General features: G+C 40.5%; 7 protein-coding genes across 11 annotated transcripts; 2 read left to right on the forward strand and 5 right to left on the reverse strand.

Moving 5' to 3' along the window:
• Window positions 1-558: 558 nt before the first annotated feature.
• On the reverse strand, window positions 559-31857 carry ep400 (E1A binding protein p400). 4 transcript variants are annotated; one of them, XM_042488842.1, is made up of 53 exons: window positions 31692-31857; window positions 28398-29752; window positions 28173-28280; window positions 27964-28048; window positions 25507-25901; window positions 25103-25402; window positions 24487-24672; window positions 24226-24366; window positions 24030-24108; window positions 23814-23851; window positions 23658-23715; window positions 23433-23516; window positions 22774-22887; window positions 22472-22662; window positions 22212-22389; window positions 21971-22107; window positions 21696-21865; window positions 21185-21359; window positions 20924-21060; window positions 20468-20654; window positions 19750-19919; window positions 19418-19605; window positions 17535-17834; window positions 15944-16108; window positions 15485-15637; window positions 15187-15257; window positions 14745-15034; window positions 14250-14452; window positions 13539-13708; window positions 12639-12835; window positions 12366-12477; window positions 11860-12156; window positions 11639-11713; window positions 10462-10596; window positions 10321-10365; window positions 9914-10067; window positions 9353-9588; window positions 9028-9201; window positions 8897-8944; window positions 8664-8800; window positions 8428-8484; window positions 8260-8338; window positions 7690-7866; window positions 7536-7581; window positions 7349-7455; window positions 6961-7162; window positions 6725-6876; window positions 5208-5453; window positions 4738-4912; window positions 4236-4390; window positions 3887-4051; window positions 3708-3785; window positions 559-1623 (listed from the first exon to the last, which is right to left on the reverse strand). In XM_042488842.1, exons 2-53 carry the CDS (start codon window positions 29715-29717, stop codon window positions 1309-1311), a joined length of 9357 nt encoding a protein of 3118 aa, XP_042344776.1. In that variant the 5' UTR covers window positions 29718-29752; window positions 31692-31857; the 3' UTR covers window positions 559-1308. The 4 variants fall into 4 exon arrangements, with proteins under 4 accessions (XP_042344776.1, XP_042344775.1, XP_042344774.1 ...); XM_042488841.1 differs by having other exon boundaries at window positions 9353-9585; window positions 15935-16108; XM_042488840.1 differs by having other exon boundaries at window positions 15935-16108.
• Window positions 31858-32164: 307 nt separating this feature from the next.
• On the reverse strand, window positions 32165-48705 carry ulk1a (unc-51 like autophagy activating kinase 1a). Of its 2 annotated transcripts, none has more exons than XM_042488721.1 (27): window positions 48269-48705; window positions 48084-48176; window positions 47952-47993; window positions 45704-45736; window positions 45548-45584; window positions 43475-43648; window positions 42726-42799; window positions 42530-42631; window positions 41385-41443; window positions 39985-40067; window positions 39846-39896; window positions 39660-39748; window positions 39333-39489; window positions 39162-39222; window positions 38849-38938; window positions 37717-37842; window positions 37480-37610; window positions 37077-37177; window positions 36855-36979; window positions 36481-36596; window positions 36050-36175; window positions 35112-35266; window positions 34796-34968; window positions 34583-34701; window positions 33599-33756; window positions 33360-33495; window positions 32165-33227 (listed from the first exon to the last, which is right to left on the reverse strand). In XM_042488721.1, the coding sequence occupies exons 1-27, from the start codon at window positions 48356-48358 to the stop codon at window positions 33184-33186; spliced, it is 2745 nt and encodes a 914-aa protein (XP_042344655.1). In that variant the 5' UTR covers window positions 48359-48705; the 3' UTR covers window positions 32165-33183. The 2 variants fall into 2 exon arrangements, with proteins under 2 accessions (XP_042344655.1, XP_042344654.1); XM_042488720.1 differs by having other exon boundaries at window positions 34796-34971.
• Window positions 48706-51483: 2778 nt separating this feature from the next.
• adgrd1 (adhesion G protein-coupled receptor D1) lies at window positions 51484-89442 on the reverse strand. Its single transcript, XM_042487804.1, has 25 exons — window positions 89043-89442; window positions 88913-88949; window positions 88426-88542; window positions 86656-86778; window positions 86395-86571; window positions 83011-83268; window positions 81163-81230; window positions 80501-80650; window positions 80323-80373; window positions 78394-78517; window positions 77934-78041; window positions 76598-76673; window positions 74855-74996; window positions 62917-62990; window positions 62194-62317; window positions 59140-59243; window positions 58887-58998; window positions 57759-57912; window positions 54324-54390; window positions 53998-54064; window positions 53721-53812; window positions 53492-53618; window positions 53365-53406; window positions 52531-52623; window positions 51484-52450 (listed from the first exon to the last, which is right to left on the reverse strand). Exons 1-25 carry the CDS (start codon window positions 89115-89117, stop codon window positions 52355-52357), a joined length of 2658 nt encoding a protein of 885 aa, XP_042343738.1. The 5' UTR covers window positions 89118-89442; the 3' UTR covers window positions 51484-52354.
• A 1058-nt stretch (window positions 89443-90500) lies between these two features.
• On the forward strand, window positions 90501-101599 carry stx2b (syntaxin 2b). The gene is given in 13 exon segments (XM_042487783.1): window positions 90501-90853; window positions 90928-91002; window positions 91078-91177; window positions 92507-92581; window positions 92692-92765; window positions 93736-93844; window positions 95830-95947; window positions 99354-99432; window positions 99666-99761; window positions 99763-99821; window positions 100003-100120; window positions 100285-100389; window positions 101480-101599. Coding segments are annotated over 13 exon segments (1158 nt in total). The 5' UTR covers window positions 90501-90823.
• A 6241-nt stretch (window positions 101600-107840) lies between these two features.
• On the forward strand, window positions 107841-214947 carry rimbp2b (RIMS binding protein 2b). Its single transcript, XM_042488465.1, has 29 exons — window positions 107841-107906; window positions 108003-108134; window positions 124773-124910; window positions 161888-161971; window positions 169381-169470; window positions 175564-175686; window positions 177127-177231; window positions 182051-182101; window positions 182459-182479; window positions 185442-185646; window positions 187169-187317; window positions 188065-188144; window positions 188907-189016; window positions 189096-189968; window positions 195719-195870; window positions 197314-197979; window positions 198293-198442; window positions 199961-200122; window positions 201768-202544; window positions 203689-203797; window positions 204299-204424; window positions 205766-205947; window positions 206962-207130; window positions 207287-207349; window positions 207628-207731; window positions 210189-210260; window positions 211339-211473; window positions 212330-212374; window positions 214890-214947. The coding sequence occupies exons 1-28, from the start codon at window positions 107841-107843 to the stop codon at window positions 212354-212356; spliced, it is 5121 nt and encodes a 1706-aa protein (XP_042344399.1). The 3' UTR covers window positions 212357-212374; window positions 214890-214947.
• A 2715-nt stretch (window positions 214948-217662) lies between these two features.
• On the reverse strand, window positions 217663-230424 carry piwil1 (piwi-like RNA-mediated gene silencing 1). The gene is given in 21 exon segments (XM_042487785.1): window positions 217663-217758; window positions 217761-217820; window positions 220400-220547; window positions 220633-220758; window positions 221644-221797; window positions 221904-221974; window positions 222056-222159; window positions 223277-223477; window positions 223656-223728; window positions 224591-224778; window positions 224889-225003; window positions 226321-226438; window positions 226741-226867; window positions 227145-227253; window positions 227378-227575; window positions 227901-227981; window positions 228896-229017; window positions 229408-229622; window positions 229734-229851; window positions 230105-230201; window positions 230417-230424. Coding segments are annotated over 21 exon segments (2529 nt in total).
• A 29292-nt stretch (window positions 230425-259716) lies between these two features.
• On the reverse strand, window positions 259717-263935 carry fzd10 (frizzled class receptor 10). Its single transcript, XM_042488823.1, has one exon. It carries the CDS (start codon window positions 263331-263333, stop codon window positions 261582-261584), a length of 1752 nt encoding a protein of 583 aa, XP_042344757.1. The 5' UTR covers window positions 263334-263935; the 3' UTR covers window positions 259717-261581.
• Window positions 263936-288358: the final 24423 nt, after the last annotated feature.

Raw genomic sequence — 288358 nt, forward strand, 5'->3', positions numbered from 1 at the left:
CCCCAGGATGTTTTTTAATTAATGTCTGATGAAAAAAGGAATAGCTATGAATCCAGCACAGCTCATCAAAACACTACAGCCTTCAGATTTTGTTGGAACAACCAAAATGTCCCGGCTCACTATTGAGGCTACAAAAACTATGCTGCAAAATAAATAAATTAGGATTGCAGGTGCTTAAACAAACCAGGGACTGCATTATAATGGGTCCAATTAAATAGAAATTCATTTATTTATACATCATGGATTCATCTGACAAGTATTCACGGATAGCAGTTGGCCTATGATTTTTTTTAAATTTCTTTTTTTAAATTGGCCAATTTATATTTGCTAAAATGTTGCATTCATATAAATGTGTATTTTCAGACTTTTTTTCTTTCAAAAAAATAAAAAACTTTAAAAGAACTCTAACTATATAAGAACTTAAGCTGTCCCCCTGCACTAACTCTGAGGATGCCCTGTGTCCTGGCCCCCTGTTGAAGACCCATGCATTTTTAAGAATTCACCAGATTCCCAAGTACTTACAACAGATTTAATGACAAAAAAAGAAAGGAAAAAAGATGAATTTGTGTATAAAAACAAAACACTTTATTACAATTAGGCTGAAAAAACCCAATGAAAACACGACTACTTTACAAGTACAAATGTTTTTCATTGATATTTACAGTTTGTTTTTTTTTTTCCTTGACATCAATAAAAAAAGACAATTTATGAGAAAACACAAAATACTAAAGTACATGTTTACAGTGTATTTGCTGCAATAAAAAACAAATGACTAAAGGAACGTGCATTATTCTCCATTCAGTATCTATAGACAACAAGGGAATTAGACATAAAAGGGACTATTTATGAATACACTTATTCTAATGGACAGCTCATTTCTCGATGCAGAATTACCCATAAGCCTCATATATCTCACGAGTAATGTCATAATCATTATTTGAAGGCATGACTGTTGTGTGTGTCGTCCGATGCACTGGGCAGTAGTTGTGGGGAAATTTTGAAGTTGTGGAGACATTCCACATTTCATGACACAAATAAAGAATTGAAGTAACAAATGATGACTCAGTACAGCAAAATTATGGATCCCACCAGAATTCTGGGCAGCCGTGCTGTGGTTCATCTGATTATTTTGAACAGAATTATCAGTTCAGTGTTGGAGACGGTTGGTGATGAGGTAAAGGTTTGATTAATAATGTGATGAGAAGTCTGTGTCTGGCATTAGCTGCTGTGGGATCCATAAGAACGCTTGAGTACTGTCACGTCTGTGCTGCAGGAAAACACTTGGTAACTTCAGTCATATCAGTCTCACTAGCTGCTTCCTCCGCTGGGCTTGGCAGGAGTCTTGGCCCGGACGCCACCCTGGCGAGCTTGTCCCTTGGTGGGCTGTTGAGGCTGAGCGGGCTGCTGCACAGGAGACTCGGCAGCGGAGGGTGCAGCGGGCTGCTGGGCGGGGCTGTGTGGAGGAGGTGTCTGGATCTGGGGGGAGGTGGCTGCAGTCACCACCTGCTGCTGGATGATCTTCTGCTGGACCACCTGGGCCGTCGCCGTCCCGGCAGGAATCATCTGCACCTGAGCGGGTGCAGACGTGGCTGCCTGGGTCAGAGTCACAGTCTGGGCCTGGATCTGAGGAGAAACAACTGGAGCTTAGATCGAGCCCAAAAAAATCGAAAGCTAAGGGCTTGCGTGTTTCCTGGCACCACTTCTCCTCCTTCTCTGTCTGTCATCTTGTGCATGAAGGATCTGGCAAAGCAAGCTGCGTCCCTCGGTGTGTCTAGCACACACGGCCATGGCGATGCAGCGCTTAGATGTTGATCACCACTCACCATCTCCTCCACCGCTGGGGAGGGAGAAGCAGAAACTGCCAACCAATTCGCCTTGCAGCCGCCCTTACTCTTCCTCTTGTTTTCCGTCCCCCCCCTTCTCCAAAACGTTCCATCGCTTTCCCTCTCTCTTTCTCTCTCGATTCAGTCCATTAAAACTCCTGCTCAATTGCCATTCAAGCATGAGACAGTTTACAGCAGTTTCATATTATAAATAAATAAATACATGTTAATTTGGCAAGAACCTGACCAGAAATTACAGCCTTGCACTGGCCGAACTAGGCGGGTCGCGCCGGGCCCAATTGGGTTGGAGCAAAAAGAAAAAAAGAAAAAAAGAAAAAAAAAAATCAAAGCTCTTGAAACAACGTATCTGATCATTTATTTATCGGTCCTGGTTCAGAGGTTTGATGTGATCCGTTCCACTGCATTCAAAGGCTTTACGGTGCGGTCACAAAGAGCTGACAAAGCTCTTGTTGAATCATAAAACACTGTCATACGCCTCATTTCCACAACATGGCAGGAGGAGGCACAGCTCCACTCCGCTCAAGTCATTTGGAATTGTTCTTTTCTTATTTTGCACAGTGGATAGTATAATTTTAGTATAATTTTTTGGTACCACCTCAATAGGGGTTGAGCTGATACCCCTCATCCCCCGTCTAATGTATGCATTATGATTCAGTGCAATTTCAAATATTTGACTTGATGTCAGTTCAGATTTGAGAGGCTATGTTTGCTCAGTAGATGCTCTGTGTTTTGTCTCATAGCGGTGCTTCGCATTGCTGCTTTTGATAATCGCCACGAGACTGTGAACGTATGATGAGACGCGCTGCTTTTGAGCTGCCTGTGGAAAGAATGAATATGTAAGAGCCTGTCCATTAAAAGCTGTTTTCACTGTGCTGTTCTCCTTCTAGAACACGTCATATGAAATGACTTTCCTCTGACTCACTTATTTCTCTTGAGTGTTTTCTCATCTCTCCTGTGTGTGTGTATCTCACACACACCAGTCCCGATTCTTATCAGAATGTACGGATTCGATTAGCTGAGGATAGCCGTGACCTTTTTTAACGCAGGCAACTGGTCTGTGAGTTTCCTGCTAAACCAGTTATACAAATGCTGGGCCAGTGTTTGGAAAGAAAGGGTTGAATTAAATTCAAGGACTGTAAAGTATTTTTTCGAACACTCAGTTTTTTTGTTTTTGTTTTTTTTCTCCATAACCATCTGTTGCTATAGAGTTGTGCAAATATGTAAATAGAGTAAACATGCTCTCAGGGCCTACAATAAACTTCTATAACTGGTTAAATTTTTAGGGCATGTGACTGGCAAAGGACTAAAAAGTTTAAAACATTTATCCAAAATGTTTCATAAAATAATTTATCATTCCGTTCTTCTCTCAGTTATATTCAAATACTTTTTCAAGGACTAAGTTGAATTTCTGAAAGTCACCCTGTGAGAACTCGGGGAGACATTTTTCTGTTTGGATGGCAATGAAAGGATTCAGTGAGAGCTGGATGGAGCAATGCACAATGAGCACTTTAAAGTAATGAGTTACTTTAAATATGTCTACATTGTAATATCTGCAGTGGAACTGAAAAAAAAAGTACAACAAGTTTAGCCAAACCATGCAGTGGAAATGAGGCTTTAGTTTGGGCCTTTAAAATTAATAATAAAAACATAAAATCGAGTGACATAAAGGCAGATGAGCTTCAAATGAATAATTACAATTACAACGATAATTCTTAGCCCCGTTTCCTCAGGCAGGTATGCTTGCGGTTGTGAGGCACTGGAGGAGGTAAAAAGCCTGTGATACGGTTTAGGGACAGACTGAAGCACGTAATCAAGTGACCAGGCAATACAGAGGTCACCTTCAGGAGCCATGCTCAGCCTTACCTGCTGAGGAGAAGACACGATTTGTTGAATATTGGCCACGGTGGATTGCTGCTGCACTATTTGTGGAAGCTTAGCCACCTGATAGGAGAAGCAAACAAGAAAATCTCATATCTGCACACCAACCCCCAGATTATCTGCAAATATTTATTTTGCCGTAGCTACTGCCACTGATGATGTACCTGGATTTGTTGGGCTCCAGTGGGTTTCTGAGCCTGAGCGATGGATGTAGTGAAGAACTGGGTCTTGATTCCTGGTTGGAGTTGGGTGGTGGTCGCATAGGTCACCTTCTGCTGCTGCTGCTGGGCGGCCTGAGCTGCCTGTACTGTCACCTGCTGGGTGCCGATCTGAGAACAAAACATCACTTTATCTTGGTGGTAGGCACACCCAGCTGAACAATACTGAACGCGCAAGTCTGAAACATCTGCTCATATGCTGTATTTGTTGCTTCTCTTGTGAACAGAGACTCCAGACTCCTAACAAATGATCGCTTGTCAACATGTGAAGGTCGAGTGTCTGCGGTTCATTTACCTTCTGCTGCACGGTGGCCTGTCCTTGCTGCGGCTGCCCGGCCTTCTGTTGGGCTGCGGCTGCTGCCTGAACTGCTGCCGCCTGCTGCTGCTTTTTCATCTGAAGCAGCTGCTGGACCTGCATCTGGGGGAAGGACTGCGTCAGCACAGGTCCACCTGACAGAGAGGAAAAGGAATAACTTATTGGAACTGTGGTACATATCAAATTTTGGTAATGATAACAACAGCACAACAGGATGTCAAAGAAGAGGATGTCCAACACAAATAATGCAGATCAAATCGATTACAAATACTGTTGCCTGTTTTGATTTGGATTCTAATCAGTGGTGCATCATAGTGAGAACAAGCATATGATTAAAGTAACAGCAAAATGTAAATAAAAAATTAGCTTATAATTTTGAAGTATTAATTGGCTCGTAAAGCCCCACGGACACGAGGAGAAACAGTCAAGTCGAAAGTCATAGAAAAACTGTGCCAGAGATCCAATACAACTTTACACACACCTGTTTTCTGGGCCTGACCGATAGCCACACTGATGCCTGCTACAGTGACTGGCAGCGTAGTGACACCAGCTGATGACACCACAGCTGGCACAGAGACCACAGGAGGCTTGGTGAGGGTCACCTGGGCCGTCTGTCCCGCCTGCGCCTGGATCTGGCCCTGTGTGGGCACTCGAGTCTGTGAAAGGAAACGTAACAGCTATTAATGGTGACACAAAGAATGACAGGAAACAACAGTTTTGCTGGACAAAATTCCACGTCTGTCGTTAACACACCACTTTTTAATTTCCTCTGATGCGCACACATCAACAAACAACTCAAGATTTTCATAGTTGAGACAGTGAATAATACAGTCTATCTTGACTTTTGATTCATAACCTTTAGCAGTATTCATCAGTTACTTCGGCGACATCTTCTGCTTGTTGCAAATTCTTCATGAATGTCAAATCAACTGATCCTTTTCACAATCTTACCAGTCTGGCCATCTGCAGGCTGGCGACGGTGGTGCCGGTCAGCACGGCTCCAGGTCTGGGTGCTGCCACAGCTGCTAGTTGGGGATTGGCTTGTGCAGCCTGTGCAGGCTGGACCTGAGCGGCCTGCTGGGCCCCTGCAGCCTGTTGGCCCTGAGCTGCTGCAGCTGCCACTGCTGCCGCAACCTGCTGCTGCTGCTGTTGTTGCTGCTGCAGCTGCAACTTATGCTTGTGCATCTTTAACAACTCCTGTAAACACAGATTAGCAGTTAAAGGTAAGGTAACTATCAGGGATGTAATGACCCATCAGTCATCAACGATCCAGTATCATCACTGTGAAGTAAAAACACTGATCCATTTCACACACCCATTTATCTTTAAGATACACCTTTATTTTGAAAGTCCCATGGCACGTGTGCAGGGTTGGAAATAACTTTTTTGTTAACATGCCACTGTGGCTCTTGGACTCAAAAAAATTTACCAGCCACTCCATAGATTACCATTGTCTTTTTGGCAGGCAAGTGAAAAAAAATCCAGCAGCCACTTGCATATTTTACCAGCATTTGGTTGGTTGGTGGTGAAAATTTCCAACCGTGCACATGTCTCACGGTCATACAGCAGTGGGCGGATAATGGCAAGCAGCCAAGTAAAAGAAGATGAGGATATTTACTTTCCTCTCAGGAAAAAAAATCAACAGAGTGGAAATACTTTGGATTTCTCAGAAGAGATGGGGTCAACAGACAAAGCACATGCCATGTGCAAACAGTTCCGTTACGAGATAAAATACTCAGCAGAGTCAGACGCCTGGCTGAGTTTTCGGACTTGTTGCTCTTGCTATGGCAATATTAGCTGCTTTGTTTAAACAAAGTTAGGCTGAAAAAAACATGCTGAAGGCTGAAATTTAACCATTCTGTTCTGTCGGGACATGCAGGTAACATAAAGTATAAATAATACTTCCCAAAGTAGTGCTAAAGTGCTTAACCTAATATTGATGACTAGAAAAAAAAGCAAATGTTTTGTTAATGAACTTTGAGAGTTGTTATAGTTAGTTTTGATAGTTATATCATTTTTTTTATAAATGTTGTTGTAGTGAAGACATGCTTTATTTGCGTTAATTGAGCCAATTAAAAGTAAAACCAGTAACAATTACTTTTGTGGTTTTTTTTCTATTATGGCCAAAAGCAAATAAAACAGAGACTTGGCAGCATCTTCTATAACTGATTAAGTTCAATGGGAATATAACTCATACATCACATATCCATCGCAGGCCCCTGAATTGAATTGAATTCAAAGAAATTAGTGATATACATCCCTATTTAGTATACACATTTTGTTATTATAACCCTGACACTGTTAATTCTATTGTTATTGGGAAAATCTTAAGTATCATGATCACGGTGATCATACTAATACACAACATCTCATGTTCAGCTGCAAATGTGTCTTGACAAATATGTCATGAATCTATCCAACACTGACAAACAGTGATGCCCGTTTCTCAGAGTGAGTCAGTTGCGTACCTGGGGTTTGCCTACAGCTTTGATCTGTGGTGAAGCAGCCTGCTGTTGCTGTTGTTGCTGCTGCTGTTGGTGCTGCTGCAGCTGTTGCTGTCGGAGAATCTGCAGGTGGGCTGGGTTGACGTGCTTTCCCTGTGGCAGCTGCATACCTGCGGCTGGATGGAGGACAGCTGATAAGTCAGATCTGTCAAACGGTGACAGAGGGATGTCTGGTCACAGAAAAGTGTTCAGTGAAGTACCTGGTGTGACCTGAGTGACCAGCGGGCGAGTCTGCGACTGCACTGGGCTCAGAGTGGTGGAAACTACTGCAGATGCTGTAACTGGGGTAACAGCTCGTACACCTTGTCCTGTAGCTATGGCGACCACCTCAGCAGGGGCAGCAGCAGCTGTGACAGCTCTCTGTTGTGCGTGGACCACCTGGGCTCCAGCTGCATTAGCAGGCTGGACCAACAACAACAAAAACAAACAAAAAACACAATGAGCAAAGACTCCAACTCCTGTGATGGTCATTCTGCCTGCAGAGCGTAGCGGGTGTGCAATCCAAAGGCTATTTGCGTCATGAATTCCTGTAAGTCAGTAGGTGGCTGCATTAAGCCAGAGCAGCAGTGATAAATGAACATGACTCACAGACAGGGTGCCTGGTATGACTGGAGATGCCAGGCGTTTGTTGGCCTGGAAGGGACTTGGAGGAACTCCAGCTACTGTGTTCACAATCACATTCCCCCCTACAGTGGCTGGAACAAACAAAGAAAAATGAATGAAGTATCAGAACACCAACAGCTCTGTAATGTGAACCTTATGTGTGTCAGCGTACCAGCCTGGATGGTGGTGCCCACAGTGGCATTTTTTATGGCTCCAGCCTGAAAAACATGAAACGTATTTGTAAGAGCCTTCACTGGGTAAAGTGGCTTGTTTTGGATCTCGCTGTGCGTAGAAGAATCAATGTTGGAGGATGTTGTGATTCTCACCAGAACAGCTGCATTAGGCACAGCAGCAGCCCCGGCCACGGTGGCAGCCTGTGGGACCTGAGCCTGAGCCTGTCCAGCAGCAGGAGTCTGCGCCTGGCCCGGTGCTGCCTGGGCCTGGGGAGCTCCAGCCTGCTGCTGCTGGGCCAACTGCTGAGCTTTCTGCTGCTCTGCAAGGGCCTACAAACACACACAATGCACAGAAAGCAAACACAAATGAAAACCAGTTTTGTCAAAAATATAATCTTATCCATATATATCAATTTTGAATATCTGAAAGCATTTTAATAGTCTTTTCTGTAGTAACAATACACTGGTGCAAGCTGCACTTTCTCGCTCTCTCTTACTGTTAATGCTAACTACAGTCGTGCTGCTGATTTCTGCTACTAACCAAGAACAGAAAATGTGTGTGGTTGAGTTACAGCCTGGTTCTGTTTATCCTCCAATAAAAATCTTAATTTGTACGCCCTCAATGTCAATTTTTCCCAGTGATATTGAAAATAGTTTTCAATATCAGTATTTTTTACGGTAGTGTATCAAAGCTGAAAATTTCAGAACAGTGACAGTAATCACCTTTTTCTCCTTGGCAATCCTTTCAGCACGTTGAGATGCCACCTGAATGGGAGGTAGGGGCTTGTCATAGCTGATCCCACTGAAGAAAAGAAAAACAACGTTACACTTTTTCCTTTTATTCATAGCTTTAAGGTTTAGACGTCAATAGTATGAAAACAGTCTACAAACCTTTCTGCCAAAACCGAGGCATGTTTGGGATTCTTCTGGAACGGATTCATGCCAAGCCTGTAAGTAGTATAAATAAAATTAATACAATTATAAAGGATTATTAAGGAAATATCTCATCTGAACCTGATTCCCCTATTTTCTTAAGATAAAATTAACTGCTTGAAATTCCTGAAATGCATGATATGTCAATTTCCTGTGTTGGTGTTAACTCCTAGATGAGACTCATCAGCACTCACAATGGTTTGATTGGTGGGCTCCTCTTGCTGGCAATGATCTTCATGAGTTCAAAGCGGCTGTTGTAGAGCTGAATGTGAGTGGCATTGTCATCCTGTGTGTAGATCTGACAGGTCCTTAGAGGGCGGCTGTTCTTAGACTGAGATAGTACACAGACAAAGAAATACAACAAAAGTTAGGTTGGAAATTCAAGAGCAAAGAAACCTTCACCAAATACAAAGGCCAAAAAAGGTACCTTGTATATGCTCTTTGTTTTCTTCTTCGGGTTGGCCTCATACACCAACTGAAAAAAAGTGAGAGACATGGTTAAGACAAGTACGCGGTAAGCCAAGCAGGGTGACTAATCTCTCTCTTAGTCTCCACTACCTTGCCCTCTTCTCTGGGAATGATGACATTCTCGTAGCGGTTGCGACACTGTTTTGGCGAGCGGTAGATGCGGCTGCAAGAGTTCACCACATCGCTCACCAGATCCCAATTCGGAGTGTGTGCAGGAGACACGATTGTCAGGTTCAGAGGCAACTCGAGCAACTGCTTTACAGCCTGTCAGGCACACAGCAATGATAATAGGACATTAAACGTACATATAATATAACTTACATTATTAAGTGAAATGCAGTTCACTTGTTATTCTTTAACATCAACACAGCGTGGAGAGAAAGATGGTGATAGAAGCAGTTAGTGGAGCCGGTACCTGAAGCAGAGCCCAGTCCTCGCTGATGAGCCACTCGGGGTTGTCCTGGCCGGCCTCCATGGCAGGTTTAACCAGCGAGGGCAGGGGCTTGGCAAAGGGCGCCTGCTGCTTGAGGGAGAAGTTCTTTTTCTGGTCCTTGCCCTCGCGGCGAACTTTCAGCATGCTGGCCTTTTCGAAAAGGGAGCGTGGAGGAATGACCGTCTCCCCGTGACCCTTCTTCTTCTTTCTGGCTGCTGCTGGACAATAAAGTCGAGTAAGGACAGAGAAACCAAACAAACCTGCGATGACACTTCAGCACAAAACTCTTTCCCTTAAAATGCACATTTACCCATGGGTTTACAACATTTCCTTGTCTGAAGCAGAAGAAACTACGGTTTAGGGCGAAAATAAAAATTCTCAGTACGTCATCCAAAATAGCATAAAAAAGTTAGTGTAGTATGTCTCTCAAAATGGGATGAAAAGTCATAGTGTATACGTATGTGTTTACAGACACACACAAACACACAGATGTATAAAAACTACATAGACGAAATGAAGTTCTGATGACTAATCTCGTGTTACCTGAGGGGTCCATCTTGAGTCTCTTGTGCTCCTTGCGGATGTAGATAGGAGGCAGCTTGGACTCTGGCATGGGTGTGGTGTCATACATCAGCATCATCACAGAGTCAATGTAAATGTCATTGTCATCCTGCGGTGGTGTGGGTGGAGTCCAAAGCTGTGTTGGAAAATCACAAGTCAGAATATAGACAGAGATCAGAGCGGGACTTTAAGATGTGCCTCAATACAAATAAAAGAAATTGGAAAGAGAATAGAAAAGATAGTTCAGATAATACAGGGATTTGTGTAAAAGTGTACACATGGATGAAACTAATACTTCCTAATGCTCTTGTACACCATAATATATGAAACCACTAAAAATACCGCGCATGATTAATCTTTTTCCAATTACATCACATTTGGTGTCTTACCGGCATGATTTCGGTGTGGCCGTCCTCAGCATCAAATACGTACTCCTGTTGAATCGCAGACAAAAGGTTGTTGTCAACAAGTGCAGCACAATCTACACACCACTTCTAGTTTGATTAGCAGAGATCACACTGGCCACCTACCATGTTGTAGGCATCCTCTCTAGTGTAGGTGAAGAGATCTTCATCTCCCTCCATCATCTGCCGCTCCTCCTCCTCCTCCTTCAGCTTCTGCAGCTGCTGCAGCTCCCAGCCTCTCTTAGAGCACTCTAACCGCTCCTGAGGAACATAAACATTTGTCATTCAGTCACATTTATCAAAGGACACACAGTACACTGACACCAACATAGTATTGAGAAATTCTGAGATGATTAATGGACTTATTTCCACATCTATACTAGGGTTGGGGATCATGAATTTTTATTTATATTGATACCATTATCAAGACGATCCGAGCTTTAATCAGTTCCATTACTGATACTTTTCTGTTATTTTGTGGAAAGACGAGACAAATTCTTTTTTAATTTTTAAATATTCCGATTAATCCACTATCCATTTTGAATTGCTGGTAAAACAAATTTCTCACCCAAACAACTGTACTGTTCTTGCAAAAACGACATTTTCTTTTTCTCGATGTTACATTATGATGATATTTTATTTACCTTTGCCTTATAGTCATTTTACTGAGCAGACCTTGAACACATCACAATGACACCTTATGCAACCTAATCTATTTAGCTAACTGGCTCTTATCCAGCCGATTTCAACACAGATTTCAACACTGATGACTATTTTTAACTGATGAGACTTGCTACATAGTTTGGGTGTGCTTACCACTGCTGCTTTGAGTGCATGATGATGAAGACTGAGCCAGCTGTGCTGCAGCAGCTGAATTCAAAGAGTTTTTTTTTTCAACCCAAAGACAGTCAAAGTTACTGCATTTAGGTTTAATTTGATGCATAATGTTGATGTGTTTGGCCATGGAGGTTGTGTTCCCCCCTTGACCACCAGATTTCTTCTTCACTTGGTTTAATTCCTTTTGGCTGGCAATTCAATTGTATTAAAAACTTTATTGGACAATCAATGCATGTGGACCAGTGATTGGATTTAAATGACGTGACTTGACTCGAGATGTAATGCTGCATTGCAGGACCCACGGGACTCAATAGCAGTATCGATAAACTCAAATGTTATCAACTTTTGGGTTTTGAAAAAAGCGGAGCCGAGTCCTCAGTATAACCAGGTTCCTATCCCCATCCCTAATCTATACTACTGTAAATCTGTAAATATATACCTCACATTACATAACAGTTGAAGTTACCTTGAGAGCAGTTTCATCGTCACTGACGTAGAGGTACTCCAGGTAATGCAGGGCATACCTTTCAATTGGTGTGAGCTGTTTAAGGGAAGAAAAGCAAATACAAATACAAACTCAGTGAGACAAAGACCGACATTTTATTTATTACAGCTTATTTCTCGTATTCATACTTTATAACTTCCACTGCTTTCCAAATGATATATATATAAAAAAAGTATAGCTACCTGTTCCATGACTGCGTTCAGCTCCTCTTTCTGATCAGGTTCTTCTTTAGCTTGGCTCTCTGACTCCAGGTTGTCCTCTGATGACTCCTTGCCTGCTAACTCCTCTTCATCCTCCCGTTGCTGCTCTTCCCCCTCTGTCAGGGCATCCAGATTTATGCTGTGGAGAGCCTGGATGTATGGTCTGGCAGCTCTCGGAGAGATGGCCTCAGAGGCTGATGGCTCCTGGTGAAGAACCACAAACTCCTCCACCTTCTCGCCTGAGCCTGCCTCCACCTCAAACAGATCCTGGATTGTCCGCTGAAAACACACAGTTTGGGGTCAGTCACTCTATGTCCCTGACTGACATCAAGTACTGTAATGGATTTTTGTGTAAAAAGAATGTAACTTTACTGACTGATGCACGGAGGGCTTTGATAGTTTAATTAAACTGAACTTCAAGCAATTAGAGGGATAGAGATGTGCAGACATTTTTATAACAATACAAGACCACATGGAGTTCTTCATACTTGTGTGAGGAAAGCCAAGGTATAGTCAGTGCCCTGGGCTGCAACCTCTCTGATCAGGTCCTTAGTGCCGTTTTTCAACAGCTTCTCTTCAATGGAGTTCCCACTCTCCAACCTGGTGAACACACAAGAAGTGTCAAGGAGTGGCACCAATGTCCGTAAATATCAATGTTTAGAGGGCAGAGGTTACATCTACAGCGTTGCCATTGTCATGTTCAGGAATGTGACTTTAAAAAAGAGAAAAAGCAGATATTCACGTGTGTGGGTTAATATTACCTGTATATGTGTATATCCTTGGAGCGTCCTATTTTGTCACACCACTCCTGTGTGCGAGCATCCATGCTGGGATTGAGGTCTGTGTCATAAAAGATGATGGTGTCTGCATCAAACAAAGTCCCGACTGCAGAGCAGCAGCGGTTGGTCAAGATGCTGCAGAACACCTTCCTGTTCCTGTTAAACTTCTTCATATTCTCCTGCAGGGACACAACATCAAGCATATGATCAGACATGGACAAAGCCAGAGAAAGAAGTTGTTGATGTTTCATTTCCAGACTTCTATTTATTTCATGCACTGTTTTTGCTTACCTCAGTAATTAGTAGCAAACTACACACCCCGAAAACTTTACAATGAAATCCAAACCTTTTCCCCTGTGCATTAACAGCACATTGTTCCAATCCTTATTTTTATGGAACAATTAAAATCACCCACAGCCATTTCATCTTATCTTAATTATTCAATTTAAAGTGACACCGGTTGCCAATTAGTAGTCTGCATCTTTATTATATTACGGCAACACCAGGTCTAATTAACTGACCCAGATACAAAAGGGATTACACAACAGAAAATAGATTCAGCACAACTGAGGACAGGATCATTTAACGTTTTAATTTGACAGCTCGGGCCGTAAAACCATTTAACACTTGGAAAAATATGCAGCAGCAAAAAGAAAAGATGAATACGCATGAGCCCAAACTATGATCTCAACTAATGTCTGAATCTCTTGTAACTGTTATACCTGGCCCCATCATTCTTCATGACAATAGTTATTGCTATAATTATATGCATCATTTCCAGTGACACTGTGGCACATTTTTGGTGACGGTAACGCTGACTTGATTTTTAGCTAAGAGGCCTGCTTGGCTCGTCAGAAACAATGTAGGTGGTGATGATTTTACCTCTCGTTCATCAGGAGTGTAGCTCTCATCGACCCGCACATAAGTGAGCTGTCTGTAATCTAGGAAGGCCTCCAGGATGTCGAGCATCTTCACCATCTGAGTAAAGATGAGGACACGGCGGCTGTCTGACCGAAGCTTCTGTAGCAGTATGGCAAGAGCTTCCAGTTTACCTTTGGAAAAGAAAATATCAGAAACGATTATTCTTGGCATGGTCGGATATTTCAGTTTGCAGCTGAGGTAAACCTTGGTAAATCACCAGAGAAAGGTTCATTTTAGGAGTATAGTACCAGTTACTATATAAAATATAATTGTGTGCATTTTTCTCTGTAGTCTCTGCACTTTTTACAATATTTACATTGGTTGAGGACACTGGATCTGAGCATGGAAAAAAGCCTACTTACCCCAATTTTTCATTTGAACTGTTAAGACGAACAGATGATTTAAGCACTGTGTCTGATTAATAAAATTAGAATATTGTGTTCACAGGCCAATGCATTTCCTGTCTAAAAGAGATAGAGTGCTTGGAGAGCTTTATTAAGCCAAATATGGGGAGACATTTACTCTGTGTAGGCAGTAGGATTACAGTGATGTTTGTACATAAATATTAATTGAGTTAGTTTAATTTCACACATTCAATAATGAAGTCCGTAATGTTGCAGTCCAAGCATGCAGCATTAAAAAATGTGCAAAAAAAATATAGGTTGGTCTAACCTGAGTCCATCTGCATGAGCTGTAGGTCAGAATAACCGAGGAGAGGCCTGGACGCCATGTGGTGGATGTCGGCACTGTGGGGGGCAGAGACCTCCTGCAGCCCACGATGAAGCGACTTCTGCTCAAGGCTGTAGGGAACCGGGGGATTGGCTGCATACAGGTGAGGAGGTGGGGCTACAGTTGGAGGCACCACACATACCAGCCTAAAAACAAGACAAAAATCAATCATTATTTGGATTAAGAAATAAAACGTGATAAAAAGCATTGTGATAAAAAAAACTGTCTAAGGTGAGTTGTTTATTTCTTTTACAAAATGGTCAAAGAGATCATGCTAATTTTTAATACTACAAAAAAGTGTTTGTTTTACTAAACCAAAGCAGTTCTAGTAAGCCACAAATAACCAACATGCATGGCTTTATAAGATATTTTATGATGACTTCAAACACACATTGTGCAACATAGACTTCAGGAGGCTTCAATACTGAGCTGAAGTACCTCTTGATAAGGCTGTTGGCAGCCTTCAGGCGGTCCTCCACAGAGAGCAGAGTGGACTGCAGTGTAGAAGTGGTAGCCACGCAGGTTCTCTGGGCCCTGAGGCAGCTCTCTCTGCCCACCCACCTCCAGCCTCCAGCAGTCAGGGCAGTGTGACCAGGCTCTGTGCTCAAAGTGCACGCCTGCAGCAGGTCTGAACCATACAGCACTCTGCGGCTACAGCGTCGCTCATTTGCTTCAAACAGGCGGCTCAAACGCTCCTTCACCTGCTGAGTCTTTTCTTCCGAAGACTCCTGAAGATTATAGTGAGAGATGGTGCACACAACCACGATTATTCATTTCCATTCAAAAATTTAGTCTGCATGGTGTAAAATGCTTTTGACTTCAGATTACTAAAAAGTGAAACATGGCATCAAAAACATTTTCTTTGAAGTTATGTACTGACCTGAGGACCAGCGTTGGCTGCAGTATTGAGCTTGGTGGGAGCTGATGTGGCATTTGTTGTTACACCCAATGCTTAAAAACAAATAAAGCATGTCAATAGAAGGATAAAACTGCATCAGTTCATTAAAGCAGTGCTATTGCAAATTGCCAGAGTTAAACTTTTTGGGGGCAGGGGAGCCCCTCAAAAACTTATTCACTTTCACAGTTCTAACAATATACGGGTACTAGGTGATGTTACTAAATAGTGGATTGAGGGACAGTAAATTAGAGATAATAATGCAATATTTTCACTGTGTCACCTTGTTGGGCTGTTGACAGGGCAGGATGAGGTGTGCCAGGTGTAGCTGAGGCGTTGGAGGCGGAGACAGCTTGTGGCATTGTTTGCATCACCATGGATCCTTGGGGCCTGATGATCTGCTGCCCAGGAGCTGACACAATCTGCAGGATGTTGCCTAAAGCCATGACACATATTGAGAAACAAATATAACAGGTGTGTTCCCAAAACCTTATACTGACCAGAGTGGCAGTTAAGACCCACTTGACCATTATGTGAGAAACAATTTTCATTGATTTACATCCAGTTGGAATTACATGGCATGCATCTTAAGCTTTAGGGCACCAGGATGCGTTAAACGCCTTGAGGACTTATAAATAAGCCTCCATAATTTGAGATGAAGGTCTCCGTGATAAAAGGAATGACAGGAGGGAATTATGTTGAGATAAAAGTGTGACAATGGGCTGTACTTTACCGAGTGTACCTTGGAGCTGCAAGGGCTGTCCAGTGGTGAGCTGACGGAGCTGGCTGGGTGACAAAGTGAATTTGTTACCCTGAAACTGCAGAGTAACAGGAGTCTCCGGCTGGGAGATACGATTCTGACTGCCTGCTATGTTGGCCAGCTGGGCAATCTTTACCACGTCTCCACCTTCAATGGACAGAAAGAAGAGAGACATCATCAAAGACAGCGTTAAAAAGTCAGGTGAAATGTCAGTCAGTTGAACAGGTACAACAATATGCTCTGGATCAGTTAGTTAAAGGGTGAAAAAGAGACAAGACATGCAGAACCAGGGTGGATTAATCAGAGGAACGAGCACAGCCGCCCTCCACAACAAAACCATAGCAGCTCCTATTTTTACAAACCCTGAAGGGGAAAGAAAATGGCTGTAAGGGCAGTCCTCAGGTGAGACAGAGAGCCTGAAACAGACACATACATACAGCAGTGTACTTGATCCTTCTTCGAGGAACTTTACTTGAGGATTAGTGACATCCTGTCAATAAAAGTCTTTGAACACCACTATTAGTCAATTATTATTTTTGTATTGTTTTCATTTGTCATTCATATGAATTTTGAACACCGGTTTCACCCTTTTAAATCATTTCTGCCCAAGTAATGCACTTGGTCTGATTGGCCCTTAAGTTAGAAAATATACATGACAAAAAGAGGTATAAATGAGAAATTCAAAAGTCATAAACATTGTCACTTTTTCAAAATTAACCACAAATAGTTTGGAAATGGCATGACTTCTTCGGCCACAATAAAAATTTCCTTTCAGCTTTTATGTGTCTTAACCTAAGCGAGATGCAAGACACAATTATGTCATCTTATACCAGTGCCAACTGTGTTCAAAAACCTCTGAACTGAAGTGTACTTCTCAGTTCCAATTTTAAGTGACACAAAGTTGGAAATGTTTTCCCTTTATCTATATTCTGATTTCTGATACTATGTGTTGTTACTGCAAAGGTTTCTCTGTTCACATTTGAGGCGGAAAGGGTTGGCTATCTGTGGGACCATTTCCACATGCTTTACAGTGACGCTCAACATCAGAGTGAAATCATAACATCAGCAAAGAAAAAAAAAACAAAAAACAACCAAAGCTTTGGGCTTCCTGCAGCTGGGCTGATGCAAGAGACAAAAGAATATTAGTAAACTGGGAGGAAAAAAATATTAAAAAGAAGGGGGAACACAATAATTAAGTTAAATAGTGTGATGTGTGATATAATATAGGTGGGTCATTCATAGTGTACATGCAGGTTTTGAGAAAGAAACTGGAGAATGCTGAGGCTGTGGAGATGCTGCTGATATGGCTACAGATCTAATATTATAGGGACCTTTTATTAATCATGATCCATATAACTAATAATACATGGCATCTCTGCCATGAGCAACATTGCTGCACCACCAGTGCTGCTGCCATTGTAAGTTTAAGTCTATACACAAAGCTGTATCTCTGGAGGAGTGAAGACTGAACACATATCAGCAGTGCCTCAAGTAAAGGCCTCAGTGTAGAGCAGCCCATACTGTTGTGCCAGAGGTGGAGGGGAAACGCTGAGAGGGAGGGGAGGCCACTTACTAGGCAACCGTGCCTGGGCCTGAGATGTAAGAACCAGCCTCTGGGACAGTAAGCTGGGCTGGATGGCATGGCTGGGGGCTAGAGCTGGTCTGGGGACCTGTGCTAATGCAGGCTGGCCGACGGGAGCTATAGATCCCACAACTGTGCCAGCTAGGGTCTGGCCCAAGGCCACAGAGGCAGCCCCCAACACATGCTGCCCAACACCACTGTTCCCAGAGGAGGCTACAGTGGAGGTGGCACTGTTGCTGCTGCTGCTGACAGGAGGGGTAGTCTGGGCTCTCTGAGTAGCTGTTCCAACCACTGTGAAGTACAAGGCAATGGGGTATGGGACTGCATGTTAGGGGTAACCCAATATTTAGTCAAATTATCAGTATGATCACACAATTTCCTCCATATAAATCACTCAGCAGTAGTGGGCCAACACAGCAAGCTAAATTACACGTTATTGATTATTAACAGACAGACTGATCACTGCTAGGGATGCACTGATTTATTAACCAAACATCACTATTAGCAGATATTCACCTTGTTGACTGCCAATGGCCAATAAATTAAAATAAAATGACATTCATGGATGACAGTGACCAATGTTTGTTTTTTTGTGTCAGATTCACTTTGTGCAGGCTAAAAAGCAGGGCTCAAGACTAATGACATCCTGCCATCCCAGGGACACCTGATAAGGTATTAGGGATGAACACACATCTTTCCTGGGATACTTTTGGGACAAAAAGACAAAGTAAACTCACTATCGTCGCGGAAGGGTCCAGACCCTTTTCTCTCACTGATAACACTTCATTGTAAAACACAAATCCAGGTTGAAAGGAGGAGAGCTAGATATCGTTAGCTCTTAACAGCCAGTGTCAGGATCTAACAGCTCAGGGAGGTGGCATCTAGTTCCATTATGATGCGTTCAAGCTCTATTCAGTAAAAACTGAAGTGAAGATCAATTTTTACAGTATCATGTTGTGTGCAAATGTATCTTGTAAAATTTAGCTCTTTGCTGAGAAGCTTGAATGATTACAGCTGTTTGAAGAAGAAATTTTTAAAACTTTAAAGAAAAAACAACAACGCTATTTTCATGTCAAATAAGGTTGCATTAAAGGTTGTTTCATAAATTTGTATGATTTAATTTGTGCTGAATAGCTTTAAAATAGTTTTTTTTGTCTCCCTGGTACATAAGGGGAATAAATAACAACAAAAACAAAATATACAACAACAAAAAACATTGCTGTCGGCTATTGGCAATGGGCCAAATTGTTATTTTAAACATCAGCATCACACAGAACTCGAAAATCAGTGCACCCTATCACTGCTAACAGTCTGATTGATGAAAAATGTTTTACCTGACATGAACAAAGTTGCCGCAACAGTAGTTGTGTACCCCAAGAGCATCAGTCTTATCTGTGTGGGTGTATTCAGTCGCCTTAACGGCAGAAAGTACCCAATGAGGCCAGCCCACCACTGCTGCATGAAAGAAGAAATCTAAACACATTAAGCCTCTGTGACCACTGAAACTTGCCAGTGACAGTGTCCCAAGCCTCTAAATTGTAGGAGAGGGAATTAACTTTTTTTAATGTGCTGCACTGTGCATAAATATGAACACATGTTTTACAGTCTATGATAGAATGGGCAAGCTTGAATGTTTTTTTAAGCACGACAAAGTAAATTAGGTTCTTAAAATCCAAAACAGCGTCAAAATCATGCAGCATTAACAGTATGTAACACAAGGTTAAAACCATTATAAGCAAATTAGGTAAAGGTGCCACCAAAACAACTATGGGTGGTTAAGTTTTGATGTTAGATGACACCATCTAAATTCTTTATACACTATTAAAACAAAACTTCCTGTCCTTTACTGAGCACTACTCTTTAAATGATCTTACCATGAGAGGTGGTTGTCGTAGTTGCAGTGGTGACAGGGGACTTGCCCCTGGTCGGCGCTGACTGGTTGGTGGTGGAAGCAGAGGTGCTAGTAGTGGGAGAGCTCGTTGGAGGACGCTGGCCTGCTGTACTTGTGATGGCAGCCAGGCGACCTTCTGGCTTTGTCCCGTACTGCACTGGCTGGAACAATCTAATCAGGAAATAAAATGATTATGTTGTTTTGATGCCAGAATATCAATATTACAATATTAGTTTTACATTTCAGAGCATTTTGAAAAAGTCCATGAATCTCCACATAAACCATGTCAAGTTACTTTGTGATTTTATTGCTAACCTCATGGGTTTTATCGGACACGGCTTGGGTCGTGGCGGTGGATCTGGACCAGAGTGGATCTCCTCAATGAGCTGCTGAGTGATCTTTAGTTTGGGGATCGTCTCTTCGGTCTGATATCGTGTCAGTCTGTTCTCGTTATTGATCAGATCAAATATAGACATGTTTGCAATCTAGAAGAAAAATGAGACAAAAGACACCGGAGGCCGCTCAATGCAGACTGAAAAATAATGTTGTTTTTCTTTTAAACCAATAATCACATTTAGTCTTTTAATCACATTCAATATATGCTCATTGTGTAAAATCAAGATGAATTATGTAACATTAAAAGAATGCTAGACAAGCAGGAGCTGAAACAAGAAACAGACATGTAATTCTTTTAATTCAATTAACCATCTAAAGTTTAAAAAGTCAAACAATAATGTCAAATGCCAACCACAAGTTGCCAGAGCCCACAGTAATGTCATAAATACAGCTTGTTTTGTCTGTTCAATGACGCTAATAATCCAAGATATCTATTATAAATGTGATAAATCAAAGAAAGGCAAGAAAATCTTTACATTTCAAAAACCACCAAATACTTTATATTTTGTATATTGACAAATTACTTAAACACACTCGCCAAATAGGTTGTAAACACATAATTATTAAGTGACAGTAAAACAAGGCTAGCAAACATGCAGGCTGATGCACATCAGTAGTGCAAAGTATACAAGTTTACCTTGCGTGAGTCATTCTGAAGAGCTTCCAGCACCAGTGATGGGACATTGTACTGCAGAGAAGAGCAGTAGTAGGAGCTGCTGGTCTCCCTGGGCGCCACCAGCTCAGGGTGGTTACACACCCTCTGTAACTGCATCAAGACTTGAAGCACGCTGACAAAATGACCTGTCTTCAGCGCCTCCTGAGCCCTACAGGAGCACATTCAGATGAAAGACATGATCGTAAATCATTTTTTTTGGTACTAGTGTTGAAAAACAGTGATTCATTTGTAAACAATAAGATATGCCCTGATTTACTGTACAGAGTGTGAATTCTAGTTCTAGCATGTCATAAAACTCCAGTACCTGTGTAAAGCCCAATGCATCCATAGTGAGATGATCAAATATCCCACTCTGTGCCAGTGAAAACCTTACTTTGATATCACAATATAACTATCCATGTGGAGCAAATATCTCACCCTGGCTGAGTGAGGATATCCTCGTAAAGGCTCTTCTGTCTGGTGGAGAGACGGCACTTGAGGATATGCTCGTACTTCTTGGGCAGCTGTTTCTCCACATCCCTTTTAGAGCGCTTCAGGATGAAAGGCTGGATCATCTAAAGTTAGGAGTAAGATTATAATATGTGCAAAAATCGCAAGTGAGGCAATAATCAATCATGTTTCTGAATTTTAATGTGGCGCAGTTTAAGAGTCAGAGGAATTTGCAGGCGCTATACCCACCCTGTGCAGGCGGATGACCAGTTTGTGGCAGTAGTCCTGGTTCTGGTCGGTGCCTGCCTTAACAGGGAAGTCAGAGTAGGACCTGGTGATTCCTGGCAAGAGGAAGTGGATCAGGGTCCACAACTCCTTTAGAGTATTCTGAAGAGGAGTGTTGATGAGGAGAATCCTCTGCTCACTGTAAGATGCACAGAAATGCACCAGTTTGTCATCAGAGCCTTGTCAGAAGCATCTGGCACAATATTATTATATATTATATATAATATATAATATTGATTTAACAAGAAAAACAAAAATCCTTGGAATGAAAATAGTCTCATGAGTTAAACTGTTTGCCCAAAACTAGTCGCAAATAGATATCCATCACTCCCTGACAGCTCTTAATGCTGTGATCAACAGAAAAAAAAAAAAAAGCTTATGTGATCCACATGTGAGAGCACAGATTAAAAAAAAGTAAAAAAAATCTAATCCTGATTCTTGAGAGACTGGAATTAATGTTTATCACCCTGCTCACCTTCTTAGAGCGAAGATTGTTTCCCAGTGTTTCTCAGTCATGTTTTTGATGAGCTGCACCTCGTCCAGGACCAGGTGCCTCCACCTTCTCCTCAGAAAATGGCTCTGGTCTTTCATCAGCAGCTTGTAGGATGTTATGCAAACATGGAAGCTGTTGGCTTCCCCCCACCACTGTCAATATTAATATTAAGATGATCAGAGAATATGCTATTACATTTATCACTTCTATATTGAGTGATGTTGCCAAAATGCATTGTTTGAATACAGCAAAGCTACCGTTCTCTTAGATCTGCGCTCCCTTCTGTTTCCGAGGTACAGGAGGATCTTAAGGCCAGGACACCAGCGTTTGAACTCCACCTCCCAATTTAGCAACTTGCACGTCCTTACGACAATAAGGTGGGGTCCCCAAATCCCTGTGGAAAAAAACAGACTATGTCTTTATGACACTCACTTTTACACAGTAAGAACAATAAAAATATTCACAATCAATAAATCATTTCTTTGAACAGAGGCATACCCTCTTGGCCGGCTAACTGGGCCATGTAAGCCACTGTCTGTACAGTCTTGCCGAGGCCTGTCTCATCTGCAAGGATGCCATTGAGGTGCTTCTTGTGAAGGTTTACCAGCCAGTCCACACCAATTTGCTGATACTCTCGCAGTGATCCATGCAGTAGAAAAGGAGCTGGGCTGCGCGTCTGTTAAAAGAGCAGTTGAAAAATGATGACAGACATCTTTTTATTTTGCGTATATGTGTGCGTATCTGTGTGTGTGTCTTACTGAGGAAGTGGTCCTGAAGCTGCCCTTGGGTAGGATGAGCTCTGTGGCAGCAGCCACTTCAGCTATGTCTCTAGCAGGCTTCCCATCAGAGTCAGAGGAAGTGGCTTTATCAGCACCTTGATATTGGTCCATACTAAGCAGGGAATCAATCAACACCGCCTCAGGTGGACTGCCTGCAGGACACTCCATTTCTGGAAAAAATAAAGAATATCAACTATTTTCATCACGCAGTTCACAAGAGTTGGTTAAAATGGGAGGATGAGGACAAACATGACAGTTTCATTTTTTAAATACAAAGGTACCTCCAGTCTCTTCCATGTCCTCGTCATCACTATGAGGACTCGGCTGAGGCCACTCAAAGCCGTCAGCGTAGGCGCCAGCATACTGCTTCTTCAAAGCATCAAGAGGCATCTCAGCTAAAAGCAAAATATAACGCATTAGAGCAAGCAATGCAGAAACAAAGACAAGCAATCCAGGTGCGTGTATGGTATATTTAACTTAGCAGCAAAAATAAAAAAAGTGTAATATTTTGTATTAATTTGTAATTTGTTAATAAAAGAGAATGCTATACTGCCTGGGAATATTGTCACAGTGTGAATACCAAATGTTACCACAAAACTCAGCATTATGGGCAACAGTAGCATAAAACAGGTTTACTAACAATAATAAGTAACATGATGTGTTCACATAATTTATGTGACATCTGTCTATAATCAGCAATTTTCAGTTTAGATTAGGTTACTCTTAGCAAATCTAATGTTTAGGTAACATAACTGCCAACCATATCGAGTGCCAGTACTTACTGTGTACCCTAGTGGGAAAGTTTACTGATTATCTGAATATACTGTATGTTATGTACAAGACAATATCACAAAAATGGGGTTTCAAAATAAATTCATTTCTCCTGTTTAATTCTGCTTCTCCACATACGCATAGATATGAAAGTTAAATAAATGCGTACCATCTTTGGCCAGGTCAACCAGCTCTGCTTTGTGGTCTGCTTCCCCCTCCATGGCCTCCTGTTCCTCTATGGTGCTCTCTTCATCTGGGACCAAAAGAAAAAGACAAATAATGAGCAGTTGCAAATAATTTTGCAGTGTATAGTACTAACTGTACAGGACCTTAAAATATCAATGTTATTATTAGCTTTTTTTAACATTTGAACTTTGACAGTTTTGAGACATACCGTGTTCATCAACCAAAGACAAACTTAATTTCCTTTTTCTAGATGAAGTTGCCACCTCCTATAAAAGGAAAAATATATATTGATTAAAAATATATAAATAAGATATAACTTTTGCATTTTTGAAGTCAATTATTGAAGTGTTAACGCATCACACACCTCTTTATCAGCTTTCCCTCCTGTTAACTGTCCAGGTACTGTAACACAAGTTATTTATGTTTAATACAAAATCTAGTTATTAAAAAAGGAGTTACAGGTGAGGTAGATCAGCATGATTTAGCTTTGAACTGCGGCCAGTGGATGAGAAAGTAAGAATTCGTGATACAGAGCAAATGTATAGTGTTTTATTTTTGGCATGTGCTCAGTGAGACGTACCTTTGGCTGAGGCCTTTTGTAAGCTGAGCGCTTTCAGCCTCTTCTCATAAATTTCAAACTGGAGTTTAATTTCCACAACCTGGCAGAAAAAAATACCTTATTAAATCTGGTAAAAAAAAAAAACACACTTAATAATTATATTTCATGACAGTGTTTCATAGTAAAGATAAATATAAAAATAAATAAATAAACACACCTGCTCAATGTTTGCCCAGAAGAATTCCACCTCTCGGGCAATTGTGCTGGCAATATGACGAAGATGAACTTCTCTCTCTTTCTTTGACCTCTCTTCACTTTTCTTCTGCTCTTGATGGTAACGAGCACATGTGCGAACAAGCTGTAGGATAGACATGAGACAGTTTCAACAGGACATCACTTTTGTCAGCAACTCCTCTTTCTGTTGTGTTGATGCGTAATTTTACATTTCTCTATGTAAATTATTCTGTCTCGGTCATACCTTCTTAGCAGCAGCCTCTTTCCATCTCCTCTCCTGGGCAAAGTCAGCTGCCATCCACTGCATCTCTTCCAGGAGGTAATCCCAGTGGGACTTTGGACGTGAGGCTTCCACAAGCTTGGGGAGTCTACTGGCTGACCACTGGCCCTCCTTCCTTAGCTCTGAGATGCGCTGATGCACTTGACTCTCCTGGGAAAAAGGAACACAATGTATCATGAGCATAGAAATCAAGAATTTTCATCTCTGTTTCAGTTGCCTCCAATAAGAGATAGGGTGTGGAACCCACTAATTAAAACCTCAAAAAACAAACCCCAATACATCACAATGCACAAAACAAAACAGAATTCAAACATTGACAATTCTTTTTTTTTCAATTAAATTATACACCTTTCCTCAATTGAGAAAAAGTTTGAAAAATACAGTACTGAAGATCCTAAAGCTCCATTTCCAGTGCATGGTATATGGCACATCTCAACTCAACAAACTTGGAAGGGTTCTTCATGCTTTTCGATTGTCAAAAAGGTTCCAAGTGAGCTGAGCTGATACTAGAAGGTGGAGATAAGACACTGACTGGTCAGAGAGAATCAAAAGTGAAAACTGAGCGCTCTTGGGAACTCACCAGTTTGGCCTGCTCCACTTGCTTATCTTGAGAACCCTCCTGTGAGGACTGCATGGTTGCACTTTGACCAAAGCCACCAACTTTGACTGGAGATATGCCATTGGTTCCAGTCAGTTTGGACTGGGTGCTTGGGTTAATGTTGGAGCTGAGGGGGCGGAGCGGACTTGCAGTATGGGGTGTTGGAACAGAATTGGGGGCAGGAAGGGGTGCAGGAGACATGGATGTCATGGGTATTGAGTTGGTCATAATCCTCTGAACTGTCTGGTTTGATTCTGTACCAGGGCGAGCAAGTGCCACCGTCTATAATGGAAGGAGAAAAAATATTAATGGGGCAACCTGCAGTATCATCATTTAGTCACAGACATGAATGAAAACTTTATTTGTATGGTTTTAAGTAAACTCACAGCTTGTCCAGGCTGTAGTACTGCCTGAGATTGTTGCTGCTGGGGCTGCAACTGGAGATGAAGACCCGGCTGCATTTGCTGCTGAAGTTGGGCCTGGAGCTGTGTGTGGGGGTTTACTGTGGCCAGGACCGGCCCACCTGCCTGCACCTTCACCTGTGCCTGGAGCTGACCACCAGGCTGAGCTGTGTTCTCCACTAACTGAGCCTGCTGAGTGAGTGTCATGGACAGGCCTGCCATAGGGAGAGCACCTTGGGCCAATCTGCCCGGCAGCTGGGGAGGAGGGGTGTGCAGGCTGGCCGCATTCTGCACTGGAGGTCCTTTGGATGGGTCGTATTGTTGTTGGTTCTGCTTCTGTCCTGCAATCTGGACTGCTTGAGGAGTAGGCGGCATCCCGCCTGTACACATAGTGATCAAATTATAGGACAAACAAAGGGGTGGTATAGAGAGCAACACAAAGAAAGACGGTAAAAATCAAGCAGTAAATCTTTTCATCTTAAGTGAAGTGTTTTGTGAATGTTTTTTGTGCTCTTCCATGAATAGGAAGGTTTTAATTACCATTAAGTGGTAGCTTCTCCTTAATATATATGTGAGAGACCCCTTTAAACTAGTTACTTATTTCTGAAGCTAGTAAGTAGATAATGAAATAGTAATTTCAAATTTTAAAGGACAGTTTGAGCTTCAGCTATTAGAGCTCCTCAAAGCCTTGAACTAGATGTACTTTATGAATCAACAGTATTTTACTACTTCTTGATGATCAGAGTGGAAACTAATGAAAGTCATACAGCAAAATGATTACAGAAGAAATGAAATCAATGTGAGAATCTACATGTCTCTCAAATAAAATACTACTTTGATTAATGCAAAACCAAAATATTGCATTTCAAATGTTGAGAGAATATGGTTAAAAACATCAGAAATTATACATGCAATAAGAGAGGTTTTTAGAGAGGAAAAATAGAAATGTTATAAAGGAAAATGAAAAAAAAAACAACTTCTGATTAAAAAATACAGGGAGAAGAAAGGGGAAATAAAGACAACGAGCAGACACTCACAAAAACACCATATGTTGGCATGCATGAAGCGATGTCATTCTAGCGGTAACCAAGGCATCTGGATGCCGCACAAAGCGACAAAGCACAGAGGTGAGCAAAAGGACACACATGGGGTCTTGCAGACAGCAGGCCTGAGCGGAGCTGTGCACACTAAAGCAGCACCTGCCTTACCTCCCTGCACGCCACACCACCTTGCCTAGACGCCATCAACACCTGGCCCTGACACACCCACACCACCACAATCGCAAAAACCTGCGCCGTGAACGCAACTCCTCCACATGATTCCCCTCCTACTTAGACTGAGGGAAAGAAGCCAAGTCAGAACAAAATGCCATGAAATAACATGGAAGGAAATCAACGAAATGTGAACATGAAGTAAAAAAAGACACTCTTGAGGACGCAACATATGAATTTTAAGATCGATGATTTTGAATTCCCGTTGATGATGCAAGGATGAACAATCGGAGTGGGAAAGACTTGTGAAAGAATGAGAATGGGAAACCAAAAGGACGTATGACACGTGGATTCATAAAATGGGAAAACAAGCAAAACCCATTGGAAAGTGAATTTATTCCCACAGGGTTCCCACTTTCTGTGATCCACTTCCAAATAAGATGAAACTCCATCAGCACGGGAAGGTCTGTCCAAATAAAGATGACGAACAGGAACAAACTTCAGAAAAGAAGAGATGGATAACGACGGGTGATCAACAGTCAAAACAAAAAAGGAAAATCAAATAAGACATGGCATCTTCCCATCGAGTGGCTACTCTTCTTCAGACTTGGATTGTCTTCTTCCCCATTTATCCTGACAGAGAGAGCTGGTGTTGGTACAGCTAAGCCTGAACTTCCTGTGGACTGCTGAGAAATCCAGCACATGGATGAAGATCTGTTTGTTGATGCTGCTTGAAGTTTGTTTGTAGAAGATGAATGTTGTGATTCAGTTTTTTTTAAATCTCCTTAGTTTGAGGAAGGGGCTACGTCCAGCAGCATCGAACAGTACAAAGAACGGCCTGGTAGTAGCACTCCTACCTTGCGCAGTTGGCATAAGCTGCTGGAGTGGAACGCCAGGTGATCCTAAAGGAGGTACACCAGGATGCTGGAAAATTAGCCCATGGCGACCAACTTCAATCCGGGACCTCTTAGCCTGATCTGGGATTTAAAACACACAATACCCTCATAACGCAAAACAAAGCACTCGGCACAGAGCAATGACCTTCGTAAGACCTTACAGGTCACCTCTCCTTCCTCGGGTTAAGACTTCAACACAGAGCGCTAGTAGAGGATGCCAAATATCTAAAAGCAGAAGCAATTAGAGGGAGAAAAGAAAAGAAACAGAAAACAAAGCAAACGGGGAGGAAACAAAGCAACATAAGAGAGACTGAAGTCTACGATCCTTGCCCTACCTGCTTGCACCATGGCCTGTTGCCTCTTAAAGGCATCCATGTCTCCAGGGTTTGTAATGCTGCCAGCAGAAGTCCCTTGGTGTCCCTGCAAAAAAACCCTCAAGGAATTAGTAAAGGATTAGCTATAAAAAACTCTCAGTAGCATTGAAAAGAGAAATAATAGATCATTTCATTGTAATAAGTGCTTAATCAAGTGTTGCCTCTATCACCTGAAACTGCTGCTGAACAGAAAACGCTGCAGAAACATTAGGTGGAAGCTGTGTTGCTATGGCAACTGGTGTCACTGCTTGGCCATCCTTTCCAGTAACAACCTTTACCTGAAAAAGACAACAGTTTTGAAACACAAACGATGTTCATTGGACGAAATGAACGGATAGTTATCTGATGTTAAAATTCATACTTGATCTCATGCTAAGAACAAGTCAATGTGATACCTCATCATTAATGACCTCGGACTGTTCCTCCTCTTCCTCCTCATCTTCAAGGTCCAAGTCGTTCTGTCTCAAGTAAGTATACAAGGGAACACAGGGCTTCTTCTTAAAAGCCACATAGTCCATCATGTTCCCTTGTAGGTGCTGCAGAAAGAAAAGCTCAATCAGGTATTCTTTGAACACTTCTTTCAGGCTCTCCATCTTCTTGGTGTGGTGCTCCAAGCACTGTTTTCTCAGCTGAGCAATTTCTGGTGTAGAAGGAGCAATTTCCTCTAACTTCTTGGGGACCTGCTTCTTCACTGTGGCCACGGCCATGCTGGTGGGTGCAAGGGGGTTGTTGGGGATCCCTTGGGGTGGACTGGTGAGGGATGGGCTCGAGGGTGGAATGGAGGAGGGTATACTGAATGAAGGTGTGGCTGTGGTTCCTACTCCTGCAACCACACCCTGCGATGTCTTCTCAAATATCATAGGGCGTGCCAGCTGTCCTTGAATGATACTGCTGATCTGTGGAGGTAGGTTGGAGGTGGTGATGTGACCAGGACTGCCCAGAGTTGGGAGAGCAGTACCAGTGGCCACAGGACTTTGAGGTCCGAGGTGGTGGATGGTGCCTCCAGTCTGTGAGTGAGGCTGAGAGAGCCGACGTTCCCTCACAGAGCCTGGTGCTCCTGGAGAGGCCAGCTGTACCTGGCCGGGTGTGGCTGGGGCAATCTGGGCCAGTCCTGTTCCCTCCTGGTAAACAAAGTGGCCACTGCCGGATGGACTGCCTAAACTGATTTGCCGCACTAACATACCAGCTTCAACAAATCGCGTTGGACTCTGTCCACACACACTCAATGCTGCTGCAGGCGCTCCAGGCCTTGTCACGCCTTGCAGAGGGACTGGGCTGTGCTGGGTGGGACTTTGGGGTTGCATGGGCTGTGGCACAGGCGAGGTGACCTGGATATAGGAGGATGGAGTATGGTCGAACCTCCACTGAGATGTAGTATGCTGGAAGCCAGGGGATGCTGGGTTCTGGATGGGAAGTGGGGTTAGGGTGATCTGCTGGTTACCAGTCACCATCTGTCCCACATTTTGTAATGTGATGTTCATGTTCTGGCCGGTGACTGGACTACGACTCATGATTATCTGATAATTGGGAGACTGGGGGGCTGAAGGGCTAGCAGCAGAGGAAAATGTGGTCACAGGAGATTGAGGGTGGTTAACTGTAGCTTGTTGCTGTGTGACTGCCATGGTGGGCTGCTGCTCCTCTGCTTCAGCCCCACTGACAGACTTGGATCTCTGAAGCTGTCGTTGCATATTCTGTGATCCACTTCCATGGTGCATTGCGTGAAACTGTTACTATGTCTAAACACAATAATCTGTGGAAAAGCACAACAATAAGTAATTTTTAACTATTGTAATGTGACCTAAAGAGATGACAGTCACAAGGCTGTGTCTGGTATGTCACTCAACTATAGCATACAATAGTAACATATGGTTACATAACAAAAATACACTCAGTCTGCTCCCAGATTTTAATAATCTAAATTATTGCAATTTAAACATGATTCTCTTTAAAACAGCATATAAAGACTATATGTTTTTGTTATCTGTCAGAGTTCATGCCTAACCATTTGTACCAAAGCATTTATCCTTTTAATATCTCTGTGTGTATTAGGTCATTGTCAACAGTGTTGCAACTTATGAACCATTGGCAACATCGTATAATTTTCCATGGTTGTGAAGATGTTACTGATTATTATGTTATTCCTTAATTTGACAAGTAGGTTCTGCAATTTAAGAAAATAATCTAAAACTATTTTTTTGGTTAAAAGAAAATTACAAACATTGTGACAGAGGAATTTCTCAATACATCACCTATTTCTTGTATTACACGTGAATACATCCCCCTATCTTAAAAACATACATACATTGAGATCCAAAGGCTTTTATACTAGGTATTGTGACGTTACATACAGAAGGCAGATTGCAGCTTAACAGCATCTTCATACATATTCAAATGCAATAATTGTGTAGAGCGATGATGTGTTAGTAGCAATGTAGGAAAGGGCTGTTACCATTCAGACCAGAACATACACCTTACAAGCAGTTAATGTTATGTATAAAAAGGTAGGGCTGGGCGATACGGACTTAAAATTATTAGATTGTGATATTTTTAGGCTATCTCTTTATACAAGGTATACATCTCAATATTTTTAAATCTCCTCAAAGGCACTTTATTAACGCTAGCACTGGGAAACAGAACATTAGTTCTTTCTTCTTCTTCTTTTTTTTAAACCAAATTCTCTCTTTTATTTGTCAATTATAGAAATGGCTACTGGTAATATTAACACAATTCCATTTTGATCAATAATCATTCGTAACGTAGTTATAATTACAAAGTGGGTAAATGCTTGTATTAAAACAAGTAGAACTGTCTGATAGGTTAAGAAAATTACATAATTTTACCGTAACCTTTAAAATCAGGGGGGGAAACACAATTTAATCCATATCACAATATAGTAGTATCAAACATCTAAGACGAGATAGGCTCATATCTTGATACGAAATAATGTCTTTATATTGCCCAGCCCTATCAATAGGTTTTAACATTAAACCTTTACGGTAAAAAACTGCAAACCGTCTTTGCACCTGTGCACACTTTTAGGCAAGTACCAGAAAAAAATATCCAACTGAAGGTTAACTCTCCAGATAAAACGTCAGATTGTCCTGTAATGCAAATGGTGGGGTTGGTCTTGTTTACCGCTGGGAATCTGTAAAAAACATTTCAAACCTACGAGATACAACGTTACTGATACCGGTGATCTGTACCGTTACTGTCGACATATTACAGTCAACGGATATTCGAAGTTTATTGTACACTACTCGTTTCTAAACCACAATAACGTCACTATATTAACAATCAAAATTACCCACATACAACATTATTTCTTAGATACTAGCTTGAATGGTCATTGTTTGTTTCAGCGTTAACGTTAGCTACCACTTCCAGTTTCGCTCCGGGGCGTAACGTTAGCTTACGCTAGCTAGTTAGCAGCATTAAAACGAGACACAAATACCTGCGGTTATCAACTTATTTGGGTATGGACTGAGGATTGGGCGATAAATACATTAAAAATAGATTACAAATATTACATTTTAGCATCTACAATAATGCTGTCTATACCATTTTAGCAATTACAATGACCCTTGCTACTGGACGCGTGCTAGCCAATGCTAACGATGTTAGCTTGTTATTGCTAGCAGGCCAGCTTTCAATGAATAAATACATTTTATCACCTCTGCGGTATTACTTACAGGGAATGGGGCTTCTGTGGTAGTTTCATAAATCCTAAGTCATATTTACAATAAGTCACATGCTGTAACAAAGGTTATTCCGCGAAAGAATAAAATATCGATATTGCTAGCGGATGTTCAATGTTTTGAAGCTAATTTCATTCAGCAACATGGCGACCGCGGCAACCTTTTGAGTGACCCGGATGTCGTTCTGTCTCCAGGAAGTGGTAAAACCGAAAAAATAAAATAAAATCTTTTTTTTTTTCGTGTTATCTAAACATAATGATTTTCTGTCATAAGACATTTTTTTGTAATTACCCATAAAAAATAATTAATGCAACCAATAAACAAAAAACACTGAGCTTGGTATTCAGGAGAAGGTGTAACTGGAATAACAATTGTCAACACTGTAAATTAAGTCAGACATTGTGACAAACTAAAAACACAGGCGATTGGTTCAGTATGTAGGTAAAAACAGACTTCAAGTGAATCCATTGTTTTACCAATAAACATTATTTATTTTCATCACACAGTTTGTAACAATTCATTTTGGCAAATCTGAGTTGCAGTCATACAGTACAAGTAGAAAAGGCAATTTCATACATTCTAAATTTCATTTTAACACTAACATTTTCCCCAAATATTTAAAACATAAACTAATGTACTATCAGGCAAAAACCATGTAAAAATTCATTCACAAACTGCAATAACGATTTAACATTAACGCAAACAGCTAGGGGAAAAAAACAAATGTGCACACATACACACAAACAGCAGATAAACATAAACAATGTGGCATGCAGTCATTGTCACTAAAAGTACCTCGTAACTGAATACATCACCACCTAAGAAAGGGCAGTGTTGAATCAGACATTGTAAAACTAAAATTTCACTCAAATGTCAAAGTATACTTATTGCAGTCTATGGTGTAAGTCTAGATGCCTGTAAGACAATTATGCTGTTTGAGGTCAAAACACTTCCATAACACCCACGACTCAACTGTGATGAAAAATGTACAAAAAACGCAGTCACAGTTATACTGTCACTGCTACATATTTGGTCATCTCATCCAAAATATTCTCACTCCTGTTGGCTGGTGAACCTTTACTGTACACATAACACCAACACTTCTAATATAGAAAACAACTAAACGTTTGTTTCAAGTACAACACATTAAAAATCAGACATCAGATCATACAATGTGCAAAACAACACACAGTCTGTAACAAAAAAAAACAAAACACTGAGAACAATTTACCTGATCAAAGTACAATCATAACACAATCTGTCTTCAAGAACCCATCCAAAACAGGACTTCCAGTCTTTTCTGTGCATTTATGAAAAAATTACAGACTGGCTGGTGGGATAAGAGCAGATGCTCCACTGGTCATTTCCCTTAAGACAGATCAAAGTGCTTGTGTGTGTCATGGAGGATCCATCTATACTGACTGCAGATGGATGAAGCAAGATAATGCAGTTGCTGTGGATGTAGTTGTAGAGCTCACGGCCACTGTTAAGTCTGCAGGGCGGACAGGCGTCTCTCGATACACTGCTTACCTGGGAACAGAGAGAGTGTAAAAAACTAATGAGAATCTGGCCAAGACTCGGGCAAGACCACATGAAAAATCCAGTCTTACATAGTCTGATTCTAGTATCTTGTGGTTTTTGTGTCACAGTGTTGCCACATACATTTATCAATGCTGTCAATGTCCTTTTGCTCGGTGATGATTCGGGACAGACCCTCCATTAGCAACACGGCTTTGTGGTAGCGCTGGATCGACGCTGTGCCATTGTGGAACATCTCATCTAGAGCAGCACTCTGTACCTGAATGCAGTGATAACACAGATATTAAGGCTAAGAAAAAGATGCGTACTGAATGTCTGGTTTGAAGTAAGTGTCAACATCGTCTGCTGTGAGGTGAGCTCACCATGTGCACAGTGTGGCTGTAGATGAGCTTCTCCGCTGTGAGTCCGTTGAAGCGGTCTATCAGCTTCTGTTTGTCAAGTAAGAAGGTCTGCAGGCGATGGTTGAGAGTGCGACAGTACGTCACACAGCTCTTGTACAGTTCATTCAGCTTCCTGATCACTGTACAAAATAAGCACAGTATGCACAGACATCTCGTTATTACACCACATGATTCCTACAGCTTAAGGTAAATACAATTTGATACTTTTTAAGACTTTTTTAATGCCACTTTGGATGAAATTTAACACTGATTTTACAATAACCTAAACTGAATTGAAAAAAAAACAACAAAAAAAAAACATGTACCAAGCTTTTTTACAGAGTTAAGAAAAATTTTGCACAAACACTTATTGTAACATAAAGCATTACATTTTTGGTCAAGTGAAAAAATCTGATTTGGTTAGAATTGGGAAATACCGAGCATTGATTTGTGTTTTTTTTTTTTTTTACTGATTTCCTGTGACTCGCTCACGCTATAAATGGGATTATTCCACTGCTTTAATTCCCATCATTATGATTCTTAGAAGAGGAATTCAGCAAATTATTCCCCAAAAAATGTTAACAATTATTTTGCGATTTTACTATGCAGCGTCAGAATAAAACAATTCAGAACATCCTACTCCCAATGTCTTTGCATTTTTTAGACTTTTGAAACACTGATTTAAGACATTTTAACACCAATTAAGGCCTTGTGTCTAGATTAAGGAATTTAATGCCATATAAACTCATTAAGAATCTGAGGGGACCCTGTAACAAATAGAAAGTAACCCCTGTCTTGACACTACAACATGACCACCTGGATGGATCCATCTGCTGTTTTTTGCATTTTTAATGGATTAAATCTTATAGACTATAACACCCAAAAGCTCCATCTTTCAGAACAGCCATGTTTCATTTCGACAAAAGGAGAGTACTTAATACTCAATCCAGATGTCCCTGCTCTCACCTTGTTTGACTGTAGCAGAGGGAAGGAGGCGGCCTTGTTTGATTGTTTCTTTGGCAGTGTGAAGTGCCGATGACAGGAACTCTTCAGCCTTCATGTACAACACTAACTGCTCTGCATAGCTGGAATATGCACATAAGAAACGGAAGTCATTTCCATAATATTTGTGTTGAAACGTGTTAAGATGTGAATGTTAAAAGGCTTCCCGCCTCTCACCTCCATTCTCTACTCAGAAGGCTGATCTGATCTGTTACCAGGCTCTGCTCTAGAAAGGAAACATCCGGACTGCTGATGGCATCCAGCCCAGAGTCCTTAGAAGAAGCCAATTCCATAACACAGTGGACGAAAGCCAAAGTGAAACGCAGTTCGCTCAGAGCATCTGTGTGAGCCTGCTGTGAAAGAACAAACACTGTGAATACTGAAACTGTTCATGTGGAATCTGAATTTTTCTATTTTATGTTCATCTGCAAATGTACATTATATAGTATGTTTGCACCTTTTCATCATATCATATATTAGTATTCGTCTGTACCTCCATCAGTGTATCTTCAGGGAGCTCTGGAGGGTGAAAGACGAGACTGCTGTGTGGTGTAGCATCCATGGCTTCTGTCTCACTGTTTCTTCGGCTTCCTCCGTGGACAAGGCGACTGTTCAGTAGCCAGGCTGAGTTCATGTAGTTGGGGGAGCCTGCATTCAAGACAAATACAGCTCAACCTTAAGCAACTGAAATACAGTTAGTGAAGAGAGCATGGAGGTAACTTATGACACGTTTTATGTTTACATAACCAGGTGGCTCTTATTATGTGTTGTTTATTACCAGCCACAGTGGGGGGCTAGTATTGTTGTTTACTTTGTGAGTGTGTGTGTGTGGCATCACAGCAAACGTGGCCACAGAGAGCTTTTGTAGCAGGAACTACCACAGAAGCAGTTTAGAGTCCTTGTCTGTGTGTAGACAGATTTTGTCGATGTATTAGCGTCAGAACCGTGCAAAGATACAGTCACCAAACTTTACATCTGTGTAGTCCAGATCACAATGATGGCCGAATTTGAAGATGGTAGCGTGCTCACTTTTGTGCCCATCACAGAACAGTCTCTAGTTATAATTTTGATTTTTTCTTTAAACTTCAAAGTGAAAAATCATGATTTGTTCTTTAGCCTGCCCAATTTTCAAACCGTTTATGTCAAATGTTACCTGATTAACAAGAGCTGTCACTGCTTGAATTTTGTATAGATTACTTTAAGTGGGAGAATTGCACCCTACTGAGCACAAGTCAGCCAAAAATGATCCAATAATCTGGAGAAAGCAGGATGCAATAAAAATACAGCCCTACTAAATCACTCATAAATGTACTTTATTAAAGGACTTCTCCAAACCTCCTCCAACACAAGCTAAAATAACAGTTAAAACAAATGCCCTACACAGTGAAAATTAGTATAATGACATAATATTTGGGGTAGTTTAACACCTACCTGAGAGCATCCTTGATATTGTGTAATCAGGAGGAGTGTTTCCTTTGCCTGGAGAACCCATAATGAAGACCGCAGGAGGTGGACTGTCTGAGAACTGAAAGCCTCTATAGTAACCAGTAGGAGGAGCTGTAGGAGCAAGTAAGAAGAGTTTAAGTCAAACTGCAAATATGTTATTGGGACAGTGTAGTCCAGCTGAATTGCAGCCCAGTAAATGACACGGCCATGGCTGTAGATACCTCCAAATATGTGCTTTGTAACTTCTGCATGTTGCAAACACAGCGTTTAAATGCTCATTAACTGTATTAAGTTATGCAATATGTACCAATCTTTGTTAATCTACAACAACAGCTACACAGTCTTAGATACTAACAGACAATAATAAACAGGGTAATTACAAATCATTTGACTGGTCTTATTTGTTTCAATAGTACCTGTTATATCCATGCTTTTGTCACAGTTGAGGCTCTCATCGCTTCCCTCTTCAAAAAGGTGAGCTCCAAAGGCCGCCTTCAGCAGCATGTCAGACAGCCTGCCTGTGCTCAGTGATCTGGACATTTAATACAGCCACAGACACCAGAGAGAGCTTTTAATGTTTCATCAGATGGCGTATCTTTCATACTGTGTGACATCTCTGAGGGTCATATGGGAGGTTTGCATATGAATGTCTCAATTGGATGTGAATTAGTGACATAAACATACAAATTAACATTTCATTCCACCGTCATGTGATTTGCAGGATGTTAAATGATCATATAATGGTAATTGTTATATACATAATAATATATCAATATTATACTATCCTGACCTTTTAAAAGGGCCATTTTTATTGGCTGATTTCACACTGAGGTTGGTCTGGGAAGCAGGAGATGGGTCAAGAGACTGCAGGTCTTGGACTGTCCTGATTCGATTTAGCATTCTTGATTGAACCCGCTGTTAAACAGAACAATGAATGTTTTAAAATATTGCGAGAATTGTGGGACAGACGTACACAATGTTGTGTGGTAATATAGATGTTTTAGTAACTCACCTTGGGACTGGAGTTGTCCTGAATGTCAGGAGAGCCGGCTAGCAGTCCAGTTCTTGTGCTGAGCGGGAGAGTCTGCTCTGAGGACTTTGGGGTCATTCCAACTAGAATACACAGTGTTATAAAGAAGACATCATTAAACCAGGAGACGGGCAGAAGGAAAGTACAGAGAAAATCAAATAGCAACACGTCACCTCAGAACAAGTCCGGGAATGTAATGAACATGACATATTTTAGATGGTGGAATTTTTGTAAACACCCAGTTGACTCTTGTGGCCAACAAGAAGTGACATTGCACAGACAAATTCCCATGTAGCGTGTTAAGCTGTAGGAGTGTGACCTAGAGAGCTGCTGTAAAGAACGCTGCTCAACAAACACTACCTAGATAGGTGAAATAAAAGCCTACCTCGCGGGGAGGACTGCTGTGGTCGGGCCCCTCCAGTTGCCAGTTGTGGGGAGTTGTGGACAAATCCTGGACTTGGAGCTCTACCGCCTCCACATTGTGGGGAGCTGCTGCCAGCACAGCAGAGCGTAGCCCTGATTAACATGAGACATAGTTAGACAAAGGCAAAAAAGAATGGGTGATAACAAACACAGAGCTGGGGTGGGTGCAGAGATGAGGCAGCTGAGCGGCTGTACGTGCCTGGTGGAGCCGTGCAGGCCGACAGATTGCAGGTTCTGTTCCATACGCTGGTAGTTATGGATCTGAGTTGGGACAGGAATGGGCACCGAGGGGCTGCACTTATGGCTGAGGAATTCAACTGGCTTGCTGCATGGATGAAAGAGGAGGCAAAGGAATTAGACACACAGGAACGCACATCAGGGGGTGGTTTTATAAACGTGGAATTTACAAAAAGTAAATGCACATGTTCTAAAACTCTATTTTCTCATATTGGACATGAAATGAATATAAATACTTTTGTGATTTAAGCTCACTCTCAAATTACTCATCTATCTCAGGACACTTTCATCTCTAAAGGGTAAGTTTGATATTTTTTAACCTGAACCCTTCTCCCATGTTTTTGTGTCTAAGTGACTAATGGGAACAAACATTTTTGGCAGTGGTCCACTGCCAACAAACCACTCGGGGCATGTTCACATCATCAATTTACATCCACTTAAAGGTCTTGTTTGTTCTGATACTGACAGGGACAGACTTTTTAAAAAATAAAAAGTACACACTTTTTTTATTTCACCAGAAACAGCCCTGAAATCACCAAACACAATAATTTCAGCGTGTATAACCGCCAACATATGTTCACATCCAACTGGGTGAAATAAGGGTTTAATTAAGATCAAACCAGACTTGGTGATTGTTGGAACAATGGAAAGACCAACCATTATGTTGTTCTTTTCAGAGTTATATTTTGTTTCTGTCAGCTTTGTATGAAGTGTGTTTTATTATGATTAAATTTCTGGTGAGTTTGGTGATGGTGTTTTCGCGGCTGTTTCTAGTTGAACAAAAATGATCTTACTCTTGAAAAAAAAAATCTTTCTCTGTAGGAATTCTTTCCATAATGTTGTCAGACACTTGCAATGGTAATTTGAGTCTGTCAGTGGAAAAACAAGCACTTCAGTGGATGTAAATTGATGGTGTCATATGCCTTAAGTGGTTTAATTGCAGCCTGTTTCACCTTTCGCTCAATACAGGACCCATGTCAAAAATGTTTTTTGTCACTTAGACACACACACACAGGAAAATAGGGACAAGGTTCAAAAATATCAAACTCACCCTTTTACCCATCAAAATCTGAGTCTGCATGGCTTTCTCTTACCCAACAGACTTGGAGGGAGAGTGCAGCAGGGGAGACGGTGGAGGTGTCTTCCCAGCATTTCTAGGACTTCTCTCAATCAGTAATGAGCTCCTAAAAAACGATATTTGATTTGAATACTTCAATTTTCCACAACATGTTTACAAAAATATGTTCTGAATTTTTTCCACAGTCGACCAAAGTTAGAAGCAGAAGCCTCCCTGAACATTAATGTCTGTCACTGAGTCTTTGTATGTATCAAAAAGCATCGTATTCATATTCAGGTAAATTCTTTGCAATTATTATATATTGTGCATGACTCGGGGTGAATACTCACCCGCTGTATATCAGGCAACTCTCAATAGGTGAGTCAACTTCCACTTCACATGTGCACTCGCCTACAAGGCAGAAAAATTGAAATAGTCAGACTCCGTTTGCTGATGTGAAGAGAAACCTGCACATTAAAGAAAAATTCAGATATCTACAGAGTGAGGTTTAGATGTCTTACTGGGAAACTGGGCAGGCACCATGACATAGTCCTCTGAGTAAGATGACATGTTTCTGCTGTCTTGATTGGCTATTTCTTTCAGCAGGAATCCCGGGGTGTCCTGTGTAGGGGAATACAACGCTTTGGGCTGAAGTCGGTGTATTTCTCCATCGGAATGCTACAAGGGTGTAACATAAAGAACAGCTTAATCATACATATATAACTATGAGAAAATGAAAGGAAAGAAACACACCATGAGCTGATAATATTGCTTTAAATGACATTTACATTTTAGTCTTTGACCAAGAGATTTTGTTTCATAAATCTACTACAGAGAGGTGTACACACTTGAGGGGAGGCCAGATGGGATGTGGAGGAGCCGCTGGAAGAACTGCCCGAGCCTGAACTTGGGTAGGAGAGCATGGGAGCTGGAGAGCCTGTCAGAAAAACATAAATTTGCTTGTGTTATGACCCTGGCTATATCACCTTTATTGATTCTAAGCTGTACAGGGACAAATAAGATATAGTCCTTACATTTCTTAGTGGATGAACTCGTCTCCAGGAAAGGATGGTGGAAAAATTCATCTGTGAATATAAATATTTGTGTGTAAGAGAGGCTTTTTAAAATGTTATTATGAATGAAGGTTCTGAATGTTAAAAGACAAAGACTTACCAAAGCCAATGCGGTCTTTGTGGTTTCTCTTCAGCAGCCCCAACAGCAGGTGTCTTAAGTTACTGGAGGTCTCCTTTGGGATGCTGAGAAAATACAAAGGTTTCCCGTTTAGATTAATTTAATAGTCATTAGGATGTCAAAAGTATCAATACTCAACACTTTTTTTGATACCATGTCTTTAAAACTTTACAGTCAGCCCAGGACTTTCGTTTCTTTTTGCCGTGAAACTAAAAGAGGTAGCAAATATCTTTGAAATTCTGGTGTGGTGATTCCCAACAACCCTGTTAGTTGGAACAGTGCTAACATAAATCACGGAAAAAACAAAACACTAATAAACAAAAGCATGATAGAGGGCATGAATTCAGATTATTGGATCATCCAAAGATTTTTTAATATATTGAGTGGGTTCATTTCTATATGCAGCTTTACACAGTGTGATACAGTATGTGTCACCTTCATATAGGGAGAACATGCTCATATTTTGAACTGTGTTTCACTGTCTTTGCATGATGTATCAAAAGAAATAATATTTAGGTCACTTGTGTTTAACAAGCTCAGAGCGACCTGTAAAATGTGTGAATATTTATATAATCTTCAGAGCAGGCATCATGACACTCAGTGTCAGAGCAGACTATGTGTGTGTGTGTGTTTGTTTACGTCCGTGTGGAGCTATGTGGGTCATGTGGAAAACGATAGCCGTGCAGGTCACTAGCTGGCAGCTCGGAGCAGGTTATATATAGAATGACAAGAAAACAACAAACCATGCCTCGTCTTATCACGCGGCTTTATCGCTGCGAAAGATAAGCATGACCACAAGCCATACACAGGCTGGCAAAGAACAGCATAAAAACAGTGGAAAAACAATCCATAAATCCCTCTGAATGCTTTCCAGGTCCAAGTTCTGAGCATGAGGGATTCAGTGCCCGAATTGAATTTAAAAATAGCCAAGAGAACTGATTGTAAAGGCATTTGTTAACTGATATCAAGGCAGAGATATTGTTTCACATGACATGTGCTCATACGGAGAAATATAGTATAGGCACAACACTAGATTTAGCATCATACTAAATTAGATATTCAAATATCAGCTGTGTGAGAGTGGCTGATTGAGAAAGTTCGAGATGATCTGCCCCGTCAGGTGTCTGTATCTGTTTCTTCCACAGTAAGGCTATTTTTAGAGGTGGTGTGGGATTTATTGAGCGATGCATACCCATGTGGTGTGCATGTGCTCATGTTTGCGCTTACATAGGATTCATAAACTGTCCACGTGCACGTCACATACACACAGTCATTCATTAGCAAACTGAGAGCAGAGAGTACAGATCTCCGTGCAATGCCTGTTTACTCTCCTCCCGTGTGTGCGTGCGTGTAGGCGTGGGGTTGTCCTGGGGTGTGCTAACCTGGGTAAGAGGGTCCTGTTGCTTTCATAGAACAGACGGAGCTCCTGCGGTGTACTGGCCTGTAAACACACACATAACAAACATGAGTTACACGTGTAAATGACCATGTGAACACATAGACACATTAACATATGGAAATGAATGCACCTGCATCCTTGAAAAACAAGTATTTAAATAGATGAAAGTGGAAAGTTTGACTATTCATCTGCCTACATCATTACAAATACAAAAAAAAAAAAAAACCATCTAGTTATGCCACAGTGCATATAATCCAAACATAATAATATGTGAGTGTTTGATGATCCCATCAGGGGCAAAGTGGAATGCTCGGAGATGCCAGCAAAACCAGCTAAGTAAACATCATCAGCAGCAGCAGCCGCTAACCTCCAACTGACCCTTGGACTTATCTGAACTCACGGACCTGCCCTGCAAAAATAGAAGCCAATCTTCCCTCTCTTTCTCAGGAAAAATGCATTCAAGGAAATGGCAACGTACTGTAAATAATGTTAAAGGTGCAAGAGTTGAAAACAACAGGAGGTGTCTTCGTCTTTAATGGTTCATATATGGTAATAAAAATGGACTTCAGACAAAGAAGGGGGCCAAAGAAGAGACAAAACATTAGCGTGAGTCTTTACATGAATCATAACTAAGGCAATCTGCGAATAGCAGTTCAACGGTGTCAACTGAGCTGCCACGTGAACATTAGAAAGTAATAGCCAGGGTTGTGAAACAATATTTGCTTTGGGTTGGGAGAAGTGGCTCGCAGCCATTTCCGCATGCCCCCCACTTGTAAACAGGGTGCTTTCATAACAAGTAGTCAAGCTGTTCCAGCATTTTCCAACTAATAACACCGGAGATCAGGGAGAGCGTCACCAAGCAGGCAGGTGCTTTTTACTGGTGGCTTTGAGGATCCTGTTTCTGTGTGTTGTGAAAGGGATGCATCATGTTCAGATGTGTGTTGACAATAACGACTCTGCCCTTTCTAGGAACTAACGCAGAACAATTTCAAGACTATTTGTGATTATGTAAGAGAACCTTACTGAGCTTTTTTTTTGGAAAATTTGCTAAATCCAACCACCTAAACACCTAAATAGAGTGATGTTACTGTTGTGTGTGGGTGTTTTTTTTTTTTTAGTGCCACTCACATGAAATGGTGCCTTCCCAGTCAGACACTGGTACACAATAGTACCTATGCTCCACAGGTCGGCCTTGGCATCATAGTTCTGGGACATGATGACCTCAGGAGCCTGTGGCCAGACAAACACAGCTTACAGCTTAAAGACACGCTGACATTACACCCTGCTGCCGGATGAAACCAGAGTAAGAGATCTTAATACTCACCATGTACATGGGAGAGCCACACAGCGTGGCTGCCATGGTGTTTGTCTGGAGATGACGTGCAAACCCAAAGTCAGCTGGAAGAGAGAGAGGAATAAGGTGAAGGACATACAGTAGTGTATAAGGCCTGTCACATTAATTATCCACTTATCTGGGTCACCAAAACGATCAAGCTTGTTTTCACGTATCTGATTTTATTGCTCAACATAGCCAACATGATGCCAGAGTTAATAGCAGGGTTTTATCTATCATAATGAAGAGAGAGGCGTCTCAGCGTTCTTTCACAGCGTCTAAACCGAATGAACAGAAAGAAATGATGCTGAAACACGTTTTGCTGACATGTCTAGTCTCGCTGCTTCTTTTCTTTCATCCGCTCTCTATGTCAGACTTACACTGTGACTGGGGCTCTGGCAAAACCACAGTTATGTTTTATTTATTCAGGATATTTTAATATTTGTAATATTTTTTTAACATTCCCATTCCAGTGTATGAAAATTCTTAAGAATCTTAAGTTCATTGCTCTTATAAACAGTGCACTTTCATCATTATGCTAATATATTATCATTATATCAGTAGCATGAAAAGGTCTTAAATTGATAATATAATTGCTTAGTGCAGTTATTCCTGGGACAATGTCCAACAAAAGAAGTTAATGCAACAGGCCTACACAGTGTGTGTGTTAGAAACTCCACCATCAACGCATCTTCACAGACATTCAGCTTTTCTAACACTCAGCTGAGTGAGGTCATTACCTATCTTAATGCATGTGTTGATGGGGCTGGACCTGCGCCCCTCTGGGTGGCAGAGCAAGATGTTCTGAGGTTTGAGGTCTCGGTGGAGGATGCCTTTGCTCTGCAGGACCCTCATGGCCTGACCGATCTGCTGCAGGAATACTCGGATAGTATCCTCACTAAGCGTGCCTTTAGCTGCAGGTCAGAGGGATGAAATACATGAGATGATATAGGAGAATGTTAGCAAGACGGTAAATAGAAGGTTCATCATAGTGAATGGTATGTAGATACATGTGAAGAGGTGAAGAAAGCACAGCATTATTCCCACCATGCTGGCCCCAGTTTACACTTTACAGTATTAGACTGATGAATCATATATATATATATATATATATATATATATATATATATATATATATATATATATATATATATATATATATATAGCTATTTTACATTTTATTTCCTGCGTTTAAGTGACTGCTCAAAGACCTTTCGTTGAACAGGAAGAATTACTAATTGTCCGACTAGCATTTTAGTGTCCAGATCTTATTAGAGGTTTAAAAGATTAGTCAATTAATCGGTTTGTAAACAAACAGAACAATAACTAGTTCTATTGTGACTTTTAATTAATTGTTTGAGCTTTTTTTTTTAAGATTTGAGGGTTTTTTGCCTTTCTTAGATAGGAAAGATAGAGTTGAAAGAGGGAGAGCGAGAGAGGAAACGACATGCAGGACCAAACCTTCAGACTTAAACCCAGGACACTGCTAAAGTCTCAGGTTGCCCCTAAAGTGACCTTTCAAGCACAAATGCCAAATATTCATTTGCTTCGGCTTCTCAAATGTGAATATTTTCAGCTTTTTCTAATTTTCTATAATGTTAAAATTCATAATTTGGATTTTGGACCAAAAAAATAATAATAAACTGAGTTTGTCAGCTTGGGCCTTGGGAAATTGCATGATTAACTTGGAAAACAATGAACAGATTGTTAATGATGGAAGTATCTGTTAGTTGCTGCACTTTAGCTTACTTAAAAATTTGATTAACTTTGTTCCTCCACTCTCACCAGAAACTACAAATGTGATGCAAGATGAAGATGCATGACTCTAATCACATCAGTGACACTGTGGTCATAGTTCGTGGAAAAGGAATTTGTTTACAAGGGTCTTCATTTGGATATTAAAGTCGCGACCATCTGACATACTAGCACCCCCCCCTCCTTCCCACTACATTAAGTATTTCTAGCTGCTGTGTTTTTCCACCGGAGCACAGGGGATAAGTGGGTGGCAGATGGGTGAGGTCATGTGGGTGCTCCATGAACCTTGCCAAGTATGACTGAGTGTTGTGCTGCAAATAGCTGGATGTTCCTCCTTGGCAGGGACGAAGAATGGGCAAGTCTACAAAATAAGAGACGCTGGCAAGATGGCAGAATTAGACCGACGATCTACATCAGCATTTAAATAAACACCAATGAGGTCAAATCAGCCTGAGAAAAAATCAGCCGCCAGCTGCATCATCCTATTATGGGCACGGTTTGATACTTGAGGCGGGGGACATTTTCAGCGCGATGGTCTGATGAGAGGTTTTTTATACAGAGAAGTGAAATCACAAGGTGCTCAGAGAGCCAACAAAAAATAAAAGCTGGGAGTTATTTTGCCTGCACATTTTGTACTGCTCTTTACATCATTTGAAGGAAAAATGTGGGAACAAAAAACAAAACCTCATCAAAAGCCAGTTCTAGGGGTTTAATTTTATCTGGGCTAAGCACTTGGCAGTATTAGTGATAATTTACCCACTGACCTGTTGAAACCTTAAACCTGAATTCTGTGGTTGTTCTGCTCTGCCCCCTCAAAATCCTATTATTCCCTCAAAACACTGGAAAAGCTTAGCCAAGCCTCTTACAATCCACACTGACCCGCCAGTAAGCTGCTCCAAACATGTTTACACGTAACAAACTGGACGCTTGATCATATAATGCAACACGAGGAGTGGTGTGAAATGCCCCCTTTTTGGCTTTGACCGCAGGTGAGACAGTAAGCTTCACTGCAGTGAGATGTGAGCTGTATTTGGTCCTGCACGATGCAGCAAACTTACAGTGCAGATACTCCGCCAGGTCGCCTCCATTGCAGTACTGAAAAGATGAGACGGACAGGTCTTAAAAGAAGCTTTGACAACGCTGCTGTGTTAGTGAAATGTGATTTAAATTTTCATTTGCATAGATCAGGCATCATCATTTGTGACACAACTCACCTCCATGACGAGATACACACATCCTCCCATTTCCTGTTGATGAAACCGGATAAAATACGAATTACATCATTTTCACAAGGTATGGGAGGAGGATTAAGACTTTTGCCAGCAATCTATAAGTGTCTAAGCAGCTGTGCCCCTGGTTATACAACAAGTGACACCATTTCTTGGACTGAGTTGACTCTTTTTTTGGCCCATCACCAGCTGCACCTCTAGAAATTCAGAGAACTGCTAACTGAAGGGCCTGAAACTGTACCCCATCATGGCCCCTGCCCAGCTCTGGGCCCCCTGAGTAATCTATAGGAGCCCTCTTAAATTCAGCAACCCGTGTCATTACCACTGAAAAAGTGACATTTCCATTTCCTGTGGAGGAAACCACAAAAAATTCAAATTTTCATTAAGGACTGTACCGATTAGTTCAATCTTCAATCCCAATGTTGATATTTGGATTTTAAATCAACAATTAAATTCGAACATTTTGTTTTTTCTCTATTCATTCTGTTTAAACCCCATATTTCAGCTACACTAATATTAAAAGTATATTACTATTTGTAGAATTAGATGCCATCGTTGGTGTTTTAGGATTGTTTCTGACTTGTATAATCCAAACATTTCCAATAATTCAAGAGCAATGTAAAATCTGAAATTTTAAATTTACTGAAAAGAAAAAAATGTAACAACAAAACATTCTGCTTCAATCCATATTTGGTTGGACTTTCAAAAACAGCATTTTTAAAACACTTTGCTCTCCCACTTGCCACACTAAAAGGGAGCTATGCACCCGTAATAACGGGGCATTCTAGAAACACCATAAATTGCACTTGATTTGATTTTTTTAAAAAAAAGACAAATTAATCTAATCTGATGAATCACTTCATTCAAATCAAGGTTTAATTTTTTTTGGACGTTGGGTGATGACATAAAATGTAAAGACACACATACGAAGCTTCTTTCAAAAACCTCGACGGAACCTTTAAATAAAAAAAAGACATTTGATACAGCCCTATTATAATTTTCAAAGGTTATAGTGTTATACAGTCATGCTTAGAATCTGATTAAAAGCGTATAAAATGACAAAAAAATAAGTCACATTTATTTCATGTAGCGAGATGGAGAATTAGGACGCACACCAAGAATCCATCAGTGTCGTAGCAGCTGTGCCCAAGTGTTACACAACAAGGGACACCGGCTCATTTCTTGGACGTGGTTTGGTCTTTTTTGGCTTGTCACCGCTTGTAGAAATTCTGGGCCACCTGACAACAGCTAACTGAGGGGCCTGAAACTGGCCCCTGTCCAGCTCTGGGCCTCCTGAATCAGCCAGGACCCCCTCCCTAATTCAGCACCCTGCTTCATTACCATTGAAAAAGTCACAGAGTGGTGAGGTGACATGAGGTGAGAATTAAGGGTGAGAAGTTTAGAGTGTCAGTCAGTCCCACCTGATTGAAGTATGAGTGCGGGAACAAGTTGTATCTTTTTATCTTTAGTTACATCATAAAGTTAAACTCAGTAGAGTGTGTTTACCCCTTTTACTATGGTAAAAAATAAACCTTATGGCTAGGACAATATAGTAAGCATCACTATGAAAAAATTTTAAAAAAGCAGAGACAGGAGGCTGTACTTATGCCAGGTAAATAAACAAAGTGCTGTCTACACAGGTCACCTGCAGCCTGACCTCAAATGCATCATCTTAAGTCATTAGCTTTGCATGTTGGTGTGTCTGCAGTAAGACGCCACTCACTCTGCGTTTAATAAGCCATTGTTTAACCGGCTGCGTCCTGCCATCTGTCAGGAAAGATCAGCACGCTCCTGTCTGGCAGGTGTCAGTAAGGTGAGAAGAGGAAAGCACACACGCTCACGCAAACTCACATCAAGGCAAATGTTTTTTTGCCTGTGCTGCGTGTGACTTCTCTAAAAGGATATTCATTCAGTCCATCGCACACAAGTGAGAAATCAATACCATGCTCAGAAATCTGCCATACACCCACTCTTTTAGAATAATTTCTTTGAAGAAAGAAAACTTCCATTTAATATAAACTACAGATGCGGTTCAGGTCATTGAGGTCGCCCTGCCTCACGAAAAACTACAACATCCGCACAGCCAAATATGTATCACGTGAGCAGGTGACGTTCAATGTTGCGGCAACATGTCATCATTTGCAACATGTGGCAGCAAGTCATCAGTATTGCACGTGTGTGGTTATTGAGAATAGATCTGTGATGATGTGTGTGTGTGAGGAGAGATGTTTACCTGATAGTCAAGTAGTCTGACAATATTTTCATGTTTGAGTTCCTAGAAGAGATGGTTAAAAAACATTTTGGTTAAAAAGTACACAGAATGATTTGCGTAACTTGTGGCTACAATAGAAAGTCAACTTATTACCTTCAATATTTTGATTTCTTTACCAAGCAGAGACTGGGATTTGGCCAAGTTTTTCTTGTTGATACATTTCACAGCAACTATCCAGTCACGTTTCTTGAAAAATGAGGACAAAAGCAAGATATAAAAACACCACTTTTACATTTATCAACAGTGACAAGACACATTTACCTCAGATATAAAGTTACCTCTTTATGTCTGCCCTTGAACACAACTGCAAAGGCACCGTGACCAATCAGGTCTTTCCTGTTGAACTCAAACTTCCCAACAGACTCCATGGATGATGAAAATAAAGGCGCTCAAATATCCGAGCAGGTTCAGGAGGTTGATTTTCCTACTGAAACAGACGTACAGTCCCACGACACGTCCCTGGTGCCGGTAAATCCCATTTCATTGATGGAAAATACTGTCTTCGCACGTGACAAGCTTCATACACGTAGAAAGTAGAGATGATAGCATGACGAAGTTTCTGTCAACAAAAAAAAGTTGAAAACAACATGCGTAGGATAATAAAAACTGTATTTAAATACGATATTAACGACCCGCAGTGCTTATTTAACGAGTCAAATGAATCTCTGTTACTTGTCTAAAGCCGGTATAAGTTAAAGCGCAAGTTAGTGTTGTCAAACGCTGTTTGTTTTCAGACACTGAGCTCAGTTATTATTGTCTTACTCACCTTTCTACCCATACGCCGGAGTTATTCATATCTCATGACGCGCATGCGCAAACAGACAGACAGTGGTTTGGGTATGGCGCCTTCAGGGACCCCTCGTAAATTCTAAAATCGATGTCTTAATTTGGCTGAGACTTATTTTTAAACGCTACATCAAGAAGACAGCATTTTCCAAAAGAAGTGTGATGGTGGCTGGTGTTTTTATTTTAGGTTGTCTAACAGCTCAGTGTATTTTTGCTCTTGTGTGCACGATTCCTATTGTACTTTTATCGTTTAAAAGCTGTTTACAAAATGCACAAATCAAACAAAGATCACAGAGATATTCCAAAATCAATCATAAACAGTATTACACATAGATGTGAATCCATCACGCCTGCCTTCTCTCCACCACCACCTTAACATAAGGCCCAGGGGATCAGTGATGGTTCCCATAACAGAGTGAAAAGACTCAATTAAAGTTCCTTTTGAAAGATCAGAATAAATCAAGAAATGCCCCCCCCTTTTTTCTTTTTTTTTTAAAATAATCTGTTTAGGCCTAGTGCACTGGAAAAATGCATTTTAGGGTCCACTGTCTGATGGGATTGTCATTTCTTTTGTCTGTTTTGACAACTGTCATGTACCCACATTGAAACAGGTTTTATTCACTGGTATCGTTCCTTCTACTTATGAACTACAGTCTTATCTCTTAATGTGCCTCCAGTGTAAGTGAGCTTGGGTTGCGCATATGGACACCTGACTACTGTTTTAGTACAGAGATAAAAAATGAGAACCTGTCCTTTAACACTTTGAAGAATTAATTGTCGATGACGTCTTTCTGCATTTAGTTGTTTGCAGGATGTCTCTGTATCAGTCAGACTGACAATAACTTTCATTTTGGTCGGCAACTCTTTAAAGTCATCCTTACCATGGATTCATATGTGCGTGCATACACACACACACACACACACACACACACACACACACACACACACACACACACACACACATGCACACACACAAAATCCAATTCAGTACTGGCCTCCAACCAACACCAATGTGAACATGATGGTAAAAATAATGTACTAAAGATGACACTGATTTCTGATTTCTTGTCATAAACATTTTATAATAAAGATAATTGGAAGCACAAACCATAGTACCATAAGACAACAATCACTCAGGGCAATACAAGCATAGAAATACTGAATTTTTTTAACTTTAAATCTGACATTAATAGTGAGCGCAGAGTGACTTACAGTAAATCCTGTTTTAGGAAAACTTAATGTTGGTACAGTGTAAGATCAATGACATTTTGAATACTGTCATCTCCTTCCATTCTCACAGTATGATAAGAAAAAAAAGCAACAACCTTATCAAGTCCCTCTGCTGTAGAACACGTTTCACTGTATTGTAGAAAAAAAAAGTATGAAAATGTAAAAAGGAATTGGTGACAGAAATAGCTAAAGACACCGTAAAACTTCACAGAATTGTGTCCAAAGCAAACAGTATCCACTCTTTCTCAAAAAGGGTTTCTGCAGACATACCAGTCCATTTCAAGAGAGGAACACACACAAATAGACACAGAATTTAAACACAAGAACATACTGATTGTTGAGCTGTGACACTTTGCAGAAAATATGATAAAAGAACTCAATAAATAAATACATAGTATCAGAATTACATAGGGTCTAAATCACTGTGACTTCTTCCATTGTTATGCAGTCGTGTTGTCCTGTCCCCAACATTGGATTAAAGCTGTTTACATCGGGTGAATCTCGGCAAAGTTCATCCATGTAAAATGAGCAATTTGTCCACTGTGATGTTGAATACTGAACAGCTGGTGAAAACATTATGTTGTTTCTACAAGGCATGAGGCTAATACTACACTGAAGAAAAAAACATACAGCTTTCCTCGGTCTCAAATCAAATGCTGAAAACACTCATCGTCTCAGATGCTACATTTTCTGCAAGTAGATAAAAGCTGATGTAATTGCTGTATTTTATTGTGTGACACAAGTTACATGTCAAAATATATCACTGTGTTTTAAAAGAGCAGTGTGTAGGATTTAGTGGCATCTAGTGGCGAGGATTGCAGATCGCAACCAGTTGATGTTTCTCCCATGTGCCAAGCTTGAATTCCCACTCCCTTAAGTAGCTATGATTGGGGAGGTTTTTACTGGGAAGAAAATTATCCACAAAGGTTTCTTCCTTTAATAAAACCACCAGAGCTGGTGATTTAAACTGATAAAAACACTGAATAAAGAAGTTTCTTTGGTAAAAATCAGTGTTTCTCAGAAGCTGCTTGGAATATTGCACACAGGAATCTAACCCAGCGCTTGCTTAACGCTCATTTTTTTTCTCTGGCAACTTCTCTGAGGTTTTTATCAGGCGAATTATCCTGGTTTGTTCCTCTCCAAAAAAAAAAACAAAAAAAAAAAAAAAAAACAGACGGAATGATTTAAACGGGTGAAAACACCAAATCAAATCAAAAATTTTGTTTGGCTTGTCTCTGAGAGGCTTCTAACTACAGTAGCCAATTTGGCAACACAAAACGTAAATGGCTCTATCTGGAGCCAGTGTTTGGTTTGTCGTTCTGGGCTACTTTGGAAACACGGCAGAGCAACATGGTGGACCCTCTGGATGAGGATCGCTCCGTATTTAGATATAAACAGCTCATTTTAAGGTTTTAAAAAAACATGATTCTTGTTTTCAGGTGATTATACACTCAAAAATATGCTTATTGAATTATATTCCATTTCTGCTAATATATCCCCTAAAATCCTACACTCTGGACCTTTAAAGGAATATTTCAACATTTTGGGAAATAAGGTCATTTGAGATTGATGAAAAGATAGCACTCTCATATCTGTATGCTAAACATGCCGCCAGCAGCAATTTACTTTAGCTAAGCACAAATTTTGGAAATATGGAAACACCTACCTTGGTGACCTAGTCCGGCATATTACTATAAAATCATACCGTGTCGTTTTCACACTTCTGTTGTGGTACAGATTTCAGAAATGAGATATAGCATGTTAGTGAGCTTGAGTGGTGCTGGCAGGTGGATTCACGTTTGGTCAGAGGCAGGCTACCTGTTCTCCTGTTTCCAGTCTGCTATGCTAAGCTAACCGGCTGCTGGCGGTAGCTTAATATTCCCTGAACAGACATGAAAGTGGTATCAATCTTTTAATGAAACTCTCAGCGAGAAACCAAGCGTACTTCCCAAAATGCCAAACTATTCCGTTGCCAAATACAAAATCAACTGCAATACATGGATTATGCAACGGACAAATCTAGAAGCTCGTCTACACAGAGCGTTGTTGCCAGACCCTGAACTGCACTCCTGGGTGTTAAGACTCTCACTGGCCTCCTCTGCTATCCCTGTTCTTGTTTTTTGGGAACACAATATGTTTCTATGAGACATAATAAGGCACAGTCCTAAGAGTCTGTTTGTCTTTAAAGGTGAAGCCAATATTCAGCTGTACAACACCTCCTTTGGTATCACTTTCACATGAGCAAATGAGTGTCCAATTTATTACATAACGTGGCGGGCAGTGGCCAGTGTTTGTCATTCTACACTAGTGAACTTCAGATTGCTCTCTGGCCACAGACAGAAATGCTTTTACACGGCAGAGAGGTCGATACGATTGGCTGAGTTGGTGCTTTTGTCCCATGTGTTCATCTTGGTGGGAGTCACGCCCTCCTTGTTTCCATTCATCTGGAGGATGGGAAGGAGAATGTTAAACGCAGGCAGTCAAGGTTTATTTGTTTGAGCTAATCTTTAACACTGGCACTCACAATGTCAGAGTTGAATGGCTTCACATTGATGTTTCGGATGGAGCTGCTGGTAAGAGACCACACCTTGGTTTTGTGTTTGAAAGCAGCTCTGACCTACAGAAAGGAGCAAAGCCATGAGAACGGTGACAAATATCAGACAAAATACATCTTATGAGGCTGCAAAAGAGAACATCATCCGTTTCCTGCTAATTAGCATAAACATCTGCACTAACTGAGACCACAGGAATTTCTGGTTGTTTAGTCATCCCACAAGACAAATCATAACACATACTGAAAGGTGCTGTATGTGACATTCAGAGCATATCAGTGATTCAGGATCTAAGGTGGGATTGTCTGCACACGGCTTTCAACATGGAGGTGGCTAAATCGGTGGTTGGCTGTTAACTGTGCTAACTGTGCTGTTAGGGATACGCTTCTGTGATGACGATGTTATCAGTGGTACCCAGCATTAGTCGTGGTGTTTTGCTAGGCAGTGGGATTCACACACCGAACATATCAAGTCTTGATGGTGAATTGTGTCATTTTGCAAGGTTGTGACACTCAAAAACATGTATCCACTGATATACAGAAATTCGTTTTTCAGTCTTTGGGACAAAATGGAATCACATGACGAACTCCGAGGTTGTAGTTACAGGGTGTGGCCACTTTGTCAAATTAGCTTTAAAGTCAGGCACCCTTTCCGGGGGCCTGATACTAACACACAAAGAGGCAGCATTCATTCTCTGTTAAGGATGCCATTACTCCACTATATCTTTACATGACATAAGGTTATTGGCTGCTATATTATTGCTCTGAAGGTTGCACACAGTTCCTTTAATATATTTAGCATCTTACCTCAGAGTTGAGAAGACAATGAAACAAGAAGACAAAGAACCCCTAAAGAAAAGAAAAAAAGAAGTTATTTTTCACAAATAGCAGCATACATTTTGGTAAATAAAAGTTCACGCAGTGAAGAACTTACTTGTAATGAGTTGAATACAGCAAAAATATACAGGAATGGCAAAGAGTGCATGTTGACAGCGAGAACGCCAAAGATCCAGGAAATGCCAAGGATAGGCAGGAGCACAGCCACGGCCTTTGCAGTCAGCCTTAAAGGAAAGCAAGAAAAAAACATGTTTGTATTATTAGCTGTTAATAAGAAAATAATATTTAAAAAGCACTGATCTTATCATGGAAAAAAATGAACTCACTTGACTGCATTGGCATCTCCATGAATCTTGTAACTCTCTCCGCTGATTCGAGATATGATTCTGGTCACAGATATCAGAATGCCGATGTTCACCTGGAAATCAGAAAGGAGGCTTAACATACAGTTCACCACAGTGAGAGAGGAGGAAGGACGTTCTTGTGTTTCTCCTCAAATAGACTTCAAGTTTACCGTGCTTACATTTTAGATTGTAAATCAAATTATGCAACAAATTGAGCATTGTAAAAAACCACATATGCTAATTGTTGCAAATTCCTCACCACAATGACAAAAAGGGCCGGTGCCACAAATGCCCAGATGGCTCCGTTCGTCAGTGACAGCCAACAGCTGAGAAAGCAAGGACAGAGGCAAGGGTGAGACAGGAAAAAAAAGAAATAAAAAAATAAAAAATATATATATATAATGCTGTAATGTAAATATGGAATGACGTGTATAGTAACAGTTAACCTAAAAGCTTTATAATAACATTGAGCAAAGTTGATGGTTCCAATTTCTTCAACAGGTGATGTCAGTCTTATGCAATGCCACTAAGCTTTGATGGAATAAAATGAATTCCATATTTTTAAGTGCAGGTGGTCATACTTACTTGTCAACCTCGCCATAACTGCCCAGAGCTGATGTCATAGACACCACACATATGACCAATGGAGAGCCTGATAATAAACAAAGAAATGAGAACACATGTTACACATTCACTAAAGATGTCACACAGTACCAGTGTGGGGCCTTGGGTCAAATATGTGATCTGGGACCCTGTTAACACCCTATTTTCTCCAACTCTCTTGTGGGATGAGTGTGCATGTACTCTGTTGTGTACCATTTAAGTACAGTGCAAAACATATGTGGGCTTCCTTATATCTGCTGTATCAATTCATTTATGGGAAATGCAGTATACCAAACACAACTTTATTCATGCATGTGCAAAAAAAACCCAACATTTTTTTTAAAACTAAATCCTGCATCAATGTTTCCATCAATGCGTGCTTGTTTTGCTTGCTAGAAGTCTTCCACCTTCTTGCCTTTGTTTGCACCATGCTACGTTTTTAGTGCAGTACCGCCACCAACTGTCGATTAGCAGAATAGTGTAAAACCTGTGGCAGGAATGTGTATTGCGTAACCCGTATGCTTTTTTTAAAAAATATTTGTGCCATCATGTGCATGCACACTGCAAACTATTTCGGGACCAACACTTAAATCCATTAAAGTCTGAGCAAGGGTTGGGTTGATTTCTGTCAAAAACTGCAGGAGAGGGCCGATCAACTTAACAACAAGTTATTGCAAATAAGCAAGAAATTAGTTACAAAAACAGTTACAAAAAATGACCTGAAAATGAGGGGAAAAAAGATAAGAAATTACTTGTGTGTTTACATTGTAAAAACATACAGATATATATAGTTTTCTGGACATTTTCCCTATTTACGTATTTTTTACAAATACTTTTCTAATATTTTTTCTGGGTTTTTTGTTTTGGTGTGTCTGACATTACAAATGCACTTGAAAACGGGGCTTTTAAAGAGTAGAAAGCAGCATGAAGGCCACTGAAAATTGTGCGGTGGTTACTTCTTTTTTATATCAGCTACGTATTCAGTCTCTCTCTTAAACTCTGACAACTAATTTGGCAAAATGTTGGCGCTGTTTAAAAGGAGACAGAATGTGTGGTGGTGCGTCATCGCATCGTGACAGAAAAGGGGCAAGAATGAGCGCTTTCACTAAGGGTCATGTTCCTGTCACTGCTGATTGGAAACCATCGGAGCGAGAGACCATAAATACCCACGACTACTGCAGAATCATTTGTCCCGAGACTGAATGCCGATTGTAACCTTCCCACTTAAGACAAAAGCCAGATGTTAGCGGGTGTTCAAAAACATGGGAAGAAGGCAATGAGCAACCTTAAAAGATATGCCCCAAAAATGAGCAAGAACGTTTTCTTTAAAATGTTATGGGAAAATTACCTGAAATAAGCCAAAAACAAAAGGAGTCAAGAAAATGACCTTTAGAAATAGAGAACATTTTTTTCCTGTAACATAATTTTAAAAATTGAATTATTAAAATTATAGGCAAAAGTCATTTTCTTGTCACTTTTTTTGTCAGGATATTTCTTGCCAAGTTGGTCAGTGTCTTTTTTCCCCAATCTTTTCAAAAGAATTTGAACCAAATTTCTCAGATTTAAATGCTTGTGAAAGGCATCTGAACGCAGGACAACAAAACCGATGTCAATCCAGGTGCTCAAGGGTTTAAGTACCACAGACAAAAATTGACATGCACTGAGGCTAAACTAAACCTAAGGATTTCAGGCTCCGGGGGACATGGGGCCAAGACAATTGTCCCGATCAAAGGTCTAGTAATTCAGCTTGGTTACTCAGAGCATCAACACAAGTTACCAGCAACATGACTGGGATCAACACAAACATTCAGGAGCCATCTCAAAGCAACCCGCTAACCCCATATCTGGGCCAAAAAAAATTCAGGCTGTATTTCAACCTTTCACAGAGTCATCCAAAAGTATGCCTCAGTTAATTTTAGCAAACAGCCTTGTGGCCCCGTTAAACATTATAACATTTGTTATATAGTCCAACATGGAAAACTCCACCCACTGTAGCACCTGTCTTTGCAAACACTTTTACACCCAGTGGTGGCTATATTCATCTGCTGTGCTACTTATTACTAACTCCCCCTAAAATTACTTATTTTATTTATGTATGTATATATGTATGTAATTATCTTTTTTGCTTACTTAGCCCAAAGGTTTCCAGCATGCTAAACTGCAAGGAAACTTTAACAGAGGAAATGAAAGATAAAGTCGTAAACAGCCTTTATCACAGCTAATAGCAGCAGCAATTCATTATAAAATGAGTATTTACTTTTTATGTATAACAGCTATACTTCTGACTGTCAGACAAGTCTCCTGCACGTAATTTCCAGTTGGCCACACAAAATGAAAAAAATCACTCTGGCCTGAAGAAAGGAAGTAATAAAAAAGAGATCGTTTTTCCACTAATGGGTTCAGCATGTGAAGGAGAGACTATGCATTCCCCAGCAGCCAAAGACAGTATATACGTATGTCCCAGATTCTTTTTATCTGTCCATCAAACTCCAGTTCACTCAGATCAGGAGAGGCAATTGTTATGCTGGAATGTAACTCAAAGCAGATTTATTCAACGGGGTCACAGTTACTTGCTTTTCACAAACAATATTTGACCAGTAAGGTCATAAAAATGGTCAAATCACATTACAGTAATGGCCTGGTATGAGGTAAAGGTAGGACAAGTGGTGAAATTAGGGACAATAAAATAAGACAGTGTATTCCTGAACAGACAAACAAGAAAATGATACACAAGGAATGAGACAGGTGTCTTTGTTATATTCTTAGGCAAATATAGTAGATATATTACCCAAGTTTTCCATTTAAGTGTAGTTATTAAAGGTTACATCAGCACTAAATATTTATTTGTTTTAAAATGCAGAACTATTGCTATGTTTACACCCAGTGTCCACAGCGCTCTGTTTTCGACCCCTGTAGCTTGAATAGGCAGAAATTGAGACTTATGATGCAAACACTGTAAGTTATCTTCCTGACTGGGTCATGTTACTTGCGACGTATCAAGCTAAAACATTAGAGTTAGGCATATGTAAATTTTGTGATTTTATCCTTCTTGTGTGGGTTAACTTTACTACTTTCCAATTGTCATGGCTTCCTCCAGCGATGGATAATGCTCCCTTAATGCTGTTGTATTTGCTTTGCAACGACTCCCAATCTATGGTTTCCATAGCCCTGACTGCCTTATACCCGTGTGTTACTTTAAGGAACAGTTCCGCCTCGTCGTCAGTACAAGCAAAGAAATCTCTGGTCTTACTTTTTGCCATCTATATAGTATTTTTGTGACCAACGAAATCATCCGCAGAGCAGACAGTCTGCTTCCTGTTTACCCATCCAATCATATGCATTTTCAGGTGTGTTAGTATAAGATTATTTCTTTTAGAATTAGTGTGACTTTGGCCAAAGATTGCTTAGCAGACCTACCCCAGCCGATGCCATAGTAGTAGAAGTGTTTGCTGCCCTCAGAGCCGAACACCTTGACCACCATACTGTACAGGTGGAGGCCCTCCACCAGCATCCAGGCAAAGGCGCTCAGAAAGAAGAAGTGAAGCAGGACAGCCATGATTTTACAAGGCAGCTGGGACAGGGGACAAAGACAGGATTTTTTTGTCAAAGCAGTCTCTTTATTAGTACTATTTATCCATGCATTATTATTAAATTGAATTTTTTTAACTTTCCATTCTGTCTTGCTCCAGTGGTTTGTATTTGGTTCTTTTAGATTTATCATCTTTAATCCTTGACTTTAATCATTTAATAGTAGTTTCATTTGACCACATTTTACATTTTTGCACTGTTGTTCACTTCATACCAGAGGTGGGACAAAGATATTGTTTTGCAAGTCACAAGTCAGCACAGGCAAGTCCTTAATGTTGAGTATCGAGTCTTAAAGAAGTCAGAGCAACAGAGTTACAATGTTTTACATTTACAAAAGTCGCTAAGGCTTTTTAAAAACATTCTTGTAAAACAAACAAGTTTGCTGGAAGTTATAGGGTCTACGTCTTTTTTGACTCGCACCTTTTCTGTACTGCAATTAGTTTTTTCCAAATGGCGCTCAGTAACGTAACAATAGCTCGTTACTCATGTTTCTCTCCTGACACTTGATTGGATGCTATTTGATTGATTCAAACAGAGTGGATCATCTGGGGAATTAAGTGTAAACTTTTTTGGGCTCGGGGGAACATATTAAGTATTTTCAAGTCAAAGACCTCAAGCCTAAGTGAAGTCACGAGTCACTGGTGTTAAAGTTCAGGTCTAGTTACAAGCCTTTTTTGATTTTGTCATGTCCAGTCTAGAGTCATCAAAATTGTGACTCGAATCTGACTCAAGTGCGTGTCATGTGACAAAAAGTCCACTCCTCTGATTCTGAATTCATGTGTTAAAGAACAACAGTAACAACAATATTAGAATATTTAACACTAATCTCCTCCTCATAACCATCATTTTGATAGTCATCATTAATTTGATCGCACTTATCATCATCACAACATGTCTTTATTGTCTTCATCATCATCATCACATTCATCAACCACATAATCTGTGCTGTGTACTCACTGTGCCCGGGTCAAAGCGAGAGCTGATGAGCAGCAAGATCTCAGCCACCAGGATGGCGAAGGACAGGTTGGCGTGGATGTGGTAGCGTTGGTTACGGATGGTACTCACTGACCTGCAGAGCAGCAAGAGGACATCACGTTTACTTGATAATGTATAGTACTTTAATAATGAGAAAACTGAGTATAAAAAACATGAAAGGTGAATGTTGTAAATACAGATGGACAGCACGGGCTGTCAAACTGATGATACTCACGACAGAACTGCAAAAGTCACCAGAGTGATGGCAAGACAGAAGATGGAAATTGAGCAGCCAACATAACCAATAGTTGACAGTGCCACCCTGTGGCCGGTAGTGAGCTGTGAACAGAAACACATCACCATCAACAATGGACAAGACAACATGAAAAAACATTAATATTTTAACTTAAACCATGAGTTGTGACATTGTGCCACAAATACACAGGCTAAGCTAGTTTAGCCTGTTTCATTAGCCGGGAAATAATTCAAAGGGGCCCCATGGAGTTTATGATAATGAAAACAACACTGACTCTCATTAGTGTTAATCAGGCACGCTACGCTCCAACACTGAGCATATTGTCATAAAGCTTCAGCAAAATGGTTTAAACCTTCCTTTGTAAAGGATAAAACACAGACGCTGGAATCAAAATGTTTCTATATGAAAAGTAGTCACACTTTTTTTTTTAACATTATTTTCAGGTAAAGTTTGTCTCTGGTATGGAATCAATGTGAAAGTCAAATGCATATTCATTCTTATTTTAGGATAAGCAAACTGTACATTGTCCATGCAGCTAAACAGTAACAGAGGTGATTGTGTTTCTCCTCCTGCATCTATAGCGTATGGTGCATCGATGTTGTTTTGGAGTTCAGGCTATTTTGAGGGTTCGGGTTTGATTCTCCATTAACTGTCTTCACATGTGCCTTGTCATTACGAGGGCAGAGGAGTCGCAGCCTTCCAGAAAAGGGATATGTGGGATGTTCCCTTGCAGCTGAGGGATGAGGCAGCCCACTAATTAGAGACTAGCTGGGGGAAAGTATAGCATCAAATAGACTTCTGCTCCTTAAATACAGCGCTGGCCCACTTAGCTGCAGCAAGTCCTCTTTTCTATTTAAAGAAGCCATCGTGGATGCTGACCATACTCCCATGGCGCATATTCTTGGATAACAAAGAGACTGTGGTGACAATGTACACACACAGGTTTGGCATTCCAAATAGCTCAAAATTCACATGATGTAAATGTAAAATACTGTGCAGCACAGTGTTCAGAGGAGAGGAGAGACTTATTCCAGATGTTTTAAAGGGACTGTTTTTGGAGGACAGTTCAAAGGGACAGTGGTCCTTGAGGAAAGGACCACTGACCTGTGCAGCGACCCCAAAATACCACACTTAATCATGGTTGTCCAAAGCACTTCTGTGAAACCACCAGTGAAACCGACATTGTGACTGTGTGGGTCTGCTTACAGTTGACTTACAGGGAGCAACGACAAAATGTCCAAAGGCTGAAGTGGGGGCTTCTGGTCGGTGGTTTACTGTGTGGTAAACCACTGTTTCCTGTCCAATTATGCTCCTACAAATGTACTTATTTGTGACAAAGACACAGAGGGACGCACACACTTTTTGAATCTGGCTGGGCAATACTTACTCCTTACTCTAAATCCAGCATGTCCAAAGTCCAATCCAGGGGCCAACTGTGCCCCTTGAACCAATGTCAAATGGCCCCGGGATTGACTTTCAAAGCATGCTGAATGTATCCCACCACACAATATTGGTTAAACAAGCATGAAGATCCCTGCATTTTTCTCAATTCATCTCACAGCGGCAGGACTATCATACAGTTTGTGGCAATGCATCAAGTAGGAACTATACAGGCAAAACTGATGTCTTTCATAAACAAGCAAATGGAACGGTTACCTAACAGCAGACGTTTCCTGCTAGGCAGAGGACATAGCCACAGTACAGAGGCGTACTGAATGATGAAACAGTTGCGTTTATCTAATTTGTATGTTTTCTTTTTCAAATAGCCCATTTGATGCAAGAAGCAGCTGGCCCCCAGGTATTTTTCACATTATCTAATCTGGTCCCCATTCAAAAAGGTTTGGACAACCCTTCTCTAAATAGTAGTGAGAGATTCACTGTTTCCCTGTAACAGATTGAATGAAAAGCACTGTGATGAAAATCAGAATTATCTCTTTCTCGTGTTGCTGATAACATTAAAAATGACAGTTTGACAATGAGCTAGCATGCAAAATATGTGGTTCATTGGTATATTGTAAGAGCTGGATGACGAATTTAGAGATGGCGGCAATTTGCTTCAATGAAAATTGCTTGCCACGCACATTAGACAAAAAAGTGTTCTGGCTTTTAGGTTTCCCTGCACATTGAGTGGCCCAATGCAAATGCCCATGAGTACTTCTCCCACTGGCCCCACCTGCATGTTCCTTCTTGGCCCATAGATTTTATACTGGGATGACATCATGCATGTAAATCAATTTTTCAAGGGTGTGGAAAAGTTTTACGAATATAAAAAAATAATTATAAACAGAGCAATAATTGGCAAAGTTTGCAGTTAGAAGTGTCCTGCCAACAGCTTTTACAGACATCTCTTTTGAAATGGTGGCCACTGCATTTACACTTCAATTATACAAATTGTGTTCATTTGTAAAGATTATATTGCTGAAAAACGTGAAATTATAATAAACTTTAGTTTTCCAAAGAACATATGATCTATAGTAATCTAAAATCCAGTGGAAGAATCCAGTAGGGCTTTTGTCGAGGGAACAAGGCAAATGTTAAGACTACATATTACAGTCATCTATGCACCACTCTATGGAATTGAGCTGTCACACATTTTTTAATTCGCAGATGTATTGTTCCTAACGTGACAGGTCAAAAAAGGTCAATGCTCGACCTACAGTAATTTATTTTTCACCACTTAGAGGCAGTATGATGAGCTTTAAACGTAATGTTAACATGCTGTATTGTCACTTCATGAATGTGACATGACTAACATCATTACAGATTTGGGAAAAAAATAAGCAGCACTCAGAGGAGTATTTCTGTGGAGTCCAAAGTGCAGCTCCCTTTTAGTCTCCACCTACTCTTGAGGAAATATGTTTCTCTCTACCTGCTTCATCTCCACTATGTTCTCCAACATGTTGCTCACTTTGTCTGCCCTTTGGCGCTGGGCAGGTGGTATACAGTTGGCTTATCAGAGCTTTTTCACTGAAAACTCCTGCCTGCCATTGTTAACATGAAAATCAAGCTTTAAAGATTAGAAAAATGTCATACCTTTAAGGGCACCACTTGCATAAGTATGGCAAAGTTGGTAAGATGGTTGCACAAACACACAGAGTATGTCATGTTCCCATCTGAGCGTACACAACCTTCGTTGGACCATACTCCCTCCTTTGAACTGAAAAAGGATGACAATTTACATACAGAAACAAAATACCCAGAAACATATATCAGCATACAGACGCTACATGAAGAACAAACATACAGGAGGAAAAAACAGACCAGGTTTTCACAGAAACACTGCTGGCAAAGATCACTCAACATGATCCATTGTGGGAGGCACGCAGAAATTGCTGCATTTACCAGGGCAATCTGACAGGGCAATCTAATGATTCACATTTTTTCCTGAGCTTAAGGGCAAAGGGGAGTAAGGAGAGGAAGCCTTCATTCAACTAAAACAGACTCCCTTTTAAAATGATTTATGTTGTCTAAAAAGTGTTTTGGCTCCATTTATCAGATCAGATCACCATATTTTTTTTCACTGTTGCTTAAGACACGCCAAACTGAAACAGCAACACATGTAGCACTGGCTGTTTTTGATTTGAATGGGAAAAGAGAGATACACCTTTTCCAAAACATTGGTCATGTCTTATGTTTTAAAGCCTTTAAGACTTGAGTAAGGAATATGAATAGCGTCGACAATCAACGTTAAAATCGCTTTGGCTCGACATCTGAATGAATAATTGAGACATGCTGCATCTTTAATCACAGACCCACCTGTAGTCCAAGAAGGCACAGTAGAGGAAGACTTTATTGCTCTGATTTAGGACTTGCTCTTGCTGTTCTTTAGTCTGAAAGAGGAAAGTGAAATAAAATTGAGATCTCTAATTGCAAGAGAACATTATTTGTTATAGGAAAACATTTTCTTTTGGATTTTGCTAGCTCATTAAATTACAGAGCAACCTGACTGGAAAATGTGCTTTGATCAAGAAGGTGATTGTGGAATAATTTAGACTCAAATCAGCCGCATTCTTTCCTTCATGCTCTTTGGCTTTCTTTCCATCCATATGGTCAACAGAAGCACCAGAGCTTGAGATGCATTAAAGGGACAGTACCACCCAAAATCAAAAATATTTTTTTCCCTCTTAGCTATAGTGCTATTCATCAGTCTAGATTGTTTTGTGTGAGTTGTTGAGTGTTGGAGATAACAGCCGTAGAGATGTCTGCCTACTCTGCAGTATAATGGAACTAAATGGCACTTGACTTGTGGTGCTCAAAGCGCCAAAAAATACATTTGAAAAACTCAATAGCAATGTCTCTTTCCAGAGATCATGGCCCGGTTACTCAAGATAATCCACAGACCCTGGTGTGAGCGGTTTCAAGGAGGGACTACTTTCTGTCTACCACCCGCCAACCATACCGTTGCACAGATGAAAGCGTGCATCTACTGCTAGCTAACCAAGTGCCACTGAGCAAGCTAATGTTACAGCTTAGCCCAGGAGGATGTATTTAATGTTTACAGAGGGCAGACATCTTTATAGCTGATATCTCCAACATTCGGCAACTTGTACCCGAAACAACGTAGATTGATAAATAGCACCACAGGTGAGACAAAAAATATGTATTTTTTGACTTTGGGATGAACTCTCTCTCTTTAAAGCTAAAAATACAGTATGTTTTCCTTTTGTATCTGAAGAGAAGCAACCCATTTTTTCATTTCTGCTTCTGATAGAAAATAAAAATGCTTTGTAGTTGCTTAATGCCAAAAGAAGAAGGCTTCAGCTAAATCAGTCTGAGATCACACTGAAGGACAGACGAGACGCAGATCGACACTCAGCAAAGGTGATTATTACACTGAGCTAAAATCCCTACTGTCTTCGACAATCTTATTTGATTATAACTCACTTTTTCCGTGTCATTCCTTAATATGAGATTTGGAGTCCCCGGAGACAGTGAGCTAATGGCTACAGTGCAAGAATGCTGTAATTGGGGCTTGGCCCTGGTTTCAGGTCAAACCACTACCCTCCTCAATCTGTCATCTGAAGAAAACAACACTTTCATTGGCGGGTTGGGTGTATACGGAGAGCCTGCACACCTCTCCTCGCTCCCCAAGCTTTGACTCTCAGACTGAATAAGTGTATGATTAGATGGACTGTGTCTGCACTATTTCCTTCTGGAAAAACTGAGAGAGAGAGAGTGAAACTGACACTCAGGCTGTCTGTTTCCTGGCCCATAGGCTCAGTGATTCATATTACAAAGCATAGCACAATACGTTCAATTCACTGTGTAACCACATCGCTGCTCTCATTCTGTCCGTTTCACGCATGCAGCTCTTTATTCATCATGTATTGTGACCCTTGAGTTGAATGCGATGGATGTTATATTTATGTGGCCCATTAGAGCAGACAGCGCGATGGGTCCAAGAACCATGAGAGCACCGTAAATGCATCCTGTCACCACAAGCCGGCGGCCAGCTCTGAGGAGCTGCAAGCAACCCCGTGGGTGAATTTACTGCTCCCCTGTGGGCTTTAATAACTCACATTGCTTGTTGGGTGTAAATGAAAGCAGATGGAAGAAAGACAAACTGTAATTGGCACACTGTAAGCCTTGCTTTACATGTTCTCTACCATCGCTGAACCTTTAATGTTCCTGTGCGACAAGGAAAGACTAATTATCTACATTAAGCACAAAATGTAAACCCTAGCTCATGGGAAACAATCTGTCATTATCCAACCATGATATGTACCAGACACAAGTTAAAACATACATTGACTAACAGACCATCAAACATGTATAGGGTGCTGTATGGTCTTGCTTCTTCTCTGTTTGTGCATCCAGTGTGTGTTTTGCAGCCGATATCTGAGGAGAAGTACAGGAACCTTAAAGTCGCTGGTGTGTGTTTAAATGCACTTGGGGATCTGGCGGAGCTTTATGCACACACCGTCGTTCCCTCATTGCCCTGAGGCCTCAGCCACCAGCCAACATTAGAGCTGGAGCTCCAAGTCTTTATTAACAACAGAAGGCCAGCAAACACCGCCTTGGAAATCACTTTGAGCCTCGTAAGGAGAACAGACGTAGAGAGGAAGAGAGGAGGAATAAGGTGAAAGCTATAGTGACAGTAGAGTGATACAGAGTGACAGGTTGACAGAAGAGAAAGAGGAGAAGGGTCAGAGAGAGAGATGCTGATAAATAAAATATAGTCAAGGTGTTTCTGGTGCTTCTATGTTACTAAGTCAGTCTTGACGCATTAGTCAGCTCCATCTTCCGTGCTTTCTGTAACCACAACTCGCCTTCCACAGCAGTGAAATATAAAATATGTCATATTTAGATTCAACAGCAAAAATCAGTGGTGGAAAAGTACTTTTTTTTACTTTACCTATTTTAAAGTACAAGTACAAACATGTCAAAAATACTCAGAAACACACAAGTAAGGTCCAGCATTCAAAATCCTTCTTCCAGGACCTGCATGTGATGCTTGGAGCATATTTATGATTCAGAGTCTCAGCAGGAATTGCATGCACACAGCTCTGAATATGGAGATGGCTGAGCCGGTGGCTAGCCGCTGCTGAGCGCAGTGCAGAGCAGCAGTGGACAGCTTGCCAGTGGGGTACATACACAGAGACTCGCTTAGTCATGTATAGATGATAACCTAGATTTGTAAATACTCCCACGTGATTTCATGTTCCATTTGTCAAGTGATCACTTTAACCCAAATGATTATCTTTCCCTAACCAAGTGCTTTTTGTGTCTAAACCTAACCAGACCTTAACCGCAACACTGTAATCCCATAAAACAGCGAGACAAGAATATTTTGAAGCGGATCACAAGAGTTTTGCAAATCTAGGATTACCCCTTAGCTACAACTGACTCATGCACGGCCTGACCGTCTACCACATTAATAAACAGAGAAGCTTGAATAACAACACGCGCAGAGGGAGTGTGACTTCATTCTGTGCTCAGGATACCATTAGTACACTTTATCTCTACACTGCAAATAATAATAAAACTGCTATATTAAGGCACCCTGCATACGGCTCCTTTAAGTAAAATTATTATCATAAAATTGTACTTAAAGTATCAAAGTAAGTTATCACTTATTCTGCAGAGAAATGGCTCCTGTGACTAACAGATCTCCCAGTGTTTATTGTAGTTTGGTTGTATATGTGAGTGGACGTGTTGCCTGTGTTCTCTCAAATGTCTTGTAGTGAGACAATAAAGGCTTATCTCATCTCATCTCATCTTTTTTTTTTTTTTTACTTTTTTTCTAGTCTTTGTTTTTGGTTAAATATTCAAACTTTTTTAATGTAATAATAAGTTAAGAGGGTAGAATTCCCTCTTAGGTAGAACTACTAACAACTCACTGACATCTGAAACGTGATAAGAGCCATCAGCTCGACACCAATTAGTCACAAGCCAAAAAACTCCGGAAATACATGTTTAAACATGTATTAGAGAGTAAAAAATACAACTTTTCATATTCTATGTAGTGGGTTAGAAATACACTAGCATAAAATGGACACTTAAATAAGGAACAAGCATTTCCAAATTGTACTTAAGAATGACACAAGAGTACGTACTATAGACTGTATATAAAGATATATGCAGTGTATGGAACATGCACTTGAAAACGTTTTGCATCAGACAGCAATCATACACTGAGTGACATTTGGGTGTTATTAACTGGGACTTCAGATAAAACATCTGCAGGGGAGTATAAGAACTGTAAGTCATGATGCAACTCTTTTGGAGGGAAGAAGCATGTCTTAGCTGCCACGTGATCATCATGACATACATGTAATATGATAGTGTTTTACATAATGAATATTTAATGGTGCATTGCTAAAGGCAACGTACCCCTTCCAGCCTTTTACACCACCACACCAATCAGTTGTCATTGGGATCAAAAGGCCTTCAACATCAGCATGAGAGTGATGTGTATATCCCTATAATCCAAAGCACACTGTTTTATGGCTGCGTTGAGCTTGCTGGATAAAATGAACAAGGATGAAAAAAAACACCCTCATGCATCACCAAAGCATATAAGTCGCAGATGACACGCAGAACACAGCAATTTGTATAAATGCAAGCTTCTCTGTCCTCTGTGGTGTCTGTCAGACCTCCATGACTGGCAGAGCTGGAAGCTGGAGCCTCGCTGTGGTTGAGCTAGCTTCAGCAAATGGCGACAGCATATGTCTCTGCAAATCCCGAGACATCGCGCAACTCCGAGATAATTTAAATCTTAGTTTTTGACAGCTGGGTCTCGTGCAAGGCGCAAATAAAGAAAAGATGGAGAGAACTGCAAAGTGCCCGTCATCGTTGTTTCAACTGACAGTTACAAACAGACAGGCTGGTGCTGGCAGAAATACATTACAATAGCTTTATCTAGATTGCGAGATGCTTTTATCATAATGACTGACAATAAGTAAAATCAGCCACCATCGTACAAGCCCAAAATCAGTCAAGCAGATCAGCTCAAATACAAATACAAATACAGATCAAATACGCTGATCTACTTCAAGTGCCACATTTACAGACAATAGGACATGGAGTTTTTTAAATTGTATTTTTTGTACGCATGTATGTATGCATGTATGTATGTGTGTGTATTTATTTATTATTTATTTATCTTTTTTTTCTATTATTCTTATTTTTTTATTTTGTAACTGTTTTAAAATTTTTTTATAGTCAGTATTATAAAAAGGAAACCAAAGAGTATATACATGCATACACGTGTGTGCTCGCACACATACACACGCACACACACGCACACACACGCACGCACACGCACGCACGCACGCACGCACGCACGCACGCACGCACGCACGCACACACACACACACACACACACACACACACTATATTGTATTGTTTACTGAAGTACAACAGATTAAGAGCAGCTTTGTTTTCACAAGATTTTAACATGCATTACTTCTTATTTGGAGCATAATATATACAGTGTAAAGAATCCTTTTTAAGTTATAATGGACAGTAAATAGAATCAGACCTAATCCACATTTTATTTGAAAGAATTTGAAAAATTAACCATAAAAGTTCATTTATGATCTTAGTAAGGAAAGTAGTTTGACCCAAAAAAAAAAGTCTTTTGTTTGTGGTCCATTCACTCGCTTTTTTCCAGAGCTCAATATTCGCTGAAAAACATGAGATATTGTTGAACGCCCCCGAAAAGGCTTGTGAGTGGACCTTGAATAAATATGAAGTATCACTTGTAAAAAAGTCCTGCACACCCACTCATTCCATCCAGCACTGGTACAAAAATATGCAGCCACGAGAGCAAAGGAGCAAAGAAGTCTAAATACAGGCTTTGGCTGCGCTAAATTTAAAAAAGCCATATGACACAACAGTGTGAGGGAATAAGTAAGAGATCTTCTCCTTTTCCCTCAAACGTTCCAAATATTTGAGAGTGGAGAGCCGGGGTGTAATTTGGACTCCACTTTCTGCATTTGGTATCAATATGAATTTTTAACAGTGCAGCTGTCTACAGTGCCCAGAACAGCATTAAAACTCATCACCAATATTTTTCACAATGACAAAGGAATATTGAAAGCTACAATTGGTGAAAAAGGTGAAAGTTAAGATATAAGTTAACAGAACGGCTGACTAAATTGTCTTGCATAACAATAAAGAGGCCATCCACACATACCCTAAAGGTTGCACTGACTGCTCTTAAATTTAGTAAGGGAAGGAAACACTTTATTGCAGTATGTCTGGGAAAGGCACACCAAGGTATGGTGTAACATGACTCAATCCAGCCGGCTCAGAAAGACCAACCACAGCTCACAGCTTGACCGGGAGTTTGAGAAAACCTGCCCAGTGAACCACCTGAAGGTCAATAAATGAAAGCATCAGACTGACACAGAGTGCAGCTCTGATGGAGCACAGATCAGAGCGCTGTTATCACAGGGCTTTTCAATCAGAGGCCAGACTGAAGCTGATCCACACACAGCATTTGGAGCAACAATTTGAGGCCATGCAGCAAAACACAACTGGCCTTGAGTGAGATCATGCCGTCAGGGGAAATGTAATAAGACATGCAGCTGTGGTCTCAGCTCAGTCTCTGAGGTAGACACAGAAAACAACGAGACGTGTTGAGAGGTATGCAGGGTGTGAGGAAAACCGGGTACAATTAAAAAAAACAATAGACAGAGATGTTTTTTATAAAGTGAGCTGTGGACCTTCATAGAAATACTGTACTTTGTTAATTAATGGTTCAAAACAGCAAAAATGCCGATTTTTTTTTCTTTCCTTTGAGACATAAACTCGCATGACGACAGGAGATGTTGTCCATGCATGAATTCATGTGTTCAGTTCCCACAAACTCTCACATGTGGCCCCTGTAATATTTCTCTGGTGTCCGGCCTCTTTTTTTAGTAACATGTTTGCAAGCATTAGTTGCGTTTTGAGCCTTTACAGAAGAGTTTGAACATGGGATATATAAAAGATCAAATAAGGGTAATTATATATTTAGCTGATATTGCATTTGCATAATTGAGGTTAACACAAAGGGGGGGGAAAGCTTTCATGACATCTGCATGCAGACTCGAAGCAGACAAACTGTAAAACTCAAAGTTCCCACACTGTGTGTGACCCTGAGGTTACACATTAAGGTGCTTTAAGGTTACAAATATGAATTTTTGTTACTGCTTTTACAGTCAAAAACAGGGCCAAAATTTATACTTCACATTTTCTTTTTGAGAAAGATATGCATGTCATTTCTGTTTTAAATCTTTATTCAGTCTCTCAAGGTTCACAAAGTTACATTATTTAAATACTAATGTCAAAATTTAATTTTGAAATCAATATAAGAGAACATGAAGAAAAGCGAATTTTCATATTTGAAAGGAGGAACCAGTGAATACATTTCTGCTTGAAAAATGACAAAAAATTGATTATCAGAAATATGGCAGAGTATTTTTTTCTGTTGATCAACAAATCATTGACTTAATGTTTCAGCCCTAATGATCTTATCATGTTTTTTTTAGTATTTCAAAGCAGTAAAACAATAATCCCTAATGATATAATTGATCAAATGAATGCAATCTGAACTGAAGAAGCAGCAAAAAATTGATGGATGGATTAACCAAATCAATAATCATTCATTCATTCATTTACATTTTTGCTAAAAATTATAACTTGTCATTATGTTACAAGACAATGAGCTTCCTAGCAACTGCAGCTAGCAGTACTCTTTACGGCTAACGGTGCTGACTAAATCTTCACAAACAAAGACGAAACAGCCTCCTGCATGCACAATCCATTGCACAATTCAGCAACCCAAATTTTAGTTTATAAGGGCGGAACATCTCCCGATAGACCTCTGACGGGTATAAAAGCATTTAATAACTAACATGGCTGCTTATGAGACTTTTTAATACCTTCTGCAACCTTTTTTTTTGTAAAGGAACTAAATTCTTAGCTTTTTACAACTTTTCAAAAGTCATACACCGTGTGAAAGCAGGTCTTTTCTTTGTATAATCCTGCTGTTGATTTAGTTTTCACACATTTCTTGAGACATTCTGAAATATTTTCTACAAATGCAAGCCTGACGTGTTTACAAACTGGAATTTCTCAAGTTTGGTCTCGTTTAAAAAGGGCGACATACGTCTATCGCTTTTGAAATTATGTCTGAGGACACAGAAAGAATCATATAGACAGAATCAGGACTTTTTCTTCTTTCCTCTGGGCTCAAGCTGTGCTCTGTGCGGCGCGGAGCGAGAGGTGGTGGTCGCGATGTTTGAGTGGTGACAGAAGGGGGGGTGCTGAGTGGGAGGGGCTGTAAAGAAAGACTCTAAATCTTCTGGCGAAGGAGAAATAGCAATAGCCAGACCTCCATCTGTGATTGATCAGCGTGTTGGCTCACACAGCTTGTGTTTGTGTGTGTCGGTGTACGGATGGGTGTGGGAGGCTGGGAGAGAGACGGAGGAGAGATTTTGCCCACAAGGTTTAAGCTGGGCGTGTGCTGGGAGTTATAAAAAGACTGGCAATAAAGAGCAGTTATTATTGTGGCAGAAATGACTGATACCAGCGCTGGCGTTCACGATTAACAGGACGGCTATCAGAAAGTGTTAAATAACCTTCGCGTGTTTATTTTCAAAGGTGCTGAACAATTGATCGACTAGCTCCAACAAGTCTAGACGTAATTGTAAACAAAAGCCACCCAGTTTCCCCTTCTGCCCCTGACCTCTTTACTCACTTCCCACCAAATTCTCTTTCATGTTCTTTAAATTATGGGAGGAAGCCCGATGAATACAACCTAATGGATGAAATAGTCGCTGACTGTTTCTTGTCCAGTCACTAGGTCAATATTTGAACTGACAGAGTAATGGTGAAGTCACACGAGTCAGTTCAATAAGTTCAGAAATCACATTTTCTAAAACTTTGTGTGTGTAGAAAAGAAGATGTTGGCATTTTGCAAAACAGCCTTATTCACTTTCTGGCAGAGATGAAAAGATTGATGTCTGCCTGTTAAATAAAAGGATACGGCTAGCAGCCAGTTAGCTTAGCTTAGCTTAGCACAAAAGACTGGGAACAGGGGAAAACTGTTAGCCAAGAAATTGTGCAGCACATGGTGAATTGATAAAAAGGTGTTAATTCGTGAGCTTTAGAGGTGCTGGTGGGTGGATTTGTTTTTGTATGCAATGGACAGAGCCATGCTAGCTGTTTCCAGTCTTTCAGTGAACTAAAGTTAACCCGCTGCTATTTGTTGCCTCATATTTAACATACTGATTTAAACAAACAATGAAAAAAAATAATAAAAATACTACTACTACTACTACTACCACTAATAATAATACTAATATATCTTATTGTCTTTAAAATAATTGTAAATAAATACATTTTAAATTTTTTGTGTTCGTGTCCGTTATTTGGGTTGTGTTAGCAATAACAATATAACCAACAACAACAATAGTCATAATAATAAAAAATCTATAAATGAATAAATAAAATGATATTTTTGTTTCTACCTCTTATTGTCTCTAAATGAGGTATTCAAAGTAGATCAGCATATTTGATGATGCTGCCGTACTTAAATATGCAAATATTTCACGTTATGTGAAGATACTATAGTGTTGTTGATCCTCTCATCTAACTCTCCACCAGAAAGCTAACTTAATGACAAGTTAATGATTTTTAAGTCTACATGATGCCTCAAATTAAATTAAAAAAAAAAATTAATTAAGGGACAGACAGAGGCCACCAATGCTCTTCCAGCGGTGCCACCCAGATTCACCCTTTCGCCTCGGCCCTTCTTACGGAGCCGCCAACCTAACACGCTACTTTATAAGCCTGTAAAGTCAGGCCAGCTTGTCAAAATCTGTTTTCTAAATCCTCTCAGTTTTGACCCTATAAATCCACTTTGCTCATGAAATCAGTCTTTCCATTCATTCACTTCATACCATCAGCATGATGCTTCGACAGAAGAAGAGTACAGCGAGGAGGTGTCTGCCTTTTTATGTATGTACTAATGTTTAACTACGGACCCCGATGCCTCCCACCCTCTCTCTTCTCCCCTTCTTCACTCCTTAGGTACTCTGAAACTGAACCTGAGGCAGACAGCAGTGTTAAATCACTGATGGAGCCAGGGTCCAATCAACACTGCCGCCAAATGGCGTGAGAAAGCATGCGGGCCTCCAGCTGCCTTGATAACGCCTTGTCTGGGTATCAAACCCGCTCCGTGCCACATAACGTAGGATGGCGGCACCTCGGCTCTGACTGACTCAGCTGGGAATGGCATGACGTCACCAGGCTGTTTCAGTGTACTCAGTCAAGACTGCAAGGTCACTCTGACACCGACCACATGGCTTTGACCTTCAGTGAGCGGTACCTGCCATGACACAAGGTTCTTTACAAGCTGGTGACTCCATCAATCCACGCCACAATACGTTTTATCATGGCAGGTGTCAGATAGAGAAAATGGATGACATTTGGATCTGAGCCACGACAGTAGGCGACTGTTCGCACAGAACAAGAGATGGCAGACAGGACTTGTTGTTACCATGACAGCATGAGAAGACAGATGAGGACGCTGACATATTTCTGCTTCAGACACACTCAGTCCCCCTGCTAGCTTTTAATGAAGTCACTGGGTGTTTGTCTACTTTCTGGGGATAAACAGAGAGGTCAACCACAAATCACTTACTCTCCGCCACTGAACCGCTGCCATGAGAGGAGATCTTTGAGGTTTAACTTGTGCACACAGTAAAGAGCGACATAAACAATGACGGGAAAGGTCGGCCTCATACTGTGCGAGCCACCCTCCCTGCCTCCAAGCTAGGGAGGTGATAAGTATCCACCAGCTGCCAAAGACATTAAAACTCCAAAAATAGTTGGTTTTCGACTAAATCCAACAAAAGGTCTGTGCAGCAAAGCAGTTACAGCAAAACAACCCTTTTTCTGGACGCGTTCACAGCCAAAACAGCTCTGAGCCAAATTACAATGCAGCTCCTAAATAAAAATCGTCGTCCGAGCTATGCGGCCTAAATTAAGTTGAAATATGCTGGCATGATGTGTTCCAATCACTACGCGTTAGTAATAAGTATAACAGGTCATTTGTAATGGGGTAGAGAGGAAAGAATGCAAGAAACCTGATTTATCCTTACATCAGAGGTAAAAGGCAGTCCAACTAAAATAGAAACACCTTGACTCATCAGCGAGCAGAGCTGGTGAGCATCTCCAGCACTCCCATAACAAAGCGGATTATAAGCCCTCTCCCATGGTGTCTGCTAAAACAAACACAGTAATCACAGTCACAGGAACCAAGCCAGATGATTGCAGCATAAACATTTATTTCACCAGGGAAAATGAAGGCAAACAAAGCAATATTACCATGGTTTCATGAAGCTGCATGGCTTTCATTTGTACTCTTATGAGTGAAGAGAGAAAAAAAATGTATTCCCTTCAATAGAAAGTGAATAATTCTTGTAGGACTTGGAAATTTAACAGAGCCACATTGTTGCGGGGGTTAGTCAACTGCCTCATTAATACTATTGTATGATAGTCTAATGGGCTATTAACACAATTCATTTAGATGAAAAGAACGGGCTTCGAAATCCTGTTAATGTGCAACAAATTAAAAAAATACACATGGCTGTGAAGAACCACGTTTCTGACTTTACAGGGAAGCGAGCTAATGCGATACACATTTTTAAGTTCATTTGCATGATGAGTTTCGACTGCATTTCCCATGGAAAACTGGCAAGGCTCCTGCCATAAAGAGGCAAAGAAAAAATATGTTGTTCATAAAAGAAAGTTATTGTTCTTTTCAAAGTGCCCTAAGCCTGCAGTTCAAATGTCCATAATCAGTTTGCTTTCTGGAAGCCACATGCTCCGAGAGGGAAAGTTGGGCAGGCTAATGAAAACCAAAATAGGCTTCATTCTTTGTGCCGGTGAGTGCCCAGCTGCACAAGCCTCGGCCAGTGATCGACACCCATCTTCTTACATAAGAGAACGCCAAAAATAGAGCTGATAGATTTGGGGGGGGGGGGGGGTCCGGCTACTGTAGCAACAGGCAAACCATAGCCCTCTTTCCCCTCTGATAAGGTGGGTCCCACACCCAACAACTGGAAAAGCACTCAACTTCCCCAGTGTGACTGACTCACATAGAAAGCAAACGGCTGATAAATACTATGAGTCAAATAAGAGGGAAAAAAAGAATAAAAAAAACACCAAACAGGACAGTGTTCTGGTTGATTCTTACCAGCATGTGTGTGAGGACAATCTTGATGAGTGGAGCTCCAGAGAGGTTGACTGACAGGGCCGGTGAAGGCTCCACTTTTAGAGAGATCAGACAGCTTGCTACCTGGATCTTATGATCCATGAAATCAGCTGCTTCATTAATCCTAAGAGACAAAAAAGACAGAGGGGAATGTGAGAGGAGAAAGGCAGCTTGACAGGAAGAAATAGAGGCAGAAACAAGAGTCACAGACAAAAGCAAGACTCATAACAAGACAAGGTCAAAACCTGGTATGTGTATGAAATGATACACGGCTTTCAATTTGAAACGAGGCCTTTTCATCTTAATTTAGTCACAGACTTGTTGAGTTGTTATGGTTCAGGCCAAAAAATCATGGAAATACATATTAAAATGAAGAACAACCCACTTAGACTCTGTCACACAGCAGAAGGAACCTGCTTTCTGTGGAGCTGTACCCACAGTTCATTTACACAACCCCAACTCAGAGAGATAAACGTCCATGTGTAACTAGTGGGCTGCACAACCATCGGCAACTATCAGAGCCAAGTTCCATAAATAACAATAGATTTTAAAACGTTCTATAAGTGCCAGTTACTATAAGGAGAAGTTTTTTTTAATGTGGGGGCACTCATTCCTTTATTGGAACAGCACATATCCTTTTCAATTTCAATCACTGTCCTTTTTCCACTTTCTTTGCATAATGGTGGCAACAACACAGGCTCTTTTCTCATCAATATGTGTTTCCAAAACCTGACCTGAACCCTAACCACTGAAGGGGATGCTCTACATTATTCGAGGGGGGTATACATTACGGAAAACCAGCACCTTTATTGACACTGTAACACATTATAGTCAATAGCATTTAGGTACACATGCAACACAAGGCTTGTGGTGGACTGACAGTTGTTTCTCAAACAAAGTGACTAGTCTCACATGCTGCCGTCCAGCCAAAAAAACCGAAGTCAAGAGAGACATGGTCGGATATATCAGAAAAAAATTCACGGTAATCTGTTTATTACAGCGACACATACGTTTTACACACGGGCCAAGTGCAGCAGCATTTAAGTGGAACTTTGATTATCTTATATTATCTATATCATTAATCTCATTGACAAGCAGCAGCACGGCATCAATAGTTTTTCAAGGCAATCTGGTATGTGACATTAGGATCATACAAGCATCACCTCTCTATCTAGAGGGGACATTCTCACCCACAGAGAAGCCAGGAAGTGGGAGAGACGTATTAAAAACTAAGTCGCAAACATCTCAAAATGTACTGTCACATATTTCACATTTTGTACTTTATAAAGTTGGAAAAACAGGTTGCTTAACCGCTGTTATGTCTGGTTTGGTCAAAAATAAACACTGCAACACGAGCGGAACAAGCTGGTCCACTGATGAGACAATAACTGGAGGGGGGTTAGATATGTAGAGCTAATAGCAGGGTGTATCAGTCAGTGGAGGTTGAGTGGTGAGATGAGAGATAGGCGAGAGGACAGATAAGGCACTGGCCCCAGGCATCAGCCGTTCTGTGGTTCAGGAAGCAGGGGCGCCTTAGTGCCACTGGACCTGATTCCCCCACACAGGAAGTACAAAGAGAGGAGGCTGACATTTTTTTTTTTGAACAGCTTGAACCATTTTGTTTAGAACATATTTCCCTTGATAAGACCTTGGCCAAAACCAAAGTGGCGAGCGCAAGGTCAGTGCATCTGACTTTTCACATCGGGTGTTGTCCCGTCCTCTTACCTGGTCTTGACGGGGCTGATCTCTTTGTAGTAGCTGTGCATGTTGTGGTAGAAGAGGCCAACAATGGTGGTTTGAGCTGAGGCAAAGAAGACAACATTCGGTGGTTAAACGACCTGGGCAACGGGCTGGGAATGTAATGCAGTGCTGCTAAAATGCTCACAAAGAAGGGAAATTAATTAACGCTGCCTTGTCGCCGCACTCTGGCACCGGCAGGCTAATAGGACGACCGTACAGTCGCACAAGTGTGAAAGGGAGAGGGCCGCAAACCACGTGGATGTCGGGAAATCTTATGAAACCTCGACATGACTTCACTGGGAGAGCGGGAGGTCTGGTCCCCCTCCCCTAATTTGACCTATCATCCAGCTCGGTCCCACCTCAATACTGCAAGATAAACAATGAAATCGGAGGAAATCCTTAATGGTCCTGTTCCTCCTTTCAAAGGCCCTTTACCCGAGGCCCCGCTGACTGTGACAACAAAAAGCTTGCTGATGTCAAACAAATGTGCGGCGTATATGCTGCGGGAGAGTTTTTGAACCTTCCAAAAACTGATTTCGACAGAAAGCCTCCCAGCAAGAGCCTCAAGAGACCTCAAGGTTTGCTCGCGCAACTCTCCAAAGAAAGAAAGAGAATAAGGAAAACTACAATAAAGTATCCCAACACACCAATGTGTAGCATGCTCTCTACTTAATTAGGATATAAAACCTCCCCTTGGAGTATTTCACCCAGCCAGGTATTCAGAGCTATGTGTTAATCTGGTCTTGGCTCTAACGTGTCAAGCAATAACATATATTCCATTTGTGATAACAGTCCATTAATGAATTATAAAACTGTTTATTCCAGTCATTGTATGGCAACGCGGTGCATGTAGCAGCCAGGTGGAGCCAAGGGAATCTGACCTGAACACAAAGTCAAACAAACAGAGTTTTAATGCCGACCGTAATTACTGCTCTCCCTCACTCCGAGTCCATTCTTTTTAATGACAGAGGAAAGTGGAGAAAAAGTGCTCGCTCTCTCATTCTTTCTGTTTTGAATAAAAGGGTAACTGCCAACATTAAAGTCATAGCTGGATTTCTACGGTGCACCATAAAGCCACACAAAAGCTCTCATCCTGTCCTACACTGTATGCTATGTTAGCAGTCTTAAATCTTAGCATTGTAAATTACTGGCAAATAACAAGAGCCTCCCAGCTGGACAATTTTCTCCTGGCAGAATTAGACCAAGATTAATGTGCAGTATTCACACTTAACCTAGAGAAGCTACTCGTTTAAAAGCTAGGACGGGTCTGCTTTGTGTATCACTCACAACACGTCACTGAACGTCTGTACTTTGCACTTACACTGCATGGTGAAAGCCTCTCCAGGCACGGAGATGTAATTCTTGCCTTGCTCGGGGAAGCGGTAATGTGGCAGGTTGTAGTTTTGTGGGAATTTCATCAGAGAGTAATCTGTGGGAGTGAGAGGTTAGAGAAAGCGAGAACCGTTGAGAAAAACAGGCAGAGAAGCAACAAGACCCATCTGCTTTCTCAGGGGTGGATAAAAGATGTGAAGCCACCCCTGAGACAGACACAAGCTTAGTGGCAAACAAAATATTATGCAAAAAAAAAAAAAAAGACCCACATCCCTGAGAGGCAGAATGGAGGGGGTTCGACCTCTGCTTTTCTGCTGCTGACCTGCATTTGTTCTCCGAATACGAAAACCAATGACGTCAGCTTGACGCTTCATGTCCTTCTAGCCTAACCGTGTCCACACAAACTACAAACAGTGAGTCACCTTATGGAGAGCTGACAGCATACTGACCTGCAACAAAAGATGTTCCACCCAGGGAGATGAGGGAGTTCGGGCTGGGCTCCAGGTTAGTCACCATGTGTTCCATCACTCTGTCCACGGTCTCGATCAGGCCGCTGACCACAGGGATGGACTGCTGCTCGACAATGACCCAACAGAAAGAAAAGTTCCCAATCAATTCACAGTCATTGCCTCCGATGTCCTGCGTTGCTTTATGCTGACCTCATGTCACATCCTTGGAACAGTTGTGTTTATTAGATTTCCCCTCATTCACAAATATCAAATATGTCAAGCTAAAGGGGTACACAAAAGTCAATTTTCTTTTCCTGAACATAGACTGTAAAAGTAATGGACTCAACCTGTAACTCAAACCAGCCCCTATGCATAACTTTTAAGCCTTAATAAAATGTAAACAGGTGAGTTTTATGTAAATTCATCCCCCTACAGTTGTCATGAATGGGGAAATTAAGTATAGATTGTATTGTTCCAGGCTGGAAACACACATTTTAGTTTCTACTGTTGAGTTTGGTATTTTAACATGGGTGACTTTGTTTTGGAGCCAGCCTCAAGTGGCCATCAGAGGAACTGCAGTTTTTGGCCACTTAAGCATTGGCTTCATTTTTCTGCCCCGGAGATTGCACTTGTTTATGAAGAGTGTATAAAATCAGTTGTCTAATGTCTTCTGAAAGGCTTTGGAGGGAGTTTTAGGAAAAGTCTAAGAATAACCATGATGATGTCATCAGCGAAAACTTTACAAATCGAGTGTGAAAAACGTGCACATTGTAGAAAAGAACGACGAAATGATGCTATTGCAGTATATCAATTACTCAACCTGTGTTACAATGAATTCAGGAGGAAAAGTTTGCTTTTCTTACATGCCTCCGCAGTGAACGAAGAATCCAAAAACTGAGAACCTTTATGATGAGTTAAAGTTATAGGGGATCTGGTTTAACAACAGCAAAACTACATATAAAAATCATCATCACTCTCATACAACTTATAGAGTATTGTATTGTAGTATTGTATTTAAAATACTTGATGTACTAATACTTACAATACAACTTGTCTGTGCATCAGACCATTTACAAGGAAGCATTTTAAATAGTAATGTTTAAGCCAAAATGAGTTCATTAAGAATTCTCTTTGTTTTGGGATATTTTGTACACTGTGGAGTCATGTGAGAAAAACAGTTTTCCTACCAAATTCAATGTAACAAGGGGCTGGTAATTCATATACAAATGGTCATTTGGGGGTTAAGTATTCCTTTGATCAACAATAAACGAACAAGAAAAAGTTTTAGCAAGTCAAATATAAATTAAACAAATGGCCATTTAAAGTGAGACCTTGTAACTTTTGCTAAACAGTGGCCACTCACAATGTTTAATGCTAAACAACATTTTTCCAACGCTCCGCATGACTCTGATCAGAGACTTTAATCAGACGGGGCTTTACTGAATACTGTATCTACTGTCCAAGGGTTGCTTTCTCATACGTGAACATCTGTTTCAGCTTGCTCCTACAAAAACAAGCATGCTTGTTCAGAGCACTCAATGTACTGAAACCACACACTTTCTCACCAAGTCCTTCTTCTGGAAACAATGTGTTTGTATATAAGTGCCCGGAGATTTGGCCATGATGAGTGTACAGTACAGGAGGCTGCAAATTTACATCCAAAGCATTGTGTTGCAGAGCACTTTATAGTCAGCAGTGCAGTCTTATACAATTTGCACCGCTGTATCTGACCATGTACTGTAATCCTGTATGGGGGCACACTGCCAGGCACTGTTATTGCTGCTGGCACCACTTGTGCCAAAATATGCAGTGTTAAAATCTCAAACTCACGGGTCCCTTAAGTGCCTTGGATTAAAGTATTCACCAAATTGCATATGTTACATTATGTCATGTTTGAACATTTCACAACAACAGTGTGAACTCATTTACCTCTGGCAGTCCTGGAGCGGGGAGCACTTCTTCCACACTTTTGAGAAAAGCCTGGGTGGAAGAAAATGAACATCACGGAACTGTTGCATCACATGCACATGGGTGGGCATTGTGTCCGTGTGTGAAGTGGTTTAAGCAAGCGTAACATGTGTGTGTGTGTTGGACTGTGCTCCAAAACCTGTGTGAGGTTGTTGGCAGTGTTGTGAGGAATGGTCCTATTGGGCAGCACTTTAAGGAAGCCCAACACCGGCAATGACTGCTGGTCCTCGGAGCTTTGGACCTCATCGAGCTGACTGCTGACGACAGGAGGACTCACCTCAGTGGCTCTCTGAGGAGACAAAACATCAGGCATCAAATGAAGTTTACAACCAAGAGGCAGTTTTCGAAGGAGCACTGAGATCCAACATACACAGGATGTTTTGCATGAGTTCAAGAAAGAGAGTCTTGAATCTGAAAGTTCAAAACTCTTTGGACAAGTGATTCAGTGTTGCTCTGTTTCAGCCGAGTGCCCTACAGGGAGCCATTTTGTGTGTGGTGTTGAGCAGCTGTGCTCATTTTCTTCTATTTCTTTATCTGTTTCCTACCTCCAAAGCCCCTTTAATAAACCGGACTAATCTAGTCACATGTGCTCTCAATATCCTTTTTTTCCAGCTCCTCTGTCTTTAAAGGGAAGCAGCAGCTCAATAAGAGATTAACTGTTGGCATTGTGTGTGTTTGGGCCCCAAACTGGATGTGAATTGTTTATACGGATGCTATATTCCTGAATAGATGATTCTCACACAATTATGTTAAGGCATTATATCTCTGTTTTTGTTGCAATGTCACAGTGCCCAAACTTACAACTGTTGGTGTAACTGAAGTGACTTCTTTGGAGACTCTGGGCGTTGTGGCAGAAACTATGGGCTGACCTGGAAAAGATAATACAAAAAGCTCCGTTACAATATGTAGGAACAAATGGGCAGACTATGAGATAATGGGCCCCTGGGCAAAGACATGCAGAAGGCCCCACCACCTGTCCAACACAGGGGCAAGTCACATAGACTTTATTGTTGTTTTTGCTGTTTTGTGTCTCATTGTAGTTGTTACACATCTTTTTGTGATTTTGTCTCTCTTTACTGTCATTTTGTGTCCCTTTATCCCTTTTTGTTGTCGTCTCTTGTCTTTAGCAGCTGTTTTGCATCACTTTGTAGTTGTTTTTGTGTCTCTATGGGTTTTTTTGTGTCTCTTAGTGGTTTATTTTATGTTTGTATTAAGTTCTGTCCCTCTGTAATTGTTTTGCCCCTTTTAGTAGTCGAGTCTTTTGTATAGCTTTAGGTTCATTCCTCCCTTTTTCTTAGATATTATGAGTCTCTTGATGTCTATTTGCAGCAGTTTTGCATCTCCTTGTAGTTTTTCTGTGTCTCTACAGGTTAGTATGTGTCTCTTCCAGTGACAGGTGAAGACCAGGGGGGGGCTGACACTTTGAGCCCTGAGGCCTGTGAACAGTAAAGCCATTTAGTAATTCATCCATGCAGGAATCAAACTTGTGATGTGTATGCATTTTGTTCAGTTTTCTAGCTTGGATTTCCCCATTTGCGAATCATTTTTGTTATGATATCCTTGGTTGAACCTGAGCAGGCTGGGCTGCTCTGATGTAGCTGGATTTCATCACCATACAGCTTACAGTTTATGAGGCTGGACCATGCCCAGTCATGAAAGCAGATAGATTACAATCTCTACAAAACTGGGATAATCAACCACATAATGCTCTGCCACGAGCTTCTGTACAAGGCTAATGTCTTTGTTATCTTTTAATAAAACAGTACTAACTAGCTACCAGAAAACCGCCATATATGGATGTACCTTAGAGGTATCAGTGTGGACTACTGCTGCTCGTCTTTGGTTCAATGCAACATTTTATATGTGTGCTCTGGAGAAGTAAAAATATTTTTCTGTAACCATAACAGTCGGGCTCTTTGCGTCTGGTAACGGTCTGTGGAATATATTGCTTTTGGTAACGACTTCGGAGAAGAAATCAAGGCAGTGAGCACATGCTTCATTCATTGTGAGCATTTTAAGCTCTAACAGTGAACACTATACTTTTTGATACACTTTTACCATACACACAAAGGAGAACAACGACAAAAGGCGATTCAGCCTATAAGTTGTTTCTACAGGCTTTGACCATTTCTCATACAGAAATTTGGTGATAAGAATTATAACACAGAAGAATGATATTATTACTACATTCTCATAAATGTCAACATGTTTTTGTCCATTTATGGCACTCTACTGACCAAAGGAGGTAAACAACAAGAGAACAAAAACACTTAAGAGTCCTGGGGTTTTTTCCTAGTGTGTTATAACCTGTCACATTAAATCATAACGATCTGCCCCCGCGACCCTACATGCCTCTGCACACTTCTAAATACTTATAAGGCAGAACTATGTAAGCCGTGGCACTTAGATGGTCGAAGGTCAGGAAAATGTTTTTTGCAAGAAGAGCCATTTGACAGGGACTTCAGGGATATTTGTACAGTTTAAACACTTTGCATGAATGCTGTGGATAGTATGTTTTGGAGACATGGCAGGAAATTGCTTTTTAACCGTGTTTCCCCAGTGCAGAGTCAAGAGGGGAGACGCATTTTAACAGATACGCCACGTCCCAGAGTGGCAGTAAATACTTTACAGCAGAGCGTGATGTCCTACCTGTGGCTGCACTGTAGTAGAGCAAGATGTCGTTAGGTGAGAGGGCCCTTTCCCATATGACAAACTCATCGAAGGCACCTGTTACGTAGTGACCGTAAGCTCTGTCGTTGCCAGTTCCGATGACAAGGTCAGGATATGGGTCACCGTAATAATCTGAGACACTGCCGGCTTGGTCACCAGCAGTGAAAGTGCCGTTGATGTAGACCTTCAGACCATCCTTTTTCGTCCATGTGAAGAGAATGTGGGTCCAGTAAGGCCCTGAAAGAGGAAACATAGAGGAGGGATGTTGTGATATACCAATACTGACAATAATTGCGATATTAAAAAAATGAAATACTGGTATCATGTTAATAATACACATATGATAATATTGTGTAAATATTCCGGGGCCTCTTGAATCCTTTGTTTCTCTCCAATCTCATATTGTCTCCTTCCCCCACCGCCATCTGGTTGCCTTTTCCATATCCATTAAGTGTAATTGCTCTTTTGTAGAGTTATGGTTACAGACTCTCTCTCCAACTTCCTGAACTCGTATTTTGAGTGTAATTCATTTGCCAAAAAAGAGACAAAACAAACCACAAACAAAGCTGAAGATAAAGTTTTACTGTAATCATTACTTTTTATTTATTCTTCAAAACCTCAATAGATATTGCGATAATATCTTTAACGTTAACTCTTTTGAACATGACAGTGTAGTGAGAATTTTGATATTGTGCCAGTCCTGTACAGTAGCTTAAATATGATTAATGTGTAATTGTAAATAGCGCACATAATAAGCATTGCAAATGTTCAAGCAGTATAAGTGGACTATTAAAGCAAAAAAAAAAAAAAATAGAAAAACTGAGTAAGATACATGAATTCAGGTATTAGAGTGGCTTTTTATATTTTTGCTGTTGATTGCAGCAGGGTGAAATATTTCCAACATATTTTTCTAGCTCTGCTACCGTTAACTATTTTCGTTTTGAAAATAGTTTTCTTGATTAATTAATATTTCTTTAATTTGTAAAAAAAAAAAAAAAATCATGTAAGTGACCATTGTAATGCTAATTTTCCAGAGCATAATGTGACAAATTCAAAAATGCTTGTTCAATCCAAACAACAAAACACAAATATATTCAGCTTACTGTCATAGATGACGAAGAAAAGCAGCAAACCCTTTCATTTGGCTGGAAGCGGGAAATATTTGTATTTCGGCTGAGCTATAGCAGTCCGCATCCATGTTCGCGGTTCTGGGGCACAACGGCGCTTTGAGCTAAATGCTAACGTCAGCCTGCTAAGATGCTACAATGAAAATGCTAACAAGCTCGTCACTGCTAATGCCAGCGTTTTTCTGGTAGGTTTACCATGTTCACCATCTTAGTTTAAAGTGCTAGCGTGTTAACTTTTGTTAAATAATACTAAAAACAAGGTACAACCAAGTCTGATAATAATAGTTTTGCATATTCACCAAAGTTATTGCTAATCTAGAAGAGAGCTAGTTTGGCTAAAATGGCTAAAAATGATGCTAGTAGACCTTTTTCGCAGCGGAGATTTTGTCTCTTCATAACAGAAAAGGCACAGGTGAAACTGATAACATTAACGATGGCCCAGCTCCAATATATGTCCCAGTAAGCTATTCCAGTCAGCCAGCATGCACAATACCAGACAGGGCCTTTCATAAATGGCATGCAGCTATCATTAATTTTATCGGATACACCTGTGCTTTCTTCCAGTGGAGTGATGTAACTTGGATAATACTTAGTTACAGCGCTTAAGTATTTTAGGTCAATATCTGCACTCTACTTGGGTTTTTATATTGCAGTCAACTTTCACGTTTACTCCATTACTTTTCCTTAAAAAAAGTATACTTTTACTCCACTACATTTCCCCTAAGCATCTTAGTTACTTACCACAAAATAGAGAGAAATGGAGGAGGGGACTAATGGAAGACTGAAGGGAAAACTGGATTTTATTCTTTAAATTCTTTAAGTTATACATAAGACCTTTTCTTTTCTTGTAAGCATGGTGTATGTTCTGAAGACATAAACTTCATAATTCTGAAAATCAAATCAATTTGTTATTTTGTTAACAGAATTTAACTGTAGCCTACTTTAATTTTCAATACTTAAGTACATTTGATACAAAAAAATACTTTTAATAATTAAGTTCAGCAAATATCAGATACTTTTACTGAAGTAATAGGTGACTTCAATTTTTTTTTACCAAAGTCATTTTCTGGTAAGATATCTGTACTTTTACTCAAGTGTGACTTTCAGGTGCTTTATCCACCAAAGGCATGTTAAAATGTCTACCATGAAAAAGGTCTATTGCTAAACAAAAACGGTGTTTTTGTCTTCGTCATTTTTCTGATAGCTTAGGCCTCAATCCAGTTTCCCCACAAGAACTCTCTCCTTTCCTCCAGTCAGTTTTACACTACAAAGAACTTACTTTCCCTTGTGTCTCTGAAGCAAACTGACAGAAAGAGGAGTCTCATTAGACAACACATCTGAAAACACTTCCACCAAAAGAGCAAAGCACCCAAAACACATCTCATTTGCGGTTTGAATCCAAACCATATGTGCCAAGCCCCACTTTAATGTTTTAACACTCTAACAACTCTTTCACTTCTTTGTGTTTAAAGCAGTATAAATGTAACATTTTGGCTTCCAATGATTATTATATTGGTCATAGGGCACCTTGAGGTTTATCACCCGCAAAGCTTTTTCTTACACTAGAGAGAGAACTGACAGATGTCCTTAAACTTCAACATGTCACACTGTATGAGTACCAGATGATGTTGGATCCTCTGTAACTGAACACTCAAATCTAAATCAAGTTATGATGATGCCCCATGAACACAACCTTGGCTAACTGCAACAAAAACAAAGATGACAGAAGTCATTTGAGAACAAAACACTGACCGGTAAAAGCTCCACATCACGTTATGCCTCATATGTTTTTTCCCCATAATGTCAAAACAGTTTACCAAATCATTTAATCTCATTTGAATCCATTTTTTATCTTCATGAATGGATTCAGCGCATTGGTCACACTCTGACTGTTATGTTCAAATTTGACATTTACTAATCACCAAAGATTATTGTATTTAGGAGGGAAATGACCGCATCTCATTACTCCTCCATGATAATTGTATGTTTAGTTCACAGCAGAAAAGCAAATGCAGAAGAGCAAAAGATTTATGAAATTTACCCTCCACTTGCCAAATCAACTGTCTGCAGCTTCATCTGGTTTGAGTTAACCAAACCATGAATGCAATTACATAATTAACAATTTATGGTTGAAAACAAAAAATATATATTTCTGAGACCAAAATACACTGCTCATGGATGCCTGTGGGAATTTTAAATAAAAGAGCACTGTGAAATACAAAGATAAATACAGTACCTGGGACCTTGATGTTGGCCTTCCATCTGTGGTTGTTGCCTCGAGTGTAAAACTCAACATATCCTCCAAAGGGATTGGTGTAGACAGAGAAGCCATTAGAGACAACTTTCCCTCCAGAGGCTACAGCAAAACGGGACTCTGCTTCATGGTTCTTCCAAAAAAAGGAGAAGGTAATCCCTAGGAAATGATAGAAAAAAATCACCTCAATACAAATGACTGAAATGGGTAGCAAATAATTGCCAAATGATGCAGTGCACTCACCCTCTGGACCACACCAAGTAGGGTCACTAATGCAAGAGTTTTGGTAGTTTCCAAAGTGGAGAAAGGTCCCGCCGTTATCTCCGTTCAGAAAGATGCCCTTGTTGACCATTCCCTCAACAATGTCTGTGGCAAAGCACAAATCAAGGGCAATATTTCACTTGAAAAGTATGAACAATGTCTGCTCGTCAATATATTCCAAATGCTCAGTTCTCTTCTTCATCCAACAAATCAAATTATCGAAAATCCCTTAATAGTCAACTAGTTTTGGATTGTTTTCGCAGCAGATGAACATGATGGTTTTACAGCTTTCTTGGTATCTCATAAAATAATACAAAGGCTTTATAAAGGGCTTTATAAAAGTTGTGCACATGTATCAATATATGAATGGACTAATGGACATTATTGTAGGACTAAATTATACTTAATCCTCCAGTTGTGAAAAAAAAATGTGCAAACTATACACCAAATTAAAAAAAAAGCCTTAACATTTCGTCAACTAAAATGTGTGTCATACATCCACAGCCCGGCGCTTTTCCTCTCAGTTTTGCCAAACTTGATTTGTGGTGGCTTGTCTTGGGTCTCCTTAGCTGGGCTATGTATGAAGCTATGGATAAGCAGAAGTCCCAGAGGAAAATATGGAAGTTTCAACTGCTTTCAACAACAACCCTGTACAGCTAAAGTACCAAATAATCATAAATAGGCCACTGCAGATAAAAACTGCTGATAAAACTTAATTAATTAATGCTTATTTAGCCCTGTTGATAGGCTAATATAGACATGATAAGACAGATTTTCTTCTAATTTTGGGCCAAAAATGTCTACAGTTGGTGACTCCTCCACTAAAAGAACAATAATAGAGAAAAACAAATGAATTCTTTCTCTCTTGCTGCATGGACAAAAGACTGATGAAGTAGAGAGCTCAATTGTGTGTAGATGCAAACAGGACATCAGGGAGCGGTGGGTGATGCACACATGAATTTCAGTGAGTGGAAAAAGTGATTGATCCTCACCTACTGTTGCAGAAATGTTAGTGTAGGCAGAGTCATTGGTATACACATAGGAAGAGTTATGGGAGGAAGGGAGCACAGTGTGGTTGTGGATTCTGAGAGCTGGACAAAGACAACGGAGAGAAACAGTGATTCATACCTATATAGACACACAACAGAGGGCACAAGAGAACAGTGAGAGGAGGACAACGGGAGGGACGTGGTGTGCAGGTATGAGACGGAGTGATGCTGAGTGCACAGTGGCAGCGCTCAAAGAGGTTCAGCTCTTTTCCTCTCCGCTTGAGGATTTTTTACTTGACTCAGTGACTCCACACATCATACTCAAGTCTATACCTGATCCCTCTACAACTTTAACATTTTTATGAAAACTTGTGCTGATCTATGTAGTGAAAACATGGCAGCAATGCATGTGGAAGAAGTAATTGTTTTTAAATCAACTTAAAAATGCAAATTACTGAAATATTCCCTTTTTTTTTTTTTTTTAGATCTACCACCTCCAGTTTATGTGATCCTGTATTTAAAATATTGCAGTATAAAGTTACTTAACGTACTGTAAAACTGACTCTATAATTTCAATGATAAATCTAACATACAACATAAACTCTCTGAACACAGCAGCACATTTAAAAAAAAAAAAAAGCATGTGGCTAGAAGGTGGGTGGTGAAAAAGAGCTTGAGACCATGCAGAGAGCAATCAGACAAAGACATTTAGCCGGTGGTGCATTCTCATGAGAGTCTATTTTTCTTAACAGTGTGCACATACTTATGTTACTTCCGTTAACATAACCTGGTCTGTTTCCAATCTGGTCCCACAGCTCATGGATTCCGTCCACAGCATCGAGGGGCCAATAATGTGAGGCCGTGGCCAACACCTGCAGGCCTGGACGGAGAGTTCACGGGTAAACAAGTATCCAGAGAGGGCTTTCCCCCCAATCAAGCTGTGCCCCATTACTCAAAATTGATTTTCCTGGCACTCCTTTTGGGATTTTGGGGGGTGGATTAAAAGATTGATAACAATGAACCTAACAGCTGTAAAAATTATACAAACTGTTCTGATTAATGAGTAGGATAATAAACAAATCAATAACATTCTCTGGTTTAGCAGTTGGTAGATGCAGATGGTAAAACACTTTTTTTTTTTTTTTACAGTTAACACAGCTGTATAATGTAATTTTATTTAAATTTTGCAACTTAAAACTGTTTGGAAAAAAGAAAGAAATCACACCACCCGTACAAAAATGTATGACTACCTGGATGCTTTGCAGGTTGTACCACTTGAGCATAAACCTGTAAAGAAATCAAAAGTGTTTTTAAAGGCTGCTGTGCAACAGATGATCAGACTATAATTCGAGAGGAGTGTAGTTGTGTTTATGAGCTTACCTTAATACAGGAGACAAAAGCCGTAAAAAGGTGAATTCGCAAACACAATTCCATAGCTTTTGGAAAATGTACCATAGTCTTCTCTAAAACAGCTGTTTAATCCCCAAATAAAGATGAATCCAGGAGGAGTGGCTCATTATTCCAAGATGTGAAAACTTGTGATCAGTCCATGTGTCCAAACTTAGAAATATAAATATATATAAATAAAAGTAACAGCACAAGAACAAAAAAAAGGTAATTTAGTGTTCTGGCATGAGGCAGGAAAACCTCAAAAGTTTCCCTCTCATGATAAAAACCTGAAGCCCAATTTCCACGCAGAAAACTGTAATCCGTGATCTTCCTACAGTGAACTAGTTTCTTTGAGTTTCTGTGGCTGCATCTGGAAACTGCAAAGAGAAAGAGAAGCTCCGTACTGGCTCGTTGGACTGAACGTGGGAATTGCAAAACGTGATGTCATTTTTTGGATCTTCTGAGGAGGGGCGTTGGATCCCTGCGTAAATGGCATTACTTGTGCGTAATTGGAGATTGCGCGGGGAATGAATGAGATCAGGGTCGGCACTGCGCGACCCAAATGCTGTTAAGATAAAAGATACGTATTAATATATATTGTCTCGTGGCTAGTTTGGGATATTAGGTTAAATCACAGGACAACACCCCGGAGTCTTTGGGAACAACAGGGGTGCTGCTGAGGGTGGGTGGTTTCTGTAACGGTTTACTGAAAGACAGGCGGAACGGAGGAGCACAGATACAGTAACACTTATCGTAACTTTTTAAGTGTCCTGATGGGTTTGGTTAATAAGATTTCAAACACTTAAAGATCACATTTTAGATCACACTTGAAATCCATCTGAAAACTACAACAACATTAGATTCTTAAAATGAGCTGTGGGTCACAGTTCTGTGTCTGTCACAGTGGGTCTTTCTTGTTACTTTCTGTCATGCTGATAAATTTTGAGGATACCTACAGGTGGGGAAGTCATCAGGGACACTGCTCGTCCCACCACACACTGCCAAGGCCAATTTACATTAATTTCAAGGTAAACAGCGCCACCGCGTGGTGAAATAGCAAACAGTTTAGTGGCCACCCGGTCGTGCTCCTCTATTATTTATTGAACCTTGTCGTGTAACTGCCTGGTGTTGTGTCTGCCTTCAACTACTATTCATTAGCCTATCTGATAAAAAAAAATCTGTTGTCATATCATAAATCCCAAAAGACTCTGAGTCACAGAGGTACGTGGGTGTGGATTTTAGGCCTAATGGAGGTGATATAATATTTCCTTTCTACTTTCTACCCTTGCGGAAATATAATAGGATTACATTCATTTGGTTTGTTTATCATCATGGTCCGATCAAATTTAATTGAGGGTGGACTAGTTTCTCCCCCTGAGGCGGAAGGAGGAAAAGAAAGAGGGAGGGAGAGTGAGAGAAGGCGTATCCCAGTGAAAGAGATACTCTGGATCTGTTACGGGTAGTTACGGAATTGACCAGAAACACAGTCACTTTAGGCTTTTATTTTGAAGGGCTTTTACTTTACTTTTGTTTTTTAAACCCATTTTTGCAATAATTCAAACTTTTTTTGACCTAACGTCCTCTCTTCCTATTTCTGTCGTCCTAATAACGCTGTTAATGTAGGCCTGCTGTGTTTCTCATCTCCATTCAGCCATCTCGGTCTCAGCGCTCAGTAAGGTGGCTTTATGTTACTCTACACATGGAGACTTAGAGGATGACCCAACGGGTGTTTTACTAGAATAAACCTGGCAGGAGACGAGCTGATCGGTGTAATGAAGGACCGACTGGCTGAGCTGACTGCTGTGAGTGTCTTTTATTGCTTTAATTATATACACACCATCCTGGCTGCACAAAATGTCACACATTTTGTTTTCAGGGTAGGACACGAGCAGAGGAGGATGTTGCTGTCGCAGTGGACAGAGATGGCTTCATGGAGAGCTTTTTCAGAAGGGTGGGTATCACTGCAACTTCCAGGATGTGCACAGGTTAGGAGACAACTGAAGATACTTGTTATTGATTAATTTAGGTGGAAGAAGTCAGAGGACTCATTGATAAGATCGCCTACCAAGTGGAGGAGGTGAGGAAGATGCACAGCATGATTCTGTCTGCACCCAACCCAGATGACAGTAAGTGTGTATGTCCTTATGTATGTCCATATAAAGAATTAGGATGGAGACACAGCATTTGAATGTCTGAATATTTTATGTCTTATTCTGTCGTATTGAGAGCTGCTTGGCTGTAGTTTTTCTTTTGAGGCACAGAGTGAAAATATCTCACTTCCTTTGTTACATTTTCTTTCTCATTGTGAATGAATGGCTGCCCGGCCGGAAACCTGTGAAGGAAACGGCTCCCTTTTGCCCCCAGAAGTCACAAACCATTGTAGTTTGGTCTCCAACAGGAACTTTTTAAACGTCAAGGATTTAACCCTTTGAAACGTGGAGCCTCTTCACTTTCTGTTTTCAGACGCCTTTCACAACCCTGAGCAGATTGGTGTGACTTCTTTTCAAAACGTGGTAAAAAAAAAAAAAAAAAAAAAAAGACTGAGCCACCTGGTGAGAAATGTACCACAAATTGCAAGAAATTAGTAGATTTATAAAATTATTTTTAAAAAAGCGAGGGAAAAAATGTTGTGGAAAAAAGAAAAAAGCTATGGAAAAACTATATTCATAAATATGATAAATTCATTCAAGACAAATTGCCCTATGGGGACAATTAAGTGTATCATACCATAGCTTGTCATGTCTTTTTGCATCATATCCTATTGTACATATTTGAAATTATGTTTCAGAATTATTTGAATTTTCAAGCATTTTCCAGGTCATTGTCTTGCCTTTTTACTTTCTTCTGTCTTTTTTTAAATTTATTTTTTCTATTTATTTACAAATATTTGGGTCATTTCTTCTTTCATTGCTCACTGCCTTCTTCCCTTGTATTTGTAGGAATTTAAACCAAATTGTCCAGGTTTCAAAGGGTTAAATATGTTGTTATTCACAAACGTTTGAAGGCACCAGTATTTGGTGTAAATCCTATCTTACAAATCAGATACAGTTTCAAAGCATTTCAAATTATTTAAAGCTTTATAATAACAAGAACAGTGTTATTTCTGGATGTACTCAGTTCCTGGCTTTTGCTCAGTGTGTGAGCCTGAGGACGATGCAAGACAAAGAGCCAGTCTACAGTGCCATGGCATCATCAGTGATTATGTTTAATGTAACACAGTACAGTGTTTTAAGATCCTCGACGTGGAAATGGTCACCAGGGAAAGAAACAAAGAGCTTTGTGCTGTGTGTGACCTCTGTGATATTGCCACAGGGTTGTTGCCAAGTTACAAGATGAAATCACAGTAAATTCAATATTTACTGGAGAGAGCGGCGCAGTGATTAGCTGGATGACATGATTTTTTCCTCATCAACAAACTGAGTCTGACGTGTTTCCCTGTTTGTGTCTGTGTGAAGGGACAAAGGAACAACTGGATGCGCTGACCAACGATATCAAAGGGAATGCCAACGTAGTGCGAACAAAGTTAAAATGTGAGTTGAACCATGACGTGGTTGTCCCACTTATTTATTGACTACGCTGCACAAAAGATGATGTTGTCTGCTGTTGTTTAATGTTGTATCATAACTCTCTCCCTCTGAAGCCATGGAGCAAAGTATGCCCAAAGATGATGTGGCTAACAGAGCATCTGTTGACTTCAGGATCCAGAAAACACAGGTTAGGAAACAGAGTGATTACTCAAAACTCCTCTCAGAGATGTTACCAGATGTGTAATGCAACAAATTAGTAATACTTCGTTACAGTACTTAAGTATTTTTTGGGAGTATCTGTACTTTGCATGCATTTTTGTGTTTGTCAACTTTCACGTTTACTTAACTACATTTTCTTAAATAAAATGGATACTTTTATGACCCTACATTCCCCTCCAAACACGTTAGTTTAAATCCTTTAAGTCATGACTAGAACATGTTTTTTTTTTTCAGGTGTAATGAACGCTCCATTTTTAAGGCGGTGTGTTTTATGAAGAAGTAAATGTCAGAATTCTGACAGCTTGTTTTTTTATTACCAGTATTTACTTGTATGTTTACTTTAAATACTCATCTACATTTAATAACATAAAATTGCTTTTGATACTTAAGTACGGTACATATCAGATACTTTAAGACTTTTAGTCAAGAAATGTACCACAAATTGCAAGAAATTAGTAGCTTTAGAAAATTATTTTACAGAAGCTAGGGAAAAAATGTCTAGGGTAAAAAGAAAAAAGCTACGGAAAAACGCATCGTATCGTATCGTATCGTATCGTATCGTATCGTATCGTATCGTATCGTATCATACGTATCTCAGTGTGACTTTCAGGTGCTTCATCTGCCACTGAATGTTATCTGTCTTGTTCATATACGACTTCATCAGCGATATGTCAGTTGTACACAAATATAAAAGCGGGAAAAAGTTAACTTTACCTGCCACTATCTCTGTTTTGCAAGATGCGTTTATAGATTGGCTTCTTTGCATTCATTTGTTTGAGTGCAGTTTTCAACCTCACAGAGGACTACCCTTTAAATCATGCTTTTAATTCCAGCAGTGTAAGTATCTTGTCCAGAACAGCTTTGTGGAGTATTAAAAGTCTGCAGTCTGAAATAGCTGCAGTCTCACCTTCTGTCCTTGTGTCTTCACTTGTCCTCAGCACACGGTACTGTCCAGGAAGTTTGTGGAGGTCATGACCCAGTACAATGAGACTCAAGTGTCCTTTCGGGAAAGAAGCAAAGGAAGGATCCAGAGACAGCTAGAGATAAGTAAGTGAAAAATAATGGACCCTCTGAACCCTCTTGAGGCCCAGGAATTATGAGTTGTATTTACAGAGTGTCTTTGAAGCTTTAAAGTAATGTAAATTGCTATTGCAAACAGGAAATACTCCCTTTTATTAACACATCAGTGTCTTGAATTCGGTTGCACGGTCATGATTTGTAAATGTCGAGATAAAAGAGTGGCAAATAAAACTTTGGAGCTGTGTTAGGACAGGATCCAGGAAACAGACCACGCCGGTTTCCTCTCTGCCTCTCTGAACACTAACCTCACTGTTGTTAAACACATACCAGCAGCAGGGCAGGCTTTTTTCAGGTTTCTTCAAGATGTCAGAGTTTTCTTTTGCACAAACCAAAGTCACAATTGATCACATCTTAACACAGTTTTTAAAAAAAATGTTTTGTTAGTTTTGATGGAACTTAACCCTTTGAAATCTGAGCAAATTGGCTCGACTTCTTTCAAAATCATGGGAAGAAGGCAATGAGTAACGAAAGAAGAAATGACCAAAAACTATTTGGAAATTAGTTCAAGTACACAACAATTACCTGAAAATTAGTCAAATAAAACGAATCAAAAAGAAAAAAAAGTTTAAGTTTATAATTTTAATTATGTAATTATGATAATTATAAATATGTTTTTCCCTGGGCTTTTTATCTTTTCCCTAGGCATTTTTTCCCCAGCTTTTTAAAAATAATTTCCACATCTACTAATTTCTTGATCACTTTTTACCAAGTTGCTTATTGCCTTCTTTCCCAAGTTTTTGAAAGAAATCACACCAATTTGCTCAGAGTAAAAGGGTTAAATATTTGTGAAAGGCGTCTAAAAAAGAAAAGTGATGTTGCTCCAGGTTTGAAATGGTTAAAGGGTAACTTAAGTACTTTTCAACTTGGACCCAATTTTTCCATGTTTTTTGTCTGATTAACTAATGGCAAGAACAGTTTTTGAAACTGGTCCATTATTTAGAGAGAGCACTGCAACCGGCAGCTACAATGTAACTACTTGGGGCAGGTATGTCACCATATCACCAAACCGACCAGACTCCATTTAAATGAACAGTAATTTTAGCATCATCATAAAACACACTTCATTCAAGTGTCGATAGCAACAAAATAAAACCATCAAAAACCGTCTTGGTTCATCTTGTCACTGCTTCAACAGTCACCAACTCTTTTTTTTTTTTTTTTTTTTTTTAAATAAACCCTAAATTTGCCCAGTTAGATGGAAAAAATATGCTAAAATGGATTTGGCAATTTTGGCTTTTTCTAGTGAAACAAAAAGGATCTTGCACTTTAACAGAAAGGTCTATCTCAGTTGGGATAATTTTCATATTGTTGTCAGACACTCAGAAAAATAATCTGAGCCAGTCAGTGAAAAAACAAGCTCTTCTAGTGGAGGTAAATTGATGGTACATAATAGCCTGGAGTGGTTACATTGCAGCCTGTTTTGCAGCTGATATCTGAAGCCCTCTTGCTTAATATTAGACCAATTTCAAAAAATATCTCCATAAGTCCCTTAGACACAAAAACATGAGGAAATAGGGTCCAAGAAGTGAAACAAAACAAAACAAAGTTGCCCTTTAAATAAGCAGCAGTTGTACTCATAGTTCTGGAAAAAGAATAGGATATACAAAACCACTGGAATGAGTGAAAATACTGTCCAGCAATAATAGTATGTGTAAAGTAGCAGCATCTACAGATCTACATTTAGTCAATGGGAGATTTAGCATAGTGAAAAACATACTAAATAAGTATATAGATTTATTTTCATTCATTCAAGCTTATTGGTTTTAACTTGTCTGCCTTTGCTACCAGACCACTAGATATTTTTCTCCATTTTTCAGAGCACATCCGTTCATCTCTGTTCAGAATTACAGTGACAAACAAATGCAAACACTGTGTATCAGGTGCATTGTATTATGCACATGAGTAACATGAGACAATAGTGAAAGGCAAAAAAATAGGATTGTCTCGCACAGTCCCTGCGGCCAGCATTAATGAGAGGCTCTCCACACTGCAGACGGAAGAGCCTGATACTGGAGACGCCTCGTTGTGTTTGCGTCGCCCGGGAAACGGGCAGAGGGCTCAATGGCCTGTGTAACAGTAGTTCATCTGTCTTTGACATTGCCGCACAGACTTCAGTCTGAGCTGACGTGGGCTTAAACCATTCATTTACAACAGAAGTGATACTTTTGGGTGATGTCTATTAAAGAGCTGTAATGGTGGTGTGTTTTGTTGTGTTCGGCTCTGGCTCTCTGAGGAATAGTCAGTGTAAAAGGTTCGTGACATACAGTAAGCACCTGCACAGAGATCGGTCTCTCTAGGGAGGGCGTTGTACAACAGGAGGCATGGCTCCAGGAAAAGAAAGCTTTCTGTTTATAGAGTTTCAGCAGCTGTTTCTCTGTGACGGCTGCTGGCTTCCTTTGTTGCTTAGACACTTCTAAACTTAGTCACTAATACAACCCTTAATCCACGAATAAACCAAAAATCACCGCAGGAGCTGACTATAATTAAACATGGAATTATCTCAATTAGCAGTCCACTGAAAATGCTTTAACAGCTGTTGCACTGAGATTTGTGGTTAAATTGCAGCATGTTTTCCTATCAATGTTTAGTATTCAAAATCCAGTATTATAACACCACAAACACTAGTTCTTGAAAACAAAAGCCATTTTTACTTTAATAGTAACCGTCAGTGTGTTTGCAGTTAAACACATTATCAGTTTTTTTCACATTTGGAATGTTGTGTTAATTTGCTGTTTCAAACCTGGGAAGATTCGACATATATATATATATCCATATATCCCCCGTAACATAATATGTATATATATATATATATATATATATATATATATATATATATATATATACACATACATACATACATACACATATTATATATATGTATATATATATATATATATATATGTATATATATATATATATCCCCCCCGTAACATAATATGAAATTATAGCAATTCTAAATATAGTTCAGTGCCCTAGTTTTTGGGTGTTTTTCTACCCTTTGTTCTACTTTTTTTCATCTAATTTTGAGGTAATTTTCTTGTCACCTTTTACTAATATCTTGATATTTGTGGAACATTTCTTGCCAAGTTGGACATTGCCTTTTCTCAATGTCTTTTTTTCAGGGAAATCAAAGCCATTTGCTCTGGTGTCAAATGGTTAAATAGCTTGGGAAAGACATCTGAACGCAGCATAAGAAAAGTTACGTCGATCGAGGTTTCAAAGGGTTAAACAATACATCCGTCACCACTTGGGGAGAAGTCAACGTTGTGTTTGTAACAGTGTCCCCTGGGTGGCGAACACAGACATTATTTTTCTGTCAGCTCAATCGATTGAGCTACAATGAGGCTTCTTCTCCTCACACAGTGGGCTTTATACACAGCAGCATCACTGCACTGCCAGACATGTATTACCCAGGGATCAAGCACACAACAGTATATATATGTACCAAGGCTAAGCATGTACATCTGTTGTTTACAATCCTGACATGAGTGTAACACTCACTACTCAGGGAGTTTTATCTAATAAATGTCAAAACTGTGTTTTTATTGTTTTCAAGCATGCTACTATAAAATCTGATAAGATGATTTTACTTAAAAAATCTAGGAAAATGTACCTAGGAAAGCTAAGTAAACATAGCTATTAGTCTTAAGTTATGTTTACTATCTTAAGTAACGTTATGTGTTTATAGTTATGTTTAGGCAATCGTTTTATTTTTATGGTATTTAGTGAACTTGTCAGATTTACTTTTAAAAAATCTAAGAAACAGTTTGATCTTGAAAAACGAAGCAAATATAAATAAATCTTAAGTATTCATCCTTATTTATCTTTACGTTGGATCTACTTGTTATGCAAAGACAAGTTTAATCAAATCAGTCTTTTCAAGTTTTAGCAGCTTCAGTAAGCCAAGCATACTGTGCTATATATCTGTATTCTCCCGGTTGCATAAATAGTCAGTAATATTTGTATTTTCCTTAAAAATGTTAAGGATGGAGGCGGGCAGAACTGGCATATCTCCTAACTTCATCATTGGCAAAATCCTCTTGTGATGATCAAGTTCAGTCAGACTTACATGGTTTACTGAAGTTGCTAACACTTTAAAAAAAAGGAGGTTATTTAACTTGTCATTTTTACATTGTAACAACTTAGCAAAATTAATTGAATATTGCTAGAATTAAGTAAACTTAAAATTATACATAAAATAAAAATAAATTGAGACTAACAGTTGTATTTACTTAACTTTTTTCAAGGCAGTTGGTTTCCAAGATTTTTTTAGGAAAGATCAACTTGTCAGATCTTACAGTGCAATTACAATAGCTTGCGTCAGATAATTAATCTTTTGGTCATACACTGCTGCGTAAACCATAACCAAATTGTTAGGCATGAATAGTCTTCTGTTAATAATGGATCAAAAGAGCTCCGTCCACTGGCCTTCCATATTTTAATGATAGATACTGAATCTAAGGTCCAGAACAAGATATGAAAGTGCATATCACAACTTAAATTTTCTCCTAACAAGCTAGCTGCATCCTTTTCACCATAAAATCTTTACAGACCTGTAAATTATATCGTATTTTCTCAAATATCAAGAAACCACAATCACGTGTATATGCCAGTTTCTGGGTGTTTGGGAACTATAATTTCTGTATTTTAAAAAAATGGCCTGAGGCAATCTTTAGATAGGGTCCCAGTCTTACTTAAAGGTCATTACACCCAAGAAGTATTTAACAACTTCTCCATAAAACACTTCAACCTAAATTCAAGGTTTTCATGTTATCAATCAATGTTACTTCTTACCCCCATACTTCGGGCACCCCTGCTCTGACCACATCCATCTTTGAACTTGGTCTTGATTATGATCTGAACTACACACCAGCAAAATTGATGTGAGTCAGTGAAAAAAGCAGAGGGGCCAATATCCCCTCCTTTCCTACTTCCTAACCCTCTACTTACAGTCCCCTTCTTAAGACCACACCCAACATCCTGAACTTGACCTTCATTTCAAACTCAGTTACACACTTTTGTGCAGTTTTGTGACTGCAATTTTGCACAATTGCCAAGTTATTACATTGACGAAATCTTCTAAGAGACAGACATATAAACACGTTGCAAACTCTTAAAATGACTGACAGTCATTCCCAGTACAACTGGTGTCCGCTTGGATCACAAAAATGCCTCAATGAACACACACACACAGACTTTGAGAAAAAAATAACTGCTGTCAGAGTTGTCTTGCTGCTAACAACAACAACGTAAAATTGTATTTCATATTTTCTTAATTAGAGAAAATTTTATCAAGATATAAAACTTTATAAAAAAAATTCAGGGGGCTGGCTGAGGGCAAAACAATTCAGGACAGTTTTTAAGAAACTAGCATGTCAGGAGCCCAGGCTCGTATTTTCTTTCCTTGTCACAAGTGGTTTTCATCATGAGGTGATGAAACCATTGGATAATCATTGCCTTCTGTTTGTTATTGTAGCTGGAAGAAAGTGACTACAAATGAAGAATTAGAGGGCATGTTTCCAGAAAGTGGAAATCCATCTATCTTCACATCTGATGTAAGTTTGCCTCATGCCTTACTCTACCAGTACAAAAAAACTGATATTACTCGCTGTCACTGACATCCTAGTGGTTAGAAGGCTAAATCATGTGGGGGTGGGGTAGTGCACCACCAGGCCTTTTTCTCTCTCTACACACACACACAGCTGGGAGCATTAGTTTTGCTGTTTCCTGATCTTTTTTTTTTTTTTTCTTTTTTTTTAAAAAGTTCTCTCATGTCTTTCTCCCGCAGATAATTTCTGATTCCCAGATCACACGACAGGCCTTAAACGAGATAGAGTCTCGTCACCAGGACATCATGCGGCTGGAGTCGAGGGCATCAGAGAGCTCCAAATGCGATGTTCATGGACATGGCAATGCTGGTAGAAACTCAGGTAACAGCTAAAGTGTAACCAAAAAGGTTCATAAGCCAAAGCAACTCCATGTCAATCCGAAAATCTTGTCTTAATGGTAAACATCTAATAGTTTTCTTCTACTTTGTGATTTGTATCTGTAATCTCACAAGTGTACAAGTATGTAGCCACTTTGTTACTTGAGTCAAGACAAAATTCTTTCTCTGTAATTAACAGGGGGATAATGGTTAACAACGATGAAAAGAATGTTTCCAATGCAGCAGAATACATTTGCAGTGCAAAGGAAGAGACCAAAAAAAAAAAAGCAGTGCGATACCAGAAAAAATCCCAGGAGGTATGTATTCCTTTCAAATATGTGTTGCTAAATTGTCACGAATAAAAACATCTGTAAATGTCAGTTATACAAGACATGAATGTGTTGGTGTTCTGGTAAATGTTTTTAACGCTGTCCTTCCGTTTAATTGGACTTCAAATAACACCCTCTCCTTCACTTGGCAGAAATACATTATCCTTGCCTTTGCACTGTTGATCCTGCTTGCTGTCATTGCACTAATTGTTGGCCTGTCTGTCGGACTAAACCAAACCTCCTGTATGAGAACTGCTGTGATGACTATGTGAGGTAACCACTACGCACATCCAACAACTTACACTCCTTAACACAACATTCTTTCATCTATCCATTTATCCATGAATTCATTTACTAGTTTGAACTGTGGAATGGTTTAAAGCAGAGATACTTGATTTACAACCCGCAGGCCAGATTTTGGGTGCCAAGTGGCCCACTGACCACTGTCTGATTCAAGTCAAGTCAGTGTTATTTATAAAGCCCGTTATCACAAAACACAGTTTGTCTTAGGGGGCTTTACATCATACGACATCCCTCTGCCCTTAGGACCCTCACATCGTCTGAAGAAACCCGTCCCCCCAAAAAAAAAACCTGTAACAGGGGAAAAAAATGGTAGAAACCTCAGGAAGAGCAACTGAGGAGGGATCCCTCTTCCAGGACGGACAGACGTGCAATAGATGTCATAAATAACAATCAAAGTTCAATATTGACAAAAAGAAAAGAGAAAGAGAGAGAGGAAGAGAGGGGGAGAGATGCAACAGCAATAATGGTATGTAATGAAACTAAATTCATTCACTCTGGGAATTTTTTTGTACTTTGAAGCTGTCAGGGTGCACTAAAAAACATAAAATAGAGCTTGTTTATTATTAAAAAAAAAAAAAAACAGACCAGGGAAGATAGCCTGGAGCCCCATCTGGCGATACCCCAAATGTTCTCAATCTTAGAAAAAACAAACATTTGACAGACAAAGAAACAAATAAATATGCTTAGAGAAAAATATCATGATAATCACAAAAAAACCAAACAATAACCATCATATTTAAAATAAGAATTATATAGTAAAATAGTAATCAATAATACACATATAATCTTAGAATCAGTCCTGCGTGCATCTAACCTATGTGGAGCCGCTGCAGCTGGTTTTGCCTCTTAGCAAAGATGACTGAGGACAGCAGATTGCCGTAAGGCAATTCATTTAGTGATATGTGTTATTAATGTTTTTTTATGGATTGGCCCCTGGCCTCCTGTCATTTTGCAAAAGTGGGGCCCCAGGCGAGGCGTGTTGAACATCGCTGGTTTAAACGATATATAACAGTTCTGACTCCTCTTTCCTTCTCTTTTTGACAGAAACTTCTGTGCCTTGCCATGTGTGGGGTCGCAGGTTTACTCCTTTTGCTCATCATAATAGTTGAGTCTTTGAGTGATGGATTTAATGAGTCGCGCCCTCACGGGAGTCAGCTACTGTAGTGATGAAACTGAAGCTTCATAATAAGACGATAATAAGTCACTTCACTATCCAACACATTACAGAGAGGATCTCTGACCACACTGGAGTGTAATGTGTGTGTGATCCACTTTGCACCAGTAACATCAGACCTCATGATACACTGTTCTGGAGCACTTCTGTACAGCAAGAACAAAGCATCCTGTCAGCACACATCCCTTTCTCTTAACGGTGATATAATGAACAGTGACAGCACATCAGATTTATACACTGGTGTGCATTCTGTATTGTTGCTTTTTTTTTTTTTTTTTTTTCATGTTAAGTATCGCTCTCAGACATCTCCTGGTCTAATGACTGTAAAGGTCATTTTTGAAAAGAAACTCATTTTGTTTTCTGGCCCAGAGTTTCATGAAAAGATTGATACCTCTCATGCTCGTACGATACATATGAAGCTACCAGCAGCCAGATAGCTTAGCTTAGCATAACGACTCGAAAGAGAAAGCGGCTAGCCAAGGTCTGTCAAAAGTAACAAATATGGCACGTTACAGGTTTAATTGTTGGGGGGGGGGGGGGGGGGGATGGTGGGGGGGGGGGGGTGTTGTTGTATACGTGCCAAACAGTTTCTTGGCCAGGTGCAGTGATTTCCTGGAGTCTTGTTGTTATTGTCAGATTGCCAGGCAAAGCTAACGGAAGCTCCGGAAGGCCACATCTTCTGGCACTGAGTCCCCTTGTTAAAACCACATTGTGCTATATTACAATTATGATTGCGTACAGATTGAACAAACAAGATACAAGATAAGGTATGTGACCCTTAGAGATGATCATTAGCTGGTTTTGTTGCTTTTGGACTGAAGCCAGGCTAGCTGTTTCCCTTTGCTCCAAGTCGTTGTGCTAAGCTAAGCTAACCAGTCTGCCTGGCTGCAGCTTCATATTTTAGCATACAGACATTAGAGTGACATCTATCTTATCCCCCATCTTCTTAACAGGAATATTATTAAGCGTTTTATTTCCCAAAATGACAAAAACAGTGCTTTAATATTTAAAAGATGTTGTGACAATTCTCTTCATAAAGTGATTGTATGATTTGTGTTTACATGTTCAAGTGTATGCTCCTTATGTCCTCTTGTCCTCTTGTGTATTTACTATATTTCATGTGAATTGAATGTAAAACTACTGCAGCTCAGGAGTCCTTTACAAATAGAAAATTGTAAAAAAATATATATATATATATATATATATATGTATCTCTATTTTTGTTGGCTACCTGGAAACCTTTGGGTCCATGTGGCCTTTCACAGCTGAGTGTCTTGCATTTTGTATGTTCGTGACTCATTTTGCTACGCAGTTCATAAGTGACATACTTATTGAGATCACAATGGTCATGTATTCCTTAAGACTTACATGTAGAGCTGCAGCAGCTGAGCTACACGGAGGAAACAACATACACCGGGGGGGATAGGTGGGGGGGAGGGGTGAGGTCTTAGAGCACCAGATTACTTAGCTGGGAGTGCAGCTCAGGAGTCCTTTACAAATAGAAAATTGTAAAAATATATATATATATATATATATATATGTAAGCATCGCTGGAATTGAATTCAACGCTTCATTAGAAAACTCTAAGTTAGCAACCTTATAAAAGTGCCTTGTTGATATTTCATATGAAACCTTAACTTATTGAATATATTGTATTTATCATGATCACGGTGTATGATGACTGAAATATTAATTGTGATAAAAGTCATGCTACAAAGTAGGACTCTTGGATGATGTTATTTCAAGAGCACCCGTGTTCATTTTGATACAGATCATTCTTTTTTATTTGTAAGTTATATCTTGTATTTTATATTAAAACCAAATAATTAAGTAATGTAATTAAAAGATAAAGATTAAAGAGTCTTTGCTTTGTTTATTTCCTTTCATATAAAAGGTGATAAAGTTTATTGTATTAGTCATAAATACAGGATCATTTTGAAAATCGCAAACACGTCTGAATTTGTCAGAAAGAATTAAGGTTATTTGATCAGTTTCAACAGTCCAGACATTTGGAGGTTCGGTTTGTTTATAGGGAAACAGAAAGAAGCACAGGGTGCTGTTTACTTCAGGACTAATGAGCACTTTGCACAAAGCGCTTGACTTCCGTGTAATCAACCAAACAAGATTAGTGAAGAAAGTGGAAGTAGGTCCCCGGAGGGCAAGTTCTTTTCTCCCTTTGAATTAGATCAAAGGAAACTTCAGAGGTGCACTTAGAGTGAAATGCCAGTGAATGTTCTTAAAATCTGTGTATGAGGGTGTTTTTAGGTCACTGAGCAAGACATCCTAGATGTCATCTCGACTGATATTATGAACTGTGATTTAACTTGGACACAGCACTTTATTTGGATGAGTAATTTCTGTGCCAAGCTGTAGGTGTTTGGTAAATGAGAAAAAAATGTGTAGAAATAATATTTGGAGAGATGTAGGGGGTGTTTTTTTTTCTAATCGGTGTGTGTGTGTTTTAATACAATCATAAAGTAATTCAGGTTCAGGCCTACACAATATTCCATACTGTTACCTGTGAGAATACACTGTATGATAAACAGCACGGTTGAGAACAATCAGAATATGTATATGGAGCAGGCTGGTTTACTATAATAATCCTCAGAGATATTTATACTTTTTGTGTGGTAAAATTATTCTTGGAAGCACATTTGCACAGTTGGCATCTTTAATGTTGCATTACTGCCTCATTCTGAATATTGTCTTTCTTAATTTCCATTTTTATGCCTTCATGCCGGCGATAGCGGTGGCTGGAGGCATTATGTTTTTGGGTGTTCTGTCTGTCCATATGTATGTAATGCGTTTGTGAATGTCAGTCTTTCTTTCTGTCCGTTGCATCCTCATGAGCGTGATTTCTCAAAACCACCTTTAGGGATTTTTTTTTTTAAATTTGGCACAAAAAGTAGGATAGGAATTTGGCTTAGACAGCATAACTAATCTTGAAACCTATTTTTGTTACACTATGCCAGAGTTGAGTTAACATAACAAATGGGACATTTAATCTGTGCTGCTCTAATTGCGAATCAATGTTCCCCAATAATTGCCAAGTAAATGTGGTCTTCAATACTATAATTTAATATAAAGCAAACAGAGGAGCATTTACTCAATTATTAGATCTATTTATGAAACAGCATAATAAAATAAAGATAATAAACCAACAACATATAGTATACGTATTAGAATTTAAATGGCAATGTATTTAAAAACAACGACTATTTGGCACTTTTGCTAAAACAATCAGGGCTGGAGCTCTGTTTAGGTCAGATTTAGGTAAAAAACAAACAAACATATCAACAGGGAAATAAATGCAACATCTGAGCACATTCTCGGGGGTAGCTAACGTTAGCTTCTTTGTGTTTTATCTCATTATATGACCAATTTAGCCTTTTAATTGCAGTATTTTCATTTGTTACAATTACATGTGCATGAGTTGCCTAAATTGAGTAACTTTTAGCTACCTATTTAGCCACTGGTTTGTTTTTTTTAAAGAGAAAAACTTCTATTAGATTAAGATTAGCTAGTGTGCATTCACTTAGAGCAGCTATACTAAAAGTTAGGGTGCTGACCATTTTCAGATTCACAATGAAAATAAGTTGATTAACACTGGGTTTTTTGCACATTAAATGTAAATAAAGCGTCAAGATGCATTTATATAAAAGAAGAAAAATCGCTTTTTATTTGTTATTTTAAAAAAAGTGCCAGGTGAAAATCCCTGGAAACCCCCTTCCAGGTCCGAGTGGTTTAGCCCCAAGTTTCATCAGATCCTAGAAATGTGTACACCTGGCCTGTGCCGGGCTGCGAAGATGACTGAGGACAGCAAAAGGCATTTATGTCACTGATAAATATTAATGTTTGCTTATTAAATGTCCCTTGGCCTTAAGCCATTTTGAGAGTGACTCCCGGGCGGAGAAGTTTGTGACGTATCCTGCCTTGGTTAGCCACGCCCTCTTTAACCTGTTCATTGCAGAGTAATGGCTACAGCGGGAAATTCAGACGTGCAAAAAATGCGTCGTATTTTTGAGTTTTCGGAGCAACATTATGGCCCTCAAACAGTTAACAGGCAACAACACAAAATGCAGCGAGCTCCAAGTGTGAAGGCTGGTCTGAGGTCAGTACAAAAGTACCGAGCTGAAACTACAGCAGTGTGTGTGCCGTTTGTTTATGCTAATGCTAGCATACATACGCGCAGTATGTCATGCGTCAAAACTACAGTTTTGCAGTAATGTAAAGGGTAGCTAAGCTAGCTGCGTACTCGTGACTTTATTAACCATTTTGTTAGCCATTTTGACTTTTAAGGTAGGAAAACAGGTGTAAATAATAAAATTAATTATGCCCGAATTCCATTTAGCTGCTTTTACTTGAGGGTCCTGGTATTGTGCACGCTGGCTCACACTAACTGCGACACTTGGTTATAACACAGCCATGATTGGTGCTATTAGTAACACCTGTGCTTTTCCACTATGATTCGCCAAAAGGTCTGCTGTGAAAAATGACTATTTCATTAGACATGGTCACTCATGCAGTCCGATGAAGAGAAACAAAGAAATAAGACATAAAGTTTGTCGTTATAAGACTGATTAACGTTAAAGTTGATTTTGAGCATGAGTAATAAAACTTTTTAGCCACAAATGGCTTTCCTCAGGTAAAACGGACACACCTATGTTTCATAATGACATGTCTTTATGGCCTACATGTAGCAGATTATCTAATTAGGAGATGACATGACATTTCATCACAAACTGGCCATAAATTCAGATTCACATCTATGCATTTTCTTGAAGAAGACCTGCTGTGTTTGAAATGATGGCAGCCATATAAACATAAAAAGAAGTTGTTGAAAAAACACTTGTGTGCCAGTATGTATATATATATTTTTCTTTTACTATTTAAGATACTTAAGTCTTTTTTTGTCAGGGTGGCTATTTTATAATTACATTAATTACTACTTTTACTTCTACTTGAATTCTTGCTTTTACAAAGTAAGCGTACTTTTGCATGCCTACAGTTTTGGGCTACTGCTCACCTCTTGTCACAACACAAACATGTTACTTTCTCTCATGGTATGATGAAGCTTCACAGCCACTGGAGGCGTTCAGAGCGCCCAAAATACTAAAACTACTGGATATTTGGCTGTTCCACTCCTACTGGATCTCAAATTAGAGCCTGTGTTTACAGTTGCGTGAACTTCTCGTGTGTGCAGATATAACCTTCTAGGCCATAATATATTAAAAGCTGCCTGAGACTCTTACATAATAAAGTGCAGAGGACTGTTTGGAATGACTAAACAGGCACCAAACATTTATCTGACCAATGAGAAGAAAACAGAGAACCTCATATTGCAGTCTCCCAAAGTGGTGCAGGAGGCGTCACATTACTCGGCCTATGGAGCAGCGACTCTGGTTGCATTTAAAGGCTGTAGAAGGATCATTTATGTCAAAATGTGCACTATATGAAATATACTATCCCTGCTCTTAAAATGATAAGAGTGAATTGCATTGTACAATAGAGTGCTTGGTCTAACTAGAACTGGAGCTGCTAGGGAAGGAAAATCCAACGTCTAATAGTCTCTTCTGCAGCAGATTTGAAGAATGCTGGCCTGGATGACCTGGTGGAAACTGCACTATAACTGATGACCAGACCGCTGGACGTTTTAAATGCTGCCTCATTTCTGCTGGAGCCAGGCTTATCCTGCATCAGAGGTCGGTGGTAGTAAAATATTAACATATCTAGGGGATTTTATAAAGTGTTTTTAGTCTGTACTGGAATTATAGCCTGCAGAGCTGCTGTGAATCAACATATTAAGATCAATGAAAATTTGAATTGTAAGCTCTAGTCCAATTATGTAGAAAGTCTAAATGTCTTTTTACCTTTTTAAATATCATGCTCTTTAAATAGCCATGCATTTGAAAAACGTGTACATTTAACAAACCAAATTAAAAACACCACTATTCTTTTTAAAACTGCCAACTTACCCACGTGCATGTGGTACAAAAGTCTTTATAATTTCATAAATAAAAGAAAAGAAATAAATCTTTTAACATGCAGCTTTTTCCTGTTTTTTTTTAATCATCAAAATGTAATTTTCGGTTGTTTTGTAGTTTTATGTATTTCCTGTGGCAGCTGTGCTGTCTTTTCAGTCTGTGTGTCTGTGTACTGACAATAATCCAACATCCATTATTATGTAACTCTGCCGAATACAGATATTTATAATCTGGACATGCTGGCATTATGACATCATCCGGCACTGCTGACCATGACAAGCGTTCGGGGAAGCATGCAAACCGTTCTGTCATGGTAGGTTATTGCTTGTAACAATCAGAGGATGTATCATTGAGATTGTAATGCGATTGATGCATGGCTTAACGTGATATCTGTTTTTTTATGCACCAGGGGACAATGGGTTGTCAGAAGACTTGCAAGGTGGAGAAACTCCTGAAACAGTCTCAGTGGGAGGCAGCGTGGAGTCAGAGGCAAAGGTTAGCCACAGCTAAGAAGAACAGCCGGATGAGAGGCACAGATAAGGTGAGCGTGGTGTGCTGTTAGCCTGTGCGTTGCTTGTAAAGCTTTCGATGAATGAGCTTTGATTCAGCCGTGTCTGGACAGTGCCGGGATCAGCACTTGTTGATGCCGGCAGCCATAATCTGACCTCACGCTGCACTCCTCAGCCAAGGCTCTTTACTGTCACCAAGGCTCATCATTAACAAGTGCAACCATATGTGGCACTTAGCGATTGTGTTTCATCTTTTATGCAGACGATTTAGCAACAAAACAACAAGATTTTGTAGTGCTTTATTTACAGTAAGTGGTGTTTACTTGTTTACAAGCAAAGAGATTACTCAACATGACATTATGTAATATGCATTTCACTGAATACAGTGTAAAATTAACAGTTTCTACAAACTAATTGCATTTGGAAATGGTTTGATACACGTTCTGCATTAGTTTATAGAGTAGATACCCACATCTAAAGTTTGTATTTGTGGAAAACATGTTTACTTGTTCTGTTGCCTTGTTTATAACCATAATGCTTATGAGGCGTGGGTTAAAGAATATGAATGTCAGGGAGAAAGTAAACATAATAAACCACAAGGACAGAAAAGAAGCTGAGGAGTTAGTCAGGCGTAGAAACACTGACATTTTTCCTTGCATTAATTAGCATGCCATTGAACTACTGGTGGTGCATTCCTGTGTGCAATAGACTCATAATTAAGAGTACATTTAAAAGAACAGAGCTGCTGTTCAAGCATCGATACTGCAGAGATGAGATGATACAAAATGAAATACAATTCTTATCCATATGTGCAACAATGCAGCTGGTTTGGTAAATAGCCGGTGTATCTTGTATCAGTGTACATGTGCAGATTAACGTCAGTCTGTCATCACAGAATGGTTGGAGTTTTTGTATTGTGTGTGTGAGTGTGTGAGGTACTGCTTTTGGATGTGGAAATGGATGGTGGATTTTAAAAGGGCAGACTGTAAATCACTTTGAGCTGGTGTAGCTTAAAATGATAGTTCCCCTACAAATGTAAAAATTTGAGCAAACTAAACTTGACAGGAAAAAGTTCATTCACTCAACTTATAAGAAGTTCAACTGTTGAGTCACTCTGACTAAATTTAGAGATTCTATATTAACATATCTTAATTTAAGAGCCCGTTTATTATTTGAAATAAAGTTTTCATAGCTGCTTCTGTTGGAGCCCTCTTATACCAGAATAAAATTAAGTCAACATGTGACAATACTGACAGTAACTATAAAATAATAAGTACAAAGGGGAAGGAACTAAATTAAGATACTAACCTTCATTGTGGTTTGCATAGTTTTCATTATTTTAACATCAGCAAACATTATCATAACATGTATTAAAGACAACAACACATCTGTTTTCTCTAAACTACAAAAAGAGCGTCTCTGTAGTTGTTTTTGTCTTTCAAACAATGCATGCTGTGAAGTCGGTTAATATGCTGTACAGCATTTTTTTTAAATCTCATTTTATTTTATGCTGATTATGTTCCTTTTTTAAACGTATTTTAATGAGTTGAGTAAACTCTGCTGAGTGAAGTCATTTCACTTCGAATGAAAATGAAAAACTAAAAATTTAAATTAAGGAAATGTATGCATTGATGTTTAATTTAGTTCATGAGAGGATATTGGTTTATTCCACAATTTCTGTATAATGTTTTACGGTGTAGGTTGATGACAGGTCTCCGATCCGCAGGGTTGATTTGTGCCAGGCTCTGGCCATTTTTATTATGTGTTTAATTGGGCTCGGGTCAGACTCAGGCTCATTTAACTTCTCTCCTTTCACTGAGCCCATATACACGCAGAGCACTCAACAGACTGAGGAGCCAGCAAGGGAGATGTATCATATTGTATATTCGTGATGCGCAGATTGCATGTGTCAGACAGAGAATAAAGTGATGTCAGGGGCCAGGATCTGACTTGGGCTGAAAAGTTGGAGACTTTTTTGAGCAAGGGCCAGGCAAGGGTTTGAGCACCACAGGCCAGGGCTGGGTTAGGGCTGGAGTTTTTTGCCCTTGTAGGGATATATTTAGCAGTGCGACAGAAACTGTTGAGGCCAATGATGCACTAGAACCATTTTTCAGAGCGTGGTACATAAACAGCGGTAGATTCTGTTTTTATGCTCTGGATTTGAGCAGGTATTTGATGGAAAGTAACTGACTATGCTCATAGCTTGAGGATGCTTAGTAGAATTATTCAGTTGACTATGTTGTGACACAATGTTTACAGTAGCATTTTCCAAGAAGAAAGCTCTTCTGGGTACTTGTGAAAGTCAGTGTCTACTGTCGTAAAAGTGTTAGTGTTATTGTTGGCACACTGTCCTCTCAGTGGGCCATATTGCCACTGCACAAAATTGAACAGCTTGATTAAATGCTGTTTGCTTATAGAGACAATAGGAGAAGAGAGTGTGAAGCTCTTTCAGATACCTGCAAAAAGAGTAGCAGGTTTTGTTCTCACACACAGCCTTTGCCTATTAAGAGAATCCACAATCCATTGAGAAATGCATGTGCGTCATTTCAGCAGACTCGGCTTGCTCACGCATTCTTGTTTTGAAAGCGCAGCCAAAGTCTTCAAAAAGGACTCTGATATAGAAACAAGAGGCGTGCAAGTGCTCAGTGGAGGCTGTTATGGACAGCATTAGAGTGGCTCACTATGCAGGCAAACAGCAGGAGGCAGGACAAGACCTGCTGTACTTAACTTCATTATGTCTGAAGTCAGTGCCACTGGTCTGTGGTCACAGTCTGGCATTTACGGAATGAGGAAGATGATTGACGTGATGAACCCAGCATGAGGTTTTCTAACTGAAATAAAATGCATATCATTTTGTCCTTGAGACTATATTTTCTTTATTTACAAATTATTTTTTTTTGTGTTAAGACATTTGTTTAAGTCTTATCTGACTGCAACAATATTTATCTAGAAAACTTCAGTATTGCTCTTTCATCATTTCTATTTGCTCGATATAGGGGCTACCTTAGCTTGCTGTGTTGTTGTTCTTGCAGCACCTCACAGAGGTTTTTTTTGTTAATCTGCAGAACCTTTCACAAAAGGGGATGTCAAAACAGTTGTTCACACCTCCAAACGTGTGTCAGCCGGCCGAGTTAAGGCAGGCCTGGAGCTCCTGGTCTGCCTTCTGACATCCTCTGACAGCTGTCTGAACAGGTTTGGTTCCCTTGTACATTCTAAGGTAGGCAGGCGTCCTGTGAATCATTATTTAAAAAATAAACTAACACGGGACCAGCAGCAGCACCAGCACCTAACATGCCTTGATTCCACTTCCAGCTTAACGTTAATTTTCGGTCTTATTTTTTTTCTCACTTGACCCAAACTTTACCTCCAGTATTTGATCTGTGCAGCTTTGCTAAAAAAGAATAGACCCAGAAATGAGGAGACCTACTCTCCTTACTGGACAAACAAATACATTTGAAGGTCATTCATTACATCCTATAGTCATTAAAAAATGGGAAAAATAAAAAAGATTGATACACACAATTCCCTTTAGTCATCATGATCAAAGAAGTCTAATGCTTGCAGTTCTTATAATCCTGCCGTGTTATGGATTTAGTTAATTTACAAATGGCCCTTGAGGTGATCTAATCTACAGTGCACTTGCCCATAGCAGCTAATGTTATAGTGTAAACATCAGGTGTGCTTCCTGTTTATTGATAGACCTCGGCACCTCCCTTTTTAGTGTTTACAAACCAGGTAGAGGACATGGGTGGGACCATTTGACATCAATAGTGTGTGATGTCCCAGTGCCCTGAGTGTTAACAGCCACTGTGCTATATAAGCTCTCAATTGGGATTGCAGAGAGGGTCCCACTGGAGGGGGAGGGAAGGCACTAAACAGAGGTAAGGAGCTGCTGTGGTTGCTAGGCATCCATGCTGAGGAAAGCATATCTGTTTTGGGCCCTGCTCCTCCTCTTTCCTTTTTTTTTTTTTTTTTTTAACCACAACAGAGTGTAGCACCGCTGTCAGCCACAGAGGGCAGCCATACTGCACACGCTGTGCCTGTTCTCCTCCATATCTCCCTATAGTGAAAAAAAACCCAGGATGGCCCAAATAATCCCCCTTAATACCCCTCTGCACTTGATTTCCTGATCTGTGATTGGATGGTAATGGTGAAGCTGCTGTTTGTGATAGCTGATTGGTCTGGCCCACCGTTCAGTGAGTGAGGGTTTGTCAGGCTGAGCCTCCGGGTAGCCCTCTGTGGCATAATGACCCATGACGAGGCGAGGCAGAGTCCCTGTATCAGCTCGCAGAAAATAATAGCCGAGAAACACTGCAACAAAACTGGGAGCAAAGACCAAGGGGGACGCCAGAGAACCTCACATGACCTTGCCAGCTTCAATCATGGCTGCTCATCAGTGGAGGTTAGGTGGGCAGGCGGTACGATGGAACACGTGGCTGGAAGGCTTTATTGACAGGATTGTCTGTGACTGCTGAGAATAGGACAGAGAATGACCAATTCTGATTAAGGAAGACGAAAGACATCCTGGAGAGGGAGCACTGCTCAGTGCTGCTGCGCACTGCACTGCCTCTGCACCCCTGCGTGCCTGTGTCTGTGTGACTAAGCGTGTGTGTGTGTATGAGAGAGAGAGAGAGAGAGAGAGAGAGAGAGAGAGAAAGGGGGCGTGTTGGTGTGTGTGTGCTCTGCTGCACAGCCACGGTAGTGTGAGCTGAGTGATGCTCGCTGGCTGTCTCTCTCTCTCTCTCCCTGCGCTGCCTGGCTGTGCCTCTTTCTGCCGAGCATTGATGAACCATTTTATGCTACAGAGCTGCCATAGCCATCGTCCCGGTTCTGCTGCTTCTCTGTCCTTCCAACACAGTCGGAAACACCTGCCACTGCATCGGCTCTTAAACCGATGCTGCTAAGGTACTGTACCGTCTACTGTCTGCTGTCAAGTCGTGTGTGTTTTTCTGAGCGAAGGATTGTTGTGCTGCCTCTGCTGCAGGATCCCTGTGCTGCTGCTGCTGCTGCTGGAGGGATAAGGATCATCATAACATGTCTTAATGTCTTCGACTCTTAGCAGCTACAATAATAGAAATGCACTCTTCTGGTTATCGTGCACATGTAGCCCCTCACCCTTATATGCATTTCTTAAGAGATGGATGAAGATGTTTTAAGCTGTTCTGCACATGAGTGCAGAATATCCAGGTCTGACAGCACTGAGAAGAGCCAGAGGACATTGCACATCATTTGCATGCTGTGAGGATTCACTGTCATATTGTTGTATTGAGTTTGTTGTCCTAACTGAAAACATGCTGCAGTGTGTTTTAAAAGAATACTTCAGTCGGTGTAGCAGGATCAGTGTGTTTAATGTCTGTGGGTGATATAACGTGATTTTCGGGTTTGACGTTGGTTCCGGTGGTCACTGCCTTGCCTGTCAGATGGCGCTTTCTTTACAGTCGACATGCAGAGGAGGAGATGTGTTCGTTTTAAGTTGAGAAATAAAAACATTAGGGTAAATGAAGTTGTGTGAATGAATCTGAGATATGGATGCTAATTGGTAGACAGCAGTCATCTGATCTCCATCAATTTGCTTCATTGCTTGCACAGATTTTGTCAAACGTTTGTGCAGATTGTCCATCAGTATTATATACCAGTGTAGACTGTTACTGATACAAGACAACTGCTGACACTTTTCTTTGTTTTCCCCACATACCAAAAAGGTGTCCTCAAGTGTGCGTGCGTGCATTATAAATTGACGCTGGGTTGCGCGAGGCATTAATAGATAAATGTAACGGATATACAGTAAGTGTGTCTGTTTGTTGTGTCATCAGCTAGAGAGCTCAGTTTGCAGACAAGATCCTATAGGTGGCAGTCATGAGAGCAAAGGGTAGCAGTGGGAATAAACAGTGGAGGCTGAACTGTGATTTTCACTGTGCAAAAATATGTTGACTCTGTGTATGTGTGTGTGAGAGAGAGTATGTGTGCAGGTATGGATGTTTCTGCTGCCTCCCAAGGTCACTCATTTGAGGAGCTCCCATAATTAGGGCCGTCAGTCTCAGATATGAGAGAGTACTCACAAAGTCCCATTCATACTGTAGCTCCTGCTGTCCACCTTGACAAGCAGGCATGGCCATTCATCATTTCACTGGTTAGCCCTGAGCTGCCAGCAAGTGACTTTTATCTTCACTATGCACAGCAGACGGGTATTCATATTTCTAACCTAAATTTGTTGTCTCCGCAGGGAGTTGGGGAGAGGAGGTAGGGTGGTGGTGGTGGTGGTGGTGGTAGTGGTGAGGGAGTTCAAGGAGCGAGGAAGAGGAGTGTTGAGAATTTCTAAAATCCAGCCCTGGGTCAAATAATATTTGCATAAAATTCTTAATGTTTATTCCCTCCTTCTGGTACCACCAAATGGGTGGGGTTTACCGCATTGGGAGTTCAGACATTTTGTTTTCAGTAACAGAAGATGAGAGAGAATTTAAATTAAAAAGTGTCTGCTCACTGACTTTATTCCATATCGGAGCCATCTGGTATTTGCTTTTATAGAATATGAAAAAGACCCAAGGACACTACCTTTTTTGTCCTTTGAAGTGGGATATTTGAGAGTTTAAATACATTAATAGAGTTGAAAAGCTATTGGCTGGTATTTGTTTATTAAGACATTTTAATGAAAATATTTTTATATAAAGAATTTAATTTGCTATCAGAGTTATGACCTATATTTACTGAGTGGGACATGCAATATTGCATTACTGATTTTTGTTTTTTTTTGGCTATTTCGAGCAGCAGATAATAGATATGAACACAGCACAGACATATCACTACCTTTTAAGGTAATACGGCAAGCTTGTTAGCGAACACTATTTACACCCCCACCAGACATGGAGAACATTAGCATCCTTTGGGAGTTGTGTTTATGTGTGAAGTATTTAAATACCTCTTTTGCATGAGACCCTTTGTGTCAATAAGATTTAATAAAAAAAGTAAATTATATGTCTCCCTGGAAAATGTAAGTCCAATATTCACTCTCTTTTTAGTTTTGTTTTTGGTCTCCAGCAACTCCTGAAGTAAATAAATGGCTCCTTAGCTGCTAAATAATCCACAGTGTTCACCAGTAAGTCACTAACTTTATTTTGTATTTTGGTTGAAATTGCTTCCTGCTTCATCTGGAAACGAGGCTGATGAGAGCACTAAGAATAAACTAAACATTAAAATCGTGCGCTATTCAATTAAAACAATAAGCCGAAACACACAAATGCTCGGTAAAGGTGAGAGGAACTCAGATCTACTGAATAGAGGTGAGGATTTGGGTGATAATTCTATGTTGTTGTTTTTTTTAACATACAGGTAGACATTTAAACTATTGTTAATGTAAAATGGTTAACTGAAGCAGCTTTAAAGCTACAGTTGGTAACTTTTGTGCATGCGTGTCATATGTGCTGAAACTTCCACAATATTGTGAAATGGTAAATGGACTGCACTTGTATAGTGCTTTTCTAGTCTTCTGACCACTCGAAGCACTTTACACTACATGACACATTCACCCATTCACACACTGGTGGCAGAGGCTACCATACATAGTGCCACCTGCCACTCACTAACCAGTTACACACACCCACACACCGATGGTGCAGCATTGGGAGCAATTTGGGTTCAGTATCTTGGCAAAAGATACTTCGACATGTTGACTGAAGAAACCCGGGGATCAAACTGCTGATCTTCTGATTAGTGAACAACCTGCTCTACCTCTGAGCCACAGCCGCCGCAAAGGAGTGCATGAGACAAAAAGTCACGTCCTTCTTTCTCTTCCTGCTGCCTTGAAGGGCATTTGCTAGAATCTAACTCGGCACACTGAAAACAACCAATCAGAGCCAAGGAGTCTCTAACGCAGTTGTAAGTTTGACCGCAGTTTAGAACAGTGATTGACATGATGCAGACTACAGATGAGACTCCTCAGCTCTGAGTGGTTGTCTTCTGGGCAGAGGCTGCATGGCAATTGAGTAGGCAGAGGAGTATGATTTTTTTCTTTCACACTTTATCTTTCTCATTTAGTGCTGTGACAATTTAGACAGTTTCAGCAAATAGAAAGTTTTTTTTTTAGTTACCAGCCACAGCTTTAAAGTTAAAACAAAAAAATTGCCAATGCTCTCTGGTGAACAACTTTTGTTATGGGGAAACATATCTTTGACATTTTCTTGTACACTTACTTTGGCATACACTGCCAACACTGATATACTGTATCTGTGATAAGCTAAAATCGTAATTATAAAATTGCCATGCCGGTGTATTAGTTTGGCTCTGGGGCTGTGAAGCAGGTTAAAACAAACGCTATGCATGTTTAAAAAATATTAATAATGCTTTGTAATCAGCAAATTCCATTTGAAGCTCATCTGTTTAAGTCTATGTAAAGATGGTTAGAACTTTAAGAGCAGCGTGCAGGGTGGTGACATAATTGGCAACCTTTTGGGCATTTTGGATGTGTACACAACTGGCAACAAATTCGGAATTGGGGACAAAAATGTATTTGAAGTTTTCTTTACAACACAATTCCCTTTCAGAATGTGCCCATTTGAAATCCCGTAAGAATGCATCAGCGTTCTCCTGATTGTGTTGTGTGGTGTGTACATGGCTTAGTGGATAAGCTGAATAGTATTGGTAGTATGAATCATTGTCTCCAGTGTTGGTGTCGGAGACACAGAAGTGCAAGGCGGAGTGCTGAGGCGCTGAACATGGCTGCTCAGCGGAGGATGTAGCAGTGTGAGAGGAGCATGGCTCAGCATGGTCCTGAGTGACTGAGGCTAGGCTGTAGTAACAGCTGGAACACTGCTGCTGCTGGCGCCTGGATGTGGCCTGGATAAAGCACGTGACCCCGCCACAGTGTGAGGCATTAGTGATATGAACAGCAGGGTCCACGGCCGCTGTTACATAACACCATCTTCACTGGGAAATCTCTGGTAAAGATGGCTCCGGGAGACTCAGTGACAGCAGAGTGAAAGTGCATTATCATTGTCAGCATCCGCATCACTCGCACGGATTGTTGGACTGTCCCGTGCATGACAAAGCAAGCATGTGTCTCTTGTGTGTCCGGAGGGTATTTTCATGTGAGGACAGACTTACATGGTTGTTTTGTGCAATATATAAGCCCCTCGACTAGATCCGCTCTACACACACGTTCAGTGTATGTGTGTACATGGTCTCGTTTATGTTACTTACATGTGTCTCTACGCTAGCGTGTGAGTGCTGCACTTTGCGTCTTCACATATGTGCATGTTTACAACACATGTTTGTGTTACGCCATAGCTCCCGCAGCTAAAATGTAATGTAAGTAGATGTGTTGTGCCAGCTGTCGTCATGTCGGCAGTTTGAGTGACTGCTGTAGCCGGGCTCAGACGGCCATGAGGGACTAGCTGCTGACTTCTCCGGAGGTCAGAGGAGAGTAGCTGGTAATCACCTCAGGGATCTGACTGCATTCATAATTGATTGTTCCTGGAGTTGATCAGGGCTGTCCACTCAGTCAGATGGACAACACTGATCTGGTGTAAACAACGTGAGATTAGATGAGCCCCCGGAAGTTAGTCGTAATAGTTCATTGTTAGGGTGAGGCTTTTTTTTTTTTCCTACTCCAGTTTACAGATGTGATTGACAGCTGTGATATTTTCACAGCAACAAATGTTTGCATTAGAAGCTGCAGGCACCACCATGGTAGTCAACCTTATGGTAATGTTTAAGCTTCTTCGGTGTTACATTTTTAACGACGGTCATTGCATGACTTTTTAAGAATTGGTGCAAGGGAAGCGGCAGAACTCCATGACAAAGCACATTTCATTCACACCAACAGGATTCTAGTTAGCACTAGCCAGGTTCGATGAACAAAGTTATGCAGAGTTCCCACACTTTATTACCAATGAATTTTAAATATGCGTCCTTAACTTTTACGTAATGTTTTACCCCATTTCAATGACTTTATTTAAGTAGTTTAAAATATGTAGGCCTATAGAGAGCCCCAGTAATGAGTCCTCAAACCTAGAAATCAATTACTATTTCAGCACCTCTGCCTTCCTCGTCTCAAAGTCAGTGGGTTTTTTGAATGAGTTTTTGGTTAGAAGCCTTAAAGAAGTTCTCTGGTTAACCCTGGCTTAAGGCACTTTCAAGTTTTGTTCTATGACATAAAATAAGTCAGTAAATACCTAACTCAAATACCTAACTCATAAACATAAAGCTTTTAAGCGTCTTAAAACAGAAGGTTGCTAACAAGTGGCTCAATGAGATGAGAGTACGTCATCATGCCAAACTGCGCCAAATGAGCTTTGCAGCCTTGAAGTGGTGGTGACACGACTGTAGTGTAGTTTTTGTTAGCCCAGCCTAAGCTTTTTACTTCTGGCTATTACATTTAGGTTTCAAAAATCCTGACAGTGGTATTTATTATTAAAGATTATCTTGCTTATGAAAACATATATCATAAATGTTTGAATACCACAAAGCTTTTTTTCTGCAATGATCAAAAAGCTAATGGAAAAATCCCAGAGGCTTTTTGACGAGGTAACCAGGGCAAAGTTAACTTCTGCGTTGTCCTACAGAAAAACATCCTCCCTGTGGCACTCTATAGCCATTAAAAAATGTACTTCTCAGGTATTTGCACATAAGCAAACTGCTAGCACTTGCTAACTTTCCTTGCTAATTAGATACTCCTGCTGCCAACTAGCTGCGCATACCAATAAACCAAACCGACACACAGGGGTGCTCTCCAAAATGTCATGGCCGCGCCCCTTAGAAAACCAAAAATCCTGTAGATGTCAATGCAATTTGAGGTGTGTTTGTATTATCATTTTGACCAGTTTTATGCATTTATCGTTTGTCAGACAAATAATTGTTTCATGTCTAATAACATGTGACATGTCTTATAATTGTTTTGCAACATTGCCTGAACTTGAGTGATAGCGATTTCAAGGGGGATCGCCTTCATGTCCCCTCAGTCTTCTTCTGTCCAAGTGGACCAGTGACTCAACGCACTGTACAAATATTGATTCTCCACATTTCTCCACATATTTAATTGAAACCATCATGAGGCATGTTGTCTGTAAATAACCAGCCTGTTAATAGCCAACTGTTTGATCTAGGCTGAGATTTAGTTGGAGATGGCAGTCTGATGTTACTATACTGTATGACTGTACTGCAGCAGCCACCCACTCAAGCTAACGATTGCTATCCATCAGTTATAGTTGTTAACAGCATCATTAAGTGCTTCACTACACTTACACACAATAGTTGCGCATATTATATACCTCAAACCTCAGAGTGAAAGTCTTGGTTAATCTGCTACCCAACAGCTTTTTGGCGTTTTGTTTTTTTCGTCTGTCCTTATATGACAATGTGTTTCTTCCCCTAAAAAGGGAGTGCCACCTTAGCGATGATGCTATGCTTGTTTCAACCGTCACACAGCGCAGTACTAGATTAGAAATTGGTATTACAAGGAATATATTTCACGTAATGTTTGACATGTTTTGGGATTTTTATGAACACATTGTAAACAATAGTCAAAACAGTGTATATTGAAAACTTTTCGAAACAAATTTTGTTAATTCCAAACCATTTCCAGGCCTGGAAAACATTTTTTCTAACTTCACAATTTAGAAATTTCATGACTGTACACTTCCAGTTTTTAAAGCTCAAAGCAACCTAATCACAATGATCAGGATGGTTTTACCAGGCTAGGTTTTCTCTGGCTTCCTCCCACAGTCCAAAGACATGCAGGCTGGGTTAACTTGAGACTCTACGTTGCCTGTATGTGTGAATGTGAGCGTGAGTGGTTGTCTGTCTCTATGTGTCAGTCCTGCAATAGTCCGACAAACTGTCCAGGGAGTACCCCGCCTCTCGCTCTATGTCAACTGGGATCGGCTCCAGGCCCCTCGCGGCCCTGAATAGTTTAAGTGGTCACAGGTGGATAGATGGATGAATATATAAAACATTTGAGATGAAATTTATAACAGACTTGTGTGTGTCTCTCTGAGCTGTCAGTGAGTCCGTGTTTGTGGTCAGCTCAGTGAGGTGGAGGGCTGTCTGGATCCTGTCTGAAAGGTGGACAGTCGCGCCTGAGGAGGGTGGGGGCTGGGGATGATTATGTGGATCTTGCCAAAATCCACAGGCAGCGATGATTATTTGTCAGGATTTGCTTTGTAATAAAAAAGCTTATCTCCACAGGTTCAATCTCGGTCTCTACCTCTGTCTCTGCCTTTCTGCTTTCAGGTTTTGCTGACTGCATCTGCTTTGTCCAAACTGTACAAATATCTAAAAAGCATAATCGTCTTCAGTTACACGTTGCATAGGTTAATTTAACCCACTAAATTATGTCTTTCCAAAATGCCGACAGAGTTATGTGAAGCTGGTTCATCTGATTTATTCAGCTTACAGTTACAGTCAACAGTAGGCAGCAGAGCAGGGTCCTCTGATGTCTCTAACACCATGTCCAATGTTCATGTCCTTAACAGGGACGCACTGTACTCCATGTATTGTTCACCATGTTGGAGGTTTATTGCACTCTCTTTGATAACATGCTATTGGCAGGCAGTGCGACAGTCACACTGTGCCAGTCAGTTCAAGGCACGCTCGCTGTTTCGCCACCACTTTTAATGTTGAGGATGATTAATGAGACTTAATGCTTTGTGTTTATGTGGGGATGTAATTGATTCTAATGTCCCGATCAAGTGGAATTTCACAGCAGATTACTGGAAAAAAAGATGGGCTATACAGTGGGTGCTGCAGCGCGATGATTTCTGTTTTTGCAGTGATTCATCTTTGTTAAGTGTATGATGGGACATGCTACATTGTTCTATGTTATAGGTCTCTGTGGGCTTGGTAAGCCTGCTGTCCAATCCGCTGCCTGCATGTTGGCTCGTCAATGAACAGGGGCACAGGGTAATTGCATGAAGAAGCTATAATAAGGTGGATTGAATTAGCTTTGCCCTGACTAAAATGAATTAAAGAGGCCGTCATGACATACAGACTCCCAAACTGACTCATTATACCCGCTCAGCCAGATATATCATAATATACTGTATTATTTTAGAGTTGCTGACAGTCAAAGACTACAGCTCAACATGGGTTTGTGGAAAAGCCTGCATGCTGGAGGAACAAACAGTGTCTAATTCTGCTTAATTAGAAATGCCTGCATGGAATATTCATCCTAGTATAAATGAAAACAGAAAGCTTACCCTCGGCTCTGACGATTATCACAAATAATGAGCCCATACTGTTCTGAAATGTCAGTCAAACAGATCCCATGTGCGTGTCTGAGCTGGCCAATCCCCTACACGGTGATTTAAATGTTTGTGAATATTTCTTCTCAAAAATGTTAGTCATAAATAACTATGATTAGTCAAATGATTAGTCAAATGATTTATTAGTTAGTCAATAGAAAATTCATAGGCAACTATGAAAAAAAAATCATAATATTTAAAAAAAAATATTGAATTTAAGCCCTGCCTTCTCAATACTGTGTTCTGCAACCTGATGCCATACACTGGATGACTTTGAAAAGACATTTAAAGGACTAAAGTGTGACACACTTCCAGCCTCCTTTGGTTGACTGTGCTATCTTAGGTGGGCGAAGGCTGAAGGAATGAAAGGCGAACTGTTTCAGAATTAAAATTCTCACTAAAATAAGTGCTGGAGTGAAAAAATGACTTTTGTCCACTTTTTTCTCCACTTTTTCCACAGTCCAAGAGAACCAAGCCTTCTTCACTTTCTTCCTCCTCCTTGTAGTCTTCAACATGCTTGCTGTCTAACCAGTTTGGTGCTGGAGAGCTAATTTTTGTTTACAATGTTCACGTCTTTGAACTTCACAATTTGCATGATCCAAGACTAAAACTTGCGACAATATTAAACATGCTTGATTTTGATGGAACATCAAGGTGAGAAAAATACAGATTTAAGACAACTCTGACTGAGTTTGATGACCACTTTACACCATATGATAGAGATCACCGGAGTGTGCCGCGACTCTAGCAAAACACTGATGATTTTATTCCGACACTGTGAATTGTCTGTGACAGAGAAAATGCTTGAAAAGTTGTTTGGTGTAAGGCTGGTCTTAAGCGTCAGAAAACTGTGGTGGTCATTTCTAAAACAACTGTTAAATTTGGTTAGGGGTGCACGATAATATCGGCACATCATCAGTATATCGCTGATATTGGCTAAAAAATGAAATATCGGAATCGGCCAACATGCTGATTTCTGCCGATATTTCTATTGACAAAGTGATCATGGAAAAAAATCAACCCTAAGTTGAAGTATTTTTCATATTTTCCTCAATGAATAATATTACATACCCTGAAAAGCAGTGTGTTAATTTCCACTGCAGAGAAGACCTAATGATTACTAAAACTGAGTGGGGATAAAAGTGGAAATATCAATATTGCCATTGGTTATCAGCCAAATGAGTTGTTATATATCAGTATAATGGATATAGGCAAAAAAACCCAACAAAAAACTATAAAACTATATTGTGCATCCCTAGATTAGTTGATAATGGAAATAATCAGAAGTTGCAGCTTTGACAAACAAGACTTCTAAGGAGTCACCTGTACTAGTATACACTGGTAAAAAATAATATCATTTTCATCCAAGATTTTTTGCATGAGTAGGTGAATAAGTAGCCCCGTTTCCAGAGTGAATGGCATCTGATGTTTAGGTGAGGAGCTTCCCAGCACCTATGAAGATTCAGGTGGACGGAGGGACAACATAGCTTTAGGAGTCATGCCCTAGGGCATGGGTACAGGGCAAGACAGAAACAGTCCAGATGTCTGTTTTCGTTAGGGAGGTTACGGCACTGCCTCCTGCCATTAGAAACAAACACTAATTGCCCATTGGCCCCAGGTTGGAGATGTGCAGCTGGGGACATGTAGCTAAAAATAGCACTGCTTGTTCCCATGAGTGGCGGGCACACAGCACCATAGCATTAGTATTCAGCACTAAAGCATGGCATGGACAAAAAAGGTCATCTTCTGGCCACGGCCACAAATGTCAGGGAGGGGTACAAAGCGACACCAACACAGGGTGGGTGAACTGCGAGCAGCACCTCAGGCTTCGCCCCCCATTTGGACCAACCTACCAAACCATCGTCCTCTGTCTGAACACTGGCAGGAAAATGTCACATGGAAACAGCTGAGCGAGTGTCATGACATCCTGTGTTTTGTTTGTAGCTCAGCAGCAACCACGCTCGTTCAATGAAGTCTTTACGTCCATGCAGCGATGGCCTTCCATGCTTGAGTCGAGTTACAGCTCTCCCTCTATGACACAAAAGCAGCATCTGGTTCCACCTGACTGGAGCCATGAATAATTTAATAGGGGGCATTATTATTTCCAGCCAGCTCCACTAGCTTGGCAATAACAAGCAGTTTAGGTAGTGCTATCAGCATTGCTGGCTAAGTGGTTGAACATGGAGAGAGGATGTTATTTTACCTCGTTGGCATCTTATACTTGTGTGGGTTTGTAAGTATCTGGTTGAATGAGTGCATAAGTGTTATTTTTCATTGATACACTCGGTCAACATGTTGCTTGTTTGTTTGCAGATTTTGGGATGTGAGTAAATAGAGCTGCGCGCAGCAGCTGGATGACTGGAATAATAAAATTAAGTTACTAATCAGTTTGTCTTGTGACATGCACAGATGGACAAGCACTGTCCATAATTTGATTTTATGGCTTATACATTATAACTTTAAAAAAAAAAAATCTATATATATAAAATATGATTTTTTAAAAAAGAACTAGATTGCACAATAATGACTTTATTAAACATGTAAGAAAACTTTAGTGGTATACCTGGGTCCACTGTGTTTCCAAAGCAGCAGGCGTGCAGGTAGTCAGAAGATACTCTATTGCTTCTGTTGTTGGACTGTGGAGATGAATGAAGGGGGAGCGCACTGTTTGAACTGCATGAGTGTGGCTGTTGGCTGTTTTTCCACTCAGACCACCTGCTGGCTCTAAGCGGCCACTCACCGAGACTCAGAGATAGAGTGCTGGCAGATTTCATCACCAGTGGGACCAGCAGTGGTAAAGGGTTATTTGGATAAGATAGCCCAAAACTGCATGATTTAACAGTAAAACTGCCATAATTATACTGATATTGTAAAACCTCAATTAATAGTCCGTACTATTTATTTGCTTAAACCGCTGAACTCAGTAGGCTTACATTTGGGGCAAGGGTTTATTTGGGATGGGCTGTTAATTCCTCTCACACGAAACTGTTGCTCAGCAAAGACGGGAAGTACCATCAAATTGTTAATTGAAACCTATTTTTTTGCATCTCTGTTGATTACTCTGCTGGTATAACTGTCTTCTTTGATGCTCATGGTGTCAAATTAAAATAAAATGAACCGAATGATTGAATTGTACAGAATCATAAATTATTTAAATTTGAATTATATTTATATGCAGCTAACTAACAGTAGCTCCAATAGGTAGCCAAAGGACTTCTATAAAAATGAATTGCATGGTACTGGATGTTTAAGACAGGCATTTATTGGTCAAAATATGTAGCCATATCAGGCTAGTAACAGGGAGTGGGCGTTAAATTGTGAAAGGCCTATATTTGAGGTTTTACAGTAATTAACCACTGTTTTCATTCATGAGAAAATGCACAATATTGTTATCACTGTATTAATTTTCTGTTCTTTTCTGTTCCTCCCCACCCACAGCTGAGAAATGAAGTCTTGCCCCTCCAGCTCCCAGGTGTGCAGCATTTGGACAGCTTTCGTCTTCTAGAGGACAACAGCGGAGCTCTGAGACTCAACCCGGGGACCCTGAGCCACCAAAGGCAAAAGCAAAAGTTACTGGTGAGTTGACTGTGTGAAAGAGAGATAAAGGCTTGTTGATGCTGGGCTGGGCATGGTCCATCAGGGGCAGCTGGAGACGGCCAGTGGAGGCATTTGCTTTCAGCAGTTGTCGGGCTTTCATGTTCCTCTCTGTGCTTTGGATTGTGAACTTGTGAACCATGAGTTATTTCTCCTCCAGTTGTTGGCTTAATTTTGAAATGAGCTGTGCTCGTTTCTGCCTATGTTCACTTAGAGCCATTATTGGGTTTAATTGGGGTTAAAGTGGCAGTTATCTTTGTGATTCATGTCCACTGACCGTGTGGCGGGAAAAAGTCAGGAAACTATACCTCTTAACTTTGGCCTATGTCTTCAGTTCATCCTTGTCTGAGAAGGACATCGAGCCTACAGAAAGTTGTTGTCTGACCGGCTGGTCAGCTAACTTAGCATATATCTTAGTTAAAACAATTTAGCTGTCATCTATATGTTCCTCATGAATGATATGCCTGTGATCGTATTTCAGATTTTCCCTGTTTTTAGAGGAATATTTTTATAAATATATGTATTTTTTATTATTATATATACATAATAAAATCAACACTATGGAAATGAATAGGCCTAGGCTCCATTACTATCAGTGCAAAGCTGGCAACTGCTGCTGGCCCCCAGGGACCCCAAAGGGCCCAGATTTACTGTGTGGGAATTTTTGGTGATTTCATTAACCCTAACTTTATTAATACATACCACTTTAAGCTGAAATGTTAAGAGTGCTAAAAGTGGCCTCTATATTTTTACCTACAGTTATCTTGACACTCTTGTATAGGGGCCCTCAACAAAAATGACGTTTAAATACCATGCTTGCCCTCAGTTGTTCTGAGTCAGTTATTTATTGTTTTTCAAAAATACTTGGATGCAGTCTCTAATACTTGCAAACAAAAGGTTGGTATTCTCAGTTCGGATGGTACTGGTTTCCTTTTATGCTATGGTTTAGGGTGTAAAGCAGTTCCTCCACTAGTACGAAGATTAGCGATTCAGTCCTTGGCTCCTCCAGTGTGCATGTATGCTCGGGCAAGAAAGTGAACCGGGAATCAATGTGAATGTTTTAATGATGAAAATGTGGTTAAGTATGGTGGCCTCAGCCAACAGTGTATGAACATGAATGTGACTCTGTAGTGTAAAAACGCTTTGCGTGGTCAGAAGAGTAGAGATGCAAAATGGAAATCGATTTATCACTCCATTTGGTATCTGTCAGCTCAGTGTACTGTATGTTGAGGCTGCTACAAAGCACAGGAGAAGCCTGTATGAGCCCAGCTAAACCCAGCTGAGATAGTGTATAAATATCCAAAACATGGCATGTTACTTTCTGGTTTAAGTACTGTTCTACCTGTTCAGTGTCATTTCCTGTGGAGCAAAGAGACCCAGTGGCCATGTTGTTGAAAATGCCGCGGACAGTAAACGGCAGGTTTCCAGAGCGAAGCTGGCGTCGCCTTCCTCAGGCTTCCTCTAGGCTGCGATCTCACAGCGGAGGCTGCTTGTAATTCCCCCGGCTTCCCCTGACGTCTGTGGTTCAATATGAATGAGCTGCATCGATTAGACCTCAGTGTGGTGCCTGCGCAAAGGGGGAGTTGTGTGTGTGTGTGTGTGTAGCTGCTGGCTTTCTCTCCTGTGTCTCTTCAGCACTTACCAGACTGTTGTTTTCACAGAGGGTGACGTTATGGGTGACATCTTTTGGCTGAACCATAAACTGGAGCTTTGTTATTAGCAGCTTTTTCTTCCGTGTTAATGAAGAGTTAATGTAAGTGATATTTCCCAGTGATCCAAAGAGATGCATATTAGTTTCTCATGTCACCATTACTGCCAGTACCAAAGGTGTTGACTGTCGCTCTTTTTATTTTCCCTGGCTCTAGTTCGGATACAGATTTGCAGGAGCACAAGATATTCTGACACGCCCTTCACTCAGAGTGTGGCCTTCTTATTAAAGTCTGCCAGCTGTAGTCTATAGGGGTGCAAGGTTAGCACCACTGACTGTGATGGTTTACGTAATGGGGTGGTGTGAACTTTATTTTTAAACTCTGTGCCTGCTTGTGACAGGGTTACTCGATAATTAACTTGTGAACATTTCTTAAAGGAGCGCCTGCCATTCCAGTCATGTGCAGCGACATTTCCAAAGCAATCAAATTTGAATTAACATATTAAAATTGAGCGCAAATACTATTGTGTAAACTCTCTGAAGATCCTGCCTACATATGCTTATGACGCCTAACAGACAGACTGTTAGATGTGACTTGTGGAGTTCATGGTTTTACTTGTTGTCTTCATTCTGCGCTACATCTTCTGATAATTATAACACCCTTGAACAAGGTCTGATCACATGAAAGCTCTTCCCTCGTACCTGTGGCGGTTGCCGGGAAACGAGTGCTTTTGAAGTCGACGTGCATCCCATCTTGTCATTAAGCTTGTGTTTTGCACCGCTCAGTCAACAGAGAAATGGACTGGGAGGGACAGGGGGGATTGGTGAAGGGGGTGGTTTTGTTAGTTCCCTGAAGTGGAAAAACAGCCGATTATGGATCCTGAAAGATCGGTGTAGCATCAGTAATTATCAATAGCGAATGGTCCTACGTAAGACCGAGTGAAGTGGTAATGAAAAACTGACAGAGCATGAGGCACTTCTTCGGCAAGCTCCATTAGCCTGCAGCTCTGTTATCTTATGATGGAGATGCAATCAACAAACCGCAGACGCACTCTGGTAAAGGTATCTTCCTCGTGTACACAGCCTGTCTGCAGCCATTACATCTTCCCGCCTTATGCAGAGTGGGTGTTTTTCCTGAGAGCGGTCTTGATAAAAGTGATGTTTTTTTCTTTGCCATAGAGATTTTGTAGCCTTTGTTTTGTCTTACCTCTGTTGCTTGTCCTCTTTTAGGCATGCAGATTTGTGCTGAAGAGGGAATTTCACAGATACGGTTTTATTGTTATTATTCTGCACAAGTTGACATTTACATAACATTTTCCTCTGTTGTAGGACTTTTTAGTGTATGACTGTAGAAGTTTTCAAGATCAAGTAAAATGGCAGAAGAAAGAAGCAGTACTGTCTTCAGTCACTTTCATGCCTATAAATTATGAATCTACAGTTTTGGAAAATGCATTCATAGGAGTATTACTACAGTCGTACTTTTCAGTCACATCCAGACAAGACTCAGTGCTCCATGTTTTAAGCAATATCCTGCTCAAGTTGTGTTAATCTGATCAAATTAATGCATCCAAAGCAACAGAACAGAAATTTTACACCAATGTTGTACCGTGGTTGGGCAATATAGCCAAAATCTTCCATCATATTATATGGAGATTTAAATTACAATACAGTAATTGCTCTGTGAATTCAATTAAGAAATGTTTTAAAATAACCAAACTGTACTGCATCACATTTGATTATTTTCTTTTATTTGGAATTATCATACAAACAAACACACAAAGGCTTCCCATGAGACAACACTTGAGTTAAAAACAAAAGACTCAAAACAGGAAAACTTCAATCCTTTCTAAATGGAAGCTTAAAGGTTCCTGAGAACAAGAATTGTTACAGATGTTAGAGGTTTCAATATAAATATTCACTTTTTTATGTGCCCACATCATGTTACCTTGCAAGGCAACTGGATTGGCAAGATTACGCAAGATTACAGGAATCCAGCCTGGAATATCTCCGCAGTGGGAATAGTATTGCCAAATCCCTACCCATGGACACATTTGTACCATTGCACGGTAAACACCATTATATAGCCTAACCCTAGGGTTGGGTTTTGACCGAATTACATCTGTACTGAAATGCAGGTACTGACATTGACTGGAATGTGAATGGTACCCATCACTGCTTTGGCAAAAGGAAACACAACATAAATACAGCCCAGTCTCACATCAGTGGGTTTTCTCACAAACCCACTCTTTCTAAAAAGGGTTCTCTAATAGACTTCATAAAATAATGGACTTTGCCACCATGACTTCACCCACTGGTTTGTAGCGTGGCATTTTGAAGCTTTGAATTCAGCATTTTGGCCGTCACCATCTTGGTTTTTTTGGGGCCAGGATTGACCATATTAAGAGGAGAGGGGAGATGAGTGCCTTGCAGACAGCCTGTCACTCAAGTGGCCCCATCCTTAAATATGCCCAACTTTAAGCCTTAATAAAATGTAAATAGGTGAGCTCACCTCCTGTGCAGTTGTCATGAAAGTTGACATTAACTATAGAGACTATGGGTAGACAAATTATCAGCCTGGCTAATTATTGGGGCTGATATTTGGGATTTTGCAGTTTATCTGTATTTGCATTTTGTGTTAATGATTGCCAATCAAATTAATTAATTAATTGAAAAATGCAAAGAAAGTGTCAGCATTTGAGGAAATTGTACTTTATCAAACCTTGGGAAGCTAATTTTATTTATTTATGTTTTATTGAAATTTTCTCTTGACTTTATAAAAAGTTGCTTGTATTTAATGTTTAAAGTCTCAGTTTAGCATCCTACTGTTTAGCATCTTTTGCCAAACAGTAGCATCAGTAGCAAAAAAATGACATTTTTCTTACAGTGGACTAGAACACAGAGTTATTAATTGACTGATATGACTCTGTACCCCCCCTCCCCCAATAAAGCAGTATTTTCAAAACCCCTGAGTGTACTGAATTGCGAAAAGGTGCATTTTATTGCTCAGGAATAGAAATTTAATTTGCAAGAGGAAGATTGTGTTACTACTTCTTCTAAAACTTACATGGCATTGCTTTATAAAAAACAGGCATTGCAGGTGAGGCTGGATGTTTCTTTATCTGATAATCTGTCCCTGTCCATGTTTTCCTCCTGCTGTGCTGCAGGGGTAAACTTGTGAGGTAAATTGGCACGCTCTCAGGGTGTCAAAAAATAAAACAGGTGCATCTGTCAACGACCGGTCCAAGTGAGGCCGGAGCATTTTTTAGCACTGAGCATTTGATAAATGTGAGTTACATGAACAGATGCGCTGCTTGAAGTGAAGAGGACTGACTGATTTACAGCCCAATGAATTATGGGATGTGTGATGGCTTGGCAAACAGTTAACCAATGCAATTTTATAAGTTACTTTGCGGAAATCTATTTCTGTCTCCGTATCCGTCAGCTTTCTCCCCACGCTCTGATTGGCCCACCTGCAAGTGGAAAAGCTGAGGATGTGACCCGTTTCCCATCTGTCTCTGGGAGTGCCTCATTGTCGCAGCTGAGATGGCAAAGGGGCAAGACTTATTAGGGTTGTGAACAGTTTCTCCTTGGTTAACTCCTGCCCTCATAACTATTCATCACCGGAAGAAGGCTCACAGTCAAGCCTACAGGCTTAGTTGGGCTGCGCTCAATTTGATGGTCAAGTGAATCATCAGGCCAAGCCACGCCAGAATCCTGATCATAAATATGCATCACGCAGATTGAAAAGTCACTTTGCAGTATGGATATCATAGATTGTGGATACACATCATGTTCTTTTAAACAAACAGAGCTAAAAATATTCCCTGGTGTCAAGTCTCAAGTATGCTTTCCTACACCAACGTCAGTGCCAGATTTATTATTATTCATGTTTATTCATATTCAGAAAACATAAACAGCACACAGCAAAGGCTGAGAATCGGTCTCCTTTCTGTTAGGAGGCAACAGCACTAACCACTGAGCCTTCAGCTGGTTTAATGACACTTTGAATACTCCTGTTTTTCCCCTGATTCACCTTTATTACTTCATTAGTGTAACCTCAACTCTCACCAACAAACAGGCGGAAATATGTGCATTGTGGGACATTACATGAGGCAAACAGGTATAAATTAGCGGTCCTGTAATTTATTTTTATATGTGAGCATTGTGCTGTTGTGTGTGTGTGTGTGCGCGTGTGTATTTGTGCATGTATTGATGTGTGAGGCCCCTGCTCTGGGGGCCAACCTCATGTTTACATCACTTGTAATGAAATTAGAGCCGTGTGGCGCCCACACTACAGGCCTCCACTGATCCTCTAATTCAATTACCCCCCTTATTAACGCTCAGATGCTGCTGGCTGACCCAGGACTGCACACTGCTTTTGCTACACAACATTCACTCAGCAGCCCCTCTTGCTTCGCCAGCGGACTGACTAGTTATCAGTCATTGTCTCACTGATGCACAGGGGTCACCCAGGTTTCTTCTTGATATCATTATGTTTATGACCATAGCAGCCGCAAGTCTCTCCAATGATGGCAAATATCTCAAAAGAGGAACTAGATTATGTTGTGCAGCATGTGTGAGAGTCTACAAGATTGGAGGATATTTTTGTGTGTTTTTTTCACTACCTGCCATGTTTCTATCACATCCATTCTCACTACATCTGCAGTGGCTATTTTAAAAACACAGAGGTGTACTTTTGTTTTATTTGTTCAATACTAACATATACAGCAAGCTTTTTACCCCTTGTTTTTTTTTTTTTTTTTTTACCAGATCTGTTTGGCGCTTCTCGAGATCACTCTCCTGTTGTTTTGTACAGGTGTCATTACCCATCTTTTTTTCATAGATACTTCGAACTAACTTTATTTCTGTCTGGACTTTGTCCCATTGCAGTGTGGCCCAGTGCAACTCGGATTTATGTTTTTTCCACCTTTAACCATTCTGTTGTGTTTCCGCTATTAATTTTCTCCCGGACTATCAACGTTTACACAGCTTTTATTCAATTTAGACATTTATTTTTTTATCTAGTGTCTAGGGCTCTAAGGAATAGTTTGAAACTTCAAAGTTTCATTCATATCGTTCACATTCAAATTATAAATCAACATAAATGCTGTGCGGCTATTTTTTTTTTTTTTTTTTGCATGTCTATTCATTCTGTTTAAGCTTGTTGTTTCAGGCTGAGATTTGCCCATGAAAGCAGGAAATAGATTTGAGCATGACACACAGAGCCCAAAACTGGGCCTGCTGCGATGGATCAACCTCTGGTGAGCAGTTAGGTAGCCGTGGTTTCCTCCTGGTTGATGGTGATAACGCAAAACAGTGGTGATATTATCTGCTTTATCAGCAGATAAAATCACCCCATGCACCCCATGTTAGCTCCCATGCTAAAAACAAGCTAGGTTATGCTTGCAGCAGATCCCTTTTGCGGCCGACTACCACAGTTGGGATGATGCTGTCTATTAGCAATCTAACAGCACCATGATTTAAATGTATTTATTAAAAGAAAAATGATATAATAAAAAAGACAAACTCATTTTGTCTGATAAATCACTTTATTCAAATTGAGGATTTTTTTTAGGTTGATGAATATGACATTTGAAATTTTAAGCTTAATTTGAAAACCTCGAGATTTCAGTGTAAAAAAAAAATTACATTCAGTACATCCATATTGGTTTCACATAACTCATATTTTATTATTTGATTACTTTGTGTGTAAATTATTGAAACATTATCTGTTATTTTCTATATTTTTTGCCATTCAAACTTAAAGGATACATATGAGGAGTACAAGTGGCAGTGGAAAAAAATTAAGACAAAAAATTATACAATGTAGATGATTCCTAACTTCTGGTGTGGGCCCCGTTCACTTCCTTTATTTGATTTGAAACAGATCTGAGTAGAAGCAGACAGATACCAATAACAGCTCAGTAAAATTTGCTGTAAACAGGGAATGTTCAGTATTTTTGCCTCAGAAATGGCTTAAAAATAATTTAAATAATTTAACACTAATCAGTGCGCAGAGAAAATGTGTTATCATTCATTAGCAGTAAACATGGTTCTCACTCCCATCTTATTTCCTGACTGAGATACAAGCCACGAATGTAAACTGTAAGGCTGTGTTTCTGTTGGAACAAGGCCCGTTGCTTGACTGCTGTAACAGGTCGGCAAGGAGCTGCAGGAATATATGGCAGGATTTAACACACAGGGTGTCTGGTGCCAGCATGCTCACAGGGACAAGGGCAAACACACACACACACACAAACGCACACACGGCACTGTATGTAGTCAGTGGTCAGGCCTTTACTCTACCAGATAACGGTACACTTATGATGCCGAGATACCGTGTATCAGCCTTATCAGCGATAGCAGAGAGTCCTTTCCAGTCTCCTCCAGGGTCAGGTGTGACACCAGCCACCTTCATCTACAGTCTGGTCTGTCATGATGGCCATGGGCTGTAGCATCACACTGCTCTCTCTGGATTCATTCAGCAGTGGTGTGCTACCATGTAGGAAAAAAAATATATCATCGTTGGTTTGAGATATCAACATGCCGGTACAGTGATGTTAAATAAAACCTGTAAAATATATATCTACCTCTGATAGTATCTTATCACGCTAAGCTAAAAAGGACTACATTAAAAACAGCTGTGGAAACATTGCTTCATATCACAGATTAAAATGCTGGGGAAGTGTGCAAAGTTAAGCTGGTTAATGGGTTTATCACAGGTTTGCAGAATCCCCTGTCTTTTGACCCGCGTGAGTGCATGCATGATACAATGAGGCTAAATCATCTCACGCCCATATTGAGGATTTCAAAGCTAAATCTCTGCCAAGTTTCTCAATCTCTAGCCACTGCATTGAGCTTATTAAAATTTCAATCTGCTACAGGCTCTCTTTCTCGCCTCGCAGGATGAATGTGCCCTTTTAATAATGTAACCGGTTTTAACAAGATCGTAAAATGTTCATCTAACTTTCATAAGCCCTGTTAGCAAAGTGACAAATTCATGTGATGGCAGGAATCACTTTGGCAGTCCCTCAGTTTTAGAAATGAGAACGCTGCTATTTTTTTTTTTTTTTCCTCTACTTCTTTCGGCGCAGCTCCACAGAGGCCGGAGAGTTGTGCCTAAGTTTACAGCTGCCTGCAGGGAAGGCTGAGCTTGTTGCTGTGTCACCCCCGTGGCTCTGAAATAGAGTTTAGTCATGATGGGGGAGATTTAGATTGGCCTTCTGGTAACTGATAGTGCTCCACTGAACACTCCCCTTCTCCTCTGCCTCATCTATAATGTACATGAGTTACACAGGGCTAAACCTTGAAAACACAGACGCAGCTAGAGCATCTGCCGTGTTATGGCATTTATAATCCATTTACAGCTGATGAGCTCTCTGTTTTTACACTCAGCAGTATGCATTTCAGTGACATTAGCTGAACTGGGGCAGGGTCAGGGTGGCGTGAATGCAAAAGCTGCTGGCTGATTTAGTGTGTGTGTGTGTGTGTGCTTCGCCCTCTCAGGCGTTGTTGAAGTAATGTGACCTTCATAGGCAGATTAAAATATGTAGCAGGCGTGCATTGATTTCTGGACCGGCCGATGGTATTTATGGACTCAGCCTGTGCATAAATATTGATACTCGCTCTCCTAAAGAAAGATCTGGCTTTGCGCATCTATGTGTGTCTGTGCACTCATGTGCCAAGATAAAGAAAGTCAAGCATGAACAGATAATACCTGATGATAAAGAGTAATTGGTGGCTCATATGTTTTGTTAACCTAAATCTGCTTGTGACCCAGCAGCAGCTTAATAAGGTCATTCCCATTATGTGGTGGCTAATTACAATGCCTGTCACTGAAGTCCCCAAGCTGCACTGTCAAGTAAAAGAGCAGTTTAAAGGGACAGTTCACACCTATACCTTTAACCCAGAGTGTTGTTTCCATTCGTCTAAGTTTTTTTTTTTTTTTTTTTTTTTTTTTTCCATTGAGCATCTTCGCTGACATACCTGTGAGTCTCTGCTGTACCCATGGTCATGGAAAACCTGGAAGTGTTTCAACAATCATGTTTTCCAGTCCTGGGAAAATCATAGAGTTAGAGAAAATAATTGAAAGCTTTAAAAAAATCTTAGAAATTGTGTTGTGTGTCATGAATTTTTTTGTAGTAATCCTCTGGGGATAACCTATAACCTTCCATCGAATGTAACATAACGGTATATTTTGTCTTATTTTTTTCAAACACTAGGTTAGGTTAGGTTTAGTTTACCATCATGTACATTTCTTAATTTTTTCCGTGTTACCTCTCTCTCTTCATGTATGCCAGCTCACTTAAGCTTGACTAAGAGTTTGAATCTGATGTTTAAAAAACGGCAGGCAAATTTTTTATTTTGGGGGTCTTCGAAAAGTCATGGAAAAGATTTGCAATTTTGTGTGGGAAGCCTGTGTACCCCCTATGTTTAGCACAAATTAAAGGAGCTGACGCAACATACAAAGTGTATTTATGACTCAGAGTCTGCACACAGCTCTCAACATAGAGACGGCCAAGCCTATGACTAGCAACCAGGCCCTCCAGGAATGCCGCTCAGCCTTGCCTCCAATTTTTCCCAGTGGCCACTCGCAGTACTGCTGTGAAAAAATTCCCTCCTCCCCATAAACCACTATTAGACTACCCCACTAAAAAAAGACGCCTGTAAAACTGTTGACAGAACACCTTGAACTATAAACAAGGTTAATTTTGACTCTTTTCTTTTATGAATTTTTGATCTGTGGAGTTTCTGTTTGATATGTTTTAAAAGTTCATCAAGCTGAGGAAAATGATTTTAAAATTTGAGACCTCATCAATGTGGGAAGTCTATGAGCCGAGTGGGAACTTGCGGGTGGAGCCAGTGGGAGAAACTCCACTGCACATAGTCAGCGGGCTGCATGACCTGGAAGTAAGCCCGAAGGCTAGAAATGTGTTTGGTGTTTGATGAAAAGGCGTCATTTGGGGTCTGGTATTTAATTATTATTATTTTACATCTATGCTAGCAGCTAATAGTGCTAGCAGTGCAGAAGGACGTCAGTTAGCTAGCCAGTGGGATACACAGGTATTTAGAGGGATAGACGACTTCCTTATAATACGTCCATGAGATAGACGTGCACTTGCAGTCAGACCTACAACAATGAACACAGGAGCTCAGATTACAACAAACACAGAGAGGGAGCGTGACTTCACTCTCTGCTCAGGATGCCTTTACTATATCTTTACACAGCAAATGACTGTGTTGCGATAATTAACTACTGTTAGCATTGTCTTATAAGCACCTATTTGTCTAAATACAGCCTTACATGCCCCCATTTGTTACCTCAGTGTGTGGCTCTGCAACCAGGTAATATAAACTAGACCAGTGGTTCCCAACTGGTGGGTTGCAGTCCAAAAGTGGGTTGCGACCTTGTCAAGTTTGTGAAAAACTGGAATGCTGGCTTTTTTTTAAAAACATTTTTGGACCCTCCCCAAAGCTACAAATATTTTTCCTCAAGGAGTGTCATAAATTTGGAAATCCAATGATAATTTCTGTTATTAAAGTTCCTGACTGTGGTTAATGGAGAAATCTGGACCTGGTGGCCGGACCAGTTGGGAGCCACTGAACTCTCATTTCAAGTCTAAGCGGGAAAAACGAATACATCTTTCTTTATAAAATCTGTTACTTGGCAGCAATTTGCATCCTCAAAATTAGTGATCTGACAGGTGTTTTGTTCTCTCCCCCGGGATGAGAACATCTTCGACTGTGCCGATACCAAAGTTTCAATCAAGTATTTCCACAGATTGAGCTCAGCTATTTAGTAGCAGCATTAGAAACATGGCTCCACAGCTCTTCTCTTTGCTGTTTGGGTCGTACGCTGAGTCCACCTTTACCACCAAAATGTTTTTATCCATCAATTCCAATCCAGTTCTTTGGTATTTCTTGCCTTTTTTGGATAGCTGACAGTGGAGATAAAAAATAACTAAGGAGGAAAGAGAGGCATGCTATATAACAAGAATCCTCAGACAGGTTCAAACCAGGGATGCTTTGGTTACATGGCATGTGCTTTAAACACTAGGCCGCCATCACGCCCCTATCCATCCATTTAGATATGGTGTAATACTGAGGTTTATATTGTGGTTTTCACTCCACACAGTGTACTCAGTGGCATTTGTTTTATGCTCAGTGCTCTTAATGCTGTATTTATTCATTTCACATTCGACCAGTCATTTCATAAATATGCACATTTGTAGAATATGTTACCAGCTCTATTTTGAAATCTTTGTGTCATTGTAAATCATCAGGAGGTGGGTGATTGTGCTCAGTCGAGTGCCCCTTAATTAGATTGGTGCCTTGGTGGAATTAAAGGCCAACAATGGCTGCCAGGGTTTCTCCCACAGACAGAGGAGCTGACTGATAAGCCGGCCACTCACAGTGTCAGAAGAGTTACGATGAGCTGTGTGTGTGTCTGGAGTGTTGTTATTGTATCCCTCTATAACCCTCTCTTGCTTCGTGAATTGCTCCTTTGTCTCAGTTGGGAATGCTTGTTCATCAGAGCGTTTTGTTCAGTGGTTAGGCGGTTTTTTTTTTTTGTTTCTGCGAGCTTGTTGTTGACTGTTAAGTTCAGACTCCTGCATCTCGCTGCCTTGAGATGCTGTCCGCTGTGAGGTTTTTGTTCTTAGTAGGTGCTTTGGGGATGAGTGTGAGGGGCAAGCGGTCCTGACAGGCCGACTTGAGATGACTCACACTGCTGACATGACTTTTTGTCCAATGAGTTCACCAAGAAAAGGTTGTTTTCTGGGTCATTTCACTGGAAGGCATCACTCTCTTTCTCACTTTTTTCTGATGTCTGAGGTATCACACAGCTTTCCAGTGAAACCAGAGCCAGCTCAGGAAAGTCCTGCAAAAATGCAGATTAAAGGAAAAACAGTGAATAAACAGAGACTATATTGTGTATATTTTATGCGAATCCCAAAAAGATGACAAGGAGCCATTCTTCCAGTCCCAGAGCTGCATCTAAATGTACTCTGCAAAGTTGGAGTGTAGTCTGACAGAGGTCTCACAGAGCAAAATATGGCACTGAGCCACTTACCAGGGACTGAATATTTAACTTGCATTCCCTTAGAGAGCTAGAGAAAGACCAGAAAATGGCTGGATGTCAAAAAAACTACCTGTTTACATTGTCAAAAGAAGCCATTTTAACAGCTCCTGAATAAAAAGGCTGTCCTTGACCACATGTCGTTGTTATTCTGGCCTTGAGTTCATATTAATTTACTATGTCAAACACGCAGCATATCAGTTAGAGTCTGTGATGGCGTATTATTGGGTGACTGGAGCTATTGCAGCATGCAGTAATTTAATCAGCGGGCTTGGATTGCAGCACGGACTTCAGCTGAACTTCAGGATCGGGTTGCAGACTTATGCTGCGGTGAAGAGAGGTTCGTTTATTTCACCATCTCCGCTACGGTTCGAACAGACTTGGAGTCTGAAGGGGACAGAAAGCTAACTTTCGTTACCTGCTGCTCGTCTGGATATGAGGGAACTTGTCTTTAAGGCTTGCACCGTCTCTGTGTGGGAGAAGGTAAGGCCAGGCCAGTGATAGTGCTTTGTGAAATGTAACATTTGCACAGTGTGGGTGAGAAAATTCTCAAGCTATGGGGAAAGTTCAGGCAAATGGATTGAATTGTGTCTGTTTGATGTTCTCACAATGGGACAAGAAGCCAGTCTCTGTCAGTGTCAGACTCTCCTCTGACCTGTTTCATTGAGCAACAGCTTTTTCATTATGGTCACACAAAAGGAACTGCTGGACTCCTGCTGTCGTTACAGTTAAGAAGACTCCTTTTTGTCTAAAAAATAACAGTCTTTGTAGAATTTAATGTTTCATTAATAATATGTGATGATTTATCCAGTTTCTCTTGTCATATTCGGTTTGGATAGTTAAAGCATTTTTATATGAGCTGTTCACTTTGGAAAATGGTAACTTTAACAAGTTACTTAGTCTCATATTCAGTCTTTGAGAAATTCTGCCAGTATTGTTATATAGCTTCACCTCCTTCCACTGCAGTCCTTCAGGAATTTTCTTAACGCCTTCGGAAATTTCTAGAAACATGCATCATTACTTATTTATGAAGCAAGGCACAAAGAGGCATTAACTAACTTAACATTACTGAGCAAGATTTTGTCACTTTCTTAGCTCTGATATATGATAAATGTTGCATTTTGTGCAAATTTTCTGCAAGCTGGGCTGCAATGAATGATTATTTTTGTAACTGATTCATTTAATTTTTTTAAATAAATTGTTTAATCAAAATGCAATAAAAAAAAAAAAGGGAAAGAAATGTCAGCCACAAGTCCTTGCCTTCAGATGTCTTTTTTTGACTTAAAGATGTCCAATATCCCAAAATATTCATTTGATTTATTTGAAATTTATTTCAAAAAATAAAAAAAAGAAAAAAAAAAACAGCAAACATCTCCATTGGAGGTGTTTAACTCAAAAAATATTTGCAGTTTTTTATGAGATTGATTTAAGTGATCATACAATTAGCAATATTCCTGCTGTATATTATATATATATATATTCTGTCTGATCAACTAATTAATTAATTGACGATTCGATTTGCTGATTTTACACTAACTGTGTTTACATACACAGTATTCTCCTTTTTTGCCTGTATTCTTAAAAGAAAAAGCCCAACAATATACCCACTAAGCTGTTTACATGGCTAAATAAGAATAATGCATGCAGCTGTATATACTCTGATTAACATGCCCTACCATGTTGTTCATCCCATCAAAATATAAAAACGTGTAACAGCTTGAGCCGCTTGTCATTTTGCTTCTTTACATCTAAATACGATCTTTTCAAAGTTTCCCACCTTGGTGGACCTTTTCGTCTGTGCAAACACAGCCTCACTCTTTCATTCCTTCATCCACCTACTTGAAAAGGTCAGCATTGCAAATATTTGTGCATATTCAAAAACCTTATGCTATCCAAATCTTTCAAAATGTGTGAAAGTAACATGAGGTGTGTTTCTCCTTGTGACCAGGAAGGTGGGCTTTTCATGTGGGCATGCATCTCGGCTTCAGTCTTAATCGGAAAACAGAACATGCTGTCAACATATAAATTCATGATATTGTCATATTTGGAATAAAATTGGAATATAAGTGTGCATGTTAACATAGTTATTGACTCTACAGTGGCAAGTGCAGGGCTGTCTTCATTACAGAAACATGATCACAATGGAAAGTCTCTCATTATTCAAACATTAAGCTCAGGCTTTGGCTGAACCCAACCCTGTCTGATGCGCCCATCATTCAATAGGCCACACTGGAGCTGCTGTGCTGACCTGTTGTTGCATAACACTGACATAGCATATGCATTTACCAGCTGCTGTTGTTTTATATTTGTGGTGGATTTTAATCCAATTGAAGATGCAGGGAGTTTGCTATTTCCTTGCTGCATTGCTGCCATAAGCACTGCCTTCGACTTAAAGAATGCCTCTCCCCTCTTTCTCTCTCTGCACTGATGATGACTCACACTCCAACACACCCTGCAGAAATCTCTTCTCATGCACCCAAGAGAGAGAGAGAGGGAGAGAGAGAGACAGGGAAGACAGGGAAGGGTTCTTTTATGTAGCTCTAACACACACATTACCTGTTCATGTTTCCTGATCTACCTGCTCTCTCTGTGTGTTTACAGAAATACCTGTACTCATCAGTATTCCCCATGGTTCCCTGCAGGGTGCAAATGCTGCTGGTGTTTTTGCACTGCTAAACCCTAGGTGTATTTTGCATGTATTTGGGCAACCAATTCTCTTATCTGCAACCAAGGCGCTTAAGGAATGCATTTACATTCATCAGATGCATTTAACACCTCTGAAAAAAAAATTGGAGAAATCACAAAAAGCCCAAGTTTGAGGTCATTATTTAAGCAGAGGGTGGTTGAGTGTCACCTCAAAGCATTAGCAAACAAAACAGCAATAAAGAGTTAGGTGCAAAGGTGCCATTTATAGATCGTCCTCGTGATCCTCTCACTGTAGTCTGCCCTCCAGTGAACGAGCTAACATTGTGTGACATTTGCAGTGATGCTGAAGTCCAGCCTGCACGTGCTGCAGTGCCGTAGGTCCGCTGCCCTGAGGCCTCCGCTTCTCTGGAAATAGAAAAAGAGCAAAGAGACCGAGCGTGATTAATGGCCATGTATGTGCAGCAGAAAACACAACAGGCCTGTCTGCCGCCATTTCCTAACGCACGGCCCCACAGGCTGAGAATTGCATAACAGATCTGCAAACTTGCTCATGCTGATTCTTAATTGCTTTGGTTCATTCATTGTATGTGGCTGTAGCTGCGTGGCCTTGCACAATGCACGCTTGTCAGGTGGGATCTCGGTGAGATGTGAACTGTTTCAAATTCGGAGTGGTTTGCTGCAACGGGTCACTCTCCTCTTATTTACCATGCCCCCTAGTTGAGCTCTCAGGACTGTCTTTGGACGAAATGTTTTATCTCCCCCCTCTCGTGCCAGTCCTGATTTGACTGGCACTCTGTTTTTTTTTCTATTAAGAATGTGCTATTTTAAGCGCACTGTGTCAAAACACGGCTGTCTCATCCTGTGTATGTATGTGCTCTCTGAAATAACTTCCCTTCCCCAGAAGGCTTGAGTGGTCTCTTCGGCTACATGTGCTGAAGCCCTGTTTGCCGCGCTTCACACTGCATGCAGACCCATTATGCAACCCTGTGCTGAAGCCTTGGGACCACCGGGCCAGAATGGCAGCCAGCTACCAATCACTCTCCCTCTCATCTTCCCTGTCTCCCCTGTTTGCATATCGTTCTCTGTCTGTCTATTGTACCCCGACCCCCGCACCCCACTTTGTTCCTGTCTTCGTTCATAGTTTTTAAGGTAAAGGTAAATTCATGGTGCACTGATTTGTTTGTATACCAAATTACAACAGTCTATGTTTTGAGGAGACAGTAAAAGCTGTGGACTGCTCCTGGCATGCAGCGTGGCTCTCTCTGGGTGTACTGGAGTGTGAAGGCAGGTCAGTGGAGGCCAACGGAAGAAGAGAAGATGATCTGCCCTTTGTTGTCAGTGGGCTTCCTGTGTGCTCTGCCTCATCTTAATGCAAAATAGAAGGTTGTGTTTTCAGAGGTATTGGACCTCTGAATCGATAGTTTGCATCACTCTCAGCAGGTTTAACAGAGCCTCGAACTCTTAATATGCAGTCCACTGATAATGAAAAAGTGAAACATGAGCATCATTACATGCACTTAAGGAATTCATTGTTACCAAGGTGGATTTAATAGTGTGTCTGTGTGTGACTATTTTTGTGTAAGCCATGTGAACATATGAGTTGGTTTTAAGGGGGCTCTCACATGGGAGACTTGGGCCTGGATGTGAGTACAATTGGCCCCGGTGTCCAGTTCATTTGATCAGTGTGAATACTGTGTGCTGTATCCGGGCACAGTACGGAGATCTCTGCCTGAGTTACACTCAGTATGTGGCTTCTAATATGGTTCATGTCCACTCCGGTACAAATATGCATCAGGTGTGTACACCAACTGTACCAAAACACAGAAGTGAACTGCTATTTAATGAGACTACAAAATTAGTTATGCAACAGTCTTTTTTTCATACTGATGCCTGTATCAGACGGCAGCACAGACTGAAATGGACAGACCAAGATCCAGCTTCAATGCTGTCTTCGACCTGCTGTCAAAGTTCTGGTGAGAAGAAAAAAAAAAGTTGTGTGCTGTTGATAATGACACAAGGGTACTGATGTAAGGGACAACATTACATATGTGAAAGCTTAGTGGTGGGGAAATGGAAAGGAGGTCAATCGTACTCTGGCATGGTAGGAATCAATTTTACCTATGGAACGCCCTAAGAATCAGTTTATCATCAGTAGCTCACTACTTTTGTTCTCTATGCACAGACAGTAAGAGCACTGTACATTTACTAGAGTAAGACAGGTCCTGGGATGTTGACTACACTTTACAAATAGAGCAAATGTAAACACAGAGGTAGAAGAGGTGTATTTAACAGATGAAGGACCACTAACGATGTAATATACTCTATAGCAAGTAAAAGTCCTGCATTCAACAGAGAAAACACAGAAGCATTAGCAGTAAAACACTGTGGTCAAAAGAACTATTATGAAGAATACTCACTTTCATAATGTTGATGTAGTTGTTCCAATAATATTAAAATAGCTTTTTAACATTGTAGCTTCAGTTTTAAAATGCTCAGCTAAGCTAACTGGCTAGTGGTTCTAGCTTTATATTTAGACACACTATGGCCAGCAGTTGTTTACCTAGTTTAGCACAAAGACTGGAGTGGAAGCAGAAAAACAGCTAGCCTGGCTCTGTCCATAAATGAAAATAAAAACAACTGATCAAATCTTTATGAACACATATCGTCATATGTTTGCAGAATTTGTAGGCAGCATGACAAAACTTTTGTATCAGAAGCTTTCTGGTTTCTGATTAAATGGTTATAGTCAGATTAGCATTGGCCAATTACATTTGAGTGGCAGGTAAACAGTCCCTATGGAGAGCAAAAGAGGCGGAGCACGTTGAACTGCAACCTTGGGACCCATTGGCCATCATCGGACAACGATTTAATTTATTAGATCAGACTTGTTCATAAAGATCAGCCGCAATGGCCGGTGCACAGAAGACGAAGTCTCCCACACCAGAACCCTTGAAATTTTGGCCATTAGCCCCAGAGGCTCAGTTGACTCAGACTGACACTTGATTGGTTCCAAGATTTCTGCTGTGCCGGCACCTCTAAAGCTCACCAATTAGCTAAAAAAAATTAGCTTAATCAAAGTGTAAAGCCAACAAGATGTGGTTGTGACAGAGCCAGGTTAGTTGTTTCCAGTGTGTGTGCTAATGGAAACGAACGGGCTGCTGGCTTTAGCTGCCTAGCACAAATATGCACAAATATAAGACTGGTTTTCTCTGTTGGCAAAAGAGTGAATGCGTACATTTCCCAAAATGATGAACAGTTCTTTTACGTTGTAAGAGCTGTAGTTTAGTTAGGGTAGTAAATACTGAACCATGTTGTGCTATTTTCATACACCTAAGCAACACACACACACACACACACATACACACACACGATAATAACCATGGAATTTAAAGAGAGAAATTACAGACAAATTACGTTCCACAGATTAAACGTACATAATGTTCCATTCGAGCCCGCTCAGTTTGTTAAGAGTATGTCTGCTTTGACATCTCACACTAGCTGAACCTGAGACATCAACATTTAGCTGAATATCTATTAAGGTGGTAAATGAGCCTCAGACGGATATTTGAAGTAGTCCAGAGTTTTAATTGAATGAGCTGGGATATCAGAGTAGTAATGTCGACCCTTTCACGCTCTCTTTCACTCACACACACGCACGCACGCGCACGCACGCACGCACACACACACACACACACACACACACACACACACACACACACACACACACACGCACGCACCCACACACTTACACACACAGACTTCTGTTGCTCTATTTTCAAAGCGTGGAAAGTGCTTTGAACAACATGGAGACATTCTGTATGATCCAACGATCGACAGCAGTGCAGTCTGTGGCATTTAAGACTGCACAGAAACACTGGTGATTTGGATCTGTATCCCATGGGGAGAAATGAGAATCTCAGTACACTAAAGTTCTGCATCAACTTGCATGTGGATGTTAAAACCTTATGCAAAACTGCATCTTATCAGTTTCAAATCCAAACTTTTGCTTTGCCAGCACAAATGGCATGGTAACTGCAGAGTGCGATGCAACATTTGCTTAAAGGGACAGTTCACCCCCAGAATCAAAAATACATATTTTTCCTCGTACCTGTAGTGCTACTTATTGATTTAGATTGTTTCAGTGTATATTGCTGACTTTTGTGGAAGAGATGTCTGCCTTCTGTTAAATATAGTGGGACCAAAAAATGGTGCCAAAAAATTACATTTGGAAAAACAATCCCTACAATCCAAGTGCCATCCAGTTCCATTATTTTGAAGAGAAGACAGACATCTCTACAGCCGATATCTCAAAACAATCTACTGATAAATAGCACTACACTTAAAGGGAAAATACGTGTTTTTGATTTGTGGTAAACTGTCCCTTTAAGTGATCTTTGTGGAAGGATTATCAGTGTGGTCCTATGTTACAAAGGGTAGAATATGATGCAGTTTGCAATGTGTATTTATTCATTGCTCGTACTGGATAGTGCTTAGACAGACACAACTGTCAAACACTGTATTATATTTTTTGTCACTGTATGTTCACAGCTAGACCAAAGGATAATACAATGTCTGTGAAAACTTGGACATGCTTGTTGTGTTCAGACTTTTAAAACTTGCAGTGTTACTGTATGAGGGCTTATTAAAGTTATTTGTAGTGAGTTCTAGTGAGCATGAAGTGCTTGGATCAGTGCTAATGTTGGCTCTGCTCCCTCCAAACCAGCATCACCCAGCCCCTGCTGAGTAGAGGCAGCAGAAATTAATGGCCCTATAGTAGTTTCCTTTCTAAAAAGCACACACACTAGTACACACACACACACACACACACAAAACCAACTGCATGTTGGCTTTTCAGACAGATCTAAATTGACCTAAGATGTGTTTTTTTCTGCTGCTTGTTGAGCACAGGGAGAATCATAATTTCTGTAATTAACCTCAGGATTGCAATGAATTAGATCTGGGAAAACAGAAAAGCCCATCACAGCAGTTATTGTGGCAGTAAGACATTAGGCTTCTGAATTTTTCCAAAGCAAAAAGCTTAATTTGAATTCATTTTTGTCCTCCAGTAAACTCAAATTGGAGTCGATAGTGATAGAAATGGAGAGTCCGATGATTGACAGGTTGGAGTGTTGTTTTTCTGCTGTTTATCCTCTCCTCTGTGTGCAGGAATCAAAGTCCTGACAGCCCCTGTCTGATCCCTGGATGAGGACCAGCGAGCATATTGACAATCAAGCCTTGTGCAGCAGCAGCCATCTACTCCAGGCTGTTGTTTATATGCTAATGCTGGACTCTGTCACTCCTGACTCACTCTCTGTTATGCTGTTATTCCTCCACAGCTTCGTATTAATCTTAACTCCTATTCAGTTTGACAAAAATGTCACCTGTCATGATCTTCTGTCTGGAGCATCTGTGACTTCAGGATACCTGCTAAATTTAGTTTGCCAGAAAAGGCTCACTGATGAGGAAATTTACCTCACTGTGGCTTCTGGGGAGCCACAGGCTGAAAGAAAATTAGTCTGAGATTTGCAGTCCTCATTTACCCCGGAGTTACAGAGCTCTCTGCTGTAAAAATAAGTCATTTGTTTTCAATTGAGCCTCAGCGGGGACGCTTCCTTATTTGTTCCAAGCTACTGTGTCTGTGTGACCGCAGTGTCTGTGAGTGCAAGTGAAAATCTGGGTGTAGATTTTCTGATATACTCCCATGCAGGGTTGAAAGTTGAAGGCTTGAATCATCAGTCAGGGACCCTCAATCAACTGAGATTGCTTCAAGTGGAGCAGTCGTTCTTTTCTGTGTACTTCTGGAGACATTTTGGTCCCAACTTGTGCTGTGGAGTGAATGCTCTTGACTTTCACGATACTCTTTGCAGTTGCAGACATGCAGACAGTGGCAGGGAGGGAGAGACAGACTGCAATGTAAGGTGAAGAAGTGGTGAATTTAGAGCTCACAGCAATTTTAAGATACAGTCTCTGGCTTTCGTTGATATCAAATGTTGGCAAAAAATGTTTTTACATTTGCGATCCATCGTTAGCGCTGTTAGGTTGTTTACTATATTACGTGGATGTTGCTGTCACACTGAACATCCTGCCGAGCCTGTTCAGACTTTACAACTTTGAATGAAAACAAAACAAATCATCAAATATTCATACTGAACAGCCAAATCCAATTGAAGTGGCATAATTCTGGGTCGTGTACAGGCCTTTACTCCCATGTGTATTTTTCTCCCTTAACTAAATTATTATCCCTGGTTTTATTGCTGGTCATGGTTCTATAAATGGCAGTGTTGGTCTTTCAATTGGTCGGCCCACCACTTTAGATTAAAATACCTCAAGTATTTGATGGATTGCCATGAAATTTTGCCCAGACATTCATGGTTTTCAGACGATGAATCATAATGACTAATGAGCTCTTAACTTTTTCTCTTGGGTCACCGTAAACTTGACCTTTGAGGTTTTGAGAAAAATTTCTTAACAACTTATACATGGATTACTATAAAATCTGAATAAATCTCAAATTGTGATAATTGTGATATTAGCACAATGTATTCAACCAAATATCTTGATATTGATATTGCAACAATATTGTAGGGTTGACTGTTTGTACTTGAACAAATTGTGATTTTTGGTAAATAGTCATCCATAATGTGGATAACTAACTAACTAACTAAATAAGTAAATAACTAAGTGGGTAAGGAAAAAAAGCTAGAACAGTCTGGTAGGTTTTGAAAATGACATCACTTTACTCTAATGCATACTTTAAAACAATGAAAAAAACAACGCTTACATCATTACAATACGATGATATCTCTATCACGATTTTAATATAAAATAAAACTGTGGCCAGTACTAATAAGCAAATCTTAGCATGCTAAACAAAGATGATGAATGTGTTGAATACTATAACTGCAAAACGTCAGAATGTTAGCATTGTCATTTTTAGCATGTGGCTAGCATTAGCTTTTTGCTTTTAGCCCAGCCTCACAGTGCTACTAGCATTGCGGTAGACTTTTTTCTCTTTTGGAGAATACAAATACACGTTGCATGAATTTTTAATGCTAATCTATCAATTATTTTTTGCCCTTGATGTGAAAATTGAAATGCTTCATATGCAAAAGGGGCTTACACACAGACACACATGCAAGCTCAGTTCTGTTCGATCTATTTGTTGTCTCTCATCTTTTTATTTACCTCTTTGCCTGTTCTGTTTTCCTAAGCCTTCCCTACAGATTGTGTTGCAAACATTACGATAATAATAGAGCAGAATCGAATTTGTCTGTTTCCTCTGCTGGCAATATTTATTTTTTCCGTCCGACCACTTGTATGATTTGGCTTTTGGACACTGTAGGCAGCGAGGCCTCACTCAGGTAATGACCAGTAATTGAGTGCCCTGTAAATTGGCAGTGATGGTAAGAGAGTTTCCCCCAGATGGGAAGCAAAGGCGTCTGTTTCTACTGCGATTGTGCCAGACTCCTGTGGGGTGAGAGCCTCACTCTTTATCTCCTCCTGGGCACCACCTGTCTCCCATTACTGGACACAGGATCTCTTCACCCACACCCTAATGTGAAAACTCCTCACATCACAGTCTGTCTGGTTTTGCAGAGGCCAAAAGCCAAGTCTGACACCTCATAATAATCAATTCACAGACAGGCAGATTCTCTAACTCGCACGTTTACAAGCAGATGATCCTCTACACCAGACCACGTACGACCTTCCTCTCCATTTTCCTCTTGCTCTGGCATTAAAGACCCATTAATGGACACTTCTGTGAGGCCAGGCTGACAGCAGCTATTGGCAAGCACTGACGACTGGGCTGAGGGAGGGATGTGAAAGCCTGGTACTGATGCTCAGGTTAGAAAACACAAGGATCTGTGCATGCATGCTTGGGCTGTACAATTTTTCATGCCTTCATACCTTCCTGGAATTTCACCGGGGTATACGGTATATGACGGTATCAGTGTGCGGCACTTATTTCCAGCGGATTTGCTACGTCCTGCAGGCTTTCTTTGCATTTTCAGTCTTCCCAAAACACAATACACTCATGAGACATCAACAAAAGGTAATATTATTACATCCATTTTCTTTATTGAACAGAGAAAGACAACCAAACACCATCTGAATTCAAGTTTCCCTCTTTTACCAAAACTAAGATGCGGAGCCTGTTGATTTTTTAATTTATTTTTTTGGCACTCATATGTTACCAGGTTAGAGCAGCCACACTGACAGTGTGAGCAGCACTGCTCAGCTGCACCACATCTAGACAGTCTCGCTAATTTTTTTCGACATGACGCGTGGTTTACAGCAAAGATTGACAGTGAAAATGGTCTCTTGATAACCACCTCTCTCTACAGTTTCAATATCTTTTTCTGTCACAGACGTGAAGAAATAGGGTACAAAATTATCTGTTTTACTCATCCTTTCCTGTTTCTGTTTCATAATAAAAGCCCTCTGACACTGTTTCTATTGACACAATGGCTTCAGTTGTTGACACAAGGTATTTTACTATGAAACATTTGCAGGACCATGTTGTTGACAATGCAGTAGCTTGCACAGCTTCATAAATGAGTGGAATATGTGTGTGTGTGTGTGTGGCCAAGCATAACCTCCAGGGCATGTGATGCGCACTGCATGCAAAACATCCTCAATCCACACTCTCCAGTATAAAGTTGATAGAAAGATGAGGGTCGGTATTTTCAACGGTATTAAAAATCACATTGTCAGGATATCCAAACACCCTGGTATACCATAATACCATGATACCGCCCATGACTACTGCTCAGTCTCCACATGTGCTAATTGGAAACAATCCATTTTCAACATGCATACCAGCCCTTAACTGTTTTGCACAAACTATATTTTTGCCAGCATTAAGTTTGTTACCCTTTGACAAAGGACATAAAAGTTAAGGTGTACTCATTATATTAGTTTTGCAATCTGGAGAGCAGACTAATTGGTCACCAGCTGTTGGAATGTAGTTAATGAATGGAAAAGCAATGGAGAGCGGTTCCCTGCATCCAGTACAGCTCCTCCCTGCAGGATGGAGCAGCATATGTCTGTGGCTCTGGCTGAGGATCAAAGCGGGAGACAGGCCACCTCAGCTGGTGACGGCCCCTTCGCCTACAGTATAACAGCCTGAGCTCTCAGTGTGTGGGGCAGGAAGATGGCTAAATTAGCAGCAGCATGTGTAGAATTAGCATTTGTTAAGAGTTCATCTTACATTCTGTTAAATTGAGCTTTAAACTGAGCCAGAGAAAGGGGATGTATCATCGGAGCTTCTGCAAGTGCAGACTGTATATCAAAGTCTGCTGCACTAATGCCATGAATCACAAAATCACAACAGCATCAACACAGAGGTGTTATTGCTGTCTGATACAGTCGAGCACAGGCGTTAATCCGGTAGGTGGAGGAAGGAGTCCCTGTGTTCCTGTGACTCCTCATGTGTTCTATAAATTACAGGTGTAGATGAAATTATTGGATATAATTGTCACAGCTGAAACCGGCCTATTTTTGCCAGAGGCTGCACCAGTTTGGATCTGAAGGATCACTTCATATACCTCATAATTATCCATCTTAGGCTACCTTGGCATTTCATAGGTCAGTGATTTTGCATTACCAGAGACATCGGGATAACACTGGATCAGAACAAATAGGACAGCATGTAATATTTTGTGTTATAATCAGCTTATCTGGTCAGGGCCCAAGTGTGCAGACAAACAGGCAGCCTGGTTCGATGTGAATTAATTTGATCATGGCAGGTTTGCGAGATTCTCTTTCTCCGTTGGCTTCTGACTGAGAGGGGCGCAGATGTGAGAGCACAGCTCCCCGTAGACAGGGGGTGAGTGATTTTGGCAAAGTAGACAGCACGAAGGGAAAGATGGCTGCTCCTTTACTTATTTTTTTAGTACAGAGAATTTATTTTTTACCAAGACATTGCAGTGTCTGATATGTCTGGTTGAGCTTGTAATCTGTTTGTTAGTATCACGACTGTCAAGTAATTTATATCAAATGCTGTGTATTTTTCATAGTGAAATAATTCATACCATACAGCTAGTTACACAGCAGGAAATTTGATTTTAAATTTCTGAAGGGCAACATTACAAAATCACTACAGTCCACACATATGGCCAGATCAACTCTGTAGCTATTTAGTTTGACCTAATGTAATATCTTAAAGCGCATTGTTTATGTTTTATTTTTGTGTGCCACTTTCCATTAACATTTTGTATAATAACTGCAAAATATAGCCCAAACATATAACAGAGCAATGGGCTGATATGGATCAAATGATAAAGGGCTTCCAACATTCGATCCTCATTTATTCACATATATGAAATTTAAGTATAATATATAGTGACAGCAAAAGTGTGCAACAAACAAAAAAGAGTTGGTGTGTCTGCAATTTTTTTCTGTGTTTTTTTTTTTACATGGGAACTCCAGCTGTTGTCAAAACCTGCTTGTATTCTGTGAAGTGAAATGAGTTTCTGTCAAAGGAGTCTGGTGGCTTTGGACTGGAGCAGCAGCAAAACATATTCTAGCCTCCTAAAAAAGGAGCACTTAAAAAATTAGAATCAGTTCAAGTGTATGCTGTATTAACATTATTTTCCCACTTTATCTTGCCATCAGACAGCCGTTTCTGATAGGGAACTGAAGCAGTTATCTATGCTCCCTTCAAAGACGCCATAGACAGGAACATTGATTTTACTGCAAACCACAGAATTGTTGGTCTACCACTGCCTCAATGGTTTAATTTGTTTATTATTGTGTGACTTTCAGAACCAAACTAATGTGGTGTCCACAGCAGTAAGTGGATTTGTATAACAATGACATCGTGCAGAAAACCATGCTAAATCACATGGTACAAAAGTTTTTGGAAGCGCTTGGGGAAAAAAAGCATTTTTTGACTAAAACATACTTAGGCCAAAATTTAAATTTGGGGATTTAAATACACCAGGAACACTACTGGAAACCTTTAGAATGATACAAAAATATAAAAACCTCAAAAATAAAAACATAAAAAAGAATAATGGAGCCGACCTTTAAGCATACTTGCGTAAATCCTAATAGCTTTCAGTAATTATTTTATAGACATTTTAACTGACAGCAGATCAAATCATCAGTATGACAGGAATCAACTTATAATATTGTGGTAATGACAAGGCTTTCTCTCTGTGACAGACAGACTGCTAAAGAGAAGAAACAGAGGCCTCACCTGTAGCTAATGTGTTAACTGCACCCCACAAGTACGTGTGTTCTTTCCTGTGTGTACAGCTGCATGGTATTAGTAGGTCTCGATTCATGGTTCATTTGTTCTTCTGTGTTTGCTCCCTTGCTCAGTTTCCAGTGTTGACACTGCCGCCTGAGGGTTTAACTCTCTGTCTTGACCGCTCAGAGAACGGTCTGTCATCTTAGTGGCTCATCTACCTGCACGGCTACTGGCCAGTCTAATGAGACTGAGCCAGCCGTAAAACTCTGGTCTCAGTGTTGTGAGTTTACACACAGGCCCTCTGAGTGCCTCAGCTCCTCATGATGCTATGTGTCTTGTAAGAGTTTTGGCATTTTTTTTCAGTTATTTATTCAAGTCATCCTGTTATCTTTTGATATTGAAATATTACAGTAAATATTTTGATTTCAATTGATGTTGATGTGACAGTCTGTTCCAACACTGGAAGCCTAATCTGAATGCAAGCTGTGTCTAGTTCGCTAGTTATTCATGGAAACCATCGTTTTGTGAAAATGTGGCTTGGATATTATTTTGGCTACCACAACATTTATTTCTGTGAAATTCTTGCAGAGTTGTTTATATTTAAAAAAGAAATATTCCCAACAGGGACTCACAGCGCCTTTTTGTGTATCTGGCCAAAATGATTGATTTTGCAGCGACTGTTCAGAAAAAAATTGGGATGTAATTTTCAGCTTTTTTTGTTGTCAGAGAGAAATTGCAAGGGGAAATAAGATGGTATGTTTTTAGTAGCACTTGTTTGGGAGTGATGCCCAGCCTCGGAGTGAGCTCTGTCTGAGAAAGCACTTTCGGTTGAGCATTAGTTTTATGTATTTGTTTTTTTAGAAATGGATTGTAGTGTAATAGTTGTAATGCAGACATTCTCTTTTATATGACTTTTCATTTTTCAGTATGAAAAAAAACAATCCGTGTACACCAATCCAGTGTAGATATACAGCTTAAATCTTGGCTCATCCTCCCTCCCCACCCTGAGGGATGAACAGCAATTCAATATGTCAAAAATGTTACCTTATAAAAAGAAAATGTAAAACAATATAAGAAATACATTAATCACCAGTGGGCTGCTTCATTTGATACCCAAAATGTGAATGGTTTGGTGAGTAGTAAAGCCATCCTTTAAACGTTTTTGGTAGCGTCTCAGCATGCCTCAGACTGTATGGGGTGTAGCTGCTGCTGTAGGAGTGTGAGCTCTACACTGTGGACAGTTGTGAGAGTCGACCCAGCTGTAAACACTCAGTGACAGGGCTAACTGTTAGCATCACACAGCTAATGTAACCTAACGGTTATTACTAACGGGTTTAACAGTAGATTCGTGCTGTTTCAGTGTCTCAGTTCAAATTTTCAGTATAGGTGTGAGTTTGCTGTGGCTGTTTAACAGCTTGGTGTTGGATGTTAGCTGCTGCTGCTGCTGTGTTAGCTCGGGCTAACACTGAGCAGACATTGAACTGAGTGTTTACAGAAGACAAAGAGAGAGGCCCAGAAGACGCTAGCGAGGAAATGTTTGCTAAATTGGTGGGGAGGCGGGACCGTCTGCAGTCAGCCCCCTGCTCAAAAATGATTAAATGCAAGTGTCATTTGACTGGAGACATTTCATTCAATACTCCTTGGTACTGGCTTTTTTCAGTCTGCTCTTTAAAGGTATTGAGTACCAATACTCAGCCTCAATCCTCAGTACAAATGAGGACTATAAAGAACATAAAAACATACAATCCACCTGACAGTACTTGTAATTCAAATACGTCCACATTATCCCCACTCTTGTGGACTTATAAAGTTAATTTTAATCCAGTCATTCTTCTAGTTTAAGCAATTTTTGCAGGAATGTTTAAGGGTTATAAAAACCTGCAAGCTCTTGGTTGAATTTGCAATAATTCCTCCTTTGATCAAATATTTCTGAGAGACTGAAATATAGATGCTTAGATACCCTCCCAGCATTTTTTCTCTCTGGTTTTAGAGTATTCAGCTTGTGTGTGTATCTATGCGATTGAGATGTGAACCTCTGAAGCTCTATTACACTATTATCAAATACTGTGTAGCACAATCTCTATAATGAAAATGAATAACACAGGATTAACAACCCTCCAACAACCCTTATGTTGCACAGAGTCAATCCCCAAAGTTTACAGTTTATGTAGATAAAATAACTTCCTTCCCACACACATATCTCTCACACATCATCTAAAACTGTGCACTGTGTGGTTGATGTTTCGGTGAGATGAGTTTTCTCTAGACAACAGTCACAATAAAAGCTCGCAGGGGTGATCCGTGTTTACGAGAACTGTCTTTTGTTACAAGGCGTTTACTGTGCCGCCATGAGAGATGAAGGTTACCATGTGAACCGAATGACAGTCTGCAAAAGCTCGGCCAGCAAATCCAGCTGGGGATGAGTAAGCCTCCGTGTCTGAGTGGGCAAGAGCAGTGGGCTTCCAGCATTTGCTCGGTTGCAGCAGTAATCATCAGATGTTCTCTGTGGACCTTTAGTCAGCGAAATGGTTTCAGCTGCCAAAAATACAAAAATAAAACCTGTTTATTCTCTTATCATACGGTAGTTTCTCTATATAGCAGTGCATTATTTAAACCGGCATTGTCATAGGGAAATGAGTAGATATCACAGCACTGCACAGCACACTCCTTTATCTCTGTTGGAGTCTGTTGTGGCGGCATGACTCATTGTTTAGTTTCCATTAAGGTAAAAGTCTCATCTGACATCTTTTGTATTCATGCAGTGGGATTATCAGATTTACAGTCCTCTCTCTGGAGCCTCGCTCACACACACTGAGCCTGCTCTTTCAAATTAGCCCTGTATTCCAACAACCATAGATTTTCTTATAGATCCCAGTTTATCCTTTTTGTTCTGCTCCTGTCACTCTCCTTTCATCACTCCCTTTTTTAAGAGAGGCCTGTGATCTTAGCAGAGTTGAACCTCTTTCTTTTTTTCTGTCTTGTTTTTTTTCTGTTTTCATTCAATAGTATTCCCCCTTCTTCTCTCCTCATCCGCCCTTCCTGTTCCTCGGTAGTAGTGTGTTACACTCAAAAGACATCAGCAGGCAGGTAGTGTAGCGTTCGTTGGCTCAGAGAGGTCAGACCCCGGTGATAGTGGCACCTTCATTTCTGATTCTGCAGCACACCAATGCTTGTGGTGGGGTGATAGAGTGTGAAAGAGAAAAAAAGAGAGAGAGATTGAGAAAGACAGAGGGGAAGTGGAATCCAGACTAGGCTACTACTCCTCCTACTCCTCCTTTGCCACTGCTGCATGATGTTTAATATGCCTTATAGAGGACGCCTCGCTGAGGTCTTATACCCGGGACAAAATGCTGCAGAGCTGAGGAGCTTAGACGGTAAATCCTGCCTCCATCCCATTTTTCATTTTGCCCATTCTCCGTTCTTTTTCATTTGCATTCACATCTAGGCCTTGCTGCTTTTCTGCATCTCTCTCATGATCATTTGTTCATTCACTATCACTCTTTTTCCTCTCACCTTACTCTTTACCCTTTCCTCTCTGCGCCCCATTTCTTTTGGTCTGCGTGTGTGTGCGTGTGTGTGGTGGAATATACTGGTTGACCTCTGGGAGTCACACTTGTTTGTCCTGTAAATTTGTGATTCAGCAGTCTGCATGCTGCTGTGTATACGCATGTATGCAAACATACACATGGATACATACTTGCAGGCGGCAGGCGAGTACAGTATTAGTGGAGTGCAAGCATCTGTGCCTGCGCACACAGACTTAAGCTGTAGGGGTTATGTAACTTACTCTGCCATTTCAAATGATTTGAAATCACAAGTGCTTGCTGTGCTGCACTAGATTACTGTGTCTGGGCCAGCAGTATGTGCAGTATAGTCATATACTACATGATGCTAAGTGGAACTGGTGCTTGGGTGTTAAGTAATAGAGGGGAATCCTCTCTTAAAGACCCTGACAAGACCCAGCAATGGTAGTCTTTCCTCCAGCCTGCTTAATGGCCTTTCCTCTGGCTGCAGCTCAGCTGGAGCAAAGAAACAAACACATAATAACAAGAAAAAAGCATCTCAGGACAATATATTTATCTCGGGAAGCATAGCTGACATTTCGAGAGGCAACAAATTAGCTGTAAAGGTACAGTCTGTGCCACAGTTAGAGATGATGTACTGTTTGTTTCTGAGCGTAACTACTCCCACTGAAAAGTCAAGTAGTTTTTCTTTAGGGAGGCCGTCAGTTTTATTATAATGTAGTTCAGTCGAGTTGTAGCACACTGCGTGCCTGCTCATTTCCTAAAGGATTAGCATTCAGTGGCATAATTAGATGTGAAGTTAACCTAAAAGATTTTGCAAGAAGAACAAAGGTGGCTTTAAAACTCATCCTGGTGGAATCCTTACTCCTGTGGATGTCTGTCTATATTTGATATCTTCATCAGATATCTGCTGTTGGGATAGAATCGACCCCTGGTAGAAAACGTTAGCAGTTTTTTTTTTTGCTCAGCCATAGGCAGGATTATTACCCATCATTACGCATCATGCATATTCAACACAACAAGGGATGAAAGAGAGAGAGATGGAGAGAGAGAGTAATGAGGTTACCCCTGTTCGCCAGAGATTATACACAGAGCTTTCCCAACTACAAAAGATCAGAAGACCAAACGCTGAGAATAGGATGGGGAAAGCCTTTTCGTGTTAATTAGTCAATGCAGAGATGTTACTGTAGTATGTGCACCCCATTTCATCACAATGTTGCTGTGCATTGAACTCACAGTGGAGAGCAGCAGCAACAAAAATAGTTGAGGTAAACTGTACACGCCACATGCTGCTGCCGCTGTCTCAGGGGAGCTCTCCATGGTGCTGAACACCGAGACAGCCATTTTCAGGGCTCACATCTGAGGCTCTGCTGCTTTTAGTTTTTCCCCTTTTTTTGCAAAACATTAACTACCATCTATAGCTTAATTTAATGCAAGTATGATAAATGATAATTAGTAGTCAAGCTAGATACTGAGGTGGGTTTTGTGAGTTTATTTGTAAAAGGGTTGCTGTCGTACTCACAATGACAATACAAATGTTGACGTGGCATCGTCCATCTGCACTATCTTAGTTTAGGTTGTTAGCGCACTTACATTTACTAATTAGCATGCAACACAAAGTGTGTTATGTTATTCATTTGGCAGGTATTTGATCATAAAACAAAGTACTAGATAGATAAAAAAAATTAGTTATTTTATGGGCTTTTAAATGCCTTTATTCGATAGGACAGTGTAAGCATTAAAGGGGGAGAGAGAGGGGGTGACATGCAGCAAAGGGCCAAGGCCAGAATCGAACCCGCAGCTGTACATGGGGTGCCTGCTCTATCCACTGATCCACCAGGCACCCCATAGATAGATTAAAATTTTGACCAGATGATGATGCCAGATGGAAAAGTTTAGGAGGTCGCCAAATTTATTTCAACTCAACAATCCATCCAATAGTTGAGATATTGCACATGATTGGTTTAAGTTTGGCCTACCACTAGCTCTAAATGAAAAATCAGAAGATCTCCAAAGTCACCATAAAAGAGACCATAAATGCCTGAAAAAAATTTAATTGCAATCTGTCAATTTTTCTCTTAGATATTTTTGTCCCGGCCAACATAGTAGATCAACCAACTGACCAACAGACCGACATAGCCACCCCTAGAGCTGTGCAGCTATCCATGCTAAAAAAAACACACACACAAAAAACCCCATCACCAATTATGAAATAAAGTAGAAAAAGTAAATTGAAGAATATACTAATGAAAGTCAGACAAGTGAGATGTAAAAGACTGCAAGAAGTGATTACTTTTAGTATAGATTAATGATTGTCAGTGATTTCTTCCCAAAAATGTGAATTGCACGTTCCCAGAGCCTAAAGTCACATCTTCATTTTGTCCAACTAAATGTAGAAGGTAGATTTAATTGCCATTTTTCCTCAAACGTAGCATAAGTAAAAAAAAAAAAAAAAAAAAAAAAAAAATCCCTAAATCCTTCTAAGTCAATTGGCATTGAAGGAGGAGTTGAGGAGTCTCACAGCCTGGGGAAAGAAGCTGCCCCGTAGTCTGGTGGTTCGGCAGCGTCTCATTTCCTCAAATTTTTCTCATTAGAATTTTCACCTCATAATGATATAAAATCGAAAAAGCAGCAAATCTTCATTTAAACAGCTGGAAACCGAGAGCAGCTGGAAATTTTGCTTGATAACTGTAAAAGAAGAAAAAGAAAAAAAGATGTATATATTAATACACATATAAGAATATATTTATTTCCCATTATCTAGTACTTTTGTCCTTGATCTTTGTTAATCTTATATGAGTGAAAACGGAAACCCTAACCTGCTTTGGGGATCTTGTACACTGTGTACTAACCTGACACAAAGTTGTCAAGATATTGATTTTAAAAGATGTTTGCTGTGAAACAGAATGTGAAATTCCTGCTGCTTATACTGTAGTATGTAGGAGACATAGAGGTGGTATAGATTGCTGTGGAGGCACCTCTCTTCTGCATGCATTTGCATTAGTGCCACCGAGGCACGAATGTTAGATCCAGCCTAAGGGGATGGTCTTTCTCATCTGTCTTCATCTGCTGTGCAGTAAACGCCTCTTCACTTATACAGGAGCTCATTACTCACAATGGCAGCCATTTGAATCTTTTATCAGAGGGATTTTTAATTGAACATTGGCAAATGTGCTCCAAACAAATGGGCCTCAGCAAGCCTGAGAGCTGTGTGTGTGTGTGTGTGTGTGTGTGTGTGTGTGTGTGTGTGAGAGCGAAGTATTCATTGTGTGTGTTCAGCGTCTGGTTCTGAAAACTGTACACGTTAGAAACCAGCCCACATGGGAGATGGCAAGCTGTCTGCGGAGGCTCTGTGTGATTCACTCAAAGGAAATCATTTAGAGTCAACGTGGTTGTGTATATTGTGCATATAAACACGTCCAAGCTTTTTTAATCTTTTCATAGTTTTCTAACATTTCATTCATCTTTGCCAGGGCTTTTGTTGAATAGTAAGCAAGAAGTGTGGAGTTTTAGGTGTAAGGAATCTCATAGAAACTAGAGCTACAAACACTTGCAGTGGCTAATACCAATCCCAGCTGAATGAGTAAATGAATCATCTCTCAAGCATGAAAATGTATCTGAAACAGGCTTTTGGTTGAGAGGTTTTGTAAAACTTTAGCCTAAGAAGTTGACTCCACCACATTCTTGCAAAGTAACCTTAAAGTTGTTGTTGGTAACTTTTATTTAGAAAAAATTAAAAAACGAAACAAAATCACTTGTCATATTTGCTGACACTATCGGCCTGGATAATAGGAGGTTTGTCCAGCTGATGGGCAGTGCTTTGTACTTTGTTCAACAATTTCCAACATGGTGGCTATATTGAAAATGTTCTTACAGCTGAACAGTACACTAAATCCATTTTCTTAAAACATTTGAGGAGACAGATAGGCCATGCAGCAACAGATTCTGGAGTTATATTTGATCAGCGCTGCCTAGTTTGAAGTTTGACCGCACACGATCAGTGATTGACATGATTAACAGCTGCAGTAGAGACTCCTGGGCTCTGATTGTTTTTGGTGTGCAACAGTCTGATTCTAGCGAATGCTATTAGAAGCAGTAGGAAGAGGAGGGATGCGATTTTCTTATCAGATTATCTGTCTCATGTCAGGGCATAGTGACAGTTTCAGCAACTATAACATGATGTTATTTTCATAAAATGTAAAATGTACCTAACTCTAAATCCCCCAAAACTTAAAAAATCATCCTAATTGAATACTTAATCATGAAATTCTCACTTCAGGGGTGATTATTTTTCCACATCTTTCTGTCCAAGTGAAGCTTTTAGGCCTCGAAAGAATAGAAATCCTAGAGTAAATACTAACACTCACATACAGTTGAGCAGGATCACCGATGAACCAGCTAGACAGATATGGGGTCAAAGATGTAATCATACCAACTGTCACTTGCCTTGGGTGAAACACTAAAATGTTATCGATCTCAAAAGAGCCAAAGATGGTTTCTGTTGCTTCTGTTCGTCCTGCTCTCTGACCTTATTGCTCACTGTCTTATTGAATATTTTCAGCACTCGTGGGTCAAAAGAGGAACCAGCTACTGTCTTCTATTTATATGGATTTCAATATACATATTCTTAGTGAAACTGTGAGCTTTTCTGTGATGAAGTGTACATTCATGCTTTCTCACATACGGCATGCATTGTGTGCTGTGGGGCTTCTGGTGGCTCCACTGGTGCTTATTTTAGTCTTGCTCAGGGACACGTGGTGCCATGCAACCAGAGTGTGTGTGTATGTGTGTGTGTTTGTGCGCTTGTAGCACACACTGACACAGATAAAATCCTGTTTAATTCTATACGCTAATCTTGGAACATCCAGCTGCACTTTCACTCCCATCCATAGCAAGGCTATTTCTCATACACTGATGGAGAGCTCAGTCTGCTGATAAACAGGATCTGGTTGGTGATGTAATACTATGGCGTATTTGTACTGTAAGAGCAGTGCAATAGTTGGCTGTGCATTAAACAAATGCCCATAAAAAAGGTGTGTAAGTGTTCCCTTCACTACTGAATGCATCCCAGCTTGCCAGAACGTATTAACCTCCTGATTAGAGTGGAGTGACATAGAGATGTGGCATCTCCCGAGCAGGGTAGAACACACACACACACACACACACACACACACACACACACACACACACACACACACACACACACACGCACACACACACGCACACACACAGCTTTGATGAGGATATCCCATTTCTAGCTGTCTCCCGTGTGCTCCTACTGAGAAGCCAGTGGTGATGAATTCACTGAAGAATGCTGATAGACGAAACAAGTCACCCTTTGTGGAAATAGTGGCAGACTTTAGTCTTGTTTTGGCTCTAATCGCACATTGTGAAGAAAGCTCAACTTCTTTTCATTGTAATTCCTGCTAACACAGCATTCAGCTGTCAGCTGAGTCAAACGGCTGCTTGATGGAAAAATAACAGGCGCTCCAAAACCTTGGGAAGGAATATTAGGTGTCAGCTAGGCACTGGTTGAACCTTATATTATTACAAACTGACAGAATGCAATCTGCAGTACACGTGCAAAAATATTCCAGCTTCAGTCTCTATTTGCATGTTCATTTACATGGGAGACAAAATATGCCTAGCACCTGTGCAGAAATAGCGCAGGTGTTATTAATTAAGGATGCATTACATTTAGAAGTGTCAGTGCCGGGGCTCTGCGACTGTGCATACTGGCTTACAGGGACCCTGAAATGGAACAGAGCCATTGTTAAGGTTATTTGTTACACCCGTCCCTTACTACTATGACAAATAAGTGACCTTAGTACACTCAACAACTAACAGTATGTGAAAAATAAGGGAACATGGAACAGAGCTGTTGTAAATATCATAAGTAACGCCTGTGCTTTTGCTGCTATTTCAGGTAGACATGTTGGCTGTGAACAATATCTTTAGACTGATGAACAATATGTGATTTGTTAAAGTTATTAGCCCTGCTAGCAGTGTCAACATTTTGATTTGTGCAATACTTTGATTTATAAATAAATACCTGAAAAACAAGTGATCTTCCCATCACCTTAATCTGTACTTTGTGTTTAGAGATAATTGGCAAATTTTAGCATGCTATCATGCTTAGCTAAGATGTCAAATGCTCTGGCTGCTCAAATTGGATTATAAACTGTCTTTACATCACAACATTTGCAATGTGACACAAATCCAGAGTGACAGAAATGCAGTGTGGAACCCATGCTGCTGCTAGCAGAGCGCTGTCTGTAGAAATATGTGGAATTAAGTAGTCTGCTGGCACTTTGGGAGGAGGCGTCTGTACAGGCAAAACTTGAGGTGTCAAAGACTTCCGTTTATGCGTCTGCGTTGAAAAGCTGTATCACCAGTGTAGTTACATAGTTACTGATCCCTACGTTATTACCACAGCAATCCATACAAATAGTGTGGATAGACTGTATTAAAGATTTGATATTAGGAACAAATCTGATTTGTCTGCACCCTGAATGTAGCGTTAGTCTTATTAATTTACAGCTACTGCATGACTGACCAAAATAAATTAAGGCTCTTTGACAGATTTTTTTGTTTGATCCTTCTCATCACATGATTCCTGGAGGAGCACACCCAACATCCCCCAACATTTGAACCATAGAATCACACCGACCGACATTTTGCAATATCTATTAGATAATCTCTGGAAATCTCTCTGTTGCACACACACATAAACTCACACACCTAAATACTGCTGAATAATGAAATGCTCCTGCTCCCTCTTTCCCCGCCCAGTCTCGCTGAGTTCTCTCAGGAAGCTTCTGTTCCTGACAAACCATAGCAGCTGTCCTCTGCTTTTTTCCTCCCCAGGAGACTGAGATCAGCACCAGAAGGAAGGAGTGTGAAGCACTTGAGGCGGAGGTGAAGAAAAAGAATCAAACATGTCAGACTTTGGTAAGTGCTCCAAAAATATACCCTGGCCTCTGAGCGATAGGACGGAGGCTAAAATTGATTTGTACCTAAGAGCCTCGCCTGCTATCATCACACACAAACGTCCCCTGAAAAATTGAGTGGCGGGTCTGCTGTAATGATAGCTTGGCTCTCAGGCGGTGATGACTAAAATTGAAAAATAGGAGCAGTTAACTGCAAGTTGCAGTATCTGTGGGTTGGGTTGTGTTAGCTTGGGAAATACATTTGATAATGAGCGATACACTTTGAAGCAGTAAGTGTTTGCAGTGTGTGATCATGCACAAACACAGAGGAAGTACAGTGTATAGTACTCTGATCTATATGAGAATACCGTTGTGTACATCAGTGCTATCCTCAGGCTGTGGCTTTATTTGTTTCTTTCTTCAATATACACATTAGTTCATGGAGCTCTATACATCCCTGCTGTCACTTAAGTTTACAGCAGCACACAGCACCATGTGGGTTTTCAGGTACTGGTCACCACAGTTAAAGGTCAGAAACATGTTACACAATTCTTGTATTTTCATGTGATATTTGGTGCCTTTTTGAAGGACATTTTTTCACAGTGCCCCAGAAATTTCATTCTGCTGGAGTGGCTTTTACTCAGAACAAAAACCAAAGAAAGGGATATGAAAGGTGAGGTGGAGAGATCTTGCTGTGAAGAAAAGAAAACTTTGTTCTTTTAGGGATTGACCTATCCTTTTTTTTTCTTTCACGATTATCAATTACCAAAGCGACTGAAAACAGATATATGGAACTGATGTACATTAGCAGTAAAAATGTCAGAATTTACAGTGACAAACACCACGTCTTCAGCACAAAACATTGTCAAAACGCCCTCAAGCATCCTCTGTTTTGTTAAATCATGCAAAAGAAAACCTTTCAATATTATGTAAAAAAAAAAAAAAAAAAAGTCATTGTTATCATTCAGGATCCACAATATTGGATTATTTGCCGATATCCGATACACTGATATACAACAATTTCGATTTTTGAATTTCTGATTCCAATTTTTTATTTTAAGGCCAATATCTGCCAACACCATTGACAAGCCAATATTCTAATAGCCCTAATAATCATAAGTATTTGATATTTTACATAGCATAAATTAGCCTAGCAGCTAGTGGTGCAGTAGAATGTTTTGGTGAGTGGGTTCCCTGTATTGTTTGTATCGTTTGTATGTTTGTCGTGCATGTGACGAGAATGTGAGGATGCAGATGACTGCAATCGTGGCAGAGGTATCCCATAAAAGATAATACACCATTAAAGAAAAGAAGCCGATGTTAACATCTCGTGGCTACATGAATAGCTGCAACAAGTTGAATCTTATGTCATGATTTGTAGAGTTCATGATATACTGAAGTGAAATGCTGTAGCTGTGTTGATCTTTGTGTTTGCCTGAAATGATGAAGTGGAGGCAGGCCACATACAAGTGTGTGTGTGTGTGTGTGTATTCAACTTTTATTGTTATGTGAAGCAGGGGAGTGGAGGATTTGCAGTTGGAGCCAGGCTAAAGTACACTGAAGCAACCATTGACCAGCAGTGGCGAGTATAACCTTGTTATGTTGTATTTATTTCGTAGAAAAACACTTTGTAAATTAAATAGGAGGAGTCATCAGGCTCCATCAGTGCCTCACAGCAGGAGGACATCCCAAGTTGCAAATCACAGCACAAATAAACCTTAAGTGGATGGTTCTGGTCTGAGGGGTTTTAGCATTTTAGTTACAGCAGCACCACTAAGCAGAATAACTTATCATTTGTATTATGTTATACTGAGATGGAGCACTCTGCTCAACTTCTGTTAAAGTTTATTCTGAGGAAGAATGACATCTTACTGCTATGATGCTGTCGTGCTTAAAGTGGGATCCCATGGGCTCTGCAGCAAAATGTTGAGTTTAATTTCAGTTGAATTTACTAGAATTTTAAAGGATGTGTAAGTGTAGACATTTGTTGGCCTATGTTTTGGGAGCTGGAAGAAGTAATACAGGAAGCTGTATGAGTGACATAAAAGCTGATTTGTGCGTGGTGAAGTTTAGCACCACATAAAAATGATACGTGTTTGTAACCTGTAGAAGCAGAAGTAGGCACAGAGTAGTGCAGATGGCCTGCAGTGAGATTTTTCCTATGAAAGGCAGGAGCTGGAGAGATTCAGCAGTAATTTAAATGGCACTGTTTGGTCCTAGACTATTTGAATTCATCCCCGATGCCCCCAAGCCCTCTTCTTTAGATGAGCTGTCTTTGTGTGTGGCTCTCTGCCCCAAATAAACACTCCATTAGGACTGTTTTCTTTGCTGCCCTCCTCTCACGTTCCCTGCCCACAGCAGCACTTCCCTCCTCGCCCATTGTCAGCCTGCTGAGTCCGGGGTAAGCTACCCAAAGGACAAACTGTCCCCAAATGGCGTGCAGAAATGGCAGGCTGGTCTCCACAGACTGCAGCACAGCTCTTATCTCCCCCCGCACTGAGCTCCGAGAACAGAGACACAAACACAGACAAGACCAATGAACACTGCTGTGAGGGGATGGCGAGTTGACAGTAGTGTCAGTCCCTGTTTGGTCTTAACTGGCTTACCTCTCTGTCTCTCTGCTGTTTTTCCTCCTTCTCAGGTTAAAGTAAAGACTGCACATACAGAAGTAGGTGCAGCTGTTAGCATCTCAGCTCTGCTGGTGGATTTTCAACATTTTTTAACGAATACCGACAACATATACAGGAATTTACGTTCATCTTTCTTACTAATTCTTTGAATTTCCAGCTGGTATTAACGCCACGTCTCCTGACAGTGAGTTCAGCTGTCGTGTATATAAATACTGTGAGTGACAGTAAACACTGACATCGCCGTCTGGCATCTCCACCCTCCTGAATATCAGGTATATAACTACAGACCATCAGGAGAGTATGCCTCCAGTAGCATTTAAGGTCTGTTACCATGGCGACAAGCATCTGCTGTGCCAAATAGCTCGAAAATGTATCGGTGCTAATCGAAGATTAACACTGAGGCAGAGTGCAGAGTGCAGGCACACTCAACAAGTCCAAGGACTAAACTGCGGAGCTGTGCTCTCAAATTTAGCTCAATAACCGGTGTGAAGTGCCTGCCTCTGTGGTCAGCTTAGCTTTCATTATGAGCTGTTTGTAAACAAAAACACCTTCTGTTCAAGGCAGGATTGGCAGCTCGTGTTGCTTGGACACATGGCATGCATTGTATGTGCAAAAGCAAAAATGTAAGAAATCAGTTTCAGGATTTTTCTTTTCTCTCCATTTTTATTTAGTTTTTACACAGTACAGTAAATTCAGATGTATATCCTGAAAATGTGTTGCACCCCTTTCAGATGGCCTTGTTCTTTGTGTTTGTGGTTTGTTTGTTTATTTACACCATGGTGTTCAATTGTATGCAGAGGTCCACATGCCCTGTGTAAGGGAAATACAGTATATACTTTCACACGACACAGTGCAGCTGAAGTCGATACATTTTAACTGTACACTTAAAACCCTAAAATGACATTTTTGGCATTTTGCCCGCCCCATTTTACTTTTAAAGGGTTTATAGTAAGGCTTTTAAATTACAAATTCCATTGGGCAGGATTTTAAAACCAGGAAATGTTGATGGCTTCAGATGTTGATTTAGCTTTTTGTAATATTAAAAAAAATATATATATATATTGTGTTTTAATTGTTAAAAATATATTTTGGTCACACATCTGACCCAGGCATATGTGAAGAAGAGCTATCTATGCACACAACCATAACAAGTGCCAATAATAGTAGCCCATAACACACTATCTATCTCTGCCAGTTTCTCTCTCTACCACAAAAACACTTGCGTGTGCACACACACACACGCACTTCACCTCGTAATGTTTTTCATCTGGTCAAGAAAAAGTCTTGGGAAAAGATATAGGATGTATTTTTTTTAACTGTTTAACTGTGTGTAACTCAACAGAGATAAAAAAAGAAGCAAGATGGCTTGCTCGTTATATGTAGTTTACATATCTCGTCATACGGGCATATCAGATTTGTACATGGTGATCAAGTCGGAGGTTGCTTGCACCAGTTTAATAGGCCTGGTTTATACCTTATAATATCATCAGTATTAGAAGCAGCCAGTCATCTGGAGAGCAAGATTCAGACTGAGCCCCATGATACCTGTAATATGTGTACAATCAGTCATCAGTGCAGATCATCTGGATGAACACAGAGGGAGTCAGGTTAGAAATGTTCAGCTGATCTTTAGCACAATAAAAAAAGTTGTCTTCTACACTGAACAAGAGTGAATGATGCTGCTTACACTGAGTCCACAGAGCAGAGGGTAAGTGAAATGTTTGCTTTGCTTGTGTGTTAAATGGCAGAGTTGATTCATCTGTCAGGCTTGTCGAAATTAAACACACTGCTCTGGCACACCAGGCTGAGTCAGATCATGTCTGGATAAAACACACAACTGCCTCTGCACTGCTTTCAAACACAGAAGTGACCCAGGTACTCAGCCCTGGGCCTAATGTTGTTCCAGTGTATTAATAGTGTCTTTCACTTAGTCAATAACGTTTTGTTTAACAGAACTTATGCTTACTGTTTATGCCACGGAGGTTTTAATTGTTTCCTTATTTTTTTAACTATAACCCAGTCTCTAAAGAAATACTAATCATTGTTGAAGCAGGATTCATGCTGCATACATTTTATGTGTACACTGACATTAGTATTCAAAGCAGATCTTAAATGGCAAATCACACCTCAGCAGAAAAACCTCAGCTGAATAATGTTGGAGGCAGCTCAATATAGGCCACAATGTATTCTGCATGGGATTCTCTCCATCATTGGGCTCACAGGCTCTCCATAAAAATGTGTCTTGCCAAAGGATTATGACGTATACTGATCTCTTTAAAGCGTTAACACGTCGACAATACAGGACAAAGAAACAGCTGATTCTCTGTGTTCAAGACAATTTGGTTTGCATCACTACGTGTGCTCTGCCGCACCCGAATTCCAAAAAGGATTTTAAATGAGGATGGCAGTCATGTTGAAATGCTTAAATCAACAACAAGCTTTAATTTCTAAAGCATTTCTGTCCACTGTTCTCGTCAGTGTGCATACAGTAAAATGTGAGCTCTCTTTTTTTCAGTAGTTGTTTGTCCTTCAGAATGAACACCTGGAGGCTTAGCCAGCCCACATTAGCTCTGAATTGAAGGATCAATGGATATGAATAGGAATGCCAATGCAATCTAGTGCTTGTACGGGAAGCATTAAAATTGACTGGACACAATTGATGCAAGTGGAAATGCCAATATTTTTTGGGGGGGACGTGACAGGAATGAAATTAATGGAAAAGCAGCAGATCTCTGATGTGACTTTGGTATTGTCTTCAGGCTGTTGTTTACTTATCACTGCTCGTCCTTGACAGTATTTCTCATCTGTGATGTGCACATGTATTTATTGTACTGCATATATGCAGTTGTGTTCATACAGTGTATGTCATTGTCAATCCAAGAATTAACCTTTTTTTTTCCTTCAGTACAGACAAGTAAAACTAACAAAACTAAACTAAACAAATCAAATAATACCAGCAATGGCAGTAATCTCTGCCATTGAAATTTACAAATTATGTTCTTTAATGTACTTATTCAGTTATATATGATTTAAAATTATTATTATTATTATTATTATTATTTATTATTATTTATTATTATTATTATCATTATCATTATCATTATATTATTATTATTATTATTATTATTATTATTATTATTATCAGGAGTATAATTTGTATTATTAGTATAATTGATTGTAATTGTTAGTATAATAATAATGATGATAATAATAATGCTCATTTTGGTTTAATAGTGATACATTTTTAACATGTTTTTTGTGGATTTTTCACAGTCTCCTAAATAATACATTTCCTTTATTTGAAATTGTGAATTTGTAATTTAAACACAGACCAGTGTTTGTATGTATATAACATATAGTACTTATAACTGCCCCCACAGTATTAGTGAATGATACAATTCTAATAAATTTTGAATTTACAGTGCTATTCGTAGTCTTATATTCTGACGATGAACTAATAGAAATGTTAGAACATATGAATACCATTTTAATGATGCATGAGCTAGTTACCATGCTCTCATTGCAGGGCTCTTGGCTAACTTTTCCTTTGGTAACATTGGTGCTACATACTCTCTCAGTCACACCAGCACATGATTTGGTTGCACCCTTTTTTGGCTTATTTTTGACATTTAAATTACTGTTGTTTTTTATAATATGTCCAGTTGTATATCCAAATGTGCTACTTTGACTCTGATGCAGCTGCTTCTCTCTGTCTGCAGTCATCATTCTGTAGCAATCATCATTCAATCTGCAATCAGTTTGTGACATAGCAAGTCTAAGTGTACACCAGAGTTCACCAAAAAAAGGCTTTTTTTCATAGCAGACATTTTGACTTCTGGGCCAGCATGTGCAGTACTCGGACCCTGAAATTGAAGCAGATAAATATAACTCAGCCATTGTTCATTTGATTATTTACGCCTGTGATTCTCCGACTGTTAAAATGAGGTCTGTGGAAAAAGGCTTATTGCCATGACCACCACCAATTTTTCTAAGTGCATTTACCAAATAACTGATTTAACAATGCTTTACAATCATCACTGCAACTAATTAAATTGCTAAACATTTTCTAGTCTGTTAACATGTTCATTCTTGCATATATCATTTAAAAAAAAATTTCTCCTGTCTCCATTTGTCCTCTGAAACGTCCTTCATAAGTAAAACATAAGGGGGAAGGAGCAGGCGCACCATCACTAGCCATTAAGAGGCACAGTATTTACAGTATATTTATCATGCATGAGCCAGTGGGATTTTTAGCTGCTGACAAGAACGCCACTTGGCCTACATGCTGCTGTAGCTGCAGTGAATTGCACATTTCAGAGAACTCTCCAGTTGACACTGCAAATTGCATCCATGGCACGCCTCACGACTGTTGATTGAATGTAATTAAGTTTTCCTCCTCTGCAATGAGGGCATTTTTTTCACCCTCAGCTCAACACAGTTGGAAAGAGAGTGGAAAAAAAAAGAGAGCGAGAGAGAGACAGAGAGAGTGTGTGTGTGTGTGTGTGTGTGTGTGTGTCTGCGTGTTTGATTTAATCACAGTGAGCGGTGAAGAACATTTTTAAGGTTTCTTATTATATCTTTTCCAGTATCTTTAAAAGCTAGTATTATCACATTATTGTTGTTACACTGTGGTGGCTGAAATGGTAGCTTCGAGAACGTAGAGAACATCAAGCAGTTGCCTCATATGAATAATGCATGGGCTATCGTTAACAACATGTTGGGTTTGAGTGCTGTGCTCTCATCTAATCGTAGCAACTTCTTGGCTTTTAAACACTGTTTTCTTTCTGCCTCTTTTGTCTAGGAGAATGAGCTTCAAGATTTCCTCCAGGAGAACAAACACTTGAACCTCCAGCTGTTCAACAATAGCCACAAGACATCTGAGTATGAGAAGGTAAGAGCTAAAAAGGTCTCCGTTTTGAGTGTGTATTGTATATATTTCAATGTAGCTCCATTCTAGGATTGGTTGGTATCACAGTATTACGGTATACCAGGGTATCTCAAAATCCTGAAGGTATGTTTTTCAATACTGTTATTAATACAGATACTCCTCTTGCTTTTAAACTTCTTGTATGTAGTGCACAGCACACACCACCAGAGCTTAGTCTCTGGTCTTTACAGTCCTGTAATTGTTGCTGTATCTTTCAGCTCAGCTGCCTGTTCCACCAGTAAACAGCCGGCAGCCAGCAATGAGAGACCATTGCGAATAACCTCATGTTTTTTTCATTTAACTCTGTGACTTAAGGATTTATTTCAGCCAACTAGAGCTGGTATTGTTGGAACAGTGGACTTACTAACTAGATTACTAGCAAGAGTAACCAAGTTATTTTGTTTCTGGACAGTTTGAAGTGACGTATGAAGTGTGTTTTATGATGAGTTAATGAGACAATTAAGTCTCGTCAGTCCTCCCCGACCGAGGAAGTTAAGTTCAAAAGGTGTACAGTTTAATTTCTCTGAGGAATAAGAACAGTAGGCTTGAGAATATACTTTTTCACATTTGTGGGTTCCATTTGTGTATTTATCAGTCCTAAAATCTGACAGTAAGTAGTACACCCACTAAAGTGTTAGCACCACACACTTTTACCATCACATACCATATACCCCAGTAAAATTTCAGGAAGGTACGGAGCTTTGAAATATTGTATACTTTTCACTTGTGATGATTCTAAGCTCATATCTGTCACAAGAGCACACTTAAAATCTGTCTGTAGCCATGCTGGCAGTGTGACTCTATGGATGACTCTGTTGGCCAGTCAACCATTTTGGTCGAGACAATATACTGAAACAGCTATTGGTGTTCATTGATGGTATTGACTTTTTCTGTAGCTCCACTATAAGGATGACATTTTGTTCTTTATTGAACTATCTTGACAACTATTGGAAGAGCTCTCGAGAATTTTGGTACAGATATTCATAATTCCCAGAGGCTGAATCCTAATGACATTAGGATTGTGATTGACATGTGTCAACAACGGTTTGATGGATTGCCATGAAATGTGGTATAGACATTCATATTACCCTCAGGTGCTGATCCCTTAAAGTCCCTCTCTACTCAAATATGTCCCCTAAAATGTCTGACCTTGACTATACTGGCTTGTATCTGTGCAAAGGTTGTCATGAGAGAGATGTTTTCACAAAGCTCTACTGTAGGGGGTGGTGTCTGTGTATTTCCCTAAACTCCGAGTTTCAAGTGGGCCGTGGGCAAAATAGATTAGGTGCATCCCTAATACAAAAGCCAGTCTCTGTATTAGACAGGAAATGTGTCTCAATGGGGGAACAGATTTCAACACAGCACCAGCAAAAAAAATTGAAACCTCCAGCTAAGAGGAGATTTGTCAATACGGAGGGCAGAGTTAGCATTAGCACAGAAAAAGTTTCAACAGCAAACATGGTAGAGTGTGCAGTTTTTTTATGTAAACCAGACCATGGAGTTTCCTTCCGCTATCTACCAAAAACCTATTAGAAACAGATATTATTGGTTGTTTCACAAACACTAATGCAGTTTCAGCCACTGCCAATTCCATTAATAAAGATGCTAACCACTTATTCAGATACATTTGTTTGTCGACAATTGTTGCTCACAACAGACTCCTCCCCTGAGTCTGGGTCTGACTGAGACCAAAACATGTATGGCTGATGTTTCCTCTAATGCTAATGTTAGCTGTCTTTATGTGCACTGCTATTTCACTGGTCAAGCAAGCATGAGCAGTGCTGGAAAGAGTGGAAGGTGAAAGCGAAGTACACAAGCACATTTATCAATGAGAGCGAAAGAGTAGATTTTCTTCAAGCCCATTTTCAGAGTTTTTAAACAATTATATGGAAAATCATTTAAACAAAATATTATAAAATATAACTTTTTATTTGTCTTAAAAATGGAGGTTGCAAACAAGTGGCTAAATGACTACAGAGCATCATCACACCAAGCCACACTGGACATGGCTTTACAGCCTCGTAGAGGTGGCGATGCCACTATAGTATAGTTGATTTTAGCCTATCAATAGCTTTTTACTTCTGGTGATTAAAATTTAGGCTTCAAAAATCCTGAAAATGGTGTTCATTTGTGGAGTGATCCAAAATCCAATGGAAAAATCCCATAGGCTTTTTGACGAGGGAACCAGGGCAACATTAGCCTTTGGGTTGGCCTAGAGAAAAAACGTCAACCCTGGGGCACTCCATATACAGTGTAGGGTTATGACCAAATACTTGAAAAACTAATGACACTCAGCTTTAATTTGTGTTCGGTACTAATTGCCAAATGTTAGCATGCTAACATGTTAAAGATGGTGAAGATTACACCTGAAAAACATGAGCATGTTAGTATTGTCATGTTAAGCATTAGAATTTTGCACAAAGCACCGCAAAGCCTAAGGACAACCTCATAGAGCCGATGTGGCCTATATGTTTGTAGATTCTCAGTGTTGTGTTTCTAAGGGCCATAGCCTTTACATTAACACTCAATGATCAGATGACTTTCTGGGTCACACTAACTTATTGAAAACTGGAGGATGCCGGATAGATGGAGCGGCTTTTCCAGCTCTCTGTGTATAAATCTAAGCAACGAGCGTCCAACTCCATTAAAACACCCTTACCTCTCTTTAGCCCCAAGACCTGAAAGGCCTTCAGAGCCGATAACACAAAGGTAAAGTAGATCAACAAACAAAGATCACCAGGCCTCTCTCTATGGACAGGAGGGCAATTTCCTGAAGGAGCTGATTGGCAGGTAGTTGCTGTCGGGGTGAAAAAGGGTGGGATGCTGGTTATTGATGTCTTATCAGGACTTGTGTGGCTCCTGGAGCAGCTACACTGAACTGTTATCACACCGACGGATATGAGAGCAGCACTCTGCAGGGCAGTACGGATATTACCCCTCGCTCCCACCCCCGTGTTCTGATCCCTATCATCTCAGAATGAACTAGGAGGGGCTACAAACAGCACCTCCCTCTGCCCATAATAGACTATTGACCTGCTTCTGCTGGATCCAATATAGTTTAGTTCGATCTGTCTACATTAGGTCTGACAGTCACTCCCATCCATGTGGACAGCTTTTGCAGTGTAGAGGCGGGTGGCTCAGAGGCAGACTCACTGGTTTCTGTTTGTGTTTTGCTTTGCTGGTGTTTGTTGAAACGCCCTCCTCAAGGAATCATTAGTCATTCATGGCTGCTCTGAGGAAGGGGCTTTGCCACATTTACTGCTGCAGGAGGCCGGCATCTCCCTGCCGATGGGGGGCCTTTAAAAAGATGATTGAAAAATACTACCTCTTAAGTAACAATACAACTGGTCTGTGGGCAGCAGATTATAAAGAAATAAAAATAGTCACATTTTTCATACATTGTTCATAATGACCTCATTGGTGTACAGTGTTAATATAATGTGTGATTGCTTCAGTCAGTTGAATGCTCAGTGCTTGGTTAACAGTGAAGCATGAATAATTTATTAACGTTTCGGTGTACAGCCATGGGAGTCAGTAAATTATGTTACTCTTGCATTATTATAATATTTAAAGGCTTTTATCACTGAAACCAGCAATGCTCCCACGCCTGGCCTGTAACAGTTTCTGCCTGTTTTAAATGCTCGAATGCTTTAGGTGGCATTAAAGCAAATCGTTTTTAACAGCATGGTGCTTAAAATCAACAGTGACTACCAGAAAAATGGAAACGGCTGTACAATTGAATTCAATCCAAAGCAACAGCTCTACCTTTATGTAGTGTATTATGTTCATTCATTCAGTTTTTGTTGATATTGTATGGAAAAAGGCCCTGGTTTAACTCAGTTGGGAGGCTTTGCGGTGTTATTGAATTGGATTTTACTGAATGGTGTTGCTGTCATTTTGTCCACCTTAGAGAAAAAGGAACAAGTGACAAACCATTCATTGAGCCACTGCTGCAAGTGCCTTGATACTGTTGTCACATATTAATCTATCTGTATTATTCAATTTAAAAATATACAGCTATTTAAAGATGAAGAGAAGCTGGTATTTGACTTGTAAAATCAAGCGGTTAAGTTTATTTGTGTGAATGATGGAATTTGATAATTAGCAAATGTATGTCATGCCTACTTACCAACCCATGGTGATTATTATTATTATAGTCTGCAATGATGGATTTAATGCAAATCTCTTGAATGAAGTTCAAACATTGCCATCATAGAATGGTATTTTTGGTCACTGATTACAATGTTTTGATGAGAGGACCCCCAATGTGTTTGAATCTCCAGCATGCACACAGGCACATGGTTGAGGTGATACACGTGCCTGCTCATGATTTCACACTATTACGCCGTCATTCAGGTGGCAGCAATGTGACAAATAAAGTAGTAATGCACCAGTGAAATGCAGGCAAGAAGCAGACTACAAGTTAGCACAGTGGGTAGGCGGACATGCACACTATGTTTCACTATAATTTATAATGTGATATTATTCTGAATCCGCTACGGGCCATTAAATCTAAAACGGGTCATGCCTCAGTTAGAGGTTTTACAGCAGTTTGCGACACTGCCTTTTTTTAACAGTTGGCAAGGCTGGGGTAGAGATGCATTTCCAAAAAAACCTCACATTTCTGAAACACACCTACTTTTCGTTATTATGAGAGAGTTTGATATCAACAGGTTTTTGGTAGTGCACTTATTTCATAATGCGGACCTTTTAAAGAAGATGGCTGAGGGGATGAAAGAGGGAGGCTGTTGAACAAGTCTGCCATCAATAGGAAAGTATTCTGTATTTGACATGATAAATGTAATGTTAGAACACGTTAATTAGTGTATGCATGGCTGCATGTGAACGGGAGTATTAGTGTAATATTGATTGTAATTAGCAATGTAAATAGCTTAGTAGGAATATTGTCTTTTTCAGAATAAGGGCAAAAAGTGTAATATTCTATGCGTGTAAACATAGTCATTGATATATTGTGAACGATGCAGATTTCAAATGAATATATAACAACTGATTGCAAAGGTTTTATGAGAAAAGAAAGGCACTGGGCCTTAAGGATAAAAGCAGTGCATAATGATGAGACTGACTGTAAACAAACCTTTGTTTATTTAAAAGAAGCTCCACAGGGTACCTTTAATTTTACCGGCAGCAAAAACACAGGTAGGACACTTGCACTAAGGTGGTCCAAAAACAAAAACTGCAGCTTGTTATAAATAAATTGAGAGGTGTAAATGTACACAATATCCATCCATTTTCAATGCCTGTATTCTTATCAGTGTCATTGAGTGAGCACTTTATCTGACCATTTTTTAACACTGAACAGAGAGGGTGGAGACTTGGGAGAATTTTGGCTCATTAAACTTAAGGGTGTCAGTAGGAAAAAGACAGGTCAGGAAACCTTAAAAGGAACCTCTGTCATAGTGGAACAAGAGAGTGACCATTCTCCTATTTGCAAAGAAACACTTGAACTTGCCAGTATTCCTAAATGGACAAAAATTTAGTTAGGGTAGTGTAAAAAAAACAAATCTAAAATGCAACTGAGAGTCCCAGAATTTCACTATCACATTTTCCAGGCCTGGAAAAGTCATGGAGATAGACAAAATCCTTTTAAGTTTTGGAAAAGTCATGGAATTGTTTTGTGTATTATGAAATTCAGTCGCAGTAATCTTCAGTGGGTAACCTTCCATATAATGTAACATAGTAGCAAATTAATTTTCTGCAGCTAGTGTAGATGTAATATAGATCAAATAGCATCAATGTGGGATGTTTTGTTGACCGTCTCCTATGTTTTGTCATTTTTGCCCTGAGTTTGTCTCTCCCTCTCTGTATGCCTGCTAGCGAAAATTATATATGAAAATCAGTTTGAATTTCAGTTTTAAAAACACAGGGCTAGTTGTGCCAGAAAAATAATTTTTTTATTATGGGTCCTTGAAAAGTCAAGGACTATGTCTATGAAAATGTGACCCTGACTTTACCAGCATGGCTTTACACAAAGAAAATAAAGTGTATTGCAGCTGCATTGTCAAACTCATTTGCTCCTTGCTTGTTCTGTGTGCACAGGTGAAGTCTGAGTATGCCCAGCTCAAAGAGACCCTTGGTGCTGTGACGCAGGAGAGAGATTTAGCCCTGTGGGAGAGGAACCAGCTCCAAGGCAAACTGGAGAACCTAGAGCAGGTGCTCAAGGTGAGGAAGCCAGCTCTAAGGGCAGACCTGACTGTGCAATCTCTCAGTACTGTGTGCATTTCTGGTCCTAGTAGTTCGTCTACCCTGGGACCCTAATTCAGGTGTTTTTATGGAGCCTAACCCTTTTTGCCAGTTCCCCCTCTCCTACCTGTGCTACACTGCCTCCATCTGGTTATCTTCCGCTATACTGTCTAATGTCCCTGACATGTCTGTTGCCTTCCAGTGTCGTGTTGGGAGGTCTGACCAGGAGCTGTGAAAGAGTAGAAGCTTGGAGCAGTCTGCCCCCCCCCCCTTCCTTTCCTACGACACCCTTTCATGTTGTCCTACCCTCCCTGACCTGCCCCTCCCCACCTTCCCCATCCCTTCTCCCCCTGCTAGATTTTTAAGGTATCACTGCTATGTCCATCTGATAGGGAGCAGTCCTATTCAATCCCATTCTGAATGCTTTCTGTCCACCTCAGTGGCTGTGCTTATCTCTCCCTTTATCCGTGGGCTGCTTACCAGACATACGAATGGTCACTTGGCTATACGACCACAGCACTGTGGAATGTGATTTTTTTGCATGAGGCAGGACAAAGAGTTTGGCTTTATGATGACGGGAGGGGGAGGAAGAGGAGTCACACAGACTGGGTCACCCTTCATGATGATAATGTCACCTACAAGTGTGATGACATTACCTATCGTAGACCTTAATTTTTACTGGCATGAAAATGTCATTTGCTTCTCTCACCTGACAATGTCGCAAGTATTCACATACAGTGGGAGCAGTGGTGTGACTGGATGACACAGGCATATTGTGCTATGAAGAGCCTAGCATTCAGTCCCTTGTATTGTATGGCTTCTTTTGTTGTTATGGATGACCACAGACAAGTGAGCACGCTACGGAGTTTGCTCACCCTTTTCATGTAACGTAAAACCCTGTATTGATCACGCAAAGACAACATCGCTGAGGACAGCTTTTCGAACAGTCCACCCGACTTCTAACAGTAACCAGACTTCTAACAGGTATTGTGTTACCTAAAGGGGGCAGCAAACCTGACTGTGGATTGATGTTAGTTTTTTTTTTTTTTTTGTTCACACAGCAAAGCATCTCTAGTCCTCATCCATAAGCACCTTTTGTGCAAAAAATTTGATCTGATCTCTCCCGCAGATCATTTGACATAAACTCTTACCACGTGGCATTTTGCTGTGGCATAGTTTATGTCTTTCTTGTTTTTTAAGGGTTTAAAACTTAGTACACTTGTTAAGCAGCCTCTGTATGTTTGATGTCTGTGCACATGTAACACCTGTGTTGTCTCTGAGTTGAAGACTGGAGATGCATTTTGTGTTGGCTCAGTGCCGTTGGATTTTAGTTCCACTAACAGCAGCCCTCTCTATGCTCCCCCTCCCCTCCACAATCCTCCCTCCCGGCTCTCCACCCCTGCAACCCCCTGCGGACAGCATATGCGCGAGGCTGCGGAGCGGAGGCAGCAGCTAGAGTTGGAGCATGAGCAGGCCTTGGCTGTACTCAATGCAAAGCAGCAGGAGATTGAAGTTCTTCAGAAGGTAAGGGAGCTCAGGTTACGTAACACTCACAGCACCAGAGGTTCGGGCTTTTCTTGTTTGCTCAGCTTGCGCCTGTGTCATGAGTCAAAGAGCTTTTTGTTGAGCACCTGTGCAGTCCAACAAAGGTGAAAGTCAACTCAAAGACAGTATTATAGCGAGCAGAGCAAAGATAAATGCTCTCTATAGGCTATAGCACTCACCTGTCTCATCATTTTCATCACTAGAGCTCTCTCTTTTTAGCCCCATCCTCCAACTGTCTATCACTCTGCAAAGTGCTCAACATTTCAGGAGCGTTCCTCTTGTTTGTTACAAGCATGCAAATCAAACATTCAAAACCCAGAGTAGATATGACACTTTGTAGAGGCATGCTTAAACAAAAACAAGAAAAAAAAATGCTGGCCCAGGCCATTTGATGGTTGGGCTTCCTCCTCTGTGCACTGGAGCTGACTGTAATGTCAAAGCGAGCCCAGCAATGGCTGAGATTGCTGATAGTGTGAACGTGATAGGAATTGTCACCAATGCCTTCTCTAGAAACTGTGTGTGTATTCTCAGTGTTGCTGTTGCTGCAGTGTTGCTCTAACTTCACAGTCAGCCTTTCACAGGCAGAGTTCTCAGCTTTTTTTCCCCTCTCATTAACAGAAGCTCATTACTGCCTTATCTTCCTTCAGACACTGGCTGCTCTCTGCATTCTCCTAAATTAATTGCCTGCAAAGTAGATTTATGAAATTGCAAAGTCCACAGATGCTCTCATATTCATGTGGAACACTTGTTTTTCTCAACAGATGTTTCTAGTTCCCATAAGAAAAATGGCGTGATTTGTGCTGTGTTACTATACAGTTCAGTGCTTCTATAATATCCAAATCTTATTCCTCTTAAATGCACCAGGTTCCTTTATTTATTATTATAGATGGAACATCATTTAAAATGTGTTTACAGTGATGCTTATTGGTGCAGAGCATATACATACATACATATATATACACATATATATACATATATATACGTGTGTATGTATATATATAAATAATATAAATAAAAACTGTGAAAGTATGACAACACTTAATCCACAGAGAAATGCATTCAGTCTGTACTCACAAACCTTTAAATAATAGGATTTTCGTGAAGTGGTGATCTCACAACTATAATATATAAAGGTCTAAACTGCTGCTACAGTGTCGTTACGGTCATTCTGCAGCTGCAGTAATGGTGTAGAGACACCAAACCCACAAGAAGTGTGCCAGGCCTTGAAGCAAATTTTTGTTGGTGGCCAAAAGTGATATTGCAGCTTTTGCGGCCATGACATGATGCCATGGGGCCCAGATAGACTTTTTTCCATTGACTTATGTTGAGATTGAGACGTCTGTAAATCAGTGGATACATTGTTGTAAGCGTCAATACCTCCACTAAAGGACTAATTTCATTCATTGAGATTTCATCCATTCAGTACAATAACATGTAGAAAGTCTAAAAGAGCTGAAAGATTAAATCATTTGATTACCATTCAAGCTAGCGGGGCACTAAATTGGAAATAAGCTGCGCTTGCTTATGGGCGTCATGATGCGGAAGATGCAGGTACTTTCATATCCCATAGGAACCAGGGTCCCACCTCCATGCTGTATCCAGGTTTTCTTAATATATTCATGAAAGACAGAGCACAGATGCGGAGGACCCAAAAGCAAAGCAGGTTGGGCTTTTTGGGAGGGGTATTTAAAGAGGCAGGTGCTAAAATAGCAAGTTTCACACAGAGGGTGAATACAGTTATATTTAGGCAGTCAGTAGGAGAAAAATAATATATTTTTTGAATCTTTAAGTATGTCAACATGTTGTAATAGAAACCTCAACTACAAGTTTGGAAATGAGCATAACATGGGTCCTTTAAACAACCATTTAAGCTTACACCATGGCAACATGTTAGCTGTTTTAATAACCATCTAGAAAATCATCAGAGATGTACCATTTTTTTTCCTGATACAGAGTACTGATTCTATATCACTGTGTTAAAAAAAAAAACAAAACAGTGACATGCTATTAACCCTGTAGGGATGTAAAATGGGTGCAATCATTGTTTTTTGGCTTGGTTCATGTTAAACCCTTTGTAAACCATGAACAAATACATACAGAAAATGAATGCAATAGAATTTTCATTTATATATAATAAACTACTAGCAAATTATTAAAAAAAATATTATTAAAAAAATGCTGACATTTTGCTTACAGCTAATGTGACATTATTTACCGGAAATTAATTCTGCTTCACCGCTTCATATCCATCGCTCTAAAACAGTAGTTGCCTGTGGCTGCACTTGCTTTGTAGGCTACTGTTTTAGAACAGTGAGCAAGAATTGATTTCCAGGAAAACTGTTGTTTTATTGGTGTGTGAAGCTGCTTTAAAGTTTATTAAAGAGTTACATGGTATCAGATTGATGCTCAGACTTGTGTAATCGCTGAAGGGAAATCTAACATTTTTTGCAGTGTCAGAGGCATTTCTGATGCTGGTATCTGTATCTCATCAATTCTAGTAATCATGATATCAACACAAATAACAACCAGAATCACACCTGCATTGCAATGTATTGAAGCAGCAAATCTGTTTTTTAGGAGTACAAGACATTATGGTTTGCAATGTCAGGACAATTAACAAATGATAATGAGAGTCTCAAACTCCAGTTTCCTGGGGGCCAGGGGGCAGGCTGTTGTTTCTTAGTGGGAGCACTTGAACACCCTGTTTTCCTGGAGAATGGCATCTTTCTGTGTGTAGATGATGCAGGAGGCAGAAACTACATGAAAAAAATGCATCCATTTACCTTGAATTTGTCTGTCCTCAGCCTGTCTTTTAGGCTAAGAAAAAGCCATTAGGATGTCTGGTGCACTGTGAAGAGTCCTTTTGGTCATTGCTAAAGTGCATCTACACTGCACAACATGTTGACAGTTTTATGAGTCAGACTCTTTCTTGACTGGCACTAACTCATTAAAGTCTCTGCTGGTTGCATGATAACTACTAAGAACAAGAAATGTTGTTTTTATACATTGTTTTTTGATTAGATTAAACAAATGAGATATAATGTTTAAATCTGTGCGCTTTAGAGGTACTGGTAAGAAGATTTTTTTGTTGCCTTTGGACAGACGCAGGCTTCAAGTCTTTCGCTTCCAGTCTTTGTGCTAAGCTACAGTAAACTAAACAGTTGATGACTGTAATGTCAGGTTTAACAGACACACATGAGAAAGCTCTCAGTCTTCTCAGCCAGACAACAAATAAGCGGATTTTCTCAAAATGTTAATGTCAGCTAGTCCTTTAGATATGTATTAAGAGCCATTTTCACTTCTGCAGCTGTTGGTATAACTGGAGGAGAAGCCTTGCTTGAAAATGATGGGGGAAACCAAAATGACAGAAAACAGTAACAGTATAAAAACAGTATATTTTGTTTTTGTGGGCTGGATATCAGTTCCTGTGTGGCTGAATCTGGCCCCCAGGCTGGTAGTTTGAGACCCTTGATTTAGATGCTCTCATGTAAGTGGTCTTCTCAGGTAAGTGTAATAAACTGAAAAATGCACAAATGCTTCCTTGATTGTATATAGATATTTCTTGCATGCACATAATTGTTTCTTGTTGCATATTGCATGTTTAAATAACCTTAAAAACGCATAAAATAGAAAAGGTGAAAATGTTGCAAGAAAAGCCACAATAGTTTGAGCTGGTTGTGGTTAAAATTGAGATAGACATTTTGTTTTACTTTAACTTCTGTTTTTGCTTTAACACATTATGAATTTAATGTTTATTGCACAATGTATTGGCTATAGAGTAATGACACCATTGGCATTTAAAATTGTTCCATATAAGCCTCAGTTTCAATAAGCGATTCTGCCGGCCACCGGGAACAATCTCTCAGGAAAATGAAGGCTGAATTTACAGCACACAGGAGTGTGTTAACCTTTCTGCAACCAAAACAGGAAGAGCACAGTGCTTCTGTGTTCCCCGATAGCTATCGCTAGCTATCCCCAGTTACCAAAAGATGCTACTCTAAGTTCCTTGCAGTTACCATCCCCATTAGTAGAAATGGTTGATTTTACTTTTAAAACAATCTAGAAAACCAACTGCCTTGAAGTAAATGTAACTATTTATCTCAATTTATATGTTCTTTATTTAGATGTTAGGATTACTTAAAATTTAGGTATATTTACTTAATTTTGTAAAGTTGTTGCAATTTAAAAATAACAAGTTTAATGAAATCAGTCTTTCTAACTTTTAGTAACTTTCAGTCAGATAAACAAATTGACAGATCTCCAAACTTCATCATTGCCAAAATCCTCTTAGTCCTGATCAAGGTAATTTCCCTTTTAATTTTTAAGTCACAACAACTTCACAAAATTGAGTAAATGCAACTAAATTTCAAATTAACTTAACACATAGATAAAGTAATCATAAATTAAGAATTAAAGTTATATTTACTCTCCTTTTTCAAGGCAATTAGTTTACATGATTATGTTAAGTAAAATCAACTTGTCAGATTTTCCTCGGCTCTGCCAACAATAATACAATAATAATCAGAAATGTTTCTATTTTAAGTTAAAAAAAAAATGCTCACTGCTGGAAATGTTCAATGTGAGGTAAATAAATGAACTGCTTAAAAGTATCATCCTTCATCGTGGCCTCACATAGTGTTGATGGAGATTGTGGCTTTCTTCTCAAGCATTTTCACCCTGAGCACCAATGAATGACAAGGTGTTTGTTTGTAAATGCCCTTTCATTGGCGTTTTAAACTGAAACTTAACTGCAGTATAAATGAAAGTGAACTGAACCGCTGCACCCTGTATTTCCCAGGCTCAGGTTGAGGCAAAAAAGGAACATGAAGGCGCTGTCCATCTGTTAGAGGTGAGCGTCTGGACTCTGGGGGGGTTGACTGTGTGTGTTTATGTGGTTGCTGCTGGAGGATAAGGGACTAGTCAGCCCTGGGGCAGACCTGTGTATGCTTAGGGCCATTTCCTGCTCTTCTTGACCTCACTACCTGAACCTTTATGCTCTTTTTTTTTAGTTTTCATGCTGTAAGATATGAATCATTGAGTTTATAGATTTCTTTTCAAAATATTGTTAAACTGACTTGTGAGTAACACATTTAAACTGAGAGTGTTGTGCTTTCAAGATGCGTATGAGTGCTCACATGTGTAATTGTGCTTTATTTCTTTCCTACATCTCTTTTTACTGAATGGGTGTGTGTTTATGCTTATACAGAACCACTTGGACAGCATGCAGGTATTTCAGAATTGTTTTTATTTATTTATTTATCCTTTTTTTTTTTTACACCATTCCCAGAATAGTTAATAATACAGTATCCCCATGTTTATTTTGGCCCAGGTGATGTAACACCACATTACAAACAAAATTATTCATCACAGTCTAAGTTTTATATTGATGATGAACATGATGAATATACAAGTACTCAGAGAGTAAAAGGTAACATAAAGCATACATCAGTTGAGAACTAATCTGATGTGTGATCTTTGCTTTTTGGTTTTCAGAAATATTCAGGGCTGCCTCTGTTTCTTTACTACCCGCTCAGCTCGGTTTCACATTTCCCTTCAAAGCAAACTCACAAGCGGGGAGCTTTTTTGAAAGTCTGGAACATGACTGACAGCATAAACTGGAGGTCTTTCTGACTTGATCATAAAGAAAAATTCAGCGGCGCTCACTTAACAATTGATGAAAAGATTCAGAATATGGAGCGACTTCAATTAAAGAGGAATGCCTGGGGCGTCAGTGACCAACCTCAATCCCACATAATCAAAGCCCAGCAACACATCGAGGTGTGCAAATTTAACTTTATAAGACCAAACGCGTGTTTAAAGTGTGTGTTTAGATGTGAACAAATAAAAATAACAAACTATTATAAATGAATGCAGATAATCTATTTAATTGGTAAAACAGGAAGTCTTTATGTATTGGATATATTTCAGAGTGAAAGCTTTCATCTACAGTACACAAATATGAGTCGTTACGTTCATAATAATGATGCACACAGTAGCTTTCTGAGTGTGTAAAACTGTATTGTTCTAAAAAGGATCACATCATCAAATACTGATGAATGTGATCCCTTTTCATTGTAGTATTGCATGTCTATTAGCCAGCATGTGTGTTTAAAAACTCTCTACTTCCATACAGCTGAGAACTGTATGATGCTATTCAAACTAATACTTCTTAATTTACTAATTCTGTTTCACAAATGCAGGATTTCCTTCGTTGTCTGTCTGCTAACAGCATGTTTTAACCAGCAACAACCTGTGTGCATGAAATGGACTCAGTGTCTTAACAGGACAACGTAGAAAGTGCTGCACTGTAGAAACAGTAAGGCGTTGCTGTGTGTTGGGCAGTGCTAAAAAAATTCCATGGTAGCTTCAGTGTCCTGCAGAGCAACGCCGGTTCAGATTGTCAGCTTGAGATTCAGATGTGTTTTTTGATGATCAGTTATTCAACTTGAGATATCACGCTTTAGCATCTGGAATTTCCTTTATACCTGCCCAAACAGTAAAGTTTAGTTTGTCAGTGTTAGTTTGTGCAATTAAGTTTCCTGCTCTTAAAGTATATGGCTGTTGTTATTTTCTATATTTGTCATTGTTAACAAATCCCATGAAAAGACCACTACCAACAATATTTACTAACTTTTTTGTTCTGTCTGCGACTTTCAGCCTCGAGCCCATTCATTCCCAATGAACATGTAATCTTTACAGTCTGGCCTGAGCTAAATCTGATTCCTAAACACATTAAACACGTTAGAAAATACTTCTCAAAAATGTGCAAAAACTGCGAACTATTCAGTACTGAGTTTTGGAGTTAGGTTGTTAAACTGACTTTCACCGTTTTTGTGTCCAGGATTTATTTTGGCTACTATTAGTACAAGTGTTTGAGATCATAGCATACGTGTCACAAGTTTTACAAGTTTTTTTTTTTTTTTGTTTTTTTTTTTACAAGCATTTTACAAGCTCTCTTAGCTCTTTTTTTCCAATAACTACATGAATAAACATCTTTGTTACATCCCATAATCATATAAACTAAAAAAAAAATAGCCATCACTAACATACCTTTCGGTCTTTTACCCTGAACCAGCTACCCGGCCCACCTCGAGTATTTCGAACAGCTCTCGTTATTCCGCTTAGCCCCTTCAGCAGACACCCCCTTAGCGTTTTAGAGCAGGGAGGACTGCTCATTTTATTCACAGTTTTGGAACCTCATTTTTTTTTTTTTCAATCATTCAAATTTGGTTTGGTAGTTAATTTATTTTTCTGCGGTGTGTCAATCATTCAACACTCATTTATTATTACTTTAATCACACATATAACTAATATTCTGTGTAGTCACAAATATATTTAAAAAAGGGAAGAACTTCCCCCAAACAGCTGGGCACTGTAGAGTTTAATAAACGTTACTGGAACACAAGTAAATAGTGCATTCGGGACTATTTTCAGCTGCAAATTGATTCACATTCAGTGCTATTTACAGCAGCAGGACAGTGTACAGCACTGTATGTGGGAGTGACTTCAAATAAACATCCATCATAATGAAGAAACATATTACTCAGTACAACAGTGTGACTTCACTGATGTGTTTTTAATAGTTTTTGGACAACAATGGAGCTCTGTGGCACAGAGGAATATCAGGCTTTGGCTACACACATACTTTTTAGTAAGACAAAATGATTGTTGGTTTTGGTCTCTGAAGGGATAACTTTCCAATAAGAAAAAACACATGGAATATCATCAGCCTCATCCTCTAAGACACTATGCAGTCTTGGTAGCAAACTGCCTCAACACAGGAGGCTTTTTTTAATTTCAGTAGTATTATTATTAACAGTAGATGTGCATGTGACTTGAACAATGTCAGTAATAGTCTAGGTCATGTTGAGAGTTTTTCTCTGTAATGACCAATCCACATGTAATAAGTCCTAAAGTAAGTCTTATCCGTGTTCTATTTGTGTGTAGACAGTAGGCGTATAGCATCGTATACGCACCTACTGTTCTGTGTGTACTCTGGCATTTCTGTGTGCATAATGTTCAGTCCTGCATCTTGTTTTTTCCTTATTTTTTTCTTCTTTTGTTTTCTTTTGTTTCCCATCCTTTCTCTCCCTGACCCTGTCTGTCTTTCTGTCCTTCTTCCTGTCGGCCTGTCTTTCTCTCTGTCTCTCACTCTGCTCTCGATGACTCTCCTCCCTCACCACCATCAGGCCAAAGTCCGCGAGCTGGAGGAAAAATGTCGGTCTCAGAGTGAGCAGTTCAACCTCCTCTCTAAAGAGCTGGAGAAGTTCAGGCTCCAAGCTGGGAAGTTTGATATCCTCAGCACTGAACCCTTAACTCTATGTGAATCTCCGGGGTCGCCCAACAAATCCCTCTCACAGCTCCTGAATGGACTGGCTGCTCCCATAGGAAAAGGTATGTCTACGATTGCATTGATGCCATTGTGATGCAAGTTTGTTTGTTTTTTTAAATCTGCTATGTCTTATAGTTCATATATTAGTATAAAAGTTGGAATATTTTTAGCAAAGAAAATAGTATTGATTTATTGTCATATTTTTAAGTGGCTGAAATCTCATTTACGTGTGAAGTTAATAAATTAAACCAAATTAATTTAGCTCAATCGAGCCCACTCTTACTAATGCACCGTGCAATTGAATAAATGTTTCATTTCTGTCATGTGAGAGCTGCTGGCAAAAACTGCACATATTGGAAGAGGAGTCAGTATGCTCACAATGATGTGAAAAAAATGGCAGCTGAAATTAGAAGTCTGAGAGGCGTCCGCAGTTAGCACAAATTGTTAATGAAATAATCAATCACAGTGAGAAATAGCCTCGAGCTGGCAAAACTTGTTCTGTTTGTTTTTGACTTGTTTTTGTAAATACACAAACACTTCACTAATTACAGTAGTGTGTATCATTTGACTCAAGCCATTTACTGTGTTTAAAAATTATTCGAAACAGAAGAGCGTTCTGTGTGACACTGACCTAAATGATACCTGCTTAAAAAATACTTATTTCAATAGCAGATTGAGTAGATCATGTTATAGTCGGGCTAACATATGTAAACAGCATGCAATGAGCTATATCTGCTGATTATTATATAGGTGAATTGTTACTGTTATGTGTGCTGTGTTTGTGGTTTGCATTACATTTTAACAATGTAGCTCACCATGGGTTTACATAATACATATTTTCTCTCTTACCCACAGTGCTATTTATCAAGATGTTTTTGGTGTTAGTTGCAGAGTGTTGAAAATATTGGCCATAGAGATGTCTGCCTTTCCTTAAATATAATGGAATTAGTTGGCACCGGGCTTCTGGCACTTAAAAACATACATTTGGAAAACTCAGCTGCATTGTCACTTTCCAGAAATTACAACACAGTTGCTCAAGATAATCCTTGCTGTGAGCAGTTTCATGTAGGAACTATTTTATGCATGCATCTACTGCAAGTTAGCACCACTGAGTTAGCACCACTGAGTTAGCACCACTGAGTTAGCTAACATTCCAGCTCAGCTGAGGAAGTCACCCTTCATATTTACGAGCATGAGCTTCTCATCCAGGAGTAAATGCACGCTTCCTTCTGCGCAGTGACACTTTTGGCAGATGTAGTTTGTTAAAAAAAAAATAAATCACTAGGTCTTACAACAAGGTCTGCAGATTATTTGTATTTTTTGGGCTCTTAGAGCACCAAAGGCTGAGAACCATCTTGTTCCATTAGATTTGAGAGAAAGCAGACATCTCGCCATCTCACATCAAAACAATCTAGAGTGATGAACAGTGCCACAGGTAAGAGGAGAAAATATGTATTTTTGATTTTTTTGGAAAACTGAAGTAACTGCTGTGTTTTCTATTTCTCTTTTTTGATCACGTTTGATAAATGCTCTATTGTATTTTGATGTGAAGATCTGATGAGACAAGTTCTGTTTGCTCAACAGGCAATGAGGCTCCAACAAGCAGATCTTTGATATCTGAGTTCATTCGACCACTCCAGATCAGTGGAGACAAGCCCGAGCTCCTCTCTGTGAAGCCAACATTCCTAACTCGCGGTCGAGTCAGCAGCCCAGCACAGGCTTTCCTCTCTGAGGTATCTGATGGTGTCTGTTTGTATCCCATATGACTTTGGTATTGTACATTTTGTCCATTTATACTTTGCATGACATTCATAGAAAAAATTATTTTATTTTATTGATTTATTGATTATTTTAACAGCCGAAATGACAATGTGGACCTGTAGCAGAGAAGAATTCATCTTTTTATCACCCAAATAAAATCCGGGTGTAAACGTCCACTTAAAGAAAGTGATAAAAATCAAACAGCATGAGGTGTACTCTGTTACCTGAGGTGAGCTCTGTTACCGCTCATGCTCCTGTTGTCCTTTAGTACAGACAGCAGTTAGTAACATTTTTGGGGAAAATGCTGCTTCATTTTAATCTAAGTAATGTGTTTAGACTGAACAAGAGAAAATCCATGCAGCAGGGGTGCAGGAGGCTTCCCGGTTTTACTCAGTTTGGGATTGATCAAAACAGTTTTAATGCACAGGACGTCGAAAGTTTGAACGAAAGACATGTCATGTATGTTGTGGGCTTTTTTGTTCAACTTTTCGGAAGACTTTCAGTGAATCAGAGAGCACAGGCACCGAGATTGACAGACCCAATATTTTTTCGTTTACGCTGTTTCTGAACACCATGGAATTTTTATACTAAAGTCAAGACTTGAACAGCCCCCTCATTATTCACTTTGGTGTCATGAGTATTAGGTGAAAGGTGAAAACACAAAGAGGAGATTTTGACATTGAAAATAGGATTATTTGTTTCTCTTTTATGTCCTGCAGATGGACAAAGAGCTCAGCTCAACCACCAGGTCCAAACCAAGGTTCACAGGGAAGGTTCGTCTGTGTATTGCACGTTACAGGTACGTTCACACAACACACGATACCTATTCACAGTCTTTCTTTTGTTTTGAATCGCAAACACTGAAATCAGACAAATACAACCTCTTTGTGGAATTTGTAATCAGGTCATTGCCAGATGAGACTCTTGCCATTTCCAACAGGTTATTTCACTGTAAGTCCTTCCACTGCTTTAAATTTGAAAATATGTTTAAGTCATTTCAGTGCATTTTTGAAGTAGTAATCAACAGGAACAGTTGAACGTCCCAAGAGAGGGTGATAACTACCAAGAGAGGTGGCCAAAAATCCTTTACATACCTCTTTACAGTAAACTCAAGTGGGTGCTCAGTGTAGAAAAGTCATAGACAAATCTTGCTGAGACTATTTGCTTTCTCTCACAGAGCTTTAGGCTGCAGTCTTAAAGATGATTCAGTGTTTCTATCTCTCAAGAAAATTACCTGTCAGCACAAAAAATAATTGGAATCCTCAGAGCACAAATATGTGAAACAGGGCCAGAGCTTTCAACCCACACTGTCTTCAGCTATTTAATATTTGGAAAAAAAAGAAACAGATAGATAGATAGAAAACTGAAGCAAACTTAATATTTCCAAAGCAGCACCAAGCAAATCATTTCCATTGACACACGTAGTGGAGAATCAGATTGGTTGAAAAAAGAACAACCTTGAGTGAGAGTAACTGTAAAAATGAAATAAAAAAATTGTTTTTAAAAAAAGTAAATATAACACCTCTGCAGCTAAATTGTTTGTTTGTGTTTTTTGATGCAGTTACAATCCTTATGATGGGCCTAATGAGCATCCTGAGGCAGAGCTCCCTCTGGTGGCAGGGAAGTACCTCTACATTTACGGGACAATGGACGAGGATGGCTTTTACGAAGGTCTGACCTGCATCTGTTTTGTTTAATTCCTTACCCTTAATGTCGCCATAATATCAACTATCTGCTTTTTGTTTCTTAGGAGAGCTGCTGGATGGACAGCGGGGACTTGTCCCGTCCAATTTTGTGGATTTTATCCAAGATGAGGACACACCCTCTGTCCAACACAGGGACACAGTGGCTAAAGAGCCTGGCTACCTCAACCACAGTAGCCTGGGTTCTCAGAGATTGAAAGTTGGCACAGGAACGGGAACGAGCATAAGCAGCCTGCTGTCTGACACTAAACTAGACTGTCTAAGCACCAGCAGCTTGGGCATGGACCTCCTGGGCTCCTCCAGCAACGGGACAGGAACCCTGGATGTCAGCATCGACGAGGTCGGCGAAGACATTGTGCCTTATCCCCGCCGCATCAACCTGATCAAACAACTGGCCAAGAGTGTGATTATTGGCTGGGATCCTCCTGTGGTCCCACCAGGCTGGGGCACCATCAGTGGCTACAATGTCTTGGTGGATAAGGAGTTGCGCATGAGTGTCCCCTACGGGGGCAGGACAAAGTCCCTTCTAGAAAAGCTCAATCTGGCCACCAACACCTACCGAATCTCAGTGCAGAGCATCACTGACCGGGGCCCGTCGGACGAGCTCCGGTGCACTTTGCTTGTGGGGAAGGACGTGGTGGTGGCACCTTACTACCTGCGGGTGGACAGCATCACGCAGGTCTCTGCTGAGCTCTCGTGGATGCCCAGCAACAGCAACTACTGTCACACCATCTTCCTAAATGGTGCAGAGTACGACATGGTCAAGGCTGGGGGCTATAAGTACAAGTTCTTCAACCTGAAGCCCATGACGGTTTACAAGGTGAAGGTTGTGGCGCAGCCGCATCAGGTGCCTTGGCAGCTTCCGATGGATCAGAGGGAGAAGAGGGAAATCTCTGTGGAGTTCTGCACTCAGCCTGCAGGTCAGCCTCTAAATCATTACTCACATCTGTTCTGTAAACCACACTAAAGCAGCAGTGATAGACAGTAATAAGTACATTTACTTAAGTAGTGTATCTGTATTGGAGTATCTGTACTTTACTTGACTATTATTTTTTGGAAACATATTACTTTGATTCCACTACTTTTAAAAGACAATATTGTACTTTTGACTCTATATTTCTATGAAGGCTCTCATTACTCATTACAATTGCTTTGAAGTGATTTTTTTTTCTTTTCTATGCAATTCAAAAATCCATAAACTATGGTTACATGCAGAATGCAGCCATGGCGTTACCTCCATTCCGTGTTTGAAGTTTTTTGGATGAAGAATAATTCATAATGATTTAAATGTTTGCTCTGTTAGCAAAAACTCAATCACTGTCTATAAGAATTTGCCATCTAACATGAGAAAGCAGGTTAAGGTATTAATTTTTCCTCTTCAAAAAATGAAAATAACAAAGATGGTGCTTTTGTTAATTTGCTTTTTTGGGGGGCATTTCTACCAGCTTTACAGTATATTCAGCAAGTTTTTCATTCACAGGTTCTGTAAGCAAGTCAGTGCATTCAGTGGGTTGTTTAGAGTTTAGTGTAAATGTATTGTGAAAATATACAACAATGTGTTGAGATTTAAAACATACTTTGAATACTTAAGTATTTTTAAAAGGACCTACTCCGGCACTTTAGCTCAAGTAATAATTTTACTCAGTAACTTTCACTTGGATTGGAGTAATATATATACCTATACATTGAATCAAGAGAGTTGTGTACTTTGTCGACCTGTAAGAAAGGGACTTTTTTCCATGTGGTGTATGGTTGTCTAGTCCCCGCTAGACCTACAGGGATATTTTTAGCCTTGCTAGCATGGCTCTAGGGATGGCAACGTCTGTTGGTTGGTTGCTCAGCCCACTGCTTTGGTCCAGTCTGAAATACTGCCATTGGTACAGATATCCAATGAGCCCGGAGATTGTATCTAAGGATTTTCTTCTCTTGTGACACATTTATGGTTTATTTTGAATTATCAGATCGACTGTTGGACGGATTGCCTTAAAATTTGGTGCAGACATTTACTTCCCCCCTCAGGATGAATTCTGATAACTTGTGTTCTTGGTGATCTCCTGACTTTTCAGCAGCATCTGGCCATTTTTTTTATTTTATCCTACACTTCAGTGTATATCAAACTCCTGCAAAAACATCCCCATCAGCCTTAGTTGTACTTTTTTTTGTTTAGTGATAATTAGTAGATGTAAACATGCAAGAAGGGGAGCGTGATAAACATTATACCTGCATAACATCAGCATGTTGGCATATTGATGTTGGCATTAAGCTTAAAGCAGAGCCCTACTTAAGTTCACTCTCACGATGTCAAAAGCACGGCTTTAATGTAAATTAAATATACTATGTAGGATGCTCTTATACATAACTAATACCTCTCAATCATATTATGGCCAACTAGAAATGTGTGCCTGTGTGATTATCTGCAGGGACTCTGCCATCTGCCTGTATTCTCTTATGTTTGTCTTATTAACTGTGTTGAGAATTTTTATGTGCTTGTACCTCCGCTCCATTTCGGGGAAGGGCGGGGCTCTATAAAAAGGTAGCGACCAGGTGCACTGTCCATTCAAGGGACACAGTGCCAAAAACATGCAAATACAGCCAGGGGAAATGCCAGAAGAGAGAGATTCTAGGGTTGGCATTTAATTTCACTTTTGCAGGCCAGAGCAGACGCAGGAGGGGAGGAAAACGAAAAAGAGCAAAAGGAGGGCTGCAAGGCGACTTGGTTGGCAGTGTTTGCTTCTGCCTCCCCAGCAATGGGAGAGATGTGCATAACATGCATTGTAGAGTGGTTATCATCATCTGCGCATCACCATAGACCATGTGCACTAGATGCAACAAGGGGCTCAGCCTGCTTTCCTGAACCTGTCATGCACGAGATAACAGACAAATAGGCTAACAGAAGGAAGAGAAGAAGAGAAGTGAGGAGAGGAAACACACCAGGCCTTAGCTTGTTCTAATGTTGTAATATTTTAAAAAAATATTTGTAATATATAAAATATAACATAATATAGGCCCATTTTTACATTACAAACTTGAATTTTTAATCAGGCTCGGGCCCTAAACTAAACATAATGGAGCATAATAGAAATTAAAATTGTAATTTCTAATACTGACCAGCAATATTTATGTGCATTCCTTATTTACACAAGCATTTCAAGCAGTCAGAGGCAGGTGTATATTTTGTTGGTACTTAGACAAATATCGGAGCTACCAACATACTGATGAATGTTGGAATACTTGTAAATTTCCTTTCCACAAATTTGTTCTGTTCATGTGTCATGAATGAGACTCGTTGAGACTCTTTTTAGCAAATAGTTGCTCATTTAAACGTCCAGCACACGGAGTAACATTACCATTCTCTGAATGCGTGTTTCTGGCCACCTTACAAATGTTAGTCCAACAATTCTTTTTAGCTCCTTTTATCTCTCTCCAATACCTGAGAAAAATATCTGGCTCCTTAGCAGCAAAATGCTCCACTATGTTCACAAGCTAGTCTCTTTGTCTGCTGTTTGGTGCTGGGAAGGCAGTGTACAATGGGTTTCTGATAGATTTTTCATTGCAAACAAGTGCCAGTTGTGGCAAGAAACAAGGTTGACCAGAGAGCTCAGACTGAACCAAAGTCTTGTTTTGTTAGTGCCTGCAAATGCTATCAGTTTGTAGCTTTTGTGTAAAAGGTGTTTTTATGATGAAGGGGTAGTTATGCTCTCATGTTCACCCCAGTGTGATTGCCGTTCTTGTCGTCTAATATTCCGTTTCAAAGTCATCTGATATTTCACAATGAAAGCCATCTGATAATTTCCATCCAACACAGCGATCTATTTATTTACTCTGCCACACGCTTCAAGCCCATTACATTTACAAACCTGACAAACATCTCAGCCACTTTCATTTTTCCCCAGCCACTTTAAGATTGCCCTCAAGGATTTGTGTATGTGTGTGTACTGCTGCGATAAGACACATGCATGGTAGGAAAAAAATGCAAGAAAACATCGAGGAAGCATTTCAGAATACAGCTCTTACTCTGGAAACAGTGTCTCTGGAAGCCAAATTAGTGTAAATAGTGAGCGTAGATCTCTGGGATTTCTTCTCCCATGAGGCCTGGTGATGCTTTGCTGTTGCCAGCACTGACTTGGGTCTCACAGCCTGACTGTGTAGCTACAGGGAATCTTTAAAAGTGAGAATGTAACAAGAGTGTTTGTCTCCACAGCCAGCCATGTTTATGGCACTGTTTTGTGTGTGCAGATCTAAAGGTACAGTGTCATTAGCCAATTGCGGGTGCGGATAAAGTATGATTCAGATGCATCATATTACATTACTTTGTGTCTGACCAAGTCCTCAAAGGGAAGGAATTGTGATTACTTAATCATAATTTATTATAGGAAAGACAACAAAGCTCCCAATGACTATGTTTGCATACACAAAATATTCTGTTTTTTGCCCTTATTCTAATAAAAAAACAAACTATTCCTACAAAGCTGTTTACAAAGCTAATGAAAATGATTATTCCACTAATACTCTAATGTGCCCTAACATGTAATTTATCCTGTCAAAAACGGACAGTGGAACGACTGGAGCTGCTTGTTCTATTTTGCTTCATTGTGTCAAAACATGATTTTTGTAAATGGTTTTCAGCCAGTGGTGCAAAAGGTTGGCGTTGCAATATGCTCATGCTCAAAAAGCTGTAGCTATCCATGTCACTCATGCTCAAAATCAGATTGTTTCTCCATCCAAACCGAAATGCAGGCTTTTCTGTTGGGCGTGCATCTTTATCCCACAGCCTTATAAACTGTTTGTTAGCTGGTTTGGCTGTTTTGGGATGGGTTTTTGTGGAGGTCTTTCTTTCAGAAAGGGATTTCTTGGTTAAGGTTAAAGTCTGGTTCTGGTTTGGGTCAAAATGAATAATTCTATCAGATGGGCTTTCTGGAAGAAGCCTACAAGGAAACCTTCTCCCATGTGCACTGGTTTGTGCACAACACATCCATGACAACGCACAGAGCTGACTTTGAACAGGCAAGAGGCTACGTGTCTCAAAAACCTAATTGAGACGTATCTATTAAGAGCGTATAATGCATACAATAATGCATATAATACATTTCTTAAAGGTCCAGTATGTAGGATTTAGGGACATCTATTGACACAAATGGAATATAATTCTCATAACTACTTTAATAACCTGACAATTAGAATGAGCTTTTTAGGTATATCTACATACAGAGTAGGTAATCTTCTACGGAGTCTGCCATGTTGTTTCATCAGTAGCCCAAAACAGAAAAATGGGCATAATTATAAAGAATATTAGTGTGCATGTAAACAGAGTCACTGTTAAGATACCGGCATAAGATAAGAGCTGCTGTCAAGCAGTGACTACAAAAAAGGTGAAAGCAAATACAGGCGACACAGAGGTAGTGGGAGAGAAAGAGAGGGGCGGACAGACAGCTTGAGGCTGAAGTTTGAATTGACATTTCCTGTTGGCAGCTGACAAGCGAACATGCTGAGAGTTCATTAAATGATGTATCTATTGAACATGTTAATTAGAGGCGTCTGAAATATTGTCAGTATCGGTGGCGGGCAACTGTTGTCAATAAGGACAACAATGTCTGGAGGCACTTTATCAGACTTTCACACTTAGCATGTGTTCCTCAAACACTTGACTTCTTAGCGATACAACATTTTTATTCATATTAGTCACGCAGAGCAGCCTCCAGTTCCCTGCCTGGAAATTAGTGTGTGCTGTTTGTGTCCGGTCTTAATGAAAGTGGCTCCACAGAAATATTCATTTTCACTTCATTTCAGTTCTCTGAGGAGCTTGTTGTTTATGACAGGCGTACTTTAAAATAGACAAGAGGAAATGAAATCTCCAAACAACCACTGCTGCTGTTCTAAGACTGCATGTGTTGTGTGCTGACAGTCAGCGTAGAAATGTGATTAAGATTGTGTTGATGGAGATTCTCGGACACACAGACAGCTGCACGTTGCAGCTCCGAGATACTGCTGACTGCATCTGGCTGCTCGCTCTCTCACTGTGTGACTGCAGGGGAGCAGCAGCACTGCACAGATGGTTATGTTGTTTAGTATGCAGGCAGCACTGACAGATTGTGGAAATAGCAAACTGTGTTTTTTTTTATGCTCCATAGAATATTGTCAGCGAGAATCTGGCAACAGGATACCGCTGTATATTCACTGATGGCTACATGCTGACAAACTTGGCTTTTTCAACCAATGTATTGCCTATGTACCCGTATGAATGAATATCTGGATGCACGCTGTCAACCTGCACAGAGTTGAGCATAAATATAACAAAATCATCCTATAAATGACAATATTTGAACATCCAGCTGTCACTGGCTCTGTGTGCATCACAGTAATGTACCAGCTGGTCATTTCAGTAAAATAGAAAATGCCTTTATATTTAGAAATTAGTATACGTTATGTTTTTAATACAATTTTTGATAATCCCGTGAGGTCAGGCTGCAGCACTGTAGATATATAATATATATATAATACTGTTCCTCTAGAATGAGAATAACCTTGTTTCATTTCTGTGAAATTATTACTGAATGGCATAGCACAGAGGTCAGCACATCTTTTTTTTTGATCAACTAGGCATAAATGGTTCAGCTGCTGTTGAGCTGTCTTTTTTTCTCTCCTTATCCAGTGTGTGTGTTGTGCTCCCCAGGGCCCCCTCTCCCTCCCCAGGAGGTGCAGGTCCAGTGTGGTCAGACGCCGGGGCTCCTGCAGGTCAGATGGAAGCCGCCGCCTCTGACATCTTCAGGAACCTCCAACGGTGCCAGTGTGATTGGCTACGCCGTGTGCACAAAGGGACAAAAGGTACCAAATGTCAGAATAAGTCTTTTTTCTTTTTTTAAGTCATTCAATACAATTCTCAGAAAACATAGCCGTTTCCTTCCTTATTAGTGAATTCTTTGAGTAGTGCTCTATTGCCATCTCCTGGAGAAATTATAAAATGCTGATACCAGCTGAAGCATGGAACCATGTTAAAATGTCATGATTACCCAAAACAATTGAGATTCACAATATTATCCTGATAAGCTTTAAAATATGCTTCAACTTTTAAAATGGCACTAAACCATACTGAAATCAGTTTTTCTTAACTTTAGTTACCAGCATTTTTATTGCGTCAGAGGACAGTGAACATCCTTTTCATTGAAAAACAAAGAAACCATCTCAAAGAACTGAGGCTTCTCAAATATTTTTGATAAGACATCATATCTGTCAATATAAGGTTTTCCAATGCTTTGATTAAGATCTTTTTTTAAGTGTAGTGTGTTTTTTGCAGAGTCTTTTCCTGGTTTTAAAGGCTGAATTACAGTAAAATGATGGTCTTTTCTGAACTTACCAGATGATTGCAGCTGTTCTGTTATTTATCTTTACCCACTTTGGCCGTATATCCACATTACTGATGATTATCTATCAAAATCTCATTGTGTAAATATTTTGTGAAACACCAATTGTCAACCTTATAATATCACTCCAAGATCGATATCAAGGTATTTGGTCAAAAATAGCGATTTTTTTATTTCTCCATTTCTCTCAGCACTACCATCAATTTATTGTGAGTATTTTTAATCCCAATCCGTGATTAAATTTTATACTGTCCCGTTCCTAATCCAGCCCCCAGGGACTGAAGATATAGCTTTACCTTTTGCACAGGGAGCTGATACTGAGTTGAGTGTGTGTGTGCAACCATGATAGTGTACAGTTTAACTTTGAACAGGGTTGCAAATTGTAAGCACTTTCCTTAATGAATTTTTGGTAAAATTAACAACTGATTAATCGTCAAAAAAGCATAAAAACTTTGCATATACCAAAGAATACCAAATGCGTTTTTACTCAAATCAAATCATCACACTAACATATTGAATACACTTTGACATATAGCATAGCCTATTGATTAATCAATTACATTTCTTATGTTCAGTTAGATTCAAAATGACCGATTAATCGATCATCAACTGATCATTACCAAACCAAAATCAACAGCTGGATGTAGAAAAAAGTGACTATTTCCCAACAGGCTTGAAGTGATTGCTTTAGATCAAATTTTAACATGGTCATTTTATTACTCTTAACATTTACAAGTTCATGTGCTGTGATTGTTTTTGTAGATTTTTATTTTTAATAATTGTCCGACAGACATGAGAGCTAGAAATGCATACATGTTTGTATGATGGTTACAGAGTGACTACTTTTGTATGCTGATGTTGTGAATTGCTCTTTGGTAAGGACTCTCTGGTTCCTTTGTGAATACAGATAGCAGAGGTCTTATACCCCACAGCAGACTATGTGACCGTGGAGTTAAACAGGATTCAGTGTCTGGAGGCCAGGGAAGTCATTGTAAGGACGTTATCAACACAAGGAGAGTCCCAGGACTCACCTGTGGCCATCATCCCGCACAATCTCTTGGGCTCTCCGCGCCTCTCCCACCGAACCACTGCGCCTCCCCATCCTATGGCCCACCCGCAGTCCCATCCGGTACACTCACAAACCCATCCTCCGTACCCGTCCACTTACCCCCCGAATCACCCTCAGCCCCAGGTGCAACCTATGCCCCGAGCCCAGCCCCACACTTTGCCCCACGCACAGCCACACTCACAGCCCATCTGCCAACCCCCTCCTCATTCCCAGCCTCATTTCCAGCGCCACCCCATGCCCAAGTCCAAACCGTTAGTAAGTGCCAGAGAGCCAGAAACCAAAGAGCATGAGGTGGGACTGCGGACAGCCCCGCCCTGGGAGCGATCCCCCTCTCCGCTGCCCCCCATGCGTGGACCCAACCTGGAGCCGCCGCACTTCCAGCCACGGCGATCGCCCTCTCCTCAGAGGATCCTGCCACAGCCTCAGGGAGTCCCCATCCCCAACACCATCGCCAAGGCCATGGCCAGGGAAGCTGCCCAGAGAGTGTTTGCTGAGGGCAACCGGGTACGTGCCGATTCAGTTCAATCAGTTGTACCAACATATTATCATAACCCCTTTCATCTCTGATTTTTTTATTATACAAATGAGAATATCTGTGAGAATGATAGGATGATTTCACTTGTTAAAGCTATTAGCATGAAAAGTATTAGTTTCAGTATAAAACTAGAAACCTGTTGAAAATGATTATGAAACAACATTAGTGGAAATTAAAATAGCTCCCCAAATTGTTTTCACTAGATTTAAGAACAAAAATATGAATATTACACTACATGATTTGGATCTGCGCAGTCTAAATGTCTAACATTTCTCTTTTTAGGTTGAAAAAAGGAATATCTTTAGTGAGCGAGGTAATGCCTTGCATCCACTCAACTCTGATGAGGAGGAGGATGGATACGACTCTCCTCATGCGAGGAGGAGAGGAGCCTCAGTGGATGAATTTCTCAGAGGCTCAGAGTTGGGCAGACAGGTACTTCACAGAAAATGCAACAAGCTGTGCTCAGACAATCAGTGAATGTGTATCACTTTTTTCTCTGAAGAATCTGTGCCTACAGTTACAAGTATGCAAAATCCAATTGAATGAAATCAAAACACACCCCATTATATAAAATTTAAGCCCCTACTGATGGGTATTTTTGCATCGGTGTAATACAATTTTATTTTCGAGAATCTTGTTTACATCGTTCATGTACATTTTTATATATGCAGAAATACAAATGGGACCACACACATGCACCAAATCCAAATATATTTTAGAGGCAGACAGAATTAAAAACACAGTCACACAGCTACAGACCTCTTACTTTCAATGTTCTGTATATTATTAACCTGTGCCAACCCTACCTTCCTATCTGTATGTCATCCCCGTCTTTGTTGTTGCAAAAAACCAACCAACCAAACAAAAAAAAACAAATCCAGTCAAAACAAAAGTTTTACTTTAGCAAACTTTTGCATAATTTCAGTGCAAATTTTGCAGCTTTACAAGACTTTTCACCAGCATGCACAACATTTTGAACAAAGTTATATGAACATTCTGGCTTTTACTGGAAGTCAACCAATACATGCAGATGTGTTTACACCAATTAATATTAAAAGCTAATGGGAATTCTGTATGTTGGCCAGCCACTTGGAGTTTAGAGCTGCTTTTGCATTTGGATGGAGGTGTCCGATTACTTAGGTGACATTATTGGTAGTTTTCAGTCGGTGCTATGGTATTGAGACGTATTGTTACGCCAGGTTTACACTGGACCAGGAAGCGCCACAAACCCTATTTGCCATGGAGTGCTTCTTGCTTCCTTTGCGTGTTTCCCACTTCCCACAATCTCTCTGGCCGGCTCACAATCCGTAGTTTTGTTTTGGTGTGTGGTCTATAGTCTCTGTGAGCAAATTTGACAAAGATTGAACTGATAATCTCTTATAAATTATTTAAAAGACATATGATTTATGGTATGAATAATCTGATCCCTGTTGTTCTTCATGTTTTCGCCCCACCTCCACGATGAAATTTGAAAATATGTTGATCCACTATAGTTATTTGAAATAACCCAATATCACTGCTTTTTGTGACTGTGTTTATTGAATTATGCAGACCTACTTAGTTCACATATTTGTCAGTTTCTCCTAAACAGAGACAAGCAGACACACATCTATGCACACACACACATAAATAAGCAGAGTTATTGACAGAGCTCTACGTGTGATTAAAAAAGAGCAGGAGAACAGAATTGCTTTTGATCGACACAGAAGAATCAGCTTCTGGTGTGAACAGTCAGGCTACAGCTTGCACGACAGCTGACATATCGTGGCGCTTCTGTCTTGAGTGTGAACCTGGCGTGAGTCTCTGTTAAGTGGAGACACTTTCCTTTGTCTCTTTGGTAATAGTGACTATTGCCACATAATACAGCACCAAAGATGTTAAAAAAAAGATCAAAATATTAACTTTGAATTTGCTGATCTCTACCTAATATGCTCTCTTGTTCTCCTTTAGCACCATCATCACCACTACAGCCACAGTGAGGAGTACCACACAGAGAGCAGCCGGGGTTCAGACCTGTCCGACATCATGGAGGAGGATGAGGAAGATCTTTACTCTGAGATGCAGCTGGAGGAGGGCCGCAGGCGCAGTATCAACTCTCACAACACTCTTAAGGTACACACTGCACACCTTCAGTCTGTATTGAACAAGGGGAGGTCAGAGGGCGGTGGGTACGACAGGGGGTGTAGGGAGGGAGGGGGTGTAGGGAGGGAGGGAGGGAGGGTGCGTCTTGCCACCTTCAAAAGTACCTGCTCTCTCTCACAGGCTCTACAACCAGGCCCGCCGTGGCTTTGCCTGGCTGAGCTCCCCCTGCCTTGTGTTAGCTGAGTCAGCCTCTCCCACCCCAGCCTGCTCCTACCCCCCGCCCCTCCAGCACTGCTTTAGTCAATCAAGGCTGAGCTCATGGGAATGGCCACGTATACATTACTGTACCGCATGCTAGAGGGGAAGGCTGTAAACAAAAGGCATAATATTGTTGTGGTTTGCATTGCATTTTGATGCTCTTTACACTGCACCAAACAAGTGTTACAAAAAGTCAAATGTGATATTCAAGTGAAAATTTTAATATACTGTGCTGTATCAAAGGGTCATGGCATATCAAGTGCTTATGGGAATCTCATTTAAGTGAGTACTTAAATGGAAATATTCACGTTTGTTTATGTCCGTCATGTCCTGGTGTTTAATTTTTCTACTGTCGATGTAAATGTTAACATTGTCGGTACATGATCTTGTCTTCATCTGGTCTGTCAGTGGGGATGTCTGGATGTAAAGGCAATCTGCTGTCACGATAAAACAAAAGCATGTTAAGAGATGAGAGTGAGGAAGTATACTGTAGTGGCTTGTATGTACTATGTATTAAAGTAGGCTTGCTACCAGAAGTCGACACAATATCATTGCAGTTTTGGAGAGGATATCCCTGTTTGTGTTCAGTTAAATGTGTACAGTAATGTGGTGTTAATGAGGGGTAGTCTTTAGTGTGTCAAATACACCAATGCTGCATCTCCTTTTTGTCATTGCCATCTACTTGTAAATCACTGTTGCACATTATCCATCGCCCTTATATTTCTGTAAAAATATTTTTTAAATATGTATAGTAATGATATAAGAATTTGAATGAGACATTATTAAGGGAATGGTTATAGATAAATTGTCAAATTTGCTTCTACTGTTATTTTCTGTAAGGAAATTGAAGGAATCTCTGTGTGTTTAAAACTGTTGCTAAATAAGTGTCCTGATACAGTATGTCCTCAGCAGCTGATTTTTCCACTCACTCAACCTCATGTTTTTTTTTTTTTTTTAAAAGATTTATTAATTAATTTCATCCACATTGATGTTTTCATTTCTCCCTCACCTGTGGCACTGACTTAGCCTGTCACTTTCTTTTTGTTTGGATATTTCTAATTTCTCACGAGTGAAATTCCCTCCTCTACATTCAACCTCCGTGCCCACACTCACTTTATCAGTTCTCACTCCACATTTGAGCCTTTGAGATTCCTGTTCAGAGCATGCCATTTCCTCCTCACGGAATGAGACTGCATGTCTTACTACATTGCCACAAATAACTAATTCTGTCTTTATTTTGTCTTTCCCCCCCATTTGTTCTATTCACATACTGTGTTGTTTCCTGCCTGTTCTAAAACCTCCGAAAAAACTTTTCAACCCTCCTCACAAAAAAAAAATCTAAACTGAACCTTTTGAATTGAACTGACTAACTGAACTGTGAAATGTTGGAACTTTTGCCTCCTGGTCACGACCGAAGGCATATTACAAGCGTCAGGACTTAGCTGAGGAAAGAGACTGCTGGGATCTCCAGAGGGAGGTGGTGAAGCAGAAGTCGCTCCGCAGCAAGCGTCTCCACAGCATCCCCGAGGTGGAGGAAGAGTCCGACTGCGTGGACGGCATGGGCCAACGCCTGTGCTTTGAAGAGGGCGGTCGGCCGGGGACGCCGCACACTCAGCGGAGGATGTACCCACAGGACACCCACATGCACAACCATCTCACCCCCAGCAAGAACTCCCGCCACCTGCAGCGCCAGCGCTCCTCCCCTCGCTTCACCGACAGCCGCTACTGCTACAACGCAGACGACCGCATCTTGGTACGACCCAACCGGCAGAACACCAAGAGCCCTGACAGTGGTTTAGACTGCGGCAGTGAGGAAGAGGGCTCTCTGGGCCGGGGTTATCGAGGGTACTATGCTCACGGGAGCCCCATGCGGGGGCCCGTTCACATCATTCACTGTGAAGGCCCGGTAGAAAGGCGTGCGCTGGCTATGGGCCGTAAAAGAACTCTGACCCGCCAGTGCAGTGTAGAGGAGGAGTTCTCTGACATCCCAGTGACTGCTGCCAAGTCAGTACACACAGGTGACTTTAGGAACAGGGAGCACTTTGGGCCTGGTCGGGATGGTGCGCTGCGAAACTACTCCAGGGAAGCGGCCCTGAGCGAGGGCAGGCTGAACGAGCTGGACAGGGCCTATTACAGCCCCCACAGGGAGGCTAGGGCCCAGTCTTTGTCCAGGCTCAACCGGGACCAGCCGCTGGTGTGTGATTCAGACTTTCTGCTGTGTACTTTCCATCAGCAAGCTGCAGCCATTCTGTTTCCTTAATGTCGTCTGTTTTTCTTTATGATTACCTCCTTTTGTTCCTTTTCTTTCGTTTGACATTCTCATTTTATGACAAGTTCTCACACGTTTATGGTTGGTCTGATTTGATGTTTTATTTTTGTGTGTTATTTTGCTTGTACTCAGAATGTCAGGTGGATTTTAAAGTCAAGCTTTCAATTACCTAAAGGCCATTTACTTACGTTTTGACTTCTCATGTCTTTGAGAGGAAAGGTTCCATTTAAAGGGAAGTCTCTGTGCAGTGCATGGGGACGTGCTGCTCCCGTCTCTTCTTCCCCCGCCTCCCCTCTGCCAGCTGCTGGCTTCATTTGTTGCTCTCCATGTCTTGTCCATTAGAGCTGCAGCCATTAACGCTCCACCTTATGCTTGGAGCTTTTTCTCAGCATCTCTCGTCTCTCATTGCTTCACATGCCAAAAAAAGGCCAGATCAAGATTTCTGCAGCCTGCGGTGATTAATTTAGCCTTCAACCCATACGCATCATCCCTTGCTTGTCTCTTTCACTTGTTTCAGCAGAAAAAGATCTTGTTCATCATCATTTTTCCTAAATTCAAATGTTGTGATTGTTGTTAAACAAAGCCTCAGGCTGGAGCTATAATGGCTTTGCTCATCTAACATTTTTATCCATTCACACTAACTCTTCACTTCTACTCTTTGTCTTCTCATCCTCCCTTTCTCTCCACTCATCATTTTTGTCTTTTGTGCTGCCATTGCTTTCTTTTCTCATCAAGGAGCTGACATGCACAGAGCAAAACAAACCAAACAAATGGTCTTTAGCTAAACATCTGACCCTCCCTGACCCCCTCAGTCCATGTTGTTGTGTTGGGGGTTGATTTGATTTACTTGTTTTGATGGTTTGTTGGGTTTTCTTATTGTTTTATGGATTTTCTTCTATTATTTTGCCTCCCTAAGGACAAATGGAAATTACATCATTTGCTCTTATGGTTTTTCAGTTGTTTTAACAGGATTGTGGGATTCTTTTAAATGATTTTAAAAGTTTACTCATCTTCACAACGCAGGTTGTTTGTTGTTCTGACCTCTCATCTTCTGTTTTTTACTCTAAAGATCATTGGGAACTCACCATCACATGGAAGCGCTGATCGTCTGGACCACTCAGGGAGGAGGCCGGTTCACATCGGCAACCCCCCTCAGCAACGGCCCATCCCATCCATTGGTTAGTGAGGTCACATCATGAGGAGACGCGTCATCCCCACCTGCAGGGCCACTGATGTTTGTGCTATTTATACCATGTGTCTCCCCTTACCCATGTGAGCCGAGCTGTACATCTCTCCCATAGAGCTTAACCAACCACATAGACCCTTATTTTGGGGAGTGTTTGCACACCCCAGTAGCTGTCCATCCTCACGAGCTGGATTCGCCAAATGTTCACATGCAGGAAAGTTCTCCCAGATACACTCCCTATGCCTGTGTTTACTGTGGGTTAACATGCTAAGATGACCACCCTAATTTGACCTCCCAGCAACAGTGCAAGCATTGCTGTTTTACACCCAGTGACTCCAGAGTGAAACCTGTTGCCTTGTACACCCCCCCTCCCCCACCTCAGGGCAACCTCATCATCCTACTGTCTCAGCATGAGTGAATGGGCCATGGGGTAGAGCAGAGTGTGTGTGCGGGGGATCTCTGACCGTAACGTTGTGATTGGTGTCTTCTGTAGAGATCACCATGGACAGTAACAGTGAGGGGAGTGAGGGGAACCTCTCACCCGTCAAGGAGGATGTTTACTATGGCAGTGTAGCTCGGCGCAGGATATGGCGATCTATGTCCTCAGAGGATCAATATGGTATGTGGTGCAGCTGACAATTCACCTTGACAATGCCAGAAAAGGCCAAGAATCGGTCTTAAACACATGCAGTGATATGGTGGTCTTTGTTCTGTGCTGGACAGTTAGCTGCTTTGTTTAGTTTTAGCTTAGCTGAATAAAGCTGACGGGGGAAGACAAGACTGGCCACTTTTTTCCCGTTTTTTGGAGAATGAAAATCCCTTCCCTGTATGTACTCCTACACCTCCAATCCCAAGAAACCCCAACTCACTCCTACTCTTCCCATTCACCCTCCATACCCAGGCTACCCTCCCACCCCACCCCAACTTAGCCCGCCCTCTTCCTTAGCTTCTCCGTCACCTCTTTTCCTTCTCCTCTTACCTTCATGAGCCAGTAGCCCGTTTGCTTTAATTTTGCATGACCAGTTTACAATACAGTGAGAAGGAGAAGAAAAGACTGCCTTGTTGGTATCACTCGGTTGCACATTCATCAACTCTGCTGCCATGAAAGTAAAACACGTTTTACACCGTTGAAGCACATTTTACATTTCAAAAAAGCATATTTCACTTTCTTAGCATTGGTTACTCCGAGCCATCATTCAGATTTACAATCTGCCATTGAAACATTTAACATGGTGAACCATGAGAAGCATGGGGAGCTGATATCAGGTTCATCCCTTCCCCCTCACTGATATCTGTGTTGCCAAGAACTGCTGGGGCATTTGATGTTTTACCTCCTTTGGGAACGTGCCTCTTTTGCCTTTTTTTTGCTGCACATTGTTTCCAGATGTGGCCTAAAAGCATGACCGTACGACTGTGTTTGATGTAGTAATGATCTCCTCATCGTGTCCAATTCGGGGAGAGCATGCATGTTAATCAGCCTCTGTGAGATTCGCCAGTGAAACAGCAATGAACAATAGTGCAGTGTTACTTGTGTCCTCCTGGTGTGCACAGTCATTCAGTTCCCCCCTTGCACCCCCAAAAACTGCTTGACATGTGTTTCTTGTCTGTGCCGTGTTGTACTGTGTGCTGTGATGTTTAGAGACTGTCACGCCAGCAAGCAGAGATGTGTGAACGAAGAACCCCTGCTACTATTGTACCGAGCCTTTTTTTTTAAATAAAAGCATCCTTTGCTTTTAGTGCGTGAACACAACAACACGAGTGTCATTTGTAAAGTGACTGAGATTAAAAACTAAAAGCATAATTATTACATTCGATCTCAGGCTCTTTTTTCACACATGCATCTCATCGCCCTCTCCCCTGTCAGCTCTAACAAAGAGACATCTTCTGCTCTCATTGCCTCTACAGCCAGCGTGGCTGTATAAGGCTGGTAGTAGCAGCAGAGGCCTCCTCTATGTTTCAGACGGCTATGGCGGTCGCAGGCACGGGCGGGGACGGCGCTCCGCGGATTACTATGAGGAGTCAGAGCCGGAGGAGATGACCCGTGTGTTTGTGGCTCTGTTTGACTATGACCCCATGTCCATGTCTCCCAACCCCGATGCTGCTGATGAGGAGCTGCCATTCAAGGAGGGCCAGATCATCAAGGTGGTGGCTCAATTCTGAAACACTGCAAATCCAGCTAAAAAAAAATATATGAGAAAAATTATGCTAGATTTATTTTGTGTCTTTGAATCCCCTTTGCTCTAATGTTGTATTAACTAATGCCTTAAGAATTACATGCAAATTGGTGAAGTCTTTGCTAAGCCTAGTTGAAGGTTTTATGCTCTCTGTCAGCCTAGGCACTAGAAAAAATGTTGGCAGTGTAGATTTCTGCAAACCTTAAATATGTTCCATTCATTTATATGCACCCTTTGTGATGTAAAATATAAGCTGACTTTGTTATCGGGAGGTGGAGTGAATGATCGATGGCATGTCACCGAGGCGAGATGCCCGCCAAGATGTGGACCACTGTTCCAGACCAACAATGAAAAGATTTGGATTTAGCAAGTCATTGTTGTGTTTCCAGGGGCTTGTAGGCACTTAACATGGGTGTTTTGTAGTAATCGTCATTGTGTTTCCAGTGGCTCTTCAGGTACCAGCGGCTTGTTAGGCACCATGATTAGTACAACCTGTTGCTGTCTTGCCAGCTGCATTTTAAGCACCAAACACAGGTGTTTAGTAGTGATGTGTAACTCTGTTTCCAGTGTGTTTTTTCAAACCACCAAATGTAGATGTTATGTAGCCACTCATTGCTGTTTTTTTACAGAAAGTTTTTAGGCACCAAAGTATGTTGTGTGTTTTGTAGTGACCCATGGCTGTTTTTATAGCAGCATTCTAGGCACAAAAAGTAGTTACTTTCTATGGAGACACCGCTGCTTTTCCTGCCGGGATTGTACCACCCAAAATCTGATCTTTTTCCAACTATTACCAAGTGTTTTTTATGCCTAAACCTAACCGCATGTTAACCAGTGTTGTTGAAATGTAAAGTGTCAATGTATCTGCCACACAGTAACATATGAATGTGATTTTTGCAGAAACAAACGCCAACATTTTTTCAGGCAATTATCTGTGCTTTGTTTCTGGCTGATTGTTGTCTCCTGACACTTATTGTCCCTTTAGGTCTTTGGAAATAAAGACACTGATGGCTTCTACAGGGCGGAGGTCAGAGACCGAGTGGGTCTGATCCCCTGTAACATGGTCTCTGAGATCCAAACTGAGGATGACGACATGATGGAACAGCTCCTCAAACAGGGTTTCCTGCCACTCAACACTCCTGTGGAGAAGTTAGGTGAGACATCATTGTCCCCCAGAACAATCTCACTGTCTTTTTCTGCTCTTATACCCTCTGCGTCTATCTGACCAACTTACGGCTTTACTGAATTATCCTTTTCTTGTTTTTTTATACTCTTCCCACTTAATTATGTTTTTCTGCTTTCCTGTAAAGTGAACTGTGACCGTTTCAAAGATGGCCGCTCAATAAATCGCAGGTCCAGAAAGTCCAAGAGAGGTCTGTGTCCAGTGTGATGCTCTTCTGCTTCATCTTCACTGCTTTGTTTCAATTCTCACCATCCTTATTCATCTGCTCCCTGCTTTTTGCTAATTTCCACTGTATTTGCTGCCACGTAGCTTAACTTTGATGAACTTAAGAATAAATTACAGTGCAAGCCAGATGATAAAATTTAAAGTTTGTTGAACTTGCAAGGCTGTTGTGTATCTTCACTGGTCATGACTTTATTCCCACCGATTAGTGTCTTATCTGTCTTCTCTGACTTTTCCTTTTTGTAGAGAGGAACAGGCGGAGTGGCCGTCAACATCCGATGTCAACGCGCAGAATGGTGGCTCTGTACGACTATGACCCCCGAGAGAGCTCCCCTAACGTAGATGTAGAGGTACTGCCCTCCTGTGGCTCCAGCTATTCACTTTGTCTTGACCATTCTCTGTCACCACCATCATGTTAACAAATGCATTAAAGCTGTCAAAGCACAACATATTATGAGGTGCACAGACACAAAGATAGCAATATTTAATGTTTTCATTAGTCAGTTCAGTTTTTAAAGGACTAGTTTTACATTTTGGGAAACAGGCTTATTCCCTCTGTTGCTGAGTTAAATGAGAAGATTTCACTCTCGTGTCCGTCTATTAAATCTGAAGCTACAGCCAGAAGTTAGCTTAGCTTAGCACAAAGATTGGAAGCAGGGGGAAACTGCTAGCCTGGCTCTGTCAAAATTCCCCAAAGCCCACTGATTAATGTTATACCTCATTTATCGAATCTGCGCAAAAACCAAAGTGTTAAAGTTGTAGGTTTAGGGTGGGTTAAAAACAGAGAAAAGCTAGCTCTTTACTTGAAAGGCCTGGACACACTAAACCGACCTCAAAGAACTAGTGGTGAAGAAGGCGACTGTTGTCTTACTTCACGTTGCCTGTATCTCGGCCAAAAAGCCGCAGTGGAACATAACGCCAAAGACTACAGTTAACGTCCAACAAATACACACATTACACACCTGTGTGAAAGGAACCAACTCTCCATCTTTGCCGTCTGTAATCACCATTCATAAAGGAAACCGGAAGACCATCATGATGCTAGTTAGCCAGTTAGCACATTAACAACACAACCTGGTGTTAAAATGATATTTACTATGCACTTGTGGACAATAACACAAATAATTCCAAACCTTTTCTGCTAAAGAGCTGATTTCTGATTGCCCATCTCTGATGCTGAATTGGCCAAAAATACAGCTGACAAAGGCAGACCAGTTGCTTGCCTCATGCATACACCAATAATAGTTTCTAGATTATGGGTTTACTTCTGTGGCAGGTGGCCCATTTAGCATGTGCAGTGGTGTTTCTTTTGCTGGCACCACCTAAAAGTTCCCACTTGGCTTGTAGACTTTACATTGCGATGGCATAACAGATTTTTAAATCACTTTTACTTGGGGAAAAGTGAGGAAAGTTTTACTAATACAAAACCTCTTCAGCACATAAATTCAGACTTGAAAGTGTCATCATCATTGAAGTTTGAGGTGTCCTGTCACAGTTTTATAGATGTCTCTTTTACAGTGGTGGCCCATGGGGAAAATGCTTTTTTGGGCTGCAGGGGATCTTTTTCACTGCAAAACTGCGAGTGGCCACTGGAAAAAATTGAAAGCAAGACTGGAGGGGCTTGCCTTGGGTCCTGTGCGGAACACACCGCAAAAACAAGGGTGACAGATGCTCACCGACGACCGATGGCCGACTGATGTGTCAAAGGCCCCAAGTTAAGCTCTCAGCTGCTGGCTTGATATTAAATAGATAAACATGAGAGTGGCAACCTTCTTATGTAACTCATGGCAAAAAGCTAATCAGCACCTTGAAAGCTCATTATTTGATCTGTATGAAAACTGGAGTGAGTACACTACAATTTTAGGTTTAGGTTACCTTGCAGCGACATGGTGATGACATGACTTGCCCCCTGGCCAAGAAATAGTCTTGCTTTTTTGCACTTCAATCTTACAGGTTAAATGAGATATTACGTGTTAATTAGTGAGCTTTAGAGGTGCTGGTAGGCAGGTTCTGTTACCTTCAGACAGAGGAGGGCTAGATGTTTCTCCATGCTGATTATCTCTTGACAAGATTATTTTGTGAAAGTATTCCTTTAAGTGCGATTCAGGGCAATATGCACAGGTCAGGTGAGGTTGAATGAGGAGTTAGCACTGTGTAAGCGAGACGATTGAATTACTTTCCCGTGCTGTTGTTTTTGCCCCATCCCCCCCCGTTCACTTACTCTCACCTTTCTATTGGCACTGCCACCGACACAGTATGAGGGCAACAGACTGAATGAGGAGGTGAGTGAGGGTGAGGAGGGTTCGGTACTGTCTGCTCTGTGTGTGTTTCCTCCCCCGTTTGTTGGAGTGCAAACGAGGAGGTGGGCTTCAGATGACTGGGCCACGGCCCTCTGTCCCTGGTGGTCATTAAAACAGCCCCTCATGCATTGCCTGAGCCAGCATCTCCCCTCCTCGGTTTGGTCTTTTGTGTCGACCTGTCTCCTACATACTGTACATATGCTATGTCTGGTTTGTGTGTTCTCGAAAAATCCCATAGGACAGACGTGCCCAGTGTGTTGCAATCCTGTCTTCAAAGTTCCAACGTTTGATGCATTTACAGTTGCAACAGTCCGTCTTCCGAGACTGAATTGACACTCGTGTTTAAGATGCATCACATTGATTTGGAGAAGGAAGCACAGCATTTCAAACTCATCAAACCCCAGTACATTTGATGTTTGGAAAGTCTCCTGCACACTTATTCTGCTGTAAACAACAAGAAATATACAACAGTCTAAATATATCTCAAGGCTCTTTCCTCTTTGACAGGCTGAACTGACTTTCTGTGCCGGTGATGTCATCACAGTTTTTGGTGAAATAGATGAAGATGGCTTTTACTATGTAAGTGCTAAACACTTCTTTTTCAATGACTGTTATGCAAATGTTTGTTTTTTTTTCCCCTTGACTATTTAGAGCATTATGCATCCTTAAAGGGTGTACTACAGTAAGTACAGTTTTACACAATAATGCACAAACTGACTCATGGAGTCGGAGAATTTATCATGGGCATGTGGAAGTAAAGTGTTTCTCCACGTTGAAAAAACTTTAAATTAAGCACTCTCAGGGCTTCTATGAAATTGAATCATTAGTACAAATGATGAGCAAACACCTAAAGGGACAGTCCACCCGAGAACCCTCTTATCTGTGGTGCTGTTTGTGCTTGTTTTGGTGTGGTAAAAGGAAAGATATCAGAAGAGTTGAATAATCTCTGCAAGGAAAAATATGATTAATGGATAAAACACAAAAAGTACAAGCCTGTGGACACAAAAAAAAACTGAAGGAGCTTTTCTGTAAGAAAAGACCAATCACCAAGCTTGAAAAGTCTGCTGTGTGCTTCAGGAATGCTAAAGTGGATACATTTGGCAATTATGGTGAGGCAATTTGTTCCCTATTGCAGTGACAAAGCAATATGAATTTGTTAAATCTCTGATTCATGCCTCTGACTGGAAGCTTCGCCACAAGAAATGGTGGCTGTGGCTCATGGGTATCGTAGCATTTTAAAGCAAGGAACCATTCCAAACTGATGGAATAAACATGTATCTCATAAACAAAGTAGAAGTAATAAAACTGGTGCCAGTAACCTTTATAAATAATGCAAAAGCCACTTTAATTAATTGGTAAATTATCCAAGAGACTCACATGTTGGGGAGAGGGAGAAGTTATTTGGTACTGGAAGAAGAACTCTGTTCATTTTTCATGGTGACTCATGGTTGGGGCACTAGCGTCGATAGCTGTGGGGAAAAAAAATGGGTGGTTCTTTGATAGAAAGCTAAATATAAAAGCTTGTGTTTTTACATTCCTCAACTCTTTTGCAGCTTTAATTTGAAATTCTGATGCACTTCCTCAAATTAAGAAAACTACAAGGTAACATTTACAGTTCGGCGCAGCAGAGGTCTCACTGTTGTTGTGTACTCCGCAGGGCGAGCTCAACGGACACAAGGGACTTGTTCCTTCCAACTTTCTAGAAGAAGTGCCTGATGATGTAGAGGTTTTTCTCACTGACTCACCATCTCGATACCCCCAGGACACTCCTGCACGGATAAAGACCAAAAGGGTACATGCTCCTTCGCAGTACTAGCCCTCTGTCATCCATTTACTCTTTTCAGTTCCCTCTATCTCCTTTAGTACTGTGTCTGTGCGTGTGTGTGTCTCATTGAAGTACAATGGGATTTCTGACTTTCGAGCATTACACTGTAAATAGATAGATGTCTAAGATCTATGAGAAAAAAAATAAAACTTTAAGACTAATACTTGACAGAGGTACTTTTATTTTTCATGTTTACTGCTGTGAAAGGGGGGAAGTTGTGCATTGTATAATACATGGATCTATTGTATTCATAAAGCATTCTCAATGAGAGTAAAATAGAGGGGGGACGCTCCTGTGACTTTTTACTTGTTCTGTCATGTCTTGAAAAACAGCAACACTTTTTGCACATGCATATTTAGCATTCTAACAGATGCTTTATGAATATATTCTGTGTTTGATCTCAAATAATTTCTAATAGAGTAAATAGTTTTGTTGTACTGAAAGATGAACTATGTAGTCTGTAGCTCAGCATGTTCTATAGTCCAGATGCATGAATTCTTGAACATTTTATATAAAGATAAGTCTAGTGTAGTACAACTTTTGTATCTGCTCCTGAACGCCTTGTTTTGTATATTGCTTTCTTGTAAAGTAGCACGCAAAGGTCACTTAGCCTATGTTGCCATTCAGAAATAATTATTTACTAAATGTAAATATGTGATGTTATTTTTGCGTTTAACAAATAATGCAATTGTTGAAATATTAATAGGTATCATCAGATATTTCTTTCCTTGTGTTCTAATTTGCCATTGTCATAGTGCAAACTATTGAAATGCCATCACCATATTTTTTTTCATTTCTTTTCCTCACCCGCTTGGCAAAACAGAAGAAGAGTGTTCATTTCACACCTTAAAGGCTCTGTTTCCGTCACGTAAGTGAGCAACTGAGGATACCAAGATTACGCTCCCCTCGTCTAATGCAGATGACATGGGTACCCTTAGTTTCTGGTATGCAACATGTATACTTCATGTGACATTCCTTTAGTGCTGCTATGCCTTTAGGTATTTTTAGGATTCTTCTCTGTTTCACCAAAACTCTCGATGCTGTTTGTTGGTAGGAGACAGTAACCCTCGCCAATGCATTAGACAAGAAGTATGGTATCTTCAGTTGTTTCTCTGAGTGTTGTACATGACAATGTCCGTCTCCTGCAATAAGTCTCCTGCTGTAACTCATGGTAAGCTAAAAGGCCATTGTTGTACCTTCAGTGATCAAAAAGTTCAGGTGAAATGAACTGTAGTAACATTTAGATTAGTGCAGTATGACATGCTGCATCATAGAGAAAAATCCAGAAAACCTGCCAATTCTATGCAAAAACCCAAAGAAAAGCATACAAATCTTTCATTTGTTTTGCAACCTGAATGTAATTTGGCTTTTTGCTCTCAACAAAATTCAACACCATTTTCTTGTATGCAATGAATAATGTGAAATGGTGAGAAAAAAACAAAATCAGTCATGAAATATAAAAACTCAATTTTGGTCAAATCTGTTAAATCTGTCAAATCAACCAAAATTAATATTCAATTAGACTTCTAACAAAAAGTTAGTGATTTAAAGTGAGACTCTGGAGCTTTTGCTGAGTGGCGGCTACAAATGCATTTATGGGATAACGTGGAATTGCAACAGTACTATGCTAAGTGACGCTAATACTAATCAGATGACAAAATCACTGTTATGCAAATCTCAAGTCTTTGCACTCGAGTCCCAAGTCCTAAACTTTGAGTTTCCAGTCCCAAACAAGTCAGCACTCTTTACCAAATTTCATTAATAACAAAATATAAAAGTAAGATATAAACAACAAAAAAATAATTACTGCTATTTTATTTACTAATATTAAAGTTGTTGTTTCTCTGTCTGTAATTTTCAAGTTTTGCATACTGAAATGCTTTTTTTGACCATTGCATAGTTTTTGTATCATTTTGTTTATTTAATCATTCTCGACTGGTGCTCAGTGATGTTAGTTCTTCGTGATTCTCTCTTGCAACCCAACAGGATGCTGTCAGATTGGTTCAAACTAAATGGATCTGGAGAACGAAATGTCGACTAAAGATATTTTTAGTCTTTTTTATGCCTTTATTGGATAGGACAGCGATAATGTGAAAGGAGGAGAGAGAGGGGCTGTTGACATGCAGCAAAGGGCAGAGGCCAGACTAGAACCTGCGGCCACTGCGGCGAGGACAAAGCCTCTGTACATGGGGCGCCTGTTCCACCAGCTAAGCTACTGGGCGCCCCAACATGCAGAGAATTAATGGAGTTAATAGCATGGATCAGGAATTTTTGATAAGTGTCACACTTTTTAAATAACATTCTTTTTAAATCTTTGGGCTTTGGTGAAGATTTAAATTTTTCCAAGTAAAAGGACTTGAGTGCAAGTAAAGTCATGAGTCATTGGTGGTAATGTGCAAGCTGTGTTGCAAGACTTTTTTTTAGTTCGTCAAATCGAGTCTAATGTCATCGAGTCATGTGACTTGAGTCCACACCTATGGATATCATGACAGTAGCACAAGGGGTGAGGAGTCGTCAAGTCAGAAAACTGACAATTATGTTTGTTAAACAGCAATATTTAGCGAAAGTTAGCTAACATTAGCCACCATGAGCTAATGGTCAAGTCAGAACAAGTAAAGCTGAAGCAACAAGGCCTCTTATTGAACCGAGCACGGTGCGTTTCGTTTCTGAAGAATTCAACTTTTCATTTTATCCATTCTCTCAAAAGTTACAGTCTCACTTTAAAGTTAGGATACTACTAAATGAAGCAGAATAATTTTAAAGTGCTGCATGTTCTGATGTTTAAAACACAAACAATTTCTGAATATAGCCTCATATAAATGGAATCCTTGACCATGTGTCTTCCCAAAGTGCAATTCAAAGGAGCCTTTTAGCTCATGATTACAGAAAAGGAATAGTGACTAGTAGTTTCTCTGTAACCCAGTTGTATCAGTAAATATCTATATATATATATTTAAGGGGAAGGAAAGTGAATGTGATATAAATATTTCCCATTTGTCCCAAAATGCAAATTTTTCCTGTTTTTGTGAGAGGAACTGCCCTGTCCCTGATATTCAGTGTTGGGAAATGTCACCTTACATTGATGTGGAAGATAGTCAATGTCATGCTTAAATTCGGTGTTGTAGTAGCTTATTCCTAGCAACTTCATAAAAAAATGGTTTCTACCTGGGAGGGAGGGAGGGAGGGGGGAGGGAGTGTGTATGTATACATATATATAAATATATATACCACACAGGACAACATCCAGGGAGGTAGACTTCAGAGCTATGATGGCCCTGCAGAGACAGAAAGGACTTAAGAGAAGGAGGGGAGTAGTGACTGGAGGTGTGAGAGACGGCTGGCTTTTTAACACCCTCAACTGTCCCTTACGGGTCTCCCATTAGGTTCCATTGGAAAAATCGGGTCCGCCCAGAAGAGCAGGCTCTCCTACAGTGCGTCCACACATCCTTGGCTCTGGCCCTGCCACCGTGGGGCCCGGCAGTCCCATCAGGGCCCCACTGGACATGTACTCCTCCAAAAAGAAAAAGGGACTGCTCTCCAAAGGGAAGACACTATTGCAAAGACTTGGCGCTGTGAAATAATTTCTCAACATACACAGCGAGTGTCATCCACACCCTTTTAGTGCTGAAAAAGACAAAACAAACCTAACAGTGGACAGGTGGCATTTGTGAGCTTTGCAAATGCTTTATTCTTGTACATCTGTTGTATACTAGAATAATTGTATTTTGTTCACATTATTAGCTACACATTTTAAATAACACTTTTCATATTATAATCCCGAAACCTCACGGTGTCGGCAGATGTAGTATTGAGTATCTTACCTCCAAGTCTCAAGACTGATGTTTTGCTGTAGACAGAGACAGGGCCCAGGGTATTCAAGTCTGATGGCATTTGTACACCACATAATGAACCTGACCAGTGTCTCTGTGTACAGAAATCAGAATGTCACACCGAGGGCTCAATCTGAATCTGAAAAAAAGTAGGGCCTCGACTTGAGCTTGTTCAAAACAGCAAGTCGCATAAATAGTACGAGAGGTTTGCATGCTTTACTTCAGCACATTCCCTCCTGACCCCTTGAGAGTGCATGCAATGTGATGGGCTCAGTGTGGAGCATGCAGTACTTTAATACAGCGCGGCAGATTCGCTGTGCAGTATACTGTGACAAATCAGCTGAATTAACTCTCCTGCTCCATCTCAACAAGCTGTGATAGAGGCAAGTTTTTCCCCCACAAAAACATGTCAGAGACTGAATAAACAAGCACATACTGTACCTACTACAGGGTCTCTGCATCCAAATCAGCCTGAGTAGTTCCAACCTCCATGTATTTGCCTTATAATCACACACTGGTTAGTACTTTGCCCAGTAGAGCGTGCAGTTCTATGCCTACTATTCATTTATGTTCATAAAATCTGTTTGCGGATGTTAATCCTGACTTGTGCTGTGCAGGGTATTGTGTGACTGTCGTGATTTCCACTGGACCAGAGCTTACATTTAACCCTCCAGAACTCCTGTGTTGACACTGTCCATCATCTATAGTTAAGCCCTCCCTGAAAGATTTTATTTTGGAAAACAAAAAAGGTATGTTAAAAAAAAAAAAATCTCTGCATATCTATTTGAGGCTACTGAGTGAATGAAGGGACTTTTTAAAATTTGAGTATCGTTTTCAATGCCACACTGATGCACATCTGATTTAAAACAATGACTACTCTACAATGGAAACCATATTAAGCAGATTAAAGAACAAATGTAAGTATTTAATCTTTGTGAAATCGCATCAGCAAATTAAGTCCTGTTATTGTACTGCTTTTGATTCATAACATGCAACACTTTTGGGCTTTACTGGAAGACTAAAGGTTTGACTGTTTTCACAGTAGTTACCGGTGAAACACAAGGCTACCTCTACGCTATCCCTCTACCCTTCCAACCCGAAATTTATTAGATCTGAAATCTGTTTATTTAAGCCAATCTGTCATTGATGCCTGTTCAGTGTGTTCCGAGTTCGGTTGGTGCAGGATACAAGTACTGTATATCAATATATATATATCTATATCTACACCTTAATGTAGAGTAGTGAATGTATGATGAATTGAAAGCCAATGTATTTTCAAAGCTGCCCAAACGGATCGTGCAGATGTCCCGTCTTTGTGCGTGAAATGAAACGAGTCCACCTTTCTTTCCTCACACATTGTTTTCCATTTCATCCTCATGTATTTAAACTAAATCTAGCCTATTTTTTCTACACACAAGAGTTGAACTGAAACTGCCAAAAAAGAATGTATGCAAAACATTCTGTAATACTTTCTGTACAATTCTCGGCCGAACAGCCATGTTGACCTGCGGTAAACTGATGTACACCTTTTCCTATTTATGGACCATGTCTTCAGACATTGCTTCTATTCATTTTGAGTGACTGTTGCTCTTTTTGTACTTTGTCCATTTGTAAAATTGTTTTTTAAATGTTTATACTTGATTTTCAAACTGCCTTTTTTGTACATTTAACTTTATAATCAAACAGTGCAAGCTTTCCCATGGTGTCTTGAAGACCATATTGTTTTAAAGTCTGCAATTGTGTGCTAGCTTTATGATAAGAATTATCAGCCTATATTGATGGTTACAAATTATTGTGTGGGTGTGCATGTGCAATCTTTTCTAAAAAACGGAAAACTAAAAGAAAACAAAACATCTAAATAAATTTGATATTTTGTAAACGCTTGCATGTGTCATTTAACTTAAAAGGAAATGACATCTATCACAAACACCCATTTATACTACTAAAAAAGAAAAAGCTCAGCTCAACTTATTTTGGCAAAGAAGTTGGAAATGAATACAACAATGACAATCAGCTTGGATTAATGACAATACTTGCGACAGATAAACCACTGTACTTTACAAACCTCAAATGTATTTCCTACAGTAAACAAGGAGCATTATTGATCATTTTAGCACATACGCTAACTTTGAACTCTCAATCATGTCTTTCATCAGACTTAAATTATGCAAGGGACCTCTTGGACTGCGTAACTCAATACACACAGCTATCTGACGCTAGAAATACACACTCTTTGCTTTAGCTAAACTTAAAATTAATTTAAACCCAAGAGACCGTTTAAAACAAAATGCAAAACTGTACTTTACAGAACTTTACAAACCGTTCGTCACAAGGAAACTTCAAGGCAAAACAAATAACATTTTATCCTTAAAGATAGAAGAGCAGTGTTCAGTTTCACATTGGGCTGCCTGTGGATGCTCCTGACCCACGAGAAAAGCCAGCTTGTGGGCCGTACTGGCAGGGAGCAGGCACACGGATGATCCCCTACAGCAACAAGAGAATAGAAACTAGATTATAACAATGCAAAAATCACTTCTTTGATCATTTATTGGGCTAAATGATGTTTCTCTCTAAACAAAATAGGTTGTACTGAACTATTAAAAATTTCAGTACATTATTTTCAAAGTTGTGCCAAGACCCTCAGAGATGAGTACAGCCTTCAAAGGTGAAACAAGCTTTTTAAAAAACGCACCAATTTCAAGGCCACATAATGGTGCTAGTGAGAAAATGTTTTGTTTTTTTTTTTAAATGAACTTTTTGTCCAGATTGTTAGTGAAGCTTTACCAGTACTGAAGGCATGAAGTCATCTAGTGGGTTCCAGGGACATGCCCCCGATTTTTTTTTTTTTAACTTTGGCAAAGGCCCCAGTTAATGCATGAAAAGTATCAAAACATTTTAACCTTCAACTAGAATTACCGCCGAGCAGTCGTATGCCTCACAGATGTGATGTCGTCTCATCTTGTCGTCTTGTTAGATTTCCTCTATTATTATTTTTTGTCGTCTTTTATTGCATTTATTTTTACATTTTGTAAAGACCAAATTGTGCTTTATTCTTGTTGATTCCTTTGTAATATGTATTTTGTTCTGGCCTTTTAGACTGTCCTACACTTTTCTCTGTTTGGCTTGATTGTTGATGTCTATTTTTATTATTCCCTGAGTTCCTGATTTTGCTTTGTCTGTCAAAGCACTTTGTAAACAACTGTTTTTAAAGGTGCTATATAAAATTAAGTTATTATTTTCCTGAGGTTATGTAACTTTCTAAACTACTAATGATAATCAAAAACATCAAGGTTAAGTGTTGTTAACTCATTAATGGGCCATAGTTAAGTATTTCTCAAACATTTCATAGTAAAGTGTGAAAATCTCTTTAAAAGTCATAGCATGTATAAAAAAAGTCATAGTATGGTATATTGTAAAAAACTATCTCACAAAAGTTGTATGTGTGTAGTATGTGATAAGACTTTTAAATTGTATAAGCATATAATGTAACAAAAAAAATTAAAAATTCCCTGCATAATATGCACAAAAATATATATTAAGTCAAAGTATAGTATGTCATTAAAATTATAAAAATCTCAGAGTTTATAATATGTTAAGTATAATAAATGTCAGCACAGGATGTCAACAACATTTTAAAAAAATAATAATAAAAAAATCAAATGTATGCCATGGTAAATATGCTAAAATAAATAAAATAAAAATGTCACAACATATTATGTAAAAATGTGTAAAAAATGTCAGAGTGAAGTATGCAATATGTAATATATATAGTACAGTATGTTATAAATATTTTATAGTATGTCATAAATGTAATAAATTATGCAATAGTATATTATGTTGTAAATACTTATAAAAATGAAACTGTACAGTATGTATAAAAATTATTCATTCAAAAAAAAACCAAAAAAAAAAAAACAGAAAACAGTTTCAAAATGTTTTTTAAAAATATGGCTGTCGCCAGCTGGGAGGCATAAAAATGTGCTATTAATAATTAAGGAGCCAACCTTTAGAATTGTTTTTATAATTTGACAGAAATAGGGATGCTATTAAAATGATTTTATTGACACTATTCTATATGACAGTCCTGATTGTTTTGGTTCCTTATTGTTACTCATATCTTTTTTTTCATTACCATTTTTTCATTGTTTTTAAAAGATATTTGTTTTAAAACAGAATAATTTCAGTACAGGGTTCAAATTGATATTTATATAACTGTGTTTCTAGAACAGCAACAGCTATGTTTACAACTGTAAAGTCACTAAATATCTCACTGAAAACCAATCTATAATATCAATTAAATTTACATTATTTATATATATACACATATACACACACACACACACACACACACACATATATATATATACACACACATATATATATACATATATATACACACACACATACATACATACATACATATATACACATACACATATATGTATACACACACACACACACACACACACACACACACACACACATATATATATACACACACACATATATATATATATATATAAAGAGAGCACAGACATCAGACAGTACCACTCATTTCTCCTGTCCTCCTCCCTTTGCTGCTGATGGGATGATATCTGTGCTGTCTAAGTCGGCTGTTAAGTTTAAGTTTTAACAATTTTCCAAATTTTAAGATACAAGGCAATCTTAACTAAAAAGTTGAACTGCAGACAGACCGCTCTCATTTGCCACTAGCCATGCTAAAGAGCTTTGCTTGTGCCGACAGTTATGAGTTGCACCTATACTTATGAAAGTAGAGGGGAGGCTATGTAGTCTGAGCTAAGATGGCAAAAACTTTGTTTTTCACATTGTCTATGGCTCAGCATTATAGCTTCACGTCTTTCGTTTTACCCTTCATAATAAAAGCCCAGACATATACATGGCATCACTTTAAATGTGTGAAATCTTAAGTAAATGTAAAAGTATTCGCTTTTGTAAAATCTTTTGCAGTTAGCACTTTACATAAATGGACAATCACAGCACAAATAATTCACTACGGAAATCCATTGGTACGCAGAGCTCTTGCTCCCATGAACCCAGCCTACCTGCCAGTTGTAGTACATGTGACACAGCTTGTAGGTAAGTCGCTGCATGTGATCAGGCTTCAGTCCACTAGTGTCGTACACAACATTGTAGTGGGTTGGGCTGACGCTTCCTTGGCGGACAGCCTGGCTCACAATGTAGAAGTCATACCTGGCAAACAATGGGGTTTCAAAGTAAACTACCACTACTACTCAACAGATAAAAGAAAAGATTCACAAAAAGATACAAAACATACCACTCTGGACGTGTGACCTCAGAGTCAACAACGGTGCCTGGGGGAGGGTTGGACACCTTGCCGTTGATGTGGGCGAAGAACCTGCTGCTGATGCGCTTCTTCACCACCACCACACTCAGCTTGGGCCTACGACGAGCACAGGGAAAGGCTCCTTCAAAAAATGGCAATTTACAAGATTGTTCTTTTGGTGTTTCAACTCTCCTCCTTCACTGCTGATATCAGAAGTACAAAGACGCTCATATACTAACCAGAGTTTATAACATTACTTGAGTTTCAGCACCTGCTGCTCTAAACGTCTCTCACAGTCAAAGGGCACGGCAGTGTTTAAGGCCCCGTTCACATTACACATGGAAGCAGTGCATGAGCGTTGCCATGTTTTTTTTTCCTCTGGCACCCATGTTAACAAGTTAGAGCATCCACACTGCCTGCATGAGCAGCGTGGTACAGCTAGAGACATGGGTGCTAACCAATTTTCTCCCTGTGCTACGCGCAGTGTGCAACAGAAACAGACAGTTAAAATGATGTTTTGATAGTTATATTGACTCTATATCACCTTCTACTGTAATTTAAGTCTCTCTACCACAGAAATAAGGAAATAAAAAATGTCTGTTTTACTCAAACTTCCCTGCTTCTACTTCAAAATAAAAGACCTCTGCCAACACAAGGAATTTTATTTTGAAATATTGGCAGGACTGTTGACGATGCAGGAGCTCGCACGGCTTCATAAATGAGTAGAATTTGTGCTTATAAATGTGGAAATAGAGTACTCATAGCAGCAGGCAGCCCTGCAGAAGGGTTGCGGCCACGACACTCAATGTGAACACAATGAGCATAAAACACGCTGCGGTTTGGCGAGGTTGCTGTCATGCGCTGCCTCAGTGTGCAATAGGAATTGGGCCTAATACATGGGACTTTCATCAGCATCATGGAAATTTGACAAACAACATCTAAATGGCAGCAGCTTTTTCAGAGGGCTTTTAAGGATGAAAACTTTGGACATGAAAAACTTACATGTAGTCGTGCCCCATGGACTTGATGGAATCCTTGATCTGAGAAACCTCATAGTTGACAACGCTGTATAGCTGGCCGTCTCCCACTCCGTCTCGGTACACTATGATGCGCGAAGGCAGGTGGCCGTTGAACTTCAGATAGTCTTTCAGTGCACCTAGGAAACAAATATATAGTTGTGACAGTTGTGCCAAAGACGGCTGATGAATTTACATCCATGTTATAATTTAAAAGCACTTGGAGAATTATGAAAAGCAACTTGCAACTCAAGGCCATCTTCAGTCCGTCCATGATTTCCTGGCCTTTGTGCTGCAGCACGCACATTGAGAACCACCTTGATAAAGAAATTAGATATTTCACACAAATTGTGCAAATGGAGACTGCAGACCAAGGTACATTTTGGAAATACACTAACCTGCTCATGGTCTGGTTGAGGCTTGCCACTAGAGCTCCAATGGACCTTTTCCCAGCAGTAGTGTCATGGTAGCAGTCAATGCCCACAATCATCAGCTGTTTGAGCTGCACAGAGGGGTGGGAGAAGTAAGCAATACTTCAATATGCGTCTTTTACCCAACTTAACCCTCAGACTCAAAAACTCAGAAGTTAATGCACTGTCCTCTTCTTTAACCTTAGACACAAAAACATTTATGGAACATAATCAATAAAACCTGCAGAGAAATCATATTCACCCCAGGTTTACAAGCTAGGTCTGGAAAAACAGTATGGTTCATATCTGTAACACATACCTCAATCAGAAATACAAAGTAAGCGAATATCACATTTGTATGACTCAAATATGTGGCATAACCAAAGCATTCAACCCTCAAAAACAGGTAAAGTGAAGATGGCAAATAAGTAAGAAGAAAAATATTCCCTTGACATTTTGGATTGTGTATTTGTCTAAGGGCTCATTTATGCTCACCGTTAGATGCAGAAACAGACGGAGCCCTTTGACTTACTTATTTCTTCTGTATTTGTGCACATTTTCTGAAAGCTTACAGATACGGCCAAAAACGGAGCAATATCACAGGAGATCGTGGAGGTAGTGTAGCAGCGAGAAATGACCACAGAAGACAAAGAAGAGATTTAAATAATGACAGAATGGAACAAATCTGTAATATATAAAAATATGTGGGGTAGTAGTATTCTCCATCCACATCAGGATGTATACAATGGCAAGACAGACCCCTACTGTTTACAAAGTTGCCTCCTTTTAAAGGTATTACGACCTCCTCCACTGTCACCTCCTTTGTTGCTGTGTTAACAATTTTGCACTCTGTCCTCTCATGAAAGTATGACAGTAATGTTTACAACGTTTGAAACAGACATGTCTATTTAAGTATGTAAAAGGGAGTATAAATGAGCCTTAAGTCTTAATGCAATTAGCCCCATACTTGCAATGAGAAAAAAAAACCCGACCCCAAAATGTATTCATTCAGTTGTGACATCCGGTTTAGTGTCTTTTTTTTGTGTCTGAAATTAAACTGATACCATATAATGTCTCAAAAAAATTTAATCACAGTGTCACATATCTGCCAGCTTAATACACTCACCTACTTAACACCATTTCCCCCGAAACCCACCTTAACTGTTATTTTCTTCACTTTACATATCAATTTGTGTGCAAGTGACTTACAGGGATTTCAACACTCCAGAGCTCTCCTCCAATTTTGCAGGCCATCTGCAGGGCAATCTTGGTAGCCACAGTCATGATTGTCTGTGGACGGCTGATGGTACGGGAAACCACACACTGGCTGGGAGTGGGGCAGTCCACGCAGAGGTACTTCTTGATGCTGTCATACTTGTCCTTCCTGTTGCTGGGGAGGACCACCACAACCTAACATACAAACAACTGGAATGTCTTATACTGCTTTGATGACAAGGCACATCTCTGTGCCTATGTCTCAAAAACCCAACACACACCTTGTATCCATGAGTACAATGCAGACATTTAAGTGCAAAATTGGGCTCATGAAGGTGATCCATGTTTACATAATTTATATACAGTCAATTACCATCTGTGTTTGTGGTCCAACGTTGCTCTGCAGGGCTCTGAGGAGAGCCTCCTGATGATCCTCATATTTGATCCTGAATTTAAGGACAGTTTACAGTTACTGAGATAACCACCCAATCAGGGCTGAATAATTTGACCTGAAAACAATAATCATGATTTACTTAGGTAGCAATAAACTAAGGAACAAAAAATAAAACAGTGAATTTCCATTACTAAATAATATATTTGAAACACATTAACATATTCTAAGTGCCTGAGATATTACACAGTTATACTCTAGGGGCAGCTATCATAAAGTGATTAGTTGTCAACTGTTAATAGCCAACTTATCAGATGATCCATTGATTGGTGTGAGTAATTTTTTAAGAGAACAAAAAAGTCACTCTCTTCTTCGAAAACAATATTTTCTGGTTTCTTTACCCCGCTATGACAGTTAACGGACTATCCTTGTGTGGAGGACAAAACAAGACATTTAAGGACCTGACAATGGAAACAAAGTAATTGTCAGTTGCAGCCCTAATAAACTCAGCTGCCAGTTTGACATACACCTAAGTCAAAACGTATGTAGTCTAATGTACAGGTCCTGCAATAAATCCAACCCTCATCAAGGTTATGTTTTCAATTATTTTCTCCCGCCCATTTATATCAATGAGGGTGGACTATATCACAGGAACACCTTCCTGGCACTATATTTTGACATATATATTGAACAAATCGCAGCCATGAAAATGATCAAAGTTTTAGCTGAGCATACTTCACCAGCAAAGGAGTGCATTTAAATGTACTGTAATGCACTGTCACTGTCAGTGACTAGAAACTTTTTCTGATGCTAAAAAAAACTTAAAATTCAAAGATTTCAGGCACCAGTCTGAGCATCATAAATAATTTGACTCTTTAAGGTAGCTTTTGTTACACTGCTCTTATGCTAGAACTCACAGGATCGCTCTTTGCATTCGGATACCGAGTGGACCTGTGACTCGGTTGAGGGCCTGCAGGAGGTTCTGAGCTTCGTTGGCGTTGCGAGGGGTGTGAAAAAGGAGCCAGTTATTCAGCTGAGGAGAGCTGATCACAGGCATTCCACGCATCTCTCTGGCCCAGTCAGCAGCCCAGGCGTTGTACTCATACTAGGTGGCACACATTATATTGATCTCTCAATTAAGAGCACATAAATAAATCCATTTGATAATTCAAAAAAATAAAATAAAAAAATCAAGTAACCAGAAGCATTTTATACCGATCTTTGTCCCTGGAAAATCCTCTCGACTGGAAGGACTCTGCCAGTCAGATTTATGAGCTGCTTATCAAAGCTGAGTCCCCACTTATCCAACTCCGCCTGTGCATCAGTATTCCTGTGAAATAATTTTTAGGATTTAAATCAAAACCTGGAACTATGATGCCTAAAGATGTTTACAGGAAAACTTGTTATTTCAACTGTGCATATGAACAAACCAATTACACAAGCTGTTGATGTGAGGACAACTTTGAGTGAAACAGTGAAGAGCGTTCATGGTCGACTGTTTTTTTTTGTTTTTAATTATAGTATCTAAACAGGCAGGAAAAAGGTAAGGTTAATCTCTGACAAATTGCACTTGTGATGTTTACATCTTCTCCACTCTTAAGTTGGAGCTAATGAAGAATAATTAGAATTTAGCCCTTGAGATCACATCTAAGCTACCATGCATTAGTCAGACCCATTCAAACGGCTGGCCATGAACTGCTACTCGGTCCATCTACTGTGGAGAGACCTTAGATTAAAGGATGGTTTGGATTTTTTTAAATTGTGGTTGCATGAGTTACTTATCCTTAGTTAGTGTATTACTCGCAGTTGATGGCACTGGTCGTGCCCCCAGTTTGGAGAAGCAGGCAGCACTACTGCCATGGAAGCTAAGCAATGTAGTGCTGTGGGCAGGGTTAGCAGGTTAACGTATGTAGTTATTATTCGAGAAAAATTGCCTTGAGTGTGTGCTGTATTTAGTGGTGGTGCTTGATTGTATCTCGCCGATGAGGGGCTTAAATTAGTGTGTTCATTCGGGTGCTCTGTTGCTATTAATGCCAAATGGAGCCGGAGTCAATAAATACCTGTGACTACTGCAAAGTCATTTGATGTTGGTGTCAATGCTGATTATGACCTTTGCAATTTAAAAAAACAAACAAAAAAAATTAGTGGAGATTTGAAGAGAGCAATACAATGGCTTCAATTTCCAGACAGAATGTGCTGTCTGATGCAAAGTAAAGCAGGGAAAATATTCTAAATATAAGGTACACTTAAAGTGATAGAGATGTTTTGGGCAGTGCACTGCTCACCTTTGATGGTGTTACTCCTGTCTACTTCAGCAGTGTGAGGGTTTCTGGCACAACTACTACCGAGGTGCATGGAGAAGGTGAATAAATCAGAAGAGGTCAAAGCCTCTAGTATTAAGAATAGCTTTACTGTGAGACCAGTGCTGGAGCTTCAACCACTCCTGTCTACGCAAAAATTTAGCGCGTGCCAACCACCATCAACTGTAGTAAATACAATGACTGTGGATATAACCCTAAAAATCTGAACTATTCCATTAATGTAAATGGGTGCTTGCAGCATTTTGGAGAATGAGCCTTTTGGCCATTAAAACACAGATCAAACACTCTAAACTACTGAACTCAGTGACACATTCATCATCACCTACTTTTGTATAGTAGTGACAAATTTGGTGAGGCGTCCCTCCCTCTGCTCTGGGGACAATCTGGTATGTTCATTCAAGTCCTTCATGATGTTAAAGTCAGCTCGCATCCTGTCGGTCAAGCCTGTTAAAGACAGTGAGTTGTAATTTAAAAAGACATCACAAATTTCACTGCTTGGGTATAATTTACTGTCGATGACATCCAAATGGACTAAATATAATCACCAGTAACCACAAGAGTCTGCAGTAGACTTGTGATCAGATAATGCACGTCAAAACTCTCAACAAATTAGTGTAAAAATTATTCCTTAGTTTCAGGAAAAAGACCACTTCATTGTATAAATCTACACTGTTAATATAGGCGAAGCAATTAGATTCCTAAAACGTTGGTCTGAATAGTCACACACTGGAAAATACGATCGTTACCTGTAAGATAGCACAGCTCTGGGATGAGCATGGCTGGGCCGGGAGGAGGACCTCCAGAAGGACCCATCTTCTTCACATGGCTGACCAGCAGCACCTGGTTTCCATCAGTGATTTCCAGGCCGTATTGCTTTGAACGAGAAGGTTCAAGAGAAGGACAAGGTTATTATTTTGGTGTATCACTTACAGGATTAAGCCTGAAAATTCAGCTTTGGTAATATTCACATTTGTCTTATTGAGTCCACACTTGTCTATTGAGTCTACTCATTGCCCAGGTCAGAGTACTTCAAACTGAGTATGTTGTTGTATTTCTGACTCTCAGTTTGCATCTGTTGCGCTAAAAAACACGCTGATACCAATGATTGTGCCAGTTACACTAATACTTGCGTCGACTGCAGGACACCTACAGTCTTGTAGTAGTTCTTAAAGGAAATTTCTTTGTCTCCCCTCGTGAATGTGTTGTTGGGAGTGTGATCCCATGCGATATCATCAACCCTGTAGGTTTTGTTGTTGTACCTGAAATAGAGAAGCGGTCAGAGAAAAATTAGAGCCAATAAAACATCAGTTCTGAGCCCAGCACTATAAAGATGCAAGACTTGTGCATATTAATCTAAGAATGTGTGTGAAATGTGGATCCTACTTGGTGAGGACAACCAGTCCAACAAGCTCCTTGGTGCAGGTCTCAGGGAAGCGGTGATCTCCAACCTTCTGCCTCATGTTGTACATAAAGTCAAGGACTGTCTCACTGCGCAGCACCCTGTGGCTCACGTCAGTGCACAGCATAATGGCTGACTCGTACTGCAAAATGGTGGTGGTGTAACCTGGCCAGATGGTCAGTCTGGAAAACACAGAGACTCATTGTTTCTCATCCCAAATTTAAGAAAAAAGATGGTTTCCATCATTGAAGACTGCCCGTTACTTGGCTCCAGCGTCTTGCTGGGTTTTAAACTGTCTACTGGGACCATTATTTTAGCCTTTAGATCAGGGCTGGACAATAAAATCAGATTCCTATTATTTATAAAATTTAAGACATCTTAAGACACTCTGTTATTTAAGATCCTCATGGAGAATCACGGCTTAAAATGACATTTTAAATCTTCTTAAATATTTTGGGCAAGACAGAGCTGTATGACAGAAAACAATAGTGAGGCTAATGACTATACTTGTGCTGTGGGACGTTGAGTGGATCCTTGGGGTTGTAGTAGTTGCGTCCAATCTGCTGCATGTCGAGAATTCTCAAGATCCTGGGAAAATGTGAGAAAATGGAATAACAGCAATTAGATGTTTTAAAATAGGGCTGTCAAGCGATTAAAATAATTAATCTAATTAATTGATCTAAATTAATTGCATACATCAATTTTTGCTGTGAAAGTATTTGTAAAATTTTAATTCAGTTGTATTTTAGCAGATGAGTGAAGAAATGAATAATTAAATAATTTTTAGTGTGATAAATGCAAATGATTAACATTTCCACTGACTGCACATGACGTGTGCAGTAACACACACAGTCCAGTGAGCCACAGTCAGCGCAATATAATCGCCCCCCCAACACTAAATCTATTTTCCTCTTTTCTGTTCCATAAAGCTGCTGGATTTTGGACACAACTGTGCTTCACCAAGGCGGCTTGTAAGCTGAGTCAGAGGATGCTACTTGTAAAGCCTCTGATAACCCCCTGTCCTCCGCCGAAACTGGTCTGCAGTCCACTGCAATCCATTTTGCGAGTTAGTTCGTTGGTCACAGGTAGGCTTACTCAGAGAAGCTTGATGAGGCTGGCTGCTAGCACTAGTATCAGAGGCTATGCTAGCTTGGACCTTTGGGTTTGCTGTTGAATGCTCTGTGATATTTCAGGTTTAAAGTACTCCAATGGTATGAAAATTCATGTACAGTAGCTACAAAGCTACTGTAGCCTTCAATGACACACCGGGTCAAAGGGCACCACAGAACACGATTAATCAGCATTAATTTTGTTAACTTTCAAACTACGGCTGTCAAAATAATGCGGTAATTTCGATTAATTACAGAAAAATAACCGTTATGTTGACAGCCCTAGTTTCTAAGGATCCAAAATTCTTCGGCATATTGGTATACACGCTGTACTTTGTCTGAGGCATCCCATATTTTAGTCCCTACATTTGTTAAACAAAGAGGATGTTTTACCTTCTGAATATGATGTTGTAAAACTGGATGCACACTGGCGACGTAGGTGGCAGTTCGTTTGTCAGGGTGACTGTAATCTGAACCTTCTCTCCATGCCTGGTCTCGCTGTGGAGCACAGTCTCCTAAACACAAGTTTAGAAATCGCAGTAATGAAGAAAACCAGCATTTTCTAGAGGGAACACAAGTTTGATGGTTCATCAATCAAACCATCCATCCAAATGTAGTTACCATGGAATCATCAGTAATATATTTTCAAAGTGGGCAGGTTGAGCAAAATAACCCTATCTTAGACAAAGATAGAAAAAAACTGTTTGCTCATGTTCACAGTCAGACAATCTGATAACTGGTTAGTGAGGCCATGGGGTGCTAATGATGAACTGATGACTCGTAGCATGCAAGCTCTGTGGCTTTAATGATTAAAATGATTCCTGTTGGTGACCATTCAACATTGTGATTAGAAATATGTTTTCTCAAAACATGTCTTTCTTCTCAATGTTTGAAGTTTAGATTACCTTGTTGTGCAATCTGCGAGGCAAAAAAAGCAGAGCCCCATCAAAGCTCCGTGCTGAGCCAAGTACTTCCTCATGCTGAAAGAGGAGGGCAGATCTCAGGCGACGAGCTTCCATTGGTGGTTTGAAGTCCACATGGTACTGATACAGCACCCACTGAGGGCGGGACAGGATGCGAAAGAAGTTTGCCGTCAAACGAATGGCAGACCCAGATGTTCCTGAGAAAGTACAAACACGGTTTTATAGAGTAATTCATGATCCCTCCAATAAATTATAAAATGTACATTTGCTATATGTGTTAGTTACGTTAATGTCAAATAATGACTGACCAGACTTTGATTCCCTGACATGTTCCATAGCCTGCCTGGTGTTAATCCCTGCATCATAAAAATCCCGGCGGCGTCCACCTCTTTCTCCCAGCTTCACCTGCTGAAATCCGGCTGAAATCTGTAGAATAGCTGATAAAAACAAATTGAGACACTCAGGACTAATATGAGAACATTACAATGCAAAACTCAAGCTTGAACATTTAATACACTGTATGAGAGCAAGAATAGATTGTACATTTTATAGGCCCGTAAAACAGGCATTCATACAAAATATATAGATATTAATTGCATGTCCTTGCAGAATTGTAAACGTTAAGAATAGCCAAATTCATTTGACATAATACACAAATCATGACTTTGTTTGATCGTACCTTCTTCAGGAAAGGGTCCCGGAGCACCTCTCTGCCTCCCTCTACCAACGAGCGCTCCCTCTGAATGTGGGGGAGCCGCTGGGGCAGGCTCTGGTGCCTGGCTCTATCAGAAAGAAAGTCAGTTATTTTTCCTATATGTGTTTTTACGAGGACTCTGTTCAAACTAAGTTGATTACGCCAAAATTCAACTGCGGTACGGAGACTATTTCTCCTGTAAAAGGTACCTCAGACAGGAAAGTTGGGTTTGTAAATCATCAGTGTATTTTGATGTTGCATTCAATTACTGAGCATAATAACATAAGTTACACTGACCAACTCATTTGGATGGTAACAAAAATCTCACACGTCAAAATCTACTAAATACAGACAATATCATCTACACACTGACATACATTTTAACTAATAATATTTAGTAGACTGAATCTGAACATGGCGCTTTATGATTACGAGTCATACAAGATTTACGGAGATACAAAAGTAAATTTTCATGTAAAAGTACCCAGAGTTTACAGTACAGACTGCTCTTACTGCTCCAGGTGCCGCAGTCTCTTGACCACGTGCTCTGCCTCTGGATCTGGCTCGTGCCCGACCAGTCATTTTGGGACAGTCTGAAGTGATACAACTGTTTACAAAGATTATCCTACCATTAAAGAAAAAACAGGTGCAAATCAATAATTATGTTGGGAAAGGATTTTCCTCCAATCCTACCTGATAACTTGAACAAGAAGTTGAAATCCTAAAATTCCCCCTTTTAAATTATGATTACTATTTTTTCTACAAACACTTAGCCATCAAAACAATTAGTTAAACACTATAAATCAGGCAAACTTGCTTAAATTCGCCACACAAGCTTTCATCTTGCGGACAAGATGGCGCCTGCTAATTAACGTTAAGCTACCCACCCTTTAACCTGCAAAGATAAGTTAACGATTAGCTAGTTGGCTAACGATAACATGCTAACAAAGTCTACCCCATAAAAAACAGATCTCCATTTTCAAGGATATGACGGTAATATATTAAATTCAAGCGTCGGGAAAGTTAGTAAAATAAGTTACCCTTCACATTAGTGCAGTTTGCAATAAAGCAGCAATGACCGCGCTGCCTGGAGGTGGTATAAGGTTACAGCTTATTTCTATGAGCATTAGACTTAAACTTGATGGCGAACTTCGATTCCAGCATAGAAATTCAGGTCAATATCAACATATGTTGTACCAATTTTAATTAAGTTTTAGGCATACTCACTTCTGAAGAAAAGTCTTGCAAAATTTCGCAGTTTGTTGACGAAAGTTCCCACAGATGCAGACACGCTGATGAGAGCAATTACGATGTAAGCCTCTTCACTGAGGAAATTCATACGCTTCCTATTAATAAAAAACCCACAAAATTTTAATAAACCCATCTTTGGTTTACAAAGGATTTCATCTTATATTACGTGTCCCGGTAATCAGAATACATCCGATGAAGACGTTATTGAGAGGCTAATAAAAAAATAACTGGCACAAAAACCTCAGAACTATTTTTTTAAGCGCAGTTATCCGCCTAACCTTGTGCTGTTGTAGGTGCAACTGTTTGACAGTGCAATCTCATTTGGGACCACTAGGTGTCGACAAAGCTCGTGCAGTAAATAAACAGACTTGAGCTGTCTGTGTTTTCACAACCTGCTTCACTGAGTGATGAAACGCAGGATGCTGTTGCTATTTCATAAATCAGCAACAACCTGAAAAACGTCGAGTTGAGCTTTTCAGACAGCAGCTCAGTGTTAATCACAGAAATTTAGAATATTCACCCAAAATTTCACTTTGATCTTTTACATTTTCCAGTTTGTGAACATCAGCCACATATTCTGTGGTAAATATACATCATGAAAGTTTAAACAGTGAATAAACTAAGTGAAGGTTGATTGAACCGTTTTCTGTATAAATGCTAAAAATATTACTGTTAAGGTAGCGTGTGACATGGATTCAGACTGAGGATATGAATGGAAATAAAGCATGACCATGATTTTTCTTAAAAGTATTGACTGACAGACCATAATTAACTGACTCTAGACATATGACTATTTTATTATGATGTCTAAAAAAAAATCAGTGATTGAGAAAAACAAGCTGTTCTTTTTCTTTTTCTAAAATTGCCCTTCTCTTCTCAACATTCGTCATTTGAAACTAAACTTGGCACCTCAGAGAGCATCTTTAGTATGTACGCCAGTCTTGACTGTGAATTGACTGTTGATAGTTTGTTTTTATGTTGGGTTTTTTTCCTCCCTTTTTTTTCCTCTATGTGAAGTGTCTTAAATGACTCTGGAAAGTACTATATATGTCAGATGTATTATTATAATAATAATTATTATTATTTAAGTCTGATATGGTAAACTTTATAATCAGTCAGTCCAAGCTTTTCCCAAAGTGTCCAGAAAACATATGCCCATTGTTTTTATGTCTGCAATTGTGTGCTTACTTTATGATGAGAATTATTAGCCTACATTGACGTTTAGAAATTATTGATGAGAAGCTGATGTATAACATATGGGTACATATGTTTACAATACAGTTTATGGTTTACAAGCTAGGGCTGACAAACAGTGCGGTTAATCAGAAAAGTCAAAGAATTACAATCACAGTGATCTGTTTCACCTATAGCGCTGTTGTGTGCACTTTTTTTTAGCGCTACAATCTCATTGAAGACCATTAGATGTCAGCAAAGCTCATACGGTAAATATGGGCCTGCAGAGTCAGGCTTTCCACGTTTCAACCTCTGCTTCTGATGAAAGTCGGGGCTCTGATACAGTTGGTGTTTTATAAATCAGCAACAATCTGACAAATGTCCAGTTGAGCTTTTCAGGCAACTGCTTGGTGTGAATGAAAGGAACAATATGGTAAATTTGCGTCAGGAAAATGTGTATCAGATTCAAACACTTATTGGATGAGGTTTGAAACAATGACCTTTTCAAGAGTTGTTTCAGCATGCTATAATAAGGCACTTTTCAGCAGACTGTACTATGACTTTTTGAAACAAAGATTTTATCAACATTTTTTTTAAACAGTCTATACTATGGCACTTTTTTGACGTACCATAATAAGACTAATTTTGACATTAGAAACAATTGACAGTTTTTTCGATATGCAATACTATGGCATTTTTTCAACATACTATACTATGACTTTTTATGACATTTGAAATTATTACCTTTTTTGACAGTTTTTTTGACATGCCATACTAAGGCATTTTTCGACATAGTATAATATGTTGGGGTTTTTTTTACATTTTGAACAATGCACTGTTAAAAAAAAAAAAGTCAACATGCTTTATTATGGCATTTTTCGATGTAATATACTATGCCTTTTTTGACATTTTAAACGACTGAAATGACTTGTTTGGCAGTTTTTTTCGACATGCTATTTTCTGGCATTTTTCAACACACCATACTATGACTTTTTTAACATTTAAAATGATGGCCTTTTCATCAGTTTCAACATACCAATACTATGGCATTTTTCAACATATGGATATGATACGTTAAACAAAATTAAAGAGCAAGACAAGAATGAAAATAAACAGAAGCTAGAAGAAGTGTCTTCACAAGCTCTTCTTTGACAGCCCATGATTTAAGTTACATGAATTACATTTGGAGGGGGGTCTAAAGGACCATTTATAGTGTTGGGGTGTATTAGAGAAATACAGAATTTTGCTGCTAACAGGTTCCAGTCTTTATGTGCTTATATGTACATTATGTGTGCTTAAACTAATTTATACATGACATAAGTTGGTTCCTTGCTATGTGAAGTGGCAACACGTGATTATGATGGGGCCCCCTGACCAAATCCAGCTTAGGGCCCCCAAAAGCCTAAGGCTCGCCGTGAGTGTGCATCCCATGTAGGCTGAACTCCCTCTGGGACTGGATTTGATTCCAACTCATTGCCCGTTGCTTTTTTTCATAGTGTTGACTAACAGACAGAAAATAATTTGCTGTAGTTTCTATATTTCTATCTAATTTCTATGATTAAGACATGGGGGCTTTGCTTAGTTTTGATTCCCTTTCCCCATCAAGTGTAACTGATGATCATGATGAAAAATGAATGATTCAGAAATTTAAGCGTTAAGAATGCTTTTACAAAGTTCAACAAAAAAAAAAAAAAAACTTCTATGAAGTACTTTTAAGAGGTACCTGATCACAAGCTATTATTTCTTCCCAAACTTTCTCTCTCTTCTCCACATTCTGCCATTTGAAACTGAACTTGGCACCTCAGAGGGCATTTTTAGGAAGATGTACGCAAGTCTTTCATGTCTGAGATCTAAGAGTGATTACAGATTCAGACCTGAGGGACCAGTCTGGGAGGACTCTGCTTCAGTCACTGTTTACCTGCTGGAAGAAGACTGAGGGGAGATGAAGAAAAAGGCAGGGACATCAGTGTCATCAAACCTGATTGTGGCGTAAAAAAGGGAAAGTCACACCGAGAGCCACATAAGACACAGAGATTCCCCAGGGTGTATGTGTCAAGAGCATTATAACAGTTACAGATCCAACTCAACTTTACAGACACAGTAATATCTTGTTGTCAACAATATGAACCTGATACAAGCAGTTCAGTACTGTAAAAGCTTTGATTAAAAAACATTTTTCTTCTTCAAAAACCATGCTATCTCTTAAAAAACAACAAAGGCCATTGAAAAAAAAAAAAGAGTCCGAATGAAAGAAAAAGACGAAAACGTGGCCAGGGAGAGGGCTGCAAGCTGAGCAGTGTGAGGCTGAGAAAGGTGCACCCTGCCAGGGACGTTGATGAATGCGCTTCAGGCTTCAAGCTTGCCCTGCAGCCCCCAGCGGCGTGGATTCCACACTTACGCTAATCATGCTCTGTGAGATACTACGGCCCAGAGCTGATGAAAGGAAACATGCAACACAGTTAGTATATCAAACTGGCTACACTTTCACAAAATACACACCCTTCATTCTTGCATTATTATCATCACAACCAAGAACGTCCACCATCCTTGTCAGGAACGTACATATGTTATTCATAGCATTCAATCTCACTTCCTGTGTCAAAATGCTAAAAACAAAACAGGATCAAAGCTTTCTTTCTACATAAATCACAGTGGTCTCATTAAGCTTGAACCCCTGATTGCAAAACCAGAGCAAGAGGGGATTCAGAATAATAAGGATCTACCGTGCCATGATATCAGTAAGCGGGTTAGGAAAATTAGATTATTCGCTTGCCTGCCGTGGAACCTAATCTGCTCTCCATCACTGTGTTCCCCCTTAAAAAGACGCAGGCGCTGCATCACACATACAAACACATGCACACAAACTTGCACCATGGGTTTCAACGCCAGTGCAGAATACAGCAGTCAGACCAAGCATACAGTACGTTCAACCTAAAACAAATGCGGGCTCTATTTATAATCCAGACAGAAAACACAATAGTTTCCAGCTATGTTAGTGATGGTGTACGGTAATGGTCGGTTTTGTCAAAATGACTACGGTTCACTTCCAAAAGCATAATTTCTAAGCAGATTTGAAATGAAGAATGCCATCTTCCCGAAAGATATTAATTTCATTTATTGCTGAAAACGTTTGTTCACCAAAATAAGACACATAATATGTGCTCTATTCTAAATACAAATAAAAACAAAGGAATAAAGAGGCTGATTTTCTTCACAATTGTCACCTAATATGTGAAATAGCACTATATGTATTGCAACTATAGGTGGGGTAAAAATCAATACACCTAAAGTTTTTGCTTTGCAATATGGCATTGATACACAGACCCCAAGACTCAATATTTTATTATATATATTTATATTGTGGTATACGGTATATCATGGTCTGCGGAATTGATCCATTTTTATGACAGTCTGTGTGCTAGACAATACCATTTTGCTGTATTAAAATTAATGACAAAAGTGAGATGAACAGACTGAAAACTCCATCTCATTAGTTAAAACAGACATTGAGGAAGTTTTTGCTATGGGGTAAATTTGCAGTTGACAATAGTTACAAGAAAGTAAAGTACAAGGACAAATTGTGTAAATTTACAAAACACATATCTAAATGACTTCATGACGCGGCTACAATTCGACCCACTTTTTTTTTTTTCCCCCCCAAGTAAGCTGAAGACGACAGCAGGGGAGAGAACGACTGCCGTGCTCGCCCATCACATTCATCATAGCCTACACCGGACATGACTGGCTGAAAAGAGGCCTTGCGAGAAGAGATGGGTTAACACAGAATTATTTTCCTTGTTTTACTATTCTAGCCCAGGTCCTGAGACTTTAAAGCCAGTTTTCATTGTGGCCAAATGGTGGATTTACATTCATCACGTGATGCCATGGGGCCCCCAAAAACGCCTACCATTTCCAACAGACTTACATGGCAAAAGAGAAGTCTGTAGATCAGCGGATCATTTTCTTGGAGCCTCATAACCCCCACTAGTGACAATTTATTATTGGGGTTTGATTCATTTGCTCCATTAACAATCGCAAAGTCTAGAAATTGTAAGGGGTGTGGTAGGAACCAACTGCAGCACAACAGAGCAGGTCAGTAGTTAGTAATGACCTTTACTTAATCTTTTGGCAGGTTGAATGAAGCAAAGGTGAGCATAATCAGGGTGCAGAAAAGCAGGGACAGTTATCAGTTCTGGGGTGGAGCAGAGTTCATGGGTCGAGCAGAGTTCGTAGAGAGACTGGGGTGAGCTCACGTTCACAGGTGATAGTTAAGAGTTCGAGTGGGGAAATTGTGAACATGTAGCGGACTGGCAGGCGAATGCATTAGGTAAGTTGCAGAAACACTTACAGCAGGGAGCTTGTGGGAAAAGCGGACTCCAGGGAGGGGCAGGCAGAGCTTGTGGTCGAGGAGGAGGTTGGTGGTGTCGAGGTTGGTGTCAGGCAGGCAGGAAGCAGAGCAAACGATTCCAGTAGGAGCAGGCAGAGGGATCAACAAGGACAGGCGGGTAATCGATGTACCATCAGAACAATAAACCACTGGCACTCACACAGAGGAGTGGACAGAGGAGCCGGAAGAATGGCGATCTCTCTCTATGGAGCCGGAGCAGTAGAACACTGCACAGCCACAGGCAGACGAGAACAAGGAAGTGCACAGGCAATACTCGTGGTTGGAGACAGAAGGCTGTTAGGTTTACCGGGGCAGAGACAAGGAGAGGTAGTCAGAGGTGAGCCGAGTCGAAACCAGGAAAACAGTCCAAGAGAGAATGCTGGTAGGTCAGGCATGGAAGCAAAGACAAATTGGCAAAGGGTGAGTGGAGTGAGGCTGCTTAAATACTGGCTTGATTGGAGATGAAAAGCAGCTAAGAGCACCAGGTGGAGGTGACGAGGCTGAGGGGGAGTGGCTGGGTGGAGAGAGAGGTGGGGGTGGAGTAAATGGAAAAAATCCCACAGCAGTAGCAGACAGGCAGAGCAGACTGTGACAGAACCTGCATCTCCAGAGCCACGTGGCTCTTTAGCCCCTCTTCAGTGGCTCCCTGTGGCTTTGATGAAAAAAAGCACGTAATAATGAATAGTTATTCCTTAGCATTTCAATTTTCATTTGTTATAGTTATAAGTCTTAAGAAATTCTTTAATATTCCAGTTGTAATAATGTGTAACCTATACACTGAATAAAATAATGTTTCAACATTTGGTCAATGAAAAGTGCATCATATATCAATGGCCTGGTGCCTTTTTGTCAAAATTTTGCTGAACCTCAATAGCGCCAGCTAGTCTTGAGTTTCTCTAGCTTGGGATTTCAAATCCAAAAAGGAAATGTCTTGGAGGTTAAAAGAGAATTCAATAATGCGTGGACAGATTTGGTTGCTTTCACCACCAATACTGCATCATTAAAGCACCATTAGAGCACCAAATACTCATAAAGAGAAAAATCCTATACACACTATGACCAAGACCTTGACTGAGTTCGCACATTATCATCACAATAACTTTCAAAACATGGAGCACCTTCTTTCATAAATGACTCCAACCCCTTATCTTCACTTCCTGAAAGCCTGAGCGCCAAGGACATATCCCATTCAGGCTCCATTTATTTGGCAAATATAGTTTCCTGTTCATTTGATAACAACAACCTCTGGCTGTTGGCCTTGACTTGTTGAAAATTATTTTTGTATAAAGACACAGGAAATCTGGGTAGAAAAGTTTTTGTGCATGGGTTTGTCCACCGAATAAATTAATGTTAGAAAGTAAAAGTAAAGTAGAAAAAAATATGTCAGTCATGTTTCAGTTTGCTTAGAGAGAAGTAATTGCAACATCTAACAGTTGCATGAAAGAATTTTTAAGAAGTTGTGTTTGTGAATATGCATGGTGTGTTCAAACACCAGCCCAACCTTTTTCTTGGAGAGGCAGGGGGTAAAGACAGCAGGAGGAGGAGGAGGAGGCCCGTGCTGACCATAGCAGAGTCCTGCAGAGGCAGAGCCCCCTTAGAGCCAGCCTCAGTGAGGATGCCATGTGATCTCTGAAAAGTCAACAAGGGTTGGTCCACAGCTGGGCTGCAGGAGAACAGAGAGCAGACACGTAGCAACACCCTCCTGCTGGGAGCAGCCGAGGAGACGGAGGACTCACAGCCTGCTTGTGAATCTACTGTAGATTTCTTCCCCTGAAAAGTGAGCAGACAGCAGGGAGGAATCCTCCCCAATTCATCATTTCAGAAGCAATGCCTATTTTTAGCGCTCATTTTTGAGTATAAATACATGGTTGGATGCTTGGACTTGTGCATTTTGAATTCTTCAACAATAAATATTATGCTCTTTACCAAGCCAGCTCAAAATCCACCCCCTCTCTTGCCAGAGAGCCACCGCACAATGGGAGCCCTGCAGATTTAATTTCCACAAAAGATTAAGTTGCCTTCTGGATCACTGAAACTTTCTGGGGGTTTGAAGTTGAAATCTCAGTGGTTATGCCGCTTTGTCCAAAGCATTGGTTTGAACAAAGGTGCAGTGAAGCATCAGCAGCAAAGAATCTAATAAGCACAATGTGGGAATAAAGCAGAGGGGAGTGAGCATCAAAGGCAGCCAGGCACAGCATGACTGGCATCAGTCTGAACTCCCAACCTAGGACACTCAGCATGCTCTTCAGCAACCACCCCCTTTAGACCAGTCCTGGGCAGTAATTAAAACCATCATTCCCACTGCCTCAGTATCTCATTAGCCACAGGACCCTCGGCTTTCATCCTTGCTTGTCCAAAAATATCACAACTCCACACCAGCAAAAGACGAGTCCTGCACAACCAAAACACACGCCTGTGACACCTCTGAGCTGAACAGAGCATTATCTAACTATCATCCAACTCCAAATAACAGTGGGAGATCACACGAGCCTCTCTCTTTATGTCCACTGTAATTATTATTGCACCTAACAGAGATGATTTAGAGGGAAACTGTCACCCTGCTGTTGGTTGATTAAATCTACCTGTGCAGGAAACATGGAATAAACACAGATATGAAAGAGTAAACAAAAACTATGACACATTTGCTCCGCAGGCTGAAAAAGTGTGCTTTGTGTGATTTTGTTTTCAGCTGCAAACATCAACCAGTGTTTGCGACTAAAACCCATTAAAAAATGAGGACAAACTGATACATTTGAAGCTCCTACGCTTTCACTATCAAAGGGGGGATTTGAAGTGGGCGAGTATTGGTTGCAGTGGTCAGATTTAGTACTTTGGCTGCAGATAAAAAGAAACTCTTCTTCCCATGTTTAATTCAGTATGAGCCATGACTAACTCATGTAATATACTGGGCCTCTGAAGTCAATCGAGAGTCTTCTTTGCTCGCTTTGTGCGCTGCAGACAGAAATGAATGTGTCACTGTATTTTGACAGGGATGCAGGTCGGGGAAATACGTTTGGGATGGGTTTATTTTATTCGCTGGTAAATCAGTTCTTTAGTATAGCAGCAGTGCAGAGCTATACTAAAACCTTAATCCACTGCATGTTATTAACCTACTTGGCATTACTGCCAGGCTGTTTTAGCGCTTTCAAATGACGGTAGAGAGCTAATGTAAAAGACATGTGCATCATTGTCTTTCAATGCAAACAGTGGCCTATCTGTCTTACAGTGGACACTACTGAAGGACGTATATGTTTAATGTGTCTTAAACCACAACAGCTTGTTCTGCAAAAACAATGGGAGCAACTTTAAAGTGATTTAATAAAGAGGTTCAAACATGTTGCATAAGAATATTTTAAATTATTTTATGATCCTTCAGTTGCAAAACAGTTGCTGCACCAAGATGCCCCACCCAAACATATAAAGCAGAAGTCTGTTCCTAAAGAGTGTTGTTACATCGCCCTCACAAACATGCCAACCGCCCCTCCTTCTGCTGCACGAGTGTGTGTCTGTGTATGTGTGTGTGTAGTATATGTATTTGAATTGAAGTCTGCCCCATTCTTTGGCCATGAGAAGCCTCTGATCTTTCAATGACACAAAGACTTGTGCAAGATGAGGATGAGCTCTCAACCTTTGTCAACATCCAGTCTGGATCCGCGGCTCTCTTAATAACTGCGGCGCATTGTTTATGCGAGTGTTTGCTCAAAAAAGGGCCTCGACGCCACAAAAACCTTTTTAGACCGGGTCCCCATTTCCTCCTTGGTGCCATTATGAGTCAGTCGAAATTAAAAGCCAACCACAAGCTGGTTCTCAGCCAAATTCAGCTAACTGACTCTCTCCCGCTCTGTTTCTTTGAGAAGCCTTTGATGTTAGCAGGGGGCTTTTGCACTCGCAGTGATGGTAACGAATGATACTTTAAGCGATTCTTTTTTATCCGGCGAGCTTAATGAAAGATTAATGGGTTTGATATTTTCCCTTGTTTATATTTTATTCAAAAAGTAAGCCATGGTCCTTGGAACCTGTTAAAAGCTTCTTGGTAATGATTTTATGGATCAGTAGAAATCATATTATGGTCTTTGGCTCTAAATGCAATGAGAAGTGTTGATTGTCTTCTTAGCAACATTATCTGTACATGAAAAGCATTGACCTTGAGTGCAGTGTCTGCATCTTTGTCTGGTATGGATGGAGCATATTGCAGCCACGGCACAGACATGGTAATTTCCATACGTCCTAATTTGGCTGGCAGCAGACGCCCCATTTCACAGCTATTTTCACAGCTCAAAGGATGAAATGATTCAGACTCAGTGGGTTTTATAGTGACAGTCAATAGATTTTCCCTCCAGCATAACATATTTGTTAAACAGAGTAAGGAAAGATTTGATCATAAAGAGGAAATATATAGCTGACTGCTAAACAGAAAAGAAAGATTCTAAATCTTCAGGAATTTCAGTGTTGTGGGTGATGTCCTTCAACAAAAGCTGATTGTATATTGTTTATTGTTGATGGTAAATATTCAAAAAGATCCAGTGTATATTCAGTGATATTCCAAGCCCTATCTAAACACAACAGCTCATGCTTTATGTTAGAGTTTGATTACAGTTATTACTCCTCTAAACAGCCCAATCTCACCAAATAAAAGTGACCAAAAAGGTCAATTGTGCAATCAGCTTATAGCCATAGTAATAAAGCAGTGCAGAAATTAGTCCTAAAACCCAGAAATTAGTTAGCATTTTAGTACTCCTGCTTCCCTCATCTCAAAGTCAATGATTTTTTCGAATTGGTTTTTCAATAGATACCTGAAATAACGTCCATGGTTATCATAAGCTGAACAGGCTTTCATATTTTGCTCTACAACATTAAATACATCCGTGACTACCCCAATTCTGAACTTTGAAGCTTTTATGTGTTTAAAGAAAAGGCAGTTGCTAACAGGTGACTGAGGAACATCAATACACCGAACACCGCTTTCAGCCTTGTAGTAGCAGTGATGTCACCTCATGTGACCCTAGTGTAGTTCCTTTATTGCATTACATTAGCTTTTTACTTCTGGCGATTTCATTTCAGCTTCAAAAATCATAAAAATGGTGATCATTTGTGAAGATTATCTGCCTGAACAAAAAAATCATAAACTTTTGCTTGCCATAGAGAACTTTCGCAGGAATAATCAAAAGTCGAACAGAAAAATATGATTGACTTTTTGACAAGGGAACCACGGCAACGCTAACACCAGCGTTAGCCTACACAACACCATTATACTTGCAGCCCTCTATAACATAAGTAACTTAAGTTAGAGAGTAATTGACAATTGGAGCAGAGGGGGAAGTGATGTCACATAGTATAAAAAGCCCTCATAATGATGTACATATTAAAGAAGGACCTAGACGCTGAGTGGGATGGGGGTGAATGGATGGATCAAACAAGCACAGGACTTTTACCCAGGAGGCCATTGTCTGTGTTCCCACATCTATGCTTCTTGTAATTACGACATAGCCTAGTATACTAGTATATGTAGTAAAGTACGCTTGTGATGTATGTGACGTGATGTATGTCGCATGACGTGTGTCACGTGACATATGTGACATTATTTTAGTAACCACAGTGCTTGTTTGATGTTTTTTCAAAAGCTAACTGAACCTCACAGTGTAATAGTGACCTTTTCACAATCTTAAGTATGCATTCAAAACTGTACCTATTAGGATAGCAATATATATCATTTTGGAGATGGTCATGTGCGTCGTTTTAGCTGCCGGTGGAGATTGACCTATTCAGTTGTTTAGGTATAAAAAAAAGAGTGCTGCCTTTAAGAGGTCCTTCTCTTAAATGGCTACCTGATTGTTTGTTACCTTATTACACGATCACATTTAGAGCTTCGAAGATTTCCTGTATTTTTTTTAAGATCCTGGAAAATCTTTTCCTCCGTGGAAAGCATGAAGAGATCAACATCAAAGACTTCCTCTAAACATTATTTTTCATGCATTGTATTTGACTGATCAAGCATTTTTGCTGCTTTTATTGGAAGTATTCAGAAGAGATCTTTTCCGTTGTGAATACAACGAGGATCATACACCAGTGATCTCTACATGAATGAAAGTTTTTTTTAAATATGTGAAACAAGTCCTCATTTGAAGTTTCTTTCTTCATTGTGTTTTTTCTTCTTCTTTGTTTTGTTTAAAGGGGTATTTTACACATGGAGTTGAGTTTACTTGTCATGAGGCAGACTGTCCTCTCAAGTAAACAACAGCACAAGTTGTTTCAGCAAATGCCTCAAAACAATGCAGCTGTTGAAATTGGGGAGGGAGTCATGTCACGTTGTTATGGAGTGATAAAATCCAGAGGGAGGACATCAGGGTAGATGGTTGGCAGTCAATGTGGGTTTCTTTTAACCCTGATCATAACTATGTGAGTATCATGGTAACCATGCAGATAAGGCAGATAAGTAAGTAATAATTTCAAAATCAAAATTTCCCTAAACCTTACCAAGTTGTTTTTATGCCGAAACCTAACCAATCCTAAAGGTTCCCTACAGAGTTCAGTCTGCAATTTTGCAGTTGACAAGATACACAATGCCAATGGTTTCACTTTCTACCACTGATCAACGGGTGACAGTGACATGCCAAGATAAGCTGCAAAGTGCAAGCAAAGGCGGGAAATAAGAAGACTGCTCACAAGTAGATATAAATGTTATCAATGCAGGATTTAAAATACAGTGGAAACTGCTTATAATGATCACGGTTACAGTGATCAAACGCTTATTTGAATTAAAAAGCTTTGGACAGAATCATTCCTGTACAAATATTGTTCACTTACTTAGTTCAATCTTCATTTTGGGTCTTTACATATGTGACAACATATTTAAAAAACAATGAAAAAAACTGGGGCACCCAGTAGCTCACCTGGTAGAGCAGCTGCCCCATGTTAAAAGGCTATGTCCTTGCCCTCTGCTGCATGTCATCCTCATTTTTACTCTGGAGTTATTATGTTGAATAAAGGCAAAAAAATAATCTACAAAAATAAATAAATAAATAAATAAAAACCCCATGATAATTCTATTTTTTCCTCACTTAACTCTCATGATACCTTGCCTCCTGATAACCCGTCTGCTTCCAGCTGGCTACCTGAGGCTGGTGCTGCGATGGGATACAGAAAGTCATTTTCTCTCAATAGCTTCTTTCACACTGCCTGTTAAAGGCAGGACTGCCGCGCCTTTCTCCTGCCTCACCATTCTATACAAAATGTTCGAAAGCAGAATATGGGAACAGAGGTGTTTTGCCTTTAAGCCCACAAAGGAAGTAGTAACAGCACTGAAACTGTGTTTGTATTAAAGTAAAGCACGCATGATGGGACTATGGGCAGGAGAGGTGTCACATTTAACAAAACGTTATAGGTGCAACACACTGCGTGAGATTTTAAAAGCAGCTAGGAGCAGTTAGCGGCAAAGGATGAGGTCAGCCGAGAAGTTGATTGTTTTTGCCATGTTATTGTTGAGAAAGCACTGCAGACACACATGCTATAGGTTACATGAAAGCCCAATGCTGTTATGTTAAATGTAACACCTTTTGGTTCTGTGATGTTGCCATTTAAAATCACACACTAGAGTAGTATGATGCCATTGTTGTTTGGGGGATTTAGTAGCTAATAGCATTGTAATATCTTATGCCACAATCTCTGTGTAAAATATAACAAATATAGTAGTAACAAATATTTTACCACTATAGCTATATCACATCATAAAACTATTGTGTTTTGTGTTCTGTGGCTCTGAAGGGATTTTTCTTAACTTCTATAAAGTAACGCTGCTGATTGCATGGTCTTATGAAAAATGTTACTTCATTAATGAAAATATTGGATCAAGTTCTTTTGAAGCTTGACTTCTTATTTTTATCTGTCTCTTACAAGTCCCTAGACTCTATTTTAACACGTTTCTGCTTATAAATCACTACTGAAAACAATCACTTTTGAAATTTGTCCAGTACTGAGTGAGAGCGTTGCAGCATTGACAAAACAGGCTGCAATAAAAACTCAATTTACATGCAGTAAAAGTGCTTGTTTTTGTTGCTGACATTTAGATTATTATTTTAAGTTTCTGACATTAAGGCTCCCTACAGAGATAGACCTTATTAAGAGTAAGATCCTTTTTGTGTAACCACAAACCACCTAAAGTCGCTGTCGGCAAAGCCACCAGACTCCATTGACATAAATAATAATTTTATCATCGTAAAACACAAATTATTTAAAGAAAGAGAGAAATGAGATAAAAAATGGTCTTGGTTTGTCTTTCCACTGTTCAAACTATCACCAACTCTGCTTTGGTTGAAATAAACCACTAATTTACCAAATTAGATGTGAAAGTTTGCTGGATCTATACATGCTAAAATCATAACTAATTTAAATGGAATCTGGCGGGTTTGATTTTATGTTGGCAAAAATATAAGAGGAGTATATTCCCCAAATAAATCATGAATAGATCCGGTGTAAGACGTTGGTTGTGACACATTTGGTACAAAATCTAAAATGTCCCTTCAAAGGGGGATGGAAACAAAAAGAGTAGCACAGATCTACATGAGCAGTTGCAACCATTATTTCCTGTGGTCTGGTGCGTGCTGCTTTAATGTGTTCAGGATGAGGGAGTGAGTTGTAATCGGGAACCCACAGGACCCGTAAAAGGACCCGCTATAGTCCGACTGCCACTCGCACAGGACGGATGTGGAGCGTCAGAGACAGAGTGCAAGTGTGTGTTTGTGTTTGACTGTGTGGGAGCGCCTAAAGAAAAAAGAAAGTTAAAAAAAAAATGGGGAGAGCGTTTAGGAGGGAACAGTATGTTTCTGAGTGTCAGGGCCTCCTCTGGCCCCGGGGCTATAGCAGTCTCATTCTTTTTACTTTCTCTGCCTCCCTCTCCTCGTTCTTTCTCTGTACCTCTCTCCAACCTAGTGCTCTGTGATTTATGCCTAACCTCTGTAATTACAGTGCCAACCGCAGCAGCCGTCAGGTTCAGATAGGGTGAAGCACAGACATGCCCCATCACCTGAATGCACTGACTCGCCAGCTCTGCTGTTAAATACAGCTGCAATTTTCCCTTCAGCCTAATCTCCTTGACATTGGCTCTAGGAACATATTTGTGTGACAACAAGACACCGCAGTGCCAGACATCAGTCAATTGTTTTCCATTAGAAGACACAGTGAGGTTATGGAGAACATATGCTCTGCGAGGGAATCAAATTAATTTCTGTTGATTGATTTTTGCTCTATCAGTGAGCTTTACTTGTGGTCATTTGGTCCTTTGCTGTTAAACAGACTGGTGCTGGGATACAATAGTAGCTCATGTAATAATACACATGACACTTGGTCCTCCACTCCAGCTGTGGGATGAAATATGATTGGCGGTTACTTGGACTTGGTGACCTGCAGCGTAGATTCACCACCTGACCCAACATGCTCTCGAATATAAAACACCCTTTCAGATCCCACAACAGAGAGGAAATATATCTGTTGCCATGTGTTTTGGGGAAGGGAAGCCCTTGGAGTTTCAGAGTCTGCTCTTCTTTGCACTGTATATGTATGGGGATGTCCATGACACACCAGGCATTGTCAGCAGACAGAAAGCTCTTTTTGGCAGCCCCCTCGGTGAAACAGCATGATAGAAAGTCAAGGAAAGCAAAGAAAAAGAGGAAGAAAGAGAGAATGTGCCCACATGAGTGTGACATACTGCTGCCGGACTGATTTGCTCACCATGACAACCATGCAGAGGCGGGTGGGGGGGGCGGGGGACCCCCTGGCTTTTCGGCCCGGCACAATGCGGAGAGGCATGGCTGTCTTAACCTCAGTGACATCCCCATTGTCAGCGGGTCAAATCCTTGAATATCAATGAACTGACTCGGTGCCCCTTGCAGTGGTCCTCAAAAGTGTCCGACTCACATAAGAAGCTCTAGCTGTCCTCTCTGACCTCTGCTGACCTGCTTCCAGCCTCTTGCCGCATTCAGACCAGAAAGACTGATTCCACAGGGTTAAACAGCGCTTAAATCGGCACACATGCATTCCTGCCTTCCAGTTTAAAGTCAACTCAGTTCATTTCACAACTGTTCGAGCGATGATTCCCAACCAGAGGTACTTTCACCCCCAGGGGATAATTTTGCAGCTGCCAGGGGGTGTGTGGAAAGATTGTGGTGTACTAGCTTAGCTAATTTTAAAAAATTAAAATGAATTAAAGAATGTGATGCTTATCTTTATTAAATTCATTCTCACAATAACACCCAGACAACTAGCTACAACAGGCTGACTGACTGCACAGGACACACATCGGGACAGGAGTCAGTTTAAATAATAGTTTATAAAACATTACACTAGCATTATGTTGACATAGAGATTGCAGGAAAATGGTCAAAATGTTTTTTTCCAAAATATTTTTCCCAGCACGTTTTAGGACATTTCTTGTTTGTTTTTGTTTTTACTTTTTTTGTTCTTATTTTTATGTAATTTTCTTGTAACTTGGATTCTGGTTACTTAACAATACGAATTACAACACAAAAAATATAAATGTCGTCTGTCTGTCATAGCCGTCCTGACACTGAACTTTGGTCACCGGCCATAACATAATTCAACCAAATATCAATACTTAACATCGTTGGTGGGCAGATATAGTAGATAGTCAGCTAAAAGTTGGCTAATGCTTAAATAGTTGAAAAACATTCTGTTTAAATTAAAGGATAAATGGCTGAAAGTTTCCGTATAATGCAAACTTGTCCAAAACATTTTAAACATTGAGAATTACGTTCTTTAAAAATAGTGACGATATCAACTTTTTTGCATTGTTACTTAAAGAAGTACTGCACACTTAAAAATGTGTTTGAGATTGGGGGGAAGTTACAATTGAAGATTCACTTTCAAATCAATTGAAATGAACTCTGCTGGGACATCTGATCAGCGAAGAGGTAGCCTACTTGAAAAGCATACTTTGGGATGAGGGGGTATGTTAGACAGTGGTGAAAAAAGTATTCAGATCCTTTACTTAATGTGGCAGGAGGGGGGAGAATTTCAGTTCATGCTCCTTGAAAATGCAGTTACCTTGAGGAGCAGCATCCGGAGCAAATAGCAGAGGCAAAGTTAAGATCCGTGGAGACAAGACGTGTAGAAACGAAATCCCATAGAAATCCCAAGCTTGTGGAGACAGAGCTCCTAGAGACAAAACAGCGGTAAATGTCACTGAGCCGGAGTGTGGAGCACTGCAGTGTGCAGCCAGGCCTCAACGAGCCGGAAAGCAGAAGCATAGCTTCCCTACCAGGGAGGAGAGTCCAGACAGCAAGCCACTTTCAGTTCAGAATGTGAAGCTACATGATGCAGAAAACTCCGGTCCAAATGCTGCAGCCAACAGACAGCAATGAGAAGATCAGAGAAGATGAAGCACCAGCACACCAGCCACGCCAAATGCCACCTAGCTGCATAGGTCACGCTAGATCTCGCCAACACTCGGTTGACAGATTGCACGCACAGAGGAGGGCACACACTGAGCAGCGGACACCTGCCCAGATATAGTGCCACAAGCTCCGTCGAACAATCAGCATGCAACAGGCTGAGCAACACTAGCATATGCTAGTCCACTGTTTCAACACCACCCTGCTCTGGACCTCTGTGACTCCTGGGGGGACACTAACAACTTCAGCAGTGCTCAGGACACCAAAGCAAGTGCATCAGTAAGGTACAACCTCAGTTGTCCCAACATTGACCACAGGAATGTAGGCTGTACCTCTGACAATTGAAACAAGGCATGGGGAGGCCAGCAGCCCAGCTGGCAGGCCAGACTCAGGGGGCTCAAAAAGTGAAACATGACTGAGAGAACTGTTCTGAGCATGTGCTAGCCACCAGCTTCATTACCACACCAAGGATTCGCATCACCCGAGATCCTTGAACTCTGACAGCTCTGGAGGATTTATCATGCTGTTGAATGACTGCCTTGTGGCACCATTGCACTGCCTCGTTGACTGGATCCGAAGACTGCTTAACTACAGGCAGGTCGAAAAGAGAGAGGCCATGTGCTCCAAAAAGCTCTTGGTAACAACGGTGAATGACATTCATCCCCAGGATCCTGGGAAGAGAAGGATCTTTTACTACTAGGATCCCACAACGGGGGACCACCTTGCCTCAAAGCAGAACATCCAGCTTCAGATAACCGATGTAAGGGAAGGCAAGTCCGCTAGCTGCTTGGAGCTGCAACCAATGACATGACTGGAGGCGATCATGTCCCCAAGGTGCAAAATGCTCAAGGTAGAAGCTCTCTGTGACTGTGGACACCATAAAACCGGTGTCCACCAAGCATGGGGCAGTAACCCCACCCATGACAACATCAGTGCTTGGACATGATTCCATTAGCCTTGTCGCAGTAGCTACCTGTGAGTCCGCTGACTCCCCATCTGAGCTGTGACTCTGCAGCTCAGTGGGCTCTGGTTTTCTGACTGGTGACAGGAGTTGGGGGGCCTGGCCACATTAGAGGACAGGCCAGCAGCATAACTAGCATGAACATGGACCCGCTCACCATCGCACTTCCTTGCAAAGTGACCTGGTCGCCAGCAACAACGACAAATCACAGGGCCCTTACGAAGACCGCTATCCACGTCATGCTCTATAAAACTGATCACGGAGTAGAACTTCAGCATTAAGCAAGCCATCAGGTGCACTCTGCTTCACCTGTTCCACAAGAGCCATCAAAGCCAAGGAAAACTCCAGCACTCTCTCCCCATCCTGCTGATTCCTAGAAATGAAGGCTTCTGCACGGTTACATATGACTGGACACAACCATACAACCATACAACTCTGGGTCACCTCTCTCAGCACTGGTGCAATATTTCTTCTCTTGCCCCTCCAAATGATCAAAGATGAAGAAAGCTTGGTCAGCAGCAGACAGATGGCCAGCACGCATGCATGCCTGTATCTCCTCCAGCCACTCAGCTATGCCTATGCCTGTCCTACCATTGAACATGGGGCATCTACGGTCTCTGGGCACAACCACCAGCCGCTCGGTGACAGTAGTGCCAGCAGGCAGGGAACTGCTAGCTGCGGCAGAAGGACCTGAAGCAATCACACTAGAACCCGCCTGGGGAGCCACACCTTCCCGAAGCAGCCGCTTAATTTCCTGCTTTAAGCTGGGCCACTAGGTCTCTGAGCTCCTGCATCTCCTCCATAACAAGAGGGCAAGCTGCTCCAAAGCGTCACACCAAATAGAGCCCTAAAACCACAGGTTAGTTTTCTTTTTTTGAACAAATACTGCTGTCTTGTGTCTTACTACACAACATACACACAAAATTTGACAGTCTCCCAGTGGCACAATGACTTGTTTATAAAACTTAAAATACCAATAAAATAGAAATCACGTCTGTCTAAGGGTGTAACCTGCTGAAAACGCAAAGACGTGGCAAGAGGGGGTAGCATAAGATTTTTAGAATAAACTTAATAAGTTAAGGGAGGTTGCTCGACAATGCCACTTGGGGGGAATTTTACCCCCAGGAAATTTAACAAGGAAGGACACAGGTTTGAATACACCCCGACAAGACACAACCTCAGTGTAAAAATACAATTTTATTTAACATCTCTTTTTAATAAAAAAACAAAAACAAAAACTCAACTGATCAAATCTGGATTAAGGACATGCAACAATAGTAACAGCCAATTTGCTGGAAAAAACTCAAAACATTGCACGGGCCCTTGGCCAACTGAAAACAAATGGTCAACTCGCAAAAAAGGAAAAATAATTCAACACACGAAAAAAAAAACAATAATTAAAAACATGCAACACAAATCTGCAAAAGTATATAGTAATTAAACATAAACAAACTCAGGTTAGTAACAAATATGAAACAACAACGAAGTAAAACGCACCAGCACAAAGATTGTTTTGTGTAGTGAGATGAGCCACTCGAAGCCACTAAACCAAACCCAATTTCAGATCATGTTCCTTAAAAATGCAGTTACCTTGAGGAGAAGCGTCCGGAGATGCAGCAAAACAGCAGTAAATGTCACTGGGCCAGAGTGTGGAGCACCGCAGTGCCAGGCCACAACAAGCCGGAAAGCACAGATTCCCTGCCAGGGATGAGAGTCAGGACAGCGAGCCACTTTCACTTCAGAAAATGAAACCGCACGACACGGACAACTCCGGTCCAAATCCCGCAGCCAGCAGACAGCAACGAGAAGACCGGAGAAGACGAAGCGCAACAGCAGCCACGCCAAATGCCACCCGGCTGCATAGGCCACGCTAGATCTCGCCAACACACGGAAGACATTGCACACACTGAGCAGACACCTGCCCACATATAGTGCCACCAGCTCCGCCCAGCAATCAGCATGCAACGCTGAGCAACACCAGGTGTGTGTCGTGGGAAGGTGGGACACATTGAGTAAAAGTAATATCACACTGTGAAAATACTCTGTTACAAGTTAAAGTCCTGCACTGAAAATTTTACTTAAGTAAAAGTAAGTAATTCCAATCAGAAAAGTATTAAAGGAAACGTATTAAAAGTAAAAGTAGCTGATGCAGAAAAATCTAAACAATAACAACGAAACTAACAAAAAACAAAACAAAACAAAAAATATCAAAATAAAGTTAAAAAATTAAAAGAAAAAGACTTTTTGTCTAAATAGTTGGCAAATCATTTTTTGTCAGTTGGCTAATTGATTTTTCAACCAGTTGTTTCAGCAGTAACTGTTTGGTAATTTGATTTATAACAAAACATCATATTTTATTAACTCTTCTAATGTTTTGCTATAAAAATCGTAATTTGTAATTAAACTAGAGACTAAGGTGATCAGGTGAATGTGGTAAAAAAGTACAGTATGTCCCTCGGCAATGTGGTGCACAAAATGGCATGAACAGAAAATACTCAAGTAACGTACAAATACCTCAAAATTCTACCTAAGTACGGTAGTTAATGTACTTGGTTACATTCCACCACTGATGTTAGAAAAAAGAAGTTAGTAACATAGTGCTAGAAATCCTGGTAATAGCAGACACCATAAACTAGGTCATTCATAAAGACAAAACACATTTCTCAAGCACATAAGCACTCCTTGTGCAGGCTGCAATCAGAGTGGCATTCCCATAACAGAATCACCCCATCGGCCAATCCTCATCTACTTCTAGTCATGTGTTTCCCGTCTAATAGAATATTATGTCGTCTGCAGCGCTGCTTCTTTATCTCCTTTGAAGAGCAGAGGAACAGAGGCTTGTCTTTATGGTGGTGTTGTGAATCTAGCTATGTTGGTTCAAAGTGTTGTCCATGACTCGAGGCAATGATCATACAGAGAGCTAAATTTAGTTCGTCATTTCCATGTCAGCCATTCTTGCTTATGATACACTGTACTGTGAACATTCATAAGCACACTGCACAGGTGTTGTGCACTAAATATGTGGACACATAGTTTGCAGGCTTATGTGAGCACCCACAGAGTGTGATGGCATGCCTTCAGCTTGGGCCTTAAGGCAGCTGTTTTATGAGATACAATCAGTATTTTTTATTTGGCCCTGTAAATGCTTGCTATTCTCACATCTGCTCTTGAAGACTTTGACATGTAGAATGAAGTCTTTTGGAAACTTTCCTAACCCACCGTAAGTAAAAATACAAGTGCGTTTTATTCAAGTGTTGACAAGTTTACAAATTTAAACAAACCTGGAGCCGCCTCGAGTCCCACATCAAAAGCTCAGGAAATAAATTTTAGTGTGAAAAAATGCCTCAAAGCAGGTAAGTCACTATGTAAACAAAGACAGCAGTTGGGCAACAACGTTCCAATTGGGTTGTCATACTTCAATCACAGACTGGCCCTTTAAGTGGGCCGCTATTTTCCACTCAGGCCAGATAAGTGGGTCCTGACCCCTTCTCTGTGTAGATTAGCGGCTGCTGCCATCACTCCCATTACCATTATCAGGACCAGACAATCTGGCCCGCCACCAGTGTCCAGGAAACCGAGATTCTTTTGCCATGCTTTAGCTTGATTACTCAAAGGAACATGTGCACTGCTATCAGATACAGTCGCACAACCCAACAATAAAGTCGTTTATCATCTCCTCAACTGTTCCTCGATACTTACCCCAAATTGCTTCCAGTCCTGTCACTGCATAAAGCAAGCTGGGAGCAAAATGGGACATTGTCTTGGACCGCTGTAGACCGACACATGTTATGTGTTGTGCGTGCCCAGTCCTATTAACTTGATGCCCCAAGAAAAAAAAGAAATTCTCTACAAGCTGCAATGATTTTTGCCATGCTGAAAAGAATGTGGCCAAAGCCTGAACAATAAAAACACAAGCAGGCTGACAAACTGTATAGTTGTGTTACCTTGAATTTTACAACTATATAAAAACAAGACTTTGAATTGCAAAATACTGATAGGGCGGATAACAAGTCACTGAACACCACAGCTGTCTGCAAAAACAAACACTGTATTTTTTTGTTTTAGCTTCCTCCTGCTGTCATTGTGTGTTCATGGATTGAGTCTGAAACAACTTCACATTGTACAGCGTGATTTCAGTGGTGTAACACAGCAGGCTAGATTTATTCAAGCACAGTACTATTAAGTGGAATTTTGGTATACTTGTAATATACTGTGATATCAAAAAATGCACATGGTGGGATGATGCTGCACATGGATTTGTTTGGGCAACAAGAGCACATGGCAACCAAAGGCGGGACTTTAACAAGTGCACACTTTGGCACAAATTGTTAGGTTTAGGCAAAAAATTCACAGGTGGTTAGGATAAGGGGAAGGAGGCACATGGTAAGGTGTAGAAACACAACACTCCAACGGGAAGCTAACACCAGACTCCTGCATCAAATACAGGGTTTGTTCGATCCATCCACCTCTCCTCCCAGCCCCCCTATATGTGCCCTTGCGCTCCTTGCATCATTTCGAAACTGACAGCATTTCAACCTGACACCGTCCTGCCGTGTTTCATGCGCATGTGAGAGGTTCTGTCTGACATTCTCAAGTGACGCCACCCTTGCACGTAAAGGCGGTCTGCTGGCGTATACTAACACTGCGATGGATTCTGTCCTGCCACGTTCTCACCTGACACCATCCAGCGGTGTTCTGTACACACATGAAAGGTGCCATATGGCGCTGCACTATTATGCTAAAAGCACTGACAGAGTTGCACTATTTTATTCATTTTCATTTTTAAGCAAATGGGCAGCTGTTAAAAAAGAGATTCACATACTGTTGTGAGATTTTTGATTAACAATTGTACCTGAAGTTAGTCGAGTATTATTCAGTGTTATTGTGAATCCTGCTGTCCAATGCACTGAGTTTATGTTAAAAAAAAATAGTCAAATATCTACAGTATATTCCACCATCAGGGCCAGGATGTTTTCTCCAAGTTTATGTGACAGCTGATTTTGTAGTTTCCTTTCATGTTCTCCCCCCTCTGTGCCATCTTTCTTTGTTAAGTTTGCTGAGAGTGTCTTTGAACCACAGGCATTTTCTCCCAGCGGTGTTCATGAGCCCTGCCAGATCCATCATCATCCCTCTCCCTCTGTCTATCCCTCTATAGCTCCTATACTGTCTGTAAACTCACACACTCAAAAATATATACACATGTAGACAGTATCCCGTCGTGCTCACTCTCACCACTCCACCATCAATCCTGTCACTGCCTTCACAACAGCTCTAAAAAAACGCCACTTACATGGTACAAACAGGTGCACACACACATGCACTCACATATACATGCAGTTAAATATATACATGTGCATCACTGTATGTAATTTATGAAGTTTTCTGCAGCGAATCATTGCATCTGAAGATATCCACACAAATAAGATTGTTTGTGTGTCTCTATATGTGTGGGGGTGTCTGTTTGAGAATGTACACCGACAAAGTAAAGCCCCCACCCCCACCCACTCCTGTAATTCTGCTGTGTTTTTAAATGATCACAGCTCTTTGCAGTGTGGATTAGGAAGGTGGCAGATTAGAGTCTGCTGCTAAATCACCATGGCGAAAACCTTGCTTCCAGCTGACACCAGACTATTCACATCCCTCTAACCACACAATCTCTTGCCTTCTCAGTCACGTTGCAGCACATGGGCGCCAACGCTTCTACCTTACATCTGCAATGTCGTGTTGAATGTTGCATTTCCATTATTGCGATGGTACAGAACGTGAATCATGTTCCTCGTGTTAGGCCAATAGTTTGACATTTTGGGAATCATGCTTATTTCCTCTCTTGCTGAGAGTCAGATGAGTAGATTGAGTCCAATGTGGTATCAATCCTCTAATCTGTCTCTGGGGGAAAAAAGCAAATGAGCATATTTCCTAAAATGTCGAAGTTTTGCTTTGAGGATTAAAGCTGGAACTTAATTCTTTTGTTCTGTGTAGTTATTCCACTGGTGTGTGCAGACAGTTTTGTCTGCTAATAGAACAAAAGCATTATAAAGCAAGTTTTACATGAGAGTGATGGTGAAGCTGCTTGAAGTAGGTTAAATCTTGATGCGATATTAGCCCCAGAGATCGCGCTAAGGGGCTGCTACAAAGTCCCCTCTTTATGGCACATTTGCATTTTTACACAAAACCACAAAATGGTGGCATCATTCCACACCAGTGTGTAATTTCAGGGAGCATGCCGGCATTGCAGATCCAAAAGAGGCGTGGCAGATGTGACTTTTAACACAACAGTGTCTGCCTAGAATGACATATAATAGAAGCCTCTGCAGCCCTTTATAAACAACAGCAAAGGAATAACATGGCGATAACAATCATTGACTGTCTCTGTTGTGTGGCAGTTTATCTTATCCTCTGCTTGGAGGGTGAGGAGCTTCCGAATGTCATTGTTTTCCCAATTTGTGGACATTTACAGCCGCTTTGCTTTTAAAATCTAGCGCAGTGGGTCACACGTATAACACGTAGTCAAAATGTCATACCTGTCATACCATCGTCCTGTCCTGTTGGCTGTCCTTTTCATACAGATACCATTTAGGTGCTGTTACTACCTCCGCTGCCAGCTCAAACAGACAACTCTGTCCCGCCATTCTGTGATTGTACCTTTCATACAGAACAACGAGGCAGCAGAACGGCGCATTTCTCACCTTAAACGGGGAGTGATAAAGGAGCCACTGAGGTCTTTTCTAGTAACCTAGTATCTGCTGAAAATCGCCTTGGACCTGTCATCTCATTTCCATAGGTTTCAAATATACATGGTTTTTCCTATAAATGTACTGCTCATGTTAAACAAAAGTGAGCCTATTTGTGAACAGACTCTGAAGAATTTTTTTTAAAATGAACTCTAAGAAAATATCTTTGACTAATAGCCACCAATTGTTGCTTGTCTTCTCTCTCACAGTTTGCCAGCCATCAGTGTGCCTGCTCTCACATGCATCAAACCACACGAGCCAAAATCCAAGAAAAAAAGAGAGCCAGGCTGAGGGGGAGGAGGCTAGCATACAAAGAACAATGTCTGAAAAGTAGCAGGAGTTGCCATGCTCTTGTCTGTCTGATGTTGCATTCAGCCTAACTAGTCCTCCGAGGAAGTGCGCCGCTGCCCTGCTTGTATGCAGGGGGAGTGTCTGTTTGCACAGGTCTCTGTCAGTTAACACTAATCTGCCTGATCTCCACCTCAAAGTCACTCACTTCTCCACATGCAAATAAACATATTCAGTCCTCTTTCAAACCAAAGCCACTATCAAACACTTGTTTGATCAGCAGAGGGCCTGCGAGGCAGTTCATTATGCATTTTAAAAAAGTGCCCTGCCCCCGCCTTGCAGGGAGAGAACTCATTGTTGCCAGGTTTTTATGTAATTACTCTCACCTTCAGCAGTGGCTGGGAACAACTGCAGACAGAGGTGTGTGTCTGTGAGCTGCTAGCATGGCTTGTTACTGCAGATTGGGCATATATACTGTACTCTTAGACTGCCCTAGATTCTTTGCTATAGATCAATTCAGAACATGAAGCCCACCCACAACTCCTTCAACCATAATCCTCAGAACTGTGGATTTATGTACCAGAAGAACTTGAGGGATGAAAGTGTGCTTTCACTGCATTCTCTGATAACACTTTGGTCTGTGAAACTTGCAGCTCCCTCTCTCTAAAGTTTTTTTTTCCTTCAATAACCCTCTTACTCCGAGTTACTTCTTCAGCAGGAAAACAAAGTAGTTTCATTTGTGATGATGCACCAACTATTTTTTCCTTCACTGGTTCAGCCAAAGGAGGCAGAAATCTAAAAAAAAAGAAAAAAAAAAAAAAAAGGCGACAAATTTACATTTTAGAGCAGCTGTCTATTAAGAGAAACAAGTGCCAAGAATCAGTATGGGTCTGGCGCATTAGGGGCATACATGTTGGAAGAATCACACCCACCTCCAAGCACCAGCCAAATTCCTTTGTGTGTATGTTGTGTGTGTGTGTGTGTGCGTCATGTATGAGTCTATGACATTGAGAGGCTAAGCACTGCTTTCCAAACAGACAGGTCTGAACTAGTAAACAGGTGCTGCTGCAGCAGCTGAGGATGAGGACATGGGGCGTCTCCACAAAGCCTGATCAAAGAGAACCTACCTCGGCTGCCAGTCATCCCAGCAACTTGATTTATGTCACTGTGTCAGAGAACTTTATGACTGCTTGCAAAAGCAGTAGACAAAGTAAAGATACACAGGCTCCTCCGCTGCCTCGCATACAAAAACATGGCACAGAGAAGAAGTCATTTATTGATACAGAGGCAGAGATTTAAGGTTTTTGGCTGGTGGTGATGTGTCATAGCTGCTCTCCCCCTGAACCAGAATCAGCCTCTGACAATGCAGAGGAGGCTTAATTGTTCTGTCATTTTGACTTTATGTTTATAATACTGCTCGGTTCCACAAAGACACTTAACATTAGCTCAATTACAGACTGTGAAAAGCCGGAAATCCTGGCGTGCCGGCAAACCAGTCAGATTAAATTGAATCAAATCATTATCAAAGGTTTGATGCAGTTTCAACAACACTGATCACAAGCAGAAGCTCCTTTTTGTCAACAAATCACAAGCCAACACCGACGCCGCTATCTCCTGCGTGGCACAGCGAGAAGAATGAGAGACAGGAAGTGGAGTATGCTGTGACGTTTGGAGATATGCAGGTCTGAGATTCATCAGCCTTAGTCACATGGTTGTGGCGGGATTCCCCCGCGTTGTCAAATAAAATCTGTCATCGCGTGGAGCAACATTTAATGATCGGCAACACCAGACGAAAGATGTTCCACTCTGCTGAGAGACAAGCCTGTGATCTGACATTATAAGATCTATACTTTTAACGGCCTGAATCCAACGACACATACAGTTGAGTCTGATTTTTTTTTGAATAGAAAAAAACTTTCTTGCCAGCCATACTTTGCCCTTGCTCTGAGCAGGATTTTTTCCCCCTTTGAAGAGAGGAGAAGAAGAGAAGTGAAGCCTGCTTGGCTGAAGAAGCCCTGGAGGGGGGTGGTAACTGTCATTTATATTTACAGCCTTCCCAGACACCTCGGGGGCTGTTATCCAGGTGGCCTCTGTTGAAGCTCTCAGAAGCACTCACACCTTTTTCGCAACTCATAGTATCAATAGACACTGGCTGACTTTGATTCAGCCACATAGAGGTTGTGAGTCATGTGCTTTTGACTGTTAAAACGGGTTGGGTTGACGCTGGAACTTGAATGCCCTCCGGGATAAAGCATTACTGCACTTCTGAAACTTTATTAAACCAGAGAGCACTCTCTACCATAGGTTTTAGACTCTCAAAAAAAGATTTGAGAGTGAGGCAGATAAAGGTAGAAAAGGTCTTGTACTCCAAAAACTACATATCCCCCCCCAAATATAAAAAAGCATAACTTCACGCTTATTACTTATCTATCATATTCCTGCATAATGTGGCTCTGTCTCGACATACTTGTCCATGCAGCCAGTGGCTCTAAGTATCCATGTTTTCCTGTTGCTCTGACAGCATCGTCAAGACAAACAATTGCAGTTGCTTAGATTCAAGACTAGACTTGTGGCGCATGGAGCAAGTACCTTAAAAAATTGTTGACAGAGCATGGATCGTTTAGCACCAAACATCTCACACAATGTATTCAGTTTGCTCACGCTTTAGAAAAACCGCTTCAGTCAATATGTAACTACTTCAAATCCAGGCCAGATGCGTCTTTAGAAATGTCACTATGCTTTGCTGATAAGAGGAGATGACAGATATTCTGTAGTTTTGGTTTGCAGCGATCCTCTTTTCAAAGTCAAACCCTTCAAACGGTCTAATCCTGTCCTGAATGAGAGCTGGATTATTGTATAACCCCCTTCATTGATACGCACCGACACATGCAACACAGCGAGAGAGAAGGAGAGAGGAGAAGAGTGGACTGAAATAAAGTTGTATATCCACTTCAGCTGGGGTGAAAAACTATACAAAGGGTTATATAAGCTTTCAGCATAAAGGCAGTGAGGAATCTAAGAAAAAAAAAAAATCATCAGCACCCTGATGAAAACCACAGCTATAACATTTCAGTCACATAAACACAACTGTGAAAATGTTAATTTGTCCTTTTGATGACACCACCCACTTTCACTTTTCATCTTGAATATGAATATTGCTGAATATTGGCTGAAATGCTGACTAATTCTGCACACTGTTCATGGTGATTTTCTTATTTAATATTATGTATTTTAAGTGCTAAACACACCACGTTTGAGTGAAAAATATGGTGTACATGTGACTTTGTCTTAAAGTTAACTCCATATCTGAAACTATATGCAGTAGAATGTACAATTACTCAAATACAATACTTACAAATTTAAAGTACTTTTATTTTTCTTGTGTATTTTAATCTCATGCCACGTATTACTTCTATTCCACCACATTTAAAAGGGGAATATTATACTGAAACTCCACTCCAATTATTTGATAACTTTAGCTACTAGTTACTTTAAAATGAAGATTTCTGCACACGTACAAATAGAAATGGCAATATACAAATCCGGCTGAAACGATTAGTCAGTTGATTAGAGCTATCGTTGGTGACTATTTTAATAACCTTTTAAGCCATTTTTTCATGCAAACACATTTCATGGTTCCAGATTCTCAAATATAAGGACTTGCTGCTTTCCTTTAAAATTATTCCAATTGTTTTGATTTATTAAATTTATTTTGAAATCTCCATTGAGTTACATTAATTTTACTACTTTATACTAATATTAATTTTACTGTTTTTACTTGCATGCTTTCGTATAAGTAACATTTTCAGTGCAGGACTTTTACCAGTAACGGAGTAATTTTACAGTGTAATATAATACTTCTTTTATTACATCCTCCATCACTGGTAAGAACCCTTATTGAAAACATTAAATGGAAGGTCATGGACAACCCCTTAACTTCTTTTTCTGGCTTTAACTTGTCTTTGAAGCAGCCACTGGGGACATACATTAATGTCCTATTGTTTTTTTGTGAACATTTAAGAACAAGAATAGAGATGCTGCTATTTAGCTTCCTGTGTGTTGACTTAAGCACCAACATGTCAAGCGTGCTTCGTTTTTTATATGTAAAAGTGCATTTTTTCCCCACATCTAGAGATATACAGAGCATTTAGAGCATTGATGAGTTGATTTAAACTGGTCATAAAACCAATCAGTAATTGTTATTTTTAAAACATCTCTTTCAGTTGCCTTTGGACATGTAAACAACACTGTCTCCGTCAATTATTTTTAAAGCTTTTCTGAATGCCACACCCACTGTTAAAACCCAGCTTTGATGTCCCACTACATCCACAAGTTAAGGAAAATTATTTCGATATTTTTGATATAATAACAAAACTGATCTAAACAATATAGAGAAGCTCAAGTGCTTCAATTAAAAAAAACCCAACAACAAACAAACAAACAAAACACACGCTCTATGCAGCTGTATGAGAATGGAGACTCACTCCAGCAGAGGTGAATAACAACACAGTTTAAGCACATAATTCCGACTTTACAAACATTTAAAACTAGAACGTTTTATTAATTTTTCTATAAAATCTGAAGTTTTTTAGAAATATATACAAACGTTCCCTTGTGCTATAAAACAGCAAAGAACAAAAAAAAAAAAAAGGAAAACTCAAACTGTGTGTACAAATAACTTTTTTCAATGACGAGTGCTTGATTAATTTATGGCATGGATTTGCCTCATAATGGGCAGTTTGTAAGGTCTTTTCAACAGCTGCTCTCACTCCAGTTCAAACATACATGTGACACTGCCTCGATTTCCATGAAAAAGCCTCCAAACACAACACTCGTCTCTCTGACCATTTGCCTCCATTGTCTGTGGGGTCCTTTCATTGTCTGTAATCTGTCACTAACAGTACAAGTGTCTTTTTTTGCCTGTAAGGAAAACATCTATTGCACATTATTCAAGTGACCCCATGGCACATCCAAATGGTTTATTCCACTCTTTTTGTCTTGGGAACAATACGATTTTTTTCTGTCTCTACCAAGTTCCTCAGTAGGATAAGTGAATCCAGGAGTTTTTTTCCTCAAACAAAGGCAGCTCTAGTTGCATGAGATGGCTCAAGACACACACACAAAAAATAACCCCACGTTGCATTATCTTCAACGCAGTTTGCATAAATAAAACATGAACCTTGATTCTTTTGATGGCACTCTGATTACAAAGTCTCATTTAGGTTAAGGGCTTTACAAGTATTTTTGGGTTTATACAAAGAGAGCCAGCTCATACACATGTTGGAGGGGGCCGTGTAGGCTCATACTTAGTACTGTGCCCTTTGAGAGATGGGTGAGGTTTGATGTAAGGCCTGCTGCTGGTGAACACACTGGCCGCCTTCCTCCTCGTCCGCTTCTTTAGCTTCCTGCTAAACACGTTCTGCCACGACTGCAGCGTCTTTGACGTCCAGATCCACATGCCGCTGGTGATGCCCACCACCAGCAGCATAAAGATCTTCACCATGAAGATCTCAATGGCTGGGATGGAAGTCTTCATGATGCACTCATCTGACTCCGGCCCACTGCTGTCCACGCACTTCTGCTCCCCTGCCAGGATGCGCCAGTAGTCCATGTTGAGCCTTTCATAAAAGTAGCAGGCAATGACACAGGTGGCCGGGACAGTGTAGAGCACAGAGAAGACCCCGATGCGAACCATCAGCTTCTCAAGCTTGTCTGTGTTCTCGCCTTCTGTTTTCATGATCTTACGGATGTGGAAGAGGGCCACAAAGCCAGACAGCAGGAATGAAGTGCCAATAATAAGGTAGCAGGAGAGAGGAATGAGCACAAAGCCTGTGAGAGCTTTGACGTCCATGCTGCCCACGTAACACACACCTGTCAACTCATCCCCAGCCACCTTTCTCATCACCAGAATCATGATGGTCTTCACAGCCGGGATGGCCCACGCCGCCAGGTGGAAGTAGCTGCTGTTGGCCTCGATGGCCTCGTGACCCCACTTCTTCCCTGCAGCCAGGAACCATGTGAGGGTCAGGATAACCCACCAGAGGGAGCTGGCCATGCCAAAATAATACAGGATGAGGAACACAATGGTGCAGCCGGTGCTCTCCAGACCCTCCTGGATAATATACTGGACCCCATTGTCTCTGTCACAGGCTATTCTGTCAGCCCCCACAAAAAGTCTGATGAGGTAGCCCACAGAGTAAACACAGTAGGACATGGAGAGGAAGATGATCGGCCTCTCAGGGTATTTGAAGCGCTGTGGGTCAATGAGGAAAGTGAGCACGGTGAAGGCGCTTGAGACAAAGCAGAGGATGGACCAGATTGCGATCCACACCAGAGAGAACTGCTTGTCTCCCCGACTCCAGTACACATCCACTTTGGGGTAGCATTTGGGGGCACAGGACTCACTTTTCTCCACAAAGTGGAACTTGCCCGGATTGTTGCATGTCTGCTTGTTGCCGCTGTCCTTAAGGTGCAGGTCCTGCCCGCTCAGAGGCCGCTGTGGCCTGAAATCTGGAGGCTGGGTGTGGGAGACTTTGGGAGGCTCATCAGAGCCATTATTGGGTGCCTCCATGCAGAGGTTGTTTGGGTCGTTTTTGGTTGGCAGCCGGGAGCAGTCCAGAGAGTCGGGCCAAGGGAAGTTGAATTGTTCCAAGATGGGAGAACATTTCAGCTTGACCTGCTCACACATGACTCTACACGCTGGGATGGGGTTGGACACCTGCTCCGTGCACATGGGAGCATACAGTGAACACAGGAAAAATTTGAGATGACTGTGGCATCCAAACTGTATCAACGTGGCAAACTCCTGCAGCTTTATCGCTGCTTCTTTTTGGTCATCGTGGCCCATTAGATTTGGCATCCGTGTCATGTTGTAGCCAATGTCTTTACACTGGGGGATGTTGATGTGTTGACATCTCCCTTCTCCTGACCAGTCAGGGTCTATTGAGCTAATGGCTGAGCCCCCACCGCTCCACAGGACCAGCAGCACACAGATGAGGCTCAGTCTAACAGTTGAAGGCATTCTCCCTCTATTGATTTTTTAGAAAAATTAGGCCAAATGTTCACCACAACACACAAGTTTCTTTCATTAAAAAGTCAGTGATGAAATCTTGATGAAAACGTACAGAGCTATCTCCTGCAAGGTCGCTTCATCATGTTAGTGTTTGCTTTAAGAATAAAAACATAAATCCTGCAGCGCTCCGACAGTGTTTCCTCGCTGGTAGTCGCGTGCGTTCAGGTCCATGCTTTCACGCGCTCTGTGAAGTGTTGGAGCTACTTGTTCAGTCTCTTGCACGGTGCATATCAGTCTGCTGTGAGTAAAACAGAGCGATTATGTGTTCCGATACTTGTTTCCAGAAGACCCACTCGTTTATCCGCACGTTTCATGTCACTTTTCCGGAGTATCTGTCTTTGCAGCTGCGCGATGTCAGTCCTCGTGCGACAACTTGGGAAAAACAACAAAAATATATTTCCTCCGGACCTTTATGCGGCGCGGACGGCTACTCGCAGAAACAATGAATCAGTTTGCAAAATAATTCAAATTAATATCCTGGTTAACAATAATAAATGCGTCCCAGAAACCGGATTATGCTCCTCCCGTAGGCAAGCAGTGGATGCGTTTGGTGGCAGCGCTCGTCTGAGCTGGTCGGAGCCTCCGTCCCGGTCTAACCTGCCAAAAGATCCGCCTTCAAAGACAGCTACTTTGCATAAGAAAGATGACACTGACACGCGGATTATTTTCAAATCGTGCGGAACAGCTTGTTCATTACAGCAGTTTCAAAGGCTCGCAGCAAACTTCCCTCTCTCTGTTTGTTTGTGCAAACTTCGACTTCAACAGGACAGAAACACATTTTAGTGAGAGAATCCCCCCCAAAATGTTGCGCAATATGGCTCACAGCAAGGCGCACCGGTCCACAGGCGCACCAACACCACAGCTTTGGTAACTGATACTTAAACTGTCTGCACATATGTGACTGCAGGGCAAGTTTTTATTATTATTTCCCTCCACTATTATTGCTTTCCTTGTGAAATAAGTTTCAGAATGCACCTCAGCTCCCTTAAAATAGCAAGTAAAGCAGAACATTCTTACACCTTTTACCACTGCAATCCATGTGTTTTTGTGCAGATACACGAGATTTTCATATTTTTTATTTTTTTTATTTTAAATGGTTTGAGCCAATGCCACCTGTGATATTGTATTTCATATAGGCTAAGTGGATGAATGTAAAATGGATTTGTACTTAGCCTTAATAATGAAATAATATATACAAAAAATAATTCCATGTTGTTCCTATACTGCACACTTAGACGTGACTGAACATGCACCAGTCTAAGAACAGAGATGATGCTGTTCTTCAGAAACTGAGCTGCTCATCGATCAGTGGTGGAATAAGAAGTTAGATTGTTTATGTAAGTAAAAGTGATGATACCACAATGTGAAAATGGTGTGACAAAAAAAGTAGTCACCAAACTCTGGGACCTAATAAGCTGTCTCTGTGGGCCTTACTGTCTTGTTCTGTGTCTCTCAAGCACATTTTGAATTTTTATTACAAAGTCAGTTTACCTTTTTTCCTTTTCCTTTCTGCCTTTCTTTCCTTTTTCAGAACCCTGATTTCCCTTTGTTGGGGAAAGACATGACAGTGTATGTTAGCAAAAGCTCAGTCGACTTCAGCTGCATTAAGAGATTAATCCTAGTGCAGCAGTGGACTAAAACATTTTGCGCCTTTATAGGGAACGTAGGGCCTCAGAAAGCTTCCCAAAAAAAAAAAAAAGTTTAGTCTTTTAACAGGTTTATTTAGCCAATTTAATTTAGTTATGGCACTGAAAAAACAATCAACAGCACTCTTCATTCCAGACTTTTAAAGGTCCCCTTCCCTTTGGGTCCCCAGGTAATCAGTCCCACTTTTCTCCTCACTAAGTATAAAAAGTAAAATATTTTTAATATATTTAGTGTTATTGGAAATTCTTATTGTTGTAAGCAGCTGATGTATCTACTTCATATGCTGTTTTTATGATATACTTTAAAAAAATGCATTGTATTTTATTTTTTGATACACAGCAGGCTATGTTTTGTGTATAAATTAGAACTTGCAACATTTGGCTGTTAGATAAATGTAGTGGTGTAAAGAGTACAACATTTCCATTGAATTATAGCAGAGTTTAAGAACAAAGTGGCATCAAATTGAAACATTCAAGTAAAGTACATTCTCTCACTCTTTCAGTAAACATGGTTAGTTACTTTCCATCACTTCCTGTGGACTGACTGGAATCACTGATCATTTCTGATGTAGAAAAGCCGAAAAATGCAATGATTGTAGAACAGACCTTTCACTATAAGCAAAATTAATGCTAATCCATTTAGGATGAAAGTGGCTGCATGCATTATTTATATTTTATGGTGGATTCCCCCTTTAAATAATGATATCATATATTTTATGCAATGATATATTTACAGACTCGTGCAAAAGAGATGGATAGACAGACCTTCCTTTTTTGGTAAAAGACACAGAAATGGATTTACATAATCTAATAACTCATTTCAGTTCATGTGGAGTATGTTTTATTTATTCCTTAGTATAGGTTAGGTGAGTTTCCAAACAATATTCACTGACATAACAACAACAGGAAGAATACAGTCAGTGTTACAAGTCTGAAACAATGGCTCTGTGTTCGTGTGTATACTGTATGAAACAGAACAAACCACTCATTGAGAACAAATGTCAGGCTGTTGATAAAATCATTTCCCATTTTAGGATCTGTTTAGTATTTAGTTGTATGGGAATCAGTGTTATTCTTAGTGGGGAAAAAATTAAACACCTTGCAGTCTTTTCCTGTCTTTTTCAATGAAGGAAGTAGTCCAGCAAACAAATAAGAAGGCTAAATTCCTTTTTACAAATGTCAGCCTGAAGTGGTGACATTGTGAGGGGACTATATCAATAATTCAGATACTGCTTGGCCTCAGTCACAGCGACACCTGTATTCTCACCAGATGCGGACAGTTTGAGTATTTGCACTATTTTGCTGAGATGTCCATTTCTCATGTGTTGTTGCACTCCATAAATGAACTCTCACAAAAGTCTGCATTGTCTAAATTTATGGCCCATACGACTGACTTTAAATTAGCAGGGAGTGACATCACGAATGCACCCATATATACATATTTGTTTTGGAATCCTTGAGAGTTTATTGAACATTTTAAATCATCTCTTCTTGCGCCCTCTGTAAACCCATAATTATACCCACAGATTCTTATTATAAGAGACTCACTTCACAGTGAATGGCAAGCTTGCCTTACAGACAAAATAAATAGTGGAGTCATTCTTAACATCTTAATAAGCTAAGATATTTCTCATTGGAAAATAAAGTAATTAATCATATTACTTAAAAAACATTCATAAAGCACTAGTGTCTAACTCTCTGGCTTCTGTTTTCATGTTGAGAAAACGCCACTAACAAGCCACTGCTGCTGGTTAAACAGGGTCGATTCACTTCTGTGTCCCCTAGAGTAAACTTTTTTCTTTTAAGATAATTTGTTATGCTGGCATATTGAATCAGTGGCCACTGATAACGTGGATGCCAGTGGATATGTGGAGGGCCACGTGAAATGTCCATCTCCCCCTGATTATGGACTGGGGGGCAAATTAAAGGACAAATCTGAAATAAAGAACATCAAGGCTCACTAACTAAAGCTGAGTACCAAAAATAATGTGAAAAAAAGGTTACAGCCTGCAGACTCACAAGATCTCAACCCAGTTTAACACCTGGAAAGATTTTGGATCAACGTGTAAGAAAATGCTTTCCACCACCTTCACCATAACACCACTTTTAAACTTTTATCTGCAAATCTGTTTAGTAATGTCTGTCATTGTCTCTGATGCTATATGTCCTTTTCCATCTGTCTGTGTTTGTTGTTCTTTATTCTGCTGCAGGTCTCTCTGGTAAAATAGATCTTGATCTCAAAGAGGTTATCTGAATTATTTAAGTTTAAGTTTCTTTTCTAAATAAGGGAAAATCTTGTGGCGGGATGGTGAAGAGTTCCACAGACTTGGCAAGGAGCACTGAAGCTACTTGACGGTTGGCATTTGTCAGTGTTGGGCGATTGGTTAGCACCTGTCGCTGCAGTTTGCCAGTTGCCGGTTTCCAGTTGCCAGTTGCCGGTTGCCTTGTTGCCTTTGTTTTTTGGCAGATTCAGCCAGTTGAATCGAAATCTGAGACAGTGAAGCCTCTCGGTGATTGAAATCACGCTGACGGGCCATTTAGCTATATGTGCCCAAGAAGAAAAAACAGAGAAGAGTAAACAAATGGCTTAAGTCAAAAGGGCGTGAGATCAAAACAAAACTTGTGATAGAAAGTACGATTATTTTTCAGCCATCGAGCTCTTTAGCAGGAACACTTTATGATGTTTGTGTTGCTATTCGCTAACACATGGTAAATTGAATTGGTTCTTTCAACATCATCTGGTTTTGTTGTTAATGTACTAACTGGCTAACTAGCATCGTGAATCCGTCCTGTTGGTCTTCTAGCTATTTGAATGGTGAATAAAGACTATCACTACCTGCTGGTATTTCCTGTCACGCAGGTGCAGAACGTACGTGTTAACTGGCCATTGGCTGTCGTCTTTGTAGATGTTTGAGTGCAACTTTTTGACTGAGACAAAGGCAACGTGAGTCGGCCTTTGTTGCTGCTAGTGTTTTGATGTCGTTTTGGTGTGTCTGGGCTTTGAGACACTTCATATTGGTTTTTCCTTTGTCGGCGGCCTGTATGTGTTAACTCTGTGATAAACTGTCCAGATGCATGGGATAGGCTCCAGCCCCCTGTGATCCTGACCAGGATAAGTGGTTGAGAAAATGAATGGATGGATGGGCTTTTATTAGCCTGTTAAAGCGAAACAATTCCTGTAGAGAGCCAGCCGACATGAGACACAGCAGTGACATATTGTAAACCCGAGTACAACACATCAACACGCACTGCTGTAACAAATGGCATGCGTAAACCCTGATGACGCATTGTTGGTACAGTGAGTAAGAACTCCATCTTGGTTTTATATAGCGTCAGCCTGCTCATGGAGGAGCTGGATGGCGTGACGGGCCAAGAGAAGAACGGGTTATGAGGCCTTTTGCCCTTTTTTATGTGTGTGAGATCCTCCAGACCTCGCTCACATTACCTTGTAAAACGTTTGTGGTGGTGAGATTTATTCTCCAGCCTGGCTGTGGTCTTCATCGAGGGTGAAATACTGATCACAAGTAAACAGGAGTGCTTTTAGTATATTTTTACAAGAGTGCTTTTTAGAAGTATTTCAGAAATGTGTCCAGGCAAGATGAGAAACCTGGCACCAGCGTGCCTAAATGGTTTAAGCACAGCATATCTTAGTGGTGGCATTTCAGCTGTTAGCGCTCAGTGTGTGCAGCAGGAGCATAAATATAGGGTATGAATACACTTATGAACACAATACCCTCCTCCTATGCAGCACATGTGCTTCTCAGATTCCACTTATCCAGCTGTTAACGTTTGAAGGGGGTTTGGTCCGAATTTGAGGGAAAAAATATCTCATGTTCGACACCTTAATTCAAAAAGTCAGATGCTAATGTGTTCCTAGCTGCCACACCAGTTTGATTGCCTTATGGTTACCGTTCTTTTAACCTGGCAGTATTTTGTGTTTGGTGGGAAATTCATAAAGCTATGCAAACAATTATCCTTGTCAAAAAAGCCCAGACGTAGCAGCAGCGTGCATTTCACATCCTGACCCCTCACAAAGACAAGGACAACAGCTGACATGCCTGCTTCGTCCCTCCCTCTCCACTAGACCTTTATTATGTAGCTGATGTGTGGAAGAAGAAGAAGAACAAAAAGAGATGACAGCTTTAATTTGAAGAAGAATAATGTAATATCAATGTGTTCCCAGAGCCAGGGCCGACTCTGCTCTCCATTTACTGATCATCCAGCTTTCAGGAAACCCTGTCTGGCATATTTTAAAGCAAATATCTGCCCTTATTATCGCTGCCTTTGGTGTAATGACGCTGACAAGATAATACTGTCACACAGTCTAATAAGAAGACACAGTCTGCTGGTTTGTTATAATTCATCGCCTTTGTTCTGTTCGCGATCCTGTCTTTCCTGCTGCCGCCCACTCTTTCATGATTGTTTTGGTCATGATGATATCTCTTTGAAAATAAGAAGTAAAGGGGAGGAATCGGGGCCTGTTCAGTCTTTAGCATCTGAAGCCTCGGCAGCTACCGTCTCTTTTATGATTTTTTTTCTCTCCGTCTGTTTCATATACAGCCCCTTCTATAGCTCATTCCAACTCACACAAGTGCGTAACACACTCTCTCACACACTGCAACTTTATCTCATCTCTGCAACCACAACATGAAGAAAAGCAGTGCAGCTCCATCTCTGAGAAATCAGCAACTGTGAGATAATTCTGTAACTAATAAAGTGAAAGGAGGGGGGGCCTTTGATGGCTGAAGCTGAAAAGATATTTTATTTTTTTGTGTGTGGGATTTGCGATGTGTGATTCTATGGAGCGAGCTCGCTCCCCTGCTGCTAGGCTCTGGCTGGAAGCTGGCCCCCCTCTGGCTAATGTTATGGAGAATCGGAGGAATTTTATGGCTGTCTTTTCCCTCAGCCCCCTTTTTTCTTTTGTTCCCCTTTGAAGAATGACTTTAGACATTTTATTTACATATTTAACCATGGATGAAAGAAATGAAGGGTGAGGAAGCAAAGCTCCTTGGGTTCTTAAGGGAATTTTGATCAGTAAAAATGAGTCGAAGCTAATACATTTTTGTTTGCAGAGTCTGAAATTAGACGGGCATCAAACACACCACTCTGATGGTGACATTTCTGAAATTGACACCATCAGCTCTTTGATGGGGGAACGCGATCCGCTTACACTAACTCTGTATCCGTAAGAGTAATCATAGTATTTTTCTCTTAATTGCTGCGGTTGAATGACTCGCATGCTGTTCCAACATGTGAGGTATGCTATGGGAGAGATGGGGGACGTTTTAGACATGTTTGGCATTGTTGTCGGCGTTGAAAGGGCATGTTGATTAAACGTACGGGTGGGGTAGGGCTATAATCTTCTTAACTATGGCCCTCCTCTTCCCTTTCAGAGGGCACAATGAGAAGAAACAACACACTCAGTTGGAGGTGAGACTATTTGTCCACATGCCCTGCACATTGTCCAAGGATCCTGTTCTCCCTCCTGATCGCACGCATTCGGCGTTTAGCTCAGGATGATCCTATTTATCAACATAATCTGTTATTTTCTCTCTTATTGCCACTTTGCAAATGGTGAAGAGGTTGGTGCCAAAAACCAAAAAGCATCTGAATATCAAGGTTTCCACATATTTTGATGAATAGACAAAACTATTCCATGACTTTTCAAAACACCCTAATATTTTTTTCTATTCCTACTTGCCCTGTTTTTTTTTATATATATCATACATATATATCAGATTCAATATTTACACATTATTTCAGCTAGCTAGCATAAATGAAGGAAACAATGTAAAGTGGGGACAAAATAATGAAACGTACGTGAGAGTAAACAAAACGTCACACATACATATACGTACATACAGATGCATATTAGAGCTTCATTATGTTGACAGCTACAGAAAATAAAATTGACATTATGCTGCATTTCTTGGAAGGCTATCCACAGAAGATAACTGTAACAATTTATTAACCCCTTGAAACCTGGATTCTTGTGCTGCATTCAGATGCCTTTCACAAACTATTTGACTCTTTGAGCACATTGGTTTGATTTCTTTTGAAAACATGGGGGGAACAGGTAGAGTCCAACTGGGCAAGAAATGTTCACCATTTGCAAGAATTATTAAAAGGTGACAAAAACCCCTAAAAATTAGCTTAAAAAAGGGGAAAATTATTCAAAATGATCAAAACAAATGGAAAAATGTCCTGAAAGCTATATTTATAATTATGATAAGTTTACATTTAAAACTATGTTACATAAAAAAATATGATAGAATATATAAAGTAAGTACAGCACTCACTCTAGGTCATTTTTGTGTTATTTACAATAGATTTGCTTGTAACTTTTTCACTATATCTTTATCTTATAAAGTTGCACATTGCCTTCACCACATGGTTTTGAAAAACGCAATTAAAAAATCAAACCATTTTTTTCAGGTTGTAAAGGGTTAAACACAACAAAAATTCGTGACATTTTTCCAAAATTTTCAATATATATATATATATTTTTTTACAAATTCCATGATTTTTCCCAGGCCTGGAAAATGTGATTGGGAAATCCCATGACTTTTCCAGGTTTTCCATGACTGTGGCAACTTTAGCATATGGGTGAATATTAAAGAAAAAGTCTGTCCTATCCTAAAATATCCTCTTTTTTGGCAACTGCAGGCAAAGATAATTCGGTGTAATATCATTCATGGTATTTTTCTGCCCTGTTTGAAATGCTGGAGCTTTAATAAGAGCGCCAGTTTTAGTAAAGGGTCAGACGTTTTGAGGAAACGCATATGAATCAAGCAATTAATAATTGAAGAGCCCTGTCAACATCAAAGCGAGCAGTATTCTTTGCTCATATGGTTTAAATAGTTCAATAAAGTAACTTATTAATGAGGACTAATTTGTCTCACTCTTCTTTTCACTTTGCTCCATTAAAAGCGGCTTTGTTTTACTGCTCTTATTAAAGCTAGAGTCCCATCAGTTGAAGGTTAACCTGCCGACCTCGCTCATTGTGTATCGTGGTTGATAAGAGGAAGTCACTGCGTTATTGTAACCTTTCAAGTGTTTATAGAGTAGATTAGTATAATTATAAGGACGGTGGAGCTTTATGTGAGTGGTGGAAAGCTGTCAGCCAATCTGCAATAAACAGCGTTGTAATGAATTTTGTTTGTAACGAAGCCCAGTAACATCTGGGCTGAGGCTGCTTTGAAACAGCAATATTAGTTTAGTGGGGTGTTCTTACATCATACGCTTTCATGTGGTGGTCGTTTAACAGCAAAGAGAAGAGGAAGAAGTGGTGGCGGAAGAGGAGGAGGAGGAGGGTGGGGAGTTGTTGGAGTTCAGCAGCTTGAGACGAAGCAATGAACCAAAACAGTTACAGTCAACTGCTTGCAAAACGTATTTTTGTTCAGAAAAGTCACAACAGAGCCAGCGGAGACGTCTGGTTCTGCAAAGTTCTTTAAAACATGAGAGCGATTAGTTGACGTTATAGATGGAGGAGGAGGAGGAGTGGGGGAAGAAAAGTCAAAAACATTTTATTGCCTGCGTCGGTGAAGGACGCTGATGGCAATATTATTACCCGAGGTCCTCGTGGGGGCACTTGAGTGTGAATTGCTAATCAGGAAGGCCTTCTCTGGTCTAATCCCTCTTTGAGTGGCCGGCCCCGGAATCAGCGCGTCTGGGGAGACTCCCCACTGCTTCTGGCTCTGGAGGCTCCATTCAATAGCGCAGCCCTCCTGTCCCATTCCCACAGTCCCCTCACACTGTGCATTGCAGCCATGCATGTGCACACACACACATGTGCACACGCACACACACACATATCCTCTTCTAACCAAATTAGATTAGACCCTTCCCTTTCTCCCCAGCAAGGCGCTGGTCTTTTCTCTGCCTGGTCATTTATCCTACCCCCTTTTGTCTCTGCTTTAGAAAAGAGAAACAAATTCCCAAACAACTCCGCTCCTAAGAATGCACTGGTTTGGAAAAGGATGAGGGAAGGGCAGACATCTTTAGCAGACCTTAGGTGATGCTATAATATCGCCATCCCTTTGGTGTGTCAGCTCTAATGATTTGTGGGGGAGAAGAGTGGTGTGGCGGAGCAGTGAGAACAACGCCAGCTGTGCATGCTGTCAACCTGTTACCCCACAACAACACTGAGCTGTTTCTGACAGCAGTACTAAGGATCTCTTTATTGTGGCCCCCTCGCTAACATTGTCCAACATTTGCTCTGCTTGGCTGTAAATCCTCCCTGACTAGAATAGATAAAGTGCAGTTGGCGAACCGTCTGCGCACGACGTCGTGCACCACTGTGTCCGAGTCCTGCAGTATTAGTTGTTTTGATTCCTTGTATCTTCATTCCGTGTAAACCAGTAATGGACACTGACGCATATAGGCAAAATAAAAGGCCTCTTTTGAAAGGGTCTTTTGTAAGAAAGCCCTGGTGGAAGCTTATTCCTCCTGGTTCAATGTGCAGCCAAGCTATCCCAAAAGCAGCAAATTGAGATCAAAGCAAAATTAAAGCTGACTCGTTCAAAGCAAGATAAAAATGTGTGAGCCTGCAGCAATATTTTCTCTATTGATTTCCTCCTTTGCTTGCACTCCGTGGGACTGCGCTGGCTGTGCTGTGCTCAGCGCCAACATCGGAGACTCTAAGGCTGCTGCAGGGAGAAAGGAAATGACTATCGATACAGACAGAAAAACACAGTCATAATGATCAGGGATAAACGGATTTCACACAGCGCTCAAGATCTGAGTGATTGGGTAACTTTTCATTGCCGTCCAAATCTGTTTTCACTTTGCATTAAGACACAGGGCAGAATAATGAGAACATCTAATGGCAAGCATGAGAGTGGCATGAAAAGCGAGCATGGGAACGGCATTGTCTTGTGCCGTTATTAGCTGTGATTCTCTGGATAGAAGCAGGCATGCAGAGCCAAGTTTTGTCATTGTCTTCTCATTTGCTTGCGTGGATCTCTTTTTTAAGGAACCACATGTGGAGCCTATCTTTCTGAAGTTTATTTAGATTCGCGAGATCATTGAAGAGCGTCTTTCACAGACATTTCTCTGGCCGTTTTTTTTTTTTTATTTGCTTTTATGTTCGGCGCTAGAACAAAGAATGAGGCACAGATGAAGTTTTCTCAGTGCCGCACAGCAGATAACTTCACATTGGAAAGTTGTCAGCTTTAATTAGAGAGAGCTAGCTCCAATGTGATGTTCCAATAATAACACAACAGTAAAAGAGAATGTCTTTGTTATGTTGAGCTCAAATCTAGGTAATTATGGGTAATTTACCACCGCTCTACTTGCGCTGCAGGTTGTCGGCGAGGTGTGAAGGCATGAGTGAGGGTGCAGGTGAAGGATTCCGCTCCGCGTTTGAAGTCCTGGGAGGGATTGACAAGCCTTGCAGTGAAACCTGAGCAGGTATGAAGACAAGCTGGAACAATCAGTGTCTGCACCAACCGCAGACCAAAAGTCTTTCTCTCTTTCTGATGTAATTCTCCTTGTGTCGGATCTTTACACAGTCTTGCACATCAATCTTTATCTACAGTAGAACAATGTGGCAAAAGATGTCGGAAAACTGATAAGAAATCTAAAATGTCTGTCAGTCGACACTGGAGGCTTCAACGTCCTGACAAAATACGAACCCTCTTTGTTTTTCTCATGCAAGAGCGCATTTGCACATCTTTTACGCTCCCTTCACCCTTCTGTTGGGAGGTGTAACACCTGGGCGAGCTGAAAAGGAACATGAATCAAGCTGAGGAAAATGTCTTTTAATCTGTTTCAGATATTGTTTCATAGCTGTAAGCAGTCTTACCTCATCTGTGAAGCTTCCTCTTCAGACAGAGGGATCACTGTATCTGTAGGCATTCCTCGGGCTCAAATATCAAAACAGCACTAAATAACCTGTCATTCTCCCTCCCCAGAACATAGACGCTGCTGCGTGATCAAGCTTGTGGTTCATTTTTTGAGGGAAAAATTACCCAACAATGGTACAACCTTTGAAGTTTAAAGGTTATATCATTGTGGAGTAATTTACAGACAAAAACAGTGTGACACTTTCCCTAAGTTGAGGCACAATTTGGAAATAAAGGAGTATAAACTTTATATCTCTAGTCTTGAATGCAGTAAATTGCCTCAGAAATAAAATAAATGATAGTAGCAGTACAAATATCTTGTTTTCACACATTTCAGCCCTTGTCAAAGCGGCAGCTGTTGGTAACCCAGTTATGGAATGTGCCTGTGGGGTTTTTTCCCCTCCCCTCACACTCTGAGCAAGTGCAATGGCTGTTTGACTTCTTACTGTTTGGTGTTCAAGAGATGTCCCAGACATTGATATCAAGCTTAATACCCAGCGATTTCCATTTCACATCAGTGCCTCCTGAGTGATCGAACAGGGAACCTGCGACGGATCCAACACTGCCAAGTTAAGAAGCCACAACGACAGTCAGTCAAAACTCGTCCTGTTTGACATGCACGCTTCATACATCCTGTTTGATACGCTTCAGTTTTATCTCCAAAGTATGCAGGATATATATCTTTGGGGAAGGGCTGTTTTTACTATGATTAAACAACACATGAAACAATATGCATTCATCTCCATCCATCACACAAAAACACATTCCTTTTTCTGCTTCACGGTTTGTGCTGCCTCTCGTCACGGGAAAGGATGTTGATGGAGAGGCTTTAGTAGAGGGATCTAAAAGCAGTTTTATTGGTGGTGTTGCCGATAAGAAGCCAGTGACTTAAGCAAAGTCAAAGTGCACGTTGAATGTTCAAAGATGACTGTTGTTATGATGTGCTAGAGACTGGTGCAGATTGGGTGTGACAGACTCAAGCCAGGTTTGAGCTCTTAACTTTTTAGCAAAAGTATTTATGGACGCAAGCTCAGAGCAGTTCCTTGTCTGCCTTTAAAAGTCACCATTACTTCATTTAAAACAAAGTTTCTTTATACAAACTATCATGGTAATCCAGTCAAAAAGAATTTGTGTTTTTTTGACAAACACAAGTGAATTTTTGCCTCACGTTATTTGCACAAAGTTGGCTGAAATGGTCGCTGGAATGCCAGCTTAACAATCTCTGCAGTGGCTGTTAGCCTGCTGTACAGACATGGGGCATCTTTCCCGCTCAGAGCAGTGATAGGGCTCTTCCATCATGTGGAAGCTATGCATGGGTTTTGTTTTAATGACAACACTTTCTTGATATTAACTTTAAATTGATAGCTAACCTAAGCTTGTTGACTATACGATTAACAACAAACCTACAATGCGTATGGGTTGGGGTTAGGCCCCACATGGATTATGCTAAAGCTACTTCGGTACCAAGTGGGTTTAGGCCCAAAATGGGCATTTTATGAGGGGCTGTGGATAAACCCGCCAATGTAGGGATTGGCATGGGGCAATAATTCAACCTGTGGACAATCCCATTTTTTCAGACCATTTACCCACATACAAATACTGGCTGGGTTGTAGAACCAGTAAATGAAAAGTGTTGTAGGCCATGATAAAGTTTAGTGCATTGTAAAAGAGCAAACATTTAAAAATAAATACCAATCATTCCTCATTTAAAAAACATCAAACATGGACTAGAAATTTGGTCATGGGTGATCTGGTGGGGAATCTTCATCTCCATCTGCTGCTGTAGCCATTAGAAACACCGCATAACCAAATACAACCGCCTGCTGATGACCTCTCCTCTACCTGTCTCTAATGATGAGCAGCCCAATCTGAGTAGCACATGACCGATTTAGAGGTATGGGACCACCACTTTGACAAACAAACCACACACAGAACTGCAAGATCAAACTTTAAGGATGTTTGAAAATTTTTGAAAAGAAAAAAAAATACTCAGCTGACTTCAAAGCAAATATAACAAATAATGGGAACCTTCACAGAAATGAAGCAGAGTCAAAGTGAAGCTGACACAACTGCCAAAAACTGCAGTTCTTTGAATGTCCACAACTGGCTAACTCCAGAAGTCAGTAAATACTGAAAGACCCCTATGCAAAAATGTTGACTTTACAGCAGAATAAATGTCCTTTGCCCATACAAAAAACTGTTCTGATCATTAAAACTGGCACTTCATGACAACTGTACATGGGCTCCAGCCTCTCACCCAAATATGGTCACTTATGGCTCCAAAAAATCATGATGGCGACGGCCAAAATGCCAAACTCGAAGCTTTAAAATAAGAGTCCGCTAACCAGTTGGTGATTTTACAGGAGCTGATGACAGTGCTCACCAGAAATTCCAGATTATTTGTATATATATGAATTGGAGTCATAACCCTCTGACTAAGTGTAGGCTGGGCTTTTTTCCAAAAAACTGAAAGATTTTCAACTCAGATGGATGTTTCTTTACTTCAGTCTGTGTTACCCAAAGCTATTTCACTTTGCTATGTGTTTCGTCTGAACGCCACCTGATTTTGACATCTTTTAATCAATGTTCATGTTATCAACGTAATGGACAATATTCCACAGCGGAGATGTGTTTGTGTGTCTGTTTGTGCATGTCATAGCTTCTATCAGCTGTAACAACCCAATCCAACTTCTAAATTCTCCCTTATCATCTACCAGGTGTTACTACAATAAGGATAAGATCTCTGTGAACTTCTCAAGAAGGACAGCAGCCTTTTTCATAGTTGCATCCAATTATTATTCTGTTTCATCCTCAGTACAGATGTCGAGAAGATCTGCGCCTCAATTCGCCTGAGAGGAAGACCAAAAGGAGAGTAAACAAAACTTGTGTGTCTTAAGTGCCGTCTTGAGTGTCAGTGCTGTTGACGATGTGGGTTCAAAGTCAGCAGAGTGTTAGCTGTCTAAACAGGTCGACAGCGGACGGCCCACTGTAGTGCAAACAGGTCAGCGGGAGTGAAAGAGGACACCGGCTCGGCTGGACCCCTGTCCTCTGGGAGCTGACACAACCTTGTTGGTACCCCCCACCCCCCTTCCAAACACCCAACTCCTCTCCCTTGTGACGACTGACACCCTTGTCCCCTATCCTCTCTCTATCACCATAAAGAATAGGACATGCTGTCACCACCATGACCCTCTCTTTCGGTCTGGACAAACAACTGCAGCCTCTCTGCATTTCAGTTCTTTCTCACCTCCTCTCCCTCTGTGGCTTTGACAGAGAGGCTGGTGTTTCAGGTTCAGGACGTTTCCATTAGCACCTTTTGGTGAAGCCCTTTCATCCAGCCGTCACAGCCCTTGTGATCTGACCACGGCTGGGCTGTTAACCTGACGCCGTGACGACGTCAAAGCAGACAGATCTGACAACCCCGGGAGGAAGTCCTCAGTTCAGCCAAGACTCCCTCCGTTTGCTCTCTCTCTAATAATTGTTTGCTCCGCTGTCTGGAGGTGTTTGTTTACGCCTGTTGACATTTGGCTCAGTGTTGACATCTGATATGTGTAAGAAGTACTGTCATTCCTGAGTGCAGTACAGTTCATGGTGAGATGTAATGATAGACAGTGTTGTTTTAGCTCAGAGGTATGAAGATAACATTTCTTGTTGGCATCCTTAACATGCACTATATTGTTTCATCTTACTGTGCACACATGTTCACTCACAGTACAGAGAGCAGTTGTACTAATCTCTGTTCAAATAGTAAGTCAACACAATCTCTCATTTAGCTTGTCTTTCATAATTCTTTCAGAAAAAAATTAAAATTGCCTCGGGATTACCTTCCATAATCGGAGTTAAAATGGCATCTATCACGATCTTATCAATTAAGGATAAATCCCATCATCGTAATTGATTTAATCCAAAACCACCAAATAATTTCATCTGTAGATGCATTTCCATGAACCCATTACAACACATTTTCATTTTGCACACAAAGAAACTTGCGTGGAAAGTTTGGAGAAAAACAAGCAAGATATTCCAAAAAAGTTTTCACACAGGGCTAAGGTGGGCAGTGGTGTATAAAGAAATGCAAAATGCAATAAATTGCAACAGAAACAGATTATGACTGCTATCAAAAAGTTTAAAAAAATGGCATCCCATGTCTATTCCAAGTAAAGTTATAAAGGTTAGATGTAGGAAAATAATCATGGTGACGATTTGCCTTGAAATAATTTAAAGAACACCGGTCTCCTGAGAGAAGTTCCTGTGTTTGTTTGACCTGTCCACCAGTACAACCTATCTCCTTAAGCAGGCTTTCAATATTTATACTACTTCCTTCTTTACTCCTGTCAACACATTAGTCACCTGATCGCAGCCTTCCTGATTATTTTATTATGCGTTACTTTACATTATGTTTTTATACACAAATTACTGGCTCGTGATTATGTAGGTTACATACAAACTAGCTACGTAGGATTTTGTCAAGCTGGTCATGGAAACGTAAATGTAAATGAAATAGCAATATTATATTGTTTGAAAAAAAGGCATGAAGAGTGCACAACAAGACATACTGCTGAATGTTTTTATGTTTAAACGGTTTGTAGTTATTAGCATGTTTACAAGTCAATATGATTCTGAAAGATGTTTTTTGAAACAGAATGTAAAAGCTTTACTTCAGCTGTCCATAGGCACATGTGTTTATGGTAGAGCTACATTAGAATAGATTAGCTGTCTATAGTTATGAATAAGCCTGGCCTCTGCAGAGTAATGTGGGCTTCAACCACTGATTTGTTCCTTGCCAGACATTTTATCTCTCCTCATTGGCATGCAATAAGTCAAACCATTAAAATGATTAATCAAGTTCTCATTGAATACCAAGGGACACACTTCAATTGATGGGGCAAACAATTAATGGCATCCTGTTTATTTGAAGTGATTATACTGGGTTTGTTCCCATCTGCCTCGTGGGAGGAAGTGGCGTCCCTGGTGCAGATGCTGTTTGTCAGAAGTCAGAACGGTGAAGCAACGAGCCAGCATGCAACAGAGGAGATTCAAGCAAACTGAAATAGAACAATGGCTCTTCCAAGCCTGTATCCTATTTCATAGGGAACAATGCCTAGTTTGTGGCACTTTTCCATACACATGAAAGACAAGCCATGCTTCTATAGCTATACACTGTACGCATTTTTGTGATATTTCAGTTCCGTTTGTTTTGAAGTGTGTTAGGGGAAAGACAAGCCTCTGCATAGCATCAAATGCCTCACTCACTTTAAAGGATTTATGAGGCAGATATAATCATTTAGTTCCAGACTGTGCTTTATTGCCTATATGTATGGTATATTTATGATTGGCTGCTGCACCTCAGGCCTCATCTCTTACAGTAGGCCCAGGACTGTTTGAGCAGCAGCTGCATGTACTTTATTTCTTATCCCGGCATTGTTTTGCTGTTCGCACTTACAGCTGTTTTTGTTTTATTACAAATCAGATTAAATTCAATGCATGCAAAAGAGCCAGCTAGAGATAATAAAATGACTGCACCCTTCTCTGTGAGGACCCCCCTGGCCAAACTGTGGTTTAAGGGAACTCCTCCTTCTCTTATTGTCCAATGGCATGTTTGTTGTCATTGCGGTATTGTTTTCACTGTCACTTTTTGATCTCAGTTTACGGTCCCAGATGTTGGCAGAGGGGTGCAATCCCACAGAAGAGACACGTCAGGGCTGCGTCTGATGTTCTCTGTGGTGTAGTGCTGCTATAACAGCAAACACAGACTCTTCCTACCAAAACAACAAGCGGCTATAGGTCTATACAGCAAAGAAATGTGGCCTGAGCCCGTAGCAACCTGCTTTGTTGACCAATGTAATAGGATTTTATTGTTTTGCAATAACAATTCAACTCAGATTTTGAGTCACAGTAGATATGTTAAAAAGAAACAAACCCCAACATATCTACCCCTACAGCGTGATTTATACTTCTGTGTCGAATTGATGCCGTGCCTACGTCATTGCCTCTGCATAGATGTGTTCTTACTTAGACAGAAGTTGAGGACACTTAATGTGTAATTTTGTAATATATTTTCTTTGGTAAATGCTGCAGTTGCTCCAGGCTTTATATGAGTAGAGGGAAACTGCTAGTAGCTAGGCAAATTTATACAATGTAAAATTTTATAGGCTGATGTTAGTATTGTTAGCATCATTTTAGGGATGCACAGTGTTGGATTTTTTTTGCCAATATCATACATGCCAATATGTAACAACTCATTTGGGATTGATCAAATTATGCATACTCTTATCATGATGGCCCACCTGCACATGGAGACATAAAATACAATGCTTTCCAATGTACAGATATGTCGTATTCAGTCATTGTGCAATATAAGAAAACTATTTTAACTTAGGGTTAATGTTTTTTACATGTTCACTTTGTCAATTAAAAAAAATGACATGTAGAAATCAGCATTTTGGCTGATTCTGATATTCTATTTAAAAGCCAATATGTGCCGATAACGTATCATGCATCCCCACATATTTTATTTGTTGGGAAAATGGGTCCAGCAAAAGACACTGTTTTGTCCATGAATCTTGCGAGTTAAAGTGAAGCCAATTTGGGTACTTGGGCTTGATATTGCCGCTACTGAGTCATTTTGAATCGATCAAACTTTACGACACTCCAAAGACACACCAAAGCCGACAAGCATTTACACAGATACACCAACTCACAAGTATAATGCTCACAATGGTGTGAGTGTGGGGTCGAGCCAACACATAATTATAATTCTGCTGCAAGATTAGGTCACTGCTACAGTGCGACTGCTAATACCTGATTTTCTACAGTTTGTCTTGAAGGTACTGTTGTGTCCATGCGAATGCTGGGAATCCTGCACCCATTTCTCCTCTCTAGGTGACTCCCACCTCCACTTCTCTGCTTGCTGTCCGATTGGTGTGAGGAGGCCACCCCGGTCTTTTTCTGCTTCTGTAAAGGTTAGGAGATGTGAATGAATCAGTTCTGTGTGTGCCCAGGGAAGAGGCAGCACAAAAGCCTGTTGTGGGGGGTGAGATGGCCCCAGTATAGCTTCTTACCACCAATCAGCAGTGATAAAAAAAAAAAGAGGAGAGGGAGCCAGAGGCGGCAAGGGGAGTAGAGCTCCTCTGTAATTACAACATGGTCTTAAAAAGCAAATACCAAGCCCTAGCAACCTCAGCCGGGAGACAGAGAAAAAAGGGGGGGAAATAGTGGAGGGGAGGGGTAGAAAAAAAATAGGCAAGGGGAGTTAAGAAGCGCCACAGAGAGCGACCCTGCAATGACCTCGGCTCTCCAACAATCGTCCCCTGCCAGCTGGAGCCAGGGTTAGGGGCGAGAGCGAGGGGCCGGGCAGGATCCCCTCCGATTTATGACTGACTATAAGGCCCCTGAAAGAAACCCAATCACCCAGGATTCCTGCGCAGCATGACTCTGGCTGGAGAGAATAGATAGCCCAGGAGAGTGTGGGACTGGGGCTTCGGCGACAGAGCCAACGGCTCATACACAGGCACTGACACAGAGGGCCACTTTACCAAGGGGAGGGCCAGTGGGCACTGGCTCTATTATCTGCAGCTCTCCGCATTGAGCATGATATCATTACACTGTGCCGACTCTAACCTCAGCTGCGTTCAACGACTGCCCAAACTCATCCTCTGAACTCTCTTTGTCCAACATATTTCACAACCTGGATTTACATGCACCCGGCTAATTGCTCTATCTGTCTAATTAGTAGAAATTTAATGGTTATTAAATTTCAACCTGCTATCAATGTAGAGTGGGAAAGAGAGAGGCAGGCTGAGAGTAGGGCATGAAAAGAAAGGGAGAAGGCAGCTGTCTTTTAAAGCGGGGTAAGCCGCGCTTGGAGCTACCCCGCTGATCCATTAGCATATCTGAATGATCCTGTTCCTGCACAGCCACCACCACGCTGCAAGGTGGCACATCTGAAGAACGCGCCCTTTGAATGCGCTTGCAAGCTGGGGAAACTCTTATTTTTCAGCCCGTTTGAAAATCCGGAGACAACTTGATGTTTGAGAAGCCAACAAAAATAAAAGAGGGAGAGAAAAGGGGAGAGGGGAAGAAAAAAGTTTGAGGTTTTGAGGAGGACAGAGTTTTACAAGCTTTTTGAAGCTGGATACTTAATAATTCACTTGATGCTACAAGCAGCAGTGAGGCAGTATGGAAACACACTCATGCATGACAACAGTTTTCATCGCCTGTGCGTTGTCAAAAGAAAGTGTGTCACAACCCCTGGTTCAGGCAACAGAAATGTAGTATTTTGTGGAAAAAGTGGCGTTTCAGGGATCCTCAAAAGCACACCCATGCTCAAAAATGGATTTCAGTAATTGTGCTAACAAAATTTTGAGAATTTTAAAAGTTAACATCTCTCTAAATCTTGCTTAAATTGATAATATTTGAGCCACTGGCATAACTTTTATCTCCACATTACCTCCTCATAGACAACTAAAATGAGTCTCAAGTGGCTGCAGTTTCATGTTCAAAGCACAATTATAGTGCACTGACACTCCTCACACGGCAAAAGAATTTGCAACATGTAAATAATTATTAACAAAGTGTTTCGGAAAACAGGTTTGGCAGGATGCATCCCTTTGGTGAGACACACCCAATATCTGTTGCACAAGTAATACAAGCAGCTCTGAATTTTTGAATGTATAATATATCTGTACGTTCTGATCCTGATCTTATTTGGTAAATGTGTCAGAGCTTAGGGTTTTTTTCTTTCCTTTTTTTTTTTTTTTTTTTTTTTTTGATCAGCCTTGAAGTTGGTCTCCCCTCGGCCACAAAGCGGGCTTCTATTGACTGGTTCCAGGGAGCGTATTGATGGTTCCATAATTTGGGCACAGGAACACAAAAAGGCTGACCCCCGCTGGGCTCAGCACGACAGCCCAGTCAGCAGGGAGGCTTGCATTTATTAGCCTGGGAGAGGAGCTCCTGCAGAATTAAAGCACATTCACCCACCCATTGATCTCTGTCATGAAAACAATACTCGCCTCCCTCTCTGGCAGCGAGCTAGGCACTGCGCGCTCTGAGGTAATTCGGCGGCCATAGAAAACAGGATGGCTCACACCCTCAGGCTCCAAGTAAACTATTTGAAAAGTGAGAGGAATAGGATAAAAAAACTAAGCCATATTAGATTATCAATCCACCTGTCCAATTGTATTATGCCATGAATCGGGATGAATGGTGGCTGAATATGAATGCAGCTGTTGTGTGTGTGCTTCCAGGGAGCAGAAACCAGTCTTTGTTTTTTTGGCTGTGTTGTGACATGTTGAATGCTACTTTATGTGCCTCTGGAGGATTCTGAGCCCAGGTTTCCTCTGTTTTACTGAAAAGCTGTCTGTGGATTGGAGCATGGATCAGCTTTATGCAGCTTATTGAATTTGTTTTTTACTTTTGGCTCCGACATTATGGTCATATGAGAGGTGCAGCGCGTGGTTGCATAGCTTCCGCCTCTCCGAGGGATCTTATCCTAGCCAGTGGACAAGGGTAATACATGGGATACAGACGAGGGAGAATTAGGGCAGTATGTTCCAACACTGTGAGCCCCCACCATCTTAGTTTCTGTTAATCCACTGATAATGGCCTTCATCACCTCCAAAAATACCAGAGAGTCAGTCACAAGGCAGGAGCATGCCTCTCAGTATCTCCTAACTGATAGGGTGCACATGTGCGAGAACAACCTATCCTCATATAATGGTTTGTATGATATCTAACAAATTAGCAGCCCATAAATGATGTTACCTTGCTAACATGAAGTTATGTATGTAGGTGTACACCTGTCTCCTGTGTAGTACCAACACACTCTCACCCTAAGTTGTCCCTTAATCGCTGCTTTGTCAGTGGACTTCCGCGTCTACATTCTAGGTATCCACCTGCGTCTGCTGGTGACATTCTGGGATGCTGCAACCAATAAAAGTGGGTGGTTAGAATTAGGCTACAAAGGGACAGGTGGTTAGATTCGAGCAACAGAAGCATGTGGGTAGGTTTAGGAAATAACATAAAGGTCTGGCTCTACATCCATATGGCAAGTGAAAGTCCAGGGGTTGTTGGACCCATTCACCGCCCCTCCTAAACACCCTATCAGCACCCCCATGCTCCTTATATCATGTTGTCAAAAGCAGTGTATCAACCTGACACTGCCCGCCCGCATATCATATCATATCATATCATATCATATCACCGCACCAGGTGCCATCCGCCCAACCGGTGGCGTAAAATAGCGCCACCAAAGGTTCCATCCAACTATGTTGGAAATTGATGTCGTCCAGCAGCATATCATAACGCTGCGATTGGTGGCTTTGGTTGTTAGTATCTTACGCCAAGGTCATTGATAAAACGGTAGTATTTGACAACTTCAGAATGAGAATGGGCCGGTAGGACATAAAGTTACCTACTTAACATAAAGTTATGTATGTAGGCAAGAAAAGTAAGGGTTAGGGGTTCAGATTACGCTTTTAGCATTGTGTAGGTCAGGTTTAGGACAAGAAAGATGGTCGTGATGTTCCTTAATACTTAAAGTTCACTTGGTTTGACAGGGTTTTGAACATTGGTGTCCTGGGGTAAAGCCCAGTGTTGTTTGACTAAGCCTCCTTTATCAGAATTTTGGTCTTCATACTGCTTTCTTCTTTGTTCTTCACTGCATACGTATATGTACAAACAGAATAGCCTGCCGTGAATATAAACCCTCGCATGGCTTCACAGTTAACTGGCACAGCCTTTCAAGAAGGATTCTTGAAAATTGAGTTATCAGTTGATGTTTTGGTCCACAGGCCTTCCTCTGGACACAGAAGAAACAATCTTGAGGAAGCTACAAGGGGGAGGGCTGCACTAAAACTGTCCTCTCCCTTTGAGCCAGTTGTGTGAGCATAGTGTGTACACGGCCCTGACTGTTGACCTAAGGAACTCGCAGGCCTTTGATGCTGCCCCTCAGTGGCTCGCGTCCAAGGAGTGGGGGCTGTCTGGACTGTCCGGTCAACTCCTCACACACAGGCCGCAGTGTCAACACAAGACACAAGAAGACAGAGAATGTCACACTTCACACATAGTTGAAAGCAGTGATGCGTCTCATTATGCCACCTAGAGCTGCTTTTGTCAGCTGGGGTTTGATGTGTGGAGGGGAAGGGCTCAGGGAGACGCCATGGCCTGGTATGGGGCCTGCCGCTGCCACCTTTGAAGTCACTGTCGGGACAAGGTCTTTCATATTTGCAGAAAAGAGAGGAAAACTCAAGGGATGGCCGTGATTGGCACACTGTTTTGTTAGCGCAATAAATGGCGTGAGCTAATCACCATTTGCACCCGCCCTGTTCATCAACCCTCTTGCAGCCCCAGGAGTTTTAAAAACAGTGCTTTGCAGGCACTTTTTTGGCTCCTCAAGCATGAAACTTCCTTTAATCTATTCTTACTCAAAAAGCCATTCAAACATCTTACATAAATTATGCTCTTAGCATTAGAATCAAAGGCGAGCAACATCTCCCCTCATGCTGTCAGTGAACCTTTTGATGGACAGATATATTGAGGCTTGCTTTATGGGAAGCATATGCGTATTGTAATTCAAAAAGCAACTTTGAAACTCAACTGCATCACTCGGTTACAGTGAAAATGAGCTCCTAAACACCGCCACAGTTTTCCGTCATTCATTTCATGTCAGATGAATACTGTCAGAAATGTTAACGGAACAGAATTTTGAGCGATGTCTATTGTTCGGTATATCAAAATTGTGCTCGATGGAGATTTTTCATGTTACCTCAAAACTGTGGAATACAAGGCATCGGTTCCTTGCTGCATATTTTAACCTCTACTGTAATTACCTGTACTCTTGAATGTAGCAATCTCCTCTAGATACACTGAAAGTTAAACCTATCAGGACAAAACATCTCCATCTACACATATATTAGGCTACATACTGAAGACATAAACTATGGTCAGTGATGCGTCTCATTATCAGAGAGCTTTTACTTGGAAAAAGAAACAGGAAAGGTTGAGTAAAACAGATGTATTTGTATTTCCTCATGTCTGTGACAGAAACAGACATCAAAACTGTACCAAAAGGTGGTAAAGAGTCAATAGAATTAGAAAAGACCATTTTTACTGTCTTACATTTCTCTAGATGAACCGCAGATGAGCAGCATAACGGCCATGTCTGAGCAGTGGTGTTCATGCCAGCAGTGTGGCTGCTCTAGTCTGTAACACCGAAATAAAAAACAACAGGTTTTGTGATGCTGTGCTCATGCAGGCAGTGTGGCCCGGTATAACAGGGAGAGAACAGCCAGTCGGTGTCTTCCATGGGAGAACTGGATACAGTGTTAGAGGTGTGGCCCTGTTCATTTTAATGAATGTTGTTCAGTGATACATGAGGCCAAAAACGTTTGACTTCTTTGGTATAAAATTACCCACATCCCATAGAGCAAGCACACCAAAACTTCAGCAAGCTAAGCAGTTAACCTCTGGTTAAGCCCTCTGCTAACTTGAATGGGAATAGAATGGTTTCATCATGTAGCTCCTCTAGCATGGACTTTTGTAATGTTGTCAAAGTGAATGGATAAAATCCTGACAGTGAAATGAGTCAGGGGGGCTCATTTCAGGGGGGCTGTGACACTCAAAACTATGAATCCACTGATTTACAAAAATCTCTTTCACAATGTAAGTGTATGGGAAACATTATTTTAGGGCCAAATGGCATCACACTGTTTCCCAACTACAAAAAAAATGGCTTGAAAGTCTGGCACACTTTCTGGGGGCCTTCTTTGCAGAGAGTCAGTTTAACTAAACGTGAGCTAATGCTAAAGCTCCTTAACTGACGTTACACTATACATTGTTGGAAAAAAAAGTGCAAAAACAACGATTTATGATTTCATAGGGGTTATGTGCAGGACAGTTGCTTAGCCATAACTTCTGAAAGGAGCCAAGTTAGCTGTTTCTATGATTATGATCTGTTTCTATTTCTTTATGATCAACTAAGCAAACTATCTCCTCGCTGTAGCTTCATATTTGATGCACAGTTGGCCTACGAGAGTGAAATTAATATTCTCATCTAACTCCTGGCAAAAAAGCAAATAGGTCTATTTCCCCAAACACTGTCTCTTTAATGAAAGTATTTTTGGCATATAATTAACAGTTCTACTTGAAAATATCTACCACTCACATCTGCAATATGGTGCTCTTCAAATAACTTTTTTCTCTTTATTTAAGCTTCATACTGCACATAATTGATGAGATTAAAGGCATCCCTCCTCTTCCTGCCTTTCTTTATCATCCAAGTAGTTCATTGTATGGAGTCTTTATAAAGTTTAACAGGAAGAGCATCCGTATACAACATTAAATATGCTTTGTAGTCAGGATAAAAAAACTATGATCCTTCCTCTATATTGCAAATTAGAGGAAGAAGACTTAGTGGTGTTGACTACACCTCAAACCGCCACGGAAGGTCATGGTCAGAGCCTCTCTTTGTTATAAACACAAGGCT

The sequence above is a fragment of the Plectropomus leopardus genome, chromosome 6 (assembly GCF_008729295.1).
Source record: "Plectropomus leopardus isolate mb chromosome 6, YSFRI_Pleo_2.0, whole genome shotgun sequence".
Taxonomy (NCBI): Eukaryota; Metazoa; Chordata; class Actinopteri; order Perciformes; family Serranidae; genus Plectropomus; species Plectropomus leopardus.

What these genes read in the sequence shown, in the direction of transcription:
- ep400 (XM_042488840.1), bottom strand. Translation starts at nt 29,717, where the DNA reads ATGCACCATGGAAGTGGATCACAGAATATGCAACGACAGCTTCAGAGA. An exon ending in GGCCCAGGCACGGTTGCCTA is followed by an intron (nt 16,109 to 17,534) that starts GTAAGTGGCCTC and finishes TGTCCATTGAAG; the next exon opens with GTGGAGACGTGGTAAAGATT. An exon ending in GCTCATGCAGATGGACTCAG is followed by an intron (nt 13,709 to 14,249) that starts GTTAGACCAACC and finishes TCTTTTCCAAAG; the next exon opens with GTAAACTGGAAGCTCTTGCC.
- ulk1a (XM_042488720.1), bottom strand. Translation starts at nt 48,358, where the DNA reads ATGGAGTCTGTTGGGAAGTTTGAGTTCAACAGGAAAGACCTGATTGGT. An exon ending in GTGGCTCTCCCATGTACATG is followed by an intron (nt 42,632 to 42,725) that starts GTGAGTATTAAG and finishes GTCTGGCCACAG; the next exon opens with GCTCCTGAGGTCATCATGTC. An exon ending in ACAGCAGTCCTCCCCGCGAG is followed by an intron (nt 37,178 to 37,479) that starts GTAGGCTTTTAT and finishes TGTGTATTCTAG; the next exon opens with TTGGAATGACCCCAAAGTCC.
- adgrd1 (XM_042487804.1), bottom strand. Translation starts at nt 89,117, where the DNA reads ATGGTACATTTTCCAAAAGCTATGGAATTGTGTTTGCGAATTCACCTT. An exon ending in ACAACCTGCAAAGCATCCAG is followed by an intron (nt 88,543 to 88,912) that starts GTAGTCATACAT and finishes CTCTCCGTCCAG; the next exon opens with GCCTGCAGGTGTTGGCCACG. An exon ending in GGCCAACATCAAGGTCCCAG is followed by an intron (nt 83,269 to 86,394) that starts GTACTGTATTTA and finishes TTCCTCTTTCAG; the next exon opens with GGCCTTACTGGACCCACATT.
- rimbp2b (XM_042488465.1), top strand. Translation starts at nt 107,841, where the DNA reads ATGACATCATCCGGCACTGCTGACCATGACAAGCGTTCGGGGAAGCAT. An exon ending in CTGTGTATTGCACGTTACAG is followed by an intron (nt 188,145 to 188,906) that starts GTACGTTCACAC and finishes TTTTTGATGCAG; the next exon opens with TTACAATCCTTATGATGGGC. An exon ending in CGAGGATGGCTTTTACGAAG is followed by an intron (nt 189,017 to 189,095) that starts GTCTGACCTGCA and finishes TTTGTTTCTTAG; the next exon opens with GAGAGCTGCTGGATGGACAG.
- fzd10 (XM_042488823.1), bottom strand. Translation starts at nt 263,333, where the DNA reads ATGCCTTCAACTGTTAGACTGAGCCTCATCTGTGTGCTGCTGGTCCTG.